A 205,133-nucleotide genomic window follows, 5' to 3' on the forward strand; every position below is an offset into this window, starting at 1 on the left:
GGGGAGGTGGCCCAGGGAACAGGCTGCTGTACTGCGGCTAGAGGAAAACGCCACTCAGGTGCTGCGAGGGTCCCTGGGCTAGGACCTGAAGTGGTGGGTGGGCCAGGTTCCCACAACCCTCCCCATGCCACTGCAAAGTCTGCTCCTGGAAAGGGAGGCCAGGATTTCCGAGGGGTTCCCCCAACCCAGCTGGGCCCCTGGCCTCTGGAAAAGCTGGGGGTCACAGAGAGCCTCTGAGTGCAATAACTGCCTGGAAGTGACTCGGCTGGAGCTTTGCTGCAGCTGTTACTAGCTTGCGGAGCCCAGCAAGGTTAATGGGGTTAGTAGCTGGCCGCACCGTGTGCTTCTCAGAGCTCACCCTTCCAGCAGTGAAATGCCTTGAGCCAGCACGAAGGCAATTGCTGCCCTGTGTGCTTTGCTGCCTCTCTTGGAGGAGTCCCTGGCCTGCCTTGCTGTGTCTCTGATTTTTTCCTGGATGCTGCCACGTTTGCTCACTCAGGCCTCAATCCTCACTGACTGTTCACTAATTGCTGTAGCTTCTCTGTGAGTCCTTCTGTGGGGCCCTGGACTGGGAAGAGTGAGCAAGAGAAACCGAAGCCTGGGTAGCGGTTCAGTACTTTGCCTGTTACAAGCCATTTCAATAAGGCTCTAGGGCTCTCAGAACCCACTGACATGCAGCTGCCTCTGGGCTGGAGCGCAGCCCTGTTGAACAGCGCGCAGCAACCCTGCCCAGGCAGCAAAGAAGAAGGATTGTGTAACCTCTGGAAAGGCCGAATGCAAGTAGCCCAGCTGGAGCGTGGCTCGGGCTGTACGGCTAATGCACACGTCTCCTCGCAGAAAATGCGCCCTGAATTGCGTGGCTCATGGGAAGGGCAGCCCCAGCACTGCGGTATGACACTGGCTCACTGCTCATTCTGCAGAGACTCTGAAGAGGCCCAGCCTGGAGCAGAAAACTGCGAGGAGGAGCCGTTTCCGTCGTTCTCCTCAGCACCCCCATGCAGGTGGCTCTGGGGACAGCCCCTGCAGGCCCAGAGGATGGGCGGGGGGTAGAATTTGCCACCAGTGGAGTCGTGCTGGTGCTGTGAGAGTGAGGCTCTGGGGCGAGCTCATTAGTTCTCCCTCTACCTGCTCCGTCGGCCGCTTCCTGGCCCACGTGGAACATTCGCAGCCTGGAGCCAAGTGTGGAGGGCTGCGCACCCTCGAGCAGCACCCAGCCCCTCTCCGACCCCTGCTGCGTCTCCTGTTGTTGACACGTTTTCCTGGTGAGGCAACAGCTTCCCGCTCCCTTGACGTGGGCGCTGACGGGCGAGCGCCGGGGCCGGAGGGTAACTTACCCAATCGGCGCCGGGTGGAGCCAGCCTGCCTGGCCTGCATTGCTCAAGGGTTTGCGTGTTTGGGCAGAGCCGTGGGAGCCCATTGGTCAGCGCGTGGGACGCGGCAGCTCCTGCCCACAACACTGAGCTCTGCGGCAAGGAGGGGGCAGGGCACCGCCAGGCTGGGAGAGACCTAGGGGCATTGGGCCAGCCCCACTCAGCCGGCAGGACCAGCACCCCCGCTGAGAGCAGCCTCTCCGGAACCCCTGCAGGGAGCTGCGGCTGCCCCCAAGCCCCCTGGCTCTGCTCTTCGGCAGCGAAATAGCCCAGTTCCCTCAGCGTGGCCCCTCCCCTCTGGCATGTCCCGAGGGCCCAGTGGCCCCGAGGGGTGGGAGAGGCACGCGGGGAGCCCCGCTTCCTGGATTCACGCTCGTCCGACGCCTGCGTGGCTCTGGCCCCGGGCAGCACCCCATTCACTGCAGCCTCCGGTTCAATTCGTCCAGCACCCGGGCCCCTCAGCTGGGGTTGTGCTCTGGGTCCGGCTCCAGAGCCCGGATGCCCTCAGGGGTTCCAGGGAAAACAGCTTGGGAGCGGATGGGGCCCACCCTGCTGGCCAGATACCCCCGAACTGGGGGACGGGGCGGACTCTGCCAGGGAAGTCCCATGCCCCCCCCCCCCGGCTTCCCTGCCAAGGGGCGTGAGCTGGGCCAGGCGGACGATTGCCTTACTCATAGGTCCGTGTCCTGCAGACACCCCTCCCCCGCCCCAGCCGAAGGTTTCGAGAACTTGCTGAGACTGGCTGATGTTTGCCCAGCGTGCGCTCCCCCTTCTGGCCCCCGCGGCCAGGCTGGCGTGGGAAGCCTTGTGCTTGTGGACACCCGGGGCAGAGGCCAGGCCGCGGGGCAGCAAGGGGCCTTCGTGGACTTGGGGAGGGTGGGAGTTCTTAACGGACGTGTGCGTGGAACACGTCTGCTCCACGGGGAAACCCCGGCCCTCTCACCCCCCAGGGTTCAGTGTGGTGATGAACCCCCCATTTCCCAGCCGTCTCTGAGCTGCCAGGGGGGCCCTGTTCCAAGACTCTCTCGGGTCACAGGGTCGGGTTGCCAGATGGTTTTATACAAATAGCGAACCCCAGAAAAACGCCGGGAAAAAATTCTGTTGACCAAAAAAAAGAAGGGGACCTGGGGCCCGGGGTGGCCCCTTTGATTCCTGGGCTGTGCTCCCCGCTCCCTCCGCCACAGTCAGTGCAGGCTGCATGTCCCACGCGGCCTTCAGTCAGGTGCCCGAGCTGGGCCTTGGGAAAACGGAAAATACCGGACATGTTAACCGTCCAGTATCTTTGGAATTGTTTTACGGCACGGAGGGCGCAAATACCGGGCTGTCAGGTCCAATACTGGACACCTGGCAACCCTGGGCAGGGGCTGGGATCAGGCCTGATGGAAGAAACGGGATGAATAAGATCGTCCAACTGGCAGTGTCATTTCAGGGGTCTGTCTGTGCCTCCCTCGCCCGGAGCACGAAGGGCAAGGTCTGTACAAAGAGGGGAGCAAACACAAAGCTACTTTCCCGTGTCACCCTCCCAGCTGTCCCTGGAGAGCCGGGCGTGGCATGGGGCTGTCCCTGGAGAGCCGGGCGTGGCATGGGGCTGTCCCTGGAGAGCCGGGCGTGGCATGGGGCTGTCCCCCACCCAACAGCAGGCTCCCCGTGTCCCAGGCACTGGGACGGCAGGTCCAGGCTAGTGCACTTTGGACTAGTCAAACAAGCGGAGGGATTGCTCACAGCTGCTGAGGCCAGTGACTCGCCAGCCCGACCTGCATGGCCCAGGGCTGAAGAGGGCCCAGCGCTAGAGGCGAGGGGAGGGCTGTCTTAGCAGGGCCTCTTTTAGAGCTTTGCTGGACGTGGGGTCTCCACCCCAGCCTTGGAGTTTGTTCCAGGGCCGGTCACGCTGCCCTCTCAGCAGTCCCCTCTGCAGACGTGGCTGAGTTCAGCTGCCCCCCGCCACTCCAGCCGTGGCCCCCGAGCGCTGACTACGGGCTGAACTGCGTTCGGAGGGCGCAGCTGTGGCCTAACGCAAGGCTGCGCATTCACACACACAGGCTGGCGTGCTGCTTTATTGGAAGCGTAGCCACATCCAGTGCCACCCAGCGCGCCAGAAACACACTTCTGAGCCCTGCACAGCTCCAGGGGAGAGCTGGTCACTGACGTAGGCAGAGCACAGTCTGTTCCCATCGGCCATTGCGACAGCAACGCTGGGACCTGCACAGGAGCCTGGGGAATCAGGCGCCCAAATCCAGCTGAGCTGGGTGCCCAGGCTCCGGAGGCGTATGTCAAACTCCCAGCCAGACGCCTGCTTAGGGCTGTAAATTGGGTGTGTGGGGCTCAGCACAAGGCAGCGAGAGGAGAGGAATTTTCTGCTCCCTGGTCTCACTTCTCTCTCCCTCTCGGAGACCTGCCAGTGCGAGCGGATGGGCGTGGGCCAGAGAGGGGGGCATGCCCTCGGTGACTCCCCTCCCCCGCCCCATGCAACTCTCTTCCCTTTCCAAGTCAGGTGTTTGGCTGGTCCCCTGGCCTCCTTCTCTCCTGCATCCCCCGTCAGTAGTAGGGCGAGGAGACTCTCTCGAGCAGCTTCCTCTGAGTTACAAGCAGGTTCCCTTCTGGCTTGGGTGCGAGCTTCCCTCTCAGATAAACCAGCCTGCCTCGCACGAGTGTGGCAAGAACCTCCCCGCGCAGCTGGAAGCCGAGGTACGGGCTCAGCTAGGAGAGAAAGCCCCGTGAGTGCAAAGCAAGCTCCCCGCCTAGGCAGTGAGCAGGACTTCCCGGCTGCGAGCCGGAAGATGCCAGGCATGGATGTTCCAGCCAAGCCTCATGCTCGTGCCTCTAGGCCATTGCTCTACAAGAGGGAGCCAATGACTCGGCTGCACGGTGACTGGACAGCCTGTCGCTGCGAGGCGGTGGCCTGCCAGGGGCGTGGCTGGGCTGTGCACGGAACCCCGAGCCTGGCCAGAGAAGGCAATTAGAAGCCCTACGCGTCGGGGACCCCACTGGTGCCTCTGCGGGATCTCCTGGCAGCGAGAGGCCGCAGGAGGAGCGTGTTCTACAGCGGGTTGCCCATAACAAAGGGGGCAGATTAAAGGCTTCCCACTTTCCCGGGGCTGGCAGAAAGGGGGGCTCTGTGCAAACAAAGCGGGAATCAGTCTTGTACCTGGTTTTCATGTTGAATCATGTGTTTCTTCACCTAAGAAAGAGAGAAGAATTTTATGGCTGTTGACCTGAGAACGTGTCTCCCCCTCCCCCCCCCGGAATGGGAATCTCATCACTAGCTTCAGCAGGGACTGCCTCCAGTAGAGAGACACACAGAAGCGTGCGCTCCTTCTCCGGCCAACAGGTCACAGGAGACGAAAGAGAGCAGCAGCTACAACGCTCTCCAAGCGCCGGGTCTCGGTCTAGCGCCTGCCTGCCACAGCGGCTCCCGGAGATCCCAACCAGCGCTTCTCAAGCCAGAGACGTGTCCCGGGTCCCCACGATTACAACCGTGTGCCTCACGCCTCGCCCATCATTACCTCAAACTCCTTGTCGGGATCCCAGATCACCAAGTCGGCATCCATCCCTGGGCACAGCGCCCCCTTGCGCTCAGCCAGTCTGCTCAGGCGGGCCGGGTTGGTGCACATCAGTTGCACCACGTCGTGGAGGGAGAATCCCCTGGCTTTTGCTGAGGTCCAGAACAGCGGGAGCCCTGCGTGTGGTCCCAGTAGCTGTCAGCACGCACGGAGGGGGATCCAGGCCGCTCTATGGCGTGGCCCGTGGAAGGCCACACATTGCTCCTGAGACTGAGCTGCGGTGCCTGGAGAGGTCTCTACCGTATTCGAGAGTGGTGGGAGCAAGGGTCTGCGCTGAAGTGTGAGTGCGTGTGCTGCCCATGACACCACAGGGGCTGCTAACAGACTGGAGCTGGCCAGGGCTCCAACAGCTGCCGTAGCCACCAAAGGCTGTGGAGCACATGCCCACCGCCCTGCCGCCGCCCCTCCAAGCGCCAGACGCGCTCATGCCGCCTGCTGCTAAAACCAGGCAATGGCCAGTCATGAAACAGCCACACACACGTGTGCCCGGGACGCCCCATGTGGCTGCTGCACTCCTGGAAGGGGCCCAGATAGCAGGGAGAGGGACATGGTGGGAGAACAGGAACAGACTTATGCAGGACTGGGCTAGCCGGCTTGAGGCTTGGTGGGGCTGGGCAGCAGATGAGGCAGAAACCGCCCTGGGCCACAACTGGAGTCTGCAGGAGTCCCCATCCCCTCGGATACCATGAGTGTAGACTATGGCTTGTTTCCCAGTCTCCTGCCCCCCTCACTGAGGGCTCCAGGCTTCAGCTGGGGGCTGGGGGGGCCTTGGGACTTTAGCCCTGCAGAGGGGGAGGCAGAAGGGCGCCTACAGGTTCTACTGTATTTACCGCAGCAGCTCTGCTCCAGAGGGCTCTGGCGGAACTTCAGCCCTGCAGGGCACCATCTGGCAGGCTTAGGGTTGCCAGATGCTTTCACAAAAAATACCAAACATGGTGGGGAAAAAATTGGTTGAGGGAAAAAAAGGGGGAGGACCAAACTAGGGTTGCCAGATGGTTGAAACAGAAATACCGAACACCCGCCCCCCCCAACAAACAAACAAACAAACACCGGGAAAAAATTCTGTTGAAGAATAAAAAGGGGGGAGACCAAAGTTGTTAAAAAAAATTAAAATAAACCAGCATTAAAACAGCATGTGCCCTTTAAGAGTGAGTGCAGGGATAGGAACAGGGGAGACATTGAGCACTAAGACCCAGGGGAGTCATTGAGTCCTCTTGGTCTTTTTGCCAGCAGCCATTTTGTGCCGGCAGCCTTGCAGAACCAGGTAAGCATGGGGTCAGAGGGCTGGGGGTGTTGGGGTTTGGGAGGAGGGAGGCTGTGCACTGAGTGTTTGGAGGGTTGCCAGGTGCCCGGCATTTTTGCCTCCTGGCCGGGGAAAAAAATCAGAAAATACCGGATTGTCCAGGTGAATACCGGACACCTGGCAACCCTAAACCAAACTTGTTGAGCAAAACAAACAAATGGAGGACCAAAGCTGTTGAACAAAAAAATAAAAAAAAACCTGCACAAAAAAAAGTCACTATGCCTTTAAATTCCCACACTTCCCACTTCCCCTGCCCAATGTGGCAAGGGAAGAATGTCCCAAGCAGCCTTCTGTCCGAGAAAAACAGACAATACCGGACGTTTTACATGTCTGGTATTTTCTGGGTTTTTACCAGACAGAGGCCGCACGTTCCAGACTGTCCAGGCGAATACTGGACCCCGGCAACCCTAGGTAGGCTCAGCCAGGCTGCCCGGCCAGCCCCCTTACCAAACTGCAGTGAGGCAATGCCTCCCTGGGCCCTGAGGAAGTCTCCGTCCTCCCCGAGTTTGAGGTCTGGCGAGCAGGGGCTATGGGCCGAGACGACGGCATCGATCAGCCCCTCCTGCAGGGCACACCAGAGCTGCTCCTGGAGCAGGAGAAAGGGAGCGGTTACCTGGCCTGCAGGGCTGGGAAGTGCCTGGCCTGGCCAGCTGCCCCGATGCCCCCGTGAGACAGGGCAGTGGTGAGCCCTGCGGACGTCCCAGGGGCTGCCCTGGGTGCTGGATGGGCTCCAGCACTCCCGTGGAGCGGGGGAGGCCTTGGTTAGTGCAGCTTTGACAGCCTCCTGCCAGGATGCCCAGTACCCCAGGCTGGTTTCTACAGGCCCTGGGCCTTGCCTAGCCAGGCGCGTAATTCCTGCATCTGGAGCCCGGCTGCCTGGCTTCTGCCCCTGGACTCCACAGCAGCTGCCCTCGCCAAGGCACCTGCTCCCTTCCGCGGGCCAAGCCCGGGCCAGCCGGGGACCTGCTGAGCTGCCCCTGGTCACTTCCCTTTGCCCTGCAGGCTGGGGCAGAGTCCGGAGCGGCAGAACGCCCCCCGCCAGCCGCCCCCTGCCAGCCGCCCCCCGCCAGCCGCCCCTCCCCACCCTGGGGAGCTCATGGCCTGTGCTCTCCGGGATTCCCCACTAGGCCTCGCTACCTGGTTGGCTTTGCCCCGGATGGGAGGGCAGCACTTGTAGCAGGTGCCCCCGGGGGGGATGCGCTCGGACGCCAGGCTGAGGTAGTGGTGGGCAGTCTCTGCGGTGAGCGGCGCCCCCTTCTGGCGAGCCTCCCTGATGACGGGCAGGGCTCGGGCGGAGGAGAGGTGGAGGATGTGGCAGGGCACCCTGGTAGGAGGGAGTGAGAGACCGGCCCTCGTCTGTCGGCTGGCAGCTCCCCGCTGGGCAGGGGGGTGCCCAACACGCCCACTTACACCAAGTCACTGCACCTGCGCTGGGGGGGCCAGGTGTGTGCGCACCCCCCTCGCGGCCAGCACGGCGCCGCCCACCCTTTTGTGCAACGAAAGCCGAGAGCCCAGGGGCGGGGTCAGACAGAGACATCTGGAGGTCAAAGGTCACTGCGGCGAAAGCACGCCCCCCCCCCCCCCGGTCCCTTACGTGTACTGGAGGCAGAGGTCAGCCACGGTCTGGACAGCCTCCGTTTCCATGGCGTCGGGGCGGGAGTCCAGGAACGCCCCGTACTCTGTGGGGTCTGCAGACACCAGGAAGGGGTGTGAGCGGGGCGGAGCTGGCCCGGGCGCACGGCGTGGGGAACTGGGGTGTTCACGCCTGTGTCTGTGGGCGCCCCGCAAGGGGCCTGAAGGAGGCGGAGGCCAGGCCCCCTGCAGGCTGGGTACCTAGAGCCGTGCTTCCCATCCTAGAGCCTTCCCCACGTACCCTCTCGCGCTGGGTTCCAGTGGCCCAGGTCTTGCTCTGCGTGGAACTGGAAAGCAAACCCACCCGGAGGGAAGGGTTAGTGCTGGCAGGTGGGGGTGCCAAGCCCCCTCCCCACATCCAGGGCTACTCCTCCCCGTGCCCGCTGGTGCAAGGAAGCAGGCTGGCCTGTTGGCTCATGCTCTCGGACACACCGGAGAGGAGCCTGGCCGGCTCCTGGGGAATGGAAACTCTTGGAAATCGCCTGCCATGCGGGGCTACTGACACACAGATTATGGCAACTTCTGGGGTGCTGGGAAGGGCTGGCTCTGCCTAATTTGCTGATGGCTTTTGGGGTGCTTGTCCCTCTGGGGTCACGGGCCAGGGAAGCAGCTTGTCCAGGGGGTGGTGAGATTTGGGGGAGGAAGCTGGAAATCAATATCTGCTTTCTGTTTCCAGGACAGGAACACTGTCCGCTGGGCCCAGCCCCACGCTGCTCTGCCCTTTGTGCGGCCGGCGGTCCCTACGGCAGGGCGTGGGACATGCTGCTGCTCTGATCTGGTGGCACCGCTGGAGCCGGGCACAGGAGGTGACACTTACCAAGAGGACACAGTCTGTGCCCTGCAGCTCGTTCATCACCACGTGCAGATCTTGGGGGCAGACGTGGGGGAATTCCTTCACGCCGCTGGCAATCAGGGAGCACGCGAACCCGGGGACGCCAGCCTGCAGCATGGACAGGAGCTCGTCCTACAGCAGGCGGCACAAGAGATGCACTCAGGCCTGGACATCCCCGTGCCTGGCGGAGCTGCAGCCCGGCCCTAGCACTTGCAGGTGGCCAGCTGAGCCCAGGAAAGGGGGCCAGGCCCGAGACGGGTCATGTTCCACGCTGGCAGGTTACCCGGCACCAGGCCCCCAGCCCCTCCCGATGGCTCCAGCGCGGAGACCCACATCTCAGCAAAGTCTGCCTAGGACGTGCACCTGACGATTGTCCCTGTGGCCACCAGGCCTCGTCCTGGCCCCCAGCTCAGCTGGCGCCTGGGACAGCTCTGCTCCGCGAGGACCAGGGCCACCGATTCCTCTGGCCACTTACCGCTGCCGAAGGCCGAATGAGACGGCCCTCAGCCTCCAAACCCGCATCTCCAAGCCCAGATCTCCGCCCGGGATTCCACAGCTGTCTGGACTTTACTGACCCGTGGCCTGGCCAGCCACCCCTCCCAGGCCTGCAGGCTGGCCCAGGCGCCTCATCTAACAGCCAGGAACGGGATTCTGTCACCAGCCTCTCCAGGAGCCAGGGCCAACCCTCCCCCTGGAGTCAATGGGAGTCTTGCAAGTGGACACAGATTTGTTAGCAGGATCCCCAGGACGGGCCTTGTCTCTTCCCCCACACGACCCCCTGAGGGCAGGCAGGTCAGCTGAGCTGGAGGCTTGCTCAGCATCATTGGCCGACCCAGCCGTCGGGGGCTGGTCAGCGTCCCCTGTGTTATTTCTGGCTGTGCCGCCTTCCTGGAGTGACTTCTCGCCAGATTGCCAGAGGCCCCCAGCACGTGCGCCCCAGAGAGCAGGGGAGGCCTGGTGCCTGCCCTGGCTCTGTCCCAGCCGGATGCACTGACCTGGTTCCCAGGGACGACTCCGCCCCAGAAGGCTACGTCCACATGGCACTGCCCTTTGGCAGCCTGCAGCTTGGCGTCCAAGGTGGCCAGAGTTGTGGTTGGGGAGAGACCGTTCCTGGCAGGGCAGAGACCGGGGAGGGGGGGCAGTTTCACTAGATCCAAACCCTCCCTCGTTGGGAAGGGAGAGCACTACCGAGCCGCAGAGCAGACCCCCCAGGGGGCCGGGGGCGGAGGAGGGCGCAGGGCAGACCCCAGGGGGCTGGGGGCAGAGGAGGGCGCAGGGCAGACCCCAGGGGGCCGGAGGCAGAGGAGGGTGCAGGGCAGACCCCAGGGGGCCGGGGGTGGAGGAGGGCACAGGGCAGACTCCAGAGGGCTGGGGGCGGAGGAGGGCGCAGGGCAGACTCCAGGGGGCCGGGGGCGGAGGACGGCGCAGGGCAGACCCCAGGGAGCCGGGGGCGGAGGAGGGCGCAGGGCAGACTCCAGGGGGCTGAGGACGGAGGAGGGCGCGGGGCAGACCCCATGGAGCCGGGGGCGGAGGAGGGCGCGGGGCAGACCCCAGGGGGCGGGGGCGGAGGAGGGCGCGGGGCAGACCCCATGGAGCCGGGGGCAGAGGAGGGCGCAGGGCAGAGCCCAGGGGGCCGGGGGCAGAGGAGGGCGCAGGGCAGACCCCAGGGGGCCGGGGGCAGAGGAGGGCGCAGGGCAGACCCCAGGGGACCGGGGGCAGAGGAGGGCGCGGGGCAGACCCCAGGGGCCGGGGGCAGAGGAGGGCGTGGGACAGACCCCAGGGGGCCGGGGGCAGAGGAGGGCGCAGGGCAGACCCCAGGGGGCCGGGGGCGGAGGAGGGCGCGGGGCAGACCCCAGGGGCCGGGGGCAGAGGAGGGCGTGGGACAGACCCCAGGGGGCCGGGGGCAGAGGAGGGCGCAGGGCAGACCCCAGGGGGCCGGGGGCAGAGGAGGGCGCAGGGCAGACCCCAGGGGGCCGGGGGCAGAGGAGGGCGCAGGGCAGACCCCAGGGGGCCGGGGGGGGAGGGCGCGGGGCAGACCCCATGGAGCCGGGGGCGGAGGAGGGCGCGGGGCAGACCCCAGGGGGCTGGGGGCAGAGGAGGGCGTGGGGCAGAACCCAGGGGGCTGGGGGCAGAGGAGGGCGTGGGGCAGACCCCAGGGGGCTGGGGGCAGAGGAGGGCGCAGAGCAGACCCCAGGGGGCCGGGGGCGGAGGAGGGCGCAGAGCAGACCCCAGGGGGCCGGGGGCGGAGGAGGGCGCAGGGCAGACGCCACGGGGCGGGGGCGGGGGCGGAGGAGGGCGCGGGGCAGAGCCCATGGAGCCGGGGGCGGAGGAGGGCGCGGGGCAGACCCCAGGGGGCCGGGGGCGGAGGAGGGCGCAGGGCAGACCCCAGGGGCCGGGGGCAGAGGAGGGCGCGGGGCAGAGCCCAGGGGGCGGGGGCAGAGGAGGGTGCGGGGCAGACCCCAGGGGGCGGGGGCAGAGGAGGGTGCGGGGCAGACCCCAGGGGGCGGGGGCAGAGGAGGGCGCGGGGCAGAGCCCAGGGGGCGGGGGCAGAGGAGGGCGCAGGGCAGAGCCCAGGGGGCCGGGGGCAGAGGAGGGCGCGGGGCAGACCCCAGGGGGCGGGGGCGGAGGAGGGCGCAGGGCAGAGCCCAGGGGGCCGGGGGCAGAGGAGGGCGCGGGGCAGACCCCAGGGGGCGGGGGCAGAGGAGGGCGCAGGGCAGACCCCAGGGGGCGGGGGGCGGAGGAGGGCGCAGGGCAGAGCCCAGGGGGCCGGGGGCAGAGGAGGGCGCGGGGCAGACCCCAGGGGGCGGGGGCGGAGGAGGGCGCAGGGCAGAGCCCAGGGGGCGGGGGCAGAGGAGGGCGCGGGGCAGACCCCAGGGGCCGGGGGCGGAGGAGGGCGCAGGGCAGACCCCAGGGGGCCGGGGGCAGAGGAGGGCGCGGGGCAGAGCCCAGGGGGCCGGGGGCAGAGGAGGGCGCAGGGCAGACCCCAGGGGGCCGGGGGCAGAGGAGGGCGCGGGGCAGACCCCAGGGGGCGGGGGCGGAGGAGGGCGCAGGGCAGACCCCAGGGGGCCGGGGGCGGAGGAGGGCGCGGGGCAGACCCCAGGGGGCGGGGGCGGAGGAGGGCGCAGGGCAGACCCCAGGGGGCCGGGGGCAGAGGAGGGCGCGGGGCAGAGCCCAGGGGGCCGGGGGCGGAGGAGGGCGCGGGGCAGACCCCAGGGGCCGGGGGCAGAGGAGGGCGCGGGGCAGACCCCAGGGGGCCGGGGGCAGAGGAGGGCGCGGGGCAGAGCCCAGGGGGCCGGGGGCAGAGGAGGGCGCAGGGCAGACCCCAGGGGGCCGGGGGCAGAGGAGGGCGCGGGGCAGACCCCAGGGGGGCGGGGGCAGAGGAGGGCGCGGGGCAGACCCCAGGGGGCGGGGGGCAGAGGAGGGCGCGGGGCAGACCCCAGGGGGCGGGGGGCAGAGGAGGGCGCGGGGCAGACCCCAGGGGGCGGGGGGCAGAGGAGGGCGCGGGGCAGACCCCAGGGGGCGGGGGCAGAGGAGGGCGCGGGGCAGACCCCAGGGGGCGGGGGGCAGAGGAGGGCGCGGGGCAGACCCCAGGGGGCCGGGGGCAGAGGAGGGCGCGGGGCAGACCCCAGGGGGCCGGGGGCAGAGGAGGGCGCGGGGCAGACCCCAGGGGGCGGGGGGCAGAGGAGGGCGCAGGGCAGACCCCAGGGGGCGGGGGGCAGAGGAGGGCGCGGGGCAGACCCCAGGGGGCGGGGGCAGAGGAGGGCGCAGGGCAGACCCCAGGGGGCGGGGGGCAGAGGAGGGCGCGGGGCAGACCCCAGGGGGCGGGGGGCAGAGGAGGGCGCGGGGCAGACCCCAGGGGGCGGGGGCAGAGGAGGGCGCAGGGCAGACCCCAGGGGGCGGGGGCAGAGGAGGGTGCGGGGCAGACCCCAGGGGGCGGGGGCAGAGGAGGGTGCGGGGCAGACCCCAGGGGGCGGGGGCAGAGGAGGGCGCGGGGCAGACCCCAGGGGGCGGGGGCAGAGGAGGGTGCGGGGCAGACCCCAGGGGGCGGGGGCAGAGGAGGGTGCGGGGCAGACCCCAGGGGGCGGGGGCGGAGGAGGGCGCGGGGCAGACCCCACGGGGTGGGGGCGGAGGAGGGCGCGGGGCAGACCCCAGGGGGCCGGGGGCAGAGGAGGGCGCGGGGCAGACCCCAGGGGGCGGGGGCAGAGGAGGGCGCGGGGCAGACCCCAGGGGGCGGGGGGCAGAGGAGGGCGCGGGGCAGACCCCAGGGGGCGGGGGGCAGAGGAGGGCGCGGGGCAGACCCCAGGGGGCGGGGGCAGAGGAGGGCGCGGGGCAGACCCCAGGGGGCGGGGGGCAGAGGAGGGCGCGGGGCAGACCCCAGGGGGCCGGGGGCAGAGGAGGGCGCGGGGCAGACCCCAGGGGGCCGGGGGCAGAGGAGGGCGCAGGGCAGACCCCAGGGGGCGGGGGGCAGAGGAGGGCGCAGGGCAGACCCCAGGGGGCGGGGGGCAGAGGAGGGCGCGGGGCAGACCCCAGGGGGGCGGGGGCAGAGGAGGGCGCAGGGCAGACCCCAGGGGGCGGGGGGCAGAGGAGGGCGCGGGGCAGACCCCAGGGGGCGGGGGGCAGAGGAGGGCGCGGGGCAGACCCCAGGGGGCGGGGGCAGAGGAGGGCGCGGGGCAGACCCCAGGGGGCGGGGGCAGAGGAGGGTGCGGGGCAGACCCCAGGGGGCGGGGGCAGAGGAGGGTGCGGGGCAGACCCCAGGGGGCGGGGGCAGAGGAGGGCGCAGGGCAGACCCCAGGGGGCGGGGGCAGAGGAGGGCGCGGGGCAGACCCCAGGGGGCGGGGGCAGAGGAGGGTGCGGGGCAGACCCCAGGGGGCGGGGGCAGAGGAGGGCGCGGGGCAGACCCCAGGGGGCGGGGGCGGAGGAGGGCGCGGGGCAGACCCCAGGGGGCGGGGGCAGAGGAGGGTGCGGGGCAGACCCCAGGGGGCGGGGGCAGAGGAGGGTGCGGGGCAGACCCCAGGGGGCGGGGGCGGAGGAGGGCGCGGGGCAGACCCCACGGGGTGGGGGCGGAGGAGGGCGCGGGGCAGACCCCAGGGGGCGGGGGCAGAGGAGGGCGCGGGGCAGACCCCAGGGGGCGGGGGCGGAGGAGGGCGCGGGGCAGACCCCAGGGGGCCGGGGCAGAGGAGGGCGCAGGGCAGACCCCAGGGGGCGGGGGCAGAGGAGGGCGCGGGGCAGACCCCAGGGGGTGGGGGCAGAGGAGGGCGCGGGGCAGACCCCAGGGGGCGGGGGCAGAGGAGGGCGCGGGGCAGACCCCAGGGGGCGGGGGCAGAGGAGGGCGCAGGGCAGACCCCAGGGGGCGGGGGCAGAGGAGGGTGCGGGGCAGACCCCAGGGGGCGGGGGCAGAGGAGGGCGCAGGGCAGACCCCAGGGGGCGGGGGCAGAGGAGGGCGCGGGGCAGACCCCAGGGGGCGGGGGCAGAGGAGGGCGCGGGGCAGACCCCAGGGGGCGGGGGCAGAGGAGGGTGCGGGGCAGACCCCAGGGGGCGGGGGCAGAGGAGGGCGCAGGGCAGACCCCAGGGGGCGGGGGCAGAGGAGGGCGCAGGGCAGACCCCAGGGGGCGGGGGCAGAGGAGGGTGCGGGGCAGACCCCAGGGGGCGGGGGCAGAGGAGGGCGCGGGGCAGACCCCAGGGGGGCGGGGGCAGAGGAGGGTGCGGGGCAGACCCCAGGGGGCGGGGGCGGAGGAGGGCGCGGGGCAGACCCCAGGGGGCGGGGGCAGAGGAGGGCGCGGGGCAGACCCCAGGGGGCGGGGGCAGAGGAGGGTGCGGGGCAGACCCCAGGGGGCGGGGGCAGAGGAGGGCGCAGGGCAGACCCCAGGGGGCGGGGGCAGAGGAGGGCGCAGGGCAGACCCCAGGGGGCGGGGGCAGAGGAGGGCGCGGGGCAGACCCCAGGGGGCGGGGGCAGAGGAGGGCGCGGGGCAGACCCCAGGGGGCGGGGGCAGAGGAGGGTGCGGGGCAGACCCCAGGGGGCGGGGGCGGAGGAGGGCGCGGGGCAGACCCCAGGGGGCGGGGGCAGAGGAGGGTGCGGGGCAGACCCCAGGGGGCGGGGGCAGAGGAGGGTGCGGGGCAGACCCCAGGGGGCGGGGGGGCAGAGGAGGGTGCGGGGCAGACCCCAGGGGGCGGGGGCAGAGGAGGGCGCGGGGCAGACCCCAGGGGGCGGGGGCGGAGGAGGGCGCGGGGCAGACCCCAGAGGGCCGGGGGCGGAGGAGGGCGCAGGGCAGACCCCAGGGGCCGGGGGCGGAGGAGGGCGCGGGGCAGACCCCAGGGGGCCGGGGGCAGAGGAGGGCGCGGGGCAGACCCCAGGGGGCCGGGGGCGGAGGAGGGCACAGGGCAGACCCCAGGGGGCCGGGGGCAGAGGAGGGCGCGGGGCAGACCCCAGGGGGCGGGGGCGGAGGAGGGCGCAGGGCAGACCCCAGGGGGCGGGGGCAGAGGAGGGCGCAGGGCAGACCCCAGGGGGCGGGGGCAGAGGAGGGCGCAGGGCAGACCCCAGGGGGCGGGGGCAGAGGAGGGCGCAGGGCAGACCCCAGGGGGCGGGGGCAGAGGAGGGCGCAGGGCAGACCCCAGGGGGCGGGGGCAGAGGAGGGCGCGGGGCAGACCCCAGGGGGCGGGGGCAGAGGAGGGCGTGGGGCAGACCCCAGGGGGGCGGGGGCAGAGGAGGGCGCGGGGCAGACCCCAGGGGGCGGGGGCAGAGGAGGGCGCAGGGCAGACCCCAGGGGCCGGGGGCAGAGGAGGGCACAGGGCAGACCCCAGGGGCCGGGGGCAGAGGAGGGCGCAGGGCAGACCCCAGGGGGCCGGGGGCAGAGGAGGGCACAGGGCAGACCCCAGGGGCCGGGGGCAGAGGAGGGCGCGGGGCAGACCCCAGGGGCCGGGGGCGGAGGAGGGCGCAGGGCAGACCCCAGGGGGCGGGGGCAGAGGAGGGTGCGGGGCAGACCCCAGGGGCCGGGGGCAGAGGAGGGTGCGGGGCAGACCCCAGGGGGGCGGGGGCAGAGGAGGGCGCAGGGCAGACCCCAGGGGGCGGGGGCGGAGGAGGGCGCAGGGCAGACCCCAGGGGCCGGGGGCGGAGGAGGGTGCAGGGCAGACCCCAGGGGGCGGGGGCAGAGGAGGGTGCGGGGCAGACCCCAGGGGCCGGGGGCAGAGGAGGGCGCAGGGCAGACCCCAGGGGCCGGGGGCGGAGGAGGGCGCAGGGCAGACCCCACGGGGTGGGGGCGGAGGAGGGCGCGGGGCAGACCCCAGGGGGCGGGGGCAGAGGAGGGTGCGGGGCAGACCCCAGGGGGCGGGGGCAGAGGAGGGCGTGGGGCAGACCCCAGGGGGCGGGGGCAGAGGAGGGCGCGGGGCAGACCCCAGGGGGCGGGGGCAGAGGAGGGCGCAGGGCAGACCCCAGGGGGCGGGGGCAGAGGAGGGTGCGGGGCAGACCCCAGGGGCCGGGGGCAGAGGAGGGCGCAGGGCAGACCCCAGGGGGCGGGGGGCGGAGGAGGGTGCGGGGCAGACCCCAGGGGCCGGGGGCAGAGGAGGGCGCAGGGCAGACCCCAGGGGGCGGGGGCAGAGGAGGGTGCGGGGCAGACCCCAGGGGCCGGGGGCAGAGGAGGGCGCAGGGCAGACCCCAGGGGCCGGGGGCGGAGGAGGGTGCGGGGCAGACCCCAGGGGGCCGGGGGCAGAGGAGGGCACAGGGCAGACCCCAGGGGCCGGGGGCAGAGGAGGGCGCGGGGCAGACCCCAGGGGCCGGGGGCGGAGGAGGGCGCAGGGCAGACCCCAGGGGGCGGGGGCAGAGGAGGGTGCGGGGCAGACCCCAGGGGCCGGGGGCAGAGGAGGGTGCGGGGCAGACCCCAGGGGGCGGGGGCAGAGGAGGGCGCAGGGCAGACCCCAGGGGGCGGGGGCGGAGGAGGGCGCAGGGCAGACCCCAGGGGCCGGGGGCGGAGGAGGGTGCAGGGCAGACCCCAGGGGGCGGGGGCAGAGGAGGGTGCGGGGCAGACCCCAGGGGCCGGGGGCAGAGGAGGGCGCAGGGCAGACCCCAGGGGCCGGGGGCGGAGGAGGGCGCAGGGCAGACCCCACGGGGTGGGGGCGGAGGAGGGCGCGGGGCAGACCCCAGGGGGCGGGGGCAGAGGAGGGTGCGGGGCAGACCCCAGGGGGCGGGGGCAGAGGAGGGCGCGGGGCAGACCCCAGGGGGCGGGGGGCGGAGGAGGGTGCGGGGCAGACCGCAGGGGGCGGGGGCAGAGGAGGGCGCGGGGCAGACCCCAGGGGGCGGGGGCAGAGGAGGGCGCGGGGCAGACCCCAGGGGGCGGGGGCAGAGGAGGGCGCGGGGCAGACCCCAGGGGGCGGGGGCAGAGGAGGGCGCGGGGCAGACCCCAGGGGGCGGGGGCGGAGGAGGGCGCAGGGCAGACCCCAGGGGGCGGGGGCAGAGGAGGGCGCGGGGCAGACCCCAGGGGGCGGGGGCGGAGGAGGGCGCGGGGCAGACCCCAGGGGGCGGGGGGCGGAGGAGGGTGCGGGGCAGACCGCAGGGGGCGGGGGCAGAGGAGGGCGCGGGGCAGACCCCAGGGGGCGGGGGCAGAGGAGGGCGCGGGGCAGACCCCAGGGGGCGGGGGCAGAGGAGGGTGCGGGGCAGACCGCAGGGGGCGGGGGCAGAGGAGGGCGCGGGGCAGACCCCAGGGGGCCGGGGGCAGAGGAGGGCGCAGGGCAGACCCCAGGGGGCGGGGGCAGAGGAGGGCGCGGGGCAGACCCCAGGGGGCGGGGGCAGAGGAGGGCGCGGGGCAGACCCCAGGGGGCGGGGGCAGAGGAGGGCGCGGGGCAGACCCCAGGGGGCGGGGGCAGAGGAGGGCGCGGGGCAGACCCCAGGGGGCGGGGGCAGAGGAGGGCGCGGGGCAGACCCCAGGGGGCGGGGGGGGCGGAGGAGGGCGCAGGGCAGACCCCAGGGGGCGGGGGCAGAGGAGGGCGCGGGGCAGACCCCAGGGGGCGGGGGCGGAGGAGGGCGCAGGGCAGACCCCAGGGGGCGGGGGCGGAGGAGGGTGCGGGGCAGACCGCAGGGGGCGGGGGCAGAGGAGGGCGCGGGGCAGACCCCAGGGGGCGGGGGCAGAGGAGGGCGCGGGGCAGACCCCAGGGGGCGGGGGCAGAGGAGGGTGCGGGGCAGACCGCAGGGGGCGGGGGCAGAGGAGGGCGCGGGGCAGACCCCAGGGGGCCGGGGGCAGAGGAGGGCGCAGGGCAGACCCCAGGGGGCGGGGGCAGAGGAGGGCGCGGGGCAGACCCCAGGGGGCGGGGGCAGAGGAGGGTGCGGGGCAGACCCCAGGGGGCGGGGGCAGAGGAGGGCGCGGGGCAGACCCCAGGGGGCGGGGGCGGAGGAGGGCGCGGGGCAGACCCCAGGGGGCGGGGGCGGAGGAGGGCGCAGGGCAGACCCCAGGGGGCGGGGGCAGAGGAGGGCGCGGGGCAGACCCCAGGGGGCGGGGGCAGAGGAGGGTGCGGGGCAGACCGCAGGGGGCGGGGGCAGAGGAGGGCGCGGGGCAGACCCCAGGGGGCGGGGGCAGAGGAGGGCGCGGGGCAGACCCCAGGGGGGCGGGGGCAGAGGAGGGCGCGGGGCAGACCCCAGGGGGCGGGGGCAGAGGAGGGTGCGGGGCAGACCGCAGGGGGCGGGGGCAGAGGAGGGCGCGGGGCAGACCCCAGGGGGCGGGGGCAGAGGAGGGCGCGGGGCAGACCCCAGGGGGCGGGGGCAGAGGAGGGTGCGGGGCAGACCGCAGGGGGCGGGGGCAGAGGAGGGCGCGGGGCAGACCCCAGGGGGCGGGGGCAGAGGAGGGTGCGGGGCAGACCCCATGGGGCGGGGGCAGAGGAGGGCGCGGGGCAGACCCCATGGGGCGGGGGCAGAGGAGGGCGCGGGGCAGACCCCAGGGGGCGGGGGCAGAGGAGGGCGCGGGGCAGACCCCAGGGGGCGGGGGGCAGAGGAGGGCGCGGGGCAGACCCCAGGGGCCGGGGGCAGAGGAGGGCGCGGGGCAGACCCCAGGGGGCGGGGGCAGAGGAGGGCGCGGGGCAGACCCCAGGGGGCGGGGGGCAGAGGAGGGCGCGGGGCAGACCCCAGGGGCCGGGGGCAGAGGAGGGCGCGGGGCAGACCCCAGGGGGCGGGGGCGGAGGAGGGCGCAGGGCAGACCCCAGGGGCCGGGGGCAGAGGAGGGCGCGGGGCAGACCCCAGGGGGCGGGGGCGGAGGAGGGCGCAGGGCAGACCCCAGGGGGGCGGGGGCGGAGGAGGGCGCGGGGCAGACCCCAGGGGGCGGGGGCGGAGGAGGGCGCGGGGCAGACCCCAGGGGCTGGGGGCAGAGGAGGGCGCGGGGCAGACCCCAGGGGGCCGGGGGCAGAGGAGGGCGCGGGGCAGACCCCAGGGGGCGGGGGCGGAGGAGGGCGCAGGGCAGACCCCAGGGGGCGGGGGCGGAGGAGGGCGCAGGGCAGACCCCAGGGGGCGGGGGCGGAGGAGGGCGCAGGGCAGACCCCAGGGGGCGGGGGCGGAGGAGGGCGCAGGGCAGACCCCAGGGGGCGGGGGCGGAGGAGGGCGCGGGGCAGACCCCAGGGGGCGGGGGCGGAGGAGGGCGCGGGGCAGACCCCAGGGGGCGGGGGCGGAGGAGGGCGCAGGGCAGACCCCAGGGGGCGGGGGCGGAGGAGGGCGCAGGGCAGACCCCAGGGGGCGGGGGCGGAGGAGGGCGCAGGGCAGACCCCAGGGGGCGGGGGCGGAGGAGGGCGCAGGGCAGACCCCAGGGGGGCGGGGGCGGAGGAGGGCGCGGGGCAGACCGGGCCAGCTCGCTGCTAGCGGGGCGCAGGCCGATCTCGCTGTGCAGGGCAGCGCCGGGAGCACCAGGCGGATAAAGGGCGGGACCGGACGGGACAAAGCGGGGACCAGAGCAGCGAACAGTTCAGGGCCCCCTAGAACACTCACTACACCAGCCCCCCCCCGCTCCGGCTCTGCTGCCTGGACCCTGGGTTCAGCGGGGGCGGCCTGGGCCTAACAACCCACACGCAGCCCAGGCAGGAGATGCCTCACGCCCAGCGCAAGCCTCTTCGCTCTCCCTCACCCTGCCCGTCACGAGGGACGGGCCCCTCTCAGTGCACGCCGGCGGGGGGGGGACCCAGGGGTGCCCAAGGGGGGTGTTGCCATTGGAGAGGCTGCCCCCCTGCGCACGCCGGCGGGGGGGACCCAGGGGTGCACAAGGGGGGTGTTGCCATTGGAGAGGCTGCCCCCGAGCGCACGCCGGCGGGGGGGGGTGACCCAGGGGTGCCCAAGGGGGGTGTTGCCATTGGAGAGGCTGCCCCCCAGTGCACGCCGGCGGGGGGGACCCAGGGGTGCACTAGGGGGGTGTTGCCATTGGAGAGGCTGCCCCCCAGTGCACGCCGGCGGGGGGGGGGACCCAGGGGTGCACAAGGGGGGTGTTGCCATTGGAGAGGCTGCCCCCCAGTGCACGCCGGTGGGGGGGACCCAGGGGTGCACTAGGGTGGTGTTGCCATTGGAGAGGCTGCCCCCCAGTGCACGCCGGCGGGGGGGACCCAGGGGTGCCCAAGGGGGGTGTTGCCATTGGAGAGGCTGCCCCCCCCAGTGCACGCCGGCGGGGGGGACCCAGGGGTGCACTAGGGTGGTGTTGCCATTGGAGAGGCTGCCCCCCAGTGCACGCCGGCGGGGGGGACCCAGGGGTGCACAAGGGGGGTGTTGCCATTGGAGAGGCTGCCCCCCCCAGTGCACGCCGGCGGGGGGGACCCAGGGGTGCACTAGGGTGGTGTTGCCATTGGAGAGGCTGGCCCCCAGTGCACGCCGGCGGGGGGGACCCAGGGGTGCCCAAGGGGGGTGTTGCCTCCCCGCCCTGGTACCGTACAGTGGCATATCCACCAGGGTGGTGACGCCTCCGGCAGCAGCAGCCTTGGTTGCAGATGAATAGCCCTCCCAAGCCATGCGCCCCGGCTCGCAGGTGTGAACGTGGGAGTCTACGATCCCGGGCATCACCACCAGGTCGCCGACGTCCAGCACCTGCAGGAAGAGGGGCTCTCAGAGAGACCTGGCCATGGGCTAATGCCGGAGCCCCCTAGCCCACATCCTCAGACAGCCACCTTCCCCTGGCCTGGATCAGCCCCGTGCCGAGCAATTGGCAGCAGACCCGGGAGCCCCTCCTGGAGCGAGGAGCCGCCTTGCAACCCTCTGCAGCCGCGTGCTCGCTGCTCCTCTCCGAGCCGAGATGCGGGTCCCTAGGGCCGCGAGCAGGGCAGGGGATGGGAGGGTCCGTCCCTCGTTTCTACGGGAGAGCCAGCCGAGTCGCAGCCTGCTCCTGAATGAGCCGTGGCACTGGCGGTGCGGAAAGCCCCCTGGGACTCGCTTGCAAGGAGCATCCCCAGGGAGCTGGCGGGAGCAGTGGGGCCAAGAGCCGTTGTTTGGAGAAGGCAAATCTTCAACCTGAAAATGCAAGAATTGGCCTGGCCCTGCAAGTTACCCCACCAATCAGGGCCAAGCACAGCATGCCACCTTCACGGGCATCACATTTCTAATAGCAAGTCAAGGTCTGTGACCTGCCACGCCAGGGACCTGCTGAGACTCATGCACCAGCCCAGCAGCTCATGAGCTGCTTGCACCCCCAGGGGCAAGCGGAAAGGAAGAGAATTGCTCTCTGCTCCACCGGGGCAGGACCCCGCTGGCTGGAGGCTCATCCGCAAGGGCACTGCTGTGAGACGGGCAGGGCCACAGGGGTGGTGCGAGCCCTGGGCTTGCCTTGCCGCCCCACGCTGCGGCGGTAGCCAGAGGCCCTAACTCTCCCCGCGGGAGCGGAGCCGGCCCTGTCAGGAGCACGAGGCGGCAGGACGTTTCCCCCGCGCACAGCGTCTGGCCTCCCCTGCTGCACGCTGGCACTCGGGCCGTGGGTTTCCGTGCGGCCTGCTCTGCTGCACTCTGGCACTCGGGCCGTGGGTTTCCGTGCGGCCTGCCCTGCTGCACGCTGGCACTCGGGCCGTGGGTTTCCGTGCGGCCTGCCCGCAGCCCCGTCGCACAGCACAGACGGGGAGTGGGCTCGTGCCCAGCCCAGGGCCGTCGGCACGCTGAGGTCTGAGGGGGGCGAATGGCCGGAAGGTGCCCCAGGGTTGCTGTAGCTAGCCATGCAAGCCCAGCTCTGCCGCCCCAGCGCCCTGGCCCCACTTGCCTTCTCTCCGCCCGCACGGGCCCGGCCCCCCCTGGGCAGGACGGCGACTATCTTGCCATTGCAGATGCTGATCTCAGCCGGGCAGACGGTGTTTCCCAGCACCACCCGGCTACTTCTCACAGCCGTGACCTCCGAGCCCAGCTCCACTCTGGCCGCTCCTGCAGGGAGGGGAAGAGAAGGGCTGCCCCGTACCTCCCAAGGGAGAGGAGCACAGGGGCAGCGGATTGCTGCTGGGGCAGGCAGAGGGGAGCTGCTCCCACACTGAGCAACATAGAACACGATTCGATTCCCCCCCAACCTGCTTATGGGCTCCCGAGAGCTCATGGTGCTGGGCCCTGAACATATTCAGCCAGACGTCCCTGCCCCCGCAGCTGCCCTGTTGTGGCGGCAGGACTGCGCCAGGCGGGAGGCCAGGTCCACACAGGTCTCCCTTGGCCCCTTCTGCACCCCCGGAACGTTTTCCTGTACGTCTGGGGGGAGCCCCAACTTGTGCAGCAGGGCCTCCTTGACCGTTCGTAGTCGCCCGGCTGCAGATCCTCCAGCTGGCTGAGCCCCCTGCGGCCTCCTGACCCAGCAAGGGGGTGAGTGCATCCCACTCCTGACACCACTGTGGCGGGTACCCCCCGATCCTGCACCCCGAGATGAGACTCCGCCGGCCAGTAGAACGGGGGTTATTGCTCCTCCAGGACACAGCCCAGCACAGGCGTGATGTGGACATAAGGAGTCAGGGCCAGGCAGCCTCAGCCCCCTTGGGGTGGGGTCCACGGGCCCCTGGCCCCTCAGTACTCCGCTTAGTCTCCTCCCTTCATGTCCTCCCAGCCAAAAAATGCCCCTTCCCCAAGCCACGCCCCTTCCCTCCACAGGTGAGAGCCAGTTGGGTCACTGTCTACATGACCTGCGGTTCCTCAGGCGACCCCCCCTGGGCCGTGCTCACGGACGCAGGCCCATAGGGGTCACCCACAGCCCAAGCACCGTGCCCAGTGAATGCCTGAATGGACAGCACCCCCCACTGCCTCACCCCAGTGTCCAGAGGGGAAGGGCACAGCACGGGCGGCGGGGGTCTCTGGCTGTGGGTGGGCAGAGGGATTAGTGTGACTGGATGGACGGGGAGTCACAGAGAGCCAAGGGCTCTGCGAAAAGCCAGCTCGTCAGCCAGGCAGACCCAGCACCCCCAAGCTAGCGCTAGAGCCCCTCAGTCCAGCCAGACACTTGGCGCTAAGTGGCACCAGGGACAGCTGCAGCTCAGGCTTGTCCAGCAGTCATTTTGCTATTGACTTTAATAGGAACAGAGTTTGTCCCCAGCCAGTGTTCCCTGTAGGCGGAGTGCTTGGGCAAGAGAGGTTCAAATGTCGCCCCGCAGCATGTGTTTCTACGGGTGGTGCACATTGGCACATGAACGGGTGCGCAGAATACAATTTATTCTGCACATGGATGGAAAAATTTGAGGTACCATTGTTCCCAATGCCTTTGCACTTGCAGATTTCCCTCCCCTTCCTTAGAAGTGTTTTTCTTCTGGTGTGCAGCTGTGGATGAGTCAGTTCAGGCCCCCAGGCCGTGGAGAACACCTGCTCCAGCCCCGGGGAGAACAGCAGTTCCCGACTTCCCATCCACTGTTGCACCGCTGCTGGGTGTTCTCACCCCTTCCCCTTCGCTACCAGGGGGGGGGCCCAAGACCGGAGCTCCAGCACCCCGCGCTAGACCCCTCCTGCTAGTGCCCCTGGGCGTGGCTGGAGGAGTCTCCAGTGCAGCTGACACTGGCTCCCAGCGCGGCCCAGGGACGAGGGCAGGGAACCGCGAGAGACCAGTGGGGGCAGATGCAGCCTGGCTCCCTGTGCCCAGAGCCGCATGGCAGGAGGGTCTCTGCCAGCTAGCCCCAGCATTCTTCCCCTGAGGGCTGGATCTGTTCCCTGCTCACCTGGCGGGGGGGCTTCCCTGTGCTTTGCAGACATCCTACGCTGGCGTGTGCTCTGCCGGTGCCTCCACGTCTGTCCCCGGCTGCGTGGGGCTCCTCTCTGTGGAGCTGCCTTGGGACCGGGGACTTTCCGAATGACCCCAGCAAGGTTCTTCTCGTCCCTCGGGAGGGGCTAGTTAATATTTGATGGGCTCTGTGCTTTGCAAACAGACAGCGCAGGCCACTGCTGCATGGCGTTCCCCTTCCCAACTCCCGGGTTTGCTTTTATTTCTGAGCAGAACCTCACTGCTGGGGCAGGCAGCTGAGCTGATGACAGTGCCAGCTGAGGGGCACCGGCAGGGATGGCTAAGCCTGCTGCTCAGCCAAGTCTCCCGTTGGCCAGCCTTTGGAGACGGCTCGGAGGCTTACGTGAACCTGAGCTTTCTGCCTGCTGGGCTCCGACGCCCATTGGACGGCCTCTGTCGGCGGTGAGACCCTGGAGAAATGCCAGTTGGTCACTACCATTTAGAAGCCGTGTGTGGCTCTGAGGAGACGTTCGTTTACTTCCTTCTTTGGAAAACCTCTCTGCTGGAATACTTCCTTAGGAGCAGTGCTGCCTCTGGCCTGTGGCAAAGCAAGCAGAGAAAACCTTCCAGCGGGTGCTACAACCCATTATCCTGCAGCTGTACCATCAAGAACCTTCCTTTTATTTCTACTGGGTTGGGGTTTTTTGCTTGGCACAGGAACCAACATGGCTGTGCTGTAGTGTCAGTACTTGCTGGTGGCTGTGTGTGGGCTGTGGGCTGTGGGCTGTGGCTGACCCCGACTGGCCTCTGCCTGTGAGCACGGCCCAGTGGGGGGCACCTTGAGGGCCCCATGCCAGTGACCGGACCAGTCCCACTGGTTAAGGGAAGGGAGGGAACAAAGGAAGTGGGTGTTGGGGGGAAGAGTCAGTTTCTGGCTGGAATCATGAAGGAAACGGACTAAGGGGGAGGGGCTGGGAGCCTAGGGGCCCAGGCACCCCATCTCAAGGGGCCTGAGGCATCCTGGGCCTGACTCCTGCAGCCACGTCACGTCTGTGCTGCGCTGTATCCTGCAAAAGCAATAACCCCCCTGTTCTCCTGGCTGGCGGAGTCGCTTTGCTGCTACGGAGGCATCTTTCCACGACTGCTGCAGCTCCACTGGGCACAGCCAGGGAAGGGGCCCCTGTTCCTCAGTCGTAGCAGCTCTGGGTTGGGCACCATGGCCAGGACAGAGGCGTGCTCCTCTGGCCCTGGCCCTGGCCCTGGCCCTGAGCTGCCGTGGCCACGGAAAGACACCCCTGCCCCTGGCCCCAGCACAGAGAACGTAGACAACAGTGCCTCTCGCTGAGGTTTCCCAACTCTCAGAACTCCAGCATTTGAAACTGCCACCTGCTTCTCCATGGTGAATGCAGCCCTCCTTCTGGCGTCCAGCTCCTCCATGGCACACAGAACATGGCCTTTCGCCTCCAAGAGCTTTGCAGCCGCTGCTCCTTGGCTCAGCCCCGAGCTATGATGCACTCCGTCCGACTGTGCTTCTTCCCAGGCCCAGAAGCGGCACTCCAAAGTCTGAATTCCGACAACCTTGAATTGTTTTTCACTGAGCCACTCAGCAAACCCTCACGCCCCCACTGCGGCAAACCTTCCAGTTCTAGTTCTCTACATAGGCCACGTCTACACTGGCAGCTTCTTGTGCAAGAACTGTTTTGCCGAAGAGTTCTTGCGCAAAAAGTCTTCCACAAGAGCGTCTCCACTGGCATGTGCGTTTGTGCAAGAGCGTCCGTGCCAGTGTGGACGCTCTCTTGCGCAAGAAAGCTCGGATGCCATTTTAGCCATAGGGGCTTCTTGTGCAAGAAATTCCTGTTGCCTGTCTACACTGGCCTCTTGCGCAAGGGGGCTTATTCCTCGTGGGGAGAGGAGTGACTCTTCTGGAAGAAGCCCTGTTTTCTGACACGAGACTGTAAATTTACTTGCGCAAAAACGCGTGTGCATTGTAGACACCCCGCAAGTTTTTGCGCAAGAAGCCACCAGTGTAGCCGTAGCCTGTGATTCTATGTAGCAGTCGGGGCCGAGGGTGGTGAGACTTTGGTCTCGTTACATCTGTTTGGTTCAGCACGTGGGCACTGCATGGTGCTGGTGGTCTGGGCTGTGCAGGCGCTCAGACTGGACGGTGGGGGGGTCCCTTTTTGTTTGAACTTCTAGGACTCTAAGGGATCCCCACGTCAGTGATTTGTTTTCAAAGGTTCAGGAAGACCTTTTGAATGTGCAGGTGGTCCTTGTCAGCCCCTGCCAGCAATGGCACGGCCACGTCACAATATCCTCTGAAATCTCGGCACACAAAGCACCATGTCCCAAGCTCCTTGCACAGTCAGCTACAAGATCTGGGTACCTCTGTGTGCAGCTTCAGTTGGTATCTGCACTGCACAGCATGTAGGGCTTGATTCGTTCTCACTTCTCTCTCCGCTGTCCGTTCCCTTTACACTATGGGAGGCAGGTAAAGAGATCTGAGTGCAAATGCAACTCAGGATCGCAGTCAGGAGATAATGAACCCAGAACTACCAATTACCACAGCAGCTGCATGCTAAGGTGCAAAGCTAACCATACACTGAAATCCCGGAGCCGCCCCCAGGGGTAGTACTGACACCCCAAGATGGTTGCCTTCGGAAACATTGGCCGCTGTCACGTTACTGGATTTTGAGGGGAGCAGCCAGATCACGGCTGCACCCATGGGGGGGTGTTGGCCCCAAAAATGGTATAAAAGGGGCCATGTGGGGTGTTGAATAGTAGCTCACTGTCTGCTAATCCTGTGTACACTAGTCATGTGATTGTATAATGCTTGTGTGTGAAATTATAAGCATGTACTTGTATGGATACTGAATATTGCTCTGCATGTGGTTGAGCATTGGGCAGAGCCCGGCCTGTGGACATGCTAATTAGCGAGGCCCTGTGGGACAATGGCACTCAATGGGCCAAGGACACACCTCAAGTCTGAGTGGTGACTCATACCTAAGGGCTACCAGCAGGGAACACAGGAATAGGCCGTGGGCCAGGTGACCTGCTATAGCCAAGAAGAGACCAGGAAGGAGGGATAAATAGGCCATGTGGTGGTCTCCATCTTAGTCTTCAGCTCAGCACTTCATCCCAGAGGCAGCAGTGCAGGGATCAAAGAGCCAGAAAGACCTGTGGACCCATCCTGATCCTGGGATGCGCAACAAGGACTTTTAAACCAACAGCTGTAACATCTCTGCTATAGCCTGCACCGAGAACTGGGAGATTCAATGCATGTAATGTATGATTCTTTAACAGCCTTACTCTCATGCTTTTCTTTATTGTAGTAATAAACCTTTAGAGGATAGAGTCTAAAGGATTGGCCCAGCGTGATTTGTGGGTAAGGTCCAGAGGGTAAATTGACCAGGGATCTGTGGCTGGTTTCTTGGGACCGGACAGAACTTGTTCGGGGTAGGTGGGATTGGGTGCTAGGACCCCCCCACCTATGTATGAGGCCCAGGGCCATCTGGGGCACGGATATTGCTGGGGTGTCGGAGGGGTTTTGCTCGGGAGGCTTCAGGCAGGCTGCTGAAGCGCTCTGTGGGACTGGTTTGTGGCCTGTCTGGAGAGGTCACCAGTCTGGGGGCTGTAAGGAGCCCTGAAGTTGAGCAATTCGCCCTGAGCGGACGCCCTCAGCTGTGCCCAGACACGGCCCGGTCCATCACAGCCACACTCTTGGCAGGACAAGAGATCAAAGCAGAGCACAAGAGTGTAAAAATAAAAAGCAAACAAAAGCCAAAGTAGACAGATGTGTAGAACCTCCTGCTCCTTGGACTCTGGCAGCCACAGTGGGACACTGGCCATCCACCTGCTCACTGCCAGGACTTCTTCCCAGCAGTCTCTGGTGATTTCAGATCTTAGAATCATAGAACCATAGAGCTGGAAGAGACCTCAGGAGTCATCAAGTCCAGCCCCCTGCTCTAGGCAGGACCAACCCCAACTAAATCAACTCAGCCAGGGCTTTGTCAAGCCGAGATTTAAACACCTCTAGGGATGGAGACTCCACCTCCTCCCTAGGGAACCCATTCCAGTGCTTCACCACCCGCCTAGGGAAATAGTTTTTCCTAATATCCAGTCTGGACCTCTCCAACCACAACTTGAGCCCATTGCTCCTTGTTCTGCCATCTGTCACCACTGAGAACAGCCTCTCTCCATCCTCTTTGGAACCTCCCTTCAGGAAGTTGAAGGCTGCTATCAAATCCCCCCTCACTCTTCTCTTCTGCAGACTGAACAGACCCAAATCCCTCAGTCTCTCCTCATAGGTCATATGCTCCAGCCCCCTAATCATTTTAGTTGCCCTCCACTGGACCCTCTCCAATGCGTCCACATCCTTTCTGTAGTGGGGGGCCCAGAACCGGACACAATACTCCAGATGTGGCCTCACCGGAGCTGAATAAAGGAGAATAATCACTTCTCTGGATCTGCTGGCAATGCTCCTCCTAATGCACCCTAATATGCCATTAGCCTTCTTGGCTACAAGGGAACACCACTGACTCATCTCCAGCTTCTCATCCACTGTAACCCCCGGGTCCTTTTCTGCAGAACTGCTACTTAACTGGTTGGTCCCCAGCCTGTAGCAGTGCTTGGGATTCTTCTGTCCCGAGTGCAGGACTCTGCACTTGTCCTTGTTGAACCTCATCAGATTTCTTGTGGCCCAGTCCTCCAATTTGTCTGTCACTCTGGAACCTATCTCTGCCCTCAAGCGTATCTACCTCTCCCCTGCAGAGCCTGTGGAGAGAGCCTGAAAGCGATTACTTACCTCTATAGCATTGGGGGGTTCCCATGCTGGCCTTTTTCCCCTTCTAGAAGTTACATGCTGCCAATTCTCTTCCTGGCCCCGTACTGCCCTCTCTGGCTCTTCCACCTGCTGTGCTTGAAGGATTAAACGCTGCCTTCTATCGAGGAAGTCTTCATCCTCTCTGATCGAGCGTAGGGTCAGCACTTGGGCCTCCAGTCCGCTAATTTTTTCTTCCAAAATGGTGACCAGCTTGCACTTGGTGCAGATGAAATCCGTTCTTTCTTCTGGGAGGAAGACAAACATGGCTCACTCCATGCAGGAAACAACAGCAGAGCTATCACCATCCATCCTTGTTGTCCTGTTTGCAAGCTCCTTGGTCGCTTGCCCACTGCCTTAGCAAGCAGGATGGAAGAAACCCAGCTCCAGTACCGGTCATCTGACAAAGTGGGTTGCACCCATGAAAGCTCACAATACCATCTACATGTTTTGTTAGTCTCTAAGGATATGTCTTCACTAGACCCCTAGTTCGAACTAGGTGGCTAATGTAGTCATTTGAACTTGCAAATGAAGCCCGGGATTAAAACATCCCGGGCTTTATTTGCATGTTCCAGGGCGCCGCCATTTTTAAATGCCCGGTAGTTCGGACTCCCTGTCCGCGGCTACACGCGGCATGGAGTAGGTAGTTCGAACTAAAGCCCCTAATTTGGACTAGCGTTACTCCTCATTGCAGCTTTCCCGGCTGCTCTGCCCACAGCCCCGGTTTACTGATCTATTTTGAGAAGAAGGCTTCTGCCTTTGCGTTGCTAATCCCTCGGCCCTGCCGTGCCCCCGGGTGCCATGTCTCGGAGTGCGATCTCACCCCTCTGGTCTGAAATGTCGTTTGCACCCCTCGTCCCTTTCCTCGGCACGGGGGAGCGCCGTGAAGCCAGCGTGGTGGATATTCTTCCAGGGGAAAGGCGATGGGCCATGAGGAATCCAGCCCGAGGAGGCGCTGGGGGCTTGGGTCTTAACAACAAAGTGTTTGACTCTAGGCCCGGGACAGCATGGCCGGGATGAGACCGGGCAAGTCAGCTCTGTGCACATGATGCTGTCCTCTGGCACTGCCCTCCTGTGGGAACCGGCTCTCACTGGCTTCCAGAGGTTTGCCCAGCCCTATCTGTCCCTGCCACCACTCGGCATGAGGGGACTGGCTGAGCTTTTCAGCAACAAAACCGTAGGCCTGCGTCGTTACCATGGTGACGGGCTGGCCTAACAAAACGCAACTTCCCAAATCAGAAGAGTGGAGATTCCTCGCCTGTGGTTGTTATGGCAATGAGAGAAACAATTGAACTTGTCAGTGCTGTGATCCATGAATACATGGACATTGGCTTAAAGCTGTGTGGCTTCCCTAACTCGGGGCCCTGATGGGGCACGTCTACACTGCAGGGCAAAAGTCAAATTAAACTGTGCAACTTTGTCAATTGGCTAGCTGAAGTGGAACTAGCTGAATCCGGCTAGCTACGCAGCAGGAGTCAAAGCAAGACTGCTTTCCGTCGCCTTCCCTCATTGCTCGTGAAACGAGGGTTGCAGGAGTCGGAGTCAGAAGCCCACCAGCTCGACATTATTTTGAAATAACGACTTGCTGTGTAGACGCGTTCTTTGTCATTCTGGAATAACGCTGCTGTGTAGACATACCCATGGAGGCAGGCAGCTTTCCCCTGCTAAGAGGCCTCAGGCCCCTGCCCTCAGTATCTCCTCATTCCTTGGAGAAACCGTGCTCCACAGACACCCCCTTTGCCTGCTGCTCCAGTGGAGGGAGCAGGCGACACCCTGCAGGGAGCTCCGCTGGACCCAGCCGCCTGCTGTCACAGCTCCGAGGCTGAGGGATGAGCCAGTGACAGGGAACCATCGTCCTAGCTGGTATTGCTCAGCCTGTGGCTCTGACTGGGAAGGGAAATGAGGGCATGGTCAGGCTCTTCAGCGTAGGCTCAAACAAAGGAGAAAGTCTGAACATTCTTCAGGCTCAGTTTTGTTTGTCACTTTCTGACAGGGATGAATGTTTTCCCAACAAGTTTTGAAATTGCTATGTTATCGAAAGCCCTGGGCTTTGTTGTGTTGCTGTAGCGCACACACCTGCTGGGTGCGCTGTACTGCCCCACCCAGAGGCACCCAGGCCACTTCCAGAAGAAGGGTGAGTCTGAGCGCTAGCTGGCTTGTAGCGCGGGTGGGAGAGGCCAGCGTTACGCTGCTGCCTCAGACGATTTGTTTCAAACAACAGGCATCGATTTGGACAGTGGGCGCCTGAGAACTGAAAGCCACTAAAGGGAAAACGATGGCCAAGCCTCGGTTAGTTTCATGAAATACGTCATCAAAGGGACTTGGGGGCAGAACATTTCCACGGCAGGGAAAAGTGATTTTCAACGGACCAGGTTTTCTGCAGAAAATCTCAGCCACCTTGACAGATTTAGTCATGGCCCACTCCAAATGCCTCTTTGCCTTGAACCCCAGCAGCTGCAGCGGTAGAAGCAGCCGCTGGCTCCCCTGTGAAGCCAGGGAGCGGTGGTGCTGGCTCCAGGTGGGGAAAATGAAGACGGTCTGGTGGCTCATCTGACCCAATCAGGCCTCTCCCTTGCCTGGCCCGGAGGCTGGGCCCTGGGGGGCAGTTCAGAACGGTGGTGTGGAGCCAGAGACCTGTGGCTGACTCCTGGGAGGGCCTGCGTGGGCAAGGAGCCAGGCAGGAGCTGAGGGCAGAGGTGGAAAGGAGCCCAGAGGAGAACAGACACACCATTGGGAAGCAGGTGCTGGGCCCGTTCTGAGACAGGCTTTGCTTTGACCCTGGGTGTAGGAGCTCTGCTCCCTTGGAAGGGGCTGGACTTAGCCAGAGGCCTGTTCACTGCGTCAAGCCAGGGCAGGGTTACTGAGGCAGGACTGCTACAGCAGCACCCCAGGCCCCAAGGGGCAGGCTGGCGGAGGCGACTAACCACAGTGCAGCTCTATGCTCAGGTTCTCAAGCCAAAGGAGACGATGTTCCCAGCTCTCAGCCGCACCCTTTCATCAGAGTCGTCCTGTGTTCCAAGCAGAGGAAAGCTTATGCACTGGCCAAAGGGCCTGGGCGCTGCCAGGTATCCCCTCTGGAAAGCTAGAGGGAAGCCCCTTCACTTGCACAATCCCTTTATTAACACAAGAACCCCTGTGTCTGCTGCCAAGTCTGCACCTAAGCTACAGCGGGGTGAGTGGGTTTAACGTTGACCCCCAGCTCCACTATGTTATGCCAGTAACTTTGTTAGACTTTGTATCTTTACCACTTTGGTTACAAAATTCTTATTCCTTTCTAGCGTGCTCAGGAAAAGGCCTTTCCCCGCCCCAGTTGCTGTGTCAGCCTCTGCGGGGCTTCTGGAGAACCAGGAGACTTAGGGCACCGTAAGACACTCAAACCTGAGCAGTGGCACAGGGCAAGCAGTTTTATCCAGACAGTTAAAACAAGTTGGTTTCTGTTATTGTAAACCACTCAAACTCCTAGTAAATACACAAGGAAATGTTCTTGTTGAAAGAATAAACACCTGTTCAACTGAAGGCCAAAAACCCAGGTCTGTAGGTCTTCAGTCCTCAATTTTTTCTCCATTAAAAAAAAATTGAGAAAAAAATGGAGATCTCCTTTGGATATTTCTAAGGTAAAAAAACAAGCAGGAAAGAAACTGCCCCCTCCTCCCTTCCCCTTTCAGGTCTCTGTCCCTTATACAGACATAAAAAAGAGCGCAGTTTTATTTTCTCTTTGCAACTCATTTTAAAACCCTGCAAACACATTAATGACTTGCGTATACTGTTTTAACAAGCAGAAGCTCCAAGATATGCTGCCTAAAACAGCTGTCAGCTACAGGATAATCTTCTTTGGTCTAAAGAAATACTTTCAGATGGCCTGGCTTCTAGTTTTTTAATTTGTGAACAGGAGCAAAAAAGGCCAGGAAATATCCTTATGCTGGTGCTAAGTCTCTAAAGGTCAAGCCCTCATCTCACCACCAGCCGTGAGAGCCAGGAATAACTCCACGGGATGGATGGCATTACGCTGGGTGGAAGGCAGATTGGAATCAGCCCCCAGCCATTCCTGATTGGCGTGAGAACCTGACAGATGCTGATGTTAAAGCAGCAGCCAGAGCTAGGGGGAGCGCAGCCCAAGCTTGAGCAGGGGAAAGGGAGCTGCTGGAGTGGGAAGAGGTAGAGAGAGATGAGCGGGTTTTGCAGACTCAGGAAGGGGCATTGGAGAGGAGTGAAAATGGTGGCCTACGTCTACACTGGCGTGATTTCCCGGAAATGCTTTTAACTGAAAAGTTTTCCGTTAAAAGCATTTTCAGAAAAGCGCGTCTAGATTGGCAGGACACTTTTCTGCAAAAGCGCTTTTTGTGGAAAAGCGTCCGTGGCCAATCTAGATGCGCTTTTCCGCAAAAAAGCCCCGATTGCCATTTTGCGATCGGGGCTTTTTTGTGGAAAACAAATCTCTGCTGTCTACACTGGCCCTTTTGCACAAAAGTTTTTTGGCAAAGGACTTTTGCCCGAGCGGGAGCAGCACAGTATTCCCGCCAAAGCACCGACAATCTTACATGAGACCGTCGGTGCTTTGTGGAAATTCAAGCGGCCAGTGTAGACAGCTGGCAAGTTTTTCCGCAAAAACAGATGATTTTTTGGCAAATCTTGCCAGTCTAGACGCAGCCGCGGTGTGAGGGCATGAGCTGGTCCACCTGCGGCGAGAAGCCAGCCAGGTACCTTTGAGTGGGAGAAGGCCGCCGAAGGCCACAGGCAGAGTTCTCTAATGAGCCGGACTGGCAGGCGGGCCGCTCGCTCAGTGGAGGAAGAAGAGGACTTTGTGACTCTTCCCCTTGGCTGTCAGGGACGGGGAGCGACTGGGGAAAACAGGCCTAGGGAGGCGCAGGTGCAGCAAAACCCAGCAGCGGGAAGGAGAGCGCTGTGCGGCGAAGCGGGAAGAGGGCGCCTGGCTCTCTGGTGGCAGGGCCAGCAGCTGAGACTGTTCACCCGCCTCAGAGCCCTGGGCCACAGCCCCGGCCCTGCCCGCCCCTAGCAAGGGGCAAGCTGCGCTTGTACTTCGACCACCGGCCCTGCCTGCCCTGGCTCCAAAGGGAAGCGCTTTGGGCTAGGGATAGCCCGGGACAGGCCCGTCTTCCCTGCACTGCTCCCTGCAGCCCAGAGAGCTTCTGCCCCTCACAGGCTGGGCCGCCATCCAGAGGAGGCCTGTGAGACGCTAGCTTGGTTAACAGGCTGCTTGTCCAATGAGCCCTCACATGCAGAGCCGGGGGGGGGAGTGGTGCTGGGCTGGGGGTGTGGAACGGGGGGGCACATGGAGAAGGGAGGGGCCAGGAGAGGGGGAGCGCTGAGTGCCATGCAGGGGGGTCCGCAGAGGAGTGGAACGGGGGGGCACATGGAGAAGGGAGGGGCTAGGAGAGGGGGAGCGCTGAGTGCCATGCAGGGGGGGTCAGCAGAGGAGTGGAACGGGGGGGCACATGGAGAAGGGAGGGGCTAGGAGAGGGGGAGCGCTGAGTGCCATGCGGGGGGTCCGCAGAGGAGTGGAACGGGGGGGGGGCACATGGAGAAGGGAGGGGCTAGGAGAGGGGGAGCGCTGAGCGCCATGCGGGGGGTCCGCAGAGGAGTGGAACGGGGGGGCACATGGAGAAGGGAGGGGCTAGGAGAGGGGCAGTGCTGAGTGCCATGCGGGGGGGTCCGCAGAGGAGTGGAACGGGGGGGCACATGGAGAAGGGAGGGGCCAGGAGAGGGGGAGCGCTGAGTGCCATGCAGGGGGGGTCAGCAGAGGAGTGGAACGGGGGGGGCACATGGAGAAGGGAGGGGCCAGGAGAGGGGGAGCGCTGAGTGCCATGCGAGGGGGTCCGCAGAGGAGGGGAACGGGGGGGCACATGGAGAAGGGAGGGGCTAGGAGAGGGGGAGCGCTGAGTGCCATGCGGGGGGTCCGCAGAGGAGTGGAACGGGGGGGCACATGGAGAAGGGAGGGGCTAGGAGAGGGGGAGCGCTGAGTGCCATGCGGGGGGTCAGCAGAGGAGTGGAACGGGGGGGGCACATGGAGAAGGGAGGGGCCAGGAGAGGGGGAGCGCTGAGTGCCATGCGGGGGGGTCCGCAGAGGAGTGGAACGGGGGGGCACATGGAGAAGGGAGGGGCCAGGAGAGGGGGAGCGCTGAGTGCCATGCGGGGGGGTCAGCAGAGGAGTGGAACGGGGGGGGCACATGGAGAAGGGAGGGGCCAGGAGAGGGGGAGCGCTGAGTGCCATGCGGGGGGTCCGCAGAGGAGTGGAACGGGGGGGGCACATGGAGAAGGGAGGGGCCAGGAGAGGGGGAGTGCTGAGTGCCATGCGGGGGGTCCGCAGAGGAGTGGAACGGGGGGGGCACATGGAGAAGGGAGGGGCCAGGAGAGGGGGAGTGCTGAGTGCCATGCGGGGGGTCCGCAGAGGAGTGGAACGGGGGGGCACATGGAGAAGGGAGGGGCCAGGAGAGGGGGAGCGCTGAGTGCCATGCAGGGGGGTCCGCAGAGGAGTGGAACGGGGGGGCACATGGAGAAGGGAGGGGCTAGGAGAGGGGAGCGCTGAGCGCCATGCGGGGGGTCCGCAGAGGAGTGGAACGGGGGGGGGGCACATGGAGAAGGGAGGGGCTAGGAGAGGGGGAGTGCTGAGTGCCATGCGGGGGGTCCGCAGAGGAGTGGAACGGGGGGGCACATGGAGAAGGGAGGGGCTAGGAGAGGGGGAGTGCTGAGTGCCATGCGGGGGGTCCGCAGAGGAGTGGAACAGGGGGGCACATGGAGAAGGGAGGGGCTAGGAGAGGGGGAGCGCTGAGTGCCATGCGGGGGGTCCGCAGAGGAGTGGAACGGGGGGGCACATGGAGAAGGGAGGGGCCAGGAGAGGGGGAGCGCTGAGTGCCATGCGGGGGGGTCCGCAGAGGAGTGGAACGGGGGGGCACATGGAGAAAGGAGGGGCCAGGAGAGGGGGAGTGCTGAGTGCCATGCGGGGGGTCCGCAGAGGAGTGGAACGGGGGGGGCACATGGAGAAGGGAGGGGCCAGGAGAGGGGGAGCGCTGAGTGCCATGCGGGGGTCCGCAGAGGAGTGGAACGGGGGGGCACATGGAGAAGGGAGGGGCTAGGAGAGGGGGAGTGCTGAGTGCCATGCGGGGGGTCCGCAGAGGAGTGGAACGGGGGGGCACATGGAGAAGGGAGGGGCTAGGAGAGGGGGAGCGCTGAGTGCCATGCGGGGGGTCCGCAGAGGAGTGGAACGGGGGGGCACATGGAGAAGGGAGGGGCCAGGAGAGGGGGAGTGCTGAGTGCCATGCGGGGGGTCCGCAGAGGAGTGGAACGGGGGGGGCACATGGAGAAGGGAGGGGCTAGGAGAGGGGGAGCGCTGAGTGCCATGCGTGGGGTCCGCAGAGGAGTGGAACGGGGGGGCACATGGAGAAGGGAGGGGCCAGGAGAGGGGGAGTGCTGAGCGCCATGCGGGGGGTCCGCAGAGGAGTGGAACGGGGGGGGCACATGGAGAAGGGAGGGGCCAGGAGAGGGGGAGTGCTGAGCGCCATGCGGGGGGGTCCGCAGAGGAGTGGAACGGGGGGGGCACATGGAGAAGGGAGGGGCCAGGAGAGGGGGAGCGCTGAGTGCCATGCGGGGGGTCCGCAGAGGAGTGGAACGGGGGGGGCACATGGAGAAGGGAGGGGCCAGGAGAGGGGGTGTGCTGAGTGCCATGCGGGGGGTCCGCAGAGGAGTGGAACGGGGGGGCACATGGAGAAGGGAGGGGCCAGGAGAGGGGGAGCGCTGAGCACCATGCGGGGGGTCCGCAGAGGAGTGGAACGGGGGGGGCACATGGAGAAGGGAGGGGCTAGGAGAGGGGGAGCGCTGAGTGCCATGCGGGGGGTCCGCAGAGGAGTGGAACGGGGGGGCACATGGAGAAGGGAGGGGCTAGGAGAGGGGGAGCGCTGAGTGCCATGCGGGGGGTCCGCAGAGGAGTGGAACGGGGGGGCACATGGAGAAGGGAGGGGCCAGGAGAGGGGGAGTGCTGAGTGCCATGCGGGGGGTCCGCAGAGGAGTGGAACGGGGGGGGCACATGGAGAAGGGAGGGGCTAGGAGAGGGGGAGCGCTGAGTGCCATGCGGGGGGTCCGCAGAGGAGTGGAACGGGGGGGCACATGGAGAAGGGAGGGGCCAGGAGAGGGGGAGCGCTGAGTGCCATGCGGGGGGTCCGCAGAGGAGTGGAACGGGGGGGCACATGGAGAAGGGAGGGGCCAGGAGAGGGGGAGCGCTGAGTGCCATGCGGGGGGTCAGCAGAGGAGTGGAACGGGGGGGCACATGGAGAAGGGAGGGGCTAGGAGAGGGGGAGCGCTGAGTGCCATGCGGGGGGTCCGCAGAGGAGTGGAACGGGGGGGCACATGGAGAAGGGAGGGGCTAGGAGAGGGGGAGCGCTGAGTGCCATGCGGGGGATCCGCAGAGGAGTGGAACGGGGGGGCACATGGAGAAGGGAGGGGCTAGGAGAGGGGGAGCGCTGAGTGCCATGCAGGGGGGTCCGCAGAGGAGGGGAACGGGGGGGCACATGGAGAAGGGAGGGGCTAGGAGAGGGGGAGCGCTGAGTGCCATGCGGGGGGTCCGCAGAGGAGTGGAACGGGGGGGCACATGGAGAAGGGAGGGGCTAGGAGAGGGGGAGTGCTGAGTGCCATGCGGGGGGGTCCGCAGAGGAGTGGAACGGGGGGGCACATGGAGAAGGGAGGGGCTAGGAGAGGGGGAGCGCTGAGTGCCATGCGGGGGGTCCGCAGAGGAGTGGAACGGGGGGGGCACATGGAGAAGGGAGGGGCCAGGAGAGGGGGAGCGCTGAGTGCCATGCGGGGGGGTCCGCAGAGGAGTGGAACGGGGGGGGCACATGGAGAAGGGAGGGGCTAGGAGAGGGGGAGCGCTGAGTGCCATGCGGGGGGTCCGCAGAGGAGTGGAACGGGGGGGCACATGGAGAAGGGAGGGGCCAGGAGAGGGGGAGCGCTGAGTGCCATGCGGGGGGTCAGCAGAGGAGTGGAACGGGGGGGCACATGGAGAAGGGAGGGGCTAGGAGAGGGGGAGCGCTGAGTGCCATGCAGGGGGGTCCGCAGAGGAGGGGAACGGGGGGGCACATGGAGAAGGGAGGGGCTAGGAGAGGGGGAGTGCTGAGCGCCATGCGGGGGGTCCGCAGAGGAGTGGAACGGGGGGGCACATGGAGAAGGGAGGGGCTAGGAGAGGGGGAGCGCTGAGCGCCATGCGGGGGGTCCGCAGAGGAGTGGAACGGGGGGGCACATGGAGAAGGGAGGGGCTAGGAGAGGGGGAGCGCTGAGTGCCATGCGGGGGGGTCCGCAGAGGAGTGGAACGGGGGGGGCACATGGAGAAGGGAGGGGCTAGGAGAGGGGGAGCGCTGAGTGCCATGCGGGGGGGTCCGCAGAGGAGTGGAACGGGGGGGCACATGGAGAAGGGAGGGGCCAGGAGAGGGGGAGCGCTGAGTGCCATGCGGGGGGTCAGCAGAGGAGTGGAACGGGGGGGCACATGGAGAAGGGAGGGGCTAGGAGAGGGGGAGCGCTGAGTGCCATGCAGGGGGGTCCGCAGAGGAGGGGAACGGGGGGGCACATGGAGAAGGGAGGGGCTAGGAGAGGGGGAGCGCTGAGTGCCATGCGGGGGGGTCCGCAGAGGAGTGGAACGGGGGGGGCACATGGAGAAGGGAGGGGCTAGGAGAGGGGGAGTGCTGAGTGCCATGCGGGGGGGTCCGCAGAGGAGTGGAACGGGGGGGCACATGGAGAAGGGAGGGGCTAGGAGAGGGGGAGCGCTGAGTGCCATGCGGGGGGGTCCGCAGAGGAGTGGAACGGGGGGGGCACATGGAGAAGGGAGGGGCTAGGAGAGGGGGAGCGCTGAGTGCCATGCGGGGGGGTCCGCAGAGGAGTGGAACGGGGGGGGCACATGGAGAAGGGAGGGGCTAGGAGAGGGGGAGCGCTGAGTGCCATGCGGGGGGTCCGCAGAGGAGTGGAACGGGGGGGCACATGGAGAAGGGAGGGGCTAGGAGAGGGGGAGCGCTGAGTGCCATGCGGGGGGTCCGCAGAGGAGTGGAACGGGGGGGGCACATGGAGAAGGGAGGGGCTAGGAGAGGGGGAGTGCTGAGCGCCATGCGGGGGGTCCGCAGAGGAGTGGAACGGGGGGGCACATGGAGAAGGGAGGGGCTAGGAGAGGGGGAGCGCTGAGTGCCATGCGGGGGGTCCGCAGAGGAGTGGAACGGGGGGGCACATGGAGAAGGGAGGGGCTAGGAGAGGGGGAGCGCTGAGTGCCATGCGGGGGGTCCGCAGAGGAGTGGAACGGGGGGGCACATGGAGAAGGGAGGGGCTAGGAGAGGGGGAGCGCTGAGTGCCATGCGGGGGGTCCGCAGAGGAGTGGAACGGGGGGGCACATGGAGAAGGGAGGGGCCAGGAGAGGGGGAGCGCTGAGTGCCATGCGGGGGGTCCGCAGAGGAGTGGAAGGGGGGGGGGCACATGGAGAAGGGAGGGGCCAGGAGAGGGGGAGCGCTGAGTGCCATGCGGGGGGTCCGCAGAGGAGTGGAACGGGGGGGGCACATGGAGAAGGGAGGGGCCAGGAGAGGGGGAGCGCTGAGTGCCATGCAGGGGGGGTCAGCGGAGGAGTGGAACGGGGGGGCACATGGAGAAGGGAGGGGCCAGGAGAGGGGGAGCGCTGAGTGCCATGCGGGGGGGTCAGCGGAGGAGTGGAACGGGGGGGGCACATGGAGAAGGGAGGGGCCAGGAGAGGGGGAGCGCTGAGTGCCATGCGGGGGGTCCGCAGAGGAGTGGAACGGGGGGGGCACATGGAGAAGGGAGGGGCCAGGAGAGGGGGAGTGCTGAGTGCCATGCGGGGGGTCCGCAGAGGAGTGGAACGGGGGGGGCACATGGAGAAGGGAGGGGCCAGGAGAGGGGGAGCGCTGAGTGCCATGCAGGGGGGGTCAGCGGAGGAGTGGAACGGGGGGGGCACATGGAGAAGGGAGGGGCTAGGAGAGGGGAGCGCTTAGTGCCATGCGGGGGGTCCGCAGAGGAGTGGAACGGGGGGGCACATGGAGAAGGGAGGGGCTAGGAGAGGGGGAGTGCTGAGCGCCATGCGGGGGGTCCGCAGAGGAGTGGAACGGGGGGGGCACATGGAGAAGGGAGGGGCTAGGAGAGGGGGAGCGCTGAGTGCCATGCGGGGGGTCCGCAGAGGAGTGGAACGGGGGGGGCACATGGAGAAGGGAGGGGCCAGGAGAGGGGGAGTGCTGAGCGCCATGCGGGGGGTCCGCAGAGGAGTGGAACGGGGGGGGCACATGGAGAAGGGAGGGGCTAGGAGAGGGGGAGCGCTGAGTGCCATGCGGGGGGTCCGCAGAGGAGTGGAACGGGGGGGGCACATGGAGAAGGGAGGGGCCAGGAGAGGGGGAGCGCTGAGTGCCATGCGGGGGATCCGCAGAGGAGTGGAACGGGGGGGCACATGGAGAAGGGAGGGGCCAGGAGAGGGGCAGTGCTGAGTGCCATGCGGGGGGTCCGCAGAGGAGTGGAACGGGGGGGGCACATGGAGAAGGGAGGGGCCAGGAGAGGGGGAGCGCTGAGTGCCATGCGGGGGGTCCGCAGAGGAGTGGAACGGGGGGGGCCACATGGAGAAGGGAGGGGCTAGGAGAGGGGGAGCGCTGAGTGCCATGCGGGGGGTCCGCAGAGGAGTGGAACGGGGGGGCACATGGAGAAGGGAGGGGCTAGGAGAGGGGGAGCGCTGAGTGCCATGCGGGGGGTCCGCAGAGGAGTGGAACGGGGGGGGCACATGGAGAAGGGAGGGGCTAGGAGAGGGGGAGCGCTGAGTGCCATGCGGGGGGTCCGCAGAGGAGTGGAACGGGGGGGCACATGGAGAAGGGAGGGGCTAGGAGAGGGGGAGTGCTGAGCGCCATGCGGGGGGTCCGCAGAGGAGTGGAACGGGGGGGGCACATGGAGAAGGGAGGGGCCAGGAGAGGGGGTGTGCTGAGTGCCATGCGGGGGGTCCGCAGAGGAGTGGAACGGGGGGGGCACATGGAGAAGGGAGGGGCCAGGAGAGGGGGAGTGCTGAGTGCCATGCGGGGGGTCCGCAGAGGAGTGGAACGGGGGGGGCACATGGAGAAGGGAGGGGCCAGGAGAGGGGGAGCGCTGAGTGCCATGCAGGGGGGGTCAGCGGAGGAGTGGAACGGGGGGGGCACATGGAGAAGGGAGGGGCTAGGAGAGGGGGAGCGCTTAGTGCCATGCGGGGGGTCCGCAGAGGAGTGGAACGGGGGGGCACATGGAGAAGGGAGGGGCCAGGAGAGGGGGAGCGCTGAGTGCCATGCGGGGGGGTCCGCAGAGGAGTGGAACGGGGGGGCACATGGAGAAGGGAGGGGCCAGGAGAGGGGGAGTGCTGAGTGCCATGCGGGGGGTCCGCAGAGGAGGGGAACGGGGGGGCACATGGAGAAGGGAGGGGCTAGGAGAGGGGGAGCGCTGAGTGCCATGCGGGGGGTCCGCAGAGGAGTGGAACGGGGGGGCACATGGAGAAGGGAGGGGCTAGGAGAGGGGGAGCGCTGAGTGCCATGCGGGGGGTCCGCAGAGGAGTGGAACGGGGGGGCACATGGAGAAGGGAGGGGCTAGGAGAGGGGGAGCGCTGAGTGCCATGCGGGGGGTCCGCAGAGGAGTGGAACGGGGGGGCACATGGAGAAGGGAGGGGCCAGGAGAGGGGGAGCGCTGAGTGCCATGCGGGGGGTCCGCAGAGGAGTGGAACGGGGGGGGCACATGGAGAAGGGAGGGGCTAGGAGAGGGGGAGCGCTGAGTGCCATGCGGGGGGGTCCGCAGAGGAGTGGAACGGGGGGGGCACATGGAGAAGGGAGGGGCCAGGAGAGGGGGAGCGCTGAGTGCCATGCAGGGGGGTCCGCAGAGGAGTGGAACGGGGGGGCACATGGAGAAGGGAGGGGCTAGGAGAGGGGGAGCGCTGAGCGCCATGCGGGGGGTCCGCAGAGGAGTGGAACGGGGGGGCACATGGAGAAGGGAGGGGCTAGGAGAGGGGGAGCGCTGAGTGCCATGCGGGGGGTCCGCAGAGGAGTGGAACGGGGGGGCACATGGAGAAGGGAGGGGCTAGGAGAGGGGGAGCGCTGAGTGCCATGCGGGGGGTCCGCAGAGGAGTGGAACGGGGGGGGCACATGGAGAAGGGAGGGGCCAGGAGAGGGGGTGTGCTGAGTGCCATGCGGGGGGTCCGCAGAGGAGTGGAACGGGGGGGGCACATGGAGAAGGGAGGGGCCAGGAGAGGGGGAGCGCTGAGTGCCATGCAGGGGGGGTCAGCGGAGGAGTGGAACGGGGGGGGCACATGGAGAAGGGAGGGGCCAGGAGAGGGGGAGCGCTGAGTGCCATGCGGGGGGTCCGCAGAGGAGTGGAACGGGGGGGGCACATGGAGAAGGGAGGGGCCAGGAGAGGGGGAGCGCTGAGTGCCATGCAGGGGGGGTCAGCGGAGGAGTGGAACGGGGGGGGCACATGGAGAAGGGAGGGGCTAGGAGAGGGGGAGCGCTTAGTGCCATGCGGGGGGTCCGCAGAGGAGTGGAACGGGGGGGCACATGGAGAAGGGAGGGGCTAGGAGAGGGGGAGTGCTGAGCGCCATGCGGGGGGTCCGCAGAGGAGTGGAACGGGGGGGGCACATGGAGAAGGGAGGGGCTAGGAGAGGGGGAGCGCTGAGTGCCATGCGGGGGGTCCGCAGAGGAGTGGAACGGGGGGGGCACATGGAGAAGGGAGGGGCCAGGAGAGGGGGAGTGCTGAGCGCCATGCGGGGGGTCCGCAGAGGAGTGGAACGGGGGGGGCACATGGAGAAGGGAGGGGCCAGGAGAGGGGCAGTGCTGAGTGCCATGCGGGGGGTCCGCAGAGGAGTGGAACGGGGGGGGCACATGGAGAAGGGAGGGGCCAGGAGAGGGGGAGCGCTGAGTGCCATGCGGGGGGTCCGCAGAGGAGTGGAACGGGGGGGGGCACATGGAGAAGGGAGGGGCTAGGAGAGGGGGAGCGCTGAGTGCCATGCGGGGGGTCCGCAGAGGAGTGGAACGGGGGGGCACATGGAGAAGGGAGGGGCTAGGAGAGGGGGAGCGCTGAGTGCCATGCGGGGGGGTCCGCAGAGGAGTGGAACGGGGGGGGCACATGGAGAAGGGAGGGGCTAGGAGAGGGGGAGCGCTGAGTGCCATGCGGGGGGGTCCGCAGAGGAGTGGAACGGGGGGGCACATGGAGAAGGGAGGGGCTAGGAGAGGGGGAGTGCTGAGCGCCATGCGGGGGGTCCGCAGAGGAGTGGAACGGGGGGGGCACATGGAGAAGGGAGGGGCCAGGAGAGGGGGTGTGCTGAGTGCCATGCGGGGGGTCCGCAGAGGAGTGGAACGGGGGGGGCACATGGAGAAGGGAGGGGCCAGGAGAGGGGGAGTGCTGAGTGCCATGCGGGGGGTCCGCAGAGGAGTGGAACGGGGGGGGCACATGGAGAAGGGAGGGGCCAGGAGAGGGGCAGTGCTGAGTGCCATGCGGGGGGTCCGCAGAGGAGTGGAATGGGGGGGCACATGGAGAAGGGAGGGGCCAGGAGAGGGGCAGTGCTGAGTGCCATGCGGGGGGTCCGCAGAGGAGTGGAACGGGGGGGCACATGGAGAAGGGAGGGGCCAGGAGAGGGGGAGCGCTGAGTGCCATGCAGGGGGGGTCAGCGGAGGAGTGGAACGGGGGGGGCACATGGAGAAGGGAGGGGCTAGGAGAGGGGGAGCGCTTAGTGCCATGCGGGGGGTCCGCAGAGGAGTGGAACGGGGGGGCACATGGAGAAGGGAGGGGCCAGGAGAGGGGGAGCGCTGAGTGCCATGCGGGGGTCCGCAGAGGAGTGGAACGGGGGGGCACATGGAGAAGGGAGGGGCTAGGAGAGGGGGAGCGCTGAGTGCCATGCGGGGGGTCCGCAGAGGAGTGGAACGGGGGGGGCACATGGAGAAGGGAGGGGCTAGGAGAGGGGGAGTGCTGAGTGCCATGCGGGGGGTCCGCAGAGGAGTGGAACGGGGGGGGCACATGGAGAAGGGAGGGGCCAGGAGAGGGGGAGCGCTGAGTGCCATGCAGGGGGGGTCAGCGGAGGAGTGGAACGGGGGGGGCACATGGAGAAGGGAGGGGCCAGGAGAGTGGGAGCGCTTAGTGCCATGCGGGGGGTCCGCAGAGGAGTGGAACGGGGGGGCACATGGAGAAGGGAGGGGCTAGGAGAGGGGGAGTGCTGAGCTCCATGCGGGGGGTCCGCAGAGGAGTGGAACGGGGGGGGCACATGGAGAAGGGAGGGGCTAGGAGAGGGGGAGCGCTGAGTGCCATGCGGGGGGTCCGCAGAGGAGTGGAACGGGGGGGGCACATGGAGAAGGGAGGGGCCAGGAGAGGGGGAGTGCTGAGCGCCATGCGGGGGGTCCGCAGAGGAGTGGAACGGGGGGGGGCACATGGAGAAGGGAGGGGCTAGGAGAGGAGAGGGGGAGTGCTGAGCGCCATGCGTGGGGTCTGCAGAGGAGTGGAACGGGGGGGCACATGGAGAAGGGAGGGGCTAGGAGAGGGGGAGTGCTGAGCGCCATGCGGGGGGTCCACAGAGGAGTAGGTTTTGGGCTGGGGATCATGGATCAGTGGGCTGCAGGGGTCAGGCATTTGTTTAGTCCCTCTGGGTATGTCTACACTACAAAGTTAGTTCAGACTAACGGACGTTAGTTCGAACTAACTTTAATAGGCGCTACACTAGCGCTTCGTTAGTTCGAACTTAATTCACACTAGCGGAGCGCTTAGTTCGAACTAGGAAAACCTCATTCTACAAGGACTAAGCCTAGTTTGAATTTACTAGTTGGAATTAAGGGGTGTGTAGCCCCTTAATTGGAACTAGTGGGAGGCTAGCCCTCCCCAGCTTGCCCTGGTGGCCACTCTGGCCAACACCAGTGCTCTTGCTAACTGTGCTTGTGCACCTGGAATTTGCAGGGCTGCCATTGAACTCTAGCAGCACGTTGCTTAGCTGCGGCGGGAGCGCATGGTCAGAGGCGTGTGCAGTCATGTCGCCGCACTGCCGGTATTCGCGCTGTGTGTGTCACTTTAGTAACACCAGTGTGGAAAATACAGCAGGGGTGGAAACCAGCAGAATGTGGAACCTGCGAGTGGGCACAGGAAACAAAATGTCTTGTAGGCCACGTGTAGCTGGGCTGCCTGTGGCCCTTAGGCGCAGCTTGCCCAGCGCTGCTGGCCCATCGGACACGGCAATAAGCTTTGAAGAGTTTAGCCTTCCTGAGAGTGTTCCAGCCAGCCTGTAAGTAAGTGCTCAGCAGGGCATGCAAAGGCACGCGACACTCAACTCCATTTGGATGCCTGTATTTTTCCACAAGCCAGGCTGGGAACTGAGTCTGGAACAAGGGGTTTCTTCCCATCAGAGCGTAAAGCTATCCAAGGTGGGTGTGACAGCATGGAGTGGCCTCACTCTCCATGCAAGGACACTCCTGGAAACACCTGCGGGACAGAGCTGGACTGCCACTTCATAGCCAACCTATCGGGCATGTTAGGGTTACTAGGCCGGTCGTCTATTTGCTTTCTCTGTTTGCTGTCCCTTAGAATCACGTCCAATCTCTCTTGCAGTCAATCAACGTGGTTTTGCTTTATCAAGCCCAGGGCGCCTTCAAGTGCCGTGTCTGGGGAAATCTCAGCGTGGTTAACACAGCCTTGTTGCATCTCCTTCCCGCGTCCAGGGAAGGCGAACTACAGCGCTGGGTTTATACTGCACAGACCCCCGTGCAGAGCAAGATGGTCTAATCCTGACTCTACAGCCCCACAGAGGGGTGCAAGGCAGGGAGCTGGGGCACTGGCTGCGTGTCCCTGAGGGAAAGCACTGAGGCAGGGCTACTCAACACGTGGCTCGTGGGGCGGTTTGGGTTGACACGTGGCTCAGCACGTGGCCTACGGGTGGGACTCTGAACACGGCCTCCGCTGGGCAGTGAGGCGTCTCCCGGGTGGGTGACCATTGAAAGATGCAAGCAGATGGGCTGGCTGGAACAGGCAGGGACAGGGTGTTGGTGTTTCTAGCTCCCAGGGAGGAGGTGCCGGGAGTGCAGGGGCATTGTGGGAAGTGCTTTGTATTTATGCCCATCAGAGTGAGAGAATCTATTTGCATATATTTGCATATATATTTGCATGTATATGCAACCACACTTAAGTTGTGGCCCTGGCGTGTGCTGAGTATCTTTGTGGCCCAAGTTGAGTAGCCCTGCACTAAGGTAGCTGAGGTGGTGTGTGGCGCCACCTGCTGTCGTGCGGGGTGATAGCAGGGCCCGGTGCGGCTGGCCAGCCCAGCGGGGTGTGTAGCGGGGTGCAGCGGTTCCCACGGCTCCCGGTCTGCAGCCCCGGTGACAGCCCCTCCCGTCTCCTTTCTTCCATTGATGGCATGTTCCACGCCAGTGAGGACCATGGCGTGAGTCTAAGCTCACTCCATTGCAACGGCTGCGGGCGCCCCTTTCTGAGCGGAGCCCTGCCCGGCACGCTGCCTCCCCACGCCAAGTGTCACCAGCTCAGCAGAGTGGATGTTTCTGGACAAACAGAACCAAAAGCCAGGCTGGCCCCAAGGAGCTCGCAGTCTGAGCCAGGGCGAGCGAGAGGAGCTGGCTTCGCAGAGAAGCAGCGGATCACACGGAGGCACTTCCCGAGGTCTGACTGGGGGGCTCAGCACAGGGTCCACTGCTCTTCCACTGGGGCTGGAAAAGAAGCCCCTTGAGCTGCCTATGTGACAGGAGCAGGTAGGGAGAGGCCTCCTGTTACAGCCCTTCGATAGTTACAGACCCAGCGCCGAGGCGCTGCCGGGTATGATGGGGTACGCTGGCCCACACTGGTGAGACGAGGGTTAACGAGCGGCTCTGGGCCCAGGGGCCAGGCCCCCTTGTCACTGCCGGGTATGACGGGGTACGCTGGCCCACACTGGTGAGACGAGGGTTAACGAGCGGCTCTGGGCCCAGGGGCCAGGCCCCCTTGTCACTGCCGGGTATGACGGGGTACGCTGGCCCACACTGGTGAGACGAGGGTTAACGAGCGGCTCTGGGCCCAAGGAGCCAGGCCCCCTTGTCACTGCCGGGTATGATGGGGTACGCTGGCCCACACTGGTGAGGCGAGGGTTAATGAGCGGCTCTGGGCCCAGGGGCCAGGCCCCCTTGTCACTGCCGGGTATGACGGGGTACGCTGGCCCACACTGGTGAGACGAGGGTTAACGAGCGGCTCTGGGCCCAGAGGCCAGGCCCCCTTGTCACTGCCGGGTATGACGGGGTACGCTGGCCCACACTGGTGAGGCGAGGGTTAACGAGCGGCTCTGGCCCAGGGGCCAGGCCCCCTTGTCACTGCCGGGTATGACGGGGTACGCTGGCCCACACTGGTGAGACGAGGGTTAACGAGCGGCTCTGGGCCCAGGGGCCAGGCCCCCTTGTCACTGCCGGGTATGACGGGGTACGCTGGCCCACACTGGTGAGACGAGGGTTAACGAGCGGCTCTGGGCCCAGGGGCCAGGCCCCCTTGTCACTGCCGGGTATGACGGGGTACGCTGGCCCACACTGGGGAGGCGAGGGTTAACGAGCGGCTCTGGGCTAAGGGGCCAGGCCCCCTTGTCACTGCCGGGTATGACGGGGTACGCTGGCCCACACTGGGGAGACGAGGGTTAACGAGCGGCTCTGGGCCCAGGGGCCAGGCCCCCTTGTCACTGCCGGGTATGACGGGGTACGCTGGCCCACACTGGTGAGACGAGGGTTAACGAGCGGCTCTGGGCCAGGGGCCAGGCCCCCTTGTCACTGCCGGGTATGACGGGGTACGCTGGCCCACACTGGTGAGGCGAGGGTTAATGAGCGGCTCTGAGCCCAGGGGCCATGCCCCCTTGTCACTGCCGGGTATGATGGGGTACGCTGGCCCACACTGGTGAGGCGAGGGTTAACGAGCGGCTCTGGGCCAGGGGCCAGGCCCCCTTGTCACTGCCGGGTATGATGGGGTACGCTGGCCCACACTGGTGAGGCGAGGGTTAACGAGCGGCTCTGGGCCCAGGGGCCAGGCCCCCTTGTCGCTGCCGGGTATGATGGGGTACGCTGGCCCACACTGGTGAGGCGAGGGTTAACGAGCGGCTCTGGGCTAAGGGGCCAGGCCCCCTTGTCACTGCCGGGTATGATGGGGTACGCTGGCCCACACTGGTGAGGCGAGGGTTAACGAGCGGCTCTGGGCCCAGGGGCCAGGCCCCCTTGTCACTGCCGGGTATGACGGGGTACGCTGGCCCACACTGGTGAGACGAGGGTTAACGAGCGGCTCTGGGCCCAAGGAGCCAGGCCCCCTTGTCACTGCCGGGTATGATGGGGTACGCTGGCCCACACTGGTGAGGCGAGGGTTAACGAGCGGCTCTGGGCCCAGGGGCCAGGCCCCCTTGTCACTGCCGGGTATGACGGGGTACGCTGGCCCACACTGGTGAGACGAGGGTTAACGAGCGGCTCTGGGCCCAAGGAGCCAGGCCCCCTTGTCACTGCCGGGTATGATGGGGTACGCTGGCCCACACTGGTGAGACGAGGGTTAACGAGCGGCTCTGGGCTAAGGGGCCAGGCCCCCTTGTCACTGCCGGGTATGACGGGGTACGCTGGCCCACACTGGTGAGGCGAGGGTTAACGAGCGGCTCTGGGCCCAGGGGCCAGGCCCCCTTGTCACTGCCGGGTATGACGGGGTACGCTGGCCCACACTGGTGAGACGAGGGTTAACGAGCGGCTCTGGGCCCAGGGGCCAGGCCCCCTTGTCACTGCCGGGTATGATGGGGTACGCTGGCCCACACTGGTGAGACGAGGGTTAACGAGCGGCTCTGGGCCCAGGGGCCAGGCCCCCTTGTCGCTGCCGGGTATGACGGGGTACGCTGGCCCACACTGGTGAGGCGAGGGTTAACGAGCGGCTCTGGGCCCAGGGGCCAGGCCCCCTTGTCACTGCCGGGTATGACGGGGTACGCTGGCCCACACTGGTGAGGCGAGGGTTAACGAGCGGCTCTGGGCCCAAGGAGCCAGGCCCCCTTGTCACTGCCGGGTATGATGGGGTACGCTGGCCCACACTGGTGAGGCGAGGGTTAACGAGCGGCTCTGGGCCCAGGGGCCAGGCCCCCTTGTCACTGCCGGGTATGATGGGGTACGCTGGCCCACACTGGTGAGACGAGGGTTAACGAGCGGCTCTGGGCCCAGAGGCCAGGCCCCCTTGTCACTGCCGGGTATGATGGGGTACGCTGGCCCACACTGGTGAGGCGAGGGTTAACGAGCGGCTCTGGGCCCAGAGGCCAGGCCCCCTTGTCACTGCCGGGTATGACGGGGTACGCTGGCCCACACTGGTGAGACGAGGGTTAACGAGCGGCTCTGGGCCCAGGGGCCAGGCCCCCTTGTCACTGCCGGGTATGATGGGGTACGCTGGCCCACACTGGTGAGACGAGGGTTAACGAGCGGCTCTGGGCCAGGGGCCAGGCCCCCTTGTCGCTGCCGGGTATGACGGGGTACGCTGGCCCACACTGGTGAGGCGAGGGTTAACGAGCGGCTCTGGGCCCAGGGGCCAGGCCCCCTTGTCACTGCCGGGTATGATGGGGTACGCTGGCCCACACTGGTGAGACGAGGGTTAACGAGCGGCTCTGGGCCAGGGGCCAGGCCCCCTTGTCACTGCCGGGTATGACGGGGTACGCTGGCCCACACTGGTGAGGCGAGGGTTAACGAGCGGCTCTGGGCCCAGGGGCCAGGCCCCCTTGTCACTGCCGGGTATGATGGGGTACGCTGGCCCACACTGGGGAGACGAGGGTTAACGAGCGGCTCTGGGCCCAGGGGCCAGGCCCCCTTGTCACTGCCGGGTATGATGGGGTACGCTGGCCCACACTGGTGAGGCGAGGGTTAACGAGCGGCTCTGGGCCCAGGGGCCAGGCCCCCTTGTCACTGCCGGGTATGACGGGGTACGCTGGCCCACACTGGTGAGGCGAGGGTTAACGAGCGGCTCTGGGCCCAGGGGCCAGGCCCCCTTGTCACTGCCGGGTATGACGGGGTACGCTGGCCCACACTGGTGAGACGAGGGTTAACGAGCTGCTCTGGGCCCAAGGGGCCAGGCCCCCTTGTCACTGCCGGGTATGACGGGGTACGCTGGCCCACACTGGTGAGACGAGGGTTAACGAGCGGCTCTGGGCCCAGGGGCCAGGCCCCCTTGTCACTGCCGGGTATGACGGGGTACGCTGGCCCACACTGGTGAGGCGAGGGTTAACGAGCGGCTCTGGGCCAGGGGCCAGGCCCCTTGTCACTGCCGGGTATGATGGGGTACGCTGGCCCACACTGGTGAGACGAGGGTTAACGAGCGGCTCTGGGCTAAGGGGCCAGGCCCCCTTGTCACTGCCGGGTATGACGGGGTACGCTGGCCCACACTGGTGAGGCGAGGGTTAACGAGCGGCTCTGGGCTAAGGGGCCAGGCCCCCTTGTCGCTGCCGGGTATGACGGGGTACGCTGGCCCACACTGGTGAGACGAGGGTTAACGAGCGGCTCTGGGCTAAGGGGCCAGGCCCCCTTGTCACTGCCGGGTATGACGGGGTACGCTGGCCCACACTGGTGAGACGAGGGTTAACGAGCGGCTCTGGGCTAAGGGGCCAGGCCCCCTTGTCACTGCCGGGTATGATGGGGTACGCTGGCCCACACTGGTGAGGCGAGGGTTAACGAGCGGCTCTGGGCCCAGGGGCCAGGCCCCCTTGTCACTGCCGGGTATGACGGGGTACGCTGGCCCACACTGGTGAGACGAGGGTTAACGAGCGGCTCTGGGCCCAGGGGCCAGGCCCCCTTGTCACTGCCGGGTATGATGGGGTACGCTGGCCCACACTGGTGAGACGAGGGTTAACGAGCGGCTCTGGGCCCAGAGGCCAGGCCCCCTTGTCACTGCCAGGTATGATGGGGTACGCTGGCCCACACTGGTGAGACGAGGGTTAACGAGCGGCTCTGGGCCCAGGGGCCAGGCCCCCTTGTCACTGCCGGGTATGACGGGGTACGCTGGCCCACACTGGTGAGACGAGGGTTAACGAGCGGCTCTGGGCCCAGGGGCCAGGCCCCCTTGTCACTGCCGGGTATGATGGGGTACGCTGGCCCACACTGGTGAGGCGAGGGTTAACGAGCGGCTCTGGGCCCAGGGGCCAGGCCCCCTTGTCACTGCCGGGTATGACGGGGTACGCTGGCCCACACTGGTGAGACGAGGGTTAACGAGCGGCTCTGGGCCCAGGGGCCAGGCCCCCTTGTCACTGCCGGGTATGATGGGGTACGCTGGCCCACACTGGTGAGACGAGGGTTAACGAGCGGCTCTGGGCCCAGGGGCCAGGCCCCCTTGTCACTGCCGGGTATGACGGGGTACGCTGGCCCACACTGGTGAGGCGAGGGTTAACGAGCGGCTCTGGGCCCAGGGGCCAGGCCCCCTTGTCACTGCCGGGTATGACGGGGTACGCTGGCCCACACTGGTGAGGCGAGGGTTAATGAGCGGCTCTGGGCCCAGGGGCCAGGCCCCCTTGTCACTGCCGGGTATGACGGGGTACGCTGGCCCACACTGGTGAGACGAGGGTTAACGAGCGGCTCTGGGCCCAGGGGCCAGGCCCCCTTGTCACTGCCGGGTATGACGGGGTACGCTGGCCCACACTGGTGAGACGAGGGTTAACGAGCGGCTCTGGGCCCAGGGGCCAGGCCCCCTTGTCACTGCCGGGTATGACGGGGTACGCTGGCCCACACTGGTGAGACGAGGGTTAACGAGCGGCTCTGGGCCCAGGGGCCAGGCCCCCTTGTCACTGCCGGGTATGACGGGGTACGCTGGCCCACACTGGTGAGGCGAGGGTTAACGAGCTGCTCTGGGCCCAGAGGCCAGGCCCCCTTGTCGCTGCCGGGTATGATGGGGTACGCTGGCCCACACTGGTGAGACGAGGGTTAACGAGCGGCTCTGGGCCAGGGGCCAGGCCCCCTTGTCACTGCCGGGTATGATGGGGTACGCTGGCCCACACTGGTGAGACGAGGGTTAACGAGCGGCTCTGGGCTAAGGGGCCAGGCCCCCTTGTCACTGCCGGGTATGATGGGGTACGCTGGCCCACACTGGTGAGGCGAGGGTTAACGAGCGGCTCTGGGCCCAAGGGGCCAGGCCCCCTTGTCACTGCCGGGTATGACGGGGTACGCTGGCCCACACTGGTGAGGCGAGGGTTAACGAGCGGCTCTGGGCCCAGGGGCCAGGCCCCCTTGTCACTGCCGGGTATGACGGGGTACGCTGGCCCACACTGGTGAGGCGAGGGTTAACGAGCGGCTCTGGGCCCAGAGGCCAGGCCCCCTTGTCGCTGCCGGGTATGACGGGGTACGCTGGCCCACACTGGGGAGGCGAGGGTTAACGAGCGGCTCTGGGCCAGGGGCCAGGCCCCCTTGTCACTGCCGGGTATGACGGGGTACGCTGGCCCACACTGGTGAGGCGAGGGTTAACGAGCGGCTCTGGGCCAGGGGCCAGGCCCCCTTGTCACTGCCGGGTATGACGGGGTACGCTGGCCCACACTGGTGAGACGAGGGTTAACGAGCGGCTCTGGGCCAGGGGCCAGGCCCCCTTGTCACTGCCGGGTATGACGGGGTACGCTGGCCCACACTGGTGAGACGAGGGTTAATGAGCGGCTCTGGGCCCAGGGGCCAGGCCCCCTTGTCACTGCCGGGTATGACGGGGTACGCTGGCCCACACTGGTGAGGCGAGGGTTAACGAGCGGCTCTGGGCCAGGGGCCAGGCCCCCTTGTCACTGCCGGGTATGATGGGGTACGCTGGCCCACACTGGTGAGACGAGGGTTAACGAGCGGCTCTGGGCCCAGGGGCCAGGCCCCCTTGTCACTGCCGGGTATGACGGGGTACGCTGGCCCACACTGGTGAGGCGAGGGTTAACGAGCGGCTCTGGGCCCAGGGGCCAGGCCCCCTTGTCACTGCCGGGTATGACGGGGTACGCTGGCCCACACTGGGGAGACGAGGGTTAACGAGCGGCTCTGGGCTAAGGGGCCAGGCCCCCTTGTCGCTGCCGGGTATGACGGGGTACGCTGGCCCACACTGGTGAGGCGAGGGTTAACGAGCGGCTCTGGGCCCAGGGGCCAGGCCCCCTTGTCACTGCCGGGTATGATGGGGTACGCTGGCCCACACTGGTGAGGCGAGGGTTAACGAGCGGCTCTGGGCCCAGGGGCCAGGCCCCCTTGTCACTGCCGGGTATGACGGGGTACGCTGGCCCACACTGGTGAGGCGAGGGTTAACGAGCAGCTCTGGGCCCAGGGGCCAGGCCCCCTTGTCACTGCCGGGTATGACGGGGTACGCTGGCCCACACTGGTGAGACGAGGGTTAACGAGCAGCTCTGGGCCCAGGGGCCAGGCCCCCTTGTCACTGCCGGGTATGACGGGGTACGCTGGCCCACACTGGTGAGGCGAGGGTTAACGAGCGGCTCTGGGCCCAGGGGCCAGGCCCCCTTGTCGCTGCCGGGTATGATGGGGTACGCTGGCCCACACTGGTGAGGCGAGGGTTAACGAGCGGCTCTGGGCCAGGGGCCAGGCCCCCTTGTCACTGCCGGGTATGATGGGGTACGCTGGCCCACACTGGTGAGACGAGGGTTAACGAGCTGCTCTGGGCCCAGGGGCCAGGCCCCCTTGTCACTGCCGGGTATGACGGGGTACGCTGGCCCACACTGGTGAGACGAGGGTTAACGAGCGGCTCTGGGCCCAGGGGCCAGGCCCCCTTGTCACTGCCGGGTATGACGGGGTACGCTGGCCCACACTGGTGAGGCGAGGGTTAACGAGCGGCTCTGGGCCCAGGGGCCAGGCCCCCTTGTCACTGCCGGGTATGACGGGGTACGCTGGCCCACACTGGTGAGACGAGGGTTAACGAGCGGCTCTGGGCCCAGGGGCCAGGCCCCCTTGTCACTGCCGGGTATGACGGGGTACGCTGGCCCACACTGGTGAGACGAGGGTTAACGAGCGGCTCTGGGCCCAGGGGCCAGGCCCCCTTGTCACTGCCGGGTATGACGGGGTACGCTGGCCCACACTGGTGAGACGAGGGTTAACGAGCGGCTCTGGGCCCAGGGGCCAGGCCCCCTTGTCGCTGCCGGGTATGATGGGGTACGCTGGCCCACACTGGTGAGGCGAGGGTTAACGAGCGGCTCTGGGCCCAGGGGCCAGGCCCCCTTGTCACTGCCGGGTATGACGGGGTACGCTGGCCCACACTGGTGAGACGAGGGTTAACGAGCGGCTCTGGGCCCAGGGGCCAGGCCCCCTTGTCGCTGCTGGGCCTGTTCCCTGTGGAGGGAGAGTGAAAGGGGAGCAGCTCAGCTCAGTCTGGGTGACTCAGGGGAGCAGTCGGGTGCAGCAGCTCCTTGCTGGGAAGCCACCAGGGAGCCTCGGAGCCCAGACGCTGGAGCCTGGCAGCCGTGAGCTGTTGCCAACAGAAGAGGCAGCTCAGCAAGGGGGGACCCCACGTGCAGCCCAAGATGGTGCCCAAGGGGCAGGGACCCAGCCAGCATGTTCAGGCTCCAGGCGCGATTTATGCGCAAGTCGGGGCAGATGCTGAGGCTAGTCCCGCCCCGCGGCAGTGCCTGGCTAGCTGCCAGCAGGGGTCGCTGTCTGCGGGCCGGTGGGCGTGCGGCTCTGCTCTGCAGGGGCATTGAGCCGGCCTAGGGGTGCGCTGGGCCGGTGCCCTTGTGATTCCCAGACGAGAGGGTCTCGGCTTCCACAGAGAAGCTGGGCTGCTTTTAGCCGCCCCATGCAAAGGCAGGTTGGGCCCTGAGGCCCAGACCCCGCAGACTCCAGCCTCCCGTTGATTGCAGAGCAAAACGGGCTCTCGCCTGCTCTCACCCCACAGGCTGGGCTGGGGGAGCTCCACTGGCTACCTGCCGTGCTTCAGTGGCCTGGAGTCCCTGCTTGTGGTTGGCTGGGGCAGCACTTGGAACGGTCCTTACTCGTGCAGATAGCCCTCTGCGGCCAGTGGGTCTAAGTCTGGCCCCTGGCTGCCCCTGGATTCAGCTGGCTCCCTCTGACAGGCGCTAGCGAGCAGGACAAATGCGCTTTAGTGCCCAGAGATTTGCCTCTTGACCAGCCCGAGCAGGCCTGGGGTCAAACAGTGCCATGCCTGCTCCTGGCTCGCTGGCGCGTTTCTCCCAGGCAGAGTGGCTGAGGGCTGACCCTGCGGCGAGGGGAGCGGTGGGGTGGGGTGGCAGGAGATGCTGAAATGGTGCAGGCGGGTGGGTGGTGCCAGCGCTTGCAGGATGGGCTGGAGACTAGGGCAGAGATTTTGGCGGGGGAGATGCAGGTGGCACGTCTGGGGTGAGTGATGCTGCTGGAGGAGAGGAAGTAAAGGAGGGCGAGGGACAGGCTCAGCCCAAGGGGTCTCAGTGGGGCCTAGAAGGCCCATTGCGCTAGACACTGTAGCGGAGGGAGAGACAAGCTCTTCAGGGCAGCAGGGCAAGAAGGGAAAAGAAGGCCCAGGTCTGCATCCTAGCCCAGTGCACCATCCTGGCCCATGCTGCTCCCTGTGCAGGCTGCTATTTACCCACAGCTCAAGGGCCAGCCGGCAGAGGGGACCATTGGCTCCCTGGCAAGGTGGGGCCATGGGCAAGATCTGCTGGCTTGAGGGTCCTGGGGGATAATGTTGGGGCTCCAGAAGATGCAGCTGCTGCGGGAGATGCACCAGGCAACGTCTACACTGGCATGATCTTGTGCAAAACTCTTCCACAAGAGTGTCTGCACTGGCAGGTGCCTTTGCTCAAGAGCATCCGTGCCAGTGTGGACGCTCTCCTGCGCAAGAAAGCTCTGATGGCCATTTTAACCATCGGCCTTTCTTGTGCAAGAAATTCCTGGTGCCTGTCCGCACTGGCCTCTTGTGCAAGAACAGTTGTGCAAAAGGGCTTCTTCCTGAGCGGGAGCGTCAGAGTTCTGGTGCAAGAAGCCCTGATTTCACACATTAGAAGGTCAGTTCACTTGTGCGAGAACGCACGGCCAGTGTAGACAGGCAGCAAGTTTTTGCGCAAAAGTGGCTGCTTTTGCACAAGATCCCACCAGTGCAGACACAGCCAGTGTGTGTGTGTGTGGGGGGGGGGATGTGGGTGAGGCCTGCTGGGCTGTGGGTGTTTAGGGCGTGGGGACTGGGGGAGCTGCTGTGCTGGCAGGGTTGCAGTGGTGGTCTCCTGACAGGGCTGTGCCTGGATGGGGCAGGAGGACAGGGCTGGGAGGGGAAGGAAGGGCTGATGGTCCCAGGGGTTGGTGCGGGGCTATGCTGGGGCTGTATGGGGAGAAGTGGGGGGGACTTGGCAAGGGGCTGTGGTTCCTGGGGGCCAGTGTGGGGCTATACTGGGCAGTACAGGGGGGCAGGAAAAGGGGGAAGGCTGTGGGCTGGGGGATCCAGGGCCTGGTGTGGGGCACAGTTGGGGGGGGGACTTGTGACCCCGGGGGGGGGCTGAAGGGGCCTGTGCCTGGATGGTTGGGGGAGCAGGGGCTCTGGGGGATGCTCAGCTGGGTGTCGCTGGGAGCTGTGCCTTGGTGATGTGGCAGGTTTGGGGGGGCTGGTGGGCTGTGGGTCTCAAAGGGTCAGGGCTTTAGGAAGGGGCTGTGGAAGGCTGTACCTGAGCGGTATGGTGGGCTGGGCTTGGGGTGGGTTTCTGGGGCTGGGAGGGCAGGGTTTGGGGGGGCTGGTGCAGGGTTTGGGGGGGCTGGTGCAGGGTGGTGCCAGGGCAGTGCAGCAGGACCAGGATGGAGAGGGCCAAGGGTTGGTGCCAAGTTGCAGCTGGGTAGTGTGGAGGGGCCGCAGGGGCCGGTGTTGGCGGGAGGGAGGGATGGAGGAGCCCGGGGGTCAGTGCGGAGCTGTGCCTGGTGGTGCGGGGGCTGGGAGCTGGTGCGGGGCAGAGATGGGGGGCCAGGGGCCAGTGCGGGGTAGGGATGGGGGACCGGGAGGGGCTGTGCTTGAGTGCTGCAGCAGGCAGGACTGGGGAGGCTGGTGTGGACCTGTGCCTGGTGCCAGGGATGGAGACTAGAGGGATGGGGCAGGTGCGGGCAGGGATGGGGACCTGGTGTGGGTGGGGATGGGGCTAGAGGGATGGGGCAGGCGCGATGCAGGGGGGGGGCAGGGATGGGGCAGGTGCGGGCGGGGATGGGGCAGGCGCGATGGGGGGGGGGGCAGGGATGGGGCAGGTGCGGGCGGGGATGGGGCAGGCGCGATGCGGGGGGGCAGGGATGGGGGTCTGGCGCGATGCGGGGGGGGCAGGGATGGGGCAGGTGCGATGCGGGGGGGCAGGGATGGGGGTCTGGCGCGATGCGGGGGGGGCAGGGATGGGGCAGGTGCGATGCGGGGGGGCAGGGATGGGGGTCTGGCGCGATGCGGGGGGGGCAGGGATGGGGCAGGTGCGATGCGGGGGGGCAGGGATGGGGGTCTGGCGCGATGCGGGGGGGGCAGGGATGGGGCAGGTGCGATGCGGGGGGGCAGGGATGGGGGTCTGGCGCGATGCGGGGGGGCAGGGATGGGGCAGGTGCGATGCGGGGGGGCAGGGATGGGGGTCTGGCGCGATGCGGGGGGGGCAGGGATGGGGCAGGTGCGATGCGGGGGGGCAGGGATGGGGGTCTGGCGCGATGCGGGGGGGCAGGGATGGGGCAGGTGCGATGCGGGGGGGCAGGGATGGGGGTCTGGCGCGATGCGGGGGGGGCAGGGATGGGGCAGGTGCGATGCGGGGGGGCAGGGATGGGTCTGGCGCGATGCGGGGGGGGCAGGGATGGGGGTCTGGCGCGATGCGGGGGGGGCAGGGATGGGGGTCTGGCGCGATGCGGGGGGGGGCAGGGATGGGGCAGGTGCGATGCGGGGGGGCAGGGATGGGGGTCTGGCGCGATGCGGGGGGCAGTGATGGGGCAGGCGCGATGCGGGGGGGCAGGGATGGGGCAGGCGCGATGCGGGGGGGGGCAGGGATGGGGGTCTGGCGCGATGCGGGGGGGGGCAGGGATGGGGGGTCTGGCGCGATGCGGGGGGGCAGGGATGGGGCAGGCGCGATGCGGGGGGGCAGGGATGGGGGTCTGGCGCGATGCGGGGGGGCAGGGATGGGGCAGGTGCGATGCGGGGGGGCAGGGATGGGGGTCTGGCGCGATGCGGGGGGGCAGGGATGGGGCAGGTGCGATGCGGGGGGGCAGGGATGGGGGTCTGGCGCGATGCGGGGGGGCAGGGATGGGGGGCCCGGGCCCCTCCCCCGCTGCCGCAGTGACGCCCGTGATGTCAGGCGGCGGCCCCCGCCCGCAGCGCAGCCAACCAGCGGCCGCGGGGCGGGGGCGCAGCCCGAGTCCGGAGCCCGGCGAGGCGGCGGCTCAGAGCAGCGCGGAGCCGGGTGCAGCTGCCGATGCCGGTCGCAGGGAGCCGCTGAGCCGCAGCCCAGGTAGGAGCATCCCGGCCCGGCCGGCAGGTGCCGCGGGGATTGGCCACCGCGGGGAACGAGGGGACGAGCCCCCCCCCCCGGAGAACAGGTGGGGAGCGAGCTTGGCCCCCCCCCGGAGAACAGGTCGGGGAGCGAGGGGACGAGCCCCCCCCCCGGAGAACAGGTCGGGGAGCGAGCTTGGCCCCCCCCCGGAGAACAGGTCGGGGAGCGAGGGGACGAGCCCCCCCCCCGGAGAACAGGTCGGGGAGCGAGGGGACGAGCCCCCCCCCCGGAGAACAGGTCGGGGAGCGAGCTTGGCCCCCCCCCGGAGAACAGGTCGGGGAGCGAGGGGACGAGCCCCCCCCCCGGAGAACAGGTCGGGGAGCGAGCTTGGCCCCCCCCCAGAGAACAGGTGGGGAGCCCCACCGGGAGAACAATAGAACGAGCTCGGGCCCCCCCCCCCCCGGGTAGAACAGGTGGGAGAGCCCCTCCCCAGAGAACAATAGAGCGAGCGCGTCCCCTCTCCCTGGAGAACAATGGGGCGAGCTCGGATTCCCTGGGGGAGAACAGGTGGGGGAGGGGCTTGCCGTCCTGCTCCCCCCCCCCCCCCCGGACCAAAGGAGCGGCCCCTGGTGCCCTGTGTCTCCTGGCTGCGCGGGGCAGCGGGCGAGAGCTGCCCCCCAAACAGAGAGGGGCAAGGCCCTGGTTGCGGCAGGGCTGGGCCGGCTGATGTCACGCCGGTGTGGCCGGTCCCTTGGCATGGGGGGGGAGGCTGAGTGAAAAACAGGCCAGGGAAGGCTGGGCGGGGCAGGCCAGTGTGGGGCGCACTGCTCCGGGAAACAGCAAATCCCGCTCGCTCCTCAGGGATGCAGGAATCCGGGCGCGTCCGGCATCTCCCCTGCCTGGCCAGGCCCTGGGGCAGTGAATTGTCCTGGGCTTCGCTCCTGAGCCACAGGGGTGGCTGCTCCTTAGGGCTCTTCTCTGGCAGCCCTTAGCCCTCTCCCCTGCGCTCTCCAGCAGCGGCAGAGCCTCAGAGAAGCCGGGCAGGAGCGGGCGGGGGCAGTGCCGAGCGACCGTCACCCCGCCCTGGCAGGGACAGAAGGGAGAGAACGCCGAGTCATGGGGCTGGGCCGGTGGGCACGAGCCAGGGAGCCCGGCTGCTGGGGGTTCTAGCAAGTCCCTCTGCCTGGATCCCGGGTGCCGCGGCGTTTTCCGGACTGGCAGAACAGGGCAGGGAGCGTGTAGACAAAATGTCCGTCTCGCTGGCTGGGTCCGCCTCTGGGTTTGCTGGTGGCCCTTGCCTGGCTGCTTTCCACAGCCCGCGTGCCCAGGGACTGCGGGAGGGGCACGGCCTAGACGGCTTTTTGCGGATGGCCCTGCGTGGTGGGAGGTGTCCTGGCAGGGCAGTCCGGTGCACGCTCCTGTCCGATGCTCGTGGGGGAAGCCGTTACCCATCAGGGAGAGGGCTTCGCGGCTCCTTCCAGGATCCCCAGGGGCTGGGCCGAGGTTTGGCAGGGAACGGGCTGGGCGTCAGCCATTTTGCAGGCTGTCGAGGCTGCCGTGATAGGGCTGGGAGCAGGTGTGTGTGTGTTGGTGTTAGGGGAAAGGGGGAGGGCGTGTCCCGCTGCTCCGCAGTTGAGCTACCCTGCGGCCTGAGCTGAGACGGCTCCAAGCCCTGGCTCTAGCCTGGGACGGTTAAGGTGGCACATGGCCCAGATGGCAGCGTACCCTGCCCCCCCCAGTCCAGCTCTTGTGCCTCGGGGCCGAGGTGGCAGACCTGGAGGGTCAGGGTGCAGAGCACCTGTCTGCTTTCTTGTCACTCAAGGCCACAACATGGGAACAACATGGCTGCCCGTGGGCCTGGCTGAGTGCGCTGATTGTGGCTGGTGCCTGAGTGCGCACGGGGAAGGCCAGAGTGAGGCACCTCTCTCCTGCCGAGGCCAGGCACAGCGCTGCAGGGAGGCACTGGCTCCTAACAAAGAAACGCCATTCCTGCCGGCCTCAGCTGTGCCTTCGGGCGTGTCTGTCGGCTCCCTGGAGCCTGCCAAGAATGGGATGGTACCAGACATTCCTGCCAACGGACCCCAAAGATTCCCGAGTCGACTTTACCTACAGGTGCCATTTCACTGCTGAAACCTGTGGCTATTGGCTTCAGCCCTGCTGGGAAACGCTGCTTGTCACAGCTTGGTCCTATGAGCCTGGCCTGGTGGAGAGCAAATACTCAGCAATAGTTCAGGGATCAGACTGCAGGGGGAAGCAGCGTAAGCCGGCTGCCTTGGCCGTCACAGAGCAGCTGGGAGTTCCTGCCACAGTGCCCCCAGATTTCTAGCTGTCTCGCTTGGAAGCTTATCCCTCCACCAAGAGAAAGGGCTCTGCAAAACAGGTCTTCCCATCTTGGACCGCCAGCTAGAACAGCAGCACAAGGAGAAGTGAACCTGCAGTCGCTAGGATTCATTACCAACCCCAACAGATGATGGGCAAGAGGATGCACATGGAACTAACGCGTCTGCGAGACAGCCCGTGTCTGCTCTGGCCCTTGTGGCAGTGCTCCCTGGGGTCGCTGTGGCAGGGGGTGGGTGAATGGCTCCTGAAAAGCCAGGGAGGGCCACGCTGCCCTTTTCTTCTTTTGAGGTTTGGCTGGAGTGTGCACGTGATGCCCTGCGAATGTGGACAGATTTATTTCCCGGTCTGGAGGGATGGGTACTGCTTTTCAGACGCTAATGGCAGCAGCACAGCGCACAGCATGCTAGCTCAGTTCACTTCCCCTGGGTTAGGACAGGTGTGTGTGTGTGTGTGTGTGTGTGTGTGTGTGTGTGTGTGTGTGTGTGTGTGTGTGTGTGTGTGGTTTTAGAGCGGGGCACATTTCGGCAGGCAGAGTGCAACCCAGCAAGAGTGTGTGTGTGTGTGTGTGTGTGTGTGTGTGTGGTTTTAGAGCGGGGCTCATTTAGGCAGGCAGAGTGCAACCCAGCAAGTAAGTGTGTGTGTGTGTGTGTGTGTGTGTGTGGTTTTAGAGGGGGGCACATTTAGGCAGGCAGAGTGCAACCCAGCAAGTAAGTGTGTGTGTGTGGTTTTAGAGCGGGGCACATTTAGGCAGGCAGAGTGCAACCCAGCAAGTAAGTGTGTGTGTGTGTGTGTGTGTGTGTGTGTGTGTGGTTTTAGAGCGGGGCTCATTTAGGCAGGCAGAGTGCAACCCAGCAAGTAAGTGTGTGTGTGTGTGTGTGTGTGTGTGTGTGTGTGGTTTTAGAGGGGGGCACATTTAGGCAGGCAGAGTGCAACCCAGCAAGTAAGTGTGTGTGTGTGTGTGTGTGTGTGTGTGGTTTTAGAGCGGGGCACATTTAGGCAGGCAGAGTGCAACCCAGCAAGTAAGTGTGTGTGTGTGTGTGTGGTTTTAGAGCGGGGCACATTTCGGCAGGCAGAGTGCAACCTTGCATTTGGACATTTGGCTGGGCGGCCGTGGCATGCGCGCACCCACACGCAGTGCGCTCGCACCACTGTAAATAATGTCAGCAGACTTCTTACCACCCCCTGCGGGGCAGGATCTCAGCCCCTGCTTGGTGTGCTCTCTTGCCATGGGCTCAGGTCCGTGTGTCTGTCTGTCCTTTTGGGGCGGGATAGCTGCTCTTGCATCACCAGGGCCACTTCCTGTGAGCCTTGAATTTCCTCGGAGTCGCCCGCCCAAGGTGACTGAGTAACTTGAGAGGGCTGACGAGCCCTATGCTGGGCAGAGGGCAGGGACATGCAAGTGCAGCGAGCGGATGGCAAGTCCTCGGTGGGCAGGTGGCTGGCTGAACACAGTGGGTAAGAAGGGGGAGGGGGGCAAAGATGCTCGCTCATCAGATTTCAGCCCTGATTATTTGCCACTGTTTTTCTGGGAGTCCCTCCCCTGCTTCCCCTTTCGCTAGGACACAAGGCTTCAGCAAGGCCCGGGGCCCAAACCTGCAGCCGTTAGCTCCTCGAGCATTGCACCCGTTCTGTGCCACGGGGCTCCTGGGACGGACGTGCTGGCCACCGTGGGGGAGGTGCCAGATGGCCAGTGGATTGTCAGAGCGGGGCCCCTGGCTACTAAGCCAGTCCTGAAACGCCCAGTACTCGTGCCTAGGCCTAGCGCTGCTCTCTGCTGGCACCCCCAGGGCCTGTCCCCGTGGGCCTGCCCCGTGAGCAGCCGGTCCCAGCCCTGCGTGTCCCCGCTCTGCCCTTCAGGGGCTCAGTGACTGCAGGGCAATGGGGACTCGGCCCCTCTGCTCTGTTGCAGACGGGGGGGCATCGCCCGCAGTGCCTGTCGTCCTGCCCCGCCCCCCGTGGGCAGCGGCAGCCAGTGACCCGATACTGGGGTAGCGTGAGCCGCCATTGCCCCCAGCCCCCATGGGGAGCCAGGCCCCAGAGCCTGCGTATCGGCCCTGCCCGCTCCCGTCCTGCCGTTCCACACAAGGGGCACAGCGAGGCCAGCAGAGTGGTGCTCGTCTTGCGCCCCACGGCCCTTGTGTGCTCGCTCTGCGCACCAGGGCTGCTCATCCTGCCCCCAGGAAACAGCCTGGCTACTGGGAAGGGCTCCTGTCTCCCTTCTGGAGCCTGGACTCCATGGGCCAGCCCCGGGGCCCCGTGAGGGCGGGTGTCGCTGCACAGCTCCAGCAGCCTCCATCGGAATTGACGGAGACGGCAGGAGCCCTGGCCCCACTTTGAGACCCAGCAGTGGCCCCAAGGGCTTCTTCCAGCTGCTGGGCCAGTGCAGGCTGTGCCCCTTGCTCCACTTCGGCCCTCCCGCTGCACCACGGGGCTGGCACGCTTTGCCCCTTTGAGCAGGCCTGCCAAGCCCGTGGCCTGCTGTGAGTGGCAGCGCCCTGCCCGGCTCGGGAGCCTGCCCCCTGCTTACTGCCTGCCCACCTGCACCGTGGCCTGCTGTGAGCGGCAGCGCCCCGCCTGGCTCGGGAGCCAGCCCCCTGCTTACTGCCTGCACCGTGGCCTGCTGTGAGCGGCAGCGCCCCGCCTGGCTCGGGAGCCTGCCCCCTGCTTACTGCCTGCACCGTGGCCTTCTGTGAGCGGCAGCGCCCCGCCTGGCTCGGGAGCCTGCCCCCTGCTTACTGCCTGCCTGCACCGTGGCCTGCTGTGAGCGGCAGCGCCCCGCCTGGCTCGGGAGCCTGCCCCCTGCTTACTGCCTGCACCGTGGCCTGCTGTGAGCGGCAGCGCCCCGCCTGGCTCGGGAGCCTGCCCCCTGCTTACTGCCTGCCTGCACCGTGGCCTGCTGTGAGCGGCAGCGCCCCGCCTGGCTCGGGAGCCAGCCCCCTGCTTACTGCCTGCACCGTGGCCTGCTGTGAGCGGCAGCGCCCCGCCTGGCTCGGGAGCCTGCCCCCTGCTTACTGCCTGCCTGCACCGTGGCCTGCTGTGAGCGGCAGCGCCCCGCCTGGCTCGGGAGCCTGCCCCCTGCTTACTGCCTGCCTGCACCGTGGCCTGCTGTGAGCGGCAGCGCCCCGCCTGGCTCGGGAGCCTGCCCCCTGCTTACTGCCTGCCTGCACCGTGGCCTGCTGTGAGCGGCAGCGCCCCGCCTGGCTCGGGAGCCTGCCCCCTGCTTACTGCCTGCCTGCACCGTGGCCTGCTGTGAGCGGCAGCGCCCCGCCTGGCTCGGGAGCCTGCCCCCTGCTTACTGCCTGCCTGCACCGTGGCCTGCTGTGAGCGGCAGCGCCCCGCCTGGCTCGGGAGCCTGCCCCCTGCTTACTGCCTGCCTGCACCGTGGCCTGCTGTGAGCGGCAGCGCCCCGCCTGGCTCGGGAGCCTGCCCCCTGCTTACTGCCTGCCTGCACCGTGGCCTGCTGTGAGCGGCAGCGCCCCGCCTGGCTCGGGAGCCTGCCCCCTGCTTACTGCCTGCCTGCACCGTGGTCGAGCGGGGTGCGAGAGCCCTGCCGTACGTTTGAGTTCTCCACGGGGCTCAGCCGGGCTAGCTCCTCACCGAGCGGCTAGGCGACCCTGCGCGCACACAGGCAGCCCTGGCTGAGAAGGGGCCTCTGGCCCCGGGCTCCCAGCTCAGCTGCTCTCAATGGCGCTCCTGTTTGCATTTCAGCAGCATCTGCCCCAGTGAGACGGGACCGACTGCTGCCCTCGCGAGCTGGCAGCCTGACCAGACAGGGCCGCAGTGGGCAGGAGAAAGGGAAGTGATTTGCCCAGCCCACCCAGCAGGCCACTGCCACTGCCAGGCCGGTGCCCTACCCACTAGACTTTGCTGCTGCTTTACTTGTTAGCTGCATTGGGGTAGTTCCCAGAGGCTGCAGCCAGGTTTGGGGCTGGCCTGTGCACCGACGAGCAGTCCCTCCTGTGCACACCTGGCAAACTCCCCAGTCCCCCCCATCATTGTAAAGGGAATTGGTGTTTTGGATTCATATCCCTTCCCTGCGTCGGCACATTTGTTTTCAAGTGAGATAGGGAGTAAAACGAGGAGTGCACACGAGCGAGGGAATAATGCAAGAGGGGACTGTCAGAGCCAAGTGCCTCCTCTCGTGAGGCTGGCTGGGTCCGCGTGGCAGAGAAAAGCAAAGTGATGAGAGGAGGGAGGGCAAGATCTGGGAAAAGAAGGGGAGCTGATGCTCGGCATAGAGTGGTGCCAGCTAGTGCCAGGCCATTGTCCTCCCCGCCCAATGCCATCAGTCTGCAGGTGTCTCTGGGCCTGTTTCATTCGCGTCGTGCAGCCACCTGTCTTGGAAACAACTCCAGAGATGAGGCCACGTGCCTGGCTGGTATAAACTGGCATTCCTCCCCTGGCAGCGATGGGCACAGTGACGCCTCTGCCAGCAGCAACGCGTCCGGGCTGCAGTCCTGGGGAGCTGATCCTGCCCACGGCGATGCTCTCCCAAGCGCTGCCGCGTCACGTAGAATCTGCGGAGACCTTAGATGGGGCATCCAGGCCAGGATCAGCCCCAACTCGATCATCCCAGCCAGGGCTTTGTCAAGCTTGGCCTCAGAAACCTCTAGGGATGGAGATTCCGCCTCCTCCCTAGGGAACCCAGCCCAGCGCTTCCCCACCTCCCGGGGAAATGGGTCTTCCCCAATCACTTGATCTCTGGATGAGTTTTCAGTGCCGAGACGTGGGCTCTTGTGAATCGCTGAGGGTGGAATTCACCCTGTGCCCAGGGCCAGCGGCAGCGGCGTCACCAGTTCCGGAGCTCTCGGAAGAGGGCTCCCCGCTGTGGGTGCTCTGGATTCGGAGGCCCCAGTAGGGAGAATTCTGGCTGGAACATGAGACCCCGGTAGTGAGCCCCAAAACACGCCTCTCAAGGCTGCTGATTTCTGGACCGCTCCAGAGAAGACAACGTCTGGCTCCCCACCCAGCAATTCCTGGCCCTCTAGTGCCTGTGCGAGACGCACTCGCTCGGCAGGCAGGCGCAGCGCGTGAAACACGTTTCCGAGTCACGCAGTGTCCAGGAACCTGCACCTCTGAGGGTGCTTTCAGTGCTGCAGGGAGCTGTGCAAAGGCGCAGCTGGGTTCTGCTCCTGCTGGATTGCTAGGCTGGTTCCAGCTCAGCCAGCAGAACCCGGTCTGAGTCCAGATCCAGGTGGAGAACCCCCCCCCCCGGAATACAGGGTAAGGCGCCCCTGGAATAGGGTTGCCAACCCTCCTGGCTTTGCTGGGAGTCTCCCAGAGTTGGACTCGCTCTCCCAGAGGCTGCTGAAGACGAAAGGGGAGATTTTAAACTAGGGATGTGAGAGTTTAACCTGTTAGCTAATGCTTATTGGTTCCAGGTATCGGTTAAACGCCCGGCTGCTCCTGGGACCCCCTCCAGCCCGCAGTCTGTGGCCGCTGGCAGCCCCCAGAAGAGCCCGCTTGCCGGCAGTTGCCAGGGCCAGGAGCTGGCAGCGGCTGGGAGCCGACTGTGCAGGCTGCCGAGTGCTGACTCTTCAGCTCCCATTTACTGGGGACTGTGGCCAATGGAAGACGTGGGGCGGAGCCTCCTCCTCTCCAGGTGCCACAGGGATATCCTGACAGCTCCCGGGAGCCTGCCTTAGCCCCGCTGCACCACTGCCTGGGAGCCGCCTGAGCCAAGGGCTGTCTGGACAGAGCCTGCACCGCGCACCCTCGCCTGCTTCCCACCCTGCTGCCCCAGCCTGGCGAAAGTGAGTGAGGATGAGGGAGAGCGAGTGATGGAGGGAAGTGGGGTGGAGGGTACAGGGTGGGGCAGGAGCGGGCCCTTAGGGAAGAGGCAGGCCAAGGGTGTTAGGGCTTTTGTGATTAGACAGTTGGCAACCCTAGCTGATCTGCAGGGCGTAGCCTCGCTCCAGGGTGGCGCTGAGTGCTCTGTCTCAGGAAAGCACTGATGCACATGCCTACCTTTAACCGTGTTTCCCTGGCTCAGCCTGGGTGCACTGCATTGCAGCCTGAGCCCCAGGAGCATCGCTTTAGAGAGGGTCAGTGCGTCAGAAAGAAAGAGCTCTGTTGCCGACAGGTGGCAGCCATTGGTTAAACGGTGAAGCAAAGTGATTTGTGGTTAGAGGCTGCAGACACTGGGCCCTATCCCTCATCCTGACTGTTGCTCCCCTCGTCCCGCCGCTCCCCTCGTCCCGTCTCTCCCCTCACCCTGACCGCCGCTCCCCTTGTCCCGCCTCTCCCCTCATCCTGACCGCCGCTCCCCTCGTCCCGTCGCTCCCCTCGTCCTGACTGCCGCTCCCCTCATCCTGACTGCCGCTCCCCTCATCCTGACTGCCGCTCCCCTCACCCTGGCCGCCGCTCCCCTCGTCCCATCTCTCCCCTCACCCTGGCCGCCGCTCCCCTCGTCCCGTCTCTCCCCTCACCCTGGCCGCCGCTCCCCTCGTCCCGTCTCTCCCCTCACCCTGGCCGCCGCTCCCCTCGTCCCGTCTCTCCCCTCACCCTGACCGCCGCTCCCCTCGTCCCGTCTCTCCCCTCGTCCTGACCGCCGCTCCCCTCGTCCCGTCTCTCCCCTCGTCCTGACCGCCGCTCCCCTCGTCCCGTCTCTCCCCTCGTCCTGACCGCCGCTCCCCTCGTCCCGTCTCTCCCCTCGTCCTGACCGCCGCTCCCCTCATCCCGCCGCTCCCCTCGTCCCGTCTCTCCCCTCATCCTGACCGCCGCTCCCCTCGTCCCGTCTCTCCCCTCATCCTGACCGCCGCTCCCCTCGTCCCGTCTCTCCTCTCACCCTGACTGCCGCTCCCCTCGTCCCGTCGCTCCCCTCGTCCCGTCTCTCCCCTCACCCTGGCCGTCGCTCCCCTCGTCCCGTCTCTCCCCTCACCCTGGCCGCCGCTCCCCTCGTCCCGTCTCTCCCCTCACCCTGGCCGCCGCTCCCCTCGTCTCTCCCCTCGTCCGGACCACCTCTCCCCTCGTCCTGGCCGCCGCTCCCCTCGTCCTGGCCGCCGCTCCCCTCGTCCCGTCTCTCCCCTTATCCTCACCTCCAGCCGCTCCCCTCGTCCCGTCTCTCCCCTTATCCTCACCTCCAGCCGCTCCCCTCGTCCCGTCTCTCCCCTCACCCTGACCGCCGCTCCCCTCGTCCCGTCTCTCCCCTCACCCTGACCGCCGCTCCCCTCGTCCCATCTCTCCCCTCGTCCTGACCGCCGCTCCCCTCATCCCGCCGCTCCCCTCGTCCCGTCTCTCCCCTCACCCTGGCCGTCGCTCCCCTCGTCCCGTCTCTCCCCTCACCCTGGCCGCCGCTCCCCTCGTCCCGTCTCTCCCCTCGTCCTGGCCGCCGCTCCCCTCGTCCTGGCCGCCGCTCCCCTCGTCCTGGCCGCCGCTCCCCTCGTCCTGGCCGCCGCTCCCCTCGTCCTGGCCGCCGCTCCCCTCGTCCCGTCTCTCCCCTTATCCTCACCTCCAGCCGCTCCCCTCGTCCCGTCTCTCCCCTTATCCTCACCTCCAGCCGCTCCCCTCGTCCCGTCTCTCCCCTCACCCTGACCGCCGCTCCCCTCGTCCCGTCTCTCCCCTCACCCTGACCGCCGCTCCCCTCGTCCCGTCTCTCCCCTCATCCTGACCGCCGCTCCCCTCGTCCCGTCTCTCCCCTCGTCCCGACCGCCGCTCCCCTCGTCCCGTCTCTCCCCTCGTCCCGACCGCCGCTCCCCTCGTCCCGTCTCTCCCCTCGTCCCGACCGCCGCTCCCCTCGTCCCGTCTCTCCCCTCGTCCCGACCGCCGCTCCCCTCGTCCCGTCTCTCCCCTCGTCCTGACCGCCGCTCCCCTCGTCCCGTCTCTCCCCTCGTCCTGACCGCCGCTCCCCTCGTCCCGCCGCTCCCCTCGTCCTGACCGCCGCTCCCCTCGTCCCGCCGCTCCCCTCGTCCTGACCGCCGCTCCCCTCATCCTGACCGCCGCTCCCCTCGTCCCGTCTCTCCCCTCATCCTGACCGCCGCTCCCCTCGTCCCGTCTCTCCTCTCACCCTGACTGCCGCTCCCCTCATCCCGTCGCTCCCCTCGTCCCGTCTCTCCCCTCACCCTGGCCGCCGCTCCCCTCGTCCCGTCTCTCCCCTCACCCTGACTGCCGCTCCCCTCATCCCGTCGCTCCCCTCGTCCCGTCTCTCCCCTCACCCTGGCCGTCGCTCCCCTCGTCCCGTCTCTCCCCTCACCCTGGCCGCCGCTCCCCTCGTCCCGTCTCTCCCCTCACCCTGGCCGCCGCTCCCCTCGTCTCTCCCCTCGTCCGGACCACCTCTCCCCTCGTCCTGGCCGCCGCTCCCCTCGTCCTGGCCGCCGCTCCCCTCGTCCTGGCCGCCGCTCCCCTTGTCCCGTCTCTCCCCTTATCCTCACCTCCAGCCGCTCCCCTCGTCCCGTCTCTCCCCTTATCCTCACCTCCAGCCGCTCCCCTCGTCCCGTCTCTCCCCTCACCCTGACCGCCGCTCCCCTCGTCCCGTCTCTCCCCTCATCCTGACCGCCGCTCCCCTCGTCCCGTCTCTCCCCTCGTCCTGACCTCCGCTCCCCTCATCCCGCCGCTCCCCTCGTCCCGTCTCTCCCCTCATCCTGACCGCCGCTCCCCTCGTCCCGTCTCTCCCCTCATCCTGACCGCCGCTCCCCTCGTCCCGTCTCTCCCCTCATCCTGACCGCCGCTCCCCTCGTCCCGTCTCTCCCCTCATCCTGACCGCCGCTCCCCTCGTCCCGTCTCTCCTCTCACCCTGACTGCCGCTCCCCTCATCCCGTCGCTCCCCTCGTCCCGTCTCTCCCCTCACCCTGGCCGCCGCTCCCCTCGTCCCGTCTCTCCCCTCACCCTGGCCGCCGCTCCCCTCGTCCCGTCTCTCCCCTCATCCTGACCGCCGCTCCCCTCGTCCCGTCTCTCCCCTCACCCTGACCGCCGCTCCCCTCGTCCCGTCTCTCCCCTCGTCCTGACCGCCGCTCCCCTCGTCCCGCCGCTCCCCTCGTCCCGTCTCTCCCCTCATCCTGACCGCCGCTCCCCTCGTCCCGTCTCTCCCCTCATCCTGACCGCCGCTCCCCTCGTCTCCCGTCTCTCCCCTCACCCTGACCTCCAGCCGCTCCCCTCGTCTCCCGTCTCTCCCCTCACCCTGACCTCCAGCCGCTCCCCTCGTCTCCCGTCTCTCCCCTCACCCTGACCTCCCGTCTCTCCCCTCACCCTGACCTCCCGTCTCTCCCCTCACCCTGACCGACAGCTGCTCCCCTTGCCCCGTCTGCCTCCCACCAAGAGCAGAGAGCCCATGACCGACAGCTGCTCCCCTTGCCCCGTCTGCCTCCCACCAAGAGCAGAGAGCCCAGCGTGTGGCTGGTGAGAACAGCCAGTGCTGACTTCCGCACTGCACTCAGTGTACTGAATTATTGATTCAGAAACTGCACCCGTTATGGGCTCCTGCTTAGCCCCAGGGCAGGGAAGCAGCTGGCTGGGTTCTACCAGCTCTGCAAAGGGGAGTTCTGGGCGCCAAGGAGGGGAGGGGAGGGGAGAGATTTTCACTGGAGTTTGTGATCCGCCTGCCTGTTGAAGGCGTTGGCGGTGAGAGCTGTTGTGTGGGCAGTGTTTGGGGGGTTCAGACTCGGGACCCCAGCAGCATGGGGAGGGGGAGAAGGAGGCGCCTGGTGATGCTAGATGGCTGCCTGATTTCCTGTGGAATGGTCATACTGAGCCGTCCGCCATCCTGAGGGTCAGCATGGGGGGAAGGGGAGATGGGAGCACTGCTGGGTCGTGGCATGGCAGAGGGAGTGCTCCGGCTCCAGAAGCTGTGGCTGCTGCTTCAGCAGCGCTCTGCCGTGTCCCCCCTCACACCCTCAGCGTCGCTTCTGAGCTCTTGGGCGGGCAAGCGTCAGGAAGCTACAGAGGCAGCAGAGTCTCCTGCATGGGAGCTGCTGTTGCCACGTCCCCTGGGCCAGGAGGGGGCATGCTCCCCTGTGTGCCCCAGTGGGCTGAGCCATGTGGGGTGGGGAGCAGGCAGTGCCATGGATTAAGGGAAAGCTCGTTACTTAATCCCTCCTAAATTAACCAGATCAACCAGGATTAATCAGCACGGTCTGATGGGCCTTTCGTTTGTCTCCCAGCCATAAATGTCCCGGTGTCACAGACGCGTCCCTGACTCAGGCTGTGAGTGTGCAGGAGACTGGGCACTAAGCAGGTCTGGGCCTTTGGTGGCCCAATTGGAGGGAAACTCCCCGAGGAACGTGCGTGTGCTTCAGGAAGGGGCCCGTGGGGGCTCCCCTCCAAGCCCGCACTGAACCATGCCGCCGAAGGGCCTGGGTCGCCGTGATGCTGACAATGCCACCTGACAGCACCCACGTGGCCCTGGGCCGGCTTACTCTGCCTCTGCGGTGCCGTTCTGCTATGGACCTGCGGTGGCACCCCGGGCAGATGGACAGGGCTCTCTGAACTGTAGCGTGGGGGTTCCCAAGGAAGCAGCTCGTAGACAGGCAATGAGGGATACGAGTGACAGCCCTTCTCTTCCAAAAGGCGTGATCTGCCAGTGCAGCCAGCAAGGGTGGCCTTGGGCCTCGCTCCTGTCTAACTCCTATGCACCTGTGGTAAAAGTGGGCCGATCCCTGGCCAAATTTACATACAAAGCACAAGCCTCAATATGTTACCTGGCACTGCTCAGCACTTTCCTACAAAACGCTTTTTTTTCAAAAATTGCCAATTTAAATACAAATTTAGAATCCTAGAGCACTAGAGCTGGAAGGGACCTTGAGAGGTCACTGAGTCCAGTCCCTGCCCCCACGGCAGGACCGAGCACTGTCTGGCTCATCCCTGACAGGTGTCTGCCCAACCTGCTCTTCGATATCTCCAGTGATGGAGATTCCACAACTTCCCTGGGCAATTGATTCCAGTGTCTAACCCCCCGGACAGGTAGGAAGTGTTTCCTGATGTCCAACCTAAACCTCCCTTGCTGCAGTTTAGGCCCATTGCTTCTTGTCCTGTCCTCAGAGGCCAAGGAGAACAATTCCCCCCTCCCCTCTTCTCCCTGGGTCACCCTTTTAGATACTTGAAAACTGATATTATGTCCCCTCTCAATCTTCTCCTTTCCAAACTAAACAAGCCCAGTTCCTTCAGTCTTCCCTCATGGCTCATGTTTTCTAGACTTTTCATCATTTTTCTTGCTCTTCTCTGGACCTTCTCCAATTTCTCCACATCTTTCTTGAAATGCAGTGCCTAGAACTGGACACAGTACTCCAGTTGAGGCCTCATCAGTGCAGGGTAGAGCGGAAGAATGACTTCTCGTGTCTTGCCCACAACACACCTGTTAATGCATCCCAGAATCGTGTTTGCTTTTTTTGCTACAGCATCACACTGACGACTCATATTTAGTTTGTCATCCACTATGACCCCTTGTGACGTAGTGGGGGTACCTGGCTGGTTTCTATGCTGCTGGCTCTGGGGGAACCCCCACTGGCTGCTGTGGGTACCACGACCCAGCAAAACAGGATGAGTCACTATGCAAACCAGTGGCCAGACACCCCCCATGGAGAGGAACAAAGGAAGGTGGAATGCTGCCTTGGCTGGGGGGCAGGGCTGGAAGTGAGTGAGTTGGTTGCTGGCTGTCGGAGGGCATGGATGAGACAGCCTAGGGAGAGGAGCTGGAGTTTAGGGGCCCAGTCTCCCCCATCTCAAGGGGGCCTGAGGCATCCTAGCCCAGTTCCTGTGACCAGATTACATCTGTGCTGCGCTGTGCTGGAGGAGCAGTAAACCACCCTCAATTCCACTGGCTGGTGCAGTCTGTTTGCGCCATTTCGGGGTGCAGGAGACGGGGGACCCCAACGCGCCGTCACACCCCTAGATCCCTTTCTGCCGTACTGCTTCCCATTCTGTATGTGTGAAACTGATTGTTCCTTCCTAAGTGGAGCACTTTGCATTTGTCCATATTAAACTTCATCCTGTTTACCTCTGACCATTTCTGTAGTTTGTCCAGATCGTTTTGAATTAGGACCCTATCACCCAGAGCAGTCGCAACCCCTCCCAGCTTGGTATCATCTGCAAACTTAATAATTGTCCTTTCTATGCCATCATCTAAATCAATATTGAACAGAACCAGTCCCAAAACAGACCCCTGCGGAACCCCACTTGTTATGTCCTTCCAGCAGGATTGTGAACCATTAATAACTACTCTCTGAGTACGGTTATCCAGCCAGTTATGCACCCACCTTAGAGTAGCCCCTTCTAGGTTGTATTTCCCTAGTTTATTGATAAGAAGGTCATGTGAGACCATATCAAATGCTTTAGTAAAGCCTAGGTATAGAACGTCCACTGCTTCTCCCTTATCCACAAGGCTTTTGCAGAGCTTTGTTGAAAAAACAACGTTTAAAATATATTTTGGCCAAAAAGTTTGTCTGGTTTCATCTAAAGTTTCTTGGGAAAATATGCGTCAGAAGATTGTAACGAGAAATTTCATTTTGAATGAACGTTCACAAATTCATTTTTTAGTTTCAAAATGGCTGCTCAACAGGAAGATTTTGTTTCAAATTATCATTTTCAGCCAAACAATCAATTCCGAGCAAAAGTTCAAAATCTACAGTTTGAAATAAACACTTCATGATGACTGAAAGTCAGGTTTTTTTCATTTCAGTATTTCTGAATCCATTTTTTTTCTCAGCTTTTCATTATGTGAATTTTTTGCTGTTTTGCTGTTTCAGACTGAGTCAGCACAAAGCCCTGCAAATTGTCAGGCACATCATGAACAATTGCCTAGAGGTACGACAGCTATTGGCATAGCTACCCGCTCAGCTCTGGATGGACACGAGACCTCAAGATCCAGTGGTAGTCACAGCAGTGATTGAATTGCTCCACGATCGCAGCACAAAAATATATGTTGAAACACTGGAATTCCTCTGAGCGGGGAATTCCATTCTCCAACCAGCTACAGTTTCGATTTTTTGACGAAAACAAAGTATTTCAGGGAAAACTTATTTTTAAATAAAAAATATTTGCAGGGAAAATAAATCATTTCCTGGCCAGCTCTGATACAGGTTGGACCTCTCTGGTCCTGCACCCTTGGGACCCGGCTGGTGCCAGACGAGGGAGTTTGCTGGACCAGGGGAAGTCTGTGCTGGCCCATCTGTTGCTGGTCTCCAGCCTCTCTCAGGGGTCGCCAGTCTCCCCTTCTGACTGCTGGCCCCTGCTCCCAGGATCTCCTTATAGCCGCCAGCCCCACTGCCTACCTTGGCACTGAGCTCTGCTTCTGGCCCCAGTGCTGCTGGACTGGCTGAGCTCCTGGCGCCTTGGCTGCCGGCTTGGTTGCACTCCCAGCCCTGGCTGGACCTCCAGTCACTAGTCCGGCTCCGCTCCCAGCTGCCAGCCCCTCTGCGGCTATATTACCAGCTGGCCCCACTCTCAGCCGCTGGGGCTCATCCATGGGCCATCGCTGGGCCAGAGAAGTTGAACCTGTATTAGCACGGGACCAAATCCTGGTGTCCTTTGTCCTTCTCCGGTCCTCACTCAGTCAAAACTTTGTTTGAAATGAATGGGAATTTTGCCTAGAATAAGAACTGGGTAAAAACCGAGTAAGGGGACTGCAGGATTCGACGTGTCTATTTTAAATGTCACTTGAGTAACGTGAATTAAAATAGGAGCTTTACTATGTTTTACAGGTTTCATTCTTTCCTGCTCTGATATATGGGCTCAGCTTTGTCTTGCCCGTCTGTACAGACCACACCCATGTTTTATATTATTTCAAACGAGCTGGAGTTACCTGGCGGGCGGTGGGGTCCTGCCGGGGGTGCCCCGTGTGAGGGGCGGGAGGGGGTGAGCACGGGCCCTAGGGTGAGCAGGGCAGCCCAGCTCATGCCTGGGGCTGCAGGTGCCACAGGGGGCAACGACCCCTCCTCCCGCCCTGAAACTTTCACCCCGCTACCTGCCGCACCATGGGGCTGCGCCGGGGGCTCCCCTCTCCCGCGGGCCACGGCGAGCAGGTGCTGGGCTCCCCGCCACGCGACCAGGAAGCTGCGCCAGACCCTGGGCTGCTCCCAGCACCACCGCCGCTGCCTCCCCGCTGGGCTTGCCCTGCTGCACCTGCAGTTGCCCCCAGCGGCAGTCACGAGCCCCAGCCCGCCACTCGGCCACCCTCAGCCGCCGGCGGAAGGGAAGGGCCCAGGCTGAGTGCCTGCGCAGTGGAACGGCCTGGTAGAGGCGAGTGGGGCAGCTGCCGATCGGAGCGCCGCCCCTCCCCTCGTGCCTCCGCCGCCGGCATTAGTGAGTGACTGTCCCCGCCGCTTCCCCCGGGAAGCCGCTTCTCACCGCACTGCCAGAAGTACCTCAGAACCGTCTCCTGGTGGAAAGGGTACCCCATGCAAAGTCTGCTTGCGGTAGCTCTTCTAGTGCCCAAGTCGTTAGCACACAAACATACAAGCGTTCTCCTCTAGATTAGATAAAAGGGTGATGCACAGGAAATTGGTTTCTTCCAAGGCAGGAAACATAGTGGCAACATCTGACTCACCCAGCCCTGAAGCAGCGTTTCACTCTGATTTCAGTCATCCAGGATAATTCATACAATGTTTAATCTATCCTGTTTATATCTTTTTATGGACATGGCTCCCCCAATGTCTGTTGGGTCCGTCTCCGTGAGCGGTCTGCTCATCAGCTGTGCGCCGTCCATGACCCTCCCCTACAAACTTTATGGTGAAAGAAGCCTGGCCCAAAAATTCTTGTCCTGCTCTCTCCCACAGCACCTCTCTGCATCGGATTCCCTGGACTGCTCCAAGTTTGTAACTCCCCTTCCCCTGGGGAGGGGGGGGGGCGGAATTTAAAAATGGTGGCCAGACGGGAACATGCAAATAAAGCCGGGGATATTTAAATCCCGGGATTCATTTGCAACTCCGGTTGCCTGATTTGCCTACCTAGCTCGAATTAACGAGCTAGTATAGACATACCCTATGTGACTAGGCCTTACAGCTAATGGCTGCTGCTCTTCAGTCTGGCTGCAGAGGAAGGCTTGGTTCAGGCCTACCACAGGCCTTCCAACACGGCTACAGAAAAGCCATATTGTTCCAGTAGCATCTTTTCTTTCCTACAGTAAGAGGAATAATAGACTACCCTGTATCCCTTGCTTAGAGCAGAGCATCACCCCAGGGAAGAAAAGACCCGGCTTTGGGAAGATACAGCAAAACAAGCTGGTTTGATTATCGACAAGGGGAAGACAGAATGTATGGCTACCAATGTCCCAAAGCAACCAGTGAAAGGAGAAACTCTGGAAGTCATTCTGCCTGCCTAGCCTGAGATCGGTAATTCTAGTGAAACTGTGCTCAGTGTTCAGCAACGAATACCCAAAGCAGCAAACAGACTGCATGAACTTGGTAAGATTTGGAATAGTAAATACGACTTTCAACATGGGCATCGGGTCTGTCCTCCTCCACGGAGCAGAGCCAAGGAAATCTACAACAGCAAGTCGGAAGATGAACTCGTTCTAAAGTAAATGCCTGCAAGAGATCTTTGAGCCCGTTGGAAAGAGTTTCTTGCAACACCAGACCTCCTTGAGCAAGCCAGTCTACAGCATCAGCTGTGGTACGGAGATGCTGATGGCCGCGGTTAGGAGGGTGTGCTCCCAGGATGCCTCCAGCACAGTGCTCACCTCAAGCGGCAATACGGACATGCCTGGGAAGAGAAAGAAGGTGGCCTAGAGGAGCAGAGACGGACTCCAGATCTATCGACAGGAGACTCAGAAGCCTGCCTGGTGCTGGCCGTGGGCTCCCAAAGAGGCAATGGCAAATGTGGGAGCAGGCAGAGCAGCAATCAGCAGCTGGACCGAGCCAGTAAAAGGGAGAAAACGGCGCTGTGGCCACTTTCAGCAGCAGATCTGTTACCCAGTCTCTCTGCTGAGTCCTTCCCAGTCTTGTTCTGTATCTGTAGCTGCTGCCATTCTCCTGCGTGCAGCTGGCCAGCCACAGAGGCTGGGAAAGTTTCTTGCTTTCTCCCCCCCCTTCTGTGCCCCAAACAGGCTAAGAGCTGCCCAGGCACAACCCCTCCTTCAGCTGGGGGAGGGTTGGTACGTGGTGTCAGCGAGGGGAAGAGCCCGTGGAAGTTGAGCATAATTTCAAACCCTCAAGGAAATGCTCAGCCAACGCCACCCAGACCACCTTGGTTCTGATCCCAAGTTGTCCCAGCCTCCCTGCATCTTTTCGGTGTCCCTTTCCTTGTGCACTTGGGGCCAGGGTTAAGGCAAAGGGTCTGGGGGCCCATAGAGGCTTTGGGCCCTCTCCATGAACATAGACCCCTTTCCCTTCAGGCTTGCTCCAATGTGCATGGCTCTTTGCAGATTGCCAGTCAATGTGCTGATGGCTGATAATCCTCGCCCAGTGGGATCCTCAGTGGCAGCGGTTCCCAGCTGATATCTGGCAATATTGGCCCCCTGAATGCACATTCCCAGCAAGGACTGACCCCTCCCTAATTTAAATAGGACACATCTGGGTCCTTTCCTAGACCGAGCCTTGGACCAGCGATCCGGCAATGTTGTTATCATGGCAAGGGGGCCACACAAGCTGTAGTTTCACTTCCCCTGTTTCTCTTCAAGGTGAAGACTTTTTCTTTTGGTCCACTAAGGTTTCAAACCCAAATCCACTTTGACGGGAGTGTAACTGGTGTGTAAAACCAAAGGCCACACACTCGGCTGCTGTAAATCCAAAGAGCCTCATTGATTTCCACCAACTGGGGGTCTGTTGAATTGAGTTCAGTGCAGCGATGCTGATTTACGCCTGCCGGGACCTGATCCCTAGGGGTGTTTAAATCTCGGCTTGACAAAGCCCTGGCTGGGTTGATTGAGTTGGGATTGGTCCTGCCTTGGGCAGGGGGCTGGACTTGATGACTCCTGAGGTCTCTTCCAGCCCTAGGATTCTATGATCCAACAGGGTGAAATCTCAGTTTTGCTCCTCATCCGAATAGCTGTGATTGAATCCCTTCCTTCACGTGGTAGGTCACATCACTGGACTTCAGGGAGGCGCATTATTCATCGTTCACGTAGCAGCTGTCGTCCTTGAGTCCTTTCAGGCTCTTAAATACGTTGACTGCGGGCAGTGCCGCGTACGCAATCTGCATTCGTTCAGCAGCGTCTTGGAACAGACGTGCCCTTCTGCTGAGACGGGCAGGCTGACGGCGGCTCTAGAGCCACTCTGGGACATGTGGGGCCAGCCCAGTCTTTTAATAGAAAAATAACTTTTGACCAGCAATTGCAGAAGGCGTTGTGGCTGGAATGGAAGTGTCTGCTTCCACCACGTATTGTCTCCGCTACTGTCCGGTTTAGAACTCCTTGTGTTTGGCTCTTTGGCCTGTTGCCGGGGTGTGGGGGAGGCAAAGGCGGGGGGCTGCTTCAGAGCCCAGTGATTCACAAGGGCCCGGGGCTCCTGGGCGTTATTGCTGCTGGAGCCCCATGTGGCTGGAGCCCCACCCCACCCCACGCTTTTGGGGAGCGCAGAGCAGGCCCCCATCTTGGATGAGGGACTTGTTTTGGCGTGTTTATTGGAAGCCAACACCACAACAGTTCTGGGGTATGATGTCACAGAACAATAACGTGGGGGTTGGTGGGTGGTCTCAGCTGGGCTGTTCTCATGGTCTGAAACGCCCCCCGCGGGGACCTGCACTTGAGGACACAGTGTTCCCAAGCCCTGCGTTGTACCCCTGGGCTTGGGGCTCCCACTACACAACGGCCCTTCTGACTATGGACGGGGTTATGCTACATCCACACTGCACCATGACCGGGTCACTGTGGGATTCCAGCTCGGGGCTGCTCTCCTGTGCTTGCAGATTCGCGTGTGGCTGGTACTGAGAACTGGGCTGAATTTTGACTGAGCCTGGCTTTATGATGCAGGTAGACAGACCCTCAGAGGCTCAGCGCCCCTCAGGGGTTGGGTGGGGAGTAACAGCTGCAGGATCAGTCTGCAGTGTTTTTGAGTATTGTTTTGGAGCTTATTTCTGCTGTACAATTACTGCCACTCATGCAAGAGGAGTGCCAGGGCCCCCTGCAGTGTCTGTGCACAAGAAGGGCTGTACTAGGTCAGACTAGGTCTGTGTCTCTTCTGCCGGGGGCTGGGGCTGGGTACTTCAGAGGGAATTGAAAGAGCAGTGCACGGGTGGCCAGCCAGTGAGAGATGAAGAGCCAAAATAGCTGTGGATAGAGTGTGAAGAGCCATGTATTAGATATTTATTTATATACATCTAGATAGACAGATAGCTATAGTACGCAAAATGTAGTGATAAAAATAACATTACAGGACATTTTAGACCAAAACCAATAAAAAAGTGTCCAGTCACTTAAAAAATTCACAGCCAGTCCATAGATCTTCAGAGAACTTGACAAGGAACAAACATCAAATTAAAAAAAACCCTTTAAAAATACAGTAATATTCTGAGATATTCTAAACAGAGTTAATTAGGGATAGTCGTTTTTATTAATTGCACTACATCACTATTATTACAGGCTTAATACTGCCCGATGGTTACACAACTACGGCAAAGTAATACGCCAATAAGCGTAGGCAGAGCAATGCATAAAAGAGTAAATGCTTACTCCTCTTCAGTCTGCAGGGAGTCCCGTTCCTGTCGCCTCGCACCAGGCTTCAGTGGGCGTGGCTCTAACTGAGGGAATCCAGGGCACCCTTCGAGGTCTAGGTCCCTGGTGAGACTCCCAGTGGGGCGGGACTCCCAGTGATCTTACCCTTTAGCTGTTTACTGAGTGTGCGTGAGTTGGCCCAATGCCACTCTCAGCATTCCCACAGGGCTGAGAACCGAGGTCACGTTGTTCTCCCATACTCGGCTCTCACCTAGCAAGCATAGGGAGTTGTGGCTGATGAAGGCCGTCTGATAAAGAACACCTGGCGTCTTTGCCAGCAGGGCTCATGGCTGGCCTAGAGGAATACAAATCTAACCCTTGCAGGCCCACATATGGCTTTTTAGATATTACGGGGTTGGGGGGGGCCAAAACCTGGACCCAGTCCTACTGCTGAGCTCTCACTCGACCGACTGGCTGGCTGGTGGGAAAGCTGCAGGCAGCCTTGAAACCCCCTTTCCTTCCTGGTGCAGATGCTGTCTGGGTACCTGCGGCCTGGGGCCCTGACCTCAGCAAGGGCCCCTCTGATGAGGCCTATTTGGAACATGCGGCAGGGAGCAGCTGCCTGGAGCGTGGGGGGCAGGTCCCTGATGTGCTGGTGTGGTCGCAGCCCAGGGAAGTCGAAGCGGGGTGGGCTGGGCTCTCCGGCTGCCTGGGAAGCAGTCCCTGGGTCTTGGGCCTGCGAGTGTGGAAACAGGGTGCTTCCCGTGCCAGAGGAGAGCTCGCTGGGCTGGGGCTCTGACTAGTAGCAGGGGGTGCTGCTGTGAGGGACCCCCAAGCAGCAGCCTGAGAGCAGCATCCTGCAGAACTTGGACTTTTCCTAACACGATTTTCCGGGTCCTTCCAGGTGTTCCTTGTGTGGCCAGGAGCGCGACCCCCACTGCAGCGAGCGGTCGCAGGGCCAGCAAGATGGCGGGAGCGTCGGTCAAGGTGGCAGTGCGAGTGCGGCCGTTCAACTCCCGAGAGATGGGCCGGGATTCCAAGTGCATCATCCAGATGACAGGAAGCACCACCAGTGAGTAGCAGCCCTGGCCGGCAGGCAGACGCCCCGGGGCTCTGAAGGGAGCGGGCTGCCCTAGCTCTGCATTCGTTTCCACTGGGTTGGCTGCGGCTAAGGGCAAAACAGCCCCTCGAGGCCCTGCCAGTGCACACCATGCTCGGGGGGGGGGCGGCAGTGTCGCCAGCCCAAGAGCATGGCTCAGCCCCCGGGAGTCCGTCTGGCTGACAGCCCTAGGAAGGAATCGTTGGAAATCAGCTGTTCTGCGTTCTCGCTCTTTGCCTTCCGGCTTTTGCGCCTCAGAGGCGCGTGGGTCACGTTTTCAGGGTTTCCTCCTCACTCAGGAGAGCCAGACTGCTCCTTTTTTCCTCCTATTAAAAGCTGCGATTCTTGCGTGATCCCAGGAATCCAGCAGCGGGGGCTGTAAAAAGCCACAAATCTAATGAGCCTGTGGCAGAATCGGAATGCCACGCTCCAGAGATGGAGCCTGATTGTGCACTGCTGTGTACAGCGAGGTGCCAGTGATGGCCTGTGCAAAGTGTGGTGAGATACCGGCACGGGGGCGGGAGGAGAGAATCGTAACCTGGTAGCAATTGATGTCCTCTTTGCTCTGCTGGGCCCAGACGTAACCCCTTCTGCAGGCACCGGGTATGGTGTAATGATGGATAAGCTACCTCGAGGGTTTATCCTCTTGCCTTTTTTCATCTTCCATGTAAAAGCCGTAGCACTAGTGAAAGCCTCGGTGCGCTCCAGTTTGTGGGGTGTAAGTGCCGCTTGGGGGGTGTTCTGATTGGTTGACCATTGCTGGTTTTGATTGTTGCTGGAGGAAGGGGTGTGGGCAGAAGGGGAGTCGGAGTGACAGCAGAAGGGCTCTGCTCCATGGGAGGCAGCCTGGCCTAGCAAGCCTCCGCCCGCTTAGGAACTCGGCCCGGTTAACAAGTCTCTTTCTCTGCCATGTGTTTCTTTGATATAAATTCAGTCCTGCTTAAATTTGCTGCCACTAAAACTGAAGGAGGATGAAACATAGTGGAGGCCGGAGAAACTCTGCACAGTGACCTAGTGAGAGTCGGCCAGCGACGAGAGAATATTTATTTTAGCCGACTCCGTGGGGGTTCCGGGGTTGAAGTGGGTGCTCAGCATCCATGGGTGGGCCCTGCTGATCAGTGGCCTCCTGCCTGAGCAGCTGTGCAGTGTGGGCAGCAGGCACTGGGTGGAGGGAAGGAGTGGGAGCAGGGAGAGGTGGGGTTGGGGCGAACTCACCGTCTGCGTGTCCAGCGGCTGACTGGACGGTCGGAAGAGGGAGGTAACATTGAAAGGGTGGGAGTGTAGCAGACAAGCAGCCCTCAGCTGGCCCTTCGCCTCACCCTAGAGCCGGAGGAGGGAGCCACGCGGCACCGCGGCTCAGGCCAGTTCTGTGGTGTGTGCTTTGGTAAAAGCCAAGGCAGGACAGCTGAGTGTTGTGATGGAAGAAGGTCAGAAAACCCCTTCGGAGGTGAACATCCCAGAGAGGGGATCCAGGCCAGTAACAGGAGACCTGACCCGACGCACCCCGGGCCTTGATGCCTCCCGGTGCATTGTTGTCCCGTCACTGGAGCGCTCTGCCCTGCGCTGTCGCCTGCCCCGGGGCAGTGGGGTGCACCCGGGACACAGGTCGGTCCCCTCGCCAGTGGCGAGAGGCAGCAAGGTCATGTGACTTCGCTCAGCCTGTCAGAGAGGAGACGAGGCGCTGTCCCCAGAGGGATTTTCCTCTGCAGGCCGGGGAGGAGGAGGAGGCTTCTGGAAGGAGATACTGAGAGCACCGCTCCATGCTGTGGGTGGGAGGGATTTTGTGGCTCTTTGGACTGCACTGGGGTACCCCGGGGAAAGGGGGGGGCTTTTGTTAAGTGGCTGTTGGAGGCAGGGCCAGGTCGCAGGAGCAGCCAAGTCAGGCTGGGCGGTTCCTGAGAAGCCCTAAGAAGGGGAACCCGAGGCAGAGCACCGCAGAGCTACCCCAGCCCATGAGGGGGCTATTGGGATGCAGACCCACGGCTGCCAGGCCCCGCCCCTCCTCTGGCACAGCAGCATCAGCCGAGAGGGCTGGTTCTCCCCCAGGCTGCACTGACCCGGCAGGTGGCTGCAGGGTGAGCGCTCCGGTCTGTCACGGTGGCTGGCATGGGAGCGTCCCTGACAAAGGGAGCAGTGAAGCCAGTGCCCTGCTGACAGAGGGGTTTTCATCAGCCACCGAACAAAGCAGCCATTGAGGGCAAGTAGAGAGCAGCTAATCCCCTCAGCTGGGCATGAGCCATGTGCTGTCAGCCTCCCTCCGACCCACCCCAGCCACACCGGTTCTGGCCTGGGGGCTCCCCGGGGAGGGCTGTGAGGAGGCTTGGCCACAGCTGCTCCCTGTGCTGCTGTGTGGGGCTCCCCTGTGTCCCTGTAGCTCTGCCAGGAGAGGGGGCCCCGGGCACTGGCCTCGGCCGGCGGGGAGGGAATCCAGGAGGCTGCTTTGTGACTTTCCTAGTGATTTTCGGTCCGTGCTTTGCTGGTGCAGCAGAATCAGTGGAAGCTCCGACGCCTGCGTGGTCCCACCAGGCTGGGCTTCTGCGTTAGATAACGAGGCAACGGGCTTGCCAGCCCTTCGGCCCAGCCCGGCCCAGGCGTCGGCAGGCAGGGATGGGTCGCTGGGTTGCTTGTGTGGGAGAGAAGACTCCCGCTGGCAAAGGAATCCGTGGGAAGGAGCCTGGGCCGTTTGCCAGGCAGGATTTCTGAGCGGATCTTGAAGAAGATGCTGGCGGGCTGACCCCTCCCCTGGCCCACGAGGCCTCAGTGTCTGCGTGGTGACCGCCGTGAGGCACAGGCGCGGTTTTACCGACGCGCGATGAGAGAAGCCAGGTCTCACCGGGGCTGGTGGTGGATATTGTTACTGCAGGGAAAAGTTGCCTTGTCCCGCTCCATTGCCTGTTCCCAGCTCTCCCGGGAACCACACCCCTTTGCCAGATGAGTGTGCCCAGTCCCACCTCCAGGAGTGCTCAGATCTTTTCACTGTTCTCTCAGGCCTCCTTCCAGGTGTGTGCAGGGCCACCATTTCCCCGAGTGCTGGCAAACGGCAGGCTTCTCCTTTGGGGTGGGCGGGCGGCTGGGCCTGGAGAATGCACTTCACTGCAGCGATCCAGTAATATGTGCTGTGGGGTAGCCTCCTCTCTCAGCACCCCACTGTGCCAGCTGCCTGTGGGGCTATCCCTGGGTGAGGAAGGGTTCCGTCTGGGGGACTGATCACAGCTTGGCTTCACAAATCACTAAGTGCCCGGGAAATGTTTCGCGTTTGTGTGCTTGGCTAAGGCTGCTGAGTGCGGAGAGAGAAGAGGGATGGGAAGCAAGGAGAGAGCCCGGCTCTGGAATCGGACGCCAGCCCGTTTCCAGCTTGCAGCTCTGCTCACTTGGCTTCCGCTGCCGCAGCTCAGCAGCCCAGCATCAGTCCTTTGCTGGAATTGAATGTTCTCCCTCACTCTGCTGCCCCCCCGCTCTGCGCTTTGCTGACTCTGCCCTTCCATTGTGCTGGGGGTGCTCTGTCCGTCCCTAGCACTCAACGGCCTGAGCAGCTCTTGTCAGCCCGGCCCTGCACTCCCCTGGGAAAGACGGAGCAGCAGCTGGCCTGTCCCCCTCGGGCCAGACGTGACACAGGCCTTGAGAGGGGAAGGCCCTGCTCGCGTTCCACAGGACAAGGACTTTTCTCTCCAGACCCTGGCCTCAGAGCGCGAGTGCTCTGCTGAGCGGAGGGCCGGGACTCGCCTGCTATTTCCTTGGCTGTTTCCTGTTCAGAGTTGTTTGCCCAAGGGGCGTATCTAGACTACGTGGAACGGTCGAAAGAGGATCGCACTTTCGAAACCTCCAAGTGAAAGTAATTAAGACATACCTTTTTTGGCAAACCGCCCCCTTTGTTGAAAATCCGCTTTTCCTCAAAAAAGGAGGTTTACGTGGCTTTTAGACAAAGGGCGGGGTCTGCATCTTCATTACTTTCACTTTTGAAAGCTCTGCTTTCGAAAGTGCGATCAGAAGAAGATATGGAAATTCCCATGGAATTTGCATATCTTCTTTCGACCTTTCCGCGTAGTCTAGATGAGCCCTATGTGGGCAGGGATTGCCCCAAACTGCTGGTCATCCTGACTCAGAGGGTCACAGCTGAGGAGGCCACATTTAGGCCAAACTGCTAAGAAATAGGCAGACTCACCCCGAACTGCTGGTGGTTCTATCGTTCGATTGTACCGAGCCACTAACAAAGTGCATTTCTGTCTCGCCACTTTCCTTAAGAAGAAAGAGAAGATGCAGTCTCCTTAGGCAGTCCAGCCATTGGCTCACCACTCAGCCACCGGCCTCTGTGATACATGGTTACTGAAAACCAGTTTGATCAAATACAGGGTCCTTCTAATCCCAGGGTTCAGCCACATAGGCTGGTCAATAACTCAGATCTTACCCACTAATCATACTGATGCCAGTCCCGTAGGAGCTAAAACCTAAAGGATCACCAATCAAAGAAAAGAAGAGAGCTAATAACTGATCATAGACACAGTGATCACTGCAAAGTCCTTGTCCCAGGGTTGTAGCAGGTGCCACTGGCTTGTGACGTCTCTGATAATACGAAAAGGTGGGAAGCTTCAGTCCATGTGTCCTTTAGTTATAAATCCACAGTCCAGAGAATCAGGGCAGGAGCAAACAAAATGGAGCGGTGTCAGGGGTCGTTTTTCTCCTCTGCCATGTGTCTGGAAATGTGTTCTCTCTAACCCTAACCCTTAGCCCACAGCCCAGGATGGAGTCGCGGGTCACAGGAGCACACCAGGTGCCTTCCATGCCGTGATGACTGGCAGCGGTAGCCATTGCCCATATTCTTTCTGTGGCACCACAGGCAAGGCTTACTGGGTGGATACGTTTCTTCTGTGGCCTTTTGACAGAGTGAAGTGTCCTTAAAGGGCTATCAGCTCACAGCTGTCTGGCTTGAATGAAGATCTGGCCCGTGTGTGTTACCCAGGAATACACTGCAGTGCAGAGCCAATATTCATGAAGATGAAGCACGCATCTAAACAGGATCATCATAGATGATAGGGTGTAACTTTCCATTGACACCTTACATGGCATACGCGGTCCAGGATTGGCTGTAATATTGCTAGTGGAGACAGTCCTCTTCAGGGTCACAGTGCCGTTTTCCCCCAGGCTCCTTGAAATCAGAGTGAGGCCACCAAAGAAGCCAGACTAAGCCACAGCTTTCCCCTTGCCAGCCCGCTTCCCAGATAGCTCCCCGCCATGGGCAGTCAGCATACTAGCCAAGGGAAGCCCCTGCCTTCCCTGGCTGCAGCTGCTGCCACAGGACCCTGGGTGGGACTGCTTTGGCTGGGGCTTGAGTCAGCTGGCTGGCTGGAGCTGACCCGGGGCTCCTCTGGTGGTGGGGGTTCGAACTGGGTTGGGGTGAGGGACAGGATCTCATGTAGACGGGGCAGGGTGGAGGGGATGGCCTCCCCACCCCATACTCCCAGTTTGTCTCTCCTGCCTGCCTGTCTGTCCCAGCAAAGCCCTCTCTTCCTTCCCAGGGAAACTGGTGGTGACGAACTTCCGTTGGGTTTGGTGTTTTGTCAAAATGCAACATCTTGAAATATGCGATTTTTGCGAAAGCCGTGCCAGGCAGCCCTGTGCTGGCCAGAAGCTCTATCAACCAGCCTGTGGAACCTTCCCAGAAAGGCCAGTTTATAGTCTGGGTGGTGCGGGGCCAGCAGGCTCCCAACCCGCTGCCTGTGGCTCCCTGCAAGCGGGGCTCTGTCCCTGCTGCTACTGCTAGGCGGAAGCATGGAGCATGGCTAGGAGGCTAGCTCCGCACACTGCCTCATCCCGCCTTGCACGCTGGCTCCACAGCCCATGTTGACCTGGAACCACAGACAATGGGTGCTGGGGGGCAGCACCCGTGAGCGGAGGCTGTGTGCAGAGCTGCCTAGCCACGCTTCGGCCAGGAGCACAGGGACAAATTGTGGGGAGCTGCCTGAGGTGAGCGCCCCCAGATTCAGCACCCCAAAACCCCTCACGTGTGCCGACCCTTGCCCCGAGCCCCCACCTGCACCCAAACTCCCACCCTCTTAGTTAACTGGAGTGTTTCACTTACCCGCACCCCATTGCACCAGCATGCTGGACAGGAGTGTTTTCTGCATTCCCTCTCCCTGCTTTTGTGCCCCTTGTGATGCCGCTGCTCACCTTGGCCATTGAGCGTGTTCTCACCATGTCTTTTGCTCCTGGAAATGAAGAGAAATGGTGTCTAGTGAAGGGGTAGGGATCCCCCCTTTTCTCTCTCCACCTGGCGTGACCTGTCAGAATGCCCTCCACTTTGGAGAAGCTACTGAGCAAAGTGCCCCTTGGCAGCTGCCACTTGGTGACCTTTGGGCCTTCTGAAAAGCAGAACGGTGGCAAAAAGGAAGAGAGAGCCTGAAAGAGGAAAAAGAAAAGGGATTCGCCCTCTGGCCCCCAGCCATCGCTCATTCTGCTCCGCTCAGCGGCAAAGAGGGAAAAGGGGGGAGAGGGAAAATGAAAAATTAAAATATTTGCAATTAAACATGTTTTGCAAAGAGTCTTAAAAATGAGAAGTTGCTGCATTTGGAGCCCTGGTCAGTGGAAACCGGCTCAGAACGTCGCCAGTGCTGTGCGACAAGCTGAGAGAGGGACTCTCTCTTACTGGATAAGACATTCCCCTCCCCTCGATAACCTGGGACCACCCTGGCTACAGCCACACTGCATGGGCCATTCCCCTTTGACCCTGGGCTTCTGTTTCCCATACCTGGGCCTGCAAGAACCCAGCTGGATGCGGAACTGTTGCAATCTCCTGCCTTTGCCCATGAACGGTACCAGGCTGACTCCAGGCCCTGCTGCTTCCATGGAGCCTGTCCAGCGGTTTGAGAGGACTAGACTGACTGGTGCATCTGTATGCAATGGAAACTCCACCAGCTGTGCAGCACCCAGCAAGAACATCTGTAAGCACTTGGACCCCGTGTGCCGTAGTGGGGGTATCTGGCTGGTTTCTAAGCTGGCTCTGTGGTAACCCCACTGGCTGCTGTCGGTACCACGGCCCAGCAGGGCAGGGGATGAGTCATTATGCAAAGAGGGTCTCTCAACCTGTCTGACCAGCTACCCCCAAGGGAGAGAAACAAAGGAAGGGGGATGCTGCCCCTGGCTGGGGGGCAGGGCTGGAGGAGAGGTGGTTAGTTTCTGTCTGGGAGCATGGAGGAGACAGCCTAGGGAAGGAGCTGGGGGGGCTGGGATTGTAGGGCCCAGCCACCCCCCATCTCAAAGGGAGGCACTGAGGCCACTTAGCCCCAGTTCCTGTAACCAAATGACATCTGTGCTGTGCTGTATCCGGGAGAAGCAACAAACTCCCTCTATTCTACTGGCTGGTGGAGTCTGTTCGTGCCATTTCGGGGGTGCAGGAGGCAGGGGAACCCCAACGCGCCGTCACACTGGTGTCAGGGGTGGGAGCGGCGACAGCGGCGAGCGACAAGGCGCAGTAGAAGCAAGAGCCCTGGAGCCAGGCATGCTGGGGACAGAGCGAAGCGGTTCCTGGGAATCGTGGGGCGCTGCAGCACTAGACTGGTGAGTCTGCACCGAGGGGACCAGCGGGCAGATGGCCTATGCCCGACTCTTGAAGGCAGAGCTGGTGAAGCTGTGCAGAGAGAAGGGCTTGCCTGTGCGGAAAGCAACCAAGGCCCAGCTGATTGCCCAGCTGGAAGAGAATGACCAGCCATGGGGCCAGGATCTTGTCCCCAGGGGGAGCAGCCAGACCCCTCCTGACAGCATGTCAGGCATTGAGAGGGGGCGGAGCACTGGAGCCTGCCGGAGAGATGGGACAGCTTCCCCCGGGAGGCTTGCAAGCCATAGCCCATCTAGGGCAGGGGCCAGCCCAGCAGAGCTGCGGCGCCTGGAGATCCAGCTGCGGATCAAGGAATTGGAAGTAGAGGACCGAGAGAAGGAGTGGCAAGATCGAGAGAGGGACCACCAGGACTGAGAGAAGGAGCGCCAAGATCGAGAGAGGCAGCGGCAGCATGAGCTGGCCATGGCAGAGCGGAGAACCGGCGGGGCACCGGCTGTGCCAAGAGTGGATGGGCCCCAGGGTCCCGGGACTGCCAGACGCTTGGAGAGGCTCGTGGTGGCCCAATTGAAGGACATGGGCGACATAGATGGGTTCCTCAGCTCCTTTGAGAGGGCCTGTGGACTGCAACGGGTTCCCCCAGCTGACTGGCTGCAGGAGCTCATCCCCGCACTGAACCAGGAGGCGGCCGGAGTGCTCAGTCAGCTGGAGGACCTACAGCCAGGGGATTACAACCGAGTCAAGGAGGCCCTGCTGCACAAGTTCGGGCTGACCCCCGAGATGTACAGGAAGAAGTTCCGGGGGGTGCAGAAGGAGCCACAGGAGACCTATGTGGACCTGGCCTCCCGCCTGGTGCAAAACTACCTCAAGTGGGTGTCTGGAGTCGGAGACCAGACCGCAGAGGAGCTGCTCAAGCTGGTCATGACGGAGCAGTTCTATGAAGCATGCACACCCAAACTGAGGCTGTGGCTCAAGGACCGAAGACCAGAGACCCCCCAGGAGGCCGGGAGGCTGGCGGATGAGTTCACGGAGAGCCGGTCCGGGTGTGAACGGGAGTCCCGGAGAGAAAGGGAATTGCGCAGAGACCGGATCTCGGCTGAGCGACGGAGGGAGTCAACTACGAGGCGAGCCCAAGGAACAGGTCGTCTGTGCCCCCAGAGAACCAGCCAGGGCCTGGACAGAGACAGCTCAAAGCCTAACTTGCCATCGCTGTGGGCAAAAAGGCCACAAGAGGGCTCAGTGCACCAGGTCCCAGGACCGGGGACTTTCCAGGGTTAACTGGCTGGGGCTGGAGGAAGGGCAGGCTGCCCCAGAGGCAGGGGCTGGCCGGCAAACCTCAGCTCAGAGTGAGGGGAAGGATGCTCAGTGCCCCTCCCCTGGGAGGTCTGACCCTCGGGAGGCGGATTTCTCCATGTACCGGGTGGGGGCAGGACGGCCCCTGCGGAGCGAGTGCCTCATACCCCTGGAGGTGGATGGTAGGAAGGTGACGGGTTTCTGGGACACGGGAGGAGGTGACGCTGGCCCGATCCGACATAGTGGCCCCAGAGCGGATACTACCCCACACCCAGCTGACCCTGAAGGGCATAGATGGGTCCCCATTTAAGGTGCCGGTAGCCAGGGTGCATCTGAAATGGGGGGCCAAGGAAGGTCTCAAGGAAGTGGGGGTGCACCCGCACTTGCCCACGGAGGTGCTAATGGGGAATGACCTAGAGGAGTGGCCCCATGAATCCCAGCGGGCTCTAGTCACGGCCCAGAGCCAGCGAGGGGCTGGCAACCTGGATCCAGGGAAGGACTCCTGGCAGAGTCCTCAGGGTCCCATCCCAGTGGACACGGGGTCCAGCCAGGCGGGGACTCCGGACCTAGGCAAAGGTGGGGAGTGGGTTCCGATCCCTGGCCCAGCAGCTGAATTCCAGGCTGAGGTGCAGGCAGACCCCTCCTTGCAGAGGCTGAGGGACCAGGCTGGCCTCCGTGCAGCTCAGCCCTGGGGGAGAGGTGGCCAGGAGAGATTCCTGTGGGAGCGGGGGTCCCTGTTCCGGGAATGGCTTCCCCCCAGGAAGGTGAGGGCATGGGGGGTCCAGCGGCAGCTGGTCGTCCCCCAAAAGCATTGCCTCAAGCTGCTGTATTTGGCCCATGACGTCCCTGTGGCGGACCACCGGGGGATCCGGAGCACCCAGCTGAGGCTGCTCCAGCACTTCTACTGGCCGGGGATGTTTGCAGCTGTGCAGCGGTACTGCCGGTCCTGTGACTCCTGCCAGAGGGGCGGGAAGGCCCAAGACAGTAGGAAAGCGGCTTGGGGGTCTCGACCCCAGATAGACCCTCTGGGCTTGCTGAGAGAGTTATGGGAGGGGAAGACCTCCCTGGATGGAGCTTCGGGGGTGGAAGCCGCCCTGGCTGTCCAGAGAAGGCTCACTGGGCTCATGGCCCCGGCCCGAGAGACCCTGGCCAGAGATCAAGGCCAGCGGAAGGGTGGGTGTGACCCCCGAGGACAGGCCTGCGCCAGTCGCCCTGGAGCGGGGCGGCGAGTGGACAGAGGGAAGCCAGCTCATGTGGGGCCTCGCCACGGCCGGCCCGAGTCAAGGGGAGCACCCATGTCCCCGGGGCGGGTTCCCACGCAGAGGACCCGAACTTCCCTAGGTCACGAGCGGAGTGACCCTGCTCAGTTCGCTCTCGGAGGGGGGAGAACTGTGACTTAGTGGGGGTACCTGGCTGGTTTCTATGCTGGCTCTGTGGTAACCCCACTGGCTGCTGCTGGTACCACGGCCCAGCAGGGCAGGGGATGAGTCATTATGCAAAGGGGTCTCTCAACCTGTCTGACCAGCTACCCCCAAGGGAGAGGAACAAAGGAAGGGGGATGCTGCCCCTGGCTGGGGGCAGGGCTGGAGGAGAGGTGGTTAGTTTCTGTCTGGGAGCATGGAGGAGACAGCCTAGGGAAGGAGCTGGGGAGTGGGCTGGGATTGTAGGGCCCAGCCACCCCCCATCTCAAGGGGGGGCACTGAGGCCTCTTAGCCCCAGTTCCTGTAACCAGATGACATCTGTGCTGTGCTGTACCCTGGAGAGGCAATAAACTCCCTCTGTTCTACTGGCTGGGGGAGTCTGTTCGTGCCATTTCGGGGTGCAGGAGACGGGAAACCCAACGCGCCGTCACACCCCAGCCTGCTGCCACTGAGCAAGGGGCGTGGAGGTGGAAGGGACCCCGTGAGTCATTGCGTCCAGGCCTTGCTGTCGCAGGCAGCCCTCTCCCCATGTGGTCCCCTCCTCCTTTCAGCAAGCCTGGCTCTGCCTTCCCAGGGCAGCTGGGGCTGAGGGCCCCTCCTGCCCAGCACTGTCCGGTGAGGAGCACCGGCCCGGTGACATCGCTCTGCAGCAGCTGCTGGGACCTGGCATCGCACATCTAGGAGCCCTGCAGCTCACCTGGGCCATGTAAAAGGGCCTGGGTCTCCCAGCTGCCACTACGGCCCTTTTAAATCGCTCAGGCCTCTGGACAATTGCCCCCCCTCCGCTCCCCCCGGTGGCGGGCCTGGCCATGCTGGAGCCTCCGCATGTATTTATTGAGATAAAATTCCAGCAGAACCTCTGTGCCTGGTGGGCGTCTGTGCTGGGCATCATCTGCATGCCGCGCAGAATTGTTGGTAATTAGCGGGTCTGGCGCGTGCAGCGATCCTCTCTCGCTGCGTAGCTCAGTGAAAGCTGGCGGCTTTTGTGGCAGCAGCTGAGATGCTCAGATGCTGTTTCTGGGGACATAATAAATTGGAGGCGTTTTTCTAATTCTGCTCCCCTCTTTCGAATCCCCCAGCCCATCTGTCTGCATGGTGCTCCTGTCTCCCCCTGCCCTTTTTGGATGGCGCATGCCACTGTTGCTAGTGGGTCGGCGGCTCCCCCAGCAAAGCTGATGGAGTCAGGAAGCCCAAGGTGAAAGAAATCAGCAGGGCCTTTCCCTTAAGACCAGTGTGCGGGAGAGCGAAGGTTCCGTCTGCGCGCTCCTGAGTGCTAGTGCGTGTTGGACAGAAGGCTCTTTGTGCAGGGAGTATTGCCGGCTCCACAGAGCACATTCCGGTTGCTACTGTGGAACCTCTCCGGCTACTGGATGGGAGCACAGTGCCGCGAATGAGCTGCCAAGGCTGCCTTGGACCAGCGCCCTTCTCGCGCGCCCCAGGAGTCAGCAGAACAGGCAATCAGCTGTGGTCCCACGTGGGAAGCCTGCCGGAATGGCCGGCCCTGACAGCACGTCAGGGTCAGTGCAAGGGTCACGTTGGGCGCTGGGGAGGGGCAGGATTCCTCTGCTCATGGACACAAGCTCCCACAGGCACCACAGGCGGGGCATCCCTGTCGCACCCGAGGCTCAAGCAAGGGCTCGCTCGTGCTTGTGAGGCGGAGGCCCACCTCAAGGCAGTACAACGCTACTCGTCTCTGCCTGCGGCGTGCACGACAGAGCACTCCCGTGCACGTGCCCACAAGGGCTTGCCCGCTTGCACTCTCAGCCCCTCCTGGGCCGCTGCCGCCCGGGGGCTCTGCTGAGTGCAAGGGGTTTGAAATTGGGCCCCATCCACAGAGCACATTACAGAGCCGCTGCTGGAGCCTGGCCCCTTCCGCTCGAGCTGGAGCAGCCTGTGCCTTCAGCCCTGGAGATCCCTGGTTCAGTCTCCAGCCAGGTACCGAGACGGGGCTTTGACCTGTGGCCAGGACGTGTGCAAATGAGAAGCAGCCCAGTCCACGGCAGCACCGAACTGGCTGCTTTCCAGAATAGGCTTCCTGCGTGTGGGGCACGTTGGCCTGGTGCCCCTCCTGCGCTGGGGAGCCCTGCACAAAACAAGGGTGCTGCAGCATGCCCGACGAGTCACACCCCTCTGGCGAAGTGTCATCGCTGGTGTGAGGGACCCCCCCCCGGCTCCTGGGAACTTCGCTCCCATGACTGGCAGCTTCAGCGCCTGCGGAGAGTGCCAAGTGTAGGCCCTAGAGAGGCTGGTCCCATGGGCAGCGCACTAAGCTACACCTAGAGCTGGGCACAGGCCAGAGTGGTGTGTGGTGCTATTTTCTGTGTGTCCGCTTAGCTGCTGAGCTCTGGTGTCTGTGTCGTCTTTGCTGTTCGCCCTAGACACACGGGCAAGCAGTGGAGCTGGAGGGCGTAGAGCTGGGGACGGGCTACAGGCTTTGGGCTAGCCAAAGATGGAAGGTGAGTGTATGCACGGTGGCTCCCGCGGGCATCCCAGACCACGATAAATGCAGCCTGCGACTGCTCCCTGCTCTGGCTATGGGAGGCTGTTGGAATCGACTCACTGTGTAAGTGAGACAGAGCGGTGCAGTCCCCACAGCCCAGAGCCAGGAGAGCGCAGCTGCCCTTAGCAAGCAGAGGGAGTTCGAAGAGCTTTGGATGGTGAAATCACCCCTTGGAGTAGAACAGCACACCTGCGTGGGAGTGAGGGGGAGGGGGACAGCACACCTGCGTGGGAGTGAGGGGGAGGGGGACAGCACACCTGCGTGGGAGTGAGGGGGAGGGGGACGGCACACCTGTGTGGGAGTGAGGGGGAGGGGGACGGCACACCTGTGTGGGAGTGAGGGGGACAGCACACCTGTGTGGGAGTGAGGGGGAGGGGGACGGCACACCTGTGTGGGAGTGAGGGGGAGGGGGATGGCGCACCTTTGTGGGAGTGAGGGGGACAGCACACCTGTGTGGGAGTGAGGGGGAGGGGGACGGCACATCTGTGTGGGAGTGAGGGGGAGGGGGACAGCACACCTGTGTGGGAGTGAGGGGGACAGCACACCTGTGTGGGAGTGAGGGGGAGGGGGACGGCACATCTGTATGGGAGTGAGGGGGAGGGGGATGGCGCACCTTTGTGGGAGTGAGGGTGTGTGACGGACCGGGCCGGATCTGGGCACAGCTGAGGGTGTCCGCTCAGGGTGAATTGCTCAAATCCGGGGCTCCTTACAGCCCCAGACTGGTGACCTCTCCACACAGGCCACAAACCAGTCCCACAGAGCGCTTCAGATGCCTGCCTAAAGCCTCCCGAGCAAAACCCCTCCGACACCCCAGCAATATCCGGATGGCCCCGGGCCTCATACACAGGTGGGGGGTCCTAGCACCCAATCCCACCTACCCCGAACAAGTTCTGTCCGGTCCCAAGAAACCAGCCACAGATCCCAGGTCAATTTACCCTCTGGACCTTACCCACAAATCACGCTGGGCCAATCCTTTAGCATCTACCATCTAAAGGTTTATTGCTACAAGAAAGAAAAGCCTGAGAGTACGGTTGTTAAAGGATAATACTTTACATGCACCGAATCTCCCAGTTTTCGATGCAGGCTCTAGCAGAGATGTTACAGCTGCTGGCTTAAAAGTCCTTGGTGCACATCCTACGTCAGGATGGGTCCACAGTTCTTCCCGGCTCGTGATTCCCTGCGAGGCCGCATCCGGGGTCAGGAGCAGATCTGGAGACCAACTTGGAGTTGACCACATGGCATATTTATACCTCCTTCCTGGCTTCTTCCAAGCTGGCCCCCGTCACATGGCCAGTGGCCAGGTGTGTCTTTGGCCTCCAGAGATCCATTGTTCCTTGGGGACTTGCTCATTAGCATGGCCATAGGCTGAGCATTCTTCATCTATTCTCAGCCACAAACAGAGAAATATTCAGTATCCACGCAGAATACATGCTTATGACTTCACACACAGACATTATGCAATTACATGAAGAGCAGATACAGAATCAGTATAAAGTAAGCTTTTATTTGACACCTCACATGGCCCCCCTTTGTACCACTTTTGGGGCAAACACAGCCCCCCCCGATGGGTGCAGCAGTGTTATGGCTGCTCTCCTCAAAATCCAGTAACGTGACAGGGGGAGGAGGACAGCACACCCGGGTGGGAGGGAGGGAGAGGGGGATGGCACATCTGTGTGGGAGTGACGGGGGGGCGGGACGGCGCTCCTGTGTGGGAATGAGGGGGAGGGGAACAGTGCTCCCATGTGGGAGTGAGGGGGAGGGGGACGGCGCTCCCGTGTGGGGGTGAGGGGGAGGGGGACGGCACGCCCGTGTGGTAGTGAGGGGGGCGGGACGGCGCTCCCGTGTGGGAGTGAGGGGGAGGGGGACGGTGCTCCCGTGTGGTAGTGAGGGGGGCGGGACGGTGCTCCCGTGTGGGAGTGAGGGGGAGGGGGACGGCGCTCCCGTGTGAGAGGGGGAGGGGGACGGCGCTCCCGTGTGAGAGTGAGGGGGGGCGGGGGGCGCTCCCGTGTGGGAGTGAGGGGGAGGGGGACGGCGCTCCCGTGTGAGAGTGAGGGGGGGCGGGGGGCGCTCCCGTGTGGGAGTGAGGGGGAGGGGGACGGCGCTCCCGTGTGGGAGTGAGGGGGAGGGGGACGGCACGCCCGTGTGGTAGTGAGGGGGGCGGGACGGCGCTCCCGTGTGGGAGTGAGGGGGAGGGGGACGGTGCTCCCGTGTGGGAGTGAGGGGGAGGGGGACGGTGCTCCCGTGTGGGAGTGAGGGGGAGGGGGACGGTGCTCCCGTGTGGTAGTGAGGGGGGCGGGACGGTGCTCCCGTGTGGGAGTGAGGGGGAGGGGGACGGCGCTCCCGTGTGGGAGTGAGGGGGAGGGGGACGGCGCTCCCGTGTGAGAGTGAGGGGGGGCGGGGGGAGGGGGGGGGCGCTCCCGTGTGGGAGGGGGAGGGGGAGGGGGAGGGAGACGGCACGCCCGTGTGGGAGGGAGGGGGAGGGGGACGGCGCGCCCGTGTGGGAGTGAGGGGGAGGGGGACGGCGTGCCCGTGTGGGAGGGAGGGGGAGGGGGAGGGAGACGGCACGCCCGTGTGGACCTGTCAGACGAGGGAGCTACAGGACTGCCGGTTAGGATTCTATGCAGGGATCGCAGGGAGGTTTTGTGTCACTTGAGTGAGGGCAGAGAAGCTGAGCGGAGCCCTGGGCTTGGCCCACGTGCCCCTTGGCTCCGGCGGGATTGCTCCACGAGGCGGGCACAATTTAGCCCGTTAGGGTCACTGGTTTCAGTGCGGCTCAGGGAAGGGGCAGGAGAACAGGGAGATGCCCCCCGCTGGTGCCTCAGCAGCATGTTAGCAGCATCTTCCTTTTCCCTTGGAGAGAGGCCCCCGCGCCGCGCCGGTGGCCAGCACCCTGCTCCTGTTCCCCATGCTCTGGGCACACTTAGCCGCGTGCTGTCCCTGGGGTTCCCTGGCAATGACAGCTCCTGGGGAGCCTTCGTCAATCGCAGCGCCCAGGTGGAGCTCGCAGCAAGCGAAGCGTCTGGTTCCTTTCCGCTGCCCTGACAGAGCCCTTGGGCATAGGCAGCAGTAGCTCCTGAGCAGGGGGTGCTGCCCCCCGGCTCTGCTCCGGAGCCAGGGGCTGGTTCTCAGGAGCGATTTCATGGGCAGAGCCAGATGGATTTGGCCAGTGCCTCCCTGGTGGGAGTCTGGGGCCGGCTCAGCACGAGGCGCCGCTAGCCCCTCGGCCCCAGGGGAGTTAGTCCAACAGGAACTGGCCACCGTCTGGCCCGGGAGGCTCTCAGCACGCACTAGCCCTGCTGGGCGTGGGATAGACCTCTCCTAGCAGGGCTTGGGCAGCGTGCAGTAGTGTGACTCCAGGCGTGAGGGGAGGTCAGCAGGTTGAAGAGTGGGGCTGCCATGGGGTGTGTCGCCAGCAGCCTGGCGTCTGGGACCTGGGGCCTGTGTCTGGAGCACAGGCCTGCCGGCTGGCTGGCTCCCTGCTTCCCACCTCTGCAATTCCCTTGGGTCTCCCCCTCCAAGGCTCCTGGGGTGTCCGTGGGCACAGTCCAGCCCCTCCCTCCCGGTGTTTATCAGGGCTGCTGTCACCACCGTCCTGCGCGGTGTGTGGGGTGTGCGCGCCTCCGCTGTGCTTTGGCTCTGGGGGCTGGCGAGGACCCTGTCCAGCACAGGGAACCGAACCTCCAGCTGAGCCCCTCCGGTTCGCCTGTTCCCCACTCTGCGTTGTTCCCGTCGCTGCTGTCACACCTCGCCGAGCTCGTGTGACTGTTGAGCGCTAATAGACTGGGGGAGGGGGAATGACGCGTTCTCCATTTCCCTGGAAATGGCCTTTCCGCTGGGGGCAGGAGCAGGTAGGCGCCTGGTTTCCCTGCCCTTTGGCACAATGTATTCAGCTCCAAACCCCTGCTGGAGGCGTGGGTCGGAGAGCTGCGCTGTGGAGTCCCGTGGCGACCCAGCCTCTCCCTGCCCGGCTCAGCCTCGCTAGGCAGTGGCCAGGAGACAGCGAGAGGCATGCATCCCCCTGGACCAGCCACGCAGCACCACCGCCCGGGGCCTGGGGGAGCACTTTGAAGTCACCCTCCCCCCACAGCCGCTAGGTGATTCTGTGGCCTGGGCGTCCACGTGGACTCCTCTTTGTACCCCGACAGCCCCAGATGCAAAATCCAGCCTGCCCTCGCTGCAGCCGACAGGGAGACTGCCTGCTCCTCCTGTCGGTCGTGCCCTCTGTGCCTGGGGACGGGTGCTGTGCAGCCACCCCCCTCAGAACGTCTGCAGCCGGTTGGGGATGCAGCCGAGTGTGCACAGTGACGCCGGCTTTGCTCTGTGGCTCCACCACGCTCTGCAGTGGCAGGACAGACGCCCTGAGAACCTCCGTGGCGCTGGGGCACGTGGCTCATGGGACTAGCCTGCCCTGCATAGCTAGGACCCTCATGGCAGCCACACTCGGCCCTGTCACGAGACCGTCCACGGGGCAGGCCAGGGCTGTGCATGGGGCCTTGGAGCTCACTTCCCACAGTGACGGACTTCGGAGCACTTCAGCCAGCATATCCACAGCCCCGCTAGGGACAGGCCAGCGGGACGGGGACAAGGAGGGATTCCTAGCCTTCGTGCTGGCTCAGGAGCTGCGGGGTACCATGGAAATGGCTGACAGGCAGCGTGTGTGAGTGAACCGGTGGGCTCAGGCCCAGCCTGGGCAGCAGGTATGCAGGGGAGAGCAGGGCGGTGACGGGCCTGGTCTGGCCTTTGGAGCCCTCCTGCAAGTCACAATGGGGGCAGTCAGCTGGCCCTTTGGTCCCCTTGCTGGCTGCTTGGGAGCTGGAAGGGGCCCCGTGGCAGTGAGCCGCAGCAGGGAGCACGGCGTGGGCGATGCACCGTGGGTAGGGAAGCCGGGACCAGGCGGCATGGCGGAGAAGGCAGTGAGTCATGGGAAGGGTGGCTGGTTACACCGAGGATGGTTCGCGACTGGCTGGCCCAGGGCTGGTCCTGGCAGCTGCTGTGTTCCCCCACCCGCCCTTCCCGTCTGTCGTTGTTCAGCAGCTCGGGACCACAGCCACTGTGGTGGAACTGCCCCGCCTGGGCCAAGCGCCCCTCACAGCTCAGTCTGCGGCCGAGGGCTCCTGTCCTCTTGCGCTCGGCTGCGGGGAAGGTGGCCAGTTTCCAGGCCTTTCCCGGGCCTGGCCCCTCTGCTGAGATTTGTGGTGCTGGCCCTTCTGTTGTGTGGTTCTGAGAACTAGTTCGAGAGCATCCGCTCTTTTAGCCAGCCCAGCAACCTCCCAGCAAGCGGGGGAGCAAGTTCCGTCTCCTGTGGCCTGCTATGCGGTTCGTTCCGTTCTCCGTGGCCGGATCTCCCTGCAGGTTTGGTTGCTAATGGGGGTGGCCAAATGCCGACAGCTCGTTCCACAGCCTCTTTGCATCTGTTTTCTTTTAGCCATCGTCAACCCAAAGCAGCCCAAAGAGACGCCCAAAAGCTTCAGCTTTGACTATTCCTATTGGTCGCACACCACGGTAAGTGGCACCTGCTGCTGCAGGCGGGTTTCCCGGCCTCGGGCTCTCTTGCAATGGGAGTTTGGTTCAACAGGACGGGGGGGGGGGGGGGTTGATTAGAGATGGGATGAGCTGCCAGCCGTGGAAGAGCAGCAGTCTGCTTGGCCTTGGCATGGTAGGGGGAGGGCTTTGCGGGGGTGAGACGTTCCTGACACAGCTGGTCCCAGATCAGCCCTGGTGGCGCATGCCCCCTGCCAGTCACTGTGAAAACCCAAGCCAGGGGTTTGCAAATGGCTCCCAGACCGTCACACATACCCAGGGGAAATCTGACCAGCAGCTGAGAATTATTTGCCCTGCTCTTTCCCTGGCTCCTCTGTGCTCAGAGGGGCCTACAGAGCACCCAATGTGGTAGCTAGCCGGCTGTGTTGGAGGGAGCATTTCTGAGAGAGCTTTTAACCAGGACACACCAGCTTTCCGCACAGCCTGCCTAGGGCTGTATTAACCCCTCGCTGGCCCCGTCACGCTGCCCGGAATGATGGGGCTTTGCGCTGCAACAAAGCCAGGCCCCTTGAGCGCTGGAGAGGTGTGAATGGCAAAGCACAGGCGCTCCCGTGGGAAAAGCTCCCGCTCTGAGGTGGCCCCAGATCCTCACAGGGGTATGCCCGGTTTTGGTGGGACAGTCTAGTCCAGGAACTCCCCAAGTGCATGAGAGCACCCCTGTTATCCCCATTTGCATTATCTGTACCTTGGCCAGGAAGCCAAGAGCTTTGAATGGGGCTGAGTTGGTTCCCTTGGTGATCCTGCATCTGGACGCTAAAGGATCCCCTCCCCAGTCGGTAAAACTTGCTAGGGACGGCCGTGTGCCTCCCTCTGGCTACACGAGCGACTCAGAATGGAGAATGAGACCCTAATCTTGGCTCTGGTTCTCCTCTGACTTCCAGTAGGGTGGGGACAAGAGCAACGTAACTCCGCTGCGAGAAGTCCAGGGAAAGCCAGGGCCCTTGGGAGAAGGGAAAGAGCCAGATGATCCCACTTTTCTGGTTTTTCTTTCTTTCTTTGTCCTTCTGTCCCCTTGACTCTGTTTCCCTGCTCCCCTCCCCCCGCAGCCCGAAGACACCAGTTATGCCTCTCAGAAGCAGGTGTACCAGGACATCGGGGAGGAGATGCTGCAGCACGCCTTTGAGGGCTACAATGTCTGTATCTTCGCCTATGGGCAGACCGGTGCTGGCAAGTCCTACACCATGATGGGGAGGCAGGAGAAGGATCAGCAAGGCATCATCCCGCAGGTGTGCCCCGGGCGTGGGGGTGGAGTGCGCTGCTGGCTGTGAGCACAGAACACCCATTGCTGCGGGGGCCGAGGCGGAGGCTGCTGGGGCAGGGTGGCTGTCGCTCCCGGCACGTGAGGCACCTGGAGCTGCTGAGCGCTAGTGAGGAGACAGGTGGCAGGTACTGAATCCGGCTGAGGGTGGCAAGGACGGAGGAAACGAGGGGTCCTGTGACACATAGAGACTATCAGCTGTAGCAGGGCCGAGGAGTGAGAACAGGGCTGCAGCTCCAGCTAGCACAGGAGCAGATCAGCTGTTCTCTTAGCAGCCACATAGGAAACTTGACCCAAAAATGGCTGCCAGGAAATTGACAAGGGGCAGGCTGGGAGGAAGAACAGCGCCTCGTCTCCTGGGCTCTCTCCCCTCGGGGAGGGGAGGCAAAGCAGGGTGCTTAGGATGGGAGTCCATGCAGAGGGCATGAGCTTCTTGTGGCCACCAGCATCTGGGGAGTGGCCTTTGGGGCTTCTGGAAAGGGTCAGGGCAGCGCAAGGGAGACCCCAGACCTGCCGAGAACAGAGCTGGGGGGGAAGCGTCAGTAGCAGATGAGGCGGGTGGAGGCCCAAGTGGCCAGGGAGCCTTTGCGCTGAGTGGCTGAGTCGTACCGTGCCCCCGGTTACACTCCCGCGGGTGCGCACTGACCCTCCTCGGACCCCACGCAGGGCAGGGGAGAGCTCCCAGGCATCAGCCTGGCCACAAGGGTCTGGCTCACCACTGAGCCAATGCAATTTAACTCCACAGCCCTGATAGCATCTTTGACTGTGCCGCTTACTCTAGGTGTTGCTCAGAACCAGGCGCTGGATTTATGCACAAAGTAAGCAAGCCACAGCTTAGGGCTTCTAGACAGGAGCAGTTTAGTTACAGCCTCGCCTACATCGCAGCGTGCGTGCAAATACGAAACCTCACCGTTTCTATTTCCGTTGTCCTTTCGGTTAGAATAAGATACATTTTTGGCACTGGACTGGGGGTGCAGGGGGTTGGATTGTGAGCTAGGGCAGGGAATTGGGATACAGGACAGGGTGCAAGGATTTGGGCTGAGAGCCGGGGCAGGAGGGGACTGTGATCTGGGGTAGGGTGCCGGATCTGGGAGGGTGTATGGGTGCAGGAGGGGGGCAGAGGATTTGGGTATGTGGAGTTGGGGGCAGAGGGTTGGGGCAGGGAGGGGCTGGGATGCCAGAGGTAGCCTCTGGCCAGGAGATTTACCAGCCAGCAGCGCATTCCTGAATCCGCCTCCCTGCCTGCCCTGCCCCTGCCCAGGCTGCAGCCATGTGCTCTGTGAATAACTAGGAGCCCCTTGTGCTTCGTGGCTGCCTGTTATTAAAACAGGCAGCTCCCATTGGCCAGTTTCTGGCCAGAAGCCGGCCAATGGGATTGTGCTGGGGGTGGCAGCAGCTCCTAAAGCTTCTCCCCTCCCCTCCAGGCTCAGTTTTTAAAGTGAAACCGCCCCTCAGCCGCGTTTCTGAGAGGTGTGAGGGTGGGGCGAGGCAAGCAGGCAGCCTGCCTGGGGCTCCCCGCAGCATCCGGAGGCCGGATCTGGTGGCTTGGTGGGCCCATGGGCTGTATTTTGCCCAGGCCTGGCTTAGGGCCTCAGCATGTCTTAATCGGGCCCTGCATGTGAGCAAGCACAGAGAACGGGCCCCTCCACTCTGGGCTGCCTTTCTGCTGCTCCCGTTTCTGGGGCACAAGGAAGAGCCCTTGTTTCCTGCCCCCCCGCCCCCGAATGGCTCTGGCTGCATTACGGGGATGTAAGCAGCCCTCTGCTTTTCTCCTTGTCTGCTGCAGCTGTGTGAGGACCTCTTCTCCCGGATCAGTGACACCACGAATGACAACATGTCCTATTCTGTGGAGGTACGGGCCGTCCCCCTGGGCGCACGGGGACTCGCCGGGGCGACAGTGCCGTGGGCAGTCGCCAGCCCCGCTCGGTTTCCCTGCTGGAGTCGTTCCCATGGAACGCGACCTGCAGCTCTGGGCTCAGGCCCCCGAGGAGTATCCTTGCACAGAGACTTGCTGCCATCTGGCTCCAGGGGCGTAATGAGCTGCTGCTGTCCCCATGGCCCCAGCCCCTGCCACCAGGATGGGACACTGGATTAGTTCTGCTGCTGTCTGGTTCCAGGCCCACCCCCAGAACCGAGTCGCTGCTGAGATACACACCCTCCCCCGCCTGGCCTGTCTTCCCCGGCACCTCTCGCCTGCCGCCTCCTGCTAGTGACACGCTGACTCAGACGTGCCGTGTATCTGTGCAGTTTAATTCAGTAGCAAACCTACCTTCATGCGTGTGTGGAGACAAAGCCGCCCCTCCCACAGCCCGGTGCCACGCCACAGGCACTGGTGCTGAGGCTGCAGCGCTGGCGGAAAGCTGGCTGCACGCCCCGGCCCTGCCGCCGGACTCTGCCCTCGCAGACACAGGCACTGGAATCCGTCGCTCACTGGCTGGCGCGAGGCCGCCGCTGGAGCTAGGAACTGTCCGAGTCGGGCTGCGTGACAGGACTGGCTTGGCAGCCTCTCCCGCATTGTCAGGCTCCTACCTTGTGTGCTCTGTCCCCTAGGTCAGCTACATGGAGATCTATTGTGAGCGGGTGCGAGACCTCCTGAACCCCAAGAATAAGGGGAACCTGAGGGTGAGGGAGCACCCGCTCCTGGGGCCCTATGTCGAGGACCTCTCCAAGCTGGCCGTCACCTCCTACAACGACATCCAGGACCTGATGGACTCTGGGAATAAAGCCAGGTGAGAGGGGCAGCGCTTTGGTTGCATTTCTTTCCCTCCCTTGCTTTCCATCCCCCACCCAGGGCCGGGGTCTCGACGGGCCACTTCTTCCCTGGGCTGGCTGGGGGCTGCTGGGGGCGCCCGTTGTGCTCTTGCCTCAGTTTCTCACCAGACACGAGGCCGACAGCCAGGGAGAGCGACCCGCGGCAGCGCCCACTCACCGGCCCAGGCTGATTTTCACCGGTCTCCTCATGCTGTCCGCTAGTCGCATGCCGGCCTGCGATGGAGCCAGTCCTGGGTCTGTGGAGAGGGGAGTGAGCATGTGGGGCCTGGCCCAGAGCCCACTGAATGCGAGGGGAGGCCCGTGCTGACTGCAGCGGGATTGGCACAAGCTCCGGAGAGGCGGAGGGCTCCATGGCTCCTGCTCTCCTCGGCCACCGGCTCGGAGCGAGCGCTGTCCCGGCTGCCCGGCGCTGGGCCCCTTCCCACTGGACCTGCCAGGCTTCAGGGTTCCACGCTCCTGTCTCTTCCCTCCACAGGACGGTCGCAGCCACGAACATGAACGAAACCAGCAGCCGCTCGCACGCCGTCTTCAACATCATCTTCACCCAGAAGCGGCACGACGCAGAGACCAGCGTCACCACCGAGAAGGTGAGCTCATGGGGTGGCAGGGACTCGGGCCCAGCCGCCCTGCAGCGCTGTGCGCTGGCAGCTCCTGACGCTGCTGGTCTGTTTAATGGGCAGAGCTGGGAACTTGCTCTCCCTGACTCCGGAGAAAACGGGGCTGCAAAAACAAGGCTCTGCCCGGGGGAGACCATCGGGGCGTGCCCGCGCCCTGTGCCAGGCTGTCGTTCGGTGGGGTGCTGGCACGGAGCAGGCGTGGGAGGGGAGCCCTGGTGCCCCCGCCCCTCCCAGTTGGTTCAATCACATTCTGCCCCCCCCCCGGTGTCTGCTGAGCCAGGTAGTCACTTCCTCCGCCCACCTGCGGGCAGCAGGACTGCGCGTGCTACACCCGGAGGGTGGCCTTTTCCGGAGCGGATTGTGGTTCCTGTTTGCATTGCTGTGGGCTCTCACCCCTCTGCTTGTAGGTCAGCAAAATCAGCCTGGTGGACCTGGCTGGGAGTGAACGAGCCGACTCCACAGGGGCCAAGGGCACGAGGCTAAAGGTAAGAGCAGAGCCTGGGGCGCTGAGCTGGGCCCCTTCCTTTGGGCTGAGTCGTGTCATCACGTCACTGCGGAGAAGGCAGCGATTCCCCGGGGGTGCAGAGGCAGCACGTGGGGGCAGGGGTTGTACGTTCATCAGTGAGCCCAGGCTCATGGGGTAACCAGTGACACTGTCACAGCCCTAGCTCTCAGGCAGCGGAGTGCCCGCGAGGATGCCCTGCTGAGCCGTTAACCCGCCACAAGCACTGCTCCCCACGGGGCCCTTCCGAGCCTGCACCCGTCTGCAGCAAGACGGGGCTCCGCCAGCCGGTAGAACGGGGGGTTATTGCTCCTCCAGGACACAGCCCAGCACAGACGCACTGTGGTTACAGGAGTCAGGGCCAGGCAGCCTCAGCCCCCTTGGGGTGGGGTCCACCGGCCCTGGCCTCCCAGCGCTCCGCTTAGTCTCTTCTCTCCGTGTTTGCCCAGCCAGACTGACTCCAAACCGCTCCCTTCCTCCATGCAGCCCCTTCCCTCGACAGGTGAGAACCCGTTGGGTCTCTATGTGACCTGCGGTTCCTCAGGCGCCCCCCCCCCCGGGCCGTGCTCACAGACACAGGCCAGTAGGGGTCGCCCACAGCCCAGCACCGTGCCCAGCACCGCGCTGTATCACCCCCGCCCCGTGCAAAGCCTTTCGTGGCAGGGAGGCCGTGTAAGCTGGGTGCACGGCCCATCTGTGGAGTGGGCCTGGCTGCTGTGCCGAGCTGCAGAGCCCCACAGGTCCCTGAGCAGGTGTCAGGGCCTCTGTCAGTTGGCTTCCAGGCCACGGTGTCCTGTCTTCCTTCAACAGGAGGGAGCAAACATCAACAAGTCTCTGACCACGCTGGGGAAGGTCATCTCTGCGCTGGCTGAGATGGTAGGTGGCCGGGAGGGGCGGGTACCCAGGACGGTGCTCGGCAGCCCGGGAGCACTGGCTCACCTCTGGGCCTCGGCCCTGGCTAAGGCTCGCTCCAGGCGACGGGGCTGTGCTCAGCCCACGTAACCCCGGTGTAATGACTGTGAAGTGCCCTCCGAGGCAGGTGCACCAGGAATGAGCCAGCGAAGAGGCGTGCGGGGCAAACAGCCCTATTCCCAGGGCCCAAGGAGATCTGCCCCCCCCCCGGTGGTGAAGAGTGGCCTGTGCTGCTGAGGGGTCCTGCCGGGAGCGGGGGAACCTTTGGCAGTATCCACACTGCAGGGGTCTGGCGGGAGTGCTGGCTGCATGTGCCTGGGGGGCATCGGGGCTCACTGACGGATACACATGGACAGATGCAGAGACGCTAGAGCCATTAGGCAGCCAGGCAAGATGGGAAATGGAGCCAGGATCATGGCGTCTCTCCCCACTTTGCTCACGTCGTGGCTCTGGCGATCCCTCCCCTGGCTCCGTCTGGCTTGGCCTTTTCCCAGCCTACGCGCTCGGGTTCGCCCGTTGTGTTTAAGGTGCTACCGCCCTGTAATGGTCACGCCCAGTCCCGTGCCCTGAGCCACAGCCTGCCCCGGAGGGGTGAGTGGCGTGGGTTCCTCGTTCCTGCTGCTTGCGAGCCGCACACAGCCCGGGCGCCGCCTGCTCTCCGCGGGCAGCTCTTCCTCTCGGGGAAGCCAAAGGTTCTCCTGGAGGGGGAGGGGAACTTGCAGCTCCTTGTCCCGGCTGGAGCAAGCCGGCTCTGGCTCCCGTGCTCATGCAGTGGCAAATGATGTCTCTGGTTTCCTTGCAGGATTCGGGGCCCAATAAGGTACGTGCTCTGGGGACCTGGGCTGGGCAGGGAGGGGGTGACAGGCCTGCAGCCCAGGCCCAGGCTGTTTCCAGCTCTGCTCTGAAATTCCGGGGCCATTCAAAGAGCCAGGCCAGGCGAGGAGGAGGCCTTAGCACTGCCCCAGCTGCCTTTGGGAGTGGGAGCTCAGTGGAGCAGCTGTGCTGGAGAGGAGAGCCTGAGCTCGGCGGGCGCGTAGGCGGCTCCTCGGGCTGTCCCCTCTGCTGCAGGGCCAGGCCAGAGCTAGAGGCCATGCAGGGAGTGAAATCTTTTTGGGGAGGGCAGGAGGCCAAGCGGCTTGCCAAGGTCACACAAGGAGACTTGGGCCCAAGTCCTTGGCTAGTGTCCGATCTACTGGACCCGACAGCCTGGCTGGCGGCGGGGGGAACGGAACGGTCCATGCCAAAGCAGAGAGTCTCAGACAGACGCTCCCGAAGGAGTGCTGGGTGTAGATCACTCGCCAGCATCCAGGCTTTGGCTCCTTCGCGATCTGGATCGTAGATGGCTGCCAGCGGAAACTCCGGCGTGTGCTTCGGCCACTTAGCGAAGGCCCCGGCTCGGTCCTGACTGGGCGTCCGCCACTCCTGAAGAGAGCGAGGAGTCTGATCTCCTTGCTGTGCTCTCTCCCTCCAGAACAAAAAGAAGAAAAAGACGGACTTCATCCCGTACCGGGACTCCGTGCTGACCTGGCTCCTCCGGGAAAACCTGGGTGAGGGAAGGAGTCTAGTCCATGTTGTTTGCCCAGTTCTGGCCTTAACTCACTGAATATCCAGGCAACAGACCTCCAGAGGCCCCTAACTCCTGCCCGCTCTTCAGCTGCTCCCTCTTCCTCTGCCTGCGGCTCCCGGAGACCCTTTGCCAGGGCAGGATAACCTGCCGGCTCCTTCAGAGCACTGGCGGGTGGCGGGTGAGCTGGGCGCTGCGGGGGGCCACTGGCTGGCAGGTGCGCTCTGTGGGCAGAAGAGCTGGGATGCTCTGGCAGGAGGGGACGCAGAGAGCAGGGGGGTAACCGAGAGGGCCCAGAACAGGCCTACTTCATGGTGCCCCGGGGTGTTTTCTGTGGCAGGCGGGAACTCCAGGACTGCGATGGTTGCTGCTCTCAGCCCTGCTGATATCAACTACGACGAGACCCTCAGTACTCTAAGGTAGGCTCTGTGACAGCAGGCCTGTCGCGCCCTGCCAGGCTGGGACCCCTGCTCCTCTTGCCTTCACCCCTCCTGCCCCATTGTCCCTCGCTGACAGCACTTAGCATGGCCCCGTGCCAGCCCCAAAGCAGCGGAGGGGAGTCCCTCGGGCGCAGCGTTACAGAGCACTGCCCTCCCCCTCCAGCCACCGTCCCTGCGCGGCACCCAGCCACGCTGACGCTCCCTTGGGCTGCTGGCTGGGGCCTCCTGGCCCGACGGCCACGGCTCTGAGCTGGGCCAAGCAGGCCTCTGGCAGAGCCAGGCCTCGCGCGGGTGTATCGATAGACCTGGACAGTGCCCAGGCTGCCTCACCGGGTGTCCCGGCCTGCAGGTACGCTGACCGTGCCAAGCAGATCAGATGCAACGCTGTCATTAACGAGGACCCCAACAATAAGCTGATCAGGGAGCTGAAGGATGAGGTGGCTCGTCTGAGAGACCTGCTCTACTCCCAGGGCCTCGGCGACATCATCGACAGTGCGTACCTCGCGGGCTCTCGCCAGGGGCTGGGCCTTGCCGCAGAACACTGAGGTGCAGCTCTCTGGACCTCAGTGGTCTGGGCTAGGCCATTCCTCGGCCACCCTCATGCCCGCCCGTTGTGCCCCGGCATCCCCGTTCCCTGACGCCGCGCCTCTGCCGCAGCCTGTCGGGGATGCTCTGCTGACAGCAGGGATCACCGCGGTCCTGGGCACCCTGGCAGGGGCCTCCACAGCTTTGTGCTGCCAGTCCCAGGACTCCTGTCCCAGCCAAGAGCCAGGCTCTGCTTTGAGCGCTCCCTGCACTGCTCCCAGGGAGAGGTCCCCAGGCTGGCTCAGGGTGTGGCCGCTCCTCTGGGCCTGTGTCCCGTAGAGACGAACCTTCTCTTGTTCTGTTTTCTTTGTCTTTCTTCCCTCTCCTCTCCTCTCTCCCGTAGCTAGCACTGCTCCAGGAGGACCTAAATGTGTGTATTTCCCATTGTGTGTTCTGTGTGCTTCAGCGCTTGCCGAGGCTCGGTCGCAGCAGGGGAACATGCCTGCAGCATGGCAAAGCAGTGCAGGTGTTGGGTGGCCATCTGCTCCTCCCCAGCAGTGCCCTGCCGCAGTGCTTAGCCGGAGAGCTGCCAGGCTCAGCCCCGGCCCAAGGGCGCAGGGAGCACTGAGGGGCTCGGGCAAGTGCCCACCCCGGCGCGGTACGCGCTGCTTTCCTCACGAGGAGGCTCACCCGTGGCCTGTGCTTCGCCCAGATCCCGCAGCGCCACGTGCTGGGGTCCTGGGGCTGACGTGGTGAGCGCGGGGCGGTCAGGCCCCACACATCCTCAAAGTCGGGGTCATCTCTGCACCAGAGGTAGTGCAGCCCCAGGCAGGTGGTTCTGGGAAGCCAGACTGAGGCCAGCCAGCTTCTCCCAGTCAGTGCCTGGGTGGGCCTGGAGCCAATGTCCCCCAGTGCCCCCAGGGCTTAGCTGAGGAACGTGAGACAGGGCAGGTTTCCTGGGAACTCCCTGGGCCTCTCTCCTCCCTGCTGTAACCATGGTTCCTGCTGCTTCCGTGCCGTGGCTGCTTCTGCTAGGCCCAGGGCCCTTCCCGATTCCAGGACTGGCTCTGCTGGCAAACTACAGGCACAGAGTTTTCTGCTGCCTGCCGATGCTGTAAGATCACAGCTGCTCCCAGCACTGACCCTGGTGCTGGTTGTACTGGGACCTGCAGGGCTACTGAACGACAGGTCGACCCTCTCTAGTCCGGGACCCGCCAGTCCTGACCGGTGCCGAACCAGAGAATTTGCCCGACAGCGGGAGGTCATATTGTCTAGCAGCATCACCGGCACTTCCACTGCCGCCTGGGCTCTTGGAGACTTGTAGGGGTAAATCGGAGCCAAAGAACAGCACAGAACACAGAGCCACGGCTGGAAAGAAATGCCTGGGGCCTTGGGAAACGTGGCCACACCATGATGAACAGACAGCCGGCTAACTAACATCAGACCGGACCGCGGAGGTTGCCAGACTAGAGAGGTTCAACCTGTGGTTCATTAGTCCTGCCTTGACAAAGGGAGCTGGCTTCATGCTGGGAGGCCCTGCTGTCCCTGTAACAGAGCCATGGACCATCCAGCTGGCGTCCATGGTCAGTGGCATAGTGAGAATCCGTGTCAGTCTGGCAGAGAAACAGCCCATGACTGCCAGGCTGATGAGGGCCTAGTGCAGGTGCAGACCTCAGCCCTGTAGCAGATGCCTGCCCTGACAGACTTTGGAGCCAGACTCCCGTTCCTCAGGAGACGCTGGCCTGGGCTGCTGGTTTCGGGGGAGTGGCCCTTTGGTCCTGCCCTGGGCCCGCCAGGGCATGTGCGTGAGCACAGAGAGCACTAGAGTCTGCAGGGCACGACAGGCTGTTTGCCAGGTAATGTCTGACCCAAGGCAGGAGGAAAGGAGGAAGCTGGAAGCAATGTTTTGAAAGCCAATAAGGAGCCGTACTGGAGAGGGAGAGCTACAGCTCCCCTGCCCCTGCCCTGAGCTTCCTCCAAGAGGGAGCATGCACCAGGACTGGCCTGGGTTCCTAGCCACAGGGGGCTGGTGGCTCCATTGTTCCTCTGAGCACATTGCCAGAGCAGTAAGTGAGCAGGGCAGAGACGTCTCAGGTGTAAGTCCATCTGGCTCTCTGGTGGGTGGAGTAGCAAGGTAGAAGCTCTGCTGTGACAGAGACCAGGCTAGACGAACCTCAGCTCCCATCCCCGATGGCCATTTCCACGTACGTTCAAGGCCCACGCTACCAGCGCCATGGCGGTGCTGTGGGGAGTGATCCCCGAGGGGCGTGGTCCCTGGGGCTCTCACCCCGCCACGTTCCGCCCAACTCCACCTTCTGGGGCGGATCGCAGCGCCAGGGCCCCAGGCAAAGGCACCTTTCTGCTGCTCCTTTTCTCCAGCCCTCAGCGAGTGATGGCCACTCCATTCGCTTGGCTTTGGCTCTTGCTTAGGCTCCCCCTTGGCCTCCTGGCAGCCTCCTGCGCAAAGAGGCGAGCCTTTTGGACATGGGGCCGCTGCGTGAGCTCCCCCCTCCCCCGCGTGAATCACCTCCGGCCCTCCTGGATCCCAGGTTCAGACTAATGCTCCAAGGAACGAAACACCCGACACTTCAGGGTTCCTGGGGAACAGGCACAAACCAGCCCAGGCAAAGGAATCCTGGGCCACCGATCTTGTGATTAGGTCCGTGGGTGGTGGGAGCCTCAGTCGCGGCCCAGGGCCCAGTGCTGCTAGGGCCTGGGACAGACACGGGATAAAACGCCGGGCCCTGCCCCCAAGAGCTCATTGGGGCCAGAGCCGGCAGTTCCCATTGTGACACCCCCGCACTGAGTTTCACAGAGGGCCCTCGGCTCTTCCCAACATCCGGCCGGATTGGGGCCGAAAGGCTCTGCTGCCCGTTTAGCCATTAGCCAGCCCAGGCATGCCCCCTGCCCGGCTCTGATCCCACCAAGCTAGAATGGGGGGTGGGGTGCAGCAACACCCCTGGCCCCGACACTAGCTCATGGCTCTGTGTGTGAGTGTGAGTGTGACGGTGTGAGCGCCCCTGGCCCCGACACTAGCACATGGCTCTGTGTGTATCTGTGTGTGAGTGTGAGTGTGACGGTGTGAGCGCCCCTGGCCCTGACACTAGCACATGGCTCTGTGTGTATCTGTGTGTGAGTGTGAGTGTGACGGTGTGAGCGCCCCTGGCCCTGACACTAGCACATGGCTCTGTGTGTATCTGTGTGTGAGTGTGAGTGTGACGGTGTGAGCGCCCCTGGCCCTGACACTAGCACATGGCTCTGTGTGTATCTGTGTGTGAGTGTGAGTGTGACGGTGTGAGCGCCCCTGGCCCTGACACTAGCACATGGCTCTGTGTGTATCTGTGTGTGAGTGTGAGTGTGACGGTGTGAGCGCCCCTGGCCCTGACACTAGCACATGGCTCTGTGTGTATCTGTGTGAGTGTGAGTGTGATGGTGTGAGTGCCCCTGGCCCTGACACTAGCACATGGCTCTGTGTGTATCTGTGTGTGAGTGTGAGTGTGACGGTGTGAGCGCCCCTGGCCCCGACACTAGCACATGGCTCTGTGTGTATCTGTGTGAGTGTGAGTGTGACGGTGTGAGCGCCCCTGGCCCCGACACTAGCACATGGCTCTGTGTGTATCTGTGTGAGTGTGAGTGTGACGGTGTGAGTGCCCCTGGCCCTGACACTAGCACATGGCTCTGTGTGTATCTGTGTGAGTGTGAGTGTGACGGTGTGAGCGCCCCTGGCCCCGACACTAGCACATGGCTCTGTGTGTATCTGTGTGAGTGTGAGTGTGACGGTGTGAGTGCCCCTGGCCCTGACACTAGCACATGGCTCTGTGTGTATCTGTGTGTGAGTGTGACGGTGTGAGTGCCCCTGGCCCTGACACTAGCACATGGCTCTGTGTGTATCTGTGTGTGAGTGTGAGTGTGACGGTGTGAGCGCCCCTGGCCCCGACACTAGCACATGGCTCTGTGTGTATCTGTGTGAGTGTGAGTGTGACGGTGTGAGCGCCCCTGGCCCCGACACTAGCACATGGCTCTGTGTGTATCTGTGTGAGTGTGAGTGTGACGGTGTGAGCGCCCCTGGCCCTGACACTAGCACATGGCTCTGTGTGTATCTGTGCGTGAGTGTGAGTGTGATGGTGTGAGCGCCCCTGGCCCCGACACTAGCACATGGCTCTGTGTGTATCTGTGTGTGAGTGTGAGTGTGACGGTGTGAGTGCCCCTGGCCCCGACACTAGCACATGGCTCTGTGTGTATCTGTGTGTGAGTGTGAGTGTGACGGTGTGAGTGCCCCTGGCCCCGACACTAGCACATGGCTCTGTGTGTATCTGTGTGAGTGTGAGTGTGACGGTGTGAGCGCCCCTGGCCCTGACACTAGCACATGGCTCTGTGTGTATCTGTGTGAGTGTGAGTGTGACGGTGTGAGTGCCCCTGGCCCTGACACTAGCACATGGCTCTGTGTGTATCTGTGTGTGAGTGTGACGGTGTGAGTGCCCCTGGCCCTGACACTAGCACATGGCTCTGTGTGTATCTGTGCGTGAGTGTGAGTGTGACGGCGTGTGCGCCCCTGGCCCCGACACTAGCACATGGCTCTGTGTGTATCTGTGTGAGTGTGAGTGTGACGGTGTGAGTGCCCCTGGCCCCGACACTAGCACATGGCTCTGTGTGTATCTGTGTGAGTGTGAGTGTGACGGTGTGAGTGCCCCTGGCCCCGACACTAGCACATGGCTCTGTGTGTATCTGTGTGTGAGTGTGAGTGTGACGGTGTGAGTGCCCCTGGCCCTGACACTAGCACATGGCTCTGTGTGTATCTGTGCGTGAGTGTGAGTGTGACGGTGTGAGTGCCCCTGGCCCTGACACTAGCACATGGCTCTGTGTGTATCTGTGTGTGAGTGTGAGTGTGACGGTGTGAGCGCCCCTGGCCCCGACACTAGCACATGGCTCTGTGTGTATCTGTGTGTGAGTGTGAGTGTGACGGTGTGAGTGCCCCTGGCCCCGACACTAGCACATGGCTCTGTGTGTATCTGTGTGAGTGTGAGTGTGACGGTGTGAGTGCCCCTGGCCCTGACACTAGCACATGGCTCTGTGTGTATCTGTGTGAGTGTGAGTGTGACGGTGTGAGTGCCCCTGGCCCCGACACTAGCACATGGCTCTGTGTGTATCTGTGTGAGTGTGAGTGTGACGGTGTGAGTGCCCCTGGCCCTGACACTAGCACATGGCTCTGTGTGTATCTGTGTGAGTGTGACGGTGTGAGTGCCCCTGGCCCTGACACTAGCACATGGCTCTGTGTGTATCTGTGCGTGAGTGTGAGTGTGACGGCGTGTGCGCCCCTGGCCCCGACACTAGCACATGGCTCTGTGTGTATCTGTGTGAGTGTGAGTGTGACGGTGTGAGTGCCCCTGGCCCCGACACTAGCACATGGCTCTGTGTGTATCTGTGTGAGTGTGAGTGTGACGGTGTGAGCGCCCCTGGCCCCGACACTAGCACATGGCTCTGTGTGTATCTGTGTGTGAGTGTGAGTGTGACGGTGTGAGCGCCCCTGGCCCCGACACTAGCACATGGCTCTGTGTGTATCTGTGTGAGTGTGAGTGTGACGGTGTGAGCGCCCCTGGCCCCGACACTAGCACATGGCTCTGTGTGTATCTGTGTGAGTGTGAGTGTGACGGTGTGAGCGCCCCTGGCCCCGACACTAGCACATGGCTCTGTGTGTATCTGTGTGTGAGTGTGAGTGTGACGGTGTGAGCGCCCCTGGCCCCGACACTAGCACATGGCTCTGTGTGTATCTGTGTGTGAGTGTGAGTGTGACGGTGTGAGCGCCCCTGGCCCCGACACTAGCACATGGCTCTGTGTGTATCTGTGTGTGAGTGAAACAAAATGCAGGACAATGTAGCACTTTAAAGACTAACAAGATGGTTTATTAGATGATGAGCTTTCGTGGGCCAGACCCACTTCCTCAGATCAAATAGTGGAAGAAAATAGTCACAACCATATATACCAAAGGATACAATTAAAAAAATGAACACATATGAAAAGGACAAATCACATTTCAGAACAGAAGGGGGATGTGGGGGGGGGGAGGAAGGTGAATGCCAGTGAGTTAATGATATTAGAGGTGGGGAAGGGGAAATGTCTGTGAGTTAATAGTATTAGAGGTGATAATTGGGGAAGCTATCTTTGTAATGTGTAAGATAGCCGGGGTCTTTGTTAATTCCGGTGCGGAGAGTGTCGAATTTTAGCATGAATGCCAGTTCAGAGGATTCCCTTTCAAGTGCAGATTTGAATGTCTTCTGAAGTAGGATGCAGGTTAGCAGGTCTAATATCATTAACTCACTGGCATTCACCTTCCTTCCCCCCCCCCCATCCCCCTTCTGTTCTGAAATGGGATTTGTCCTTTTCATATGTGTTCATTTTTTTAATTGTATCCTTTGGTAGATATGGTTGTGACTATTTTCTTCCACTATTTGATCTGAGGAAGTGGGTCTGGCCCACGAAAGCTCATCATCTAATAAACCATCTTATTAGTCTTTAAAGTGCTACATAGTCCTGTATTTTGTTTCAGCTACACCAGACTAACACAGCTACATTTCTATCACTATTCTACATGTGCGTGAGTGTGAGTGTGATGGTGTGAGCGCCCCTGGCCCCGACACTAGCACATGGCTCTGTGTGTATCTGTGTGTGAGTGTGAGTGTGACAGTGTGAGCGCCCCTGGCCCTGACACTAGCACATGGCTCTGTGTGTATCTGTGTGTGAGTGTGACGGTGTGTGTGCCCCTGGCCCCGACACTAGCACATGGCTCTGTGTGTATCTGTGTGTGAGTGTGAGTGTGACGGTGTGAGCGCCCCTGGCCCTGACACTAGCACATGGCTCTGTGTGTATCTGTGTGTGAGTGTGACGGTGTGTGTGCCCCTGGCCCCGACACTAGCACATGGCTCTGTGTGTATCTGTGCGTGAGTGTGAGTGTGACGGTGTGAGCGCCCCTGGCCCTGACACTAGCACATGGCTCTGTGTGTATCTGTGTGTGAGTGTGAGTGTGACGGTGTGTGTGCCCCTGGCCCCGACACTAGCACATGGCTCTGTGTGTATCTGTGTGAGTGTGAGTGTGACGGTGGGAGCGCCCCTGGCCCCGACACTAGCACATGGCTCTGTGTGTATCTGTGTGCGAGTGTGAGTGTGACGGTGTGAGCGCCCCTGGCCCCGACACTAGCACATGGCTCTGTGTGTATCTGTGTGTGAGTGTGAGTGTGACGGTGTGAGCGCCCCTGGCCCCGACACTAGCACATGGCTCTGTGTGTATCTGTGTGTGAGTGTGAGTGTGACGGTGTGAGCGCCCCTGGCCCCGACACTAGCACATGGCTCTGTGTGTATCTGTGTGTGTGTGTGAGTGTGACGGTGTGAGCGCCCCTGGCCCTGACACTAGCACATGGCTCTGTGTGTATCTGTGTGTGAGTGTGAGTGTGACGGTGTGAGTGCCCGTGGCCCCGACACTAGCACATGGCTCTGTGTGTATCTGTGTGTGAGTGTGAGTGTGACGGTGTGAGCGCCCCTGGCCCTGACACTAGCACATGGCTCTGTGTGTATCTGTGTGTGAGTGTGAGTGTGACGGTGTGAGCGCCCCTGGCCCCGACACTAGCACATGGCTCTGTGTGTATCTGTGTGTGAGTGTGAGTATGACGGTGTGAGCGCCCCTGGCCCTGACACTAGCACATGGCTCTGTGTGTATCTGTGTGTGAGTGTGAGTGTGACGGTGTGAGCGCCCCTGGCCCCGACACTAGCACATGGCTCTGTGTGTATCTGTGTGTGAGTGTGAGTGTGATGGTGTGAGCGCCCCTGGCCCCGACACTAGCACATGGCTCTGTGTGTATCTGTGTGAGTGTGACTGTGACGGTGTGAGCGCCCCTGGCCCCGACACTAGCACATGGCTCTGTGTGTATCTGTGTGTGAGTGTGAGTGTGACGGTGTGAGCGCCCCTGGCCCCGACACTAGCACATGGGTCTGTGTGTATCTGTGTGTGAGTGTGAGTGTGACGGTGTGAGTGCCCCTGGCCCTGACACTAGCACATGGCTCTGTGTGTATCTGTGCGTGAGTGTGAGTGTGACGGTGTGAGTGCCCCTGGCCCTGACACTAGCACATGGCTCTATGTATATCTCTGCGTGAGTGTGACGGTGTGAGAGCCCCTGGCCCTGACACTAGCACATGGCGCTTTGTGTATCTGTGTGAGTGTGAGTGTGAGTGTGACGGTGTGAGTGCCCCTGGCCCCGACACTAGCACATGGCTCTGTGTGTATCTGTGTGAGTGTGAGTGTGACGGTGTGAGCGCCCCTGGCCACGACACTAGCACATGGCTCTGTGTGTATCTGTGTGTGAGTGTGAGTGTGACGGTGTGAGCGCCCCTGGCCCCGACACTAGCACATGGCTCTGTGTGTATCTGTGTGTGAGTGTGATGGTGTGAGTGCCCCTGGCCCCGACACTAGCACATGGCTCTGTGTGAATCTGTGCGTGAGTGTGAGTGTGACGGTGTGAGTGCCCCTGGCCCTGACACTAGCACATGGCTCTGTGTGTATCTGTGTGAGTATGAGTGTGACGGTGTGAGTGCCCCTGGCCCTGACACTAGCACATGGCTCTGTGTGTATCTGTGCGTGAGTGTGAGTGTGACGGTGTGAGTGCCCCTGGCCCTGACACTAGCACATGGCTCTGTGTATATCTCTGCGTGAGTGTGACGGTGTGAGAGCCCCTGGCCCTGACACTAGCACATGGCGCTTTGTGTATCTGTGCGTGAGTGTGAGTGTGACGGTGTGAGCGCCCCTGGCCCCGACACTAGCACATGGCTCTGTGTGTATCTGTGTGTGAGTGTGAGTGTGACGGTGTGAGTGCCCCTGGCCCTGACACTAGCACATGGCTCTGTGTGTATCTGTGCGTGAGTGTGAGTGTGACGGTGTGAGTGCCCCTGGCCCTGACACTAGCACATGGCTCTGTGTGTATCTGTGTGAGTGTGAGTGTGACGGTGTGAGTGCCCCGGCCCTGACACTAGCACATGGCTCTGTGTATATCTCTGCGTGAGTGTGACGGTGTGAGCGCCCCTGGCCCTGACACTAGCACATGGCGCTTTGTGTATCTGTGTGAGTGTGAGTGTGAGTGTGACGGTGTGAGTGCCCCTGGCCCTGACACTAGCACATGGCTCTGTGTGTATCTGTGTGAGTGTGAGTGTGACGGTGTGAGTGCCCCTGGCCCTGACACTAGCACATGGCTCTGTGTGTATCTGTGTGAGTGTGAGTGTGACGGTGTGAGTGCCCCTGGCCCCGACACTAGCACATGGCTCTGTGTGTATCTGTGTGTGAGTGTGAGTGTGACGGTGTGAGTGCCCCTGGCCCCGACACTAGCACATGGCTCTGTGTGTATCTGTGTGTGAGTGTGAGTGTGACGGTGTGAGTGCCCCTGGCCCTGACACTAGCACATGGCTCTGTGTGTATCTGTGCGTGAGTGTGAGTGTGACGGTGTGAGTGCCCCTGGCCCCGACACTAGCACATGGCTCTGTGTGTATCTGTGTGAGTGTGAGTGTGACGGTGTGAGCGCCCCTGGCCCTGACACTAGCACATGGCGCTTTGTGTATCTGTGTGAGTGTGAGTGTGACGGTGTGAGTGCCCCTGGCCCCGACACTAGCACATGGCTCTGTGTGTATCTGTGTGAGTGTGAGTGTGACGGTGTGAGCGCCCCTGGCCCCGACACTAGCACATGGCTCTGTGTGTATCTGTGTGTGAGTGTGAGTGTGACGGTGTGAGCGCCCCTGGCCCCGACACTAGCACATGGCTCTGTGTGTTTCTCTGTGTTTTAATTTCTAGCTTTCTCCTCACCGCACTGTCACTTTTTCCCAACTGTCTTTCTTTTCTCTTTCTTTTCCTTCTTCCTGTCCATGTGTCCCCCTCCTCCTGCCTGTCCCTGCCCCGTAGACATGACCGACTGTGAGAACAATAATGGTAACCGTAGCCTGGCCGAACTGAGTCAACGCCCTGACAATCTCTCCACAGTGACCAATGCCTTAGTGGGGATGAGCCCTTCGTCCTCGCTCTCCGCCTTGTCCAGCCGAGCTGCCTCCGTCTCCAGCCTCCACGAACGCATCATGTTTGCTCCGGGCAGCGAAGAGGCCATCGAGAGGCTGAAGGTAAGGGCCTGTGGACACACGTGTGCTGCACTGAGGCTAGGGGAAGATGGAAGATGTTTGGCCTTGCGACAGACCCATTTTCTGTCTGTGGCTGGTGACTGTAACAGCCCTGGCGCTGCAGTTTGGTTTGTGCATCTCCACGATCATCGCCTGCAGCCACCAGCTTCTTAGGCAGCCATGAATGTGGGCAAGCAGGAGCTTTACTGAAGGCCCTGAGTGAAGTCCAGGCTCCCCAGAAGGCCTGGGGAGTTCCTCACAGGTTAGAAAGCCTCCAGAAGCTCAGCTCTTCTCCGAGTGCGTGCACGTTCTGCTCCAAGCAAGGGGCGCGTGCCCTGCGCATGCTGGCGCAGTGTTTTCCCTAGCGGCATCTCTTGGCCAGCTCTGGCAGGCCCTGATGCTGCGCGCCCGTCTATGGGTGGAAGTGCTGAACCCCCGCCCTTGAATTCCGTCTTGCCCCCCGGGACGGCTGTTGGAACTTCCCTCTGCCTTGGCAAAGGTTTCCGTGGTGGATCTCTGCTTCGTTGTTACTGGCAGGGGTTGTGGAAGCGTTTCAGTCAGCTTGGCCGAGGGATTAAGAGAGCTCTCCTTGTCTGGAGGGGCATTCCTCCGCCCGGTGCCGAGGCTCGCCTCAGACTCGGGGTTTCGGCCTCACTCCACCTGTACCCACCAGTCACCCTCTCTCAGGCTGGGAGAAGGGTACAGGAAAGATGGCTGCCCGATTAGCCACGTGTTGAAACCCACACTCACGTCCGAAGAGCAACAGTTACAGAAAAGTTGGTAACTGTCTTTTTCTAGGCCAGAGGTTTTCTAGGCACTGCAGTTCCAGGTAACTGAAGAAGTGGGCCCTGTCCACGAAATCTCATGATCCATGTTTTGTTAGTCTCTGAAGTGCTGCCAGACCATTTGTTGTTCTTTACACTCACTAGTGGGCGTCTCGGAGGGGTAGTTGTGTTAGTCTGTAACTTGAAAACAGGAGTGGTCCTGTAGCACTTCTTCAGTGGGTTGCACCCCGAGATCTCACGAAACAATCTGTATTTTTGTTGGTCTCTAAGGTGCTACAGGACCACCTGTTTTTTAAGCTTTTTCTTTTTTCACTGTTGGGAGAGTTTTGCTGGAGCCATCACTGACACTGGTGAGCCAGCTGGCTGCAGTGTGGGGCCCAGACCTGCCCATGCTGAATGGCAAAGGTCCACCTGCTTTCCTGACGTGTTCTCTTCCAATGCTGGCGCAGGGGTTTGTTGAGGAAATTCTTACCCTGCCTTTTCCCGGTGATTCGTGTCCTGCAGCCAGGAAGCGGAGCAGTCTCCCTTGTGTCCATTGTGGGGTGTGACTAGGAGATGCTGCTGTCACGGTGACCAGCGCAGAAAAGGGGCTCTGGAGTAAAGCTGAAAAGAGGATTTGCAGTTCTGCTGCCAAGGGTGGCAGCAGCAGCCGCAACCCCCCAACATTTAAACTCTGCTTGCCAGGAAACGGAGAAGATCATCGCGGAGCTGAACGAGACCTGGGAAGAAAAGCTGCGGAGGACGGAAGCAATCCGCATGGAGAGGTGAGTACAGCAGCGGTGCCTGTAGGACCCAGGCACTCGCAGCGTCCACACACTGTATGCACCTTTGTGCCTGCCCTCAGTGGGGTTGCTGGGGTGACGTCAGCTGTCTGTGCAGGCTGATAGCGGTACCAGCAGCCCGGGTCGTTCCCGTTTCTGTCGTCAGGCCGTGCCCCAGTTTCGCCAGTGGCATGGCTGACACTCCTCATCTACTGCCTCCTGCTGGGGGCACTGCGTAGCCCCAGCTGTGCTGACCTGGCACCTGCTCACCGTCAGGTGTGAGGGGACAGAAGTGACTGAGATGAGTCAGTCCCCGTCCAACCATTTCAATGCCGTGATCACGTCTCCAACGGGAGGAGGCAGATGGGTTTGTTGGCAAGGCACTAAATCAGCCTGCAAGGTTCCTTTGTGACCTCCTGCAAGTCAGTTTATCTCTCTCTGCCTTGATTTCCCCTGCCTGTAGCACGGAGCTAGTAGTACTACACTGCTGAGTCCTTCCTCATTCACACAAGTAAGGTGCTTTGAGAGTCTCAAATAGCTGGCACTAGCTGTGTGCGTGTGCGTGTGCGTGTGCGTGTGCATGTGCACACGCGCGCGCCGTACCTTAGAGGACTTTAAGGAAATGGAACTACTGAAATCATCCATCTTGCTTGTTGGCGTAATTGTTTAATCAAATTGTCATGATGGGGCCATTTATCCCAGCACTACACAAACATCTCACAAAGCCCACCCTAGGCTACGTAATCCCGTGTTCCTCTCACGGTTGCCTGTGTCCGCCTTTGCCCTTCTCCTTCCATTGCCATGTTCCATGCACTCGATTTGTCCTGTTCCCAGCTGGCCTGTGAGCTCTGAGGCAGGGCCGGTGCCCGTGCAGCCCTTAGCACAGTGGAATCCTGACCACAGCTGGCTTCTCTAGGCGCTGCTCTGATGCAAAAAGCTAACGCCACAGGTTGACAGTTTTGCTTTTGCTGTTGCCCAGGGAAGCTTTGCTGGCAGAAATGGGCGTGGCCATGAGGGAAGATGGAGGCACGCTGGGCGTGTTCTCGCCTAAAAAGGTAGGTAGGATTCCTGTAATCTCTTCTGCCACAGCGAACAGGCCCTTCCCAAAATATACCGACGGCCCAGCAGTAGCACTTTGGAAATCCCTCTCTGCAGAAGGCCTGTTAGTCCGTCTCACTTCAGATCACCCTGAGATACGCGTACTGTCTCCTCTAGCTCGGCGGGTGTTGGCTGTGAAACGTGAAGATGCCACTTGACACGTCAGTCCTGTTCGCTGTTTCATTAAAGATCATTCTAATAGAAACACCCAACTCATTTCCCCCTCCCATGCTCAGGTTGCCTGCCACACTACTCCAGATGGAGAATTTACTGGAGAATTGGGGGTTCCTGGAATGATTGTGTGATTGCTTTTTAAATGCAGTTTATAAAAACCTTCATTTTCCAATGTTAATGAAGTAGCTCCTGAATTACCTGTCTGGAACACCAGGTTTCTGCAGCAGATTCCTTGGTACAGGATGTGGGCCCAGTTTGCCATAGAATAGGCCAGGCCTTAATCCTGGGTTGAAAACACCAAAATATTATTAATGCCGTAAAAATGCCCTAAGTGTGCCAGGCATTCTAATAACTCACAGTCCCTACCCCCGATGGCTACGTATTTCAGTTGGTTTTTTTCCCTTTTAGCCACTGCCTGTTAGGCCCCAGGATGTATTCCTAGAAAGCGTGGGGGTGCACCCCCCCCAAGCAGGTTGGTCTGGAGGGCAGAGCTGGAGTGAACACCCCTAAGCTATCCTGGGGTAGAAAGCGGTCTGAACTCTCTAGCTGGTGGCTATGCGGTTTGGCTTTGAAAGACTTGGAAGCCCAGCCCAGGGAGAGGAACGAGACCGAAGAACGTGTCTTTGTTGCTGCATTATGCAGCCAGTTCCCTTTGGGAGCAGCTTCACAGAGGGCGAGCTAATACATGCGCCCTGTAAACCCTGAGAAAGGTCCCAAGCTGAATGAGTTTCCACGTCTGCCTGTGCTCTCGTGGACTGTCACTAGTGCTCTGCGCAGGCAGCTTAGGGGCGAGGGGCTGCAGAAGGTTGCTGGGCTGGCATAAGCTCTCTGCTCCCTGCCTCTAGCAGGCTGGTGTTGAGGCACCCGAGTGTAAGAGCACGAGTGAGCAGAAAATCACCCCTGCCCACAACACGTCCATTCCTTGTCCATGCCAGCTGGCCACCAGGGAGAAGAGATCACATTCTACCCTGACCTCCTCCTTTGTGCTCTTTGCAGTGACTGACTTGCCTGGCCAGGGTCTGGGCAGTAGCCCTGGCAGGTGGATGTTTCTTATAGGGGCTTATAGTTTTGCGCAAAAGGGACTTTTGCCTGAACGGGAGCAGCATCGTATTTCCGCAAGAAGCACCGATTTCTTACAGTAGGAAGTCAGTGCTTTTGTGGAAATTCAAGTGGCCAGTGTAGACAGCTGGCAAGGTTTTCCAGAAAAGTGGCTGATTTTCCGGAAAAACTGGCCAGTCTAGACACAGCCCTGGGGTGCAGGAAACCTGGTTCAGGTTCATGCTCTATCAGGCTGCCTGAATGCCATGGGCAAGTAGGTCATTTAGGCTCAGTTGCCATGTTTAAAATGGGGACCAGCATCACTTTCCTTCCTCCCCCTGTGATCCCAGGGTTAGACGCTAGCAAAGTGAGGCCATTTGCAAGAGTGGATCCCTATAATGAAGCATTCAGGCACCTGGATGGATAAGAAAGTGCTGTGCAGCCAGCAGCTCCTGTTGAGTTGTGGGGTCGTTAACCGGAGCTCAGCCCCTTATTCAGGTGCGGCACAGGGAGGTGAATGTTACGCCCCGTTACAGCGATTCTTGTCCACTGACACTTGTACGATATCCTAATGAAAACCGGAGCAGTCGCCCCGGTTAGCTCTGGGTGAAGCGGGGCTGCTAAGCAGGACAGTTTATGGGAGAACGGCAGGGGAGACGAGGAAGAAGCCAGCTTCATGAGGCGGAGGAAAGACGTGATCACATCATGCATCGCAACCGGGCTGTAGTAGTTTGGGTGGAGGATGCAGAGGAAGCATTTTGGCCACTCCTGGCTCTCCAATAGTTAACGCTTTCTCCTTGTGTGAGGCAGGGAGGGCCTAGGGACCCAACTCAGGAATCATCTAATCCTGTACATTGGGAATTGCTTGAGATCTGTAATCTCCATCTTCTGATAAACAGCCCTCTGCTCCTGAGCGTGTGTTCACTGTTTGCTGTGCATGCGGGACATTTCTGATCCCCTTTGCGTGCCATTTACACTGGTTTTGTGCTTGTGATTTTAGAGGATCTCGCAGGGCTCAGTGAGGTGTAAGATCATAACTGCGTGAGCTTGCTCCCAGAAGTGCTCTGCTTCTGGCAGCTAAAATTCCAGCACCGAGGGCAGCTCCTTGGCCATTTGGGGTACGCTAGGTGTATGCTGGAGGGCTTGGCCAGCTGTACCATGTTTTGGGGAGGCCAGGAATCTCCGCTCTAGCTCCAAGGAGGCAGTACAGCAGTGTGCCCATGTCCCTGGGCTCTCACAACCAGCTGAGGCCAATGTCTTACCCTTGCCAGCCCCCTTAGAGAAGCAAGGTCAGTGCTGAGCAGAGCTCGTTTCCCTCACCTCCACGTGGTGCCATCACTGGCACCAGTGCAAAGCAGGTGTGAATGGAGCCTGTTGTGAATGGACTTGGTGTAAAAGTACGTGGCTTGTTGAGATGCAGGGCAGAGGTGAGCCAGAGCCCAGCTCAGCTTCCCAGCTTCTGTTTTGATTTGAATCAGCTTTTGAGGCACAGGTCAGGCTGGCAGGGACTATCCAAGGAATTACGAGTTCGGTGAATGCCAATGGGAGTTGGGCACCTGATCCTCTTTGGGCACCTTTGAAAATCCCTACCCCAAATGTTCTCCCCCTGAATTACGCTGGGGCAGGAGCGAGTGGGGGCACCACGCAGCGGAGCAGCCTGTTCAGTGGCCGTGTCCTGGGACATCAGTCAGTGTCTGCCGTGGGTTCTGAGGGCGCCTTTGACCCTTTGCTTTTTCCCTGCAGACGCCTCACCTGGTCAACCTGAACGAGGACCCGCTGATGTCTGAATGCCTGCTCTACTACATTAAGGATGGGATAACCAGGTGAGGCTGTACCTGCCGCAGAAACACGTCGCATCGGGGTGCTTTGTTGCTATGGAACTCAGTCCCAGAGAACTTCAGAGCCCTGATTTAGTGGGGGGTCGTCCGGCTTTGAGCAGGGGGCCGGATGTGGTGGCCTCTTGGGCATGCCCCATAGCTCTGGCTGGCCTTCCCGGAGGAGTGGCTAGAAAGGGAATCCCGTGGGTTGAATGTGCTGCCGGTGAAGGGGAGCCAGATTGCACCGTCCTTGCGGGAGAATGTCCCTCCCTAGGGCTGGGCGTGGAAGCTCTGGCCCCAGGCGACTCGGGTGAACTGAGGGGGCAGCTGCAGATTCTCGTTCCACTCCTGGCAGAGATGCTCTAACCTGCGTATAGCGGCGTGCCAACCGTCCTGGGTTTCCCTGCCCACTCACCAGCGGAGCTGTTGGCCTGGCTCTCAGTGAGGCTCTCCTGGGACAGCCCGTTCCAGTAGCTGGAATGACTCTCCACGGGCTTTGGCCCAAGCCCTGCGGGTGCGAACAGGGAACCCCCCTGAGGTTGTGTCTGCCCGCAGGGTCGGCCGAGAGGATGCTGAGAGGAGGCAGGACATCGTGCTGAGTGGACACTTCATTAAGGAGGAACACTGCATTTTCCGCAGTAACACCAAGGGCAGTGGCGAAGGTACCTTCAAACCGAGCCCCTCCGCCCACACTCTGGGCTCGCGCCCAGTTCGCTTCCACCCCTGCTTGCCTGCAGCCCCTGCTCAGGGCGTGCGGCCAGGGCACGCCAGCGCCCACTCATGTCCAGGGCTAGGGCACTGACGCTTGCCAAGAGGCATGAAGGAGGGCACCTCTTCTCTAGCTGCTTGTGCAGGTGGGGTGCGTGGGAATGCAGGATCGGCAGTGATATCTCCCCTGTCTCCTGGGTCCGGTCATTCAGACCAGTCTCCTCGCTATGCCAGCTTCCCTGGTCAAAATGGGCTTCGCAGCCCTTGCAAGGCAGAGGGCCAGGCAGGGCAGGGCACTGGGGCCTGGCAAAGCCACTCCGCTGGCAGAAGTGCAGAAGAACCTCTCCGGGGGCGATGGGTGGTTGCTAGGAGAGGCCATTGGAAGGCAAGTTAGGAAGCAGAGAAGATGGCTGGGAAAGACACGCCCGAGCAATGGAGGCTGATTCCCTGGCTGACGGCATTCGGCATTGTCTGAGGCCATCCCTCCTGCAGACCCGGCAGCCCAGCAAACTCGCCTGCTTGCAGGAAGCGGGGGCTAAATCTCTGGGATCAGGACTGGCCATAGGGCTGGGCAAACTGGGCTGTGCCCAGGGTGCCTGAGCCAGAGGGCGAGGGCATCTGAGCATGGGTGTTGCTAGGCAAAGAGGGTGGAGGATACTGGACAGGGGGCAGTGTGGGAGGGAAGTGCAGGGTTGAGCTGAAGGGGGCACTGTGCAGAGGGAGTAAAGGGGCACAGAATGGGGGTGCCTGGGCTGGGGAGGGAGTGGGTGATGCTATGCCCGCAGGGCTGGGGGCACCAAAACACAACTTTGCTCAGGACGCCATTTTCCCTAGTGCCGGCCCTGTCTGGGACTGAGTAGTGGAAAGGCTGGAGCCTCAGGCTCTGGTTCTCTTGTCAGAGCCGTGCCTGTGCACAGTCCTTGAGAACGCCTTTTGTCGCTTCGAGAGGAGCATGGTCCAAGCCCTAGAACCAGGCTTGGCTCTCCCTACTGGGAGATCGACGCTGCGGAGGTTCGATTTAGCAGGTCTAGTAAGGTCCAGCTAAATCGACTGCTGATGGCTCCCCGTCAAGCCCAGCCCTCCACAGGATCAGGAGGAATAAGGGAAGTCGATAGGAGAGTTTCTCCCGCAGCGGGGACGCCGCAGGAAGTCAAGCGCAGGCAATTTACATAGCTGGAGTCATGTCTCTTAGGTCAACTTTCTCCCCCAGCATAGACCTGGCTCAGTAGCAGGTGTCCCTGGCCAAGCAGAGCGGGACCTGCCGCTCGGCTCCAGGGCGTTCTGCTGTTTGCCGTCCGGGGTGTCATTTTGGAGACAGGCGACCAGACCCCATTTCCACATTGGGCCCGCTTGCTACTCAGGTCCTCACGCCTTCCCTCTAGATCATTTGCATACTTCAATACCATGGGTTGAAATGAGTCAGGACTCTGCTGTGCCCTGTCAGAGTTGGGGTGCTGGGGTCAGACCGGGACAGCAGGGGCTGTTTCAGGCCAGGAGCTGGGTTGGCTGACTAGGAGTGAGACGCGATTCGCACTGTGCCTTCGTCCACACTGGGCCTGGCCGGGGCGTGGAACCATTGAACCAGCCCTGTGCATGATGGAAACCACGTCAATACTGAGCTGTCAGCCCTCCTCACACCTTCGTTCCAGCACGTGTGTGCGCAGCTCAGGTCGGTTCCAGTTCCCTTGGCCTGTGCCCGTGCAGTGCGGCAGGCCAGGTCTCCTTCCTGCGCCACACCCAGCGCAGTCGCCAGAGGACAGGCGGCAGGCAGACCTGGGAGCTGCTGCGAGGGGAGGGGTTGCTAGCACACGACTGATTCCGCCCAGGGGAGCAGCAGCCTCTGACTGCTGGCAGTGCCTTGTCAAATCACAGCAGGGTTAAGGGCGGAGTTGGCTTTCCTGCCCTCCCCCACTCGCAGGAGAACGCAGTGGATGGGTAACGCCTGGGGTGGCTCAGGCCCTTTGAGCCTGTCCAGGAAGCTACCTGCAGCCTCCCCGCCGAAGAGGCCCCGGAGCACCCCAGGGCTTACCGAGCATCACGGGCTGTCCCGCCTGCCCGGGCTGCATAGCGCTTTGCCCTGTGAGCGCCCCCACACTGTCTGTGGCGTGGGAGGGAGCGGGGCTCTCGGGTTAACGCTCAAGAGCACAGGACAGGTAGCCTGCGGTGCGCAGAGCCAGGCTGGACTTGGGCACCGAAGAGACACATCGCTACAGGCCAGTGACATAACGGGGGAGAGGGTGGCATAGGCCTGCCCTGTTGGAAAGGATGGAGACTGACCAGCCCTTAGGCACCAGGCTGTCGAGACAGGAAGCAGCTCGGGGCTCAGAGCAGCAGCCCCCTGGCTCTCGGAGAAGCAGCCCGATGTTTCACGGATGCCTCTGAAACACGTTATGGTGCGCGCTCGGGCCTGGCTCCGTGTCGGGAGCAGGGTGTCCCCTGGCTCACGATGCCCTCGCTGCCTGTCACAGCCCATGGGCACACACAGTCAGCATTGCCAATGCCATCAGAGACCAGCAGCCCTCAGGCCTCTGCTGCCATTCACATGCCTCCTGGCTCAGTCTCTCTCTCCTGTGCCTTCCCTGCAGTGGTGGTAACACTGGAACCTTGTGACGGGGCCGACACCTACGTCAATGGCAAAAAAGTGATGGAACCCAGTGTCCTGCGATCCGGTAGGTCCTGCTCCCAGGGCCGTGGTGGAGAGGGGCCCAGCGAGGGTCTGACCGACTGCTCTATCCTCTGACTCACTTCGGTCCCCTTACGGAAACCCACCAGGCCGCCCTGTGGGGGTTCCAGTCTAGCGGCATCTGTGCAGTCACGGCAGGGCTTCTCCTGCTCTCGTGCTCTGGTCAGTGGGGCATAAGTTGTGGGGCGCGAGAGGCCTTGGTGGTGGAAATGCTGCTGCGCAAGCCTTGCCATCGAGTTGGGTTCCTGCATATCCCAGAGACCTGCCTGGTTAACTCTGAGCTGCCCTCCCAACAGGAAACCGCATCATCATGGGGAAGAGCCACGTGTTCCGATTCAACCACCCTGAGCAGGCTCGGCAGGAGCGGGAGCGGACCCCCTGTGCGGAGACCCCTGTGGAGCCAGTGGACTGGGCCTTTGCCCAGCGAGAGCTGCTGGAGAAACAAGGCATCGACATGAAGCAGGAGATGGAGCAGAGGTGAGGAGGCCCGGGGGAGGCCGAGCAGATGAGGGGTCATGGAGGGAGGGGAACGTGGAAAGGGGGAGCAGAAGGGAAGGAAATGGGGAGTCTGCCAGTACCTTTGGTTCACTCCAGCTTTGTCATTCTGTCCTTCCTCATTCTTCCCAGGCTTCAGGAGCTGGAGGACCAGTATCGCAAGGAGAGAGAAGAGGCCAACTACCTTCTTGAGCAGCAGAGGCTGGTAGGTGGCGCATTCGCTCTGCGTCTTGCCTGTCTCGTCAGAGCAGCGCTGGTCGCAGATGGGGTGAGCTTCTGTCTACATGACGGATGGCGTGCTGGCATGAGCAGGTGGATCTGCATCTTCTGAAGGCTGGAAATACCAGGTGTCTCCACATGTCCCGGGGCCGTTCCAACGAGTGACCACAGCTGGGGCGTTGGCCGGCTGTCTGCAGGGAGTGGAGCCGTCAGTCAGTTTTATGGCTGGCGAGAGACCTGCTGCAGGAAGGGGTGCTCCAAGTCAAAAGACAGTTGTTTGCAGGTTGTTTCCTTATCTTCCCCCTTCCTCTCAGGACTATGAGAGTAAACTGGAGGCTTTACAGAAGCAGATGGACTCCAGGTATTATCCTGAGGCCAATGAAGAAGAGGAGGAGCCCGAAGATGAAGGTAAGAGATGAGTGAAAGCAGAGAGTGACTGAAATAAATTGTGAGAGAGAGAATGAGCCAGTTGTGCTGGCCAATGACACTTCCTGGGCATAGGGCTCTGGTCGGGCACGAGTCTGGAAGACGATCCCTGTGTATCGTGAGGAGACTTTCTGCTCTCCGATAACTGCAGGTGTGTGAAGCTACAGTGTGATTACATCCAAGCCTCAGCACTTACCTCCCATTGGTACTGTAAAGGGACAGTCAGGTGGATATAAATTACACGGCTCCATTTTAAGACTGCCAAAGGGCCTTAGTGTCAATAAGAATAAGGCCCTTACAGTTTAACGCAATCAGTGCTGGTATTCTAATTGGCTCTTGCTCCCCACCCCTAGCAATGTTTGGGAGTCTTTGGCTTATGGGTGGCAAGAAGAGCAAACCATATTTCCTCAAGTGCTTCTGTGCCAGAGCAGATCTCACACAATTGTCATGATGGAGTTTGCAGTGATACTAAAGGTCGGGGAGTGATAACTAATGAAGATCTATCAATGCCGGTACCACAGGTCACCGATTCAGAGACATTGGGATTGTTCAGTAAATGGCTCCAGCCAGTATGTGCTTTCAGACAGCGGAGTGTAACTATGCATCTAGGGCCGTGGTCACCTGCCTGTCGATCGCGATTGACTGGTCGATCCTGGAGGCTTGACCAGTTGATCACGAGGCTTTGGCCCCCCCTCGTTACCCCCCACCCCCAAGATACAGGCCGCACTGATGCTACCTCCAGGGACCATGGAGGTAGTGCGGGCTTCCTGCAGGGTCAGGGGGCAGTTCTACAGCTGCGTGCCAGATCCCAGAAGTGCGCAGGCTGCTCTCCCCACTGCCCCAACAGCCAGCGCGGTACCTAAAATGCCGATCCATCGCGCGCTGGGGACTTTGTTCCCCTGCTGCCTTCCTGCTTACAGGGGAGTGGGTGAGGGTCCAGGATTGCACCGGCTCCAGCTACTCAGGCGGCGTGCGCTGCTGTAGGGAACAGAGAAGCAAGGCGCGTGCTGTCCCAGCGGTTGGGGCTGGTGTGGTCTGGGACTCCCCCTCCCCCAGCACAGGAAGGCATCAGGCATGTGCCGGACCAGCATTTCAGGTACTGCGTCACTGTTTGGGGGACGGGGGAGCAGCCCGCACACTTCCTGGGCCTTGGCGTGCAGCTGCAGGATCCCCAGGTATCAGTCCCTGTCCCCGCCCCTTCACCCAGACCTCTACAAGTACCCTGCCCCAGCACCCACTGGCACCCTGTCCCCTGCCCCAGCACCCATTGGCACCCTGCCCCAGCACCCTGTCCCAGAACCCACAAGCACCCTGTCCTCTCTCCAAGCACCCATTGGCACCCTTCTCCAGAACCCTGTCCCAGCACCCACAAGTACAGTTGGGGCCACATGAGTGAGGTTTGAGGGGTTTGGAGGGGTTGTGTTTTTGTATCTCACTTGTGTGGCCCCGACTGACTTTTCTGTGGGCCAGTGACCCCTGACTCAAAACAGGTTCCCTGCCCCTCTCAGAAATAAAGACAATGTAGAAACCTTTTGAGTCTGACATAATATTTTATTTAAAAATGAACCCTGGCCAACAAGCCCTCGATTGGGGCCAAGCCCCCATCGGTCCACAGCATCATAACACTCCTGTATCCCCCACCCCGACTCCAAATCTGAGCCTATCATACTGTGACAGACTGGGCCGAGTCTGGGCGCAGCTGAGGGTGTCCGCTCAGGGCGAATTGCTCAACTTCGGGGCTCCTTACAGTCCCCAGACTGGTGACCTCTCCAGACAGGCCACAAACCAGTCCCACAGAGCGCTTCAGATGCCTGCCTGAAGCCTCACGAGCAAAACCCCTCCGACACCCCAGAAATATCCGTGCCCCAGTGTGACGGACCAGGCCGTGTCTGGGCACAGCTGAGGGCGTCCGCTCAGGGCGAATTGCTCAACTTCGGGGCTCCTTACAGCCCCCGGACTGGTGACCTCTCCAAACAGGCCACAAACCAGTCCCACAGAGCGCTTCAGCTGCCTGCCTGAAGCCTCACGAGCAAAACCCCTCCGACACCCCAGCAATATCCGTGCCCCAGATGGCCCCAGGCCTCATACACAGGTGGGGGGTCCTAGCACCCAATCCCACCTACCCCGAACAAGTTCTGTCCGGTTCCAAGAAACCAGCCACAGATCCCTGGTCAATTTACCCTCTGGACCTTACCCACAAATCACGCTGGGCCAATCCTTTAGAATCTAAAACTAAAGGTTTATTATCACAAGAAAGAAAAGCCTGAGAGTAAGGTTGTTAAAGAATAGTACATTACATGCATCGAATCTCCCAGTCCTCGGTGCAGGCTCTAGCAGAGATGTTACAGCTGCTGGTTTAAAAGTTCTTGTTGCACATCCTACGATCAGGATGGGTTCACAGGTCTTCCGGGCTCTTCAATCCCTGCAGTGCTGCCTCTGGGATGAAGTGCTGAGCTGAAGACAAAAAATGGAGTCCACCACATGGCCTCTTTATACCTCCTTCCTGGTCTCTTCTTGGCTGCAGCAGGTCACCTGGCCAGCGGCCTATCCCTGTGTTCCCTGCTGGCAGCCCTCAGTCTTTAGGTGTGTCCTTGGCCCATTCAGTGCCATTGTCCCACAGGGCCTCGCTAGTTAGCATATCCATAGGCCGGGCTCTGCCCAATGCTCAACCACATGCAGAGAAATATTCAGTATCCACACAGATTACAGACTCCTAACTACACACACACACATTATACAATCACATGACCAGTGTACACAGGATTAGCAGACAGTGAGCTTCTATTCAACACCCCACATGGCCCCTTTTATACCATTTTTGGGGCCAACACCCCCCCATGGGTGCAGCCGTGATCTGGCTGCTTCCCTCCAATTCGGTAACGTGACACATACACTGGAACCCCCTGTCCTGAGCCTCTCACATCCCTATACTCCTGCACCCCCACATCCCCAGTCTTCTGCACCGTCCACACACTGCAAATCAGTGTCTGAGCCCCTCACACACCCAACCCAAACTCCTGCACCCTCACATCCACAAGCCTGCGGCTTGCTCAGCACCCCAGTCCTTCACCTGAGCCCAGGACTCCCCAGCCGGGAGCCCCCATCCTGAGCCAGCGTCCCCTTCTCCACATCCTCCTGTATCCAAATTCCCTCCCAGAGCTTGTACCTCTCACCCCTTCCCACCCCCAAATCCCTCATTCCCACCCCAGAGCCTGCACCTCCTGTCTCAACCCAGTGAGGGTCCAGCCAGACTGCAGGAGTTTTCCTGGCAAACATGCTCTTTTGACAGCCCCTGTTTGCCGCGTTCCACAAGGAGCGAGGGGCTTCCGAAAGAAGGGGGTTTCCCGACATTTGGCCCAGCCTAGACAGGCTGAATGTCGGAAAATTTCTTCTTTCTTTTCTTCACTGCCGAAAAAAAGTGGCCGTGTAGCCGTACTGTGAGAGAGTATAAGGGCCGGGGATCGCAAGTGATGGCGAGAAGGGGAACAGAGAGGGCGGGCCTCCAGGAAGGGGCGGGGTCTTGGGGGAAGGGTGGGGCGGTAGATCTGGGCTTGTCCTGACATTTAAAAAGTGATCTTGGGTGTAAAAAGGTTGGAGACCCCTGCTCTAGGGAGACAGCATGCAGGCCGGGCTGCAGGGAGGGGGGCTGTCCCGGTGAGCAGTGACTCGGAAACAGACTGGGGGGCTGTGCTGGACAATCAGCCGACTCTGCTCCCCGTGTGGTGCCCTGGCCAGAAGGGTGCTTGTGGCCTCAGGATGTGTAAGCAGGGGATTGGTAGGTCGGTTAGTGGAGCCCTTTGGCCTCTGTCCTTGGCAGAGGGGCGCCACCGCTGGAACACGGGCCCCAGGATGTGGAAATTGGAGAGGGGTCAGAGCAGGGCCACAAGGCTGAGGAAAGGGTTGGAACCTGCCTTGTAGCGATAGACGCAAGGAGCCACGTCTGTCTAGCAGAACAGAGAGAGGGTGAAGGGGTGACCTGGGCACAGTCTAAGTCACTACCCGGGGCGCTGGGCTCTTCAGCTTTTGTTAGCAGCAGCAAGGCAAACCCAGGCCAATGGCTGGAACTCAAAGCTGGATAAGGGCCGTTTTACCAGAGAGAGGAATTAACCTTGGGACAGCCTGCCGAGGGTTGCGGTGGATCCAGCCAAGGCTGGGTGTCTGTCTAGAAGCTCTGCTCCGGAGTTCTTTGGGAGCCGGTCTCTGGGGGGGTGAGCACCGTGGTCCCCACTAGCCTGGGAATGGCAGACCTGGCCCTGCCTGTACGGCTGAGGGCGGGCCGATGGGGCGCTGGGCAGAGGAGTGACCGTGTCTCTTTGTCTGAGCAGTGCAGTGGACTGAACGGGAGTTTGATCTAGCGCTCTGGGCCTTCAGGAAGTGGAAGTGGTACCAGTTCACGTCACTGCGGGACCTGCTCTGGGGCAATGCCATTTTCTTAAAGGAGGCCAATGCCATTAGCGTGGAGCTGAAGAAGAAGGTCAGCAGCTTCTGGTGCCCTCGGGCTGTTTCTTTCCATTGTTTGTGCCTCCGCTCCTCCCTGGGTGCTGACTGCCGGGCTACGCCCATGCGTCTCCCAGGGTTGCCAAGCCACGAGGTGTTTCAGACACAGCAGCCTCTTGCCTGTGGCACCACGCTGGCGAAGGGGTGAACGAGGTCAGGGGCTGGGGCTCTCAGAGACCAGAGAGCCTGATTCCAGCTTCCCCCAGAAGCAGTGGCTGAGGCTGACTTGGTGCCAGCACATGCAGCTCCATGGCAGTCCCAGCCACCCCTCCCCAGCACAGAGGCACGGGATGGGGATCGCCATCCACACACTGACTGTCCCTGTCCATTCCCAGGTCCAGTTCCAGTTCGTCCTCCTGACAGACACTCTGTACTCCCCTCTGCCCCCCGACCTGCTGCCCCCCGATGCTGCCAAGGACCGAGAGAAACGGCCCTTCCCACGAACCATTGTGGCCGTGGAGGTGCAAGACCAGAAGAACGGAGCAACACATTACTGGACTCTGGAGAAACTCAGGTAGAGGGGCAGCGCTCAGAACACCCTGCGCAGCTCAGGGCAGGAATGGAGACGGGGCCTCCCTGTCCCATAGGCCTAGCCCCTGCCTCGGTTGCAGGGTGCAAGCACACACCCAGTGAGAGTTGATCCCTGGTGTGCTATGCCCACTTCCCGGGCAACTGGCCAGGTGTGAGTGTGAGCACCAGTGTATGGCAAAGGAACGTAAACCCATCTTCCATTAGGAATCTACATGCCTGCACCTTCCGCATATGGTCCCCATGCTTCCATTGCTCTTCTGGTACAGCTCTCCGCCTCCACACCATGCATGGCTGAAGAGGTTTCCCCTCCCAGGGTGTCTCTGCACCATAGGGGCAATTCAATTCCCATAGTTCAGGTTGTTTCTGTGTTGACTGCCCCACAACTACAGTGGGGCGGGAGTGGGGTGTGTGGCGGTGATGCATTGGACACCCCACGAGTACAGTGGTGCGGGGGTGGGGTGTGCGGCGGTGATGCATTGGACACCCCACGAGTACGGTGGTGCGGGGGTGGGGTGTGCGGCGGTGCTGCATTGGACGCCCCACGAGTACGGTGGTGCGGGGGTGGGGTGTGTGGCGGTGATGCATTGGACACCCCACGTGTACAGTGGTGCGGGGGTGGGGTGTGTGGAGGTGATGCATTGGACGCCCCACGAGTACAGTGGTGGGGGGGTGGGGTGTGCGGCGGTGATGCATTGGACGCCCCACGTGTACAGTGGTGCGGGGGTGGGGTGTGTGGCGGTGCTGCATTGGACGCCCCACGAGTACAGTGGTGCGGGGGTGGGGTGTGCGGCGGTGCTGCATTGGACGCCCCACGAGTACGGTGGTGCGGGGGTGGGGTGTGTGGCGGTGATGCATTGGACACCCCACGAGTACGGTGGTGCGGGGGTGGGGTGTGTGGAGGTGATGCATTGGACGCCCCACGTGTACAGTGGTGCGGGGGTGGGGTGTGTGGCGGTGCTGCATTGGACGCCCCACGAGTACAGTGGTGCGGGGGTGGGGTGTGCGGCGGTGATGCATTGGACGCCCCACGAGTACAGTGGTGCGGGGGTGGGGTGTGTGGCGGTGATGCATTGGACGCCCCACGAGTACAGTGGTGGGGGGGTGGGGTGTGTGGCGGTGATGCATTGGACGCCCCACGAGTACAGTGGTGCGGGGGTGGGGTGTGCGGCGGTGCTGCATTGGACGCCCCACGAGTACGGTGGTGCGGGGGTGGGGTGTGCGGCGGTGATGCATTGGACACCCCACGAGTACAGTGGTGGGGGGGTGGGGTGTGTGGCGGTGATGCATTGGACGCCCCACGAGTACAGTGGTGCGGGGGTGGGGTGTGTGGCGGTGCTGCATTGGACACCCCACGAGTACAGTGGTGCGGGGGTGGGGTGTGCGGCGGTGATGCATTGGACACCCCACGAGTACAGTGGAGTGGGGGTGGGGTGTGTGGCGGTGATGCATTGGACGCCCCACGAGTACAGTGGTGGGGGGGTGGGGTGTGTGGCGGTGATGCATTGGACACCCCACGAGTACGGTGGTGCGGGGGTGGGGTGTGTGGCGGTGATGCATTGGACGCCCCACGAGTACAGTGGTGCGGGGGTGGGGTGTGTGGCGGTGATGCATTGGACGCCCCACGAGTACAGTGGTGCGGGGGTGGGGTGTGTGGCGGTGCTGCATTGGACGCCCCACGAGTACAGTGGTGGGGGGTGGGGTGTGCGGCGGTGATGCATTGGACACCCCACGAGTACAGTGGTGGGGGGTGGGGTGTGCGGCGGTGATGCATTGGACGCCCCACGAGTACAGTGGTGCGGGGGTGAGGTGTGTGGCGGTGATGCATTGGACGCCCCACGAGTACAGTGGTGGGGGGGTGGGGTGTGTGGCGGTGATGCATTGGACGCCCCACGAGTACGGTGGTGCGGGGGTGGGGTGTGTGGCGGTGATGCATTGGACGCCCCACGAGTACGGTGGTGCGGGGGTGGGGTGTGTGGCAGTGATGCATTGGACACCCCACGAGTACAGTGGTGCGGGGGTGGGGTGTGCGGCGGTGATGCATTGGACACCCCACGAGTACGGTGGTGCGGGGGTGGGGTGTGCGGCGGTGCTGCATTGGACGCCCCACGAGTACGGTGGTGCGGGGGTGGGGTGTGTGGCGGTGATGCATTGGACGCCCCACGAGTACAGTGGTGCGGGGGTGGGGTGTGTGGCGGTGATGCATTGGACGCCCCACGAGTACAGTGGTGGGGGGGTGGGGTGTGTGGCGGTGATGCATTGGACGCCCCACGAGTACAGTGGTGGGGGGGTGGGGTGTGTGGCGGTGATGCATTGGACGCCCCACGAGTACAGTGGTGCGGGGGTGGGGTGTGTGGCGGTGCTGCATTGGACGCCCCACGAGTACAGTGGTGCGGGGGTGGGGTGTGTGGCGGTGATGCATTGGACGCCCCACGAGTACGGCGGTGCGGGGGTGGGGTGTGTGGCGGTGATGCATTGGACGCCCCACGAGTACAGTGGTGCGGGGGTGGGGTGTGTGGCGGTGATGCATTGGACGCCCCACGAGTACAGTGGTGCGGGGGTGGGGTGTGCGGCGGTGATGCATTGGACACCCCACGAGTACAGTGGTGGGGGGGTGAGGTGTGTGGCGGTGATGCATTGGACGCCCCACGAGTACAGTGGTGGGAGGGTGGGGTGTGTGGAGGTGATGCATTGGACGCCCCACGAGTACGGTGGTGCGGGGGTGGGGTGTGTGGCGGTGATGCATTGGACGCCCCACGAGTACAGCGGTGCGGGGGTGGGGTGTGTGGCGGTGCTGCATTGGACGCCCCACGAGTACAGTGGTGGGGGGGTGGGGTGTGTGGCGGTGATGCATTGGACGCCCCACGAGTACAGTGGTGGGGGGGTGGGGTGTGTGGAGGTGATGCATTGGACGCCCCACGAGTACGGTGGTGCGGGGGTGGGGTGTGTGGCGGTGATGCATTGGACGCCCCACGAGTACAGTGGTGCGGGGGTGGGGTGTGTGGCGGTGCTGCATTGGACACCCCACGAGTACAGTGGTGGGTGGGTGGGTGGGGTGTGCGGCGGTGATGCATTGGACACCCCACGAGTACAGTGGTGGGGGGGTGGGGTGTGCGGCGGTGATGCATTGGACACCCCACGAGTACAGTGGTGGGTGGGTGGGTGGGGTGTGCGGCGGTGATGCATTGGACACCCCACGAGTACAGTGGTGGGGGGGTGGGGTGTGCGGCGGTGATGCATTGGACACCCCACGAGTACAGTGGTGGGTGGGTGGGTGGGGTGTGCGGCGGTGATGCATTGGACACCCCACGAGTACAGTGGTGGGGGGGTGGGGTGTGCGGCGGTGATGCATTGGACACCCCACGAGTACAGTGGTGGGGGGGTGGGGTGTGTGGCGGTGATGCATTGGACGCCCCACGAGTACAGTGGTGGGGGGGTGGGGTGTGTGGCGGTGATGCATTGGACGCCCCACGAGTACGGTGGTGCGGGGGTGGGGTGTGTGGCGGTGATGCATTGGACGCCCCACGAGTACGGTGGTGCGGGGGTGGGGTGTGTGGCGGTGCTGCATTGGACGCCCCACGAGTACAGTGGTGCGGGGGTGGGGTGTGTGGCGGTGCTGCATTGGACGCCCCACGAGTACAGTGGTGCGGGGGTGGGGTGTGCGGCGGTGATGCATTGGACACCCCACGAGTACGGTGGTGCGGGGGTGGGGTGTGCGGCGGTGCTGCATTGGACGCCCCACGAGTACGGTGGTGCGGGGGTGGGGTGTGTGGCGGTGATGCATTGGACGCCCCACGAGTACAGTGGTGGGAGGGTGGGGTGTGTGGAGGTGATGCATTGGACGCCCCACGAGTACGGTGGTGCGGGGGTGGGGTGTGTGGCGGTGATGCATTGGACGCCCCACGAGTACAGCGGTGCGGGGGTGGGGTGTGTGGCGGTGCTGCATTGGACGCCCCACGAGTACAGTGGTGGGGGGGTGGGGTGTGTGGCGGTGATGCATTGGACGCCCCACGAGTACAGTGGTGGGGGGGTGGGGTGTGTGGAGGTGATGCATTGGACGCCCCACGAGTACGGTGGTGCGGGGGTGGGGTGTGTGGCGGTGATGCATTGGACGCCCCACGAGTACAGTGGTGCGGGGGTGGGGTGTGTGGCGGTGCTGCATTGGACGCCCCACGAGTACAGTGGTGGGTGGGTGGGGTGTGCGGCGGTGATGCATTGGACACCCCACGAGTACAGTGGTGGGGGGGTGGGGTGTGCGGCGGTGATGCATTGGACACCCCACGAGTACAGTGGTGGGGGGGTGGGGTGTGTGGCGGTGATGCATTGGACGCCCCACGAGTACAGTGGTGGGGGGGTGGGGTGTGTGGCGGTGATGCATTGGACGCCCCACGAGTACAGTGGTGCGGGGGTGAGGTGTGTGGAGGTGATGCATTGGACACCCCACGAGTACAGTGGTGCGGGGGTGGGGTGTGCGGCGGTGATGCATTGGACGCCCCACGAGTACAGTGGTGCGGGGGTGGGGTGTGTGGCGGTGATGCATTGGACGCCCCACGAGTACAGTGGTGGGGGGGTGGGGTGTGTGGCGGTGCTGCATTGGACGCCCCACGAGTACAGTGGTGGGGGGGTGGGGTGTGTGGCGGTGCTGCATTGGACCCCCACGAGTACAGTGGTGGGGGGGTGGGGTGTGTGGCGGTGATGCATTGGACGCCCCACGAGTACAGTGGTGGGGGGGTGGGGTGTGTGGCGGTGATGCATTGGACATCCCACGAGTACAGTGGTGGGGGGGTGGGGTGTGTGGCGGTGATGCATTGGACGCCCCACGAGTACGGTGGTGCGGGGGTGGGGTGTGTGGCGGTGATGCATTGGACGCCCCACGAGTACGGTGGTGGGGGGGTGGGGTGTGTGGCGGTGATGCATTGGACGCCCCACGAGTACAGTGGTGGGGGGGTGGGGTGTGTGGCGGTGATGCATTGGACGCCCCACGAGTACAGTGGTGCGGGGGTGAGGTGTGTGGCGGTGATGCATTGGACACCCCACGAGTACAGTGGTGGGGGGGTGGGGTGTGTGGCGGTGATGCATTGGACACCCCACGAGTACAGTGGTGCGGGGGTGGGGTGTGTGGCGGTGCTGCATTGGACGCCCCACGAGTACAGTGGTGGGGGGGTGGGGTGTGTGGCGGTGATGCATTGGACGCCCCACGAGTACAGTGGTGCGGGGGTGGGGTGTGTGGCGGTGATGCATTGGACGCCCCACGAGTACGGCGGTGCGGGGGTGGGGTGTGTGGCGGTGATGCATTGGACGCCCCACGAGTACGGCGGTGCGGGGGTGGGGTGTGTGGCGGTGATGCATTGGACGCCCCACGAGTACGGCGGTGCGGGGGTGGGGTGTGTGGTGGTGATGCATTGGACGCCCCACGAGTACAGTGGTGCGGGGGTGGGGTGTGTGGCGGTGCTGCATTTTACACCCCACGAGTACAGCGGTGCGGGGGTGGGGTGTGTGGCGGTGATGCATTGGACACCCCACGAGTACAGCGGTGCGGGGGTGGGGTGTGTGGCGGTGCTGCATTTTACACCCCACGAGTACAGCGGTGCGGGGGTGGGGTGTGTGGCGGTGCTGCATTTTACACCCCACGAGTACAGCAGTGCGGGGGTGGGGTGTGTGGCGGTGATGCATTGGACGCCCCACGAGTACGGTGGTGCGGGGGTGGGGTGTGCGGCGGTGATGCATTGGACACCCCACGAGTACAGCGGTGCGGGGGTGGGGTGTGCGGCGGTGATGCATTGGACGCCCCACGAGTACAGTGGTGCGGGGGTGGGGTGTGTGGCGGTGATGCATTGGACACCCCACGAGTACAGTGGTGCGGGGGTGGGGTGTGTGGCGGTGATGCATTGGACGCCCCACGAGTACAGTGGTGGGGGGGTGGGGTGTGCGGCGGTGCTGCATTGGACACCCCACGAGTACAGCGGTGCGGGTGTGGGGTGTGCGGCGGTGATGCATTGGACGCCCCACGAGTACGGTGGTGCGGGGGTGGGGTGTGTGGCGGTGCTGCATTGGACGCCCCACGAGTACAGTGGTGCGGGGGTGGGGTGTGTGGTGGTGATGCATTGGACGCCCCACGAGTACAGTGGCGGGGGGGTGGGGTGTGTGGCGGTGATGCATTGGACGCCCCACGAGTACAGCGGTGCGGGGGTGAGGTGTGTGGCGGTGATGCATTGGACGGCCCACGAGTACAGTGGTGCGGGGGTGGGGTGTGTGGCGGTGATGCATTGGACGCCCCACGAGTACAGTGGTGCGGGGGTGAGGTGTGCGGCGGTGATGCATTGGACGCCCCACGAGTACAGTGGTGGGGGGTGGGGTGTGCGGCGGTGATGCATTGGACACCCCACGAGTACAGTGGTGGGGGGGTGGGGTGTGTGGCGGTGATGCATTGGACGCCCCACGAGTACAGTGGTGCGGGGGTGGGGTGTGCGGCGGTGCTGCATTGGACGCCCCACGAGTACAGCGGTGCGGGGGTGAGGTGTGTGGCGGTGATGCATTGGACGCCCCACGAGTACAGCGGTGCGGGGGTGGGGTGTGTGGCGGTGATGCATTGGACACCCCACGAGTACAGCGGTGCGGGGGTGGGGTGTGTGGCGGTGATGCATTGGACGCCCCACGAGTACAGCGGTGCGGGGGTGGGGTGTGTGGCGGTGATGCATTGGACGCCCCACGAGTACAGTGGTGCGGGGGTGGGGTGTGCGGCGGTGCTGCATTGGACGCCCCACGAGTACAGCGGTGCGGGGGTGAGGTGTGTGGCGGTGATGCATTGGACGCCCCACGAGTACAGCGGTGCGGGGGTGGGGTGTGTGGCGGTGATGCATTGGACACCCCACGAGTACAGCGGTGCGGGGGTGGGGTGTGCGGCGGTGATGCATTGGACGCCCCACGAGTACAGTGGTGCGGGGGTGGGGTGTGTGGTGGTGATGCATTGGACGCCCCACGAGTACAGTGGCGGGGGGGTGGGGTGTGTGGCGGTGATGCATTGGACGCCCCACGAGTACAGCGGTGCGGGGGTGAGGTGTGTGGCGGTGATGCATTGGACGCCCCACGAGTACAGCGGTGCGGGGGTGAGGTGTGTGGCGGTGATGCATTGGACACCCCACGAGTACGGTGGTGCGGGGGTGGGGTGTGTGGCGGTGCTGCATTTTACACCCCACGAGTACGGTGGTGCGGGGGTGGGGTGTGTGGCGGTGATGCATTGGACGCCCCACGAGTACGGTGGTGCGGGGGTGGAAGCCGAGCTAGACCCCTAAGTCCCACTTTTTCCGTTTGTTTCTCTCTGGCTGTAGACAGCGGCTGGACCTGATGCGTGAAATGTACGACAGGGCAGCAGAAGTGCCTTCTAGCGTCCTTGAGGACTGTGACAACGTGGTGACGGGTGGAGACCCCTTCTACGACCGCTTTCCCTGGTTCAGGCTGGTTGGCAGGTGAGAGCCTTGCTCCTCCTATTTCCAAACCCGTCGGTGTCCAAACACAGCCCCTGGCCTGGTGCGGCGTGGAGAGCGCGCCCAGCTCCCTGTGGCAGTTCTAGGGCAGGGGCTGCTGCGGGTGGAAATGTCTCAGGCCCAAGCTGGTGTCCAGGAGTGCTGCTGTCTGCAGGGATTTTGCTCTGCCCTCTGCAGGGGCGCAGGAGTGTCTTTCTGGGGCCCACCCTGCTGCCAGGGATTTGCTCCCTTGCTACAAGAAGTTGGTGGTGAATTTCCCATCCCTGCTTTGAAGCCGTGCCTAGTGACGGCCGTGCAGTCTGGGGGTGCAGCCGCCGTCCGTCCCATCCCGTCATGTGGGCGGGGGCTTGCGGGTGGGCTGGCTGTGGCCCCAGGATGGAAAGGGCGCAGGTTGAGAGCCCTGCTGTCAGGTTTCCACGTCCATGGCTGTGTGTCCGTGTGCACACACGCGGAGTGCTCACTGGCCTCTGTGCTGTGCTGTGCTGTGCTGTGCTGTGCTGTGTGTGCTGTGCTGTGCTGTGCTGTGCTGTGCTGTGTGTGCTGTGTCTCCTCGTGTGCTCCCCACATGCCAGCTGAACGGGCACAGTGCGGTCAGCTAACAGGGCCAAAGGGACCTGTCAGTGGGACGCTGCCAAACGCCACCAAGCTTGGAGCAGCCCAGGGCTGACCCTTGCCAGGTAACAGCAATGAATGGGCTCCCCTCGACGCCAGTGAGCACTGGGCTGAGCTACCTTCCTACGCTGTTGAAGATGGCCGCTCCCATCTTCCGCACCAGCCTGCCGTGCTCGCTAGCTGACGACACTGGGGGCTTCGTTGTAAGACTCTTGGACAGGCAGGTCTTGCTTCCCACGCCCCTCCTGAACAGCAGCAGGCCTTGGTGTCTGCTCTGTCTCTCTCTTCTGTGTGGAATAGTTGGTGCTAACCTGTCTTCTGTCTTGTTGTACTAACCTTAGTTCAGATATCTCTGGCTGCAACAGCTCTCCTCTTTTCAACACATGCATGAGCGAGCGCATGGCTGATCTCACCCCCTCCCCCACCTTCTCGAACCCCGACTCCGACATCACCGAGCCTGCTGACGAGCAGCACGTGGGGAAGGAGGAGGAGGAGGAGGACCTGGAGGAAGACATCTTTCCGGAGTACCCGCTGTATGATGGCCGGGATCCATTTTACGACCGCTCCCCCCTGTTCAGTTTAGTAGGAAGGTTGGTGAGGTTTTAGGAGAGCATGCTGGGAAGGAACTAGCTCTTTCGCACGAGAGAACTGCATTCGGACACTGTCCCGTGTGGAGGGCACGCCTTCCCCTGGCCCTCAGGATGGGTTAGCTGCACAGTGGCCTTCGAGAGATGGCCAGCAGGGCGGGGTGCTGGCCAGCACCACAGTAAGGCCAGTGTCTGTCGGAAACTAAGAGGGGAGAGGGTCCTTTGGCCAGTTCATCTTTAAAACCTGAGCTTGAAGGCAGATCTCACAGATCTTGGGTAGCGGGATCCGGGGTCACGCGGCCGCTGGACTCACACAATCTTTTTACAGAGAAGATGTTCACGTGGCAGAGACTTGTGTGGAGATGGCCCAGAAATGAGCCAAAGCATCGCCCTGGCTTCAGTGCATTTGGGTCTCCGCTCTAATTCACTGTTGGAAACATTTCTGCTGCGATGTCTGCACAATGGGCGACCTCTCCTGCATGCGCTGTGCGGCAGCACCCTTGCAGGCCTGTGTCATGGGAATCCCATTCCTGTCTGACCCAGATCCTCACCAGCAAGAGGAGAACGTGGCATGGCCAAGAGAGCAGAACGTAGCTCGAGCATCAGTTCTGATCTTTAGGGGGGTTCCAGGCAGCCAGTGGCCCCAAGTGGTGTGTGAGGAAAAGGTGGGAGGTGCAGCAAATAGCACAGTACTGCAGGCAGGTTCACCAGGTAGCACCTGGGATTTCCCCAGATGACTGGGAAGAGCTAAAACCAAGGGCTGTGGGAGCAGGGGGGAAGATGACATTTCCTCTCCCTGCCTTTGGCTAGCACAGGGATGGCAATTGTTTTCTGCAGAGATTTGCAGTAGGGCCATGCAGAAGGATGTTGTGTGGGAAGCAGAGATGCCAGACTTTAGTTCTCAGGTGGCTGGAAGAAAAGTTTTGGAGTGGGGAGAGCTTCTGTTGCCTGCAGGGCTGGAGGCAGGCTCTTCCCAAAGAGAAAGAGAATTGGTTTTTCTTTTGCTAGTGAAAGCAGAGCGGTACAGTGGCTTGTTCTGGAAAGGAACCCTAAATCTCGTGGAATCGGTGGCCTGTTTGATCCAATTGGCCACTATTTCATTCTGCCAAAGAAAACCACCTGGAATTGCCAAGCCTGGCACCGCAGCCCAATGCTGCGTCACGCTTTGCCTAGGGGAAGAGAGGGTTCACCCATAGTTGTCCTGGGGACTCCTGTCCTTTAAGGCTTTGGATCAAATTCAGACTTGGGCAAGCAGCTGCAGCTTCACTGTAGTCAGTGGCCTTGATTCCACTTGCAATTTGGCTTGTCAGCTGGGCACAAGTGGGAGAAAGCAAGCAGCCTGGGCGAGAAGGTGAATTCTTCTCTCCAGCCGATAGGACAAGGGACTTGGAAAAGAGCGAGGGAGACGGGAGAAGAGTCACTGCAGTCTCAGACCGAAAGAGCTGGGTTCTTCCACTTTTTTTTTCCTCTTGGGGGAATCAGAGATTTTAAAACCAAACAAACAAAACTTCCATATATGCCTATGATGAAACGAACCCCCGTCTGCGGGATGTTCCTTTTGAATCTTCCCAATTCTTTTGAGTCGGACACAGAATTGACTTTCCTGTGCAGCAGCTGTGCTGATCACATTTCTCATGAAGTGTGCTTGAATTGGTTCCTGATTGGATCCTTGTCTTTGATTAGTTTTCCCCCCTATTTTCTTTATTCGTTTTTTCCTTCCTTCTTTTTAAGCTGCTGGCTACCTCTCCAAAGCTTGAGCAAAAATTGGGGGTTGTTTCACTTTTGTCTTCCTTTTGAAAGGCTTTTCTTTGGTCTGAGCATGCCATCTTTGCACCTCACCAATCTTGTGGTTAGTGTCTCCTCCCACCTTCCGTTCCCTTTAGCCGCATACTCCCTGCCCCTTCTTTCCCCATTCCTCCCTATTCAACCCTTTTGGTTTCAGTCTGCTTCAAGAGGAGCTCGCCCGGAATTTCATACTGTTCGAGGGAAGCTTAACAGGCTTGTGATCCACGCTCCTCCCCACGGGAGATGTGGGATGCTCAGAGTAGATCTGTAAACAGACACCCAAGGAAAGCCACCTCCAGCACAGGGGTCCCGAGCATTTCAGGGGGTGCCTGGCTCAATTCCCACCCTGCCCCGAGCCTGGCTCCTGCCCCTGCAGCTCCCTCGTAGGAGGGCATTGGTTGAGAACAGAAGATGCACTGCATCTCCCAGGAAGGGCTCAGCACCTTGTCGGGTTGGGGTGTCAGGCTGCTGCCTGCCTCCTGCTTTACTGACCCAATCCAGTGCCGCTGAAGCCAGTGGAAAGATTCCCATTGACTCCAGCTGGCTCAGCCCCACAAAGTCCCCTGCACCTGTTGCTGTCAATGGGCTAGTCACCGATGCTTGGTGGCATGTCTGAAGAGGCACGCTAGCTCTGCGGATCCACTGTTAATGCAGTGCCTTGCTTTCCTCACACCGCTGCCATGGAGGCTGACCCTGCCCTGTCAGACGTGGGTTTGGGACAGCTCCCTCTCAGTCTCTTCTCCAGCCTGGAGACCAGCGACAAGCAGCAGGGCAAGCTGGGCGGGCGGGAGGGGTGTCGCACCGGTGGTCCCAGGTTTAGTGCTGCTGATGGAGCATGCTGCCCACACACAGGGCCACAGTGGCCTGAGGCACCTGCAGAGCTCCACTGGCTGAAAGGCACCTGCTCTCATCCCCGTGCAGCCGGCTCCTGAGGAATCAGTGGTGACATGGCTAGGGAAGCGGGAAGCATTTTGCGGCGCTGACCCCGGACCTCGCCCACTGTTTGTGAGCAACTGCCCTTTGACCGTCAAGGGCAGGTGCAGTCCTGAGAGGCTGGTGAGCAGTTTGCTGCTCCTGAAGAGAGGCCCTGGCCAGCAAGGGCCTCTCCCTGCTGGGCTCAGGCAGCAGACTGCAGCGTGGGACTCACCCAGGGATACAAGGCTTCCTGCGACGTGATCTCTGTGCAGGGGAAGGACGAGATGACTTCTCCTGGTCCCCTCCAGCCCCGCATTTCTGTGATTCTAGGAAGGCCACAGAGAAGCTTCCAGCTCTTCAGCACGTGGTGGCCCAGGGCCTGGGGAGCACAGACCTGCCTTCTAGCTTGGTTTCCAAATCCCTTTCAAGGCCATGTGAAAGTGTCCCTTCCACGGTGAAGGAGTGGTGCACCTCGCTTGGGCTGGTCTCAGGTGGAATCATTACTCCTCAGTCAAGAAGAGATGGCAAATTGGTAAGAGCCTTCTGATGAGCTGGCTAAAAGGAAGTGTGATGTCTGCCAGCTCCCTGCTGTTAAACATGACATTTAAATGGGCAAGTTTTTAATGTTGAAAATCTTGGGCTATATATATCCCCCATCTGCTGCCCAGTGTGCCCTGTCCCAGGCAAAACTGGTCCCCCAGAACTAAGATCACAGACAGTGCAGTACAACCCCGGCACCACTCCAATGTCCCCTCTTGTCCTGGGTGTTTGGGGACTGGATTGCAGTTGCCTACAGGACATGAGTACCACCAAGGAGACAGCACAAACTGCACATTTGTGTACTTTGATTGAAGGGCCAGAGAGCAGGGATGTGCTTTTTGGTCAGCACCACACCTGGTGAAAATGTCCAGGATGAATGTTCTCATCGGAACACAGTTCCTAGGATGGGTGTCCTGATTTTACCCAGGGGTTAAAGCAGCAGACGGGGTGTACTCCATTCCTCCACTCATCTGGCCCTCCTTGGTGCCCTGGAGAAAGTAACCGTTTGTGACTCCCCATCACCAGATTGGCAGGGGAGGCAGATGTGGGTGGCAACCTGGACAGCAGTGACCATGAGATGGTCGATTTCAGGATCCTGACCAAAGGAAGAAAGGGGAGCAGCAGAATACAGACTCTGGACTTCAGAAGAGCAGACTGACTCCCCCAGGGAACTGATGGGCAGGGTCCCTTGGGACGCTAACATGAGGTGGAAAGAAGTCCAGGAGAGCGGGCTGCATTTTAGAGAAGCCTTATTGAAGGTGCAGGAACGAACCATCCTGATGCACAGTAAGAAACACAAATATGGCAGGTGACCAGATTGGCTTAACAGTGAAATCTCTGACGAGCTTAAACACAAAAAGGAAGCTGACAAGTAGAAACCTGGACCGATGACCAGGGAGGAGTGTAAATACATTGCTCGAGCATGCAGGGCTGGAATTCCAGCTAAGCAAGGGGTGTGAAGGGTAACGAGAGGTTTCTAAGCAATAAGAGGGTGATCAGAGAGGGGGTGGGGCCCTTACCGAATGGGGGAGTAACCTAGTGACAGACGATGTGGGGAAAGCTGAAGTTCTCAGTGCCTTTTCTGGCTCTGTCTTCACAGACAAGGTCAGCTCCCAGACTGCTGCACTAGGCACAATATGGGCAGCCTTCCATGGAGAAAGAACAGCTTAAGAACTATTTAGAAAAGTTGGACATACACAAATCCATGGGGCTGGATCTAAGGCACCTGAGGGTGCTGAGGGAGTTGGCTGGGAGCCTTTGGCCATTATCTCTGAAAACTTGTGGCCATCGGGGGAGGTCCCAGACAACTGGAAAAAGGCAAATGTAGTGCCCATCTTTAAAAAAGGGAAGAAGGACGATCCAGGGAACTACAGACCAGTCAGCCTTACCTCAGTCCCCGGAAAAATCCTGGAGGGGATCCTCAAGGAATCCATTTTGAAGCACTTGGAAGAGGGGAAAGTGATCCGGAATAGTCAACATGGATTCACGAAGGGCAAGTCGTGCCTGACCAACCTGATTGCTTTCTAGGATGAGGTGACTGGCTTATGGACGAGGGGAAGTTGGTGGATGTGATAGACTTTGACTTTAGTAAAGCTTTTGACATGGTCTCCCACAGTATTCTTGCCAGCTAGTTAAGGAAGTCTGGATTGGATAAATGGACGGTAAGATGGATAGAAAGCTGGCTAGAAGGCCGGGCCCAGTGGGTCGTGATCAACGGCTCGATGTCAGGTTGGTGATCAGTTTCTAGCGGAGTGCCCCAAGGTTCGGTTCTTGCACCAGTTTTGTTCAATATCTTTATGAATGACCTGGCTGAGGGGATGGGTTGCACCCTCAGCAAGTTTGCAGATGACACTAAGCTAGGGGGAGAGGTGGATACTCTGGAGGGCAGGGATAGGGTCCAGAGTGACCTGGACAGACTAGAGGATTGGGCCAAAATAAATCTGATGAGGTTCAACAAGGACAAGTGCAGAGTCCTGCTTGTGGGACAGAAGAATCCCAAGCATTGCTACAGGCTGGGACCGACTGGCTAAGCAGCAGTTGAGCAGAAAAGGCCCTGGGGATTGCAGTGGATGAGAAGCTGGATAGGAGTCAACAGTCGCCCTTGTAGCCAAGAAGGCTAATGGCATATTAGGGTGCATTAGGAGGAGCATTGCCAGCAGATCCAGAGACGTGATTATTCCCCTTTATTCGGCTCTGGGGAGACCACATCTGGAGCATTGTGTCCAGTTCTGGGCCCGCACTACAGAAAGGATGTGGCTGCGCTGGAGAGAGTCCAGAGGAGGGCAGCAAAACTGACTAGGGAGCTGGAGCACATGACTTAGGAGAGACTGAGGGATTTAGTCTCCAGAAGAGAAGAGTGGTGGGGATGGGGATTTGAGAGCAGCCTTCTGCTCCTGGAAGGGGTTTCCAAGGAGGCTGGAGAGAGGCTGTTCTCTGTGGTGACAGACGGCAGAATGAGGAGCAATGGGCTCAAGTTGCAGTGGGGGAGGGCTAGTTTGGATATTAGGAAAAACCGTCTCCCTAGGCGAGTGGAGAAGCGCTGGGCTGGGTTCCCTAGGGCGGGGTGGAATCTCCATCCCTAAGGTTTTTACGTCCCCACTTGACAGAGCCCTGGCTGGGCTGATTGAGTTGGGGTTGGTCCTGCTTTGGGCAGGGGCCGGACTCGATGCCTCTTGACGTCTCTTCCAGCCCTAAGATTCTGTTCTAGGGTCCCCAGTTTGGATGAGTAGGAACCAAAGGGCTCGGAGGAACTGGCCACTCTTGAAAATGTTCCGAGTCCCATCCAGAGGCAGCAGCAGTGAGGGATCCAAGTCAGTTGCCGTCCAGAGGGGCTGCCTCCCCCGGGTGAGCCCATGGGGGTCTCCAGGGCTGGGAATGTCCTTGTAGGATTGCAGATCTGCTCAGGGGCAGAGCACTCGTCTGGAAACCCTCTGGCCCCAAGCAAGCTCCAGCGTCGCTGTGCACGTGCATGTCGTCATGGTGCCGTGTGCCCCTCTAGCTGGGGTGAGCCCACGCCCTGGCCTCAGCCCAGGGGACAGGGCGAGAAGGCACCCGTGACCCAGGCGTGGCTGTGCAGTGATTGGCTGCAGCCATTGACAGCACGGAGCCAGTGTTCACTAGCCATCCCTCCTCTGGCACTGGCCTGGCCAAGGAGAGCGGCTCTCCCCACACTGTGCTCAGGGCTCTGCCTCCTGCTGGCCCGTTTAGAGCTGGCCTCAGCGTCGTCACTCCGCATCCCCGTCCGCCCTGCTGCCCAGGCACTGTGCTCGCAGGCCCAGGTCCTAGCTGGGTCAGTGGCATAGCAGAGCTGCCCTGACTGACACCAGCTGTGCCCCTCGTCGAGCACTGCCCCCCGTGCGGGTCGTGGCGCTCGGGCAGTGCTGCTGCTCACCATGCAGGAGCCAAGGTGGATCAGCCCTGGGCGCTGGCTGGAGCATGGAGGTCTCCCCGCCAGGCACTGGCAGAGCAGACACAGCCCTGGCTGGAGGCAGGTCTGTCCCTCTCGGAGCTGGGTTTCAAACGCTGACTGGGGGGGGTTGGGCTGCCGGACCTCTCTTCAAGCAGGCTGAAACCCCGCCATTGCAAGAGCTTCTCAGTCTCAGACAGGTGTCTGCAGGGACTCTGTGCACTAACCGAGAACTGCCGTTCCTTCTCTGCTTCTGCTCCCCTTCCTCCTCTTCTCCGTTCCCTTCTCCTGCCTGCCTCCCCCTCCTCTTCCCCAGACCCTTTCATCTGCAGCAGCCCGTGGTTGTTTCACAGCACTTTCTGTCCTAGTTCTCCAGTTCTCCACTGCAAGAGGTCCTCCTTCTAGCTTCCTTCTTGCACCAGCACAGCCCCCTCCTCCACCCTCCCCACGACGCGGTGGTGCCCATGGCCAGGAGGAACACTGGTGCTCACTAACTCGCTGCCACTTTCACAGGAACCTGAGGCCACCGTAGCCCATCCTAAGCACGCTGAGCCCCCCGCCCCCTTCCGGCTGGCCCTGGCTGCCTTTCTTTAGTTTTGCTTTGCAGCACCATGTTGTGATGTGAGCGGTGAACTGTGAGCCTGGCTGCCATCTGGCCACGGAGCGTGTTTGGAAAGCCCAGGGGCTGCAGTGACCACTCTCCTGTGTTACTTGGCTCTTCCAGGGCATTCGTGTATCTCAGCAACCTGCTGTACCCGGTGCCGCTGGTCCACCGCGTCGCCATTGTCAGCGAGAAGGGCGAGGTGAAGGGCTTCCTGCGCGTGGCCGTGCAAGCCATCTCAGGTACCGTGGGCTTCCAGTGCGGGCAGCTGGCTCTGAGCTGCCCTTGCCTCAGAGCCCTGGTGAGTCTGCAGAGCGTTTCAGACGCTGACTGGTGGCGCCTGTAGTCCAGGCGCCCGTGCTGCTTTCGGTGGGCCAGTGGAGCATTGCTGGTTGGTTTGCCACCCACTGGCCACCTTGCAATGTCTTCCCTCTCTAGTAATGTAGGGACACCCAGCTTCCTGTGCTAGCAATTGTGGGAGCTATAGTCCCGCAGCATCGCCTGTACTGCCATTAGAACTGCCATAAGAGGGCACTGGCCATTCTGGGCACTCACCTGGCGTAACTCGGTTCAGCATCGCCTGTGTGCATTCGCCAATGCCTTTCATTGGGTAGCTCCGCGCCCTCCCACACAAATTGCTGTCTCCTGGGCGAGAACGAGATTGAATGGGACAAATTATTCACTCCCTGGCTTCCTCATAAGCTGGACCTAACCAGGCCTGGAGGGGCCTCTCTTGGCATGTGAGGGAGAGCGGGGCCTGTCCCAGATGCATCGTGAATGCAGCCCGATCCTGGTGAAGCTGCCTCATCTGAACGATCAGTCACCTTGAGCAGGGTGATCCACAGATGGGTTGGGCTCTCATCATGGTAAATCTAAGACTGAGGAGATGACTGGCAATACTTGTTTTCTGCTACTGTTCATTTCAGATACCGATTCTGCTCTGTCAGCTTCAAAGTGCACATGATGCTCTTGCAAAGAAACTGAAAATGCTGCCACATTGTGCCTGGTTTAATAATCTGGGCCATCATCCACTTAACTTCTTGTGTCTTTGCTTCTGTATGAACAGGGGCGTTCGTGCAGTGCTATTGGTAGTGATTTGTGGATTAGCATGCACGTGGATAGCTGGTAGCTATGCAGAATTGTTGACCGTCTCTCTGCCACAGAGGCTGGAAAACACTTTTGCAAGTGATTTCATGATTGCCTTTTGGAATTCACTGACTCTCATGAAGTTCTGCAGCCAGTGACCACTCGGAGCAGTGTATGAAAGGGCACAATCCAGGAGGCCCGTCTCTGGCTGCGACTTGCTCTGGGAGCGAGGTTTTCCTTCTTTGCGGTAATGTCTTGCTATGTTTCCTCTTTCAGCGGATGAGGAAGCCCCAGATTATGGCTCGGGAGTACGGCAGTCAGGGACAGCCAAAATATCCTTTGACGATCAGCACTTTGAGAAGGTACAGCCAGCCCCGGGTGACTATCTCTCTGTCACCTTGGCTTGCCAGGAAGTGCATTGGCCTCGCTATTATCCATCTCCGGATAACAGGGCCCTTCCTAGTATTTTATCCTCTTGGTCTCAGACTGCAGAAGAGAAGTGCCCTAGATATGGGGTGGGAGAGGGTGTGATGGCCACATCCCGCCTGAGCCTGAAGCGTGGCCTCAGCCGCACCCGTAAGAACCTCGTGGCTGCAGAGACCTGTGGGTAGAGAGGCCTGGGCACCTACTTTTGCTGAATGGGACTGGAACCTCCAGTTCTTTGCATGTGTAGTGCTGGCAGAGGAGCCAAACCTGGGATCTCAGAGGCTCATGCACAAAGCCCCCATAGCTTGAGCTAGAAGCCCGCTGGCTCTCAGCTAAGGCTGTAGAGGAAAGTCATTCTCTCTCTGTAAGTGGTGTAAGTGCCATCCATGGGCCAGCGAACAGCTGGTAGGTGCTGGTCACTCGGTACAGACCTTCCCTTGCTCCTTATGGGACCCCAGGCAGCTTGACCCTGTCCCATTTCACGTGCTGTATGCAACACCGAGGGTTCAGCTGTTGCTGCCATAGAACTGGAGCCATTACTGAGGCAGAGGAGATAAAAGCTGCAGCCTCTCATGCCTGGCTGGGTGTCTGCCACGCTGTACAAAGGGGAAGACACGCCAGCAAGAGCCAAAAAGCTGTGCCTGGCTGTCAGCAGTGTCAGGACACCCACCGCCTCTCTGATCCATTCCCCTTGTGCCTGGCAGTTCCAGTCCGAGGCCTGTCCTGTGGCAGGGATGTCTCGTTCGGGGACCTCCCAGGAGGAACTGCGGATTGTTGAAGGCCAGGGGCAGATAACTGACATCGGACCTTCTGCAGATGAAGTCAACAACAACACCTGTGCAGGTGAAGGGCCCTAGAGAGGTGTCGTGGGGGGAAGCAGAGAGGGAGGAAGGATGGAAAATGTCACCACTCCCTGGGCCCTCCAGACCTACACTGCAAAGGGCCAGAGATGGGGCAGGGGAGAACTGGCGACTCCATTGAAAGCAATCTTGTGCTGGTGTGTGGCAGGTCACTGGGCCTTGAAGGGTGCTGTCAGGCTATGTGTAATGGCTCTCCTCCTCCCCAGTGACTCCCGAGGAACTTCTCCTGGACAGCCCAGAGAAAGCTGCCCTAGATGAGCCATTGGAAACCGTTCTGGACCATCTGAAGCTGGGCAGCATCTTCACCTTCCGAGTGACAGTTCTGCAGGCCTCCAGCATCTCGGCAGAATACGCAGACATCTTCTGCCAGTTCAAGTGAGAGGCCCTTGGATCGCTCCCCGCTGCTGGCATTTTCCCTCTTCCTCCCGCTCTGCCTTTGCCTCAGCCACAAGGCTGCCCTCCCCAGGTAGCAAGGGCCTTGGCTAGCTTCCTAAATGAAATGGGACCTTGGCTGCCCAGCGCTGAGATGGGAAAGGGCAGGTTTTCCCACACCGCCTCCTGGAATAGAGAGGACTCGAGAGCCGCAGAGCGGGTCTTCGTTCCTTCGCTCGCCGGGCCTGTCCAAGCCCGCGCGGGCCCATGGGCACGTTCCATGGATTCGGGCCCTGGAGAATGGCTTTCTGTAGCAGCCTATCAGTGCGCAGCCTCCGGGGGAGGGGAGGGGAAATGAGTCCTCTTCATTCAGACCCGGGGTTGTGGGCGCTGGCTTCCGTCTCCCTCCGCCGTTCTCATTCCCTGCTGACCACGCAGCCGCTGTAACTGCCCTCCTGCCTCCACAGCTTTATCCATCGCCACGACGAGGCCTTTTCCACGGAGCCCTTGAAGAACACGGGCCGAGGGCCGCCTCTGGGATTCTATCATGTGCAGAACGTGAGTCTCACTTCCCAGGCTGGCTCCTCTGCCCTGGGGTGGCCTGGCTCTGCCCCGAGCGTAGGGATTTCTGACAGTGGCCCGCAAGCTTTCCCTCTTCTCCCCCCTTACCCAAAGGAGTGCACCTGTGCCCCAGCAGGGACCAGGGCCAGGTGTGGAGCCGCAACTAGAACTGGGGCCCAGGCCAGGGCCGGGCACTGAGCTGCAGCTGGGGGCGGAGTGAGACTCGATGTCACTCCCCTCCGTCGAGGGGGCTGTCCAAGCCCCACTGCACCACCCTGAACATCCCTCCCTGCCCCCCGCAGGTTCGGGGATCCCTGCTACTGCCAGTGGGGCAGCCACCATCACCCACCTCGCAGGACTGCCCGCTGCCCACGGGCGGTGCAGTCACACTCTGCAGTGGGCTGCTGCGCTATTCTGGAGGTCTAGAATTTCCTTCTCCTTACGGTGCACCTGGCTGTCGGCTGGTCAGAGCTCACCGAGGGCGTGCCTCCCAGTGGAGCGGCTCGGTTGTCACGTAGGGCACACCCGAACAGCGGCTAGCTACAAAGGCATCGACTGTGTTCTGGCAGGGGAAGGAACCGTGCGTGTGTCCTTCTGACGGTCTCAGGCCTCCCCCTCTGTAACAGGCACTTCCTCAGCCACCCAGGGCCTCGCCTGTGCTCACGGTTCTCCATCGCTCAGTCTGTGTCTGGCGCACCACAGGGCAGGACCAGCCCAGGGGCACAGTGGGAGGAGCGCACAGTCTCTCTCCTCCAGGCTCCCCTTTTACTTCCTGGTCCTCGCAGTTGCGTATCTGCCCAGAAGAGTAGCCAGCTACCCGCTGGCCCAGCGCTGGCCCCCGATGCCAGAAATCCCAGCAGTCGTAGGTCGATAGGCTCCAGGGACGCCTGCTGCCCTCAGTGAGCAGATGTGGCAGCCAGCACTCCATCGCCCCTCCTTGCTGAGCGCGCAGGGGAGGCGTTTGTGGGCAGTTCAGTCTCTTCTAGACCAGGGGTGTCTGGGTGAGAGGAGAATGGCAGAGAAACCAGAGAGCGCTACACTGAAAACCAGCCAACACCCCTGTTAGGGCAAGGAGCCCCAAACGTTCCAGACCTTTGTGTCTAGCGTGCTGTGCCCGTGGCACAGGCCCTCAGGTGGGTCACTGAGCTCACTGTGAGCCAGCACATTGTTCTCTTCCCTCAGTCCTCTCATGAGCACAAACTCTGTCCCATTGTCCTGCCGGTGAGGGATGTGAGGGCTCCCATGGCTGAGCTTTTCTGCTTCACCTCTCCTTCAAGGGCTGGCAGAGAAAAGCTCTAGCGCTTTGCACCCTTCGCTGAGGGCTGCTCCCGGCCTCTCTGCAGTAAGCCCTGGCAATATGGTTCCAGATTTTTCTGCTGCTGAGTGCCTCTGTGAGGCGCCTCTAGACCAGTCTCACCAGCCTGTCCTGTGAAGGGATTTTACCCCGCCTCCTCTGGCAGAGCTCAGAGGACTGCCTTTGCCTTGGGGACGTTAACCCAGCAGCATTCTGCCATCATGGTGTAAGTGTGACATAAGCAAAAGCCCATCGGAGGGGTGAGCTGAGCGTGTTTCTTGGAGAAATACTGTTTACTGGTGTCTGGCTGCTGGCCTGATCGATCTCCGCCCTGCTAGGACGGCTCTGATCCGTCAGGTGTCTAACCGTAAGCGCATGCATAACCCCTTGCTGGATCGGGGCCTAGGCAAACGGACTGCGGATGGTTGCCATTTGAAAGCATTGTGGCCCCTGTTCCCCTCTCTCAGATTGCGGTGGAGGTGACCAAGTCGTTCATTGAGTACATCAAGAGCCAGCCGATCGTGTTTGAGGTGTTTGGGCATTATCAGCAGCACCCCTTCCCTCCTCTCTGCAAGGATGTGCTCAGGTGAGTGTGGGTTACGGGAGGGCTTCCCCACCTGCTTGGCTCAGACCGAAGCCTCGTAGCCTGGACCGAGCATCTGACCCAAAGCCCATCCAAATCAATAGGCGTTAGCCCCTTCCTTCCCGTGGCCTGTGGATCAGGTCTCTACGTTCTATGCAAAGGCTCTCGGGTATTTGCAGCTTGGCAGTGCTGAATTCTGCAGCATCTTGAAGCCAGAGTTTTCCATTCCATAAGGTGTATGAAAATAAAGGTGAATCTTACCAAGCTCTGGGCCTGAGATCCTGTGGCAGTGGGTTCCACAGTCTAATGCTTTGGCTGGTGTTGAGTGTTCTGCCTTCCAGCTTCACGGAGTGTCTCCTGGTTCTTGTGCTGGGAGACTGGGAGGAGGGGAGCTCCTTCTCTGGGCCAGTCGTGTATTTTGCATGTTCCCTTTCATCCGAGTCTCTTCTCTCCACAGCCCTCTGAGACCGTCCCGGCGTCACTTCCCCCGCGTCATGCCACTGTCCAAACCAGGTAGGCCTTTGCTTTCCCCTTCTAAGGCATATTAGGCTTCAGAAGCCACAGCTTGGAAGCAAGTGGGGCTTTGGAGAATTGGTCCTTCCGTGGTCATGTGCCAGCAAGGGTCCATGCGGCGATGGGAGAGGGTCTGAGCAGGCAGGGGTTCTGCGTGACATTGCATAATGACCTGAAATTGGCGTCTCTAAAGCAAGTCCCCCTCCCCTGGCGGGGGAAGGCGACCTTTCCAGGCCCTTGACATTCCCAGAGAGCAGAGACACCGTTCCTGGGGGGACTCCTGAGCGTGGCAGGTGAGGGCAGCTATTCCGGCGGGAGCCCTTCTGGGGTGAGGAGAAGATGCTCCCTTCCTGGCGCAGGAAACCTGATGCTACTAGCCCCGCTCCATTGGCATTTGCCGCAGAAGGTGGCACCGGGGCGATGGCTTCGTGCCAGGCAGGATGCTGTCTGGAGTGGCCTGTTGCCGCACACCGAGGGATGGCTAGCACAGGCGATCGGGGCTATTGCCCTGTGGTGCCTTGGTGGGGAGAGCGGGACCTCTGAAAACCTCAAGAAAGGTGCAGCAGGATCGTTCCCAGCACTGCAGTGTGCTCCTTGGGATTTGATCAGCTTGGACGCGAGCTTATCTGCACCTCTCTCCCCCCAGCAACCTGCCTCAGCCCTTGCCCTCCCTGCCAGGGTGCCCCCACCCTTTTCCTAGCTGGTGTCATCCCGGTGGCCCCCTCGCACTGTAACCTCCGAGCTGACAGTCCACCAGCTAGAGGAAAGGGCTGGCACGCGCAGCCGGACTGCAGATTATCCATCCCGGGGGGGCTCTCCTTCCTGCCCCTCTAGGGCAGGGGAGTGCTGCAGCTCTGTCCTGGCACCCCGCGAGTGGAGGGGGCCATCTGTGGAGAGCAGCAGCTCCGAGAGGGTTAACAAGCTGAAGTGTGCAGCACCCCCTGCCCCCGCTCAACCGCTTTGCTTTGTTGGGATGTCTGTTTGTTTCCCTTCCCTGAAGAGCATGAGAAATCCCGCCAGCTGATCAGGTGTTTGGTGCCCGATGTGCTAGCCAGCTCACTTCTGGATGTGCTCCCTGGGCGTGCTCTCTCTGCTGCTACGGCAGCCGCCTCGTTCCTGCTGCCAGAGAGGGAGGAGTCCAGCCCTGTGCCCCTCCTGCCTGCAATGAACTGTGCTGTGAGAAAGGCTCAGAAACCTGGTTGGTTCCTGGACACTGCTGTGGCAGATCCCACTGCTACTCGGGTCTCTAGCCAGGCCTCCCTGGGGAGATGTGTCCATGCAGCGCCTGGGGAGCACCCACGGAGCTCCTAAAGCAGCACACACCTCTCAGAGCTACCTGCATTTCAGCATTGGACACCCGAGTCCCAGTGGTTTTCCTTGCAGCCTAGTGTCTTGGTTTGCTGTTGCCTCTGTGTGTCCTGCCTCCTCATTCTGTGATCTGGGGTCTGCCCTCTGGCTGGGAGAGGGGCCTGGCCTTTCAAAGGGTGATGCTCAGCCAGAGACTGGCAAAAGCAGAAGTCGCTGCTTCTGTGTGCGTTTTGTCTCTCCTGTACCCTGTGCAGGCCTGATCCTTTCTCCCTGCAGAGGGGCTGTGGGCAGGAGTATGCGCTGCAGTGGGAGGAAGGGTTTACAAACTATGACTGAGTGCATGTGTTAGTGCATGTTCTCCCCCGCTCTTGGCATGTTGGGGGTCAGAGGTCATGTCCAGCTGTGCTCAGAGCACGCTAGCTGCTCTCCTTGACAGTCATGGCCAGCGGGCCTGGCTCTGCCTGACACTCCTCCTGTGTGGTGCCGGGAGTCCAGCTCCCCCTTCAACACCTTCTCCTTGACGGATGGTGAGCCTTGTTTCCTGTCTGCCGCAGTGCCAGCCACGAAGCTCAGCACCCTGGCGCGCCCCAGCGCTGGGCCCTGCCACTGCAAGTACGATCTGATGGTCTTCTTTGAGATCTGTGAGCTGGAGGCCAATGGCGAGTAAGTACCAGCCCCGCTGGGGGGACCCCGTCCGGGGCAGCTGCAGGGGAATCCTACCCAGGCAGCTCACCTCTCAGGGACGCTCCAGATACTGCCCGGTCCTGCACTGTAGGAGTCAGTGCTAAGCCCCAGGGCCCCCTTGCAAGTGGCACAAGCTTCCCCCCACAGGACAGTGTGGTCCACAGTGAGAAAAGGAAGTAGGCCACTGATTAGAATGACCTTCCGCCAAGCCCCTCGGCCAGCCCCTCCTGCAGATGAAAGTCCCAGGGCCAGGCCCAAGGCAAGCCTCGGAGACCCTGCACCGTCAGCAGCAGACTTGGAGCGGCTTGGCAGCTGTAGGGCAAGCCCAGGCACACTTGTTAATGAGCCTGTGTGCAGCTAAGGGACCCGGGGCCTGCAGAGGGACCCTGGGCTCCCTGTGCACTCCAGGCAGGATCAAACCAGCCTGCCACGGCGGGTGCTCGGCCAGACTCCCCTCCAGCCTGGGGGTCCCACTGGAATGACCCAGCTGTTTGGTGCGGCGCCACATCTGCCCTGCCCGCACGGCGCCTCTTTGGGTGCTGGCTTGGTCGTTTGCAAAGGGGGCTGCTTGTGCGGCTGCCCCGAGCACACTGCAGGCCCCCGGCGCCCGCGCGGGAGAACAGCCGCATCTGTGCCGAAATGTGGGCGCGCAGTACTGGCCGGGCGCGTGGGCGTCGCAATCGCAGCCCTGTGGCGGGCCGATCACAGCCCTGTGGCGGGCCGATCGCAGCCCTGTGGCGGGCCGATCGCAGCCCTGTGGCGGGCCGATCGCAGCCCTGTGGCGGGCCGATCGCAGCCCTGTGGCGGGCCGATCGCAGCCCTGTGGCGGGCCGATCGCAGCCCTGTGGCGGGCCGATCGCAGCCCTGTGGCGGGCCGATCGCAGCCCTGTGGCGGGCCGATCACAGCCCGCGCCAAAGGGCAGAATTCAGCCAATAAAAGATTCCTGCAGCTCTGAGTCTGGATGGCTCCCAGGGCTCCCCTGATGAGCGGAGACATTCAGTCGCCTGCTGCTGCTTCTGGAAGAAGGTCTGTTTGCTCTTCCACATGCCCCAGTGCGATCTGGGCCCGGCCCGCCTGTCTGGTCTCAGTGTGCCGGGCTGTGCTGGCTCTGGCATGCCCTTTTGCCAGCTGATGGGCTGAGCTCGAATCTCTTCCAGTCAGCAGGAGCCTGCTGGTGGCAGGGCTGCCCACACCAGTTGTGTGTGAGAGAGCTCTGAGGTCCTGTGACGGGCCTGTGGAGGTGATGTGTGTGGGAGACCCCCTGGGCTCTGAGGTTGCATGTGTTAGATCTCCGGGCCCGGGGGGTGGGCGCAGGGGGTGCACGATACCTCTGGGCCCTGGAGGGGATGCATGTGTGAGATGCCCCTGGATTCTGGGGAGGTGCGTGTGCCAGAGCGCCCGGGGGAGGTCCCCCAGCGCCGGGAGGGGAGCAGCACCTCACGGGACTCCCTCCTTTCAGTTACATCCCTGCTGTGGTCGATCACCGTGGAGGAATGCCATGCCTTGGAACCTTCCTGCTCCACCAGGTACAGCCCTTGACCCCGCCCATCTCTCATCCGCGGAGCAGCGGGGTGTCAGGCTGTTGGCTTTAACTGCTGCCCCTTTCTGCCTGGGCCGGGTTGTAGGGCATCCAGAGGAGGATCACCGTGACCTTAGTGCATGAAAACGGCAGCCACGTCCGCTGGAAAGAAGTGCGAGAGCTGGTTGTGGGTAAGCAGTGCTGCTGGTTGGCATGGGCTGAGCAGCCCTTCACCCCTTTCCCGTCTTCTCGCCCCTCCCGGTCTGTCCCCCCAGCAGTGGGAATCATGCAGCTGATTTCTGGAGGCCAGCCAGCCCTCCCTTGCTAAGGCTCAGCAGCACAGCACCCAGCCAGAAGCCCCCTCACTGAATCCGGGCTGCCCAGCCCTTACTGATACAGCAGGGCTCCTGGACAGAGCCTCTGCCTCTCTGTGGCCTGTGGAGGCCCCGGCATCTTCAGGCTGGCCAGCCTTGTGCAAGAGTGCGAGCCAGACCTGGTGAGGGCGGCTAGCAGGCACCCCCAGCTCCTCCTTGTCTCCCCGTCCGTGTGCGGGTGCTGGCAGGAGCAGTGGGCACGGGACTGGAGAGGGTCTGTGGCTCACACTGAGTGTCTTCCCCTCGTCTAACTGTCACACTTCCCATGCCATGCTGCTGGGCACTGACCATCCCTGCCACGCTGGGCTGGGCAGGGCCCTGTGCTCCTGCCCCGCCTCCAAATGCTTTGGGTTGATGTGTGTTGCAGGTCGGATCCGAAACACCCCAGAAGGGGACGAGTCTCTCATCGACCCCAACATCTTGTCTCTGAACATCCTGTCGTCTGGATACGTCCACCCCTCCCAGGACGATCGGTGGGTCTGCCCTGGCCTGGCCTCTCAGCAATGTCAGGTCCAGTTAGGCTGTGAGGGCATTTCTCCCTCCTGCCACCACGGCCGGAGCGCGGGGGCAGTGGTTGTGCTGCGTCTGCATTTCAGAGGCATTAGCGGGATGGCAACCTTGCTGCCCACAAGGCAGGACCAGTGGAGGATGCCTGGATGCTAGAGATTCGAGGTGGGCTTCCCCACCCCACCCCCACCGAGACAGGACATCCTTGCGCCACTGGGCTGCCCTGGGTATGGACCAAAGGGGCCTAGCCTCCCAGTGACAGTTTCCAAGGGCTCTTTGATCCCCACCCTGTGTTGCAGCAGCATTAATCCAGGCGTGAGGCCCACAGCCCTGCTTGGACTGCTGGGCACTGTCGTCTGCACTTCCCGTGAGCCTGAGAAGGAGCCAGAATTGCTAAAAAGCCACAGTGATACCTGAGCAACCCCCAACCAGCTTCCCCCGGCCCCCAGCACTTCCTGTTCACAGCAGCCCCACCAGTCAGCTGTAGGGTGCTGGAACAATGTGTCCGGTGCTGGCGGGGCTGAGACCCATTGAACCAAGCTGCAAACCCCGTGTATGATGGAAACACTTCAATACCGGGGTGCATCAGCCTGCCCCTCGTCCCACCTGCCTCAGTCAGCGTTTCGCAGGGTGCTCGGGGGTGTGGGAGGGCAGGAAGGGGCAGAGCAGGGGGTTGAACAGTAAGCACTCCCAGCACATTGGAAAGCTGGTGCCTGTCGCTCCAGCTCTTGAGTCGACACGTGTGCGAGACGCTGCGTGTTCATATCCGACGAGCTGCAGGGTGGCCCCCTTGCTGGAAATGTAACCTCTCTGAAAGCTAGTACAGCGGTGTGCCTACCGGTGCTCTGCGAGTGCTGACGCTTTGGGCTAAGTCGTAAGGCGGTGGCAGCAAACACCAGGCAGGGACCCTAGCAATGACCAGTGCGTAGGTCAGTGTTGCTGCGGATTGACAGCTGCTGGCATCACCCGTCGAGATGGCTAGCCCGGAGAGCTCTCATGGGTCCCTGGAGGACAGGTTCTGGGTGGAAGTGGCTGTACAGTGTGTGTGGGGCCAAGACTGGAAGCACATACAGCAGGAAGCGGCAGTGGTCACTAATGACAGCACTTGCTTGTCATTCACCTCGAGGAGATGAGAGATCAACCCTGGCGAGACAGGGACCTGTGGACTGGTGTGTGGCCGTTGTGAAGCATTGTGCTGCCTGTCCTCAGAGCATGGCAGGAAGGAAACAGAGCTGGTCCCTGGATCCTTGGAGATCTCTCCCTTCCTCCTGCCAGGGCCACCCTGCTATGGCACGTGCTACACCTGGGGGAATATGCTTGAGTCATGGACCAGTGGTTGCGAGCAGAGTCACTGAGCTGGGAGTGACCGGAGGAAGGGCTTGGATCAAGGCAGTAGGCAGACTGCAGTGCGTGCTGTCAGCCGCCAGGCAGGGTGTTCAGAGGGAGCAAAGGACTCAGCACCGCTCTGGATAACTCAGATCCTTTGTTCCTGCCTCATCTGAGCAAAACAGAAACTGATAGGAGCAGTGTAATAGATGCAGCATTTCTCAACCCTTGGGTCCCCGGGACCGGCTTGCTTCCTTCCTAAGCTGTGTCCAGGCCAATGCTGATGCACAGACCGGTCATTGAGAAACAGCGTAACAGTCTTTTGCCCTGTCCCTACACGAGAGCCATGCTGTGGCACCTTGGGCCTTCCTCCCTCTTCTTCCTCCATGCGTGAGCCCTGCGGCTAGCAGAGGTCCTGGGCAGGGATTTCAGCCCTGGGGTGGAGTGCTCTGGAGCACGGAGAGGTGATTGCAGGGCTGCTTGGCACAAGGAAAGACTGGTCCTAAGCAAAGGGGACCCAGGGCATCAGCTGTGGATCTAGTTTTCCCTCCCAGGATCTCAGCTGGACGTGTGAGAATGCGCTGCTCTCTGGGGAGGGACGCCTCTCCGCAGCTGGGAGCAGCTTGGGCAGACAGGGTGGTACGGGGATGGGGGGGTAACTGGTTCACAGGACAGTGGCAGGAAACATCTTCACCCATTCCTTGCTTCATCCCTGCATGGGCTTTTTGCTTGGCTTGATCCCAGCAATGGAGAAACCCTGGATGCAGGGACACCAGGAGGAGAACCCTCGTTCTGGACTGCTTGTGCTGCCTGCTTTGCTCTTGTATGTCCTTCGGTCTTCACTGCAGCAGGCAGGCCTGGGATCATCCCCCGGGCTGTTCCCCCCCCCAGTACTGACTTTTCCATGGAAGTGGTTCCTGATGGGAGCCAAGAAAGGCCTCGCTGTGCAGGTGGTAGGTAGGCCCTCAGGAAGCCAGCAGCCCCGACTTTCCGCACAGACGCAGGCAGGACCTGGATTTCCACCTGCCAATAGCCTCTGCCACCAGGGTTGTCATTTAAGCTCCTCATGGTAGCCAGCCCAGCGAAGGGTGCTTCCCACTCACACTCTGTCACCCCGTCAGGAGGGGGATCTGGTCTCTCCCCCATGCCACTCTCAAGGCCGCAGCCCTCGCTCCCCAGCTGCTCTCACGTCCACGCGTGCCTGCAAGGTGTCAGGTCCTTTGGCTGCAACGCTGCCGCCCTCCTTGAAGCAGGGCTGCGTGGAGGCCTTCGGCTTCTGAATCACGTACTTACAAAGCCGCTGCTGCTGCTGCCATCCATCCAACCCGCACTAACCATGTGATTGTTTTGTATCTTTGCAGGCAGTTTCTTGATTCGGATATGCCTAGGTATTATTGGTTTCCCTTGGGTTTTTTAATTCGCTTCCTCTTCCCTCCTTGGCACTCTTCCTCCCCCTCGGAGACAGCACTTTGATTTCCAGACACTCCATCCACTGGCTTCCCTTTCTCTTCCCCATCTCTGGGCTGCTCTTTCATTCCGTTTCTGTCCCTTGGGCTTCCCTGTTTGTATGGACCATGCTCTCGTTAGCCTCTGCTCCTCTGGCTGGCTTTTTGTTCAGTTTTGCTGCTGTTGTAACTGTGTGACATTTGGCAAAGACCATCCTTCCGCCTCTTGTTCTCTCTCCCAACTTGGGCCCGGGAGCAGGCCCAGGCTGCATGAGAGGCTGGTCTGTAGTGCGTGGGTGGAGAGGGCCCTTTAAGATACTGTATGAAAAACAAAGAGGAGAGACATGGCAGCAACGTAGCTGAGCTTGGGACCAACGTACAAGTTACGTGCAGAGGGAATGGGCATAACAGGTGAAACCTTGGCTGTACTGAGACTGCTGTGAGATTTGCCATTGGCTCCAGTGAGGCAGGATTTTACTCCAGCTTGGTATTCTCTGGCCACTGATAGATTCCTTATGTTCTTAGGCAAAACTGACCAGCTCCTCAGCTGGTGCAGAGTAGCCTGGCTCCCTTGCAGATTGACACCAGTTCCCCGGCTGAGGCGCTGGACCTGTGTTCTCTGGACATTGCTAGGGAATGGGTTTGGAGCTGCACATTAACAGAGGAGGCTGCAGGGCTACAGGAGCACTCTTATTACTATGGAATAGTTGAATGTAATGGGCTTCAGTGGAGCTACGCCCGCTGGCAGCCAGGGGGAGCTATACATTCATCGACCGACTCTTTCCTCTAGCAGTCGATTCATTGCCCCCCGGAGTCATGCTGACCCACTACCTGCCCCTCCAGTTCCTTCTTGCTCCCAGAGGGGCCAGAGGGAGGGTATTGGAATGGATTGGGGCTTCCACAGATATTTCCATTGAGATTTAGAGGAAAAAGTGGGAAGATGAAAATATTTAAAAACTCAGCAAATTGTGGAGAAGGGGCCTTGGCAGCCTCTTAACCTCTGTCCGTCTGTGCTCAATACACTGATGTTATTGTTTTAACTACCCCAGTGTGCTTGGACTGAAGTGTTTTGGAAATTCCACTTGAGATATTTTCTATGAATAAATGATGGACACTGGGCAGATAAACCAATACAAATAAGTGTACTGAGTACAAAGCAACGGGTGGTAAGTCAGGGGTCACCAGCCAGTCGATCGGGATCTGCTGGTCGATCTTGGAGCCTCTGACAGGGGATCTTGACAGGTTTGACCAAGGCGCTACCAAGTGCAGCACTTCATCTGCCTTTCCCCTCACTGCACACCGCCTGCCCTTTGCCTTGGAGCTGCCTCTTCCTTGCTCCCCCCAGCCTCCTGCTTGCTGTGCAGGACAGGGAAGGAAGGGGGGGTGCTGATGTCAGGGTGCTCCCTCCCTCCCTGGATTCTGTCTCCACAGAGTGGAGGGAGGCACAGCAGGGCTTGGGATGGAGGGAGTTTGCTGGCTGCTTTTGGGAGTGGTGCAGGGCCAGGGCAGGGCAGAGCCTGCCTTAGCCCCACTGCACCCCCACCCAGGTAAGCAGTGCCCAGCTGGAGCCAGCTGCAAGCCCCTTCCCCAGTCATGAACCCCCTCCTGCACCACAAGCTGCTGCCCAAACTCCCTTACACAACCTGTACCCTGAGCCCCCTCATAGAACTGAACTCTTTGCCCCAGGCTTAGCTCAGAGCCCTTCTCACATTCCAGATCCCTTAGGCCAAGACCAGACCCTGTGCCCCTGCCCAGACACAGGAATCTCCAACTGTTTCTTTGTCACAATGTAGACTTCTTGCTCGTACCCCTTTTCCTGCCAGAGAATGGCCACTTAACCCGATGATTGTCCATTTAATTTTGTGACACCTGGTTGAGGTGTCAGTTTGGATTTGGTCCTTGAGGAACTGGTTTGTGGCTGCTTCTCTAAACTTGGAACGTGTCTCAGCAATGTCGGGCAGTAGAATTTCATAACTTTTCATATGATATTGCCACACAAATTTTATCAGAACAATAATGATCAGCAAATTATGAGTTTTCAAAAGATACGTGGCATAATTTGTATTAAATGTTTCATAGTCTTGTGAAAAGAGTGAACAAAGGGTGTAAAGACTGTAACAAGGATATTAACACCCTCTCCTTGTCAGTGGTTGATTGTTACACACTAACCCATCAGTTTCAGAGCAGTGTCATTGCAGCCTCCTAGGCCTTGAAGGAGGCAGCCACTTTGGTAGTTCCAAAAGAGCCTAAGGGAGTTAGGTACCCTGTTCCTTTTGAAAATCCCAGCCTTCATCTCTTGTGCCTAGGCTGCAGCTATACTGACTGAGATCAACCCAAGGAGGTAGAACACTAGAATAAAGGACTCCCCATCCCACTGGTAACCACTGGTTGACCTCATCTGGTAATCTGCCCCTGGCAGACACGAAGCTCAAGCTTTGGAGAATGGCAAATTTATGTCAGCAGGTCTCATAGGGAGAAATATTCCTTCCCAGGCCCAGTGGATGGTCAGCTTGTAACGGTCACGCTGACCCACGTGACCGGTGTTGATGCTCATGTTCGTAGATCATCAATTTCAAATTCTGATAGAGTTTAGATTCCGCAGAGTTTCTGATCACCTCCTCTGACCTTCTGCATAAAATGCAGGCTGTAAAACTTCACCCACGGATTCCTGCCTCATGCCAAAAAGATTGTGGTTGCACTAAAGCAGCTCTACATCTCATTGTTCTTGCTGACATGCCCAGATAAGGTCTTGAAAATGGTTCTGATGAGTTCCTTTAACAGAAGTCCATAGGATGGATACTTCCTGCTGAGAAATATTGCCTTCTTCCAACAAGATTGTCACTTGAATTGAGCTCCCCCTTTCTCTTGTGTTGTGAGACTGGACACAGGAGTGTCTAGTTGGCTTTTCACTCTGCTTTTCGCCATTTGGAATGGGAGGAAGGAGAAAATCAGAGAACACAAGGACAGGAAAGAGCAGCAGGAATGCCACCGCTGTTCAGAATTCAGATAGTCAGTCATCCTCAGATGGGATCTGTTCTTCCAGATGGTGTGAACTGTTTGCAATGTCACCAGGGCTAATAGAGCTCTGTGTCTCTGCCTACCCAGGGGAGTAGGGTCGCTGTTCTTGCTGTACATCGGTATATCCCCAGGAGTCCCTTCCAATACACCGGTACAGCCCAAGAGTGAAATCTGGAATCTAAAGCCCTGAAAGAAGGGCAGATATGGCAGTTGCCTCACCTGTGCTGGGAGTCCTGAGCCCACTCTGCCATTCTTCTCCACCCCCCTTGTGGGATGGTTGGGGATTTGACACTCACCTGCATCTATCTTTCCCTGCATCTCTTAGAGACTCAGCAGCATGAGGGCCTTCTCAGTGCCCTTGGAAATGAACTCCAAGCCTCTCCTTGACTTCAGGAGATGAACAGGCTTCCCACACAGCAGCAGATACAGGACAATGCTTGCGTTTTCATTTTCTGCTCTACGGTCAAGAGCGGACCAGCCAGATCCATTTCTGTAGTTATGGTGGAATAGTTTGAAGGCTTTGTTTCCACTCTAATGCTGCCTGTTGAGTGACACGTCCGATCTCCACTGGAAAGAGACCCACTAATGTTTTGCTGTGGGTCACTTCCAAAACACTGCACCTTTTCCCATTTCCCATTGTGGGTTACAGCTCAGAGCCAGCACTCAGCTGAACACAGATGATTGTCCCTGATCATGCAGAGCCTGCTGAAAGTACTTGCTATGTGATTGCCCCAGAGAGTGATTCACGGGTCCCAGGTCAGCCAAGCATGCAAGTGTCTGCAGAAAGCTACGGGCATGTGTAAGTGCTTTGCTGAAAAGCAGCCATAACCTAGACATTGCCTTGTGGAAGGATCTGGTTCCACACACAAGCAATTGCTGTCACGCAGTCCAGGCAGGCTGGTTCTGAGATGACAGGAGTCTGCAGTTAGACAGCTAACAATGTAGATGGAAGCAAACTGGGAAAGGGGGCAGGTGACACTGAATTTCCAGTTTGCCTTCTGAGGGAAGAGGCACATCTGCACCCAAAGGATCCCAGACCCCTTGGTTCTGCACTGAGTCATGTGGGTTGGGAAGAAGAGGCAGAGGAGGATCTAGGTTTGCTGTGGGGATTGGAAACAGTCTGTAGCAGACACACAGGAGTGCTGTGCAGCCCAAGGTAAGTGTCTGTTGTGAAAGGCTGTCTCCCGGGGTGCAGACTGTGAGCTGTGGGAACCACTGCACCCTGCTACCCACCAGGCCCTGTTATCACCCCCACACAACAGCAGGTGGCGCCACACGCCACCTCAGTTACCTTAGTGCTTTCCCTCAGCGACTCAGGGACATGCAGCCAGTGCCCCAGCTCCCTGCCTTGCACCCCTTTGTGGGGCTGTAGAGTCAGGATTAGACCATCTTGCTCTGCATGGGGGTCTGTGCAGTATAAACCCAGCGCTGTAGTTCGCCTTCCCTGGACGCGGGAAGGAGATGCAACAAGGCTGTGTTAACCACGCTGAGATTTCCCCAGACACGGCACTCGAAGGCGCCCTGGGCTAGATAAAGCAAAACCACGTTGACTGACTGCAAGAGAGATTGGACGTGATTCTAAGGGACAGCAAACAGAGAAAGCAAATAGACGACCGGCCTAGTAACCCTAACATGCCCGATAGTTTGGCTATGAAGTGGCAGTCCATCTCTGTCCCTCAGGTGTTTCCAGGAGTGTCCTTGCATGATGAGTGAGGCCACTCCATGCTGTCACACCCACCTTGGATAGCTTTACGCTCTGATGGGAAGAAACCCCTTGTTCCAGACTCAGTTCCCAGCCTGGCTTGTGGAAAAATACAGGCATCAAAATGGAGTTCAGTGTCATGTGATTTGGTCATGTGCCCTGCATGCTCTGCTGAGTCATAGCAGCCATTACTTACTTGCTGGCTGGAAAGTTCTCAGGAAGGCTAATCTGTCCATTGTCTTTGCTGATGACACATCAGTGCTATGTAGCTTCTTCTTTGTCATATCTAAAAGGCTAGCTGTGGGTATTTTCCAAAGTCAGCTATTTGAAATACAGATACATAGTCAATATTCGTAACATCAGATACAAAAATGATACATTCTTACAAATAGGATAATCATATTCAGCAAATCACAACTTTTCAGATGACATCTTATATGACCCATTTTGTACAAAATGCATCATAATTATTCCATTATAATAATATCCCAAGGTGGATATGGGGAGTCGTGTCACACCGATGAGGTTCCAGAGTGACTCCTCAAGACAAGGACCAAGGGTGGTGACATCTAGCCATGCTGGGGTGATGTGTGCAGAGCAGGTGATGGGTTTGAGGCCAGTCGTAACCAGCTGATGCTGATTAAGCCTGACCAACATTGTTCTTTTGCCTAATCGAGGGCATGGCCCAACAATTTCTCCCAGTGTCCCTGCAATATTGCATCCCACCTGGAGAGAAAGAGGGCTGTGTCATCTGATAGTAGCAGAGTGGGAAATCACAGTTAAGGTTATGGGTGAGGATGGTGTGTATCTTAACTCTGAATGAAATGCTGTACAAGGATTTAAGAATATACTCTTGTTTTGGAAAAGGACAAGGCTCTACTCAGCTGTAACTGTGTCAACAGAGGTTTTGGGCAATGATTTCCAGTGCTAAGGGCCTGATCCAAAACTTGTTGACATTAGGAGGAGAATTCCTTTTGACTTCAGTAGGATTTGGCCTTTAGTGAAGTAACTCTTTAGCCCTCAGAAGCAGAGTAAATGACAACAGCAGCCTGGGAACTTGACTTTGGAGGGTTTTTTCCCTACCCTTAGACTAGATTTGTGAAAAGGAATAATGGACCAGCTACTTGAGATTACTTTTACTGAATCCTTAGTTTTTGGTCTGATCTTTTTATCTTGTAGTTACTGATTTATGGCAGAAGTAATGTTAAGGAGAGATCTGTGGAAGCCAGTGTAGGGACTGAGAGCAAATTCTCCCATGGCATTAACCCCCCTCCCCCCAAATCTAAAGTATTCCTAACTAGAGACTGATCTATTTTGGTGAGGAAAGTGTTGCAATGAACTTTGCTGTAATTCTTTTTAGTGGAGAAAGGGGAGACTCTTTATTCCATTTGAGGTCAGATTGAGGTTTGATTTCAATTCTGTTTTAAAAATCCAGCAGTCCTTGTATTGTACAAGGGCTCTCACTGTCCAGGGCATTTGTGGGGCTTTACACTGCTTGTTAAACACGGGACGCAATGATTTCTGAAGTCTGCTATTACACAGCTCATAGTTTGCACCAGGCAAAGGCATGTCACATGTCCACTGTGCGTTTACAACGCTAAGAGTTGTTCAAATGCTGGGCCTGACTGTGCTCTCATTTACCCCAGGGCTATGCCTCTGAATTTAATCTTCCCATTTCATTAACATCAGCGCCAGGCACACAATGTGTCGTTTGGCTAATATGGAAGTTTTGGCCAGGTAACACCTGATTGGTTGTTTGGCTCACTCAGGCTCTGTGCTCGGGGTGACGGGGCAGAGGTAGCTTTCCACCCACAGTGTGGCCTCCAGGGTACTGTTCTGAGTCTCCTGTTGGCTGTGTCTCCTGCAATGAGGGCTATGGGAGTGGCTAGGTGGGTGGCGACAAAGCCTTAGCCCCCCCAGGGATTCCCCATGTTGGTTTCACCATGCCAGAGCTCATGGGAGATGCCAGCTCTTTCTGGTTCTCAGGTCTTTGCAAAAGGGTTTGCCCCAGACTCAACATGGTGGAATTCAACACGTGCTGTGGGAAAGCATTGAAACCCTGCCCCACAGTGGCCCCTCGGGCCCTCACCTGTGGGACGATACTGGAGCGGCACAGCAGAATGTCGTTCCGGTTTCGGGGTGGGATGGCAGGAGGGGAGAAGAAGGAACATGGTTTGTGGCTGGTGTGGGCTGGTTTCCATAGGGAAGCAAACTGCAAAGTACAGGATTTACTTTTAAGAGTAGTATGCACCAGGGTCCTGTTTTCTTTGTTCGGTCTAGTCTAAGCTTTATTCTGCGGTATGAAAAAGCTGTTATCTTCAGGACTGAGCGTGAATGAGCAGTGACAGGACTTCCTCGGTGCATTGTTCTAGTTCACTAGTCTGAGGACCTGAGTGCAAATTTTGGTTCAGCTGACAAGTGAAAAGGGGTGTGTGGCCACATCCTATGCTTCCTTTTGATATCGTGCAAAACCACCTGACTGGGGGCCATTTGTTGGGCGTGGGAAACTCTCCTCAACAGAGACCCCAGCCTGGCACAGCAAGGAGCTTGCGGCTCAGGGCCAAGGGGTGCCGGCAGAAACTTTGAATCTGAATGACCAGAAATTGGATTCCCTTCCCCTCTCCAGATGGAGTAGGGCTGCTACTGAGTTTTGGCCTAATGGGTGGGGAAGAGCTCCCAAAACATATGGCTGTCGTGGAGTGTCCCAGTGAAATAGCACTCACAGCAGCAGGTACGTGCTGCAGGTCTGTTCTTGTCTCACAAGAACTGCTCACTTCTCACCCTGACATTTACAAGGGCCATGGTTACTGCCACGCCCTAAGTTATTAACCGCACAGCATGCTCTGTCTGTGGTGCCCCAAGCTGGCACCTCATGGCCATTAATAACATCAGGGACTCACTAGCATGTCAGAAATGATGCGCTCCCATCTCTGGCCTCATGAGGGGCAATGGAGCCAAGCTCTGTAGGCCATGCCCCAAGAAGAATGGACAATAGGGTCCTCCTTCGATGCAGGAGGGTGCTCTTCACAGGCAGAGGCAGTGATCTATTGATACAGCAAGGCAGGAAAGCCCATAAATTGAATGAACAGAATCTAAACTCCCCTGTTATGGGCAGGATGGCTGTGGGAATCCTCTCCACACCCAGGGTCTCTGTGAAACTGTGGCCCAGGGTTTCTGCTATCACATCACCACCACAAGGATGGAGAGAGAATGTGATCTTTGTTTCCTTCCTGGTTCCTCACCAGCTACAAATTCACAGCTGGCCCTGACTGATATCTCCCCACACCCACACATGCCCCCGAGCTGTGGGGTTAGTTTGTCACCAGACCCCTTAAGAACAATGCTTTCTGACTTTTTAATTTCTGTGTGTGTGTGTGTGTGTGTGTGTGTGTGTGTGTGTGTGTGTGTGTGTGTGTGTGTCTGTCTGTCTGTCTCTTGGGTTGCCTTCCACTTACAGCATTTCACTGGGAAATGACACTAGGTATTTCTCTCTCACTTTCTTGCGTTCACTTGCTCGGTCTGTTCCCTTCTGCTTTTCTCTCTTTCTCCTCTGTCTGGTCCTCTGCTTTTTGTTCCTTTTCTTACCCTCCTTTCCTTATATTATCTCCTTCCCTTTGGAGTTACTCATCCTGCCATGACTTGTTTCTAACAGTGGTGCTGGTCTTTCCCATTCCGTTTTGGTGTTTGCGACATGTTCCAGAATGATTCTCTTGTGTTATTTAATGTGTGCTGTGTAGAATGAGCTAGTAACAGTGCAGCAACAAAACCGGTCAAATGTGCTTTACCAAGAGTCTTTCACTGCTCCCGAGTGGGACCCAGTCCCACTCATTGCTTGCCAAGAGCAGTCCAGGGATCCTGCTAAAGAGCTGTTTGACTGTGTTGACGCTGAGTGTTGGCGAGCTGTGATGGTGAAATATCTGTGTGGAAATGGTTTTGAACCATGTCTTCTTGAGGATGCTCAAACGGAAACTAGGGGGAGTTCTGTGTAGAGGTCATCTTTGATTGGCTTCTGAATGGGGCTTTCCAAGTAGTCTGGTGGGCTGGGAGGTAGACCCTAAACATGAGTGCTGAGAGCCAGATGGACTCAACAAAGAGACTGGGAGCATAGTGGGATGTCCAATGACCCAGAACAGGTCAGGGATTCTGGGACATGAGCCTAATTTGTTCAAGCCAAAAATTATTTGTTCTGGCCTAAAAATGAGAGGGCAAGAAGAGAGTTCCCATCTCTGCCAGTGCTGAAGGGTCAGGCTGTGATGTCCTGCATGGAAGTCCTGTCTCTAGAGGGAGTGGAGTAGAGGTGATTAGACAGACTGGACCTGGGCCCTGACTTCAGAAATCCATCTCCATTCAGCAAAGCACAGAAACATGCTTCGTATCAGGCACATGCCACATCCCATGGATTTCAAAGCCACTTATGCAGTTCTTCAAGTGGAGCCCATGTTTAAATGCTTTGGGGGCCATGGGCATTAAATCCCTCTGTCACCCGGGCCCCCTTAATGTAGCACAGACATTAAATGAGGGAGCGAAGGAACAAGGAACATGGAGGATCAAATTCACCCTGGCAATAGGCAGCGCCACTGATTTCCCTGGAGTTGCACTTGCTCAGGCCAGTGTAGAACTGGCTCCGCGCCTGTGGCTGTGTCGCGTCTGAGATGACCAGCAGGAAGGAAGTCTCTCTGCCGAGCTCGTGGGGCACTTTGCGCTCACAGCCTAACGTTGGAAGGAAGAGGTGGGGCTTGGTGTCAGCTGAAAGGTAAAAAATCATGGCGGATGTAAAGTGCCCGAGAGACAACCGCATCCCCCTCTTTTCCGTTCTGACCATGCTCGCTAAAACCGTTCTTCCTTCGCACGGAAGAAGGCCTATTTGTTACCCACATTTGACTGGAGAGATGTGGCCCTGGAGCGCTGCACATTTCTTGGGGCTAGCAGCAGGACTCCAGCACCTGGTGCTGATACAGCTATTCCCTTGTCTCCCTCGCCTCTAGCTTTCTGTCCTTCCCTTGCTCTCCCGCCACCTCTCTTGTGCTCCTCCATTTCCAGTAGGCTGCCCAGGTGCAGGCCACACAGATCATTCCTCCTCAGATCTGTAATAAAAACCATCCTTTGAAGCTTCCTCATTGAAATGTTCCAATATTTTTCAGAGTAACAGGGGGGCAGGGGAGTGCTTTCCCCCTCCCCCCGCCCCCACTCCTTCTTAGAGTCAGCTCAAACCTGAGAACTCCAGAATGGCTGCCCATCTGTCACAAATGTGGTCATGTGTGTGCATGTTACATGTTTCTGGAGCTTTCACTTCGGGTGTCGGGTGTTTTTACCAGACCTCTGCTGTTCCCTTCCAGGACGTTCTATCAGTTTGAAGCAGCGTGGGACAGCTCCATGCATAACTCCCTGCTGTTGAACCGAGTCACCCCTTACAGAGAGAAAATCTTCATGACCCTGTCTGCTTACATTGAGGCAAGAACTTTCCCATGTTTTTAAGCTGCCCATCAGCACACAGAGTAGGCAGTGTAGCCTGAGAGAGCCAGGGTAGAGAGAGGCAGTTCTCAGTGGTGGCAGATGTAGGAAAAACTATTTCCCTAGGAGGGGGGTGAAGCACTCGGATGGGTTCCCTAGGGGGGGATGGAATCTCCATCTCTGGAGGTTTTTATGTCCTAGCTTGACAGAGCCTTGGCTGGGATGATTTAGTTGGGATTGGTCCTGCTTTGAGCAGAGGGTTGGACTTAGTGAACTCCCGAGGTCTTTTCCAACCCTAATCTTCTATGATTCGGCATCTTTCTCCACCGTGCTGCAGATGGAGAACTGTACCCAGCCAGCTGTGATCACCAAAGATTTCTGCATGGTCTTCTACTCCAGGGATGCCAAACTTCCAGCATCTCGCTCCATCCGCAATCTCTTTGGCAGTGGGAGCCTGCGAGCCTCGGAGAGGTAAAGGAATCTCCTTTTCCTTTTCAAAAGGAGGAAGGAAGATACTGAAGAATAAAGAGCAAGGGTTATGAATGGTGACACATTCTTAGCTGTCCATAGTGCTGATCATGCTGAGCTAGGCACTTTGGGCCAAATCCTCAAAGATATGTTGTCACATAAAAAGTTATATATATGTAGGGCCTGTAAATCAACAGGCCCGGGATGGAAGTTTCCATCCTAGAAGTACACCGCATTGGAGACGGCAAGTGCAAAGAGTAGCTGGACTTTATCAGCTTTAACCCATGCCTTGAGTTGGGAAACTACTAAGTGGTAAACAAGTTTGACCTCGGTCTCAGCTCATAAGAGTGATAAGAATGGCATTAAGCCAGTATGCACACACCCATAAACAACTGTAGTATAACTAGTGTAGGGAGTCCTGTGCCTAGTGAGTCTCACCAGGGACTTAGACCTCAGAGGGTGCCCTGGATTCCCCTACCTGGAGTCACGTCCACTGAGGCCTGGTGTGAGGTGACCGGAACAGGACTCCCAGCAGACTGAAGGGGCGAAAGCATTTCCAAGTGCCTGTTGCTTGCTTTTATGCGTTGCTCTGCCTGTGCTTATTGACATATTACTTTGGAGAAGCTCTGTACCCATCTGGCAGTATTAAGCCTGTAATAGTACTGCCATAGAGAGATTAATAAAAGCAGCTATCCCTAATCGACTCTGGCTTGAAGCAAAATCATAATCCTGTTTGGCCATGGCCCTGTGAGTTGACATATATAGGTACCCAGCTGTTTTTAAACATTCCACTAGGCTTCTGTCTACATCAAATACCTTTGCAAACCTGGCCCTTACCCCTCTGAAATGAATAAGTTCATTCCACTCCAGGTGCCTTGTGTATTCATGTCATTGATTTCCAGAGCCGCTCTTTGGTAGTCATGCAGAAGGTGTGGTAACCAGAGCTGCCCAGGAAATGGTCATTTTTGCCTGCAAAACAGGCTGATGAGAAAGATTTGTTCATTTTTGTTGAAAGCTTTCCAGTTTTTGTCAAGAAAATGTTTTGATTTAAAATTTGCCAAATACCAAACAAAATGGTTTTTTTTTAAATAAAAACCTGAATCTTCTTGACTAAAACAATTTCTTTTTTGCAAAAACACCTTGAGGAAGGTGGGGCTCAGGACTGGACAGTTGTGATGGCTGTTGTGGAAGGCAGTTATTTGGTTTGTATTTATTAGGGTTGAAAGAGCAACCTGTTCCATCATGCTGTTGCGCTGTGGAATGAGTCAGTTCCAGGTACCCAGAGCATGGGACGGGGGCTCTGTTATGTTTGTGTGAAACTGAGTGGACTAGCCTGTTCTGAGAGGCTGACTTGGTAACATAGCCTTGAACAAGCTGGATTAAGTGCAGTCTTATAATAAGGGTATTCCAGGAAATGCATTCCATGTGGCGCAATCTAGAACTCATGCACCTGGCTCTCCACGGACTTGCACCTTCTGTAGACAGTGAAACCTGTGCAAAGTGGGTGAATGTGAAATGCTACTGCTCTGATTGGGAGGTGCCTTCCACCCTTGCATCAGGACAAGGTGCAAACCCAGGAAGAACCAGGCCCTGTGTTTCCTAGTGCTTGTGCAGAGATGCATGTTCAGGGACATTGCTCTCTGCCAGAAGCAACATGCGGACAGCTCCTGGAATGGGCTATGAGGATCTTTCCCTCCTTTCCTTCTTCCTTTGTCCAGAAAGAAAGGAGGAGAGAAATGAGTGCATTATAACAGCTTCAGAATCCAGCTCCTGTGTCCCATGGAGGATGCTGGCCAGCATGGTTCTCTAGCAGTGGCACAGGATGCTGGGGCTGTTCTCAAGCTGCCAAGGACTCAGAGCCCCTCCCCCCACTCCGCTAGCACAAAGGCAGCACTGATAGGCCATGAAGGGGGCAAGGTCCAGTCCTTTTCAGCTAGAAGAATGGTCCATTGGGCACTGTCCTGGGAGTGAGAGGGAGAGGAATGAAGAGCAGCTGGAGGGTAGACATAGGGCTCCCAGTGGTGTGCCGGGGAACAGAAGAATCTCTTGAGAGTGTTCGTGTGCTACCAACCCGTGTTGCAATGTCCTACAGAGCCAGGAGTGGCCTGGGTCCCAGAGCGGCAGCCCCCATCCCGTCTCTCTCAGCAGGAACGCTGAAGGGCACTGCCAGAGCAAGAGCTGGCTCCGGGCTCATCTAACAATTTACATCCCACATTGTTATCACTGGCCAGTGGCTTTGGAACGAGAACCAAGGCACAGCTGGGACAGGAGCCCCATGTCCCTCACAGCCACCTCCCGCAGTGTGAGGAGCATCTGCAGTGTGTAACCTGTTGCCTTCCATCTGCCTGCAGTAACCGTGTGACGGGGGTGTACGAGCTCAGCCTTTGCCGGGTGGCCGATGCTGGCAGTCCAGGTGGGAAGCTCATCTCTACTCGGGGTAGCTTTCGGGTTATTTGCCCTGTGGGGACTCCAGTGCTGGAACTGACGGGGGACTGAAACCCCTGGGATTCATTGTGGAGATGGCAATTTATTTTCAAAAGGACTTAAGCCAGGGATGGATTTGCCCCGCAAAGCTTAAGTGGATTAAGGTGTGTGGCCCTTTCCATCCTCATTAAATGACAGGTTGTGAAGGTTTGCACCTTCAGCAACTCAGCACACCCACTCCCATGCTGGGTGTCTAGTCTATGCATGCCATTATCCCTCTCCCCCAAAATCTGCCCCTATGCCATGCAGCAGTGCAGGTGCAGGGAGCATGTCTGCAATTAGATGTGCATCTCCTTAGGCCAGCCTCCATCTTACCATCCAGTCTCCAATCTAGAAGCACGAACCATGGTCCCTAGAGCTGAGCACTTCTCTCCTGCAGGTATGCAGAGGCGACGCAGGCGTGTGCTGGACACCTCTGTGGCATACGTGCGGGGCGAGGAGAACCTGGCTGGCTGGAGACCTCGAAGTGACAGCCTCATCTTGGATCATCAGTGGGAACTGGAGAAACTCAGCCTCCTGCAAGAGGTCAGACTACACCCTAGAAACCTATTGCCAGGCACATCGCTCAGCCAATGGACCGCTGCTTGTAATGCTTGTTACATGCAAGGTCAAACAGCCTGGTCAGCTAAGGTGCCTCAGAGGCTTATTTTCCATGTGTCTGATGCTTTGCCTTGGAGGTAAAATAAATGGAACAACTCGTGCTACTTTCTTGGCATTTGACTGCAACCCTAGCAGGGTAGCTCAGCAGAGGTCTCCAATGTTCTTTTAATGCTTGCTCATGTCAGTGCCATGCTAGGTGGGTGCAGGGCTGTCTCAGGCCATTCCTGCACCCTGGGCAGCGGGCACGCGATGCATGCGCAGCTCCACCCCCAGGCGCATGGCGCATGTGCAGCCCCGCCCCCTGGCACTCTGCGCATGTGCAGCCCCGTCCCCAGCGCGCTGCACACCTTACAGCGGCAATCGGCACCTCTAAGGGACGTCACACGGCCCCCAGCCCGAGGCGCACGGCGCCTGATGGCACCTCTAAGGGACGTCACACGGCCCCCAGCCCCAAGCGCGCGGCGCCTGATGGCACCTCTAAGGGACGTCACACGGCCCCCAGCCCCAAGCGCACGGCGCCTGATGGCACCTCTAAGGGACGCCCCACGGCCCCCAGCCCCAAGCGCGCGGCGCCTGATGGCACCTCTAAGGGACGCCCCACGGCCCCCAGCCCGAGGCGCACGGCGCCTGATGGCACCTCTAAGGGACGCCCCACGGCCCCCAGCCCGAGGAGCACGGCGCCTGATGGCACCTCTAAGGGACGCCACACGGCCCCCAGCCCCAAGCGCGCGGCGCCTGATGGCACCTCTAAGGGACGCCCCACGGCCCCCAGCCCGAGGCGCACGGCGCCTGATGGCACCTCTAAGGGACGCCCCACGGCCCCCAGCCCGAGGCGCACGGCGCCTGATGGCACCTCTAAGGGACGCCCCACGGCCCCCAGCCCGAGGAGCACGGCGCCTGATGGCACCTCTAAGGGACTCCACACGGCCCCCAGCCCGAGGCGCACGGCGCCTGATGGCACCTCTAAGGGATGCCCCACGGCCCCCAGCCCGAGGCGCACGGCGCCTGATGGCACCTCTAAGGGACGCCCCACGGCCCCCAGCCCGAGGCGCACGGCGCCTGATGGCACCTCTAAGGGACGCCCCACGGCCCCCAGCCCGAGGCGCACGGCGCCTGATGGCACCTCTAAGGGACTCCACACGGCCCCCAGCCCGAGGCGCACGGCGCCTGATGGCACCTCTAAGGGACGCCCCACGGCCCCCAGCCCGAGGCGCACGGCGCCTGATGGCACCTCTAAGGGACGCCCCACGGCCCCCAGCCCGAGGCGCGCGGCGCCTGATGGCACCTCTAAGGGACGCCCCACGGCCCCCAGCCCGAGGCGCACGGCGCCTGATGGCACCTCTAAGGGACGCCCCACGGCCCCCAGCCCGAGGCGCACGGCGCCTGATGGCACCTCTAAGGGACTCCACACGGCCCCCAGCCCGAGGCGCACGGAGCCTGATGGCACCTCTAAGGGACTCCACACGGCCCCCAGCCCGAGGCGCACGGCGCCTGATGGCACCTCTAAGGGACGCCCCACGGCCCCCAGCCCGAGGCGCACGGCGCCTGATGGCACCTCTAAGGGACTCCACACGGCCCCCAGCCCGAGGCGCACGGAGCCTGATGGCACCTCTAAGGGACTCCACACGGCCCCCAGCCCGAGGCGCACGGCGCCTGATGGCACCTCTAAGGGACTCCACACGGCCCCCAGCCCGAGGCGCACGGAGCCTGATGGCACCTCTAAGGGACGCCCCATGGCCCCCAGCCCGAGGCGCACGGCGCCTGATGGCACCTCTAAGGGACGCCCCACGGCCCCCAGCCCGAGGCGCACGGCGCCTGATGGCACCTCTAAGGGACGTCACACGGCCCCCAGCCCGAGGCGCACGGCGCCTGATGGCACCTCTAAGGGACGCCCCACGGCCCCCAGCCCGAGGCGCACGGCGCCTGATGGCACCTCTAAGGGACGCCCCACGGCCCCCAGCCCGAGGCGCACGGCGCCTGATGGCACCTCTAAGGGACGCCCCACGGCCCCCAGCCCGAGGCGCACGGCGCCTGATGGCACCTCTAAGGGACGCCCCATGGCCCCCAGCCCGAGGCGCACGGCGCCTGATGGCACCTCTAAGGGACGCCCCACGGCCCCCAGCCCGAGGCGCACGGCGCCTGATGGCACCTCTAAGGGACGCCCCACGGCCCCCAGCCCGAGGCGCACGGCGCCTGATGGCACCTCTAAGGGACGCCCCACGGCCCCCAGCCCGAGGCGCACGGCGCCTGATGGCACCTCTAAGGGACGCCCCATGGCCCCCAGCCCGAGGCGCACGGCGCCTGATGGCACCTCTAAGGGACGCCCCACGGCCCCCAGCCCGAGGCGCACGGCGCCTGATGGCACCTCTAAGGGACGCCCCACGGCCCCCAGCCCGAGGCGCACGGCGCCTGATGGCACCTCTAAGGGACGCCCCACGGCCCCCAGCCCGAGGCGCACGGCGCCTGATGGCACCTCTAAGGGACGCCACACGGCCCCCAGCCCAAGGCGCACGGAGCCTGATGGCACCTCTAAGGGACTCCACACGGCCCCCAGCCCGAGGCACACGGAGCCTGATGGCACCTCTAAGGGACGCCCCACGGCCCCCAGCCCGAGGCGCACGGCGCCTGATGGCACCTCTAAGGGACGCCCCACGGCCCCCAGCCCGAGGCGCACGGCGCCTGATGGCACCTCTAAGGGACTCCACACGGCCCCCAGCCCGAGGCGCACGGCGCCTGATGGCACCTCTAAGGGACGCCCCACGGCCCCCAGCCCGAGGCGCACGGCGCCTGATGGCACCTCTAAGGGACGCCCCACGGCCCCCAGCCCGAGGCGCACGGCGCCTGATGGCACCTCTAAGGGACGCCCCACGGCCCCCAGCCCAAGGCGCACGGCGCCTGATGGCACCTCTAAGGGACTCCACACGGCCCCCAGCCCGAGGCGCACGGAGCCTGATGGCACCTCTAAGGGACGCCCCATGGCCCCCAGCCCGAGGCGCACGGCGCCTGATGGCACCTCTAAGGGATGCCCCACGGCCCCCAGGCCCAGGCGCACGGCGCCTGATGGCACCTCTAAGGGATGCCCCACGGCCCCCAGCCCGAGGCGCACGGCGCCTGATGGCACCTCTAAGGGACGTCACACGGCCCCCAGCCCCAAGCGCACGGCGCCTGATGGCACCTCTAAGGGACGCCACACGGCCCCCAGCCCGAGGCGCACGGCGCCTGATGGCACCTCTAAGGGACTCCACACGGCCCCCAGCCCGAGGCGCACGGCGCCTGATGGCACCTCTAAGGGACTCCACACGGCCCCCAGCCCGAGGCGCACGGCGCCTGATGGCACCTCTAAGGGATGCCCCACGGCCCCCAGCCCGAGGCGCACGGCGCCTGATGGCACCTCTAAGGGACGCCCCACGGCCCCCAGCCCGAGGCGCACGGAGCCTGATGGCACCTCTAAGGGACTCCACACGGCCCCCAGCCCGAGGCGCACGGCGCCTGATGGCACCTCTAAGGGACGCCCCACGGCCCCCAGCCCGAGGCGCACGGCGCCTGATGGCACCTCTAAGGGACGTCACACGGCCCCCAGCCCCAAGCGCACGGCGCCTGATGGCACCTCTAAGGGACGCCCCACGGCCCCCAGCCCGAGGCGCACGGCGCCTGATGGCACCTCTAAGGGACGCCCCATGGCCCCCAGCCCGAGGCGCACGGCGCCTGATGGCACCTCTAAGGGACGCCCCACGGCCCCCAGCCCCAAGCGCACGGCGCCTGATGGCACCTCTAAGGGACGCCCCACGGCCCCCAGCCCGAGGCGCACGGCGCCTGATGGCACCTCTAAGGGACGCCCCATGGCCCCCAGCCCGAGGCGCACGGCGCCTGATGGCACCTCTAAGGGACGCCACACGGCCCCCAGCCCGAGGCGCACGGCGCCTGATGGCACCTCTAAGGGACGCCCCATGGCCCCCAGCCCGAGGCGCACGGCACCTGATGGCACCTCTAAGGGATGCCCCACGGCCCCCAGCCCGAGGCGCACGGCGCCTGATGGCACCTCTAAGGGACGCCCCATGGCCCCCAGGCCGAGGCGCACGGCGCCTGATGGCACCTCTAAGGGACTCCACACGGCCCCCAGCCCGAGGCGCACGGCGCCTGATGGCACCTCTAAGGGACGCCACACGGCCCCCAGCCCGAGGCGCACGGCGCCTGATGGCACCTCTAAGGGACGCCCCATGGCCCCCAGCCCGAGGCGCACGGCGCCTGATGGCACCTCTAAGGGACGCCCCATGGCCCCCAGCCCGAGGCGCACGGCACCTGATGGCACCTCTAAGGGACGTCACACGGCCCCCAGCCCGAGGCGCACGGCGCCTGATGGCACCTCTAAGGGACGCCACACGGCCCCCAGCCCAAGGCGCACGGCGCCTGATGGCACCTCTAAGGGACGCCCCACGGCCCCCAGCCCGAGGCGCACGGCGCCTGATGGCACCTCTAAGGGACGCCCCACGGCCCCCAGCCCGAGGCGCACGGCGCCTGATGGCACCTCTAAGGGACGCCCCATGGCCCCCAGCCCGAGGCGCACGGCGCCTGATGGCACCTCTAAGGGACGCCCATGGCCCCCAGCCCGAGGCGCACGGCGCCTGATGGCACCTCTAAGGGACGCCCCATGGCCCCCAGCCCCAAGCGCACGGCGCCTGATGGCACCTCTAAGGGACGCCCATGGCCCCCAGCCCGAGGCGCACGGCGCCTGATGGCACCTCTAAGGGACGCCCCACGGCCCCCAGCCCAAGGCGCACGGCGCCTGATGGCACCTCTAAGGGACTCCACACGGCCCCCAGCCCGAGGCGCACGGAGCCTGATGGCACCTCTAAGGGACGCCCCATGGCCCCCAGCCCGAGGCGCACGGCGCCTGATGGCACCTCTAAGGGATGCCCCACGGCCCCCAGGCCCAGGCGCACGGCGCCTGATGGCACCTCTAAGGGATGCCCCACGGCCCCCAGCCCGAGGCGCACGGCGCCTGATGGCACCTCTAAGGGACGTCACACGGCCCCCAGCCCCAAGCGCACGGCGCCTGATGGCACCTCTAAGGGACTCCACACGGCCCCCAGCCCGAGGCGCACGGCGCCTGATGGCACCTCTAAGGGACTCCACACGGCCCCCAGCCCGAGGCGCACGGCGCCTGATGGCACCTCTAAGGGACTCCACACGGCCCCCAGCCCGAGGCGCACGGCGCCTGATGGCACCTCTAAGGGACGCCACACGGCCCCCAGCCCGAGGCGCACGGCGCCTGATGGCACCTCTAAGGGACGCCCCACGGCCCCCAGCCCGAGGCGCACGGCGCCTGATGGCACCTCTAAGGGACGCCACACGGCCCCCAGCCCGAGGCGCACGGCGCCTGATGGCACCTCTAAGGGACGCCCCATGGCCCCCAGCCCGAGGCGCACGGCGCCTGATGGCACCTCTAAGGGACGCCCCATGGCCCCCAGCCCGAGGCGCACGGCACCTGATGGCACCTCTAAGGGACGTCACACGGCCCCCAGCCCGAGGCGCACGGCGCCTGATGGCACCTCTAAGGGACGCCACACGGCCCCCAGCCCAAGGCGCACGGCGCCTGATGGCACCTCTAAGGGACGCCCCACGGCCCCCAGCCCGAGGCGCACGGCGCCTGATGGCACCTCTAAGGGACGCCCCACGGCCCCCAGCCCGAGGCGCACGGCGCCTGATGGCACCTCTAAGGGACGCCCCATGGCCCCCAGCCCGAGGCGCACGGCGCCTGATGGCACCTCTAAGGGACGCCCATGGCCCCCAGCCCGAGGCGCACGGCGCCTGATGGCACCTCTAAGGGACGCCCCACGGCCCCCAGCCCCAAGCGCACGGCGCCTGATGGCACCTCTAAGGGACGCCCATGGCCCCCAGCCCGAGGCGCACGGCGCCTGATGGCACCTCTAAGGGACGCCCCACGGCCCCCAGCCCAAGGCGCACGGCGCCTGATGGCACCTCTAAGGGACTCCACACGGCCCCCAGCCCGAGGCGCACGGCGCCTGATGGCACCTCTAAGGGACTCCACACGGCCCCCAGCCCGAGGCGCACGGAGCCTGATGGCACCTCTAAGGGACGCCCCATGGCCCCCAGCCCGAGGCGCACGGCGCCTGATGGCACCTCTAAGGGACGCCCCACGGCCCCCAGCCCGAGGCGCACGGCGCCTGATGGCACCTCTAAGGGACGTCACACGGCCCCCAGCCCGAGGCGCACGGCGCCTGATGGCACCTCTAAGGGACGCCCCACGGCCCCCAGCCCGAGGCGCACGGCGCCTGATGGCACCTCTAAGGGACGCCCCACGGCCCCCAGCCCGAGGCGCACGGCGCCTGATGGCACCTCTAAGGGACGCCCCACGGCCCCCAGCCCGAGGCGCACGGCGCCTGATGGCACCTCTAAGGGACGCCCCATGGCCCCCAGCCCGAGGCGCACGGCGCCTGATGGCACCTCTAAGGGACGCCCCACGGCCCCCAGCCCGAGGCGCACGGCGCCTGATGGCACCTCTAAGGGACGCCCCACGGCCCCCAGCCCGAGGCGCACGGCGCCTGATGGCACCTCTAAGGGACGCCCCACGGCCCCCAGCCCGAGGCGCACGGCGCCTGATGGCACCTCTAAGGGACGCCCCATGGCCCCCAGCCCGAGGCGCACGGCGCCTGATGGCACCTCTAAGGGACGCCCCACGGCCCCCAGCCCGAGGCGCACGGCGCCTGATGGCACCTCTAAGGGACGCCCCACGGCCCCCAGCCCGAGGCGCACGGCGCCTGATGGCACCTCTAAGGGACGCCCCACGGCCCCCAGCCCGAGGCGCACGGCGCCTGATGGCACCTCTAAGGGACGCCACACGGCCCCCAGCCCAAGGCGCACGGAGCCTGATGGCACCTCTAAGGGACTCCACACGGCCCCCAGCCCGAGGCACACGGAGCCTGATGGCACCTCTAAGGGACGCCCCACGGCCCCCAGCCCGAGGCGCACGGCGCCTGATGGCACCTCTAAGGGACGCCCCACGGCCCCCAGCCCGAGGCGCACGGCGCCTGATGGCACCTCTAAGGGACTCCACACGGCCCCCAGCCCGAGGCGCACGGCGCCTGATGGCACCTCTAAGGGACGCCCCACGGCCCCCAGCCCGAGGCGCACGGCGCCTGATGGCACCTCTAAGGGACGCCCCACGGCCCCCAGCCCGAGGCGCACGGCGCCTGATGGCACCTCTAAGGGACGCCCCACGGCCCCCAGCCCAAGGCGCACGGCGCCTGATGGCACCTCTAAGGGACTCCACACGGCCCCCAGCCCGAGGCGCACGGAGCCTGATGGCACCTCTAAGGGACGCCCCATGGCCCCCAGCCCGAGGCGCACGGCGCCTGATGGCACCTCTAAGGGATGCCCCACGGCCCCCAGGCCCAGGCGCACGGCGCCTGATGGCACCTCTAAGGGATGCCCCACGGCCCCCAGCCCGAGGCGCACGGCGCCTGATGGCACCTCTAAGGGACGTCACACGGCCCCCAGCCCCAAGCGCACGGCGCCTGATGGCACCTCTAAGGGACGCCACACGGCCCCCAGCCCGAGGCGCACGGCGCCTGATGGCACCTCTAAGGGACTCCACACGGCCCCCAGCCCGAGGCGCACGGCGCCTGATGGCACCTCTAAGGGACTCCACACGGCCCCCAGCCCGAGGCGCACGGCGCCTGATGGCACCTCTAAGGGATGCCCCACGGCCCCCAGCCCGAGGCGCACGGCGCCTGATGGCACCTCTAAGGGACGCCCCACGGCCCCCAGCCCGAGGCGCACGGAGCCTGATGGCACCTCTAAGGGACTCCACACGGCCCCCAGCCCGAGGCGCACGGCGCCTGATGGCACCTCTAAGGGACGCCCCACGGCCCCCAGCCCGAGGCGCACGGCGCCTGATGGCACCTCTAAGGGACGTCACACGGCCCCCAGCCCCAAGCGCACGGCGCCTGATGGCACCTCTAAGGGACGCCCCACGGCCCCCAGCCCCAAGCGCACGGCGCCTGATGGCACCTCTAAGGGACGCCCCACGGCCCCCAGCCCGAGGCGCACGGCGCCTGATGGCACCTCTAAGGGACGCCCCATGGCCCCCAGCCCGAGGCGCACGGCGCCTGATGGCACCTCTAAGGGACGCCACACGGCCCCCAGCCCGAGGCGCACGGCGCCTGATGGCACCTCTAAGGGACGCCCCATGGCCCCCAGCCCGAGGCGCACGGCACCTGATGGCACCTCTAAGGGATGCCCCACGGCCCCCAGCCCGAGGCGCACGGCGCCTGATGGCACCTCTAAGGGACGCCCCATGGCCCCCAGGCCGAGGCGCACGGCGCCTGATGGCACCTCTAAGGGACTCCACACGGCCCCCAGCCCGAGGCGCACGGCGCCTGATGGCACCTCTAAGGGACGCCACACGGCCCCCAGCCCGAGGCGCACGGCGCCTGATGGCACCTCTAAGGGACGCCCCATGGCCCCCAGCCCGAGGCGCACGGCGCCTGATGGCACCTCTAAGGGACGCCCCATGGCCCCCAGCCCGAGGCGCACGGCACCTGATGGCACCTCTAAGGGACGTCACACGGCCCCCAGCCCGAGGCGCACGGCGCCTGATGGCACCTCTAAGGGACGCCACACGGCCCCCAGCCCAAGGCGCACGGCGCCTGATGGCACCTCTAAGGGACGCCCCACGGCCCCCAGCCCGAGGCGCACGGCGCCTGATGGCACCTCTAAGGGACGCCCCACGGCCCCCAGCCCGAGGCGCACGGCGCCTGATGGCACCTCTAAGGGACGCCCCATGGCCCCCAGCCCGAGGCGCACGGCGCCTGATGGCACCTCTAAGGGACGCCCATGGCCCCCAGCCCGAGGCGCACGGCGCCTGATGGCACCTCTAAGGGACGCCCCATGGCCCCCAGCCCCAAGCGCACGGCGCCTGATGGCACCTCTAAGGGACGCCCATGGCCCCCAGCCCGAGGCGCACGGCGCCTGATGGCACCTCTAAGGGACGCCCCACGGCCCCCAGCCCAAGGCGCACGGCGCCTGATGGCACCTCTAAGGGACTCCACACGGCCCCCAGCCCGAGGCGCACGGAGCCTGATGGCACCTCTAAGGGACGCCCCATGGCCCCCAGCCCGAGGCGCACGGCGCCTGATGGCACCTCTAAGGGATGCCCCACGGCCCCCAGGCCCAGGCGCACGGCGCCTGATGGCACCTCTAAGGGATGCCCCACGGCCCCCAGCCCGAGGCGCACGGCGCCTGATGGCACCTCTAAGGGACGTCACACGGCCCCCAGCCCCAAGCGCACGGCGCCTGATGGCACCTCTAAGGGACTCCACACGGCCCCCAGCCCGAGGCGCACGGCGCCTGATGGCACCTCTAAGGGACTCCACACGGCCCCCAGCCCGAGGCGCACGGCGCCTGATGGCACCTCTAAGGGACTCCACACGGCCCCCAGCCCGAGGCGCACGGCGCCTGATGGCACCTCTAAGGGACGCCACACGGCCCCCAGCCCGAGGCGCACGGCGCCTGATGGCACCTCTAAGGGACGCCCCACGGCCCCCAGCCCGAGGCGCACGGCGCCTGATGGCACCTCTAAGGGACGCCACACGGCCCCCAGCCCGAGGCGCACGGCGCCTGATGGCACCTCTAAGGGACGCCCCATGGCCCCCAGCCCGAGGCGCACGGCGCCTGATGGCACCTCTAAGGGACGCCCCATGGCCCCCAGCCCGAGGCGCACGGCACCTGATGGCACCTCTAAGGGACGTCACACGGCCCCCAGCCCGAGGCGCACGGCGCCTGATGGCACCTCTAAGGGACGCCACACGGCCCCCAGCCCAAGGCGCACGGCGCCTGATGGCACCTCTAAGGGACGCCCCACGGCCCCCAGCCCGAGGCGCACGGCGCCTGATGGCACCTCTAAGGGACGCCCCACGGCCCCCAGCCCGAGGCGCACGGCGCCTGATGGCACCTCTAAGGGACGCCCCATGGCCCCCAGCCCGAGGCGCACGGCGCCTGATGGCACCTCTAAGGGACGCCCATGGCCCCCAGCCCGAGGCGCACGGCGCCTGATGGCACCTCTAAGGGACGCCCCACGGCCCCCAGCCCCAAGCGCACGGCGCCTGATGGCACCTCTAAGGGACGCCCATGGCCCCCAGCCCGAGGCGCACGGCGCCTGATGGCACCTCTAAGGGACGCCCCACGGCCCCCAGCCCAAGGCGCACGGCGCCTGATGGCACCTCTAAGGGACTCCACACGGCCCCCAGCCCGAGGCGCACGGAGCCTGATGGCACCTCTAAGGGACGCCCCATGGCCCCCAGCCCGAGGCGCACGGCGCCTGATGGCACCTCTAAGGGATGCCCCACGGCCCCCAGGCCCAGGCGCACGGCGCCTGATGGCACCTCTAAGGGACGCCACACGGCCCCCAGCCCGAGGCGCACGGCGCCTGATGGCACCTCTAAGGGACGTCACACGGCCCCCAGCCCCAAGCGCACGGCGCCTGATGGCACCTCTAAGGGACTCCACACGGCCCCCAGCCCGAGGCGCACGGCGCCTGATGGCACCTCTAAGGGACTCCACACGGCCCCCAGCCCGAGGCGCACGGCGCCTGATGGCACCTCTAAGGGACTCCACACGGCCCCCAGCCCGAGGCGCACGGCGCCTGATGGCACCTCTAAGGGACGTCACACGGCCCCCAGGCCGAGGCGCACGGCGCCTGATGGCACCTCTAAGGGACGCCCCACGGCCCCCAGCCCGAGGCGCACGGAGCCTGATGGCACCTCTAAGGGACTCCACACGGCCCCCAGCCCGAGGCGCACGGCGCCTGATGGCACCTCTAAGGGACGCCCCACGGCCCCCAGCCCGAGGCGCACGGCGCCTGATGGCACCTCTAAGGGACGCCCCACGGCCCCCAGCCCGAGGCGCACGGAGCCTGATGGCACCTCTAAGGGACGCCCCACGGCCCCCAGCCCGAGGCGCACGGCGCCTGATGGCACCTCTAAGGGACTCCACACGGCCCCCAGCCCGAGGCGCACGGCGCCTGATGGCACCTCTAAGGGACGCCCCATGGCCCCCAGCCCGAGGCGCACGGCGCCTGATGGCACCTCTAAGGGACGCCACACGGCCCCCAGCCCGAGGCGCACGGCGCCTGATGGCACCTCTAAGGGACGCCACACGGCCCCCAGCCCGAGGCGCACGGCGCCTGATGGCACCTCTAAGGGACGCCACACGGCCCCCAGCCCGAGGCGCACGGCGCCTGATGGCACCTCTAAGGGACGCCCCATGGCCCCCAGCCCGAGGCGCACGGCGCCTGATGGCACCTCTAAGGGACGCCACACGGCCCCCAGCCCGAGGCGCACGGCGCCTGATGGCACCTCTAAGGGACGCCACACGGCCCCCAGCCCGAGGCGCACGGCACCTGATGGCACCTCTAAGGGACGCCCCACGGCCCCCAGCCCGAGGCGCACGGCGCCTGATGGCACCTCTAAGGGACGCCCCACGGCCCCCAGCCCGAGGCGCACGGCGCCTGATGGCACCTCTAAGGGACGCCCCACGGCCCCCAGCCCGAGGCGCACGGCGCCTGATGGCACCTCTAAGGGACGCCCCATGGCCCCCAGCCCGAGGCGCACGGCGCCTGATGGCACCTCTAAGGGACGCCCCACGGCCCCCAGCCCGAGGCGCACGGCGCCTGATGGCACCTCTAAGGGACGCCCCACGGCCCCCAGCCCGAGGCGCACGGCGCCTGATGGCACCTCTAAGGGACGCCCCACGGCCCCCAGCCCGAGGCGCACGGCGCCTGATGGCACCTCTAAGGGACGCCACACGGCCCCCAGCCCAAGGCGCACGGAGCCTGATGGCACCTCTAAGGGACTCCACACGGCCCCCAGCCCGAGGCACACGGAGCCTGATGGCACCTCTAAGGGACGCCCCACGGCCCCCAGCCCGAGGCGCACGGCGCCTGATGGCACCTCTAAGGGACGCCCCACGGCCCCCAGCCCGAGGCGCACGGCGCCTGATGGCACCTCTAAGGGACGCCACACGGCCCCCAGCCCGAGGCGCACGGCGCCTGATGGCACCTCTAAGGGACGCCCCACGGCCCCCAGCCCGAGGCGCACGGCGCCTGATGGCACCTCTAAGGGACGCCCCACGGCCCCCAGCCCGAGGCGCACGGCGCCTGATGGCACCTCTAAGGGACGCCCCACGGCCCCCAGCCCGAGGCGCACGGCGCCTGATGGCACCTCTAAGGGACGCCCCACGGCCCCCAGCCCAAGGCGCACGGCGCCTGATGGCACCTCTAAGGGACTCCACACGGCCCCCAGCCCGAGGCGCACGGAGCCTGATGGCACCTCTAAGGGACGCCCCACGGCCCCCAGCCCGAGGCGCACGGCGCCTGATGGCACCTCTAAGGGATGCCCCATGGCCCCCAGCCCGAGGCGCACGGCGCCTGATGGCACCTCTAAGGGACGCCCCACGGCCCCCAGCCCAAGGCGCACGGCGCCTGATGGCACCTCTAAGGGACGCCACACGGCCCCCAGCCCGAGGCGCACGGCGCCTGATGGCACCTCTAAGGGACGCCCCACGGCCCCCAGGCCCAGGCATGCAGCACCTGATGGCAGCTCTAAGGGGTACCATGTGGCCGGGTGCACAGCTCCCCTTACAGCTGCCATTAGGCGCCCCTCCCCCAGGTTGGTGCCCTGGGCAGCTGCCTGGCTAGCCCCCCCCCCCAATCGGTCTTGGGAGGGTGTGCACCCCCGACACAGCTGCTGGAGACTTTTCCCTTAGGGTATGTCTACACTACAAAGTTAATTCGAACTAGCGGACGTTAGTTGGAATTAACTTTGCTAGGCGCTACACATACAAACCGCTAGTTCGAACTTAATTCAAACTAGCGGAGCGCTTAGTTCGAACTAGGTAAACCTCATTCTACAAGGACTAAGCCTAGTTCGAACTTACTAGTTCGAATTAAGGGGTGTGTAGCCCCTTAATTGGAACTAGTGGGAGGCTAGCCCTTCCCAGCTTGCCCTGGTGGCCACTCTGGGAAACTCTACTGCCCCCCTCTCGGCCCCGGAGCCCTTAAAGGGGCACGGGCTGGCTACGATGCCTGTGCCAGGTGCAAGCCTGCCAGCACCCAGCCAGCAGACCCTGCACCTGGCACACCATGAGCCAGCCACCCCATGCCCCCCAGCCCTCCCCCTCTTCCCGGGACCAGGCTGGCGGCTCCCGGGAGCTTGCCCGGGACCGCAAGAGGCGGGCACCCGCCTGGGCTAGTGCGGACATCATGGACCTCATCTACGATCTCCGCACTAGGCACAGGAAAGTGGCCGTCTAGGGCAGGAGAGCTGCCAGCCTGGCCACCCAGGAACAGGTGTACATGAAAATCAAGGGGGTCCACTGAGACCCCCGACCCTGAGCCCTGAGCTTACAATGGCCGTCCTGGGTCAGACCAAAGGTCCATTTAGCCCAGTTAGCCTGTCTGCCGACAGCGGCCAACCCTAGGGACCCTGGAGGGGATGGACCGAAGACAGTGACCAAGCCATTTGTCTCGTGCCATCCCTCTCCAGCCTTCCACAAACTTTGGGCAGGGACACCACTCCTACCCCCTGGCTAATACCACTCCATGGTCCCAACCTCCATGACTTGATCTCACTTCCCTTTAAACTCTGTTCTAGTTGTAGCCTTCACAGCCTCCTGCAGCAAGGAGTTCCACAGGTTGACTCTTTGCTTTGTGAAGAACAACTTTCTGTTACTAGTTTGAAGCCTGCTACCCATTCCTTTCCTTTGGTGTCCTCTAGTCCTTCTATTATGGGAACTAATGAAGAACTTTTCTTGATGCACCCTCTCCACCCCACTCGTGCTTTTAGAGACCTCTATCCTATCCCCCCTCAGTCTCCTCTTTTCTAAGCTGAGAAGTCCCAGTCTCTTTAGCCTCTCTTCATATGGGACCTGTTCCAAACCTCTGATCATTTTAGTTGCCCTCCCCTCTCCCACCCTCTCTCTTCCCCTCTCCCACCTCCTTTTCCCAGTCTCCCCGAGTTTTGTTCAATAAAGAGAGATTCTATTTTTGGCCACACATTTTCTTTATTTTGTACATCAGGAAGGGGGGCTAGGGAAGGGTAAGTGGAAGGAGGTGAGGGAGGAATGGGGTACGAGCCTCCGATGGGGAGGACTGGGCTGGCTCTGTGGGCTTTTGGGGGTGGAAGCTCTCCTGCAGCCCCCCAATTGCCCCCTCTCCCCAGATGGCAGCCCGCGGCAAGTGCAGCCGGTCTGATGGCCGAGTGCTGTGATGTGCCCAGTGTGGGCACTCAGGGCACTCCAAGCCAGGACTGCTTTGCAAGCGGGGAACCCCTGAGAACTGTCTGTCCGGGGTGGGGGTCGGGACCCTTTAAGCACAGCCCTCGGCTAGCCTGAGGCAGCAGCTCTACGCTTTAAGTCCTAATCTGATGCCCTGCCGGCACTGCTTCCGGCCATCCTTAACCCCGGTTCAGGGTCCACTTAATGTGGACATGCTAGTTCGAATTAGCAAAACGCTAATTCGAACTAGTTTTTTAGTCTGGATCCGTTAGTTCGAATTAGCGCTAAAGTGTAGACGTACCCTTAGTGGTGTCTGGCAGGCTCTGGCCACTACAGAAAGGCCACTCCTGAGAGCATGATATTTGTGGTATAATGCCACTTCAAAGGGTTTCCGCAGTAGCCCATGTGGGCTGTGTGGCGCCGGTTCACTCCAGGGCACTCCTCGGTGTGTGTGGCCGAGGCAATGCGTGGGAAGGGAATCGTGCAGGCCAAGTGCAGTGCCAGACATCGGTACTTAAGAGGAAATGTCTTTGTGCAGGTTGAGAAGACAAGACATTACCTGCTCCTGCGTGAGAAGCTGGAGACGAGCCAGAGACCAGGCTTGGAGTCCCTGTCCCCGTGCTCCAGTGAGGATTCCGACTCCCATAGCACTTCCTGTGTGTCCTCTCCGCTCTCAGCAGACGGTGCCTCGGAGGGCAGGAGCTCGCCTTTGGAGACCCCCAGCGAGAGGCAGAAGGAGCTTGCCGTCAAGGTATTGTATGGTAGCCTGAGGGCTCAGCACTGGGGAGCAGATGGGCAGCGGGAGGGAGGCCAGAGAAGGAAGTGGCCTCCTCATGGTGCGAGGAGGGTTTCAGCAGGGGCAGTGATTAGGGAAGGAAGCAGTGAGCAAGAAATATGGAAGGAGAATTAATGGAAGCTCTGAGGCAAGCAGGGGAATCCAGGAGCTAGAGGAAGCTCAGACAGAGCTGTGTGCTTCAGGACTGGCAGAAAAGGGCAGACAGGGAGCAGGCAGCAGGACTGCATTAAGAAAGGGGCCACAGGGGCTGCAGCCCATGGTCCCAGGCTAATGGGGGCTTCACAAAAAATCTCCAGGCCTTTGTTGGGCCCCCTTATCTTAGGGCCCTGGAATGCAGCCTCTAAAGCCCCTGCATTCCGGCCCTGCCTGGTGGGGAGACGGGGGGATGTGGCCCATACAGTGCACCTCCCTGTGGGAGCTGCAAAAGCTCCATCTGCATTCTTGCCTTGCCTGCAGGCTCTGCCACCGCAGCTCCCATTGGCTGGGAATTGCAGCCACTGGGAGCTGCAGGGGCCAGGGTCTGCAAGCGAGCTCAGGGTAGTGTGCAGAGCCACCTGCCCCTTCCTTTCTCTGAGGTTGTGCCACCAAGGGGGAGCTGCCCCAGGTAAGTGCCCCACACCCCTGGCTCTGAGCCTCCTCCCATACTCTAATTCCTGGCCAGACCCCACATCCCAACCCTCAGCCCCTTCCCATACCCCAACTCTCACCCAGACACTGTACCCCCACCTCCTGCCCTGAGCCCACTCCCTAATTCCCACCCAGACCCCACACCCCAATCCCCACCTCCTGCCCTGACCCCGCTCCCTAATTCCCACCCAGACCCCACACCCCAATCCCCACCTCCTGCCCTGACCCCGCTCCCTAATTCCCACCCAGACCCCACACCCCAATCCCCACCTCCTGCCCTGACCCCGCTCCCTAATTCCCACCCAGACCCCACACCCCAATCCCCACCTCCTGCCCTGACCCCGCTCCCTAATTCCCACCCAGACCCCACACCCCAATCCCCACCTCCTGCCCTGACCCCGCTCCCTAATTCCCACCCAGACCCCACACCCCAATCCCCACCTCCTGCCCTGACCCCGCTCCCTAATTCCCTCCCAGACCCCACACCCCAATCCCCACCTCCTGCCCTGACCCCGCTCCCTAATTCCCACCCAGACCCCACACCCCAATCCCCACCTCCTGCCCTGACCCCGCTCCCTAATTCCCACCCAGACCCCACACCCCAATCCCCACCTCCTGCCCTGACCCCGCACCCTAATTCCCACCCAGACCCCACACCCCAATCCCCACCTCCTGCCCTGACCCCGCTCCCTAATTCCCACCCAGACCCCACACCCCAATCCCCACCTCCTGCCCTGACCCCGCTCCCTAATTCCCACCCAGACCCCACACCCCAATCCCCACCTCCTGCCCTGACCCCGCTCCCTAATTCCCACCCAGACCCCACACCCCAATCCCCACCTCCTGCCCTGACCCCGCTCCCTAATTCCCACCCAGACCCCACACCCCAATCCCCACCTCCTGCCCTGACCCCGCTCCCTAATTCCCACCCAGACCCCACACCCCAATCCCCACCTCCTGCCCTGAGCCCGCTCCCTAATTCCCACCCAGACCCCACACCCCAATCCCCACCTCCTGCCCTGACCCCGCTCCCTAATTCCCACCCAGACCCCACACCCCAATCCCCACCTCCTGCCCTGAGCCCACTCCCTAATTCCCACCCAGACCCCACACCCCAATCCCCACCTCCTGCCCTGACCCCGCTCCCTAATTCCCACCCACACCCCACACCCCAATCCCCACCTCCTGCCCTGAGCCCCTCCCACATTCTGATCCTGTACCCCCCCCCCTCAACCACCTGCCCTCAGCCCTCTTGGCGCCACAAAAATGGAATAGCCCTGGGCTCCCCAGAGTTCGTCTGACCCTGCCTGGAAGGTCTGGAAGATGTGAACAGATTGGTGAGCAGGGCTCGTGCGTGCCAGCTGGATGTGTCCCTTTGTTCCCCTGCAGTGCTTGCGTCTCCTCACTCACACGTTTAACAGAGAGTACAGTCACAACCACGTCTGCATCAGCGCCAGTGAGAGCAAGGTAGGACCAGCTCCCCAGCCCCATTAGCACTTCCTGCCTCGTCAGTGGGGACACCTTCTGGTGGGGAGCTCTGGGCCTGGGCTGCACCAAGAATCTGCGCAGGAGACTCCCACTGGAATATGGGTCAGGCCTCGGGGTGCCATTTCACTGTCCCGTATCACCGTTGGCACTGCCAGCGAGGTGCATGATGTTGCATTCGTCCAGACTGTCGACTCCCCGTCCACCTCTGCTTTGGGGGTGAGGCAGGAATGTTGCTTCTCCCAATACCTGTCTCCTGGCCTGACTTCAGCTCTTCCTCTGGAGCTGAGAAGGGCTGGGAACAGCCTTGTGACGTGCACTCCAGGAACCCATCTTCCCAGCTACCAGCCTAGATGCACTGATGCTCTGGACTTCGGGCCAGAGTCACCTCTGCAACAAAGCTCCCCACTGAGCCTCCAAGCACAGCCCAGCGGTCTGACCCTGCCAGTCCCTGATGTCTTGTCCAGTGGGAGCAGCCAGGGAGAGGTGGGGTTGGCCTGGGGAGAAGGAAGGAGTAGTGACCTGTCCCATCCCTGGAGATTCATGTGCTAGAGAGCTGCACAACTTTCCCCAGCCGGTTTACTGCAGGGAAACATCAAGGACATCAGTATATCAAATGTTGGCTGGATCCAGAGGGCAAGAGCTATAAAAGTTAGCATTCTCAACTGTCTCGTAACACCCTAGCTCCCTTCTCCTCTGGGGATCGTACTGACTTTGAGAGCCTGTCCCCCATCTATTCACTGCAGCTTTCAAAAGCCCCAGTAACCATGCAAATATGGAAGAGGAATTTTCTCTGCAGCGAGAGCTAGGGCCAGATCCGTCTTCTTATCCCTGGTATGAAACTCCACTGTCTTCAGTTCACCAGACCAGACTTTGGCCTTTAACCCCAGGCCCATGTCCTAGAGCTGGAGCCCTGCAAATCTGCAGCTATCTGCTTTGTATCCACAGATAGCTGCATCCGCGAAGTTGAATGCCGATCTCCATGGGATATAATGCAGATAACAACATTTTATATCTGTGCAGGGCTTTCCCTATAGCTGGGGCCCTACCAAGATCACAGCTGTGAAAAACATGTCACAGACTGTGAAATGAGCCCTTCGCAGTGAACTCTGATGTCTCCTTGTTCCGAGGAGCCCCCCAGAAAAGGGGGCACCTGGATCAAATCTTCCCTGTGCTACTTGGAGCACACTGAGTGTTATTTGCTGCTGTGAAGTGTCAATAAACCCTGTCTAGATTCACAAGACCTTTCCTTATCTCACTGAAACAAGCTACTAATTGTATCTGGATGCACCTGGTACCACTGGTCACTACCCCCTCCTCCTGCAGCTGCAGAGCAATGGGGGCAAAAAGCCAGTGTGGCAGGGGGTGCAGAGCTTTCTGCAGCCGGGAGAGTAGCCCAAGAGCTGCCCTGCAGCGGAAGAGCAAGTATTATCCTTCCCAAGTTGGCTAGGACTAGCAGTGAGGAGTCCCTGGTTGGGGGATCAGACCCATCTCTACCTCTTGGACCTCATGTGGCTGCAGGACGCTCTGTGGTTGCTGCCCTCAGAGTCCAGCCCTGAAGACAGCACAGAACTGAAGTTGGCAGTCCCATAACCCTCCAATCCCCGCACAGTATTCTTTTGGGTCAGGACCCCATCTGACAATACAGTGACATTTCAGGTTTAAACAGCTGAAAATGTGAAATTTACCAATTTTCAAATCCTGTGCTGTGAAATGGGCCATACTGGACTGTGAATTTGGTAGGGCCCTACCTATAGCTTAGATTAGATTGTGACTCCAGGAAATGATTCCTTCCCTCCTGCAGCTATCAGAAATGTCTGTGACCCTGCTGAGAGAACCCTCCATGCCAGCTCTTGGTGTCACTACCCTGACACCCTCTTCCACCTGCCCATCACTGGTAGAAGGACGGTATAACGCCACTGAGGTCAGGTAAGAGAGATGCAGCCCGAACACCGAGGGGCTGAAAATGAAGACTGAGGCCCTAGGACGCACGGGCTGGGTCAGCCTGTTCACTAGGCCCGACACTAAGCCACCACAGATTTGGCAGAACTGTCGGTTCCTGTTCAGAAGAGACTCCGTGCCAGCATTGTGGAAGGCTTGAGGGCCAGAAGGGATGAGCAGGGACAGTACTCTGCTGGGGGGGATGGCCACAGGGTACAGCAGCGCCTAGGCCGATCCACTGCTCCCACTCATTCACTTCCATGCACACCCATTTAGCAAGTTTTCAGAAGAAGATCAGAGATGGCTATTGGCCAAAGTCAGAGTGAAGGCATCATTGTAATGAAATGCCCCTCTTCTCCTTCCAGAACCTCCCTTCTCTCGTCCAGGGCAGAAAGCCCTGAGCCAGAACCAATAGTGGAAGGGGAACAGAAGAAATCTCCCACGCGTGAGCCTGAGGAGGAGAAGGAGACCCAGCGCTTACTGGTCCCCGATATCCAGGAGATCCGGGTGAGGTATGAGCACTTGGTTTACTCCAGGCAGGCGGAAGGAGGTGGAGGTTAGGGTTAGGGCTAGGGCTAGGCTGGAGTGCTCCATGCTAGAGTGTGCAGGTATCTCCACCACCACACACAGCTCCCTCCCCAGTGGCCCTTCCCAACATAGGGAAGGTGTTCAGAGAAGTTGCTGCTAAGTGCAGAGAGGGTTGCCCAGTTCAGTGGCTGGCAATCTGTGTCCAGAGAGGGGAGGGATTTGCAGGAAGGAGGGGAGTGAGAGTAGGAAATAGTCCTTGCGGTTCTAGCCCTTTTGCTGGGTGGCTTTCTGCAGTCACTAAGTCTTGCCTTCTGCAGCCCCATTGTCTCGAAGAAAGGCTACCTGCACTTCCTCGAGCCACACACGAATGGCTGGGTGAAGCGCTACGTGGTGGTGAGGCGCCCCTATGTCTACATCTACAACACGGATAAGGACTCTGTGGAGAGAGCCATCCTCAACCTCTCCTCTGCTCAGGTGGAGTACAGCGAGGACCAGCAGGCCATGCTCAAGGTAACTGCTGGGGGGTGGCGTCCGTGAGCAAAGCAGGGGAAGCACGGCTGATGCCCACAGTGTGCTACAAGTGTAAGGGCAACACATGTCTGAAGCCATGTAAAGGGAGGGGCTGCAACGATGGCTCTGGACCATGGACAGAGGAAGACCCAGGGGTCAGAAACTAGGAGGAGAAGAGAAGAGTGATGCTCAGAACATGGGGGTGAAGGGAGAAGAGAGTAGGAGCACAGTGGAATGTTGCAAACCCAGCTGTGGGGAGATCTCGCACTGCTGCACAGCTTACCCCTAGTTCCCGGGTTGGCATGGGGTGCCAAAGGAGGAGATTGTACATTGAACAATGAGACGTGGTCTCGTGGTGTCGAAATCCACTCTCGCACCACAGAGCTCTTCTCTGTGGCTGTTCAGAAATGCAGAGGGATTTCACTCTCCAGGAAGTGGTACATACTGATAGCGCCTGCCCTGCCCCGCCCCACCAGTGTACGGGGTCCTGTTCTGTGTCCCAGCGTGCTCCAAGCTGTGCTGCAGGTTCCTCAGTGTCATCTCCAGTAGCCCTGGGGACTCAGTCCTGGCTTTGATCTGTTCCAGACCCCCAACACGTTTGCAGTATGCACAGAGCATCGCGGAATCCTGCTGCAGGCAAGCAGCGACAAGGACATGCATGACTGGCTGTACGCGTTTAACCCTCTGCTGGCTGGATCCATAAGGTAGTACCCGAGGACATGTTATAGCAAGAGGGGTGCTCTGCTGAGTAACCTCTGAGCTGCGATAGCAGAAATGTTGTGTTGATTATCCAGCTTGGTTCCTTGCTCCCCAAAACTGCTCTGTGATGCCACCTCCTAGCCAGTTATCAAATATCTTCCACATGCTTTTGAAGGTGGAGTTAAGGGAGCAAGGCCTGCCGTCTGAGGACTACAGCATTAGTGCAAGGGGTTGGCAGCATCAAATGAGCAAGCTAGGGTAATTCCCAGAGACTCCTCTCTCCATCCACATCCGCTCAGGAGCCTTGCAACAAGAGGCCTGATGTAATGCCTTTCAAACAAAGAGATGGTACTACTCTCAGCCTCTTACACATTTACTTCATATCAGATGGTGAAGGCTTCTTCCTTGCCTGCAGCAGCATTTGAGTTTTATAAGCAATGGTGCTTTTATGTAGCCCAATCTGCTTCACAGACTCTATGCAGATGCAGACACTGCATCATGTAGGTGTTAAAATTGAGGGTAGGGAACCTGGTGATGTTCTACTCTATCTTCATGGACAATCCACATTTTTGCTTCAGATCCCAGAGCAATTGGGTTTCTCTACAGCTCTGACCCTTGAGGATGCTGGTTTAGTAGTGTGGTTGGACTGGGGGATACCATGGTGGTAGGTTGCAAGAGCCTTTCTCTGGTGGTCTCATTGTTCTGTGTAGTCTTAAGAAATTCATTTTAACTTTGATTTCAGCTGTGCCACCTTAATGTGACAAGGGCACTGTTTCCTCCCCCCCCCCCCCACATACTCTGAAATAAACAGGGACAGATCCTCAGCTGATGCAACTAGGCATCAGTCTATTGAAGTCAGTGGAGTTGCACTGATTTATAAGAACATAAGAGTGTCCATAGTGGGTCAGGCCAGTGGTCCATCTAGCCCAGTAGCTGGTCTTCCAACAGTGGCCAATGCCAGGGGGAATGAACAGAACAGGGAATCATCACAAGATTCATCCCCTGTCGCCCATCCCCTGCTTCTGTCAAACGGAGACTGGGGATACTTCAGAGCATGGTTCTGCATCCCTGCCAATCCTGGCTAATGGCCATTGATGGACCTGTGCTCCATGACTGTAGCTAGTGCTTTTTTTAACCCTATTTTATAGCAGTTGAGGATCTGATCCTTAATCCCAAGAATAAAATATCATCATTATAGTAGTAGAGTTAAAAGAAGATAGATAAATAAGTGACTAAATAGACATGTCTTGTAGTCACTGTATAAAGAAACATGCCTACCTACCCACCCTCCGTTTGATTAATTTGAGTGCTGCATAGTTCATCGAGTTCAAGAACAGATGAACTAGATGAACTGTGAGTGGGGTTTCAGGGTTAGTCTGTTACCGAAGAAACAACAACCAATGGCCTGGTAGCACTTTATAGACTAACAAAACATGTCAATGGGATCGTGAGCTTCGTGGGCACAGCCCACTTCAGATGACCGGAGTTATGAGTTGGGGATATGAAAACTCGAAATAAATAGGAGAGGGGAAGGGGAGGGGTGAGAGAGAAAAAGGGAGGGGGTGGGAGATAGAGCATCATTAAGTATCTGGAGAATGGGTACTTAAACCTAAGCAGATCAAAATCAATAGATAGATTCCTAAAACAGGAAGGGTACCGCTCAGGGAGCTGTTAGCACCTTCAGTGGTTATTCAGTACGTAGAGTCCCCAGCAGCCCACATCACACTGAGTCCATTAGCATGTGAATTGAATTTGAGGATGAACTGGGATTCCAGGGCCTCCCTCTGGATCTGGCTTATGGAGCTGATTTTGTGACAAGACAGCTGCTTGCAGGTCTGTCAGACTGTGGTTTGGCAGGCTGAAATGCTCGCCAACAGGCTTCTGTCACACAAATCAAAGGGTCATAGAATCATAGAATACTAGGACTGGAAGGGACCTCGAGAGGTTGAGTCCAGTCCCCTGCCCCCATGGCAGGACCAAGTACTGTCTAGACCATCCCTGATAGACATTAATCTAACCTACTCTGAAATATCTCCAGAGATGGGGATTCCACAACCTCCCTGGGCAATTTATTCCAGTGTTTCACCACCCTGACAGTGAGGAACTTTTTCCTAATGTCCAACCTAAACCTCCCTTGCTGCAGTTTAAGCCCATTGCTTCTTGTTCTGTGCTCAGAGGCCAAGATGAACAAGTTTTCTCCCTTCTCCTTATGACACCCTTTTAGATACCTGAAAACGGATATCATGTCCCCCCTCAGTCTTCTCTTTTCTAAACTAAACAAACTCATTTCCCCAACTCATAACTCCGGTCATCTGAAGAAGTGGGCCGTGCCCACGAAAGCTCATGATCCCATCTACATGTTTTGTTAGTCTATAAAGTGCTACCAGACTATTTGTGTGTGAGGTCTGGTTTTTGCTGATGTTAATTCAGCACATAGTTTCTGCCTTGTCTTGCACCTCTTTCTACCTCCATGTTAGCGTCTCTGAGGTTATGTATACTCAGCAGCATTATTTCAGAATAACGGATGTTATTCCAAAATAACCAAGATCATGTCTACACAGCAAGCCATTATTTCAAAATAATGTTGAGCTGGAGGACTTCTTGCACCCACTCCTGTACCCCTCATTTCACAAGGCGTAAGGGCAGTCGAAGGAAGAGTGCTCTTCCTTCGACTTCCTGCTGTGTAGACAGCGCCAACAGCCAAATTAAGCTATTTCAATCTCAGCTACACAATTGCCGTAGCTCAAGTTGTGTAGTTTAATTTGACTTTTGTCCTGCTGCGTAGATGTGCCCTGACAAAGAGATTGTCTCCCTCCCTTTCTTCCTCTCTGCTTCCTTTTCCAGTCCTTTGACTCCTTTTGTCTCCTGGTTTCCAAAACAGATCCAAGCTGTCCAGAAGGAGAACAGCCCAGATGAGAATCTAATCTAAAACCATTCTCCACCTCATCTGTCTGCCAGCAGGATCCAGATGGCTGGCTCTCATACAAGAGTTCCTATATTAACGTCAAATCTTTCATGCCATCTACCACCCCAGCTGCCTGCTCTACAAATGGATCCATTACGATCACACCTTCACTGGGAAAATGCATTTCTGGTGTACCTGCAAAACCCTGACACAGTCTGGCTGTGATTTCTTGTGCTCATGTGATTTTATGCCCATCTCTTGATTGGGTTACCTTGGTGTCACATGGCCTGTAACTCTCGAAAGCAGGTGCTATGTTTTGTATTTTAAAGCCAGGCTTCAATGTAAGGAGGCAGGAGTGTGTGAATGGTCAGAGGTTACAAGTCACGAGGAATTGCTTCTGGGTGAAGAGAAAGCGATAGGGTTAAGTACTGACATTTCTTAACGCATTGACGTTTTAAAAGTTTTAAGTTACAGTAGTTTGAGATTATATTTATAAAGTATTTATTTCTATTGACTGCACTGCAATCTGTATGTTGGGTTTATCTTGTTTTGTTGCTCCTGTCTGCACACACAGCTTCCCCTAGGGAAGGCAGAGCCCTGGAAGGTGGGCCAGCGGGGAGGAGGTTATCTGACTGTTTTGTGATGCCATCCCTGTCTTTTTTCTCAAACCCCACTAGTGAGTGTTTTGGATGGGTTCAGGAGGACCAGCTCCCAGCTGAGCGCAGCCATACATACACTCTGCCTTCAGAACTCTCGCGCCTACCCCCTCTCCATTTGCTTTGCCCTGTTTCCTTCAGCCCCATCCCATCCCCTCCATTCCCCCGAAGGCTTGAAAGCCAGCAACGGTTCAGTGACTAGACCGGTGGAATGCAAGGATGACAGGGTCTGCTTGACTCTACCCAGGAGATTTGGTTTGGGTTTCTTGTCTCTATTCTGTTTGCTTTCAGGGCCCAGCTTCAAATGGGGTGAAAGGACTGGAAGGGCGGGTGGTTCTGCCAGGCCGCTTCTGGAGCAGAGTGCTTTCTTACACGCCAAATGAGTACAGTGCAGCCTGCCTCCCGATAGCCTGGTCACGGTCTAGGGATATGCAGGCCGGCTATGCTGTGCTGTGTTAATCTCTGCCCTAGACTTGACAGTGCCAGTCTCTGGCTGGGAAACCTCCAAAAGGACTCGCACTGTAGATGGGGCTAAAGAATCTTCACTGAGCAGCCCCACCCAGTTGGGAACTGGGGAGAGGGCAGGAGCCGTTGCGTCCTGCCAGTCAGAGGAATACAGAGAGAGATGGCAGCCCTGTCTTGGGCACGATTGCAGCCAGTGTCGTACGGAGCAAGCACTAGATTGGTCTGCGCTACCAGATGACTTCTACAGCCAAATGCTGGCTCATTGGCAAATCTTGGGGAGGTGCTAGCATAGTTACATCTATGCAGACGGTTAGAGTTAAGAAAGGATTGTTACTGGTGGGATTAAAGCTAGATCATAACGTTACACTGACCCTAAATTCAGACCAGCTATCTTGAACCAGATGACTGGGTCTCACTGCCCTTTGCTGTTAGGGCTTTTACTTCCCTTCCCTTCTGTTTGCAGCAATGGCATGGGGATGGGCAAGCATGAGAGAAACTGAGACTTTGTTTACTTTTATATGTGATGACTTTTTCTTATTCCCCTTCCCCATATCAAACATTAATTTCCTCCTCCTTCCCCTTGCCCCATCTGTCTATTGGGCTTAGATTGCACACATAGAATAGCTCAACTGGTGGGGGATGTGCACCAAAGCAGAGCTATGGCATCATATAAACCTTTCTCCCCATGGCAAGGACCTGATAAGGTGGTGGTGACCTTGCTATCAGCTTTTCAAAGTAATTTAAGCAGCAAATATCTTAATTTATTTTTAATTACCCAGATTGTTAAATTAAGATTTCCAGGTGGTTGTGTACATGTAACGCCAGGCAGAAACATGGGGAGTTTCCTCCATTCATTATCCAAAACTGTCACCGATCCATGCTTCATTGTCACACTTCACAGCTGACCTTAATTTGCACAGCACAGCTGCGCCTTGGTTCTCTTTGGCACTTTTCCAACCTCTCTGTTGTGTTTGTTGAGTATTGTCTGTATGGGTCAAGTGGAGATGGCCTATGCTCTGTATTTCTCCTTTCTTTTTTTCTTGTTTTGGGGAGGCTAGGGCATGGAGCAAGGAGAAAAGTAGGCAGCCCCAACAAAGCCTCCATGCAATCTCAGTGGGCTGATAGAAATGTCACGCACACAAAAGCTCACAGCAAATTGCCCGCCCCATGCGGCAGCATGGACAAAGATTCATCCCAAGCCTCTGTCTCCAGTCTGCATAGAGACAGGGCATTTGTATTGAGCCACCATTTAGCTTAGCCCTCATATTGTATGACGAGTGGCTTTTTGTTTCCTGCTGGACCCCAATTTGCTTTTGACCAGTTCTGTGGCATCACTTCCATTCCCTCACAGACCTGGATAGCACTGCAGGTTCCTGCAGGGAACAGTGTTGGTACCGTGGCCAGTGCCTGTCCCTTTCAGTGAGCTTCAGTTTTGTGCCAGTCCTTCATTCATGGGCTGGTGGGTCAGACAGTAACTTGGTCGCCCAGGTGACGGTCTCTTGTTTTTACAGCTGTTCCTTATGGACTTGGATTTTTTTTTTTTAAATCTAGGACTGATTTTAATAATTAAATTAAATGCTTAATGCCTGGGATAAGTGCTTTTATAATGTGTTAGCATTATATACATAGAGAAAGATGCTTTGCCCTCCATGAGAAACTGTAAGACTCCAAATTATGACCCTAGTTCAGAAAAGCATATAAGCACATGCTTATGTCCATCCCTGTCCAGAAAAGCAAAATTATGCATGTGCTTAAGTCACAAGGAATGGAATTAAGCACATTTACAAAGTTAAGCACATGCCTCAGTTTTTTGCTGATTGCTGAAGGAAGACCTTGTGTATATATATATATATCCATATTAATCAGTCTTAAGTGCTAGGGTTTTTTAATTCTTAAGTCTTTGTTTTGTCTCCCAGTTCTGCTTGACAGTACAAGGGAGCTTTCCTAGAAAGGACTGTTGCTCTAACTGCTAAACCTCAACTCAAAGAGCTGACTGTCCGCTGGTGAAAACACATTTCAGCAATCTCTGCTTCAGCGGCAAATAGAGCCATCCCTGGGGCCCTGATGATGACCAATGGGAAGTCTCCTGTCAGCTTCAGTAGATTTTGGATCAGGCCCTTGGTAAAGACCACTTGGCTTGAGTATTTATTTCAACACAATTTATAGGCAAAACTGGTATTTTAGATGCAGTTTCTAAGAAATGTCCTGAATAGCTGGGATAAACCTAGCAATAGCTAGTTTAATCCAGCATCTTCTGGAGCCAGTCTGAGGAAACATGATTTGGTAAAACAGACTCATTAAGTTTCCATTCTAATCCCATCTGAACTCTGGATTTTAAGGGTAAATCAAGATATTCTTGGTCTTCTGGGGCTTTTTTCTCCCATTCAAGTCTTCTCAGCGATTTCCCCAGGTTAGAATAGGTTAGAATAAAGGCAGCAAGAGTATGTTATCAGGCTTTGTTATGTACATGCCTGTATTTGTCTTGGACCAAACATAGACTTACAGGTGACAATGGGAGAAAAATGAAGAAGTGGATGCCAGTGTTGGGCTCTCTGGGAATGCCTGCCAGGCCAGAGAAGAAGGGTGAGTGGGGATGATACAACTATGGGGTCATGCCTTAGGTCAGCCATCCTGAAGAGCATGGTCTTGATAGGTTGGTTCTGGAGAAGACTCCTGGTTTCACTCAGTCAGTACTGTGTGCCTGAGGCCAGCAAACCTGCAGAGCACGCAACTGTTCTGAGTTAGAGACTAAGGTCTGATCTAACGACAGTGGAACTCTTTCCCCTGACACCAGTGTGCTTGGATCAGGCCACAGATGCAAATATCTGTATTTGTGGAGTAAGGCTTGCTTACGGGATGAATCCTGGCTCCTTATAAAATAGCCAAATAGCAGCCATCTGCTGTTCATATGGCTCCTTCAACAGGGTTATTTTCTTTAGTGCCCATCTGAGGGAATTACTAAAGAATCTCAGTTCATACCTCCTCTATACCTTACCCCCACACCTTTCCTCACTTACTTTCCCTGCTGTTGAGCGTCCCGCCCGAGAGAGACGTGCATTCTCAAAAATTCAAGTAGATGGTACATGCCCCAGCACTTAGAGTGGCTGAGATTAAATTCCATTCTTCATTCTTTCCATTGAATTTGAGGATGAAAAGGGTCTTCAAGATTTAAACATGAGACTGAGTAAACACTTGATCTTAGCTTAAACAGGCCAAGACATTTCAGTCAAACTTAAGGCATAGAAGCTGTGTTGTGAGAGTAAGAATGGCAAGGGAAAAGACCCAGAGTCCTTATGAAAGAGAAACACCCATTTTGGATTTTATTTGGTAAGTCATCCTGTATGTTTCAACATGTGTAGATGAATTTGAAAACCCATTGAATTCAGTGTGACACAGCTCAGATTCAGAAGTAACAGCACTTGCACTGTAATAGAATCGTATTATTTCATTAGTGTAACAGAGGACAGTGAGGTACAATGATGTCACCAAAGTTAATCATGATTTAACAGGAAGTTGGGATATGAGAGAATTCCACAGAACAAGTTTATTTTCAGTAAACATCTTTGAAATAAATGGGCTTTTGTTTGCTTGGTCTTTTGTAATCATGCAAGAAGCAGTCATGTATCTATATCTAATTTTTCCTATGAGTGCCCATCCTAAAGATCCTCAGCCAACAGTGAGATGTTCAAACCCAAAAGAAGAAATACCAGCTCTTCAAAGGGCCCTCAGAGAACTGCTAGTCTTGTAACCATAGAGAAATTATCCCCAAAATGACCTCAAAACAAGCAAGCTGCAGCTGTTTTAAGTGGGTGGTAGCACCTGAGAACTGGAGATGCTCATGTGAGCATTTCCAGCCATTGCCAATAATGAAGGAGAGGTGCATATCATAAACAGCAGCACCCCATAAGTCTAGTACCTTTCTCTAGTCTCTCTCTCTTTCTGTCTGATCATCAGTGAGATGTATGAATGAACTGTTTACTTCATGAGATTCAGTTTATTAAGATCTTACTGTAAATGAAGAAGGTTGTGATTCATTTTATTTTGGTTGGGGTTTTTTGTTTTGTTTTTGCCTGTGCTTCCATTATCTACTTTGTCCACATGAGTTCTTCCTGTGATGCCATGCCTACGTGCTGGAGACCATTTCTCTTGCTTTGTATAGAAGTGATTGCTGTGGGCACACCCTGTACTACTGTATAATAACAAGACTACTGAAGTCACGAGTCTAGTTTTCTTGATGTCTTAAACTATGAGTGTTGGAATCTAGGGTCTTAAACTGTTTGTGTATATTTACAGCATTGTTCAGTTAAGAAATAAATGTGGCAGTTATGCAAATATCAGACAATGGCTCCCGGGTCATTTCTTTTCTTAAAGAAATAAGTGAGGTCAGGTTTAATAAAATGAAATAAAGTTTTAACTCCACATATCACTAGAGATAAGTTAGTATGACAAAATGAATTGTCTTCTCAACCCAATAAAGGGTGATCTATTAGATGAAATCTCAGGAAAAACTTCCTGGAAAAATGGAAGCTCCTTCACTTGAGGTTTTAAAACGGAGGTTAGGTCACCATCTGTTTTTTAACCACAACAAATCCTGCCTTTTGGCAGGACTAGTCCTTTCTAACCCTTTATTCTGTGATGCTGTAGCTTCAAGGGGGGGTACTTAGATGTGAGTTCACGTATTTTATACCATATTTTATATACCATTTGAGCTCTGTTATACTAATCTATAGTAATAGAATAGTAGCGCTTAAGGTGATAACCACAGTGTGTTCAAATGCCCCCTCATTTAGTGCCTGGCCCTCTGTGGACAAGGGCTGCCCCTGCAGGGGCTGGGAGCCAGGAGCCAACAGCACGCCCAACCCCAACATGGGGGCTAGGGGCCGGCAGCCAGCCCCAGTACAAGGCTGGGAGTGGGAGTCCTGTGGACTCCCACTGGAGTCAAGCTGGAACAGTCCTGTCCAGATTCTGCTTAGTTGATTAACTGGTTAAATGTTAGGTCAACCTAACGTTTAACTGATTAACCAGGATTTTACATCCCTAATGTATACTCTAACACTGAAACATTCCTCTTATGCTTTCCCTTCTTCCTTGTTTTGTGAACATAGATGGAAGCCACCTAGTGCAATACTGATATATGGCACACAAAATAGCAGGAGACAAAACGAAAAACCCTTCAAGCACTGAGAGAAAGTTTGCAGACTGTGCTTGTATTGTCCATTTCTGATACTGTGCCCATCGCCATGGTCCTTTCAGTAGTGCCTTAAGCTATGTTTCTAGCATGATCTGTCATGTGAATATGGTATTTGGAAACCAAGATTTTATTTCATTCCCTCATTGACCAAGGAAAAGATTTCTGCTATACAGCTTTCTCTGTCATGTGGAAAACAAAATCATCCTGGGACTTAATGGATAAATAAGGTCTTTCAGACAATATGCCTCCCCAGGACCAGTTCTGATATTATCTTGCATAACCTTCTGATAAGTGAACTTGGGAAATTTAATCTAGATAGAGCTACAAGAAGGTAGTTGCAAAACTGGTTGGA

General features: G+C 61.3%; 2 protein-coding genes across 13 annotated transcripts; one reads left to right on the plus strand and one right to left on the minus strand.

Moving 5' to 3' along the window:
* Window positions 1–3,408: 3,408 nt before the first annotated feature.
* LOC102458363 (allantoinase, mitochondrial-like) lies at window positions 3,409–23,957 on the minus strand. 2 transcript variants are annotated; one of them, XM_089780977.1, is made up of 12 exons: window positions 23,800–23,957; window positions 21,885–22,042; window positions 20,577–20,728; window positions 9,693–9,807; window positions 8,683–8,829; window positions 8,107–8,152; window positions 7,828–7,921; window positions 7,371–7,557; window positions 6,681–6,819; window positions 4,874–5,046; window positions 4,516–4,548; window positions 3,409–4,067 (listed from the first exon to the last, which is right to left on the minus strand). In XM_089780977.1, exons 1-12 carry the CDS (start codon window positions 23,831–23,833, stop codon window positions 3,906–3,908), a joined length of 1,440 nt encoding a protein of 479 aa, XP_089637103.1. In that variant the 5' UTR covers window positions 23,834–23,957; the 3' UTR covers window positions 3,409–3,905. The 2 variants fall into 2 exon arrangements, with proteins under 2 accessions (XP_089637103.1, XP_089637102.1); XM_089780976.1 differs by lacking the exon at window positions 23,800–23,957 and having other exon boundaries at window positions 21,885–23,746.
* A 33,895-nt stretch (window positions 23,958–57,852) lies between these two features.
* Window positions 57,853–201,177, plus strand: KIF1A (kinesin family member 1A). 11 transcript variants are annotated; one of them, XM_089780978.1, is made up of 49 exons: window positions 57,853–57,979; window positions 79,720–79,887; window positions 98,100–98,176; window positions 99,262–99,441; window positions 101,260–101,325; window positions 102,024–102,202; window positions 102,721–102,832; window positions 103,270–103,347; window positions 104,175–104,240; window positions 105,079–105,096; window positions 105,748–105,823; window positions 106,181–106,259; window positions 106,630–106,772; window positions 116,737–116,948; window positions 118,415–118,494; window positions 119,471–119,546; window positions 122,545–122,624; window positions 123,174–123,280; window positions 125,912–125,995; window positions 126,306–126,486; window positions 126,637–126,709; window positions 127,038–127,131; window positions 131,475–131,623; window positions 131,982–132,160; window positions 139,503–139,640; window positions 140,612–140,860; window positions 148,228–148,346; window positions 149,467–149,552; window positions 150,321–150,459; window positions 150,683–150,851; window positions 151,316–151,406; window positions 153,171–153,289; window positions 153,744–153,799; window positions 155,662–155,770; window positions 157,252–157,318; window positions 157,418–157,502; window positions 158,053–158,158; window positions 160,880–160,906; window positions 171,020–171,134; window positions 171,472–171,605; window positions 173,954–174,015; window positions 174,466–174,611; window positions 189,517–189,729; window positions 191,791–191,868; window positions 193,691–193,815; window positions 194,193–194,339; window positions 194,673–194,865; window positions 195,451–195,569; window positions 198,446–201,177. In XM_089780978.1, exons 2-49 carry the CDS (start codon window positions 79,782–79,784, stop codon window positions 198,486–198,488), a joined length of 5,430 nt encoding a protein of 1,809 aa, XP_089637104.1. In that variant the 5' UTR covers window positions 57,853–57,979; window positions 79,720–79,781; the 3' UTR covers window positions 198,489–201,177. The 11 variants fall into 11 exon arrangements, with proteins under 11 accessions (XP_089637104.1, XP_089637105.1, XP_075773948.1 ...); XM_089780979.1 differs by having other exon boundaries at window positions 140,636–140,860; XM_075917833.2 differs by having other exon boundaries at window positions 116,815–116,948.
* The last annotated feature ends 3,956 nt before the right edge of the window (window positions 201,178–205,133 follow it).

The sequence above is a fragment of the Pelodiscus sinensis genome, chromosome 10 (assembly GCF_052426305.1).
Source record: "Pelodiscus sinensis isolate ZL-2025 chromosome 10, ASM5242630v1, whole genome shotgun sequence".
Taxonomy (NCBI): Eukaryota; Metazoa; Chordata; order Testudines; family Trionychidae; genus Pelodiscus; species Pelodiscus sinensis.

Excerpts from the sequence above, each read along its gene's own strand:
- LOC102458363 (XM_089780976.1), bottom strand. The coding sequence starts at position 22,208 with ATGAGCTCTCGGGAGCCCATAAGCAGGTTGGGGGGGAATCGAATCGTG. Across the intron at positions 8,830-9,692 it reads GAGTCGTCCCTGGGAACCAG|GACGAGCTCCTGTCCATGCT; the intron begins GTCAGTGCATCC and ends CGCCTGCTGTAG. Across the intron at positions 4,068-4,515 it reads TGATTCAACATGAAAACCAG|CTGAGCCCGTACCTCGGCTT; the intron begins GTACAAGACTGA and ends TTTCTCTCCTAG.
- KIF1A (XM_089780978.1), top strand. The coding sequence starts at position 79,782 with ATGGCGGGAGCGTCGGTCAAGGTGGCAGTGCGAGTGCGGCCGTTCAAC. Across the intron at positions 102,833-103,269 it reads CCAGCGTCACCACCGAGAAG|GTCAGCAAAATCAGCCTGGT; the intron begins GTGAGCTCATGG and ends CTCTGCTTGTAG. Across the intron at positions 155,771-157,251 it reads GAGCTGGAGGCCAATGGCGA|TTACATCCCTGCTGTGGTCG; the intron begins GTAAGTACCAGC and ends CCCTCCTTTCAG.